The sequence below is a fragment of the Dendropsophus ebraccatus genome, chromosome 1 (genome assembly GCF_027789765.1).
Source record: "Dendropsophus ebraccatus isolate aDenEbr1 chromosome 1, aDenEbr1.pat, whole genome shotgun sequence".
In the NCBI taxonomy this organism is placed as follows: Eukaryota; Metazoa; Chordata; class Amphibia; order Anura; family Hylidae; genus Dendropsophus; species Dendropsophus ebraccatus.
The window spans coordinates 67,344,902-67,580,567 of NC_091454.1; the positions used below are offsets into that span (position 1 = coordinate 67,344,902).

The 235,666-nt window shown below is 42.5% G+C and overlaps 2 protein-coding genes across 2 annotated transcripts; both read right to left on the bottom strand.

Annotated features, from left to right (window-relative positions):
* Nucleotides 1–4,606: 4,606 nt before the first annotated feature.
* Nucleotides 4,607–109,379, bottom strand: SH3PXD2B (SH3 and PX domains 2B). Its single transcript, XM_069972309.1, has 13 exons — nucleotides 109,149–109,379; nucleotides 75,323–75,403; nucleotides 60,705–60,780; nucleotides 45,286–45,362; nucleotides 28,572–28,663; nucleotides 20,094–20,119; nucleotides 18,549–18,683; nucleotides 16,007–16,111; nucleotides 14,677–14,794; nucleotides 9,578–9,777; nucleotides 9,167–9,216; nucleotides 7,875–8,000; nucleotides 4,607–6,611 (listed from the first exon to the last, which is right to left on the bottom strand). The coding sequence occupies exons 1-13, from the start codon at nucleotides 109,218–109,220 to the stop codon at nucleotides 5,130–5,132; spliced, it is 2,640 nt and encodes an 879-aa protein (XP_069828410.1). The 5' UTR covers nucleotides 109,221–109,379; the 3' UTR covers nucleotides 4,607–5,129.
* An 11,551-nt stretch (nucleotides 109,380–120,930) lies between these two features.
* Nucleotides 120,931–198,294, bottom strand: STK10 (serine/threonine kinase 10). Its single transcript, XM_069972318.1, has 19 exons — nucleotides 198,053–198,294; nucleotides 178,490–178,654; nucleotides 157,863–157,911; nucleotides 152,636–152,785; nucleotides 146,707–146,779; nucleotides 144,540–144,734; nucleotides 143,989–144,070; nucleotides 142,579–142,710; nucleotides 141,953–142,453; nucleotides 137,060–137,190; nucleotides 134,109–134,232; nucleotides 132,793–132,972; nucleotides 131,783–131,875; nucleotides 131,034–131,163; nucleotides 129,817–129,941; nucleotides 128,304–128,492; nucleotides 125,994–126,119; nucleotides 125,201–125,314; nucleotides 120,931–122,652 (listed from the first exon to the last, which is right to left on the bottom strand). The coding sequence occupies exons 1-19, from the start codon at nucleotides 198,203–198,205 to the stop codon at nucleotides 122,515–122,517; spliced, it is 2,850 nt and encodes a 949-aa protein (XP_069828419.1). The 5' UTR covers nucleotides 198,206–198,294; the 3' UTR covers nucleotides 120,931–122,514.
* Between the last annotated feature and the right edge of the window lie 37,372 nt (nucleotides 198,295–235,666).

Genomic DNA, 235,666 nt, shown 5'->3' on the forward strand with positions numbered 1-235,666 from the left:
TTGTAGATCAGTGTTAATGGTTTTATGTGACCTATACCATAGAGTGAATGTCAGGTCAGAATATCAATTTGCATGTGTCTGTTTTCTGGTGTAACTGTGCATAGGTCCACTCTACTAGTTACTATGGTTTATTGTGTCAGATTGTGGGTACAGTCACTTTTAATGGCTGGAGAAATTGGATGCCTAACAAATTTGTGCCTTGGGTGGCATCCATTTTCTCCAGACGCCGGGAGATACAGGCCGAGTGTTTGGCCACACAACCCAACACAGACATTTTTTCCAGCGTTCACTAATCACTACCCTACAAATATAAATATATTGGTTAAATACTTAAAGAGGTATTCAGATATCAACTATTATCTTGGATAACCCCTTCACTTCACTTCACCTCTAGTATTGCAGATCAACTCTATAAACTCAATTCTTGGATAGGTGTGGCACTGCTTCTTAATGAAGGCCATGTTTCCTAATCCTGTACAAAGTCCTCATTGGAGTATTTCATGTAAGGCCAGTTTCAGATGAGGGTAATATGGTTGCTCTAAATTTAACGAGACCTAGCCACAGAATGTACTATAAATTCTTGATAGGTGCACATTGTAACTTTTTAAACCCTTGCTTAGAGTGATGATCCCAGTTAAATGGCCCCAATTCTAGAGATGCTATGAATTTGGAGCATAACTGAAAAATCTATAAATGTATATCAAATGGAGTGGTAAGCCTGGAATCATTGTGCAACCATTGGCAACACCAAGCAAGTGTATCTTCGCCCACATGTGGCAACTTAGCACAACCTTATCAAGCGAAATCTGACAATACCAGCACAAAAGTGGAAACTGTGAAGCAAGATTTGTCATAACCTTTTAGTGTGCTGAACAACCGTTTGTGAACCCTTAGACAACATTCTCTTAACCTCATTTGTAATTTTCTTTACCTGCCCCACATTTAGGTCATGAACAAATGAAATTGATGGTGTGTTTACAGAGATTTATCTGACAGATTTTTGAAGCCAAAGTCAGGAATGGATTGGAAAAGAGGAGAAATCCAAGTCTTTCCTTTGACCTGTTCTCTGTTTATAGTCTGTTCTTGGCTTTGTCTTAACAAATCTGTCAAATCTGTGTAAACGCATGCTTAGTGGCACTGATTTACAAAAATTAATTCTTAACAGTCTTCAAATGTGCCAGATTTAGGCTGTGTTCACACATGTCATCTTTACAGTAATCTTGTTGTTAAAATAACAGGAGAAATGTGGAAAATGGAAAAAAGAAGCCATGTGTGAACTCCCACCAAGGTGTTTCAGGCACATCTGTAGACTGTCTATTCTAAAGGCCCAATGCACCAGGAAAGTGACCAGTTGCTTCCCCTTCATTCCCCACTCACTGCACTGTGCTGTGCTATTACACACGCAAGCAGCGAGTAGTGGGAGGTGCCGTCCCAATGATCCTTGGGTTGTTCAGGCGGCCCATTTAAAGTCAGTGGTGGTCTGCTGCCACCGCTCCTATTACACTGAGCGACACGCTGCTGGCTGATCCTGTTTTTTTTTTTTTTTTTAACATGTCGAAAGACATGATGGCTGATCCTTGCTTTTCAACATGCACTATTAGGCCACGTTCACACATTGTATTCTTGCAATAAACAATGGCCGCTGTCAACAGTGTGAAATTACATTAGGGTGTATGGAACGACGGCCGCAGTGCTGTACTTTACATTGTAGTCTATGGCTAATTTGAGTGTGGTACACCCAAATGTGGCCACATTCCAATTCAAATAAGGTGATGTTCACCCAGCCAATACTGCAACATCGGCCAGGAGGACATGTGAGACAGCAGCCGTTGTTTGACACAGCCGTGTCACACAACGGCCTCTGTTCTTGCCATTTCAGCCTGAACGGTCAGTAATAGGCCAAGTAAGGCGTTAATCATTTAAGTGTAATAGATAAGGAAACCAATCGGCACGATTGTGCTGATATGGTTCCCAGCTGCACAGTATGGGGGAGATTTATCAAACTGGTGTAACGTAGAATTGTATTAGTTGCCCCTAGCAACCAATAATTTTCCACTTTTTATTCATCACAGGTTCTTTGGAAAATAAAAGGTGGAATCTGATTGGTTGCTAGGGGCAACTAAGACAATTCTACGTTACACCAGTTTGATAAATCTACTGTGTAGCTCTTCAAGCATACCAGCAGTTTCTGCAGCGGTAGCTATACATCAGGGAAATGGAGTTTCAATCCAGTAAGTGAGCCCGGGAGAGAGGCGGCAACTAATCATCTGGGTGGGGAGCCACCAGTAACTAGTCACGGCTCTCTGCCCGTCTGCATGCTCTGCAGGGATGATTGACAGGCACAGAGATCAGTTAGTGGACTAGTCCCTAGCAGCTCCCCGCCCAAATGACTAACTGCTGCCTCCCTTCTGGCCTTGCATGTTGGAATAAAACTCCTTTTTCCCTGATGTTTAGCTACCGCTGAGGACACTGCTGGTATGCTCCGCAAGCTGCACAATAGCTCTTTACTGTGCAGCTGGGAACCACATCTGCACAATGTGCGGATTGGTTCCCTTTAAAGCAACTCTGTACTGACAATCTGTTCCCCCCCCCAAGCCACTTGTTTGGATAGCTTCTTTTAATCAAAGATCTGTCCTGGTGTCCGTTCGGCAGGTTATGCAGTTATTGTCCTAAAAAAAAAAACTTTTAAACTTGCAGCCCTGTGCCCAATGGCCGTGGCTTGAAGTATCTGTGCCCTAACTTTGCACCACCCCTCCATCACTCCTCCCTGCCCTCTTCACCATTTTTCCTATTTCTCTGCAGTTAAAACTACTGTACACAGGTGCCTTAAAGATCAAGCCCATGTGCCGTGCTGACACAAGTGGGGAATAGGAGACAATCTGCCTGGAGAATACCTAATGATGGCGGGGATACCTAATGAATGAGGGCGGGGAGGAGGGACAGATGTTGTGCCAGCCTAATGCACACAAACTCTAGGCCACGGCCGTTTGGCACAGGGCTGCAAGTTTAAAAGTTTATTAGGATAATAACTGCATCACCTGCCGAACGGACCCAAAGACAGATATTGGATTAAAAGCAGCTATCTGAAGTACAAGTGGTTTGGCGGTGGGGTGGGGGGGCTCAGTTTTGGGTACAGAGTCACTTTAAGGTCAGACCAACTTATGCCCTTTTTGTCGAACAAATCTGAAAAGAAAAAAACAAAAAACAACAAGTGTTGTGATGCAACTCCTGATAGTGCCCCAGATGTATCACATGTGGTAAAATGACCATAAAAAACACAATGTTAAAGAAAAAAAAAGCTTTATTAGTTATATTACAGAATACCAATGGCAACAATTCTTGACAATGGGCAAAATCAATTACAGAAAGGAAACTGCATAGTTGCGAATTATAGTAGTTATATATGAATGGTCATGTACATGTAGAAAAGAAACTTCTTTGGTGTGTTACTCATGTCACTATGTCCAAAAATCCAGAGTTTATATTTATCACTGAATATGAAGGCACAATGAGAGGGGCAGAAAAGGCCACTTCGGTTCCATCATAGGTGGGGTGAACTGAGTAGGCTTATGATAGAAACGCCATATGGCTAGAGGTGGGAAGAAAGCACCATCGAAATAAACACAATCCTGAATGCAGAGCTCTGGGTGTTTTTACACAATGGATGGACATACCTGATGTAAATAGAAAATGTGACCATATGACATGGATTTTAGTTTACTATATAATTGGAAAAGCTACTGATAACATGCAGCAGAGAAAATGGCCTATTCCATTGTAGAGCAATGCATTAAGCTATATAATACTGCTAAGGTCCAATGGAAAGTGTGCAATGTGCTATTAACTGAACACAGGTAAAAGGAGAAAAACAAACATAAGGTCACAAATGCTGCAAGGATGGGGACACACCCCGAGATCACTGATCTAGAGGGGGTATAGGCAACGGCAACAGACACGGAGCACTGCTCCCTTGGTCACAAAACACACTAGGCAATACTGTGCCTTAAATAAAATCCTAACATTTTTCTTTCTAATACAAATAAATGTAACCCAGTTACTCCAGCATATGGAGCTCCAACTGGTTATGATGCTACACAGCCACATGGTCTGGGTACTAAATGTGACTTTGCATTAGCAGCCATGGTTTCATTTAGTCTCTGAGTTCCAGGAGAAGTCCTGATCCTTTCTAGAGGTAACAGGCATTAGTGATTCTGAAAGGATATCTCATAGTTATATATTGTCACCCTCCCTCTTCCTACCAGTGGAGACATACAGCCAACTGTACTTTATCACCTGGCACAACATAACTGGAGAAGCAGGAGCTCTCCAAATGTTCCTGTTTAGATTACAACTCCCCACCATCTAGTAATAAAAACACAATCTAGCATATACTCTGGTAACACCACAAGCCAACTCCTGAGTAGGCTTATTTAACATGATGTGAAAACCGTGGTATAATGGATCTGTACGGTTGTATCTGTTCATTGTAAAATATTGGCCATTGCTGCCCTCTACAGGTCACAAAATTGTAAAATGTTCTGCATTCATGTAAAGGTCCCAAAAATTGACAAAAAAGGAAACAAACAAAAAATGTACACATGGTTTCTTTCTTTTTTTTTTTTTAAGAAATGGGGAGCCACTTACAGTGCTGCAATGTAGCCCCACATCATGCAGGCTAATGAGTCTATAGCCATCTATGTTAACATTGGCTATGAATGTAAAAAATGTAAATCAAAGTTTTAAACTGTAGGGTTACTGCCAAATCTATTATGTCACTGTCAACAGTGGCGAAAATGTAATTTGGCCGAAACGAATAATATCTTAAAGAAGGCCAAATATGGAAAAGACGTGATAACCCAGCTTTCCAGCACGTGCAAAAATCCTCCATAACTGCTACCACCACATTTCTAAGCTCTTCTCAGCTCATACCTACCCCCATGATTCCTATGTCTACAGCCAGAGCCTGCCCTGTCAGCTCTCCCACTCCACTGTTATTTTTAAAAAAGTGAATAAAAAAAATGGAATGTATATTAAAAAAAATTAAGTTTCATGTAAAAACTATAAATTAATGGACTAATTAAATAGACCTGAAATTCGGAGACTATTGCAATTTGTAAACTATGTAACCACTATGGCTTCTTTCTAAGATAGTTGGAAGGTATCCAGCCCTCCCAAATCGGGCCTCCATTAATAACCTTACAGAACCACCAGCCACTTGAGCTCTTCTCCTGAACCTCAAATACTGTCCCTTCTTTAAAGCTGCTGCTTTCTTCATCCCCATCGAAATCAGCAATGGCTACATAACAGCAATCTTTGGGTACCTCACAGGACATTGACCTTTCCTTCACATCAACCTGCCTCGGTGCCTGTGTCTTTGGAACAAAACTATTTCTTACTTTGGTATCATCCATGCTGGATGAAGGGAGGAACGGCTTTGCTTTTGGTGGAACCAGTATTGGCTTGTTTGATAACGGAGCAACTACTGAATCAGAACTTTCCCTTTGTGGTGTAGCTTTCCCGTCATTGGCTTCAGTGGACAATTTCTTAGGAGGAGGGGGTCTTCTTGGTGGCACTACAGGCCTCTGAGGTGCATCTCTCCCAGGCTTTGGTTCACTGTCTACAGTCTTCATCGGTACCGGCAATGCTTTAGATGGTGGCTCTCTAGGTATTTCATCATCCTGTCTGTACTGAAGTCTCAATTCTGGCTTTTCGAGAGGTCTGCCGGCAGCCCCCTGATAAGGTGCGGTATACATTGGAGAATCAAAAGACTCTTGCTCATTTGTTTTCTCGAGAGACTTTGCAGCAGGCTTAAGTCTACTTCTTAGGTTTGAAATATCAACTTTATTTTCTGTATTCACCTCAGTTTTAGCTGCAGGAATAGGTTTAGGTCTCACTTGTGGTTTGGACTTCAAAAAGGGGTTTGGGACCATCAAGTCTGCCTTCTCTGTAGACTGGTCAGACTTCGGTTTGTTAGGCACTGGGACTGGCTTAAGCATTGGCTTTTTTAGCTCTTTGGGTGATACTTTGTGACCACATTCCAGCCCCATTTCATTTTTCAGCTGAAACATTTTGCCTTTATCACTTTTTAACTCTGGCTTCTTGATGTCTTTTGGGGGTAACTGTCTCTGTGGACTAGAGGTCATCAGGTTGGGTGATGGTTTTGGAGGAGGAACCCGGAGTTGTGGCATACTTGGTTTTTCAGAAATATCTTCTGTCTTCAGCATTGATTCTCTTCTTGGAGGTAAACTTGGCTTTTCCTCCCCTTCATCATCAGCGGCCTCATCATATACACTATTGAATGATTGTTCTTTACCATTCAGTTGAGTACTTTTAAAGCCTTGCTCCTTTTTCCACTTTGGTACAGAATCCGTGCCATTCTGAGGGGGCTCTGGCAGAGGTCTACAAGGTCCAGAGGCTTCTTCTGAAGAACTACTCTCTGCTGAAGCATTGGCCAAGCACAGCTGGGCCATCTCATTGGGCAACGGAGCCAAAAAATTAGGCCTTGAAGCACTGCTTGTCTTCTTATACTTGTCAATAAAGGTAGCAGGGGCCCAGCCTTCCTTATCTTCAATTTGAATGTACCACCAGCCACTATGGTTTTTCTCTATTACCTGATGGGAAACATAAAGCAATATGCAAAAAACATAAATAATCATAAAAGTAAAACAATTTCATGCCACTTTTTTGGGGACTATAAAATGAAAAGTTTTCAGATATATAAAATATATATATAAGTTGTTCACCTCTAGGTTGTCCTCCAGAAAAGTACAATTTTTTAGTGGTACTAAAAGTTCCGGTTATCTGCGCACTCACAAAGGCGGCAGTGATTTGACTGACGGACACATTGAGCCAAACCACAGGAAGTCCCAGCCAGTTCAGTGTCTTTTTGCAACCAGCACAAGACTAAGGATGGTATTCCACGGGTTGACGGGGCCCGATAAACGAGCGTTATCGGCGCTCGATAAACTGGGCCTATTCCACGGCCCGATTATCGTTAAACAAGGGCTGCTCCTTGCAGCCCTAGCTTAACTAGTATACATTATCTATGCATGGTGAAGGGCTCCTCTTCTCCTGCTTCTCCCAAGTCCCGCGCGCTCCTCCAGCATCAGGGGCGGCCTGTCTCGGCTGACAGGCCACTCAACCAATCACTGGCCTGTATATGTCTATGCAGGACACTGGGGGGGGGGCAGGACATGGTCACATGCCCCTCCATGTCAGCTATTTTATGGACTGAAACAAAACGGAATAGGGCAGCACAGCCTGGATAAGGGGAGTCTGATATTAGCTCTATGAGGTCCACAGGGAGCTGCTGTTAGTATATACAGTGAGTATACTTACTAATACTTTGTACTGACCTATTTTACTATAAAGTGGCCAACCGCTTTAAGTATATTCACCTATTAATGGCCATTAAAAGCATGTGACATTTTTAAAATCCAATCGTCAGCTAAAAAACAAAACTTTACTAAGTTGACAAGCTTAGATGACATCTCTGAATGGAGCCTCCAACATGGATGTGAACACAACCTTTATCATCATAGAGCTTGAGATGAAATAAAGACAGGTAAAAAAACATTAGGGGTTGGATGGGCACTTTCACTCACATATTCAGCTGAACTTCCAGTGACTTTTGCCATAAATGTACAGTGGATGGCAAAAAGGGGTTAATAGCCCCCATTTGCAGTGTACTTTGTAACCACATAACCAGCTCCAACCTGTGGTGTCCCAAATATTAAAATATAGATAACGTCTGGTCATGCTGGAGTCCTGGAAGGCTAGAGAGCGACAGGTTTGAGATCAGTCTGTTACTTTCTGTCTCTACAGCTGGTGGGAGAATCTTGTAGGGTTATTATGCTGGTTACTTAATAACTTACCTCAACTTTTAGTCCTGCTTGGAAGCTGATGCCATCAGGAATGGTGGTCTGGAAGTCTGCAATAGTGTAATACTCTTCCTCTACATGAGGAGGTGTAGGTGGTTTAGGGAGATTTAGTCCTCGAGGCTGGTGTATTTCCATAGAAATAAAACAAAAGCACAAATAAGAAAAAAATGATAATGTTAATACAATTAGTAAATGTTAATTGAAATACAAATGCTGCAACAATGTAGCGACAATATTTTTCTGTAAAGGAGAATTCCAGCGATTTTTAAAAATCAGGCAGCCGGCAGGGTGGGAATTGATTGCAAGTACAGATTTACTTCTCCTCATGCCTGCAGTGAGTACCGGGACCCCTGCCGGAAGGCTAGTTGTGATGACGCCACATCTCGGGGGGAAAAGGCTTGTGCCGGTTAATGGACTGGCCGCTCAGCCAATCAGTGACTGGAGCAGCGTCCCTGGCCATTTCATCAGCCAGGTTGTGGCGTGTCAGCGCCGGAGATCCCAGAGACCGTTGGGGGTCCCGAGGCCGGTCCCACCACTCACCGCGGGCACGAGGAGAAGTAAGTCCGTACTTGTAAATTTCCACCCTGCCCCGGCCAGCTGCCTGATTTTATAAATCACTGGACTTCTCCTTTAAAACATTGTGTAAATTCCTCACAAAACGCTGCACACTTTTCTTGTACCTCCACTTGGATTAAAAAAAAATTGGATTTATACTGACCGAGCCATGGGCAGCATCAAATACGAACCTACTCCCTTAAAACAATGCACATGTAGTATTATGAGATGTAGAAAGAACACTGAAAAATGCACAGATTCTACCCCCATATTGCAAACAAACAATATTCATCTGCTGATCACTTCTTTCTGATCATCTCTTGTCAGCTGCTCCTCTTGTAATGGGTGATGCGCAGCGAACAGTGATGGAAGAAGTGGCACAAATGATCGGTGCACAGCGTAATCTAGAAGACTGATATTCTGTTACATTAGGCATTGGCACATGTAATAAGGCCCTAAGTGTTAAGGTGTTTTTACACAGAGATTTATCCAATAGATTTTTGGAGGCCAAGCCAGGAATGGATGTGAAAAGAGGAGAAATCTCAGTCTTTCCTTTATGACCTGTTCTCTGTTTATAGTCTGTTCCTGGCTTTGGCTTCAATAATTGTCAGATAAATCTGTGTGTGTGTAAACACACCCTAAGTCACTCATTCTGAGACTGTTATAAAATGCTCGCTGGGTAAATTATGAACCAAGAAAGAATAGCCATTTTAGAGCCTTAAAAAACGTACAATTGTGAGGTCCCGGCGAGGCGGTGGTCTCTGTCTCATTATGGGAGATTCTACGGGAAGAGAAAGCAAATTTTATTAGGTACACTTCAGGAGACAAGCAGATATTATTTTAAAAGTACTTCATATTATGCAAGTGGACAGGGATTTTCTAGCCAACTAAATGACACAAAAATAGGCGCATAACTCAGTTAGCATGTCGGACACACAGGATACAATAGTAAATCCCCCCCTATGATCTTTTAAAGAACTGTCCACAAGTATTACATGTGACAAAAAGAATGTTTGCCTTTGAAATTTTTTGGGAATAGTGATCCAAAAGATGAAGATATATGACAATTGTTAATAGGTTTTGGGAATGACCGCAATTTCCAGACAACAAATGAAGTCAAATTTGTAGGAAAATATTCGTACTTCGCTTAAAATCTGTGAATGGAAGTTGGCGACTTGAAGCTTCCCGATCCCGACCAGCATAGTTCTGCTGCCTAGAGATCCCATCCAAATCTAGAGCACTGGAATTGGCGCTGGATCCTGAGGCTAGCTTTTGAGAGAGTAAATCTCCACTGATTTTCTTCAGGTAGGATGCTGGGGCCCAGCCCTCTGCACCTTTATATCTGTAGTAAGACAGTTATATATAAAATAATGTATAAAATACCTATCACTTACAAAATGTACAGCTTCTTCTGCTTTCCCAGGGGGTAGGATGAAATATGTATTAAGTCACAGCTCAGTCAGACTGACCCCCACTCTCTGAAGTATGGTCGCATCCATATTTTAAAGCATACTGTTCCAGATCATGTTTCAGTTTATTATGACAACTTGGGGTTACTTATTGGTCATTTAGGTGATAAAAGGGGAGATGTCCATGAATATTTAAATATATGTTAGGATGGTGCATGCTGAAATAGTAAGTACATCTGTCTGTCCTTTGAAGTTACATGCCAGAAACCCAAAGTGTCAGATCCCCACCATGATGAATCTGGTGGGGTTCATAAATAATTGCCTGGTTCACTTCAAAAGGGTTTTATACCTTTTCATCTAGAAAGTAACTTTTGTTATCCCTCCATAACCTGGTCATAAATAGTGGCTCTGCCAATTTAAAAGGGTCTTATGGTCTTTCTGTGTTGCCATTTCAGCTATTTTTGTAGTTACCATTTAGGGGGTATGTAAAACATGACTCCTATTTAAAAAAATAATGTACAGATTATGGGTCACAGTTAAAGGGGTTGGCCATTTTATAGTAAAATAGGTCAGTACAAAGTATTAGTAAGTGTTCTGACTGTATATACGGACAGCAGCTCCCTGTGTACCTCATAGAGCTAATATCAGACTCCCCTTCACCAGGCTGGGCTGCCCTGCTCTGTTTTGCCTTAGTCCATAAAATGGCTGAAATGGAGGAGCATGTGACCATGCCCTGTCCCCTGTGTCCTTCATAGACATATACAGGCTCAGTGGTGGACATTGACACTGAGCAATTTAACTATAAAGTGGCCAACCCCTTTAAACTGGAAATAAATCCAGACTTTTTATAATCACTGTAGATATATATATATATATATATATATAGCAAGGAATTCCCCACAGCACAGCTTAGAATTCAAACGTTGTGATTTATTTCATAATATATATATATATATGCTGGGCGATATGGCCAAAAAATAAAATCTTGATTTTTTTACAAATTTTGGACGATTCTCGATTTAAATCTCGATTTTTTTTCTTTTTGCTAAATAAACAGGACATTTTTCTCCCTGCAGCATTAGATACTATCTTAATTACGTCTGAGACAATGGTATTGCTTCCTAGTGTGACAGTGCTCCCCCTGTGCCCCTATGTAGTAGACAAGCCCATTGTGTGCCCCATATAAGTAGTTTTCCCAATTATGTGCCCCATATAGTATAGGAGATCTTCTTTGTGCCTCCATCTAGGTAGGGAGTAGTAGTGGGGGTATAGTGGATAAGGGGTGTATTAGTACAGGTAAACATGAGGAGTGTGGTGGTAGTAGTACAGTTATAGATGAGGGGTGTAGTAGTAGTACAGGAATAGATGAGGGGGACTGGGGCAGCTGAGGGGGGCTGAGGCAGCTGAGGGGGACTGAGTGGGACTGGGCTGATGAAGAATGGGGGTGACTGAGGGGGTATGGGGCAGACTGGGGGTCACTAAGGAGGTATGGGGCAGACTGGGGGTCACTGAGGGGGTATGGAGCAGACTGGGGGTCACTGAGGGGGTATGGGGCAGACTGGGGGTCACTGAGGGGGTATGGGGCAGACTGGGGGTCACTGAGGGGGTATGGGGCAGACTGGGGGTCACTGAGGGGGTATGGGGCAGACTGGGGGTCACTGAGGGGTCATGGGGCAGACTGGGGGTCACTGAGGGGGTATGCGGGCCTAAGGCAGGTACGGTATAGTGTCGGGTCCGGAGAGAGTTGCAGGACGGTGAGATGCAGGGCCGGCAGTCAGGAGAGATGTGGCATCGGTGGCTCCAGCCTCTTCACGCTCTCGCTCTCTTCCTGGCACACGTGCAGGTCCCAGGTCTGTGGAGGAGGCGGCAGGGATTGCAGCAGAAGGAGATACAGTGGGGAAAAAAAGTATTTAGTCAGTCACCAATAGTGCAAGTTCTCCCACTTAAAAAGATGAGAGGAGTCTGTAATTTACAACATAGGTAGACCTCAACTATGAGAGACAAAATGAGAAAACAAATCCCGAAAATCACATTGTCTGATTTTGTAAGAATTTATTTGCAAATTATGGTGGAAAATAAGTATTTGGTCACCTACAAACAATCAAGATTTCTAGCTGTCACAGACCTGTAACTTCTTCTTTAAGACTCTCCTCTTTCCTCCACTGATTACCTGTAGTAATGGCACCTGTTTAAACTTGTTATCAGTATAAAAAGAGACCTGTGCACACCCTCAAACAGTCAGACTCCAAACTCCACTATGGTGAAGACCAAAGAGCCGTCAAAGGACACCAGAAACAAAATTGTAGCCCTGCACCAGGCTGGGAAGACTGAATCTGCAATAGGCAACCAGCTTGGAGTGAAGAAATCAACTGTGGGAGAAATAATTAGAAAATGGAAGACATACAAGACCACTGATAATCTCCCTCAATCTGGGGCTCCATGCAAAATCTCACCCCGTGGGGTCAAAATGATCACAAGAACGGTGAGCAAAAATCACAGAACCACGCGGGGGGACTTAGTGAATGAACTGCAGAGAGCTGGGACCAATGTAACAAAGCCTACCATCAGTAACACACTACGCCGCCAGGGACTCAGATCCTGCAGTGCCAGATGTGTCCTACTGCTTAAGCCAGTACATGTCCGGGCCCGTCTGAAGTTTGCTACAGAGCATTTGGATGATCCAGAAGAGTATTGGGAGAATGTCCTATGGTCTGATGAAACCAAAGTGGAACTGTTTGGTAGAAACACAACTTGTTGTGTTTGGAGGAAAAAGAATACTGAGTTGCATCCATCAAGCACCATACCTACTGTAAAGCATGGGGGTGGAAACATCATGCTTTGGGGCTGTTTCTCTGCAAAGGGGCCAGAACGACTGATCCGGGTACATGAAAGAATGAATGGGGCCATGTATCATGAGATTTTGAGTGCAAACCTCCTTCTATCAGCAAGGGCATTGAAGATGAAACGTGGCTGGGTCTTTCAACATGACAATTATCCAAAGCACACCGCCAGGGCAACGAAGGAGTGGCTTCGTAAGAAGCATTTCAAGGACCTGGAGTGGCCTAGCTACAGTCTCCAGATCTCAACCCTATAGAAAACCTTTGGAGGGAGTTGAAAGTCCGTGTTGCCAAGCAACAGCCCCAAAACATCACTGCTCTAGAGGAGATCTGCATGGAGGAATGGGCCAACATACCAACAACAGTGTGTGCCAACCTTGTGAAAACTTACAGAAAACGTTTGACCTCTGTCATTGCCAACAAAGGATATATAACAAAGTATTGAGATGAAATTTTGTTACTGACCAAATACTTATTTTCCACCATAATTTGCAAATAAATTCTTACAAAATCAGACAATGTGATTTTCTGGATTTGTTTTCTCATTTTGTCTCCCATAGTTGAGGTCTACATATGGTGTCAATTACAGGCCTCTCATCTTTTTAAGTGGTGGAACTAGCACTATTGGTGACTGAATAAATACTGTTTTTCCCCACTGTAGTGTCGCTGCCCGTTGTACAGCTTCAGGACCCACAGCGACACTATCTCCTTCTGCTGCAATCCCTGCCACCTCCTCCACAGACCGGGGAGCTGCACGTGTGCCAGGAAGAGAGCGGGACGCGGCTCTGCCGTGTAAGGGGCGGGGGACAGGTCAGCCGCGGCTCTGTGAAGAGGCTGGAGCCGCCGGTGCCGCATCTCTCCTGACTGGCAGCCCTGCACCTCACCTCGGCGTCCTGCAACTCTCCCCAGACCCGACACTTTACCGCGCCGCCCGCCATGATTTTTTGTGAAAATCAAATTTACGATTTTCACAAAAAAATCGAATCGATTCTAACTGTCTGGGCGAATTAATCGAATTAATTTGATTAATCGCCCATCCCTAATATATATATATCTAATATATATATCAGAAGAATACCGCAGCACTCATGGGATAGAATTCAACACAACGTGTTGAATACCAGGGTGGCCCCTGTTTGTGTTCCAATACTCGCAACTGAGGGGGACTTAAGGGGCTATTTATCAGGGCGGTAAGGTGCTCTCCCCATCATGGAGGCACTCTGTGGCAACAGGCTAGAGATATCTGGCTATCCCGTGTTTTGAGACTCGCAACCGAGACTCCACAGACTCTTGTTTTGCATATTAAAATTTTTGGGGGCATCAGTGGAGACTCTTGATTGAGTACTTCATTGGAGTTTTTTTTCACTGTTCTCCTTGAGTTCAGTGATAACTGTGTTTTGTTGGTTGATTTGTTATTGCCCTAACTAGCCAGAATCCTACTCCACACTGACGAGGGGCAAATACCCCGAAACGGCTGTCTGTGGATGGAGGCCTGCCTTTGCAAGCCCTTGTCATGATCGAAATGCTCGTACCTTGAGTTAGACGTTGACAAAAAGGGGCCACCCTGGTATTTCCCTGTTTCTGTTCCAATACTCGCAACTGAGTGGGACATAAGGGGCTATTTATCAGGGTGGTGTGGTGCTCTCCCCATCATGGAGGCACCCCGTGGCAACAGGCTAGAGATATCTGGCTATCCAATGTTTTGAGACTCGCAACCGAGACTCCACAGACTCTTGTTTTGCACATATACACACACAAAAAAAAAAAGTGTGAGGGCACCCTTCTAGCTGTTGCCTAGAGCTGTGACCTCTAATTTATCTTTAGCTTTCTGGTCACACATGCTCAGTTGCAGCACTAGGATTTTTTGGAGGGGGTGCTGTTTACCTATGAAGCAGCACAGGATAGGAACTAATATACATATGCTAGGCACTTATATACACATGCTGAATGAGATGCATACATTATTCACTGTACAATGTACATGAACAAAAATACCTAATTTTCCACCATCCCTCAAGATTCTTTTGAATGACTTCTACTATGACACCTTTGTCCAGAGTGATTTCATCTTGGTCTCTTGCAGTATATGGATAGATAACGCTGTATTTCTCTTCTGTTCATAAAAAGAAAAATATATTTAAAAGCAGACTGCAAACCATAAACCATTTGCTGCTTGATTCTCTTTTCTTTAGCTTTACTTGCTGCATTCAACAATCTTATATATGCTTAGCATATTTCTCACAAAAGCAACAGTTCTTACTGAACTCCATTAAAATGAATTCTAAAGTAGGCACTATAACCCTAGAGGTGTCCACTTCCACTTATTTAACATAACAAAGTTGGGTTCGAAAATAAAGGCCAGGGCTACTGTCTTCTGGCTGTTTGTGGTGTGATCCTCCAAACCCAAAGTGGTGGGAATATCTGTGGTTGCATGAACTGACCAAAGTACGTTATTGTATAATGTATAAAGAATGGATAATGTTGGCCATGTATACCCAAGTATACAGTATAATAAAATGTTGCTGTAGGACAGCTTCTTAATCTTGTTACCTACAAATTTCATAACACATGTATTGGGGAACTGACCTGCAGTTCTTACTTCTCATTGCATTGTCATTACTGCAAGTAACATGCCTCTGGCATGCATATTAATATTTCCCTTTGAAGCAAAATATGTACGTGCAAGACATGCAGTCACCAGTGGTAGGATCTCATGCAATAGAAGAAGACACAGCAATCACAGACAATAAAACAAGCCTCTCTGCACCTGGACCCCATCCACTGGTGTACAAGTCCCCAAGTGTCCTTCGGCGGCCGACGTGCCTAGGCAAGGACCAATATCTCCAGGGGGCTGGGAGCATGTTGGGAAGCAGGAAGTGACAAAACAAGAAATGAGGAGCTGTCAGGTTTTTCCAAATATTTCTTTTAGTAACTGGGCACTCTTAGAATCCAAGCAGACCGTCCTAGTAGAACATTAGTACCACTTCCTGCTGGCTGTATGAAGGTTGTTCACTCCAGCTACTTCTCATTGAATTACCAGAAGTGCAGAGTACTCAGACATAATACACAGACTAGTAAGACATATTTAGACAGCACATGACACAGACATGGATATATACACATAAAAAGCTGGGCTGGAGAGAGAACAGTTTTTTAGTTGACAAACGTCTTCAGTCTTTTCCTTTTATCTGAGAAAGGAATGAATCTATGACATGGAATGGTGGTGTTTCCATGGCACCATGCATTGGCACATAATGATTCAGTGGTGGGTGTTAGCCAGTGATGAAGTGATAGAAATGTAAAAGTGGCATTATATTTTTCTTACCTTCTTCTGGCTGAATTGTAAAGTCCTCCTGTCCTCCATCTTGAGCCTCTAAACAAGTTGCCGGAACCCATCCTTGCTCATCTGCAGTACTGACAAACCACCAGCCTGGGACCAACAAAAAACACAATTTCTATAAAGGCGTAAGGGGTTAGCACAATGGTAACATACTTGTATCGCAATATAAAGTAGGGAATAACAGGTACAACATGTATTCTACATACTGTCTGTTGCCAACGTCAAGATTTATTAAGGGCATCAGCCAAAAAAATGCTAGGAATCCAGACAGAAAACCCATTTGCAATTACCTTAACATTCCTTATCCCGATAGAGAAATACAGTAAACAATAAGTGGCTAAACCGCATGGGATTCAGCATTGCATAACAGTTTCCACAGGAATAGCAAACTAGAACTGGAAATAATGTCACAATATAAATAGAATGTAAATATAAATTACATTGTATTCTCTCTCTCTTTGTTCTCTTCTTATCTTCTCCCAGTCTCTTCTCTAAGGGTCCTATTCCACGGGCCGAGGAGGGCCCGATCAACGATGTAAACGAGCGCCGATCTGCTAGATGGCTGCTCGTTTACTGGGCCTATTCCACGGGCCGATCGTTGAGCGAGGGCTGCAGGGACATAGTTACCGATGTCCTTGCAGCATCATACATTACCTGTCCAGGCTTCTTCTCCGCAATGTCTTTATCCCCGTGTCCCGCGCGCTCTTGCTTCAAAATGGCCTGTCAGCTGACAGGCCACTCAGCCAATCACAGGCCGCGGGGGTCCCGGCCTGTGATTGGCTGAGCGCTCTGTCAGCTGACAGTCCATTCTGAAGCCAGAGCGCGCGGGACCCAGGGAGGAAGACAGAGCGGAGCAGAAGACCTGACAGGTAATGTATGCTGCTGCTGCTTCTCAAATCGTCTGTTGCCCGCCGTGCACCGCTATTTAACCGATGCGCAGTGGGGGAACGATGATTTTAGGTCTGGCCCTAAATGAACGATCAGCCAATGACACGATCATCGGCTGATCGTTCTCTCTATTTCACCGAGCGATAATCGGCCGAATGGGGCCGATTATCGTTACTGTGGAATAGGGCCCTAATGCGACTTCAAAGATGTAGCCAAATAGATAATCAACAAAGGATATTTCTATCAAGACCCTTAGTGATATATTGTGTTATTCTGGTTTGGATTTTAAGACTCTCATAGGTTTAGGCTGCAGAAAATAGGGACAAATATACTATAGATAGAGAAGAGCGAATTTACAGTAATAACAAAGTGAAGCACTTTGTTATCTCTGCAATCTGCTCATCAGCTGCTGCCTTCTAACTCTGTGGCTCTGTGCTGCACCTCCCCAGGTGCTAGGAAAAGGTGGATCCAGTCCTGGAAAACTTCTCCCAATTTCCCAGGACTGGATCCAGCCATTCCCAGAACCCAGGAAGGAGTGGCACAGAGCAGCAGTGAGTTAGAAGGCAGCAGCTGATGAGCGGATTGCAGAGATAACAAAGTGCTTCACTTTGTTATTACTGTAAATTTGCATATCGCTAATTGTAGACTAACAAAACATTCCCTGGTTTAGGAAGGGTTAATGTCACTAGCTCTGGTAGCAAAGAGAACAGCCCCTTACTTTATAATCTGTAGTACAAGAAGAAGATAATGCATAGTGTTTTTGAGTAAATAAGAGTGAACAAGAACATATCAGACCCAAGTTTCCTCACAGATGGGCACCAGGACCTGACAGGTAGGGAGAACAGCATTCTAACACTGTTCTCCTCAGCTCTATAAGATGCCACATAAAGGCACAAAAAATTATTTGCTATGTTTATGTGAAGAGGAAAAAGAGAGACCCCCTTGAGACCCCCAAAAATAACAGACATTCATTGCTTTCCTATTTATAGGTGATACTTTGTGAATTTTGAGAAAACACTTAAAGGAGAAGTCAAGCCAAATTTTTTATTAAAGTATTGTATTTAAAGTATTTTTTCCCCTGCACTTACTACTGCATCAAGGCTTCACTTCCTGGATAAAATGGTGATGTCACGTCCCGACTCCCAGAGCTGTGCAGGCTGTGGCTGCTGAAGAGGATGAAGGCAGGGGGACACTGAGGGACACAGGGCACTGGAGGGACACTGAGCATCCCTCTGCCATCTTCCTCTCCAGCAGCCACAGCCCGCACAGCTCTGGGAGTCGGGTCGTGACATCACAATTTTATCCAGGAAGTGAAGCCTTGATGCAGTAGTACGTGCAGGAGGGAAAAAAGCACTTTATAAGCATTTCCCGTAATAAGTGTATATTGGTGATTTGTATGCCTTCTGGGGGGCAATACAATACTTTAATAAAAATTTTAGCCAGATTTCTCCTTTAAGCAGACACTTCTCTTTCTTAGTATATATAAGTGCATTTATAGTGTTAAAAACAGGATTATTGAAAATCCCCATTATACATACATTATAAGATTTACTTACCATATATCACCCATTAAATATATGGTTGTTCTTCATGATGATACCCCAGTCTGCGTTTCCCATCCCACTTAACATTTTCTTACCAGACTCATTTTTCTCAATGATGTCCACCACTTGTCCAACGCGCAGGCTGATCTCAGTGCTCTCTTGTTTATCGTATGCTGCAACCACCACATACTGGTCCAAGACTAAGGGGTCGGCTGATGTAGAGTCTGCACCTAACCGCAAAATATTACACAGCCCATAAGTTGTGTGCTCACCATGAGTATAGTAATCTGGCCAATCACTGCTAATAGATGTGCTGGCTAAATAACTTGCCGTCTACCTCATGACTTACAAATATCCAGTCTCAGTGAGCTACAGTAGATGTAATAAATATGACATTATCTGTAAAGATCACCATTGACTGCCATCTTCAATATAACCTAGTAGCAAGTAGCAACATAGCTTAAAAAAAGGATGTGTACAAAACATACAGCAAGTAAACTCCAGTGCTATAATATTTTATTACACTAGAGGGCACCACAACACAAGTAGTAATCAGTATCTAAAAACTCCCATTTCTTCCAGCAGCCCTATACCTAGAATGTATCTACTCACATATATTAAAAGAGCAGCCCAGATCTCTGTTAAATTGATGCTATGAAACAAGATTATCTTCTTTAAAAGGAAAAACAAAAAACATTGTGTCCGAGCACGCTGTCTTAGCTGTTTAAGGCCACGACCACACAATGTCTTTATTTGGCCGTTTGATTGCAGGTTTTTTTTTTCAAAACAATGGCCATTATTCTACAAACCCCCTCACTCCTGAGACAACGCAACAGCCTCTGAAGTCACAGGAGACTTGACTGGAACTTGTCTGACCCTGAGTGATTCACAGATTCGGCAACATCTTTGTGTAGGGAACTAGCAGGGAAGGGAGTAAGCAAAGTGGGAGGACTGATGAAGAGCTGAGGGAAAGCAATGCATTCTGGGAGTTGTAGTACCAAGCTACCACTCAACCAGGAAATTCAACCACAAAATGCAGAACTAAAACCCTCAAAATAAATGTGTTTTTTTTTTTCCCGTGGTTTCAGAACTGGAACAGACAAGTGAGCAATGCAATATGCTTCTGCACCATTTTTTTTTTTTTAAACCTGATCAGAGTACCCTTTTAGGCAAGATAAATATAATACCTTTGAATCCCGAATCTGTGTTTTTATTCTGCAGAAAAAATGCACTTTTATTTGGCTTGGTTTGGGTCTGCTGTGCAGCTGTGCCCTAGGCTCACAACACCTCTATCCTAAAATTGACCTCCCATCAGCAGCCTGATTGACAGGTTACAGCGCTGAGACCTGCTAAAATTCCATATGTCTGCACCTACATATAACGCTGCATTAGTGAAGGCAATGCATACCTCAGAGTGGAATGAGAGCAGTCTGTTTTTATTTACCTATTTACCTTTATTGTTGCTTTACTAAGTGGATAAAACTGCACTTATTTCAGGTGTGACAAATTCGCTTAAATCTACTTTATTCTCAGGGCAGAAGAAAAGCCAAAGAAATTCATCCATTTTCCTGTAAATTCACATGAGCAAGCTACTCTACTTCAGCTCTTACACATGCATTTATAACACATAAGACACTTACCAAATTTCTTCTTCCCAATGGGTTCTCTAATAGAAAGAAAGGAGAAAAAAAAAAAAGAATTGACCTTTCATATAGTAATTTTGGAAAGTGAGCGCTTATTTTTACAGTATACAAAAATAAAACATGTTTGCTACCAGGATGGATTTATAAAATGGTCAATGATACAATGGTCAAAATGGTCAATGATTGTTATGCTCACAATTTTGGCCTGAACGAGCCCGCACTGTGTATTATCCCGTAGTACAGGCCTATCACTGTATTTATTATTCTTATACTGCCACAACATCAGGTTTATTATGATTGTACATTGACTTCCTTGGGTTTTAGGTTTCTATAATGGATAATATTGTGCATGCTACTCATATTTTGTGACATGACTATAAGAACAATTCCCAGAATAGTGGTTTGTAACCTAGAAAACAAGCTGTCAACCATGGGAGGGAAAGAGTAACATATCAGGAGAAGGAGATTGAATTTGCAAAAAAATATTTAAAGGATAAGTCCAGCGAAATTCAAAATAGGAAAGAAGGCAGGTGGTGCGGGAAAATTATTAAGTAAATTTACCCACCTGCGTGCCTCTGTAGCGATGGTCCTGAGGCTCGCTCACAGCCACCAAATGTCATTTTCAGCTGGAAATCTGGTATGTCCCATCCCAGCACTTCCGGCTGTAATGTCATGGCCTGGCTTAGCGATTGCCCGCTCGACCAGTCAGTGATTGGGGCGGTTTCCTGCCCCAGTTACTGACTGCCTGAGCAGGCATTTGCTACATGACATTGCACCTGAAAGAGCTGCAGGACACCAGTGGCTTTCAGCTGGACCCGGGAGTGGCACTATGGGGCGCATTTTGCAGGACTTCTCCAACTTAGCTGAGATCCCTTTGAAACTGCCTCAGAGCCACTACAAGTAAATAGGGCCCAACAGTATGCAACAATTCTTCCCAACCAATGACATATTAAGAAAAAAAAAATTATTCTCATTACAAACAATATTCTGGAAATGCTTAGACTTTACTTTTACTGTGACAATGGAATAACTTGTGTCCAACATCACTTTGATGGCATTTTTTTTGCCAAAAGAAAGAAGTGTCTTCCTTTGATTTGCAGCTGTGTCACTGAATTCAGCTCAATATTTTCCTAGACATAGTGCTCAACGGGGTTATACTGAATAGTAGCCAGAGAGTATTATAAAAAAAAAAAACTGTCCAAAGACCCTCATTCATATTCCAACCTGTGCAATATACATATGCAAATTTACACAGGGAAAGGGAATCAGAGGAGAAATTTAAAAAAAAAAAAAAAAAAACCTATACTCACTTCTATCGGGCCTGGTGCTGGAGTCCCCAACAAAAGTGCAGCAATTATGTCTTGGGCAATGACTCACATGTAACCACTGAGGCCAGTGACTGACTGTGGCTTCCTATGATCAGTGTATAGGGACATCATGACAACACTTCCACCAGGGACTCCAATGCAGAGACTGCACATTTCTCATGCCAGGGCCACTGTTAATTTGTGGCGATTCAAATAAATGGGCAATATAATAATTGGTTGTATTGGGTCCCAAGAACAGGGGACAGGCAGCAATTCTGTATAGTCTATAAACAGTAATAAAGTGATCAGATATTATATATACATCTAATAAATCTCAATGCACCATTTTTTGTACTGTTCACCATACACATGCAGTACGAATTCCAAGTCCACTGGCTGTAAACTGATAAATTATACCCTACCAGAAGGACAAACTCAAGGTCTTCTTAGGATTAGCATTTCCAATTGCAGTTAATAAATACGCTGTCAGACTTTTAATGAAACACGGCGGAAGTCCTGGAGTCTATACTGGAGTAAAAGTGAGTACTAAAATGAATAATGCTGCAGTGATAAAACTGAATAGAGATGAATTCTTAGAGACCTTACAAGTTATGTATGTGTCCTAAAAGCTCACAAAGTCTTAGGGCCATATTACACCAACAGATATCTGACAGATTATTGCAGCCAAAGCCAGGAACAGACCATAAACTGAGAACAGGTCATAAAGGAAAGACTGAGATTTCCTCTTTTCAAATCCATTCCTGGCTTTGTCTGTAAAAATGGTCTCCACTGCAAACAATGGGGGACATCAGACTGCTTTGCATCCAGAGAGATGACATACACTGTTATCCAGTGATGAGAGGGGTACTAAAAGTGGAAATGTGGAAACAAAAGATACAGGCACACAAAAGAGTTTATTTCAAGCCTGACTTGTGCGTTTATTTTAAATGGAATCAGTCATTAGTTTTATGCTGTTGCCCTGAATCACAGGCAGCATGAAACAAGCTTCCTTATTACAAAAGTGTAGCATTCTCTCTGAAATGCTGCTGCCTCTGGGGCCATTTAAATGGGTGGATTATTGTTAAGGAGTGTGAAAAGCCTCTTCCACAGTCACTCCTCCCTTTTCCATCAGCCCTGATGTCATGATGACTATGTTACTCTATAACTATGGTAGCCTCTGTATTAGTACGCGCGCCAGTGCTGCCCCGACGGCTGTGCAGTTCTGTCCCAGGATTCCTGGCTTAGTGCACCATTCAATATGCGTTGTAAAGATTTAATTCACAGCGTTAAGCACCACTGTGTACTATGTTGAAGCTAGGACTTCTGTCATAATGATGGGAGTCCTTGCTATGTACAGTGTTAAGGTTAAATTCCTGTGTTGTCAATTTGCACTAAATTAGTGGGCTCTGGGTTGCAGTAAGAGATCAATTAGTGCTTACAGGGTGGGCAGAAGCTTTTGGGGATGACCCCAGTGACTCTGAGCACCATTCCCAGCTGATAAAAGGAAACGTATTCCAGCAGTCCAATAAAATCCGGTATTTGTGTTAATTCCATAAAATCGCTACATACAAAAAACGTAGAAAAATCAAGACGCGTTTCAGCATAATGCTGTGATCAAGGCTCAGAGTGGGCCGAAACTAGTCTAGAATTTGTTTACGTTTTTGTACGTAACGATTTTATGGAATTAACACAATAAATACTGGATTTTATTGGACTGCTGGAATACGTTTCCTTTATCCATGTTGCAACGCCTGATCACCGACAGGTGAGGTCCTCTGCACTCCTTTTCAGAGGACCTATATTCAGCTATATTCAGCTATATTGCAGCAAGTAAAGCATATACGGAGTAGCAGCGGAAAAACTTATGCATTCCCACACAGAGGGAGCCTGTCAGTGTTTCATACTGCCTTTGGTTCAGGCAGTATAAAACTGATGACGAGTCTCCTTGAAAGGATCCAAATGAATAAACAAAGAGTAATACATGGGCAGTGGGGGATAAGACATTTATGCTATATCTATTTAAAACAAGTAAAAAATGCCTTGAAAAAGTAACGGCCATTGTTATGAAATATGGCCATGTTTTTTATGTAGTGTGAACCCGGCCTGAATCTTTCCATTTTCATATTATACTCAAACATAAATTTCATTTTATGTGACCGACTATGCAAAATAGCTGTGGATCAGTCAGGTTGGATGGAGAGCGTCTTTTCAAGTCTTGTCACAGATTCTCAATGGGATTTAGGTCTGGGCCATTGAAACTGACGGCACAAATATTCATATATCTTTTTTGTTACTTTCCTGATCACACAACATACATGCCTTCTGCACTGCTTTGTGTCATTGTCCAGCTGGGAAGGAAACCTCTGTCCCAGTCTGATGTCTTTTTAAAACGTAACTGTCATTTCAGGGTCATTTTTCTGAAAACATTAAATATCAACAGTACAAGCGATTTTAAGAAACTCTGTAATAGGTTTTATGTACTAAAAGAGTTTCATTCTGTACTGAAAAAGCAATCTCCCAGCCTCCCCCCTCACATCAAATGAAGCAGGATTTCTGTCTCCATTATGTGGCTATGGAGAGGGGAGGGGCTGTTAGGAGTGACTGAGCACGGAGGATTTCTGCAAAGCACAACACCCTGCAATCTTCTCTCAGTAAGTTCATAGATAAGCACTGACCTTTCTGAAACCTGAATCCAGCGTCTTAGGTGCCCAGAGAGTCTACAAACAGCTGACCTTCATGTCACCTCTTCCTGCTCCCTCATCTCCCTCGGCCCCTCCCCCCTTCATAGGCTTACAATGGAGAGAGCAGAACCCGTCTTCACTGGCTTCTCTGTAATGAAGACGTGTTTGCCTGACAATGCACAGATAAGAAGTCAGGGGGGGAGGCTGGGAGATTGCTTCTTGAGTACAGAAGGAGGCTTTTTTGGCTGATAAAACCTATTACAGAGTTTCTTAAAATCGCTTAGACTACTGATTTCTGCAATAAAAAAAAAACATGACAGTTACGCTTTAAGCATCTAACACATTTTCCTCCAGGACTGCCATGTCTGTAGTTCTATTTCTTTTTCTATTCATCTCAGCTTCCCTGTCCCTGCTGAAGAAAATGCTGACACCACCATGTTTCACAGTGGGGATGGTGAGACCAGAGCGATGTGCAGTGTTAGTTTTCAGCCAAAAAGTTCAACTTTGTTTCGTCTGACCAGACACCTGCTTCCACATGTTTGCTTCCCCTCCTACATGGCTTATCGCAAACTGTCAACAGGACTTCTTATGGCTTGCCTTAAAAAATTAATTTCTTCTTGTCACTCTTCCATAAAGGGCAGATATGTGGAGTATATGACTAATAGTTGTCCTGCAGACAGATTCTCCCACCTGAGCTGGGCATCTCCAGCTCCTTCATAGTGACCACGGGCCTCTTGGCTGCTTCTCTATTAGTGCTCTCCTTACCTGGGCTGTCAGTTTAGGTGGATGGGTCACATAAGATCCAAATAAAATACATGTAGTGTAATAAGAAAACGTGGGACTCATAGACAAAACACTAGTAGTAGAATGTTTTGTTTTTATGGTATGGTCATAGGGTGCAACCTTTGCAAAAAGTAGGAATTACTATACACTTGCTGTTATGGTGAAGTACAAATCTGTCTAAAAGAAACGACTAAGCAGTAGGCCACTAGGTTCATGGCATGGGAGTTTCATCTTCTGACTTCTTTTATAACAATTATCATGAAGTTCCATACAGCCACAGGAAGCAATGTCTGCTTTGTGTCTGAAAACTCCTGAGTTAAGATTCCGTGTCGGAGCCTGAAATCTATGAATGACTACTCGACATTTCACTAACGAAAGGAAGATGCCCTCTGTCTGCACTGCGAAAACAGACATTTCTGGAAAACAGAAAATACTATGGAGAATCTTTCAACTAATTCTTGAAACGTCTGAGACAGCAATGGCAGGGTTCCATGGATCATTAAGAACTTCGGAACGTTCAGCCAAGACATTGTGTTCCACATATACTCTCTCTCATGTGAGGCAGCATCACGTGAAAATGTTGATCTCTACTGGGTTGAGGAATGTGCTTGTGGCTCAGGGTAATAGTATGCACAGATGTGCTCTAATGGATGGAACATCAATACATTGCTCAAATATGGGCCTTTTACTACTTAGATTGCAACTGTGTGTCAGGTAATAAAGCCAGTTGTCATTGTAAGATGCACAGTATCCACCATCAGATATGGACTGACAAAGTAACCACACGCATGGATGAGATGATCATTAATTATAGTCAAATTATCTGAAAGGAAATTCAGTCATTTACATTATCTACAATGAAAAATGAAGACAGCAATTAAATGTAGCTGTGAAGGTATGCCATTTGTTTCACTGAATTCAGTTCAGTGGTATGTTAACATATTTTTGTGGTTGTGTATTTCATCTTATTTTCAGGGTACTGTATGAAGGAACTGACACCTAATCCTCTCTCAGTGTGTGTTTTTTAATTTTTGAAGTTTAGGTTTCAGCATTATCACCCATCCCCGTCCATGCAAAAGACCAAGCTTACTACACCAAGCTATATCCTTTAGTATCAAAATGGCAGAAAGCCAAGAAGGATGAGCTGAAACATCCTGAATGTCCTTTTTATCATGTAGTCCACGTGGCTTATTATCAGAGGAGCACTTAAGGCTTCATTAGCTAATGGTATTATCTGACATGGTATATTTCTCCTTTGTCCTCTGCGCTTACATCTCTGGAGGTGACCTCACACTCATTTCTTCTCTCAAGAGATTTCTCTCAGTTCAGGAGCCCTTCTACACAGTTACAATTATGTCAAGATCACTTTAAAATCTCTTATATTGGCAGTATTTGCATGGGAAGACAGTAACTTGTCAAAAGAATTTTGTTGTTTCGGGTACAATAAAAAAGACCTACCAATAGAACTTTATTAAGGGTCCCTGTGTATATACTCAAGTAATTAAAGCATTCCCATTCTGATGACAGCATGTCCCTTCTGGTTTCTGCTGGGTACATTCTCAGGGTGACCCTGGGGGTTGGAAACAGTACCAGAATGGCAAGCATGCATCCCCTGCTCCTCTGTTTCCAGATTTCACACATTGGCCATCATTCTCCATTATAATAAATAGGAGATATGCAAACACCACAATTCAAGCATGCAGCAGACAAGGGCAGATTGTCCCATTTACAGTCATAATCACAGATCTCTTATATACAGTGCCATGCACATGCTGCCCATAGTGCCAACAATATTTCCACATATGGAGCAGAGTTAATATCGCCCAAGTGCTAAAAAAAACTGCATGACATCACTAACACATTTATTACATTTCAGACAATTTTTAGGCACTTTATGTCAATTAGGAATAGCCACTTAACATGAAAGGGTATTGTCTATGTGTGACTACATATCACTTGGTGGTGGTTTATCTCTCTGAGAACAAAAGGGTCAAGCAGTTGAACTCTAAAATGTCCAATTTTTCTTTTGTCAGAGGAGTGTCAGGAGGCCCATATACATATTAGATGTAACACCATAAAAAGATTTATGGAGAGCAGCTGGCACTGCCTTGGTTGGCAAAGAAAAGTCATTGATGTGGAGTATGGATGCAACTGCTAAGCGAAGTTAGAACCAAGTTGCTGCCACTTATGAATTATGTCATTTTGGCCTGCATTGTCTACTATAGACTGGTAAAACATACTAGTGGGTAACTGAGGAGGGCTTACCCAAGGCATAATTCATCAACTAAATGGTGCTGCATAGAGATTAGTGAACCTTGAACAAGCTTGGGTTCATGCGAACCTGAGGGTGCAGCATTTAATTACCAATGGTTGAAGATGTTGGTTGCCTGGAAAAAAGGGCATTTGCCGTCCAAACAGATCAGCGGAAGCATTAAAGAGGGTGGTGGTGAACATTGGGCAGCCTTGAAACCTACAGCGGTGCAGGACCAGTAAGTATACATGTGTGTCATATTCCCCATAGACCCAGCACCATGTTAAATTATCAATAATTACAGGAAAACCCCTTTAATAAAAATAAGAAATTGAAACATGACAGCTCAGAATGTCATTGAGTAAAAATAGGAATGGACCTCTGTGTTGTGTCTGAATCCATTCCGCTCTGCATATAACTAAATTATCACTTAAAATCCCCAACACAAGAAGCAATACTGTGTCACTGAAGGGTTGAGTCAGATTTCTAGGGAAAGAACCAAGTACAGCCAGAAAAACCTAGGCAGCTGTACTGTGTTCCAGGTCCCCAATTTTGGGAATTTGTTGGGGTCTGAGCACGTTCAGTTTACCACCTTGGACATCATTTCCATTTGAGGTTAAATTAAATTTCATAACTGGAAGGCTGTTTTGTTAGCCACAAAAGGTGCATTAAGGATTCATAGTGTGAGTAATGCTCCTCTCCGTCCTCATAATAATAATACATTTACTTGCCCAAATGTTGGCAAATGACAAACCACTTCCTGAGTGTTTAGGCACAAATTATGGAGGATGCCCAGCCACACAGTGTTATACGCCCGTCAGTCTAACCAGCATGGTCATACTAATTTTAGCACTGCTTTGTCCTGTCCTGGTCTGTAATTCCCTATGAAGTGTTATGGTCACAAGACACAGAAACAAACAGGTTGTGCAATGAGCTTGAGTCTCATCCAACAACCCACACCTCATTGCTGCAATGATTGTCCAGAAACAGTCTAGGAAATCATAAAGTTTCCTGTTTAAATAAACCTGAAGTCATAAAGTGAGAAAATGGTTGAAAAAAATGATACAATGATTTGGCATACATAGAAAGTGAAAAGGAACTGAAATCAAGTAAATTTTTGGTGTGACTTGAAAACAGCATCAGCTCTTCTAGGTACACAGGCACACAGTGTTACACGTCTGACTAAAATATCTGCACAAAGAATATAATATATATATATATATATATATATATATATATATATATATATATATATATATATATATATATATTCATATTCACTGCAACAACTCAAGGCTTCTTAAAGGGGTATTCCACTCAAACATAATCTTTCATATGTTGCTGCCCATGGTGAGACTAACAAATCATTCCATTCCAATAAAACACATGCATGTATTCTCCAAGAGAAGAATATTTCCAAATATAATATACAGTGCCAAGCAGAATTACTTACTCCTTAGGTGGGTTATAGTCTTCTAGCCTGGCTTCAAAGAAATTTAAGACTTCATCACACTGGGAGATATAAGGAGGCATTCTGATGAGAGCCTGAAGAAAAGAGATCATAGATGTTAGATGATGTAAAAATTTATAAGAAACACTAAGACTTATCTACTGAGAATGCAGATAGGCCAGATTTCCACATACATTTATAATATGTCTGATAAGCAGGATAACCACACATTGTGATGCAGTTCTGCAGGCATTGTACTGACCACCACCATACGTGTGTGTGTGTGTGTGTGTGTGTGTGTGTGTGTGTGTGTGTGTGTGTGTGTGTGTGTGTCTTCTAAACTAGCAAAGCTGAAACATTGTCCTATTTAATCCAGATTTTATCCTTGGTCTTTGTGTTGTATCTTTGATATTCAATATCCTAATATCACCAATAGATCTGCTGTATAACCAGACGCTGTGAACAGCTTATAGCAACAGATAAGAACTAATCTAATGACTATATATGACTGTACAATTAGGTCAGCAATTGTCTGTCATGGAAGCTCGGTGACCCCTCCACATCTGCAAATAATAATATTCAAAGGAATGGGCTGCAATAGATCTCCATATGAAATACAATGTGCATTACATGATACATCTGTGTAGAGTTACTTATTATTACTTATGAATAGAAAACAGGTCCCTTTATCAAAACTATTTCCTATAATACAGACCGGTACAACATAGTTTAGTGGTCGTCTTTGGATAGTGTCTGGGTATGACGCTTATGCCATGCATCCAGATTGTGTTTAGTTTCCCCAAAGTACAGTAGCTCTCAGGTATCTCAGAAACCTGGAAACCCAGTAAGTAGCCAGTGGATCACCAGTGAGATAAGGCAGGCTGTAAAGGCTATTGCCTAGATTGCATCAATTTCCCTATTCTGGAGTGTCGCCACTTCCTACAATTATATGTGTGTCTCTAGGATAAAGATAAAACTGAACACTGACTTTACGGGAATTAATCCTATATATCGCTCATCTGCAAGCTGAAAAATGAACAACCTGTGATCTCCCACTCACTAGTCTGACAATGGCTTATGTCCTCCTGATGGCTGGTGTGGCATAGACAGGAGACGGTGGGTATCAGAGGACCCCTGCCTCTAGCGCTGTATATCAGAACACTCTCTGCCCTGTAAATGGGAGCAAATAAAGTGAGCATTGTGCCCCACATAAGACACCCTAGTGATTTATCTGCACCTGACACATTTGTGCAGTTGGGTGGAGTTGTCTTTCGCAGGGGCGTAGCTAGGATTCATGGGGCCCCATAGCAAAAAACTGTATGGGGCCCCATAAATCCTGTACGCCCCCCCCCCCCCCCCCGCCAAAAACAGACATTGACGCACATATACACACACAGAGGCACCATTAACATATATATAGATACGCCACTGACATACACACATATATACGCTGTAATGTGATTACACTAGTGCTGATGTATACACCATGAGTAGACTGTACACAGGGAAATCATCTCAATGTAATAAGAAATACTCAACCAGAAATAAAAGAAAATGCTGCAGATATTAATGGTGGGTTCTTTTATTAGAGCCCAGCATTAATAGAAGCTGCTGCAGAACATCTTTGGGAGCAAACACACATATATACACCAGTGCTACAGACATTGCTGACATACACACACACATATATATATAGCCACAGATACATACACATACTGACATATAAATATATACACAGATACATATATACACACACTGACACAAATACACAGCACTTAAAGCTCCCAGGCTTTCCCCTCCTCCTCCTCCTGTAGTCCGGGCTGATCTTCACATAGGTATTGAGGACCTTTGGGTCATGTGACCCAAAGGTCCTTTATCCCTCTCCTGTGCCATCTGGCAGGTCCTGCTCCTCTGTTCAGTCCCCTCACCCGGCACTACAGTGAGGGGGCTAAACAGTGCAGTGGGGGTCCCTCTTCCTCTCTGGCCCCCTGGGGGAGCGGGGTACCTACCATGAAGGCAGGGCAGGCTTCCTCGGGCCCCCTTCATGCAGGGGCCCCATTGCAGTTGCCTTCCCTGCCTTCACTGTAGCTACGCCACTGGTCTTACGGTCCATTTACACAGAAAGATTATCTGCCAAAGACTTGAAGCCAAAGCAAGCAATGGATTTGAATAGAGGAAAAATCTCAGGCTTTCCTTTATGGCCTGATCTATGTTTACAGTCCGTTTCTGGCTTTGGCTTCAAATCTTTGGCAGATAATCTGTCAGATAATCTTTCTGTGTAAATGGACACAGACACTCTATGTAACTAGTGTACCAGCAAATGTTTCTCAAAAGGGGTGATACACTTATTAACCCACCAAATACCAGGCATAAAATAGTAAATACTGGGGAGGTTTTCAATAAGTAGCGTTGAGTGGATCTGTCAAATTTGTTTAGTTCAGCAACATTATCCAAGCCCAAGTGCTCTGCAAGTGATTCCCTGCAGCTGCAGAAGTTGGGTGCTGCCCTAGGGAGTCCTGGAAAACATGGACACAGACAAAGGCAGCTGTATGGCTGTATCCATGTTTTCCTAAGAGCCATAGGGCAGCATCCAACTTCTGCAGCTGCAGGGAATTAAATGCTGAGCGTTCAAGTTCAGATAAGATTGACAAAACCAAACATTTTGACAGATCGGCTCGACATGACTGATAAGTTTAACGTAAGCAGACATGCAAATCAGTAAATTATTCTCTCTTTACAAAGTGAATTCTAAACCTTTCAGCCCCTTGTGCTCAGTATCACACTGGTTGGAAATAGGAGAACATGTTTAACATGACGGATCCATTTTAAAAGAGGCACATTTAGATTTTTTTTTTACATTTTTACTCTTCTGCAAATATATTATTGCTTGAGGTAACAGACCCAAAAGCCTACGGCTGCACTAGCAACTTTTACTGTTGTTTGCTGAACATTCTGAAACAATGGCGGTTACAACAGCCCAACATTTTGTGGGGAAGTAGAATTGTAAATCTTAGTTCATACCAGCTTATGTCCTAATAGGACATACACACAGAAGGAATGAACAGACATTGGAATAAGCACTGATCAGCCATGACATTAAAACCACCCGCCCAATATTATGTAGGTCCTTCACATTGGTTTTCCTCTGGTGGTGTACATGCCTTTGCACACGGGAAGGTCTGTATAGACCTTTTTTTTTTTTCAATATGAAACCAAAGGGTGCGAATTAGCTGTAACCTCGCTTCATCTATGTGCTTGGCGTTCTGCTAATCGGCCCAGTATGTCCTGTGGTTTTTAATATATTACTGAAATAAAGATGATCACATTACTTGGTGAGCGCCCTTTTCATCTTTACCTTCTTTGACGGCTATAATAAAATTGTATATACATGTCAGGCACCCTAATCCCAATCTCCACTTGGCAAGTAATATGGTGGAAGGCAGCCAAGTCTAGCATACAGAGGCGCAATATAAACTATTAATGCACTGATATTATTCATAAATTTAACCCTGCCTTCCCCAACACTTGCTGGAAGTGCCTGCCTAAAACATGCCTTATCTCCCTCCATTGGAAAGCCCCCCTTTCTTCCCTGGATCTATGTACATACATTAAGGATGTTATGAATATGAAATCCCTCACAGCCACTTTTAATAATGACATAATTGTACGGCATATGGGATCTTTAGGATGCATTTTGGGACTAAATAGCCAGATAGCCCTTTATGCACTAATGACTCTTTTTACTTTGTGAAGGCCTCCTCTGCCTACACATCTCATTATTTTTCCTTGGCGTTCTCCTTTTTGTTATATTGTTATGTCTTACATGATCCATTGATCCGTATGGCAGACCATCTGATGGGCATTAGTCCTCTCCTCTATTGAGTTTCGAACCTTGTTATCTCTGACAGTTTATTACGCCCGCCAATCGTATTTGGTTTCCTCTCTCATTTATACAGGAGAATTAATGGGAAAGTCAATTGTTAGTCATGCAAGTTTGTATCCTCCCATGTGGCTGCATCTACAAATGCTGTACTGGCTTGTTATTATACTATTTTACAAATATATATATATATATATATATATATATATATATATATATATACACACACACACACACACACACACACACACACACACACACATACAAATATCCATGTTCCCTTTTTGAAGCAGCCAAGATTGTACAACTAAGTAGTAGTTAGGAACATAATCAGTGGCAAAACAAACAGTTATTGTCTGCTGTACAACCGTTGTCATATGTTAAAACTAAATAATAGCAGAGGAAAGAGATGGGTGGGGAGACAGGAGAAGGTAAAGGAACAGTAATCAAAACTTTTGTCTTTTGGTATTAACTGAACATTGAAATCCAGCAATAATATGAGATGACATATAATGGTTTATAGGTGTTTGTGGTTTAAACCAGAAAGGAAATCGAGCAGTTTAGTTTAATTGACTAATTCCTTTATTGTTTTTCCATCTGTTGAAGAGTCTAGAAAATGAAAATCGCTATAGGCTTGGCACCTGCAAGCCATGGAAAAGTTAGTTCACTAATAGTTCACCATTTTGGCAGGACTACATTTAGGGTACAAACCCACTTGACGTATTTGCTGCGTGAATCAGTCTTAAAAATAAGCAGGCAAAACGCAGGTTGGCTTTATACAATTGTCCTGCATTAAAATACGCAATTGCGTATTTTTGAAGCGTGAAGCTACATGCGTTTTTCGCACAGGTTGTTAACAACTGATGCTTTGCTAACAACAAGCTTCACGCTTCAAAAATACGCAATTGCGTATTTTAACGAAGAACAATCGTATAAAGCCAACCTGCGTTTTGCCTGCTTATTTTTAAGGTTACAAACCCTGCGGCGGGGCAGCGCACTGATTGGCCGGGCGGAACGTGCCGGGAGCCGCCGAAGCAAGCAGGAGCCGGGATCAGGTAATGTATATCCTGCCCGCCCCCCTGCAGCCCCGATCGCCCCCAGCCCCCGGCCGCACGATCGCCCCCCAGCCCCGCAGCCCCCGGCCGCACAATCGCCCCCAGCCCCCGGCCGCACAATCGCCCCCAGCCCCGCAGCCCCCGGCCGCACGATCGCCCCCAGCCCCTGGCCGCACGATCGCCCCCAGCCCCGCAGCCCCCGGCCGCACGGGGGGTTAATGGGGCGGGCTGCAGACAAAATCGCAGCAGGGATGTACATCCCTGCTGCGAGTTTCTCTGCTATTGAAAGTATAGGGCCAGGATCTGCAGCGAGTCTCGCTGCAAAAACGCAGCAAGGAGACTCGCTGCAGATCCGGCAAGTGGGTTTGTAACCTAAGACTGATTCACGCAGCAAATACGTCAAGTGGGTTTGCACCCTTAGGGTGCGTTCACACCTACAGGATCGGCAGCAGATCTTCAGCAGATTTGATGCTGTGTTCAGTTATTTAAATGAAATCTGCTGCAGAAAATCAGCTGCAGATCCTCTAGGTGTGAACGCACCATTAAAGTGTTTACATTCTATTGTTATTACCTTACAAAGACAATGGGGAGAATTTTCTAAGACCAACGTATTGCTCATTGATCTATTTTCAGAAGATTTATAAAAAATATTTACTTACCTGTGTGTGTGTGTGTGTTTATGTGTGTGTGTGTGGGGGAGTCCCCAGTGGCTTTTCCCTGCCCAGTTGGCACTGATTGATAGAGCTCCCCTATACCCAAACAGTGAGACATCATAAGGCATTATCACACCAAGGAGTTTAGGCTGGAGTTAGAGATAAGAAAACTTGCTAAAAATTTGGGGTTTGAAAACATGGCAGTATCCATATTTTCCAGGCAGTCCTCGGGCTGCATTCACCTTCTCCAGGCAGCAGGGTTCAAATGCTGATCGTTTGGGTTTGTGCAAACCAGAACTTTCGGCAAGTTTGCCCACCTCTAGTTGGTGTCCACATAAAAGTTTATGGTTATTAATTTTATATTAGGCACATGTCTGATGTTATTCAAGTCTTGTGTATTAAAGGAACATTACCTTTTGAACACTGTTCACATTATACACATAATCCAGTTTAAATGCAGTTCATGTGCAAAGGGTTATTCCAATCACCTTCATTTATAGTGTACTGTCTTTGAGAATAGGGGCCCCATGTCTCTTGTTGTATCTCTTACAGTGTATGGAAAGTAAGGAACACAGGTAATAATTATAAATGTATAAGATCTGTCTGGAAAGTATCTAGCTAATGTGATCACATGAATAGTTTCTGTGATAAAGCTGTAACCTAACAGCCAAGGAGTAGATCAACAAATCTGCATCAATTTGGATAGTTCAGAAGGCCTATGGAAACCGAGCCTCTTTGAGCCTTAATGACCAGGCTCATTTTTCAAAATCTGACCTGTCTCACTTTATGCGCTTATGGCTTAGTAATGCTAGTTATGCTAGTGATTGATTTTTCATCACATATGGTAATTTATGTTAGTGGCAAAATTTGGTCACTGTCTTGTGTTTTTTTGTGAAAAACATCAAAATATCATGAAAAATTTGCACTTTACAAACTTTGAAATTCTCTGCTTCTAAAAAAAAAAAAGTCACATGGCATAAATTAGTTACTAGGTCACATTATCAATATGTCCTCTTTATTTTGGCTTCATTTTGTAAACATATTTTACTTTTTGGGTGTTATGGGGCTTAGAACTGTATCAGCAAATTATCAAGTTTTCATGAAATTTCCAAAACAATTTTTTTTTAGGGCCCAGTTCTTTGTTTAAGTGGATTTAGGAGGCTTGTATCCTGGAAACCCCTATAAGTGGCCCCAATTTTGGAAACTACACACCTTAAAGAATCAATCTTGGGGTATAATGAGCATTTTGACCCTACAGGGGCTGGAGGAAAGTATTCACCATTAGTCCATAAAAAAAAGGGAAAATAGAAATTTTCCAATAATATATTTATTTAGATTAAAATATCAAATTTTTACAAGCAACATGAGAGAAAACGCACCCCAAAATTTGTAACGCAGGTCCTACAGAGTACAAGGGTACCCCATATGTGGGGTAATATGTAATATGTGGAGTAAGCATTTTGACCCTACATGTATGAGAGGAAAGTATCCAAAATTATAATATGTTTGTTAAGTTTGAAATTTCTCAATTTCACGAGAAACAGGAGAGAAAAAGCACCCCAAAAATTTGTAACACAGGTTCTACTGAATACAACAGTACCTCATATGTGGGTATAAACCACCGTATGGGCACACAGCGGGGCTCAGAAGGGAAGGAGCGCTAATTAGCATTTTCAGGGCAAATTTTTCTGAAGAACTTTCTGAGCGCCAGGTGCGTTTGCAGTGCCCCTGTAGTGTCAAGCAGAATAGAGCCCCCCCCCCCCCCCCCCCCAAGTCATCCCATTTTGGAAAGTACATCCCTCAAAGAATACATCTAGTAGTGTGGTGAGCATTTTGACCCCACAGGTATTAGAGGAAAATATTCTAAACTAGACCGTAAAAATGAAAAAAAAAAAAAAAAAAAAAAATCGAATTTTTCCAATAATATGTTTGTTTAGTTTGAAATTTCTCAATTGCACAAGGAACAAGGGAGAATACTCACCCCAAAATCTGTAACGCAGGTTCTTCTGAGTACAGTGGTACCCCATATGTGGGCATAAACCACTATATGGGCACACAGCAGGACTCAGAAGAGAAGGAGCGCCAATTAGCATTTTCAGTGCAGATTTTTCTGAAGAAGTTTTTAAGTGCCAGGTGTGTTTGCAGAGCTCCTGTAGTGTCAGCAGAATAAAAAAAAAAAAAAAAAAAAAGTCACCCCATTTTGGAAAGTACACCCCTCAAAGAATTCATCTTGGGGTGTGGTGAGCATTTTGACCCCACAGGCATTAAAGGAAAGTATTCAAAACTAGACCGTAAAAATGATAAAAATAGGATTTTTCCAATAATATGTTCAATTAGTTTGAAGCTTTTCAATTTCAAAAGGAGTAAGGAAGAAAACTCACCCCAAAATCTGTAACGCAGGTTCTCCTGAGTACAATAGGACCCTATATGTGGGCATAAACCACTGTATAGGCACACAGCGGGGCTCAGAAGGGAAGGAGCGCCAATTAGCATTTTGACCCCACAGGTATTAGAGGAAAGCATTCAAAACTAGACAGTAAAAATGAAAAAAATAAATTTCCAATAATATGTTTGTTTGTTTAGTTTGAAATATCTCAATTTCACTAGGAAAAAGGGAGAAAATGCACCCCAAAATTTGTAACAGATGTTCTCCTCAGTACAACGGTACCCCATATGTGGGAATAAACCACTGTATGGGCACACAGCAGGGCTCAAAAGGGAAGGAGTGTCATTTTGGTTACGGGCAATCTGTAGGTGTTTACTGGCTATCTGGGGTGGTAAGTGGCAATCTTGGGGCGTTTGCCTGTCAGCATCCTGGATAGCCAGTTATCTGGTGTAGTTATGGGCAATCTGGGGTGGATACGGGCAGTCTGTGGCAATCTGGGGTGGTAACTGGCAATCTAGGGGTGTTTACTGGCTATCTGAGATGGTTGCGGACAATCTAGGGGTGTTTACTGGCTATCTGGGGTGGCAACGGGGGGCCATCGGGGGTGGCAACGGGAAGCCATCGGGGGTGGCAACGGGAAGCCATCGGGGGTGGCAACGGGAAGCCATCGGGGGTGGCAACGGGGGGCCATCGGGGGTGGCTACGGGGGGCCATCGGGGGTGGCTACGGGGGGCCATCGGGGGTGGCTACGGGCAGTCTGTGGCAATCTGGGCTGGTTACGGGCAATCTGGGGTGGTTACCGGAAATCTGGGGTGGTTACAGGCAATTTTGGGTGGTTACAGGCAGTCTGTGAAAATATGGGGTGGTTATGGGCAATCTAGGGGTATTTACTGGCTATCTGGGGTGGTTATGGGCAATCTAGGTGTGTTTACTGGCTATCTGGGGTGGTGACGGGCAATCTGGGGGTGTTCACTGGCTATCTGGGATGGTGACGAGCAATCTGGGGTGGTGACGAGCAATTTGTGGTGGTGATGGGTAATCTGAGCGGTTACAGGTAAAATGGAGTGGCTATGAGTAATCCGGGGTAGTTACAGGTAATCTGGGGCACTTGACTTTGGTGACAAAGGATAAAAAGTGTCGGCAACATTTGGAACAAGCGATCAGCAGTATATAGTATATACCGCCGATCGCTTGAACCGGGACCACACCGGGTGGTCCCCGATCATTGCCCCATGCTCTCTGCCACCTTTAGTGGTAGAGAGAAGGGGGCTTTGATCATTTTTAGGAATCCATCACATAGTCTGTTCACAGTGATGGCGGCGGCCATCTTGGATCAGATGGCCACCCAGGGAGAGGAAGGTCAGTGACCGGGTCCCTAGGGTTAATCCTGGGGACAGGGGGCAGGACATGTTTTCATGAAGCATTCAGCTGCACCGCCAATGCCCGTTGCTGGTGGCCACCGTTATACTGATACTAACGGTGATCGCCGGTGCGGGGGACCGGCCGGGACTGACCCCACACTCTGCCTGAACCTCACAGCTACCTCCAGTGTTCCTATCAAAAACCCACAAAAACTGTTGCACATTGCAAGATCCATAGCGTTCTTATCTTTTGCGATGGTTTTGGGCTTATTTTTTGCGGTAAAATCTGTAGTTTCTATTGATACCAAGTTTTATAAGTATATGACTTTTTGATCTCTTATGATGTATTTTCTAAAGCAGATTAATAAAATACAGCTACTCTGGTACTGTTTTTTAAATTTTTTTTACAGCGTGTGTCGTACGATATAATTAATGATATAGTTTTATAGATTGGGTCGTTATGGATCTGGCGATACCAAATATGTAAAGGATTTGTGTTTTTGATCTGTTTTATGTAACATTTTATTATGTATAGGGAATTTAATGCATTTTTATTATTTGGGGGGGGGGGCGGGGGGTGTTTTGTGTTTGGTGCACATTTTTTTTTTTCTTTTTTTCACTTTTACAGTAGTGTACATTACTGTACACTAGTGTAAATACTTTTACTTAATACTTTGATTCAGCACGGCCATGCCTGTCAGCATGAGGCATCCCCATGGTGAGCCCTTCATTAGGCCCCCGGGATCACCATGGAGACATCGAGTATACCCACGGTGCCGAACGGGGCACACAGGAACCCGTTAGATGCCGCTGTCATGATTTGACCGCGGCATTTAACGAGTTAAACTACCCGGAGAGGAGGATCTTCTGCTCCGGGTAGTTTCAGGGGGGGGGTCAGCTGTCACACTGCCGCAGGGGGAAGGCAGTTTATTCTGATGCATCCACTGTTAAAAGGCGTATGCATTGGAATAAAGCCCATTAGTGGCCGCCGTGAAAAGGTATCATGGTGGTCACTAAGGGGTTAAAGATTTTTTCTTTTTGTAAAACACAAAAACAAAGAATAAAGCATTAAGATTACATCAAGCATCAAAAATATAAAGTGAAAAGAGACAATCCACAACAAAACATATACGCAGCATTATCCCAAACAATGACAAGAAACCCTGAACCCCATCTGACCCCTCGTATTAGAGTCAATCAACTTGCCTCGTGGGAGGCAAGAAAAACCAACAGATTGCAGTGAAATAAACTCGAGAAACTATCAATAGAGTTGGCAGGGACATAAAACCAGACAAGACATACTAACGTATAACAATGGGGGGAGACAGGGAAAGGATAGGGAGGGGAGGGGGTACCTAGGGCTCCTGCCCGTCACCTGAAGTCCTATCGCTATATGAAACCAATGGAGACCATATAGACTCAAAGAGATCCATTTCATTATTCAGAGATGCAGTTGTTCTTTCTAAGGCCCGTATTTCCGACATTCAGGTCTTAGAACAGGTAAGTGAAGGAGGGTTAGTTTGTTTCCAACCCCTGGCGAACCCCTGGCAAACAGCTTCCCAGGTTTTTTTCTAATAATCTTGGGATACAAATTTAGGAGACACACTATTGGATCCTTAAAAGTCAAACCTTGTATATTTTGTAAATATATATATTTTTTGCAATGACTATACACAATGCCCGGGGGCTATAAGCTGCAGTATACCCCTGCATGTGTGTAAATATCATAGCTTTATGAATATCACATTCAACCACAGAGCCATCCATGTTGATGGAGTAATCCTCCCAATATGTGGGATGTGTGCTGAAGATGTGTAACAGAATCATCTGTATTCCCATGCATCATAAATATTTAATATTGAGTCAAATATATTGCTTTTAGTCGTCATCTTCTTTCTTCTCATCCCATCTTAGCAGATGCATGTATATGGAAGATCCAGGTGCAGTATTACAAAATGACTAATGCACAATCTTATATTACCGCACACAGACATCTCTTCCCGGTGATTCCAATAATAATATATTGTAACTAGTCAGGCAGCGAGTCATTCCATTACAGAAGGCACATGCCGCTCTGTGTTTGCTCCTTTTAGAAAAACACTGACTGGAAAGGAAATGTGTAGGATTATTGAATATCACATATCCTGGACCCCTTCTGAGAACTAAGCTAAAATAATATCCTAGCTTCATCTTATACAAGCACTGACTATAAGGACAACCTTGAAGTCTAATGCAACAAATATGTCAATTTTAGCTCCAGAGGATGGAATAAGCATACCAAAATGAGAAAAAATATAGAATTATTTCTAGAAAAAACAACACGACTATATATGTATGCAGCGCTATGCAGGGGCGGGTCATAAATTCTGAAGTTTGCTGAGACATGGTATCACTTAAAGGGCAAATATTCAATTCTTTAAATCTAATTATTTTTTATGTAAAAACAGTATTTTCAATGAATTACAATTTCTTACATGACAACCATATCTTATTTCTAAAGCTTACTTTTAACAGTGAAGTTTCCCTCTATTAAACCGTGCTCATTTCAGCACCAAAGCTACACTGAACAGTTATCTTTCTGGTCCACGAGGTTCCTTATGAATGTGAGGTAGAGATAACTGAGCAGACATTAAGTAATGCAGCTGTGGGCCTTCTTCACACATGGCAGCATTAATGGTTTTGTCTGTGGCTTTATGCCTTTGTGCAATTGAAAATATAAAAAAAAAAGACCATTTAGTTGTACTGATTTTAGAAAAAGTACTTTAAGCATTGTGTTTATTGTCCACATTCACTTTGTAAGTGATCCCAATGACAAGTACAGAGGAATCTGCAACCACAGGAGTCAAAAAGTATGTGATTTCCAAAATCACATAATAAAAACTGCAATAATAAACAATAAAAACAATAATAAAAAAAAACACAATCTAAATGTTTGGAAACTATAAATTTTTTTCAATAACGTTTATTTCAAAGTGTAAAGTGTGTGTTTCACAGTGTCTTTTCAGAGCCATTTTCTACTGCCATATGTGAAAATACCCTTATGGTGCGTTCACACCTACAGGATCTGCAGCTGATTTTCTGCACCGGGAAGAAGCAAGGTCCTTAAAAGACTATAGGGCCCACAAGCGATCCTTCAGACAGCATAGCACAGGTATTAGAGCCAGGTGGTTAGTAAGCCATGTGCTGCTGGCTACCAATGGATGTGACTCACCAAGCCAGATAAGAATGCCAAGATAAGTTTATTAAAAATTGCGACGCGTTTCGGCACACTAGTCTATCAGTGCCTTTCTCAAGCTTTCTCAAGCTCAACCTTTCTCAAGCTTATCTTGGCATTCTTATCTGGCTTGGTGAGTCACATCCATTGGTAGCCAGCAGCACATGGCTTACTAACCACCTGGCTCTAATACCTGCGCTATGCTGTCTGAAGGATCGCTTGTGGGCCCTATAGTCTTTTAAGGACCTTGCTTCTTCCCGGTGTATCTGCTCCACACGCTGTGTGGATGATCCTCTGCTAAGCTGCGGTATTGATATTACGTCTGATATAGTGTTGTGCCTATCATTGCACAACCTCAAAAGGTGAGCACATTGACGATCTTGTGAATTATTGCTATCTAGTAACCCAGATATTGCACTAGGAAGCGCCCTTCCCTCCTTTCCTTCTTTTTTGCTGATTTTCTGCAGCAGATTTCATTTAAATAACTGAACACAGCATCAATTCTGCTGCAGATCCTGTAGGTGTGAACGCACCCTTAAAGGGGTTATCTGGGCTTAGCAGAATATAGCTGCTTTTCTCCAGAAACAGCACCACTCCTGTCCTCAGTTTGGATGTGGTTTAGCATCTCCGTTCCACTGAAGTGAATACAGCTGATTTGCAATACCACGCGCAACCTGAGTACAGGGGTGGTGCTGTTTTTGCTAAAAAGTAGTTCTGCTACTTTTCTAATCCTGGATAATTCCTTTAAACTAGATTAGTCTTTTTCATGTGTCTGTAGTGCCACGGCAGAAATCTGCACCAGTAACCAGAGAGGAAACTGTGACCAACAAATCTAAATAAATGCATGCAGTTTTCACCGCATTTTTCCTACTAGGCATTTCTGTCCCTAGAAATGCTTCTATGTAAATTCATGATTGGGGAAAAATCCAGAACAAAACCTCAAGTAAACCCACCAGTGATGTGCAATCTTTATAACAGCCCACCTGTCCTGAACTGTATGACATTATAATAAATACACTCACCGGCCACTTTATTAGGTACACCTGTCCAACTGCACGTTACCACTTAATTTCTAATCAGCCAATCACATGGCGGCAACTCAGTGCATTTAGGCATGTAGACATGGTCAAGACGATCTCCTGCAGTTCAAACCGAGCATCAGTATGGGGAAGAAAGGTGATTTGAGTGCCTTTGAACGTGGCATGGTTGTTGGTGCCAGAAGGGCTGGTCTGAGTATTTCAGAAACTGATGATCTACTGGGATTTTCACGCACAACCAACTCTAGGGTTTACAGAGAATGGTCCGAAAAAGGAAAAACATCCAGTGAGCGGCAGTTGTTGGGCAGTTGTTGATGCCAGAGGTCAGAGGAGAATGGGCAGACTGGTTCGAGCTGATAGAAAGGCAACAGTGACTCAAATAGCCAACCGTTACAACCAAGGTAGGCAGAAGAGCATCTCTGAACGCACAGTACGTCCAACTTTGAGGCAGATGGGCTACAGCAGCAGAAGACCACACCGGGTGCCCCTCCTTTCAGCTAAGAACAGGAAACTGAGGCTACAATTTGCACAAGCTCATCGAAATTGGACAGTAGAAGATTGGAAAAACGTTGCCTGGTCTGATGAGTCTCGATTTCTGCTGCGACATTCGGATGGTAGGGTCAGAATTTGGCGTCAACAACATGAAAGCATGGATCCATCCTGCCTTGTATCAACGGTTCAGGCTGGTGGTGGTGGTGTCATGGTGTGGGGAATATTTTCTTGGCACTCTTTGGGCCCCTTGGTACCAATTGAGCATCGTTGCAACGCCACAGCCTACCTGAGTATTGTTGCTGACCATGTCCATCCCTTTATGACCACAATGTACCCAACATCTGATGGCTACTTTCAGCAGGATAATGCGCCATGTCATAAAGCTAGAATCATCTCATTGTCATGTTCAAGAAACCAGTCTGAGTTCACTGTACTCAAATGGCCTCCACAGTCACCAGATCTCAATCCAGTAGAGCATCTTTGGGATGTGGTGGAACAGGAGATTTGCATCATGGATGTGCAGCCGACAAATCTGCGGCAACTGTGTGATGCCATCATGTCAATATGGACCAAAATCTCTGAGGAATGCTTCCAGCACCTTGTTGAATCTATGCCACGAATAATTGAGGCAGTTCTGAAGGCAAAATGGGCTCCAACCTGTTACTAGCATGGTGTACCTAATAAAGTGGCCGGTGAGTGTAGGTCTCTGTCATTGGCTGGGAGGGGCTGCAAGGTATGCCACAAAAACTTACCCTTACCAACATTACATCTGTACAGCTTTCATTGAACGTAAATCCTTGCAAACTACGTCAGCAGCGCACAAATAATGGTAGTTCTTATCATAATGTAAAAATAACAGAATACATTTGTGCTGTTATACATAAGTAGTTATTTTTTTCTCTTGTCTGAATATTTTATTTCAGCAAAACTGTAACCACTGCTGGGAGAGTGCAACACATGTAGCAAGAACCCAGCCTGGTCACACAGACCCAACCTCTGCACAGGCTACAGTGGCAAACATTCAATAACCTGTGCCAGCATTTCTGCTACTCACACTACAGCAGCTTCTCATTGATCACTGTGGGGAGCTGTTTATTTTAATAGAAAAAATTCTGGCCTTTGCATAGTATGTTATACAAAAAAGAAGACTTAGAGGAAATGTAGACTGATTTACATTACTCTCTTACATTGAAATTTATGGCACAGATTTATTTTTAGTAAAGAATAAAGAATACCAGAGAAAAATGGGAATAGAACAAAATCTTAAATAATATGTATCTTGGCAGATCGGTTTCCAATGTAACACATCTTTATAACTTTAGTTAAAGAGAATCAGTCTGCACTTGGACCCGACGTGAGTTGCTGACAGTGTTATATAGGTCACAGCACCATGGTAGCTGTAACTTATCCGTCCATGTAGCAGAAAATGTGCAATCTTAGTGTGACCAAGTGCAAAAGAGGAGTTGCAGCTCTCCGGTCGTGTCATGCTCCTCCTTCATTCCCCCTCCCTCCTCCTTTTGAATAATTCCTTCCATAGCTAGGAAGTGCGTCGCTCATGCAGTGATGGATGTGTCACTGCTCAGCACGCATGCGCTGCTCTTCCTGGCTACAGTGCTTGAATGAGTTTAGGATGCAGGACGTGTGCGTAATCAGCAACGCAGGAACTGGAAGCCGATATGAAATTATTATTTAAAAAGGAGGAGGGAGGAGGAACCAAGGAGGAGGCATGACAGCGCGCGGCATGGCTGGAGAGCCACAATCCTCTTTGACACTTGGTCACAGTAAGATTGCACATTTTCTGCTACATGGACGGATAAGCTACAGGTACTGTACCATGTTGAATAGGGTACTATGGCCTATATAACATTGTTAGCAACTCGGGTTGTGTGCGGGGGCAAGAAACACAGCAGATCAGGAGCTTGGATGCACAGACTCATGTTTGACTAAGTATCAGACGTTTGGAACCTGAAGGCAGCTGACAGATTTCTTTATTACAATGGTGTATTAAAGGGAATCTATCCTATTTTCCCATGCCATCCACAGTATTATTTAGGGGATTAGAAACATTTTGTATGATAAGCTTAGTGTAACATGACTAGCCAAAAAAATCATACCGTAGCTAGCCTGACCAGTTGAAATTCCGTCGGTAAATTATTAACATAGCAATGTCCCATTGTGTTCAATGACATTTTCAGTATGTTGTTCACACAGCGTAATTCACAAGCAAAATCTTACTCAGTTTGTTCACTTTTCGCCATTGGGCTGATTTCGCTAGAGAAATCCTAATAGAAGTCAATGAATTCCGCTCACATTCTACATCTATTCTACGAGAGCTGAAAAAAAGGACATTTCAAGCAGAAAAATGTCCTCTTTCTATTCCTCGCCTATTCCTCAGTGTGATCATACCCTTAGAAAAACTTCCATTGACCCCCAAAAACACCACTAACAAAACAAAGCATTGCAGGTATTGTTTTTTCCCTATTGACTCCCAGGTCTGGACACACCATTTTTAGCACATGCCTTTAGACCCAAGACAAGTATACTTTAGCAGCTAATTTAAAAAAAAAATTACTCTTTATAAAGTTATAGTTCAAAAAAAAAACTTCATTTTTTAGATTTCTATGCAGGACTTGACTCACCTTACAATATTCATCAATCGGAATCAGGCGTCGCACAGCAACATCACGTATGTGACTTCGACGAAACAAGATTTTGCCTGGTGAGGGAAAAAATTAAAAGATTTAATTTTCTACGTATCAAACGCAAGAGAACAGCACTACCAAGGTAAAAGTCAGTGCAAGCAGAGCACAGACTGGTTCCAAATCCCCACTTCAAACATGACAGAAATCACTGCAGCAACCAACTGTACTTTAGAATGAGAATGTTTAATTTTGTGGACAACTCTGCATGCAGTTATACAAAGGATAAAATATGGATTGGCATTTAATTGACTACAGAAATGACATCCCTGTGACCTCAGCAGTATAAGTTTAGTCCTTAGCTAAAGTGGTAAATTGAGTACACAGGCATGCCAATGCTGCATCTAAGTAATCAAAGCTGGGCGAAATCAGACAATTCGTTTAATCTACTTAAGTGTTGGGAGCTCCAAAGTAGTGGGGGCATATCCCATATATAGGTTTCTGTACTGCAAAAAAAAAGAGAATTGCCTCTCTTCTGAGGTGCAAACTACCTAAACATTTTGTATTATTATAAGGAATAGATTTTGGAGAAAATCATCTAGTTTTTCAATTTCTCTGGAGTTTTACAGACCATGTTATATACGAGAAATGAACACTTTCAACTAAAACCATGGGTTGTTTGCCAGTCACATCCACTGACGTATCATATACATCAAAAGAGGACAGTTTAAAACACATGTATATGTTAGCTAATACTTTCTGTGAAATATTCTTTGTAAAAAACACTCACCAGTAAATCTCTGCCTTAGTAAGCATTCTTTACCTGCCATCTGGGCAAGAAAAAGTAATGCATTTATTTATTTAAGGCACCAGACCAGAGTAGGATCCTATAAGCGATTCCTTCCTGCCTGGTGCTTATTTATGTTATTCTCTGAGGAATTCTCCCACAGATGCGGGTTTTAAGTATTGCCATTACTGGGCCTTATTCCTTATGCCTTTTTACAGGTCGACAGGACGACAGGAGCAACTAAACAATTTACTTTTGTCTAGCATGTGTGTATCCTCACAAATTGCTACATTCTTATGATATGTCCTGAGTGAAGAGCCATTCAGAGAAAGCAAGGGACCAGTATTCAAGTAAATTAAAGGTCTTATCCAGAATTAGAAAAAAAGCATACCTACTTTCTTGCAAAAACAGCATTACCCCTGTCCTCAAGTTGTGTGTGGTAATACAATTTGGCTCCATTTACTTTTACGGAATTGAGCTGCAAAACCCACATCCAAAACTAAAGACAAAAGAGTTGCTGTTTTTTTTTTTTAAAGAAAGCAGCCATGTTTTTTTCTGAGCCAGTACAACTCCTTTAATCAACTGTTTAAAGGGGTACTTCCTGGATAAAATGGTGATGTCAAGACCCGACTCCCAGAGCTGTGTCGGCTGTGGCTGCTGGAGAGAATGATGGCAGGGGGATGCCCAGAGTCCCTCCAGTGCCCTGTGTCCCCCTGCCATCATCCTCTCCAGCAGCCACAGCCCGCACAGCTCTGGGAGTCGGGTTGTGACATCACCATTTTATCCAGGAAGTGAAGCCTTGATGCAGTAGTAAGTGCTGTGAAAAAAGCACTTTATAAGCACTTCCTGTAATAAGTGTATATTGGGGATTTGTATAACTTTTGGGGCGCAATAAAATACTTTAGTAAACATTTTCGCCGGACTTCTTAAGGCTGGGTTCACACTACGTATATTTCAGTCAGTATTGTGGTCCTCATATTGCAACCAAAACCAGGAGTGGATTAAAAACACAGAAAGGCTATGTCCACACAATGTTGAAATTAAGTGGATGGCCGCCATATAACAGTGAATAACTTCCATTATTTCAATATAACAGCCGTTGTTTTAAAATAACAGCAAATATTTGCCATTAAATGCCGGCCATCCACTCTATTTCAGCATTGTGTGAACAGAGCCTTTCTGTGTTTTCAATCAACTCCTGGTTTTGATTGCAATATGAGGACCACAATACTGACTGAAACATACGTAGTGTGAACCCAGCCTTAAAGAGAGCCAATCATGGATGAAAATCAAAATTTTTTTCCCCCTAATTAGATGTATTTAATTATTTTATTAATAATTGTAAATATATTTGATAATTTTTTTGCCGCGTTTTTAAAATATTTACTTTTTACTTTCCTGTCTCGCGCCGACTCTTTTCAAAAGAGCCGGCGCGAGACAGGAAGCTCCCGTCATGCAGAGCGGCAAGGCCGGGCGCCGCCATCTCGATGACGTCACTTGCGTTCCACCGCTGGAACGCAAGAGACTAAATCAAGATGGCGGCGCCCGACCATGCTACAGCGGCTGACTAAAGGATCAGGTAAGGTATAAGTCATAAATTGACAAAATGAAGATACAGACTGCCTTTGCAGTCTGTATCTTATACTTTACCTGATCCTCTTGTTCGTTGCAGGAAGGCCGGGCGCCGCCATCTTGATTACGTCACTTGCGTTCCAGCGGTGGAACGCAAGTAGCGTAATCAAGATGGCGGCGCCAGCCTTCCTGCACCGATCAAGAGGATCAGGTAAAGTATAAGATAAAGACTTCCTTTGCAGTCTGTATCTTTATAAATAGACAAAATGAAGATACAGACTGCTTTTGCAGTCTGTATCTAATACTTTACCTGCTCCTTTGTTCCGGTGCAGTAATGCCGGTCGCCGCCATCTTGTTGACATCACGCTGGAACGCACCGCTGGAACGCACGTGACATCATCAAGATCGCGGCGGCCGGCATTACTGCACCGGAACAAAGGAGCAGGTAAAGTATAAGATACAGACTGCAAATGCAGTCTGTATCTTCATAAATAGACTTCATAAAGATACAGACTGCCTTTGCAGTCTGTATCTTATACTTTACCTGCTCCTTTCTTCCGGTGCATTAATGCCGGCCGCCGCCATCTTGATGACGTCAATTGCGTTCCAGCGGTGCGTTCCAGCGTGACGTCATCAAGATGGCGGCGCCCGGCATTACTGCACAGAAGAGGAGGAATAAGGTAAAGAATAAGATACAGACTGCAAAGGCAGTCTGTATCTTCATAGATAGACTTAGGGAGAGAGGACCTTTGATAATAGGGATAGTAAATTTTAGTTGATTGGTTCTCTTTAAGGTGGAAAGATTATCTGCCAAATCAGTGTAAGAGAGTCAAGCTTAGGGTGCGTTTACACAGACAGATTTATCTGACAGATCTTTGAAGCCAAAACCAGGAACAGACTATAAACAGGGAACAGGTCATAAAGGAAAGACTGGGATCCGTCCTCTTTTCAAATCCATTCCTGGCTTTGGCTTCCAAAATCTGTCAGATAAATCTTTCTGTGTAAACGCACCCTTAGGGCCCTATTCCACGGGACGATTATCGTTCAGATTATCGTTAAATCGTTCGAATCTGAACGATAATCGTTCGGTTGAAATGCAGTTAACGATTAACGACCGAACGAGAAATCGTTGATCGTTTAATAAGACCTGGACCTATTTTTATCGTTGCTCGTTCGCAAATCGTTCGCATTGAATAAGACATCGTTCGGTCGTTCTCAATAGATACGAACGCAATAGCGAATAAATAGCGAAGAGAAACGATCGCAATTACGATCATAAGTAACGATTATCGTTCCATGGAAATGAGTGAACGTTTTCAGGTCTTTCGCAATAGCGGTCGTTTGAGATCGTTAATCGTTAACGATTATCCAAACGATAATCGTCCCGTGAAATAGGGCCCTTACTCATCGCCTGATTGATGACTTTGAACGTGTCATAAGAAAATCCAGAGTCATTTTTACATCTCTTCATATAATAAGACATGCGAGGCTAGCGACTGATTAAAGAAAAGGACTGCACAAACATTGCACGTTGGTGCAGCACTGGACGAACGATTATATAGCCATCTAATAGGCTTACACCGCAGGTCAGGCCGTGTAATAAGGCTTTTAGGTATGGTGCATTGCCTCTTTTAGCTGTTCCTTTGTCCTTTTGTTATAAAAAAAAAAAAAAAAAAATGCCCCTGGGTAAAAATTTGGATGCCCCAAAGTGGAAACATGAGGTTGATAATTCTATGTAACTGCCTTAATGGCTCTCCAGTTGTAAACAATCCTTCTCTCTGTTGCATGAAAAATGTATATTTTGCATTGAATATCTTTATAATCTTTACCAGATTAATAAGCAGTAACAGCTGCCTCTTGGAATTCTTGGCTGCTGTCCGTTCTTCTTGGCATGATATAGACACATGTGTATTCTCCAAATCATCAAACTGAGAAAAGTTCTATTCAAAAGAGTTTCCCAACAAATGACAGTCATTCCCTACCCACAAAATAGCATATGAGTGTATGGTCAGTGGGAGCCCAATCACTGGGACCCCCACTAATTACAAGAACATCAGAATGGAGTGGCGGTCAGACATGCACACTCCAGCTCCACTCAACTCAGACTATTTTAAGTAGCCCATAACAAGTGAGTGGCAGTGGAGACCAAGCATGTATACTGTTGCTCAATTTACACGGGACCCTCCATTGTTGGGATCAACGGGGTACCCAGTAGTCAGACCCCCAGCTATTTCTCTCCTATGTTATGGATAACTTTAATCTTGGATAATCCCTTTAAAGGAGAAGTCCCATGCCATCAAAATAAAGCTGAAAGGGGGGTGGGGCATAATAAAGTAAACTTACCTGTCCTCATGCCCCGTAGTGCCAATCCTTACAGCAGGCGGCCATCTGCAACCCCACCAGCTGTACAGTCACGTACCTGGCTAAACGATTGCCCATTCAGCCAATCTGTGACTGGGGTGGTGTTATGGAGGCACAGGGATAAATTGTTTATTAGTTTACCACACACCCCCTGCTGGCCAGCCTGCTTTAATTTTCATGGGACTTCCCATTTAAGCAAATGTTGAGTGTAACCTCCTTATTGTACTACTGGAATTCTCTAATTTTCCACAGTATATTAAATTTCAGTAGATATCGCTGACATCTTGAACATGTATAACGTGTATAATTTAGCTTGACACGTATATACATTCATGAACAATGAAGTAATCTCTATTAACTCAAAGTTTAGCCGCGGTCAAAATCTGAGGGCCTAAATTTCTATTCCATATTTAAAAATAATATATAATGATCTCAGTTGGCCCAGACACTAACTTCTCATGAAAAGTTCTATATTGCAGACACATATGTAATACGTACATTAGCTGGTCCCATCTGAACACATCTCCAGTGCTGATCAACACACGGAATTACTACTGAAGGTGTTGTTGTACTTGGGGAATTAAAAGTGAAGTTCTGTACTTAATCACTGCCCTCAAGTTATAATAAGCGGGTCTATCAGTATGATTAATATGAAGTGGTGGGAGCAGTTCTATAGCAAGCAGATGTTTTCCATACACTTCATCAGGTCAGGAGACTGGGAAAAGCTGTGTCCTAGTTTCAACTTATCTCTTCTAACAAAGTAAGATAATCTGGGAAAGAATATGCCAATGCTTGAAATATGTAGTCATATATAGTTTCCTCCTATAGCTGCAAAACCTACAATAATTTTATTGTATTGTTTAATCCCAGAATGTATCTCTGCCACAGCATTCACTGCAATATGGTTGGCAAGATCTTAAAGTGACCCTGTACCCACAATCTGCCCCCCCCCCCCCCCCATACCACTTAAACCTTCAGATAGCTGCTTTTAATCCAATATCTTTCCTGGGGTCCGTTGGGCAGGCGATGCAGTTATTGTCCTAAAAAAAACAACTTTTAAAACTTGTAGCCCTAGAGTATCTGTTCCCTAACCTCACACCACCCCTCTGTCCCTCCTTCCCACCCTCTTCATTATTTTTCCTATTCCTCTGAAATGAACACTGCACAGTTGCCTTAAAGTGACTGTACAACCAGGTCCAGGCTGAAGCACTGGAGGCGGGCCGACCCACCCCCAGTGGGAAGAAACCCCAGCCCCTCCATGATGTGACTCCATTAGAATCAATGGAACCCTATCATAGAGGGGCGGGAGTTTCCTACCACTAAGGGTGGGTCGGCCCGCCTCCAGTTCTTCAGCCTGGGCCTGGTGGTAGAGTCACTTTAAACGATCCAGCCCAAGTGCCGTGCTCACACAGCTGATGAATAGGAGAATACCTGCCTGGGGCATTCCTAATGATGAAGAGGGCGGGGAGGAGGGACAGAGAGGTTGTGCCAGACACTCTAGGCAACACCAGTTTGACACAGGGCTGCAAGTTTAAAAGTTGTTTTTGGACAATAACTGCATCACCTGCCGAACGGACCCCAGGACAGATCATGGATTAAAAGCAACTATCCAAAGGTACAAGCGGTTTAAGGGTGAGCAGATTGTGGGTACAGAGTCGCTTTAAAGGTTAATTTGTCAGCTGCAACTTAGTGTTTAAAGTGTATTCCTCTCAAATAGAACTTTTAATATTCCAGTCCAATAGAAAAAAGAGCTAGCACTCACCATCTGCTGAAAACATAGTCCAGTTTATTCGGGGTTCACTTCAGCATGTGTACGGGGGAGAGAGGTGAAGGCAGGTGCGTCAAGGCGACAGGCACGTTTCGTCAGGCCATGGACCGCCCGTGGGCCTGACGAAACGTGCCTGTGTGCACGTGAAAACAGCCTGTCGCCTTGACGCACCTGCCTTCACCTCCCTCCCCTGTACACATGCTAAAGTGAACCCCGAATAAACTGGACTATATTTTCAGCAGGTGGTGAGTGCTAGCTTTTTTTTCTATTGGACTGGAATTGATATATCTGGCTGTTAGCTTGATGCACCACCTAGCTGTATTCTTCGCCTATACATCCTCTATCTACAGTCCTAACCCGTATAGTCTTAGAAGCCACATATGAACATTGGTGCTCGCTCCAATTTTTATTGGACTGCGTATAATTTTTAATATGTTGCTGCTCATAGCGAGACTAACAATTCATTTTATACTTGTCATTATGTATTCTCTCTCCTGTCTCCTTGCTAAAGAAACAAAAAAAAAAGTGTGTAAGTCTTTCTCTCTGTCTCCCCCTCCTTCCCCCTTCCTTCTGAGACTGATGTAAACCAGTCCCTGACTAGCTTTATCTACAACATTCGACATATCAACAAATATAGGTTCTAACTAGAGATGAGCGAACTTGCCGGATTTCTGGTTCATATAAACCAGAAATCTCGGCGTCTGATTCCCGATGTCTGCTCGCTCTATGCAGCGGGTGGATACAGCGTAAGGAACGCCTGGAAAACTGGGATACAGCCATTGGCATTGGCTGTATCCCAGTTTTCTAGGCATTCCTTACGCTGTATCCACCCGCTGCACAGAGCGAGCAGACAGAGGGAATCAGACGCCGAGATTTCTGGTTCATACAAACAAGAAATCCGGCAAGTTCGCTCATCTCTAGTTCTAACCTACATCAACAATCAGCCGATAATCGTTGTCATCGGCTGATCGTTGTATTTATTACACAGAGCGATAATCGTCTGATTATCGTTCCGTGTAATAGTACCATAATGCCGGGAGGGTTAATCACAGCAAGTTCATCAGCAACTTGACCTTTAACCCTCCCAGCATTACAAAGTAGCTACAATATTTCATATAAAGCCAGTCAGGGACAGTCAGTTTACATCGGTTGTCTCAGAAGGGAGGGGGACGAGGGGGAGACGCAGAGAAAGGCTTATACACAGAAAACAGCAGCTGAGAACTGGGCAGCAACATATCAGAAGTTATGTTTGAGTTGAATACTTCTTTAAACCACTGACACTGTTAGATAGCTGTTGGGGCAAGGAGACACATGGTACCCTTTATAAATCCATTTGTGCTTCCAGAACATAGAAAAAGTTTTTTATACTTCATGAGCTTGGGAAAGCCTCTTTCACTCTGAAGTGCAAGTGCTGAGGGCTGTAACATATCCTAACTTCCACTCCTTATCCCCGTTCGATTGTCGGTCAGCTAGAAGCTGAGCCCTGACTGACACTCAACCAGCATTAAAGTTTGCAGCAAATCAGGAGCTTAGGAGAGCATCTCCAACTGTTTGTACTGAAGAATAAAGGCATTTTTTCTAAGTTCTGGATTCTCAGACGAATATATGAAAGGTACCTTGACTCCTTGACCTAACAGATATCTAACAGTGTCAGCAGTTTGGAACGTGAATCGCAGATCAGAGATTCACTTTGAAGCTCTTTGTATGTATTATCATAAAGTTACACAGGGAGAGATTTATCAAACATGGTGTAAAGTGAAAAGATTCCACTTTTCATTCCTTACAGACTCTTTAAAAAGAATCTGCAACACTGATCTTCCAGTCCAATCTGCAGGCAGCATGAAATAGAGAAGGAGGAGTTACACAGATTGATTTAAAGATCTGTTAGAAAAGTTCCAGGATAACTTTTCAATAACTTTTAATCATTTATTAATTTACATATCTGATTGTTCTGGGTGTAAGAGTCAAGTAGGCAGTTCTTTGTGATCGACACCTCTCTGTATGCATACTTGCACAGGCTGTCAATCACAGAGTAGGACTGTTCACCTTTGCTCTGCAGTTCCAGGTCCACTTCGGTTATAGAAAATGCCACAGATAATGCCGTGATGCTGGCAAGCATGCCTTGCATGAGATCTATGACATCTTGCTGTCTACTCTGGCAAGACTTTAGTCAATTCATTAAAAAAAGGCGAGCCCTCAGACTTGACCTGGAGAATCTAAGGAAGTTTATGAATGGGCAAAAAAACTGTCCTCACCTTTACTACTTACAATCTTCCTAAACACATGCCAGGAACTAACGGTGATGGCCTTCAGTGTTTGCACTTTACTACCTTCTAAAGACACGTCGCCTTCAGGTGCACTCACTCAAGATGACTGCTGAAATTACTGAAGATGTAATGACAGATATTAAGAAAAAAATAGGAACTAAAAAGGCACAGGATAAATCTAGTCTGTAGTAGAATTCCCTTTTAAAGTGGTATTTAGGCTTACAAAAAAACATGGCTGCTTTTTTCAAGAAACAGCACCACTCATTTTGGTTTGGGTGTGGTTTTTCAGTTTGTGTCTATTGAATTGTATGGACCTGAATTGTAATTCCACACACAACCTGGGAACTGGTATGGTGCTGTTTACCTATAAAAGTAGCTGTGTTGTTTCTAATTCCAGAAAAATCCCTTTAATTCAGGGGGGACAAACAAGACAATAATGACCTGAGGGGTCACCACAGGCGCAAGATCAACCTCACCAGTGCAGGTTAACTTTATGATATCAGCATCTATCCAGTAATGTCAGATATAAGCACCTTGGTTATATGTAATGATCTCAGACCAGAGTCAGATCTGATGATTTCATGACCTTAGTCAGATGTAATGATCTCATGACCTTGTCCTATGGTGTCTTAAGCTTTTGGTTATTTAACGCCACATTTTCCTGGAACAAATGAGGCACTTGTAGTTATGGGTGCATGTGATGCCAGCAGTATTGATCAGTGCATTTGATATTATAACCTTTCTTATCATTCCTCCAGTATGGATGTGTCCTTTTTGATAAATTTGCATTCTGTATTTAAGGGGCCATATATAAGGGTGGTTTGGTGATCTCCCCACTGGGAGGCACCGCTTAGCAACGGCTGTCTTTCCCAGGAGGGATATCTGGCTATTCAATACATAAGACTTTTAACTGAGGCTTCACGGACTCTATTTTTGTATATAAGATTAGCCTGAATTAGAAATTATAGTAACAATAAAAAATTTATAGAATAGATATAAATTTAAGGTTTTGTAATGATTATTATTTTATCTATATGGTGGCGACAGTCTTTTTTTTTTTTTTTTTTTTTTTACACATGGCCAACCTGTTACCCAAATGACAGTCTATTAAATGAAGACATTTGTTTCTCTATACAAAAAGATCAGTGTTCTTTCCCATACAACTTCCTTGGCAACAGACTGGTTTCAGCAGCTCTCTGCCCAATGTTCTCATCACCAAAGCACTTATAGTAGTGGAGTTTTCACTAAATGAAAGGGCTATAGAAAGAATACAGGACTTAATACAAGAATGTATAAGACGCTGGCGTCTGTGACTAACAAGGGACGTGAGAAGCAGATAAAAAACAAATACTTTCTTTTCTAGGAGCTATTTGTGACTTTTCAATCTGAACAAGCTGCCTTTACCCAGGTTTAGTTTTTATTGGCTTCTGAACTGCAGGGTGATTTTAGGACGTGGGAATGAGACATGCAGAAAATGCCAGCCTAGTATTTATTAGATGAGAATTCATCACCCCTTGAACACTGGACACTTCCTGCCCCGTTTGATATTGTGGCAGTGCTACGGGTGACTAAGAAGGGAAGTAATGCCATCATCTGGCTATCCCAAATCCTGTTTGGGGGGGGGGGGGGAGGACTCCAGCATCTGTCAGCCACATATCCTTTATGTTCTATTAAAAGGATATTCATGGTATACACAATAGGGCAGATACTTTAACTATACACCATCAGATCATGGCTGGTATACTTTACCCATAAGTATAAAAAAACCTTTGACACATTTTGTGAATGCAGCCTAATGTTGTTTAATGTTATATAAAAAAAGAAAAAAAAATGAAATACATATAATAATACGTATAATGGAGGAGATTTATCAAACATGGTGTAAAGTGAAACTGGTTCAGTTGCCCCTAGCAACCAATCAGATTCCACCTTTCATTTACCAAAGAGTCTGTGAGAAATGAAAGGAGGGATCTGATTGGTTGCTAGGGACAACTGAGACAGTTTCACTTTACACCATGTTTAATAAATCTCCCCTAAGGTCTCCATATTTCATCCCCTATGGGGTGCACGAGGAAATGGGGAAAGATGCCAACAAGAGCAAATTAATCGTTACTTTAATCTCATAGCCTGACAGCTGGAAACTGTCTGGTAAATGTGAGCATCCTCAGCACTTTCTTCTGGATGACTTTCAATGTATAAGACACCCTGACACCTTAATGCTATAATGCCCTCGTTTTGCATAGGAATAAAAAGCTCATCTTCGTATTTTGTAATCCGGACCAGAAATTAATTATGAGTTGTGTTTAGTTGCCAAGGGTCATGCAACTGCTTCTCTTCTGACAAACTGAACCTGACTAGTTAGTATTCTCATAGACAGATTTTGGCCCTGTAGCAGAATTTTAAAGGAACCTGTGAGCCCTTTAACTTAACCCTCTATGAGCGTAGCAGAAAGTAGTAACAGAGATGGTGATTTCAGCAGTTCTAGCCATGTGACACGTCGCATTGTCTTGCTGGAAAATCCCATCTGTCCTAGAGAAGACAATCATCATGTATAGGAATATGTGATCTGCAAAAAAGGATTTATACCAAAATTGGTTAAGGGTGGCCGTGGCCTCTACATAAATGAGTGGGCGCAGAGAAGGCCACATTTCCCAAACCACCACTACAACATCCTTCATGAGCTACAAGCGGATGACATCGAAAGAAGGAAGTGGTCATAAAAATGTGACCGTCGGCTCTGTTCCCTAAAATATACCTTTAGTTTCCCACATACTGTATGTGTGGTGGCATAAGTGAGTCACTTACTACCATGGTAAAAATAAATAAATGAAGTACAGTATAACTTTTTCTATGTGCTTCTCCACATAGAAAAGTAAAGTAGACTACACTTTCCTAAAGAGTGAAAAAAATAAAATTCTGTATGCTGGCCCAGTGTATACTTCTTTGCCATACACTAGGTACATAGGGTCCTATGGATATGTACTGCATGCATGCAGGGAACACTGAAATGTGTTCAGGTGTCATGATGTGAACAAAACAGGTTTAGAGGAAGAGAAGCCATTGCCCCTATGTAATGATCTCCACAATGCAATGATTATACGTTTGGCTCCAAAAGCAGAGCTCTGCAGAACATCCAGAATGTTAATATTGCTGATTCATATTTTATACAGCGCAGAACTGCTGACTAGAGACCCTGCTGCCTGGAATGAGTTACAGAACACTCCTGCAGATGGACACATTCAAGAAGCCTAACCCAGCTTTCAGAACAAGTATAGCCTGCCATGCATCTTACTGACAAATACAAATATAATGCTGGAAAATAGTCATTTGGCATTTTAAATGAAGTCAGCTTTGAAATGCAGTTTACAGTTGTATACAGCAACAACTTTAAGTACATTTACAAAAGTATGCTGAAATTTCTCTCTTCCCACATGGCCCTCTTTTCTTTTCTTGGAGGCTATACATAATATTAAATAGTTTAAATAAATTCTAATAACTTGTAAAATGTAAAAACTATGAGGGGCGTTACATTCATCGTAGTCTGGACCTCGCAGTTGCTGTAGATACATCCCATGCCGGCTTAGTTCTTTGCTTGAGCTGAAGTAGCACAGTGATGCACAATGATTTCTTCATTACTGTGTACCCTGTAAACTTTTTTTTTCTAAAGCATTCTTGTCATTAATAAAATCTTTTTACATGTCACACAGACATAAAAAATTTTGATCAGTAATAATACCCTAACCTATGTCAATTGTTTGAGCGGAGAGCGACAGAAGCAGAGGTGTGTCAGCCCTCCCACTGACACACTCTGGCAGGCGGAATTCTGCGGTGGAGAGTTCCGCTGGTTTTGCTACATGTGAATGGCTTTTTCTCATGTACCCAGCTCATGACCCCTTTTGTATTCGCCTACTATACCATATAACACAGGGAAGGAATGTTATGGAGCTGAATTGGCACTGCAGCCCCTTCATTCTTAGATCCATAGGGTGCCAGAGATCAGGAGGATCAAACAATATGCCATTAGTTTGAGAGATAGGAATAACCCTTTAAACTAGTGTACCCGCAGTGAAGCATTGATCGCTGGGATGGCTCCGCAGCTTACTAATAGGCATTCTTGAAAAATTCAGTAGAACAAGTCCATAGGTAAAATACACAATACAATTACATTATTTGAAGCTGTAATTTTATTTCATCCAGCCTAACATATTATTCATCCACTTCCTATTTACATTACCAAAAGCAGATGTCTATTAGAAAGCGCCAAGGAAACTAGAATTTAATAAGTGTATCTGCTCCACTTTTATTCAGTTCTCTATCAGGTTAGGAGGATTTAATCATCTGATATGGAAAAATAATTTAAATTGGACACAATGAAATCACCAACCAGGATTTGGATTCATCGGCTTCTAAAAAAGGTTTTTAATATTTAATTGGGATATGTTTAAAATACATAAAACCAGATAAAGTGAAATTCCTTTTTTTTTTGGTGGTGGTGGTGGGGGGGGGTCAAGGATCAAGCTACACTCTTATATAATGTTACTGGAATCTCTTACTCTTACAGGTCCATCCAGCAGCATAATAGAGAGGGTATTTACATCAGCTGGTGTCCTATGAATGCTCTGCAGATACAAGCTGTTACGATCTCTATGTGAGAATGTAATAGTTTATGCTACCATTGTATTTAGATGAATGAGTGCAGTGTAGCCTGATTGAAAAAGAAAAACAAATATGAATGGCTATGGTTTAAACCAAGTTTTGTTTTTGTTTTTTTATTAAAGGGAATCTAGCAGCAGGTTAGGGCATTATAATATGCTGATAGATCTTTATAGGTGATATCACACAGACACATAGGGGGACATTTATTAAGTCCGGCGTTTTTATATTTCTGGCGCTATGGAGATTTATGTAGAGGTGGACTGCCTGAAAGGTGGAGTAGGTTTTTGGCGTATCTTTAGAGTTGAAAAAATGATAAATCGCGGCGTGAAGTGCCGATATGCGAATATTTTATTCGCAAATCGGCCATTTGCGAATAAAATCATACGCATATCGGCACTTAACGTCGAAAATCATCAGTACACCGGATGATGCATGTCCCCCATAGTGTCTTTATGATGCTCTGATGCAGCGCTTTTATGTAAAGCCAAACTTTACTAATATGTTAATGAGGCAGCGCATTTCATCAAGTACTTTACCCCTTGGTGGTTGTTTGGTATGGTTGCTCACACCTCAATGAATACTATAGCCACTGCTCTGTAGTGATGCCCAATGAAGAGGGGAGGAACCAATATTCATTAAGGGTGATAAAGGTCACTGAGCATGCCCGGAAGCATTTCTCATTCCTCTGATTGGGACGAATCCTATCTATTGTGCCTACAGACTATGGGGCTTTCTAAAAGCATATCACTAATTGCTGTTAACTGTTAAATAAAAAGCAACTATAATCTGAAAATAGAAACAGATTTGAAAAAAAGAACATGCAGTGGGCGAAGGCACCACTATATTCCTGGCTGCCCTCCATCCCCAACCACTACCCATCCTGGCTGCCCCCCATCCCCACACACTACCCATCCTGGCTGCCCCCCATCCCCACATACTACCAATCCTGGATACCCCCCATCCTCACACAAATACCCATCCTGGCTTCCTCCCATCCTCACACACACACAATACCCTACCTGCCCCCCATCTCCACACACTAACCATCTTGGCTGACCCCCATCCTTAAACACTACCCATCCTGTCTGCCCCCATCCCCCACACACTACCCATCCTGCCTGCCCCCATCCCCCCACACACTACCCATCCTGCCTGCCCCCATATCCCCACACACACTACCTATCCTGGCTGCCCCCCCATCCTCACACACACACTAACCATCCTGGCTGCCCCCCCATCCTCACACACACTACCCATCCTGCCTGCCCCAATATCCCCACACACACTACCCATCCTGGCTGCCCCCCACCCATACTCACACACAGTACCCATCCTGCCTGCCCCTATCCCCCACACACTACCCATCCTGCCTGCCCCTATCCCCCCACACACTACCCATCCTGCCTGCCCCCATCCCCCCACACACTACCCATCCTGCCTGCCCCCATCCCCCCACACACTACCCATCCTGGCTGTCCCCCATCCCCCCACACACTACCCATCCTGGCTGCCCCCAGTGACGTCACTGGTGCGCACATCCTGAGGCATTACAGGAGTGTGGTGCCGCTGTCGGCTGTGGCTCACATATCCAATAGAGGAGTGTGGTATGTGGGGCAGGCAATGTGTGGGGCGGGTCACGGGTGGCAGGAGAATACATATCACCTATCCAGTGGGGCCTTTTTGAGTATAAGTTGAGTATAAACATATGAGTTATATGATTTCTATTTCTAGCATTCTATTTGATAAGGCTTTATTAAAGGGGTTATCCAGCGCTACAAAAACATGGCCACTTTTCCCCCTACTGTTGTCTTCAGTTCTGCAATTAAGCTCCATTTACTTCAATGGAACGGAGTTTCAAAACCCCACCCAAACTGGAGACAACAGTAGGGGAAAAGTGGCCATGTTTTTGTAGCGCTGGATAACCCCTTTAATACTAGCATACTATGGTTCTGGGTGGTCTCCAATGGAAGGTAACCTTTCCCAAAAAGAACTGTCAAGTAGTACAAACCTGGTAGGAATGGGATAATCCTTTGCTTTGGATCCTTCTGTCCTCCCTCTACCGGAAACTTGTCCAATATTTGCATCTGAAACAAAATGTATTTACATGAATAAACTGTCCTGCAACATTAGACAAGACACACATCTTTTAGTAGCATCTACTTTGTAAAACATAATCTAAACTTATTAAGCACCAGATGTAACATTACTGTAGATCATGTTACAAAGATTTTTTTCTACCACAGTACATTAGTGTGAATTGAATGAATCAATATACAAGCAACTAAGTGAAGCAGACACTTATGCCGTTGTCTGATCAGTGTCACGCGGAAAGCCAGTGCAATTCTCTCTATAATATCCAAAAAAAGTAAAAAACGTATTAGAGATTAGCGCAACTTGAGCTTGCTCAAGTCTGTCCAAACCCAGGTGTCTCGGCATTTGATTACCGGTGGCTGAAGTAGTTGAATACAGCCATAGGCCATGTTCAGACGGCGTATGACATTGTTCGTTGTATAGCAAGGGACGGTGTCATAGTGCCGGCCGCCAAGCTTATCGGCTGTAGAAACATTATTTTATTACAATTGAATTGCGGACGCTGTTGGCCGCCAGCCGTACTTTACATTATGTGAACAGCTATTGTTTCCGGATGCTGTTCGGCATTCACCGACAAATAGGCATGTTCATTATTCATTAAAAATGAGCGTCAAAATAACGCTGTCGGAACACAGCGTGCGGCAATGCACTGAATTCAATGCAATGCTGCCGCTGCAGAAAGGGACAGACAATGACCTAATTACAATCATTGTCCGTACTTTTCTTAAAAAGTACGAAGTGTGCACATAGCCATAGGCTGTAGCTATGTTTTCCGTGACTCTCTAGGGCTGCATCCAACTTCTTCAGCCAATGGTTATCAAGTGTCGAGACTCGAGCATGTGCTCACCTCTAGTCAGGATACTAGTTTGCTTTTACCCCCCAATATAGATGGTCACCTCTACTTTATCACATGTATAGATGGTGTAGACCGGGAAACCACTAATAGCTACAAGGACACAATTTCTAGATTACAGAAAAGTGGTTTTGATAATTTAGTAAAGTCACCATAACCCACATAGAAGAAAAAAACCTTTGCAATTGGTACACTATCATCAGTTTTTTACATGGTTTTAAGAAAAATGACAGTCCCACTTGAATGAACAATTTAAATAAGCAGTAAAAAATAATGCATCAAAATAACCCTGACAGACCCAGTGTTTAGTCATGCTAAAGTTATTGGTGCAATCCATAATTGTCAATGAAGTTGGAGAGAAGTTTTGTTTATTTCATCATAAAGCTCCACGCCAGGGAGCCTATAAAACAATTAACTTTATTCTTCTGAAAGCCAGATGTAATAAAGCCTGTATAAACGTCAAAGCAGTTAGGAGATATTTACTGATGTGCAACCCTCCCTTGCATCCACAATGCTGCCAGATAGACCGCCACTGCTGAAGCCCCAATGAGAACTAATCCTCACATAAGCACTCGTAATCAATAATAACAAGCTTGGCATCACCTAGAACTCCCACGAGTCACCATTTTCTACAAAGAGGATAAATGTACATGTCATGTTAACATCAAAGACGACTAAAATGATGATATAAATAATGATTATGCCCTTTTAGCTACCAATGACTAGAGAGAATGTTCAACATCTGAACAAGCCCTTTCAGTGAATTCTAAATAAATGAGTGCTTGCCACATCACATTTGCAATGAATCATCAGAGAGAATGCTAGGCTCAGCCCTTTGCAATGTATAAGCAGTAAGCAGCTGCCAATGTGTTAGTCTGCTCCAAAAGAAACAGAGCAAGACCTGCTTCTAACCACCGCTACAGTTGGTTTTTATTAGGAGTGGGTGGACCACATTCTAAAAGATGCAGAAATACAAAGTCCCCCTTTTCCTGAAAGCATAACAGCTGTTTTGCTGATGACATCCCAAAAATTATAACCACAAGGAGCAGAGCTGAGAAAAGAAAAAAAAAGAGAAATAAATAATGAAAAAAATAGAATAAGCAGATCCTAATCTACTATATGCACAGTACAGTAAATGGGGACACTTCACACATCTGTTCCCATATCTCTATATCTTATACAGTATCACTATCAATGGCTGTATAAAATATTGTCTTAGTCAGCAAGTCTACTTCCTGAAAGACATTTTGGATTTTCTGTTGAATGTTGACGTTCTGAAAATTTCTCTTTCCCCATCTGCAAAAAAGCCAGACTGTGTAACCTCAGACAAGGTCCTGAACTCCATCAAAATGAAGATGGCGCAACATCTAGTGCAAAGATGGCTGTATTTTCCTTAATTTATAGTGTTGATTGAGTTCTATAACAGGTATATGCAGGCTGTGGAAAGCCTGCGATATTCAGCCTTAAAGGGGTATTCCAGTTTTATTGAAATTATATATATAAATTATATACACATACACACACTGCTGAGGCTGGAAGAAAATAGGATAAAAAAGTCATACTTACCTAGCCCCGGGCCCTTGTTGCTCCACCTCAGCTCCGGTCTGCCTTTGTCTGGTGCTCTGATCTCTATTCTATTGCTTCTGAGACGAGTGCAGGACCTACCAGCACTGCCAATCACTGGCCAAAATGGGACACCGCAGTGGCCAGTGATTGGCAGAGAGGCAGTTCCTACTAGAAGCAGGAAGAAGAGAGAACATCTGTAGACTGGAAGGAGAGGAACATGAGATGCAGGGGAGTAGCGAGGGACCAAAATAAAGTAAAAATGCCTTTTTTTTCCGCTCACCCCAGCAGCATATTTTTTAAATAATGCTTTTTTTTTATTTATAAAACACTGTAATGCCAATTTATAGGGAACCAGATTTACTGAATATGCAGTCTCATTTGCAAACCGCATGTTATAGGATACAAGAAGTTGAGCAGATTGATATATAGGTTTTCTGGGGAAAAGCTTCAGTACATGTTGTTTTAATTATTTAAATCCTTTATTTTGGGCTCAGGATTTTTTAATAGAAGTAAATTAAAAATCTATATAAACTTTCTGACACCAGTTGATTTGAAAGATGAATTATTTTGCTGGACAACCCCTTTAAAGATGATCTGACAGCTACAAAATATGCTCCAAAGTGAAGACAGTGTAAGAGCAAGGAGACAAATGGTGATTTCATGTATCAATCTGTGGTTGAATAACATAGAAAAATGTCTTTTTTCTTCTGTGCAGTGTCAGAGAGGTGTTCCCAAGCCCTCATCTGCTGCAAGCTGGATGCCACCTCTCTTCCCCTCCCATCCCTGACCCTGCTTGATTATTAGTTAAGGCTTAGCTTCCAGCTGACCTTCAAGGGTTATGTTCTAGCATAAAACACTTTAGGGGCTTGGGAAAGCCTATTTAACTCGTTGCAGGGCGGGAGAGATACCGCAACGCTGTAACTCCTGGAAGTGCGGGCTGTGCCGCGACCGCTGTGTGGGTGCAAACGGGCTGACAGCTCCGATGTGAGGAGATAGAAGGAGACAGATGTCCGAGGCAGCTCCACAATACCAGTATTTTTTTTAATAGACAAATTTATATCACAAATTGTTTTTTTTTCTCCGAAGTATACGGAGAGATGTTCGGAAAGATATTTTACCAGTTACACTCCTTATTTTTATCGACTAAAAAGGACATAATTATTCCAGGTAAGGTTATTTTCTAATATTATAATTGTAAGAAGACTGATCATAATAATATCATCTCTCTGAAGGATAAGAGAACAATGACATACAGTATTTCAGCTATTTCAACTTTTATTGGTTTGTAAGATGACACCGACAGAAAACGTGGACATGGAAATACATCTTAACAGATGATTCATTTATTTGTCCTGCTCTAGGTAGCCACTTCACTGTGGTTTGCTCTCAAGGAGGTCTTCCCAGAAAGGACTGCACAATATGTATACAATGACGTTTAAAGGAAAGATGAGTATTTAGAAGGTAATGTGGGGAACACATTGTATAGAATGTACAGAATGACCACAATCAATGAAAACCATATGACTGTACAAAAAAGGTTCCAAACAGGCATTTCACTGATGTATATAAATGTACAAAACATGGAAATTACATTAATTGTTGTATCATGCATCCATGACACAGATGTTGGATTATCTAATATGAATACTATTTCTAGAAGCATCCTTTCTTGATCTCATTATGTCTAAATCTTTACCTTTCTTCATCATTGGTTTGTTTATACCCCTTAAGAGCCTTTAACACAGGCTGATTAAATGTTCCAAAAATCATTAAATCTTTGGAATTTAAGCAATAATCTTCTGTGGCAACAATCAAACGACAAACGGAAAGTTGTTCATATGTCGTTGAGCGCATCTTTTGAGCGGACCTCAAAATCATTGTTAATTGTTCTCAAGTCTTTCAGTATAAAGTTACTATGATCATTCACAGTATCTTTATGAATGCAACTGAGATTGTAATTACAATCGCATTAACGACTTTTCATATAGATTTTTCTTGCCTAAAGAAAAAAAAAACTTGTCGTTGTTGTCGTTCTCTAAACGAGCACTTCAGAGATTTATCTGTAAGTGTAAAAGGACCCTTATTTTGCCTTTTTTTTTTTTCAACCATGGACAGGGATATTTTGCCGTTATAAAACAGGAATAGCAACAGTCCCAAAATAGAATGGAAACCCCACACCAGATTCTGTTAGGGGTTATCCTGCATTAGAAAAACATGGCCACTTTGTTCCACAAACAGCACCACTCTTGTCTCCAGTTTGGGTGGGGTTTTGTAACTCCGCTCCAGCAAAACTGCAAAACCACACACAAACTAGAGACAAGAGTGGTGCTGTTTCTGGAAGCCATGTTCACCAATCCTGGTTAACCCCTTTAAACTTCTGACATTCTATAAAGCTTTCACCAATGAGGTCTATCAACCGGGACCCTAGCCATTTCCTAAAACAAAGTATCCTCTAGTACTTCTCCAACTATATCTCAAAGATCTCTTTGCCCCACAGGCTCAAATGGGGCCATAATGTTCATGCAAAACAATCAAAGTGCTTATGATGTTCTTTTAATGTTCTTGGGGTTATCAGTCTAGTCATAACACAACTTAAATCCATTTTAGCACACTAATAACGTTAACCTTTTATTCACTTTTTACATCATAAGCTCTTGTTATTGAGTCTAACGTCTGGACATCCATAAAAAGTCACAGTAAAGAATTCCCAGTTCAGGAAATTGCTTATCTGAAAAGCTCGTAAAGTAACCAAAACAATGGGCAGCTAATAGAGCGGGTCAATAACTGTGGTGAAAGTAATGTAAAAACGTAACACAGAAAGGAAGTAAGCCTTGAGACTCGCTGACCTGTAACAAGTCTCTTTCCTCTACAGTTTAATCCCTTAGCGGCAAACAGTCTGTAATGAGCAGACAATTACTGTGGCTATAATTACTAGCCATGGGCCGGTGGAGCAGACATGGCCTGCCAGGTTGGGTTTGCCATCGAGACTTATAAATAGCCACACTTAGCATGTAATTTGTGTGCACAATATCTATTTTCATCCAGCTATTTCTGAATATACCAATTCACAATCACGTCCGTCACTCTGTCAATGGGTGGTGCTCGAAGATGAGAACAAATCCCACGTAGTATTATCATATAATTCTCGGCACTCACCAATTTAGTTTATGTGGTTTTTATTGTATCAATCCATGGAACAAAAATTTGTTCCATGGTTGATACAATAAAAAACGCATAAACTAAATTGGTGAGTGCCGAGAATTATATGATAATTTCTGAATATACAGAATATACATTTACAGCAATTGGATATCTGAAATATGCTTAGTGCAATAAAAAGAACAATGGGGTGCCTCCTGGTGTAGTATATTATATGCATAGAAAGGGTGAGTGTAACAATAGAATCACTCACCTATGAAACGCATCTATGTGATATTACCGCAGCTCCTCCCGGCAACACTGCGTGAAAAGTGTGTACAAGATGCAGAATGAGATCCAACGGATCACAAGACCATCAAAAGCCCAGGTGTATGTCGGGCACAGGTAAAACCAAAAGATGAATCTGTCCCCAGTTGCCACCGCAGGTCGTATCCAGATGGATCAATCCCACAGGTGATAAGATGCAGTCTTTATTGTGCAATGCGTTTCAGCCAGCCTAATACAGGGCAACCATTCTCAAGTTTACAATACTGCTAACAGTCGTGTCTTTTAAAGGTTACAGTCCCAACAGATCACATAATTACTTCCGGGTTCATAGTCCCGGGTGATTTTCAGAGCGATAGTGTAAACATACAGTTAATAGTCTGACTATACAATATCTCCGGAGTCTATATGACTTCTAATCATAAGACAAAGTCAAGATAAGAAAGCAATGAAAATCTTACTTTTGCAGAGCAGATCATAAGTACATATCAATAGTGTAAGTCATGGCATATAAACGCATTTCCCCTCTTCGATGCACTCTACGTAGTAGCCCACTATTCACAGCCGTCCGGGCGCAAAGACTGCCTCTGGTCTAGCGCCTAGCCAGCTGTGAATAGCGGGCTACTACGTAGAGAGCACTGAAACCCGTTGCACAATAAAGACTGCATGTTTGCACCTTATCCGTGGGATCAGGGTGGATAAAAATCAATGATTTTTTTAAAAAAATCAAAAAAATCGGATTTTTTTTATTTAAATCGGATTTTTTTGATTTAAATCGGATTTTTTTCAATAAACTGCTTTTTGAGGAAAATATTTTACCATCCAAAGGTTCTTCCATCATGAGATAAAGCGGAGTTGTTTAACTCAGTAGAATAAAGGCTGTATGTATATGTTCTCAAATGTTACAACATGAACAGAGTTGAGAAAAAGACCTTAATCCTATTGTTCTACAAACCTATGAATACAGAATCAACCCCTTCAGTACCAAGTCCAAGAAGTTAGACAATATGTTTCTGATTGTTTGGACTATTTTTTTTTTTTTTTTTTTTTTGTTTAGCCAAATTAGTTAACATGGATGTTTGTTTAAGCAAATAACGTATGCTGTAATGTTGTTATTGTTTCAGTTGAATAAATCCATTTAAATTGTTATTAAGTTCAGGATTATTTTTCTCCTTCCTAAGTACAACAGAAGAGTGGTGTCCAAATATGAATGATTAACCCATTAAACTGGGGAGAAAAAAGTAATATAAAAAGTGATTCTAAAAATCTTCATCTACTTGCATGTTAAAGTAGCAAGAACTAGTTTAGGTAGAAACTTTGATTTAAATCACTGATTTAAATCAAGCCTTCCTGACTAGTGATTTAAATCGTGATTTAAATCGTGATTTAAATCAGTTTGATTTAAAACAAATCCACCCTGCGTGGGATTGAACCATCTTGATACGTCCTGCGGTGGCAACTGGAGACAGATACATCTCTTGGGTTTACTTGTGCCAGACATCATCCTGTGATCTGTTAGATCTCATTCTGCATGAAATATGCTAAGAAATACAGTCCTATTGGGTTCATATGCTGAGGATGCAAGAGTCATGATATTCCTGCTCTCACAGATGTTATCGTAGTATTCATAGTAACCGAATCCAAGTTTATCAACATTGTAAAAACACTAAACCTAATAAATGTTCCATTTTTACAACATTGTGATTATTGGCCTGCATGTTGTATTTATTCACTGTGAAATATTTATTATTAGATATGATAAGTAAGAGGATGAGTGGGTGCACGTTAGACATATTTGATCAGCCTGCCCTAAATGTAAAACACCCCTGACATATTTGTGGCATGGAGTATGGAAGTGTCCATACTGTTGCAAATCACATTTAATTTTTTTTTTGTTATCATGCTGTAAAGGAAAGTTTGCTTTGGTTCTCAAACTCTTGCTCAGTTCTTAAACAGTTTTTGGGCACCCAGTACTGAAGTGCAGTAATACCGCGGTATTCGAACGAGAATTCACCTGGAAGTAAGATTCAAGATTAAAAACTTTGCTCGGCATCTGAAGTTTTTGCAAGTGTGGATAATGGGTTGTACCTGGTGAGTTTAGCACTGGTGAGGCGTCACATACAGTACTGTATAAGACTGCTGGAGTGCATATACAGTACAGTAGTTGTACAGTCAGTGCGCCACCATCTCCCATCCTGTACAGTACTGTATAAGATTGCTGGAGAGCATATACAGTACAGTAGTAGTACAGACAGTGCACCACCATCTCCCATCCTGTACTGTATAAGATTGCTAGAGTGCATATACAATACAGTAGTAGTAGTACAGTCGGTGCACCACTATCTCCTATACTTTACAGTGCTGGGATGGGGGGGGGGGACTATACAGTAAAGGATGAGTAAGGAGTTAGTGACTGCTGTACTATAGTTGCTGGTTTTGTTGAATTGCTTCTGGTTTTGTTTCTTGTTATGAATGTACTGTACAGTATAGTGCTGTTCTGTACTGTAGTGATTATACTAAGCACTTTTCAATGTAATAAATGAGTATTGTAGATAATTTTTGGTTGGTGCTGGGACCAATTACACACATTTACATTATTTCCTATGGGAAGACACTGCTCGGTTCTTAACCCCTTCAAGACCGAGCCCATTGATGCATGATGTCCGGGTCAAATTAGTGCAATATTCTTCCCTGCCTTCTAAGAGCCATAGCACTTTATTTTTCCACCTACAGGGCTGTTTGAGGTGTAATTTTTTGCTCCATGATCTCTAGTTTTTAGTAATATCATATTGGTATAACAGAAGAATTTTGATCACTTTTTATAAAAAAGAAATAATAATTGTATATAATTTTTTAAAAAATCAGCAACATTTTTTCTTTCTTTGTTTACCCATTCACTGTGCAGGAACAATGTTGTTATATTTTAATAGATCATAATAATACGATATATAATATGTATATGTTTATTTATTTAAAATATTTTTAGTAATATTTTTAGTTTTATAATGGGCAAGGGGTATTTTAAACTTTTATTGGGATTTTTTTTTTTTTTAATACTTTAAAAAAAAAATTCACTGTAATACATGCAATCATTAGCATAAGCGATCAGGCTGGGGGGGTCCCGATCGGTCAGTGACAGGAGCTTGTTCTGTCACGGAGTACCTTAAACACAGTGATTGCTATAGATCGCAGCGTTTAAGAGATTAATGAGAGGCAACTGCGACCCTGCAGCTGCCTCTCTTTATCCTCAACTCCAGGGACACTGATGTGTGCGGGATCGCTATCACTGCAGCAGTTCCGCACACATCTGCAGCCCCTGAAGTCAGGAACGTATATATACATTCCTACTCCACGGGGTATGTGCAGTAGGAACGTATATCTATGTATTACTGACGTGAAGGGGTTAATCTGCCTTCCTGAACCTCATACTTACCTGCTGCATTGACGGGTCTAATAAACAGTAAAATCTATCTTTTGGAGAAAACTGGCCTTTATAAACTACCCCCACATCTTCAAAGTGTACCTGCCACTACAAATACTGTCAGTTTAGACATATCAGACCAAGGAGAACACTGCAATCTTTCCCTGGTTATATCTTCTGATAAGGGGAAGTCTGAGCAGTGAGACCTGCTGTGATCACTAACTTTGGTCTGATTTTAGTGAAAGTGCCCATTTAAGCCCTACACTAGGCACAACACTGTTTTCTCTTAGCAGTTCCTTTACAAACTCAGCTACTATTAAGTGTGTCTAGTTCCTATGGGTATCCATGGTTACACACTACATACATGATCACATGTAACATATACATCCACAATCTTGAAGTTTCTTGAACTAGGAAAAAACTAGACACACAAAGCAAGCTCCCATGAATACTGCCACTACTGTATATGGGGGAGTTTGCTAAGGCTGGGTTCACACTGCGTTTTTGCAATCAGTTTTCTTCATCCGTTTTTTGCAAAAAACTGATGCATTTGTGTCTGTCCGTTTTGATCCGTTTTTCCATTGACTTACATTGTAAAAAAAAACACGATCAAAACGGATCCGTTTTTTTTTACGGACGTAAAAACGTAGCAGACACTACTTTTGTGTCCGTTAAAAAAAACGGATCCGTTTTGATCCTTTTTTTTTACAATGGAAGTCAATGGAAAAACGGATCAAACCGGATGCACACTAATGCATTCGTTTTTTCCATCCGTTTTTTGCAAAAACGCAGTGTGAACCCAGCCTAACTAGGAATCTCTTTCCTACTGACTTTTCTGTGAGCGGTATAACTATACATGTAATGAGCTCACCATGTTGATGCCGGCAGATTACCATTATCTGGCTTAGTGCAATAAGGCAGTGAAAGTGTTCATTGGGGGCATGCTCCGATAGTGGCGGCAATTGAGACATTGTTAACCTTAGGTTTCTATGTAATTGAGTTTGCTAAAAGTTATACAAACCTAAGGTACTTAAATATCCCAGTAGTGACACACAGATATAGTTAAGATGAGTGATCAAAAGTGGAAAACCCCTATGGCATGGCTTTACGCTGGACTTCCTTATTCAAGGCCATCACCGCAGAATAAAGCACAGCCTCTGTCTCGGTGATCTAGTGAATAAAGTATAACAAAGACTACATTCTGATATTGTGCCTAGCAGGAATGCATACAATAAATAGATTAGAATAAAGAACCTGGATATTGTTTCTGTACAGGTCGCAGCCAATGAAGGTGTTTATGTGACAGCGAGTCTGGAAAATTCAAAGTGATGGAACATTTATATCACACTGACTAAGAATACAGGATGTTGTGGGGTCAGACCGCAGGCCCAAGGAATGTATTTAGAGGTAGTTTCAGGCCATAAATGAACTACGTCCAAAGAAGGAAACCATTGCAGCATCATAGATGGTAACATTTAAAGAGACAATCCACTTTTAGCAATGTTCAGTAGATGAAGCTAAATGCTATTAAAGGGAATGTGTCACCTAGATTTTCTTATACTTCGTATACAGATACTAAAACGTGTTCAGTTATTTTAATCTGTATTTTCTGACTGTAGTTTTTTATTTTTATTTTACTTGTTATTTCACTTTTTTGTACTTAGTTACGGAGGCTGCCCTCTTGCCTGAGCTGTTTTAAGAGCATTTAGTGGCATGCTTTACAGCAAAGCCTCATATACAATAGACAAGGGATTGGGAACCTTTGGCCCTCCAGCTGTTGCAAACTACAATTTCCATCATGCCTGGACAGCCAAAGCTTTAGCTTTGGCTGTCCAGGAATGATGGGAATTGTCGTTTTGCAACAGCTGGAGGGCCGAAGGTTCCCCATCCCTGCAAAAGACAGAGGTTTCCTCTTGAGATAAATGTGAAACAATACTGAACTGTCCCCTCTGAAGAGGGAGGGAGCTCCTATTGCCTCCTCTATCTACTGGTGTCACCTGATGGTGCAGTGCTGTACAGATCACTCTACAGCAGCCTCCTCTAAGCACCACAGACACAACAGGAAGTCTAGTCGTAGTTTTATGTCCTAGTGGTAATATTGAAAACTGCAAGATTTTAGGATTATAATTAGGGCTGGGCGATATTGACCTCAATCAATATCGCGGTTTATCGCACATGTAGCCGCGGTAACGATAATTCAACGATAATTATGACACGCCCTTTTTGCAAACCACACCCACTTGCCGTGCCAAACTGACGACATTTTGATTAAAAAAAGTAAAAAAGAACTCACTGAGCAGCAACCCGTGGTTAGTCTATTATCATTATTATTAGTCATTATTAGGGGACCTGGACATGTATATACAGGTATACAGCCTCTACAGGATGTGTATACACAGGGGGTCACATAGGGATTGTTGTGTATGACTATACGGGGGTGGGAGGGGGGGGTGGCTAGGGGTGTATTACTATACAGGAGGTACATAGGGATGGGGGTACGGGTCTATACATGGGAGTGCATATGGATAGAGATGTATGACTATACAGGGGGGGATAGGGGATGTATGACTATACAGGGGGGGCATAGGGATAAGGGTGTATGACTATACAGGGGGGGCACAGAGGGATAGGGGTGTATGACTATACAGGGGGGGCATAGGGATAAGGGTGTATGACTATACAGGGGGGGCACATAGGGATAGGGGTGTATGACTATACAGGGGGGGCATAGGGATAGGGGTGTATGACTATACAGGAGGTACATAGGGATGGGGGTACGGGTCTATACATGGGAGTGCATATGGATAGAGATGTATGACTATACAGGGGGGGGGATAGGGATAGGGGTGTATGACTATACAGGGGGGGGGATAGGGATAGGGGTGTATGACTATACAGGGGGGGCACATAGGGATAGGGGTGTATGACTATACAGGGGGGGACGGATTGGGGTGTATGACTATACAGGGGGGGGGACGGATTGGGGTGTATGACTATATAGGGGGGGACGGATTGGGGTGTATGACTATATAGGGGTGTATTACTGTACAGGGAGCACAGGGAGGTGTATGCTGGGACCTGTAGTCCCCTCAGTACAGGGCTGTAACATAGGAGGAATAATGGGCTGCAGCAGGCAGGATGCCACACACAGCAATGTCTCCTATAACTTATCCTGCCTGCTGCAGCCCATTATTCCTCCTATGTTACAGTCCTGTACTGTACTACAGGAAAGCCGCTGCCAAGTGCTGCTGTGACATGGCCGCGTCCCTGCACACACAGGACAACATGTGCAGCGCTCGCCGGCCGTGTGTGTGTGTGTCCCGGACCAGTCCGATCCGATCGCCCCCACACCCGGCCGGCGCGGCCATGTCACAGCAGCACTTGGCGGCGGCTTTCCTGTAGTCACCTCAGTGTGCAGGGACGCCGGACCGGACGGGTGGTGGGCGCTTTGGCAGGACAGGTGCGGTGGGACGGAGCCTCGGACCGGACGGGTGGTGGGCGCTTTGGCAGGACAGGTGCGGTGGGACGGAGCCTCGGACCGGACGGGTGGGTAGGGCGGACAGGTGCGCGGACCGGACGGGCGGTCGCTTGGGGAGGGGGGAGCATTCTCACCTGGACCCTGCTGCTGCTCCTCCACCTCCCGCTGATACCAGCGCTAGTGCCGGGCCGCTCGTGTGTGTGCGGGGGGCACTGACAGGACGGGCGCAGGGACACAGAAATACAAAAATACCGCAAATACCGTCCTGGCCAAGTTGAAGTCGGTTAACCGACGCCAGTGACGGTATCGGTATTTTTGCTTTATACCGCCCAGCCCTAATTATAATATAGATAAATTGAAAATTAGAAGAAACATCACAAATTTAAATAATGTAATTTTATACTTATTTCATGCAATAAAATGCTAATATTCAAAAACAAAACAATGTGATTTTATAAAAATAAAATACAGACCTCTCCTTCCTTTATAAAACTTGCAAAATGTGCAGTATATCAAATAGTTATTTTCCCCACTGTGCATGTGTGTGTGTGTGTGTGTGTGTGTTTGTGTCTGTCTGAGGAGTGTGTATATATCTCAGATAGCACTATGGTGTGAGATCCTAAACAATGATCATGGAAGATGTATATCACACTACAACAGTCTGCATGGTGGCAGATAAGATGCGACAAACTGCTACAAAGATTAATATACAATTTTAACAAAATCAAATTTGATGAACATATTGAAGATACCAAACATACTTTAAAAGGGACTCTGTAGCCACAAGTAAAATCACCATCCATCTGTAGGATAGAGCAAACTAATCAGAAGATGACTGTATATAATAGGAAATGGAAATTCACAGCTCATAAATGATCATCAGCAAGTCACAGACAGCCTTAAATGCTGTATACAGCTGCACGAGATGCAGCTGCCTCTGGGGGCATCATCATCATCATGATAACACAAACAGCCAAAAAGTTCAGCAGTCAGCAATGTTTAGAGGCCCAATAAAAAATGAATAGACCGCTGGGCAGACATGCGTGCTGCAGCTTAGGATTAGTGAATGCCCAAATAATCAGACCCCCACTGATTTAAGGGTTCATTTACACAGAAAGATTATTTGCCAAAGATTTGAAGCCAAAGCCAGAAACAGACTATAAACAGAGATCAGGTCATAAAGGAAAGCCTGAGATTTCTCCCTTTTTTTTTTTTTTTTTTAAATCCATTCCTGGCTTTGGCTTCAAATCTTTGGCAGATAATCTTTCTGTGTAAATGGACCCTTAGGTTACCCTATAATTGCGTTATGTCAGGAAGTCAACCTTTTATGAAAAGAGGCTCCACAGCAATCAGCCAATTGCTCAGGAAATGGACCCCCAAATAATGCATAGCAGGAGCTGTGTTTAGTGTGGGAGCCAAAGCCACGAGATCCTACATCACTGGCTCCTGCACAGAACACAGCAGCCTAGAAAACAGAGCAGGGTTACTAATTACAGCCCACAGCAAAGATTTCAGCTGATGTGTGTTGTACTTTACTGCAAGATTCTCCAATACAATCATTTAGAAAAATTATTATATTGCAAAGTCCTGCAAGTCCTTTTTTTCTTCTTCTTATGGGCAGGTCAAACAATACTCCAACCTGCGATTTCCTTTGGAACCCAAGATTGGGAACTTGGGTGGGAGCTACAAGCTATACAGAAAGTGTATTGAGAACACAACTTCACGGCATGAACCGTTCTAGCAAACACTTTCCAACACTTCAATCAGCATTAACCAAAAGTAATTGTCTCTTACCTGCAAGTCAAAAAACTTGCTGTATCTCCGATAGACGACCTCTGTTGTGCCGCTTGACCAGGTGACATTAATAATATATACCTGTAAAGAGAAAATAAAGCTTATTAAGTGATTTACTAGATGGACACTCAGCCTCTTTGCTGTCCTGCGGTTACATGTATGATACCGCATGCAGTTAGATGTGTGACATACATTTGGTATTCCTAGATTTATCGGTCGGTCCGAGACAAAAACAGCATTAAATTGCAGCTCAGCTTTCATCTCACAAAATGACTGGTTGTTATTTGGTCAGTGTCTTCTTAGGACATGTTAACCTACAGTTACATCCTAAATGCTTCACGTATGTTTTAAAAACACAACTGAATGATGAGACCCAATCTTGGCACAAAATATATGACTCCCAAACAGAACGGTATTATGACCTGATCTGAACATGGCCTCATGGTTTCCTTAGTAAGTAATTTTCCATAACAGATTAATGAGACACACAGCTTCTGCTGCCTGGCCAAAGCCTGTCTGAATTAAAAGTGTCACCTAGAATTTTTGTTTTTTTCTAATGATTAGAGCCAGATGCTGGAACATGTTTCTATCCCTAACCTGGTCCTATTTTCTCATTGTTAATTTAAAATATTTTTAGTACCTTAATATGGAGCTAGCCATACTGCCTGAGCTTCAGCTGTATTCTCCCACTAAACAGTGACTGATGACCTATCCTGTGGATAGACAAACAATCTGTTTTGCTGGGAAAACCCGTTTGGGCCACGTTCAGACGCTGTATAACAGTGGCAGTTCTGTGAAGCTGTCTGTGAAGCTCATCCTGGTGTGAAACACAGACACATTCAGGTGTGCCCCTGTTCCACCTAACTACAGCAGACAATGTAAAGTGCAGACAAAGCCGCACTTTACATTACCTGCACTGTCAATTTCATTCAGCTGCTATTGAATGAATGTCAGTTTTCTGTGCAGCCGCATAGTAGTGAATGCAATCAACCTGCAACAACGGCCGTTGTTTAATAAAAAAATACAGTGCAAGAATGAGGCACACTACGTATATTTCAGTCAGTATATTTCAGTCAGTATTGCAACCAAAACCAGGAGTGGATTAAAAACACAGAAAGGATCTGTTCACACAATGTTGAAATTGAGTGGATGGCCGCCATATAACAGTAAATAACTGCCATTATTTCAATATAACAGCCGTTCTAAAATAACAGCAAATATTTGCCATTAAATGGCGGCCATCCACTCAATTACAACATTGTGTGAACAGAGCCTTTCTGTTTTTAATCCACTCCTGGTTTTGGTTGCAATATGAGGACCACAATACTGACTGAAATATACGTAGTGTGAACCCAGCCTTAAGGTGTACATATAATTTTGGATACATTTTCATGTTTACTGAAATAAGAAATAACAGTTTTGCTAAAAAAAAATAAAATAAAATGTTTTTCCCTCTGCACACTCAAACTCCAGAGTGGGTGTAGACTAGAATTAAAGGGGTTATCCAGCGCTTCAAAAACATGGCCACTTTTCCCCCTACTGTTGTCTCCAGTTCAGGTGCGGTTTGCAATTAAGCTCCATTTACTTCAATGGAACTGAGTTTCAAAACCCTGCCCAATCTGGAGACAACAGTAGGGGGAAAGTGGCCATGTTTTTGTAGCGCTGGATAACCCCTTTGATAATTAGCAATGAAGCTGTAACTAGGTGTGTGTAGGTATAACTAGGTGTTAACTCTCTGCTCCTCCCTTGTCTATAGACAGTGGCGCCGCAATGATGAGGCGACCTGAGTCGTCTGCCTCAGGCGGCGTCACCAGCTGTTATCATGGGGGCGGCATTCAGTGGCGTAGCTACCACGGTCGCCGCGACCGGGCCCCTATGTACTGCCACTGTACTGCTCCCATCCCACTCCTTGTGACCGCAAGCAATGTTTTGCCTGCGATCACAAGAGGAGGCTGGGACGGCCCCCGGCTGACTTGCGGGGCTGGGAGCATCTTGAGGGCAAAAAAACAGGTCCCGCGAAGCTCCGCCCCCTCTGCTGGAAGCCCCGCCCCCAGCCGCGGTAAGCCCGCCAGCGCGCGTGACAAGAAGACTAGAGGAACCATTCAGGTGAGTAAAGATTTTTTTGTTTTAAAGGGCATGATGGGGGTGTAGTGGTATGGTGGAACAAGAGGATGATGGGGGGTGTAGTGGTATGGTGGTGGAACAAGAGGACGATGGGGGGTGTAGTGGTATGATAATGATGATGGAACAAGAGGATGATGGGGGTGTAGTTGTATGATGATGGAACAAGAGGATGATGGGGGGTGTAGTGGTATGATGATGGAACAAGAGGATGATGGGGGGTGTAGTGGTATGATGATGAGGGTGTAGTGGTATGATGATTAAGGAACAAGATGATGAAGGGTGTAGTGGTATGATGATGAAAGGGCAGGAGGATGAAAGGGCTAGTAGTATGGTGATAAAGGGGCAGGAGGAGGGGACAACATGGGGGGCATCTGTAAGGGGGATAAAATGGGGGGCCATCTATATGGGGGAAACATTGGGGGCCATCTATAAGGTGGACTACATGGGGGGTGTATACAATAGGGCATGCACAGAGGGGGGCATGTACTTTAAGGGGGGTCACATAGTGTCAGGGCTACCTACTAAATGAGGGTGTAAAGGGGACAGTACAGATGTGCAGTTTTTAGAGAGATGATGGTGTCAGTGTGAGGAGCCTAATATGTCTGTCTGGCAGATTCTGTGGATTCGTGGCCCAGAGAAGTTCTCAAAATCGCCCACAACAGATGGAGAAGATGAAAAGGGAAGAACTCCGATCAGAGAAGACGTCCCCTGTGAGTCACTTGATATAACTGCACTGTAATGTATATGGTGTATAGATCCTGTGTACAGTGCGTCCACCTCTATATGACTGTATGAGGTGATAGTGATCTATGTACAGAGGATTATATTCAGTAGCAGCGGTGGTGTTAGTCACTATGAGGTGGTATTATTTGTTACTTGTAATCCGGTACTGTGTTTTATTGGATTTAGTATACTGGATTTGGTCAGTAACAATATGGTGATGATGGTTGTGGTGTGGCGGTAATATTTCCCCTTGTGTTCTGGTAATATTGGTCTCAGTAAACAGGATTTGTTTAGTAACAGTATGGCGGTGATAATATTTCCTGTATACTGGTATTATTGGTAATATCAGTCTTGAGATATATATATATACCAATAGCATCGAGAAAGGGGGGGCCCAAGTTGACCTCTTGCACCAGGGCCCAAGAGACATTAGCTACGCCCCTAGGGGCGGCATTCAGTGGCAGATTATAATATGGGCGGTTCGGGCGGCCGCCCACATTATAATCCGCCACTGATTGTACCATGTACCAGAGACCCCCGCCCCCGGGCAGTATCTGTAATTAGATGCTGGGAGCGGGGGAGACTGTATTCATAAGCGCCGCGGTGTAATGAATCAGCCACGCGGTGCTGTTACTACAGCGCGGCGCTTATGAATACAGTCTCCCCCGCTCCCAGCATCTAATTACAGATGCTGTCCGGGCTCGGGGGTCTCCGGTACCGGCATTCCACGGAACGTGGGAATGCAGCCTTTAGTCCCCCGGCTGATGTGTGGCTGCCGGAGGTGTCCCATCCTGTCTCCGGCAGCGCACGCATCAGAGAGCTCCCTGTGCACTGGAAGTCACAGCCACAGGCGCACGGGGAGCTCTCTGATGCGCGCGCTGCCGGGGACAGGACGGGACACCCCGGGCAGCCGCACATCAGCCGGGACCAGACCAGAGAGGCTCGACAGGGGAACGGATGGCAGGTGAGTTGTGTGCTGTTTTTTTGTTTTTGTTTTATCTGCTGTGCAGGGGGGGGACCATATATAAGGGAGAGGGAAGAGGGGGACCATCTATAAGGGGGGGGGGGGGGAGAGGGGGACCATCTATAAGGGAGGGGGGGAAGAGGGGGACCATCTATAAGGGAGGGGAAAGAGGGGGGCCATCTATAAGGGAGGGGGAGAGGGGGACCATCTATAAGGGAGGGGGAGAGGGGGACCATCTATAAGGGAGGGGGAGAGGGGGACCATCTATAAGGGAGAGGGGACCATCTATAAGGGAGAGGGGACCATCTATAAGGGAGAGGGGACCATCTATAAGGGGGGGAAGAGGGGGTCCATCTATAAGGGGGGAAGAGGGGGACCATCTCCTAAAAGATCAGCACCCTCCTCTCCTGACATCCTCTGTGCTGCTGGGACTTCTCCTATAGGATTAGCACCCTCCTCTCCTGACATCCTCTGTGCTGCTGGGACCTCTCCTATAGGATTAGCACCCTCCTCTCCTGACCTCCTCTGTGCTGCTGGGACCTCTCCTATAGGATTAGCACCCTCCTCTCCTGACCTCCTCTGTGCTGCTGTGACCTCCCCTATAAGATCAGCCCCCTCCTCTCCTGACATCCTCTGTGCAGCAAGGGACCAAACATTATGTTTATTGGGGACAGCAGTTGGGGGGGGGGGGCAGTAGTGGATTATAATGTGGGCGGATTGACCGGGGGGGGGGGCGTCATCCTATAGTTCGCCTCGGGCAGCAGAGAGGCTAGAATCACCCCTGTCTATAGACTTCTGTAGCCAGTACCAGTATGTATGGATCAAACACAGTGGGGTTATAGGTTGGACTTCTGTCTTTTTTTTTTTTCCAAGCGGATCAACTATAAGTATGTATCACAGGACTGTAACTCTGTATTGTGATTAAACAAACCAAAACAAACAAAAAAGTGAAGAAATTCAAATTCCTCTAAACCACAAAATATTTCAAGAAAGCCAACAAAAATGAATCAATGGTTTCACAACATACACAAACATACACAAACTCAATAAATCAAATACAGACCCCAAGTTGAAAATAGTGACCCTTAGAAAGATTCCTATTGCATTGCACCATACACCCCCCCCCCCCCTCTATCATCCCATTTGATAGCAGGGATCATCAGGGGACAAGAATTAGAATCACATAGTTTAACAACTTGCCTAGCATTGCCTTATAAAGCAATACATTAATCACAATGCAATTTACTACTATGGTCCAAAGATGGGCCACTCACTCAATAAGCACTCCTGGGATGCAGGCAGTGAGAGAACAGAAGCAGCAGTATGTCTGTGTCTGTCTCTCTCTCTGCAGCTACTCCCTCCCTTTTCCATAGACTTTCCCCCTCCCTCCAGAAGTTTAGTAAAGCTATACTTACCTGATCCCTGTCGACCATAGGTTCTTCAATCAGTGCCATCTTGTGTTGATGTTAACACTACTAGGAGGGAGGCAGACCTTACTAACGTTATTTATTTAGGCCCCCCCCCCCACTACATTGTTAGATGACTCACAGCTTGCTCAGCTCTCATTGGCTAAACAGGAAGTAAAGAGGAAATAAAGATGCCGACCGGGGCTCCGAGAACCCGCGAGCTGCAGGAAATTCAATTGGAAATTAAGTCAGGAGGGATGGTAAGTATAAAAACTGACAGAATTTTTATTTTCAGTTGTCTTTTAAACCTTATATCTAAGAAGACTGAAATAAGAGTTATGTCTTCTGATTTAGAGTAAGAAGCCCTACTGTACACTGTCTTTACTTTGAACTCGGAACATGTGTTAAAATGTATTTATTCACACAACAATGACATGTTTCTGATCAGAAAAGTCTCATTACCAGGCAAGGCTTTACTTCAATCAGTAAAGAGTTTTCCTTGGTTTATCTGTATGTCATCCTTTGCCAGCCTTTTTTTGCTTATACTTTCAAACAACAAGAACTACTCTGGGTAAACCCTCTAACCGAGCAACTTTGTTTCCCTGATATGTCCGTTTTAATCCCTACTGCTCTTCAAAGTAACTAGCCTATTCACTAAGACTTCTTCCAGAGGTTGTGGTGCAGACTGGAAGTTACTCTCTCTATATATCTCAAAGACATGAGAAAATGATTTCTGGTCCACAAAGCAACCGCTCTGTGAATCGGCTAGTCACAATGAACCGCAGTGGAGATTGATGTAAAATGCCTTTAATGGTATGATTCTATCATTTTCAGCAGGGGTTATAAGCCTACCTGTGAAGAGATTGATTGATTCATTGATTCTACCGAACAGAAAGTGGCAGTGTGAAAACTGCCAGATTTTAAGATTTTTCAATATGGTAACATGGACAAAAATAATAAGATTCAAATAATCCCCTTCTCTGATAACTCCTGGAAGAAGTCTTTTGATTATCTGGATATGAGCTAGATATAAGCATGCGAAGGCCACAACAGCAGTCATAACCGGAAATGTTTACTTAATATCCACACTCCCCCTCCTTTATCAGGAAGATATTTCACCTAATCAGGCAACTGAATGGAGAGGAACTGGCAGGAAACCAAGATTTGGGCAGACATACAATGAGGGCAGCCGCAGCGTCTCCAATAACTCTACATTTCCTATCTATTCTCAATGGCTACACATAAACAGCTGCTGTTTCTGCCTTAAAAGCCACCAACTACCACTTTATAACATACAAACTGAAATTCCAGTTTTATGCACAGCAAAATTTAATTAAAAACATTTAGCATATTATGGATTATGAGTCGCTTTGTTGGAATCGGTATAATATAGCAGCCGAAGATTGTATGACTAGAAGAAAAACTGGACTATGTCCAGCTATAATGGGTCAAGTGCTCCATTTTTGAATCATATTGTCTGGTATATGCCAGGAAAAAAATAAAATCCACCATGCAAATAGCTGAAAAAAAGAAATTCTGCTGTTGTGTCCTCAAACGTCAGTCACCAGGCCCAAGTCCTGCAGCCTAAAGACTTGAGTGTTCCAAATTAAGAGCGCCCGCTCCTGCCAGATGACATCATGTAATCAGGCAGTTTTGTTCTGCTTCGATCCCAGAGTGAACAGAGGTTTTCAGCATTATATCATCACTGGCCAACATCCTACAGAAAAGAGTGAACATTTAACCCCTCTAGACCATAAAGTCCATTGGATTTATCGCGAGAACTACAAATGTCTCTGAAAACATAAAACAGGGAAATGCAGAGTCACGGTGGCAGCTATGTCCTACATGACACTGCTAGCGGTTAAAAGTGGTTGCCCTATGAATAGATATTTATTTCCACTTTTACACCCCACAAAACGTGAGAGATTTTCAATCTAGATATTGCTGTTACTGTATACATTACTAGTTTTATTCTCTCTAGAGACATTTATTCAATGTGTTTACTGGTAGTGTCCATGCTTACTCAGTAGGAATTCACATTACCTTGATGCTCTTGTATGTACCCCCAACTTTTCAGAAGGTTTCTTTGGGGTTAAAAAGTCATCTTATACGCCGGTAAATACAGTAGTTGTTTGTTCCACAAAAAAAAAAAAAAAAAGACATAAAATTGCTTCTTATGCTGCTATATTTTGAAAGCTATAACTCAGTTTGGCTAACCACCCAGCTTTCATGTTTGCTATTGATTAAGGCACCTAGGGGGTTAAATAGCAGAGATCAGAGATAGCTCTGATCCTGACTGTATATTACAACTGACTCTGGCTGCAGGCATAGCTCCAGAGCCCACACAATTAAAATGATGTAACTGTACAACGAGTTGCGGTAAATCACTTGCAATCTCTCCATACCGTTAAGTTTTTTTTTTTTTTTTTTGCATGAGGGAGTAAGGGTCTGTTCACACGTACACGTACGCTACGTAAAACTCGCACAGAACTCGCATGAAAGTAGCTGCGTTTTTTGTGGTGTTGGACTCGCCTGTGAAAAACAAATCTCTCATGTAAAAATCGCACCAAACACGCAGTGAGAATACACATACATTGACTTGATAGCAATCAGTATCGCTGTGAATTTATGTGCGAGAAACTCACAGCGATAAATACGCAACGAGTCTGTACGTGTGAACAGACCCTTAAAAGGACTCTATCTTAATACTCGTTATGTTAAAGATAGGCTGTTGGATGATCGATTTAAAGATTTTTACTACGCAACATTGAGGAGGTCAATTCCATGACCTAGGATTTTTTTCTTACAGCATGTAGCAAAGGATGATCATGTACCATAAGTAAATGTTAATATATTAAGCACTTTTTTATATTTACATTAGAATCTAACCTGCTGATGTGTCTCTAAAAGGCACAGGGACCTGAGGATAGGCTTCTTACCTTCATCCTTGGTGGCATTTTCTGGATATTAGCAGTTTATTTAATTTGTTAATGAGACTTTTTTGTGCACTTGGGACAGGGCTACCACCCTTAGTGCACCCATCTGCCCTGGATGGACCATCCTCCTAATTATTATTGGGGCAGTGTTCTGCAGTGTTTTGCTAATATTAATTAGAAGGAGCGGGTGCACTGAGGGTGGTAACCCTGCCCCAGTGTGCCAAAATGCCTTATTAGCATATTAAACTGCTAAGACAGTGCCAAGGATGAAGGTAGATGCTTTTAACCTGCTGATAAAGTTTCCCTTTAACTTTTCAACCTCTAAAATGTCCCTTTTGAGGAACAGAAATGCTGAAATACAGTTTTGGAAGCTGGTCAAGTGTCTGCAATGGAAAAACTGGCATGTGATAAAAAGTGATTAAAATGCCATATGTCCAATGGTTTTCACCTGGGTGTAGTTTCATTTTCAGTTAATGTGGAAACCAGACACAAGAACAATATACAGGGAACAACAAGTTACTGTAAATGGTACTAACTAGGAGAAATATCCTCATAAGGGTCTGTAAACACGTACAGACTCGCAGCGTAAATCTCGCTGCGAGTCTGTCAGGTCCTGGCAGTTCCTGTCACTACATACTCGCTGCAGTCTGAACGACCGGTCCTCGCTGCATGGGTTCCAGGAGTCCTGCTCTCCCGCCCAGCCAATCAGTGGCTGCGGCTGGGCAACAAACTGATTGACTGAGCGGGAGAGCAGGACGCCAGGACCCCGTGCAGGAGACAGGTAATGTATAAACAGATACAGCGGGGCGGGAGCTGAAGGGGTTAAGGGGGCGGCAGAATTACATACTCGCAGCGGTCGTTCAGAACTGCCAGGACCTGACAGACTCGCAGCGAGATTTACGCTGCGAGTCTGTACGCGTGGACAGACCCTTAGAGATGAGTGAACCTCGAGCACACTCAGCATTTGATTAGTGGTGGCTGAAGAAGTCGGATGCTGCCCTAGGGAGTCCTGTAAAACATGGATACAATCTATGGCTGTATCCATGCTTTCCAGGCAGCCTTAGGGTAGCTTCACACGCACCATATCACAGCAGATTTGACTAAATGAATGAACACACCATCAAATCTGCAATGGATCAGCAGCAGATTTGATGGTGCGAATTTAATGCAGTGTTCATTCATTTAGTCAAATCTGCAGAAAATCCGCTGCGATGCGGTACGTGTGAAGCTACCCTTAGAGTTGCATCACACTTCTGTAGCTACCGGTAATCAAATGCAGAGTGTGCTCTTTTGGACAAGGTCAGTGAGGCAGGGCTTAGTGTCCACTACGCCCCTATTCCCCACCTCAGTGCGCTATCCACGCCCTACTCTCTCCCCACCGTGATGTTGCCCGGGCAGGGATGATATAGATGCATCGCCGCTAAGACATAGGACAGTGCTTGCATTGTATTTTGATCAGCCCCACAGCAATGTTACACAGGGGGATAGGTAGTGAATAAAAGCTCTGGACCAAGGCAGGGGCTCAACGGATGAAATGTACTTGGGAGGCTGTAATGGAGCACATAGGAAAACAGAGGTGACAGTATCACTTTATGGTTAGACATTTTGCAAAAGCATGCCATAAATGTTCATTATTTGGATGGACATAATAAATTGCAGTATTCTATAGAGTGTGTGCACTCCCGTCCAGGTGACTAATGACATAAATGTTTCTTTTGGCAGGGGAGAGGCTTACTTTAGGCTAGTTGGTAAGTTAAGGGGGAGTGGTCTTATTTTTGGAGTATGCTCTATTTTTGGGGAAACACGGTATATTGAAATACAGCTGTATTTTAACCTTAAAATTACGGCTGTATTTTACCTTTATATATTGTTGTGTGAACAGCCTAATGCTATATTACAGTATGATGGCAACATCTATCCAAGCAGAAAACATGAATCATTACCAGGCTTTAGGTAAACCTCTAGTTATTTAGTGTCCAACATCAATAATAAAACTAGTAATATACAGAGATGATTACATATGCCAGCGATACCCATACAGCTAGCCCATATTGCATTGCATCTGTGCAAAGTGCTATACTCTTGCTAACGTCCCAGGCATTGCCATGTTTCTTTACCAATGCAGTGTGGGGTGGGAACAGCTAAAAAGGTTGTCTTTACTAGAAATGAATGTGTCAGAGACTAGGTTGAGGAATGCAGTACTAATCCGCATGTGACCAAAACCTTCTCCTCCAAGTTAACCACAGATGATGTGCATTTAATGTTTTGTCTATTGTCAGCATTTTCATTTCTGTTTCCTCAAAATTATCTTTTCAGTAGAATTAATTATTTTTTCCTTTTACTAGAAGCCATAATACAACATAAAATTAACCAATGGCAGAAAGCAATCCCATCAGATAGGAAAAGAAAAGAAAGGGACTTTTTCTTGGAAGTCTTTTTCAGCATTTAAAACGAGAGAAAATGATTTCATGACATGAGGGTTCACGAGAGGATGAAGATTTCACAATCTAGCTCTAAGTACTCCCATCTGTCAGAAAGGAGCGGCTGTGCCTGGCTTCCCTCTTTAAAGAAGTACAGAAAACAGTCCACTCCATCACAGGGAAGACTAGTAAGAGGAAATCTACTTTATAAATGAGAGAAAACTGCTAATATGTTCCCAAAATGTCAAAGGACTATTTGACAATAAACATAATCTGATAAACACAACTAAGGACACCCTATCGCTACATTAGTCTCCTAGACACAAGAGGCCAGGTTTTCTTGTAGTGGTAATGTTAGGGGGCATTCACACATCTGAAAACTTTGATTCAAAGAGTTTCCCCACTGCCGACATGATATTGACACATCATGCCGGGCGGCGAACAAATCCATTACATTATTTCCCAGTCTGTAAGGTCCACAAATAAAATAGTAATGTTGATATTATTGGGCTTAATGTACTGAATTTAGTCAGTGACAGTATGGTGGTAATAGTGGTCATGGTGTGCTAGTAATAATTGCCCCTTGTATACTTGTATTATTGGTTAAAATGGTCTCCTTATACAGAATTTGGTCAATAGCAGTATGACAATAATATGTATAGGAGTAATATCTGCTCTTTTTGTGTTATTTGGGAGCTGTATCACTTTTGTATCTAACCCCTTCTGGACCGGGCTAATTTTTGTTTTTGTTTTTTCCTTCTTGTGCTTAAAAGGCCATAGCACTTGCATTTTTACACCTACAGACCCACATGAGCCCTTATTTTTTGCGTCACTAATTGTGCTTGCAGTAACAGGCTACATTTTTGCATAAAATATGCTGCACAACCAGACAAAAATTATATGCGCAGTGAAATTGAAAAAAAAAAAATTATTTTTCTTTGTGGGGGCTTCGTTTTTAAGCCGTGTGTCCTATGGCTATGACTTATTATATATGTTCCTCAAGTCGTTACGATTAAAACTATATGCAACTTGCTAACTTATTTTATTTGATGGCTTGTAAAAAATTAAACCATTGTTAACAAATATATGTTCCTTAAAATCGTTCTATTCCCAGGCTTATAGCGCTTTTATCTTTTGTTCTATGGGGCTGTGTGAGGTGTCATTTTTTTCGCCATGATGTTTACTGTAGCGGTACCTTGATTGCGCATATACAACTTTTTGATCGCTTATTACAATTTTTGATGCGACCAAAATGCGCAATTTTGCACTTTGGGATTTTTTGGGCGCTACGCCGTTTACCATGTAAAATCAGGAAGGTGATAAATTAATATTTAGGGCCATTACGCATGCAGCGATAACAAACATGTCTATTTATTTATTTTTATTTATAAAATGGGAAAAGGGGGGTGATTCAAACTTTTATTAGGAGAGGGGATTATGTATTAATAATACAACTTTTTTTTTTTTTTTTACACATATACTAGAAGCCCCCCAGGGGGACTTCTAGTATATGCACACTGATCACTCATAGAGATCTATGCTGTATAGTTATACAGCATAGATCAATGAGATCAGTGTTCTGTTGCTTTTGGCTGCTGCAGCCAAAAGCAATAGAAAGCACAGTCGGGATCAGACCCGGCGGGCACCAGAAGCAGGAATCGACCCTGGGGCGATCTCCCCACTCACGGGGGGCAATCTCCCCACTAGACACCAGGGATGAGGCTGCAGCAAGTTTTCAGATGCAGCTGTCAACTTTGACAGCTGCATCTGAACACTTAATTAGCGGGCACGGCAATCGGACCATGCCCGCTAATAGCCGCGGTCCCGGGCTACATGCCATACCTGGGACAGCCACGGTTCAGAGCAAGGTCGCAAGTGTGGCCCCGCTCTGAATTCCCCCACCCGCGAGAGATTTACACCCTTGTGCGGGAAGGGATTAAAGAATAAGTCTGGCGAAAATTTTTATTAAATTATTGTATTGCCCCCCAAGAGTTATACAAATCAAAAGTATAAACTTATTACGGGAAATGCTTTTTTCCCTGTACTTACTACTGCATCAAGGCTTCACTTCCTGGATAAAATGGTGATGTCACGACCAGACTCCCAGAGCTGTGTGGGCTGTGGCTGCTGGAGAGGATGATGGCAGGGGTACGATGAGGGACACAGGGCACTGGAGGACACTGAGCATCCCTCTGCCATCATCCTCTCCAGCAACCACAGCTCATACAGCTCTGGGAGTCGGGTCGTGGCATCACCATTTTATCCAGGAAGTGAAGCCTTGATGCAGTAGTAAGCACAGGGAGAAAAGCACTTTAGTGCATTTCCCGTAATAAGTGTATATTGATGATTTTTATAACTTTTGAGGGCGAAATACAATACTTTAATAAAAAATTTCGCTGGACTTAAGTATATAGTGTTATTATGCAAGGACAGTTGGGTTATCGGTAACAAGCAGTCCTAGGAACACTTATTCTGCCAATTATCGACCCTTTAAAAGTGTCAGATTAGATGATGAGCAAGCAAAATTTTTGTATGGCCATAAAAAACAATGTTATTGGCCACACATCTCTCTGTGTTATCATGCCTTATATGACACCATGTGAAAGGATTGTTAGCTATGTTAACATAGAAAAGTGTGGTGGCTGAAGAATGGGCCCCAAGGTATACCAGTCTGACACTGCACAATACAGATGTATTGACTCTGCTTTGTAAGTTTACATGGTCCCCCACCTCATGTCTGTGGTCAATAATCACTACTACAGCTGGTTCTTTTGAAGCACCAATTTTCACAAATGTTTGTTATGGTCCGTTTACATGTAGCGATAATTAGCGCAATCGAACGATTAACAATTTCGAAGTAAAGATGTTTATTTTTAATAACGATCAGCGCTTAGATGGAACAATATATTGTTTAAAAAAATTGTTATTGCGATCATTTTAAGATCGCTTAAGCCCATCTCACTCATAGGGTAAATCGGTGAAAGACTGTTTAGACAAAGCTATCTGCGAATTTTCAGGGAACGACCAACGGTGATTTGAGAACTTGTTGAAAGATCATGAACCATTTCTCGCTCGTCGCTTGATCGTTCGCGATCATTATCGTGAAAATTCAAATGATAATCGTTCCATGTAAACGCACCATTACACATTGCCTGGTGCTTGACACCTGTGGGACTAAATAAAACACCTGACTCCAATGGTAGAGAGGTGTGTCCAAACAGTTTTGTCCCTATGAGGCCACATTCCCTAACTGCATTCATAGCATTTACCAAAACAACGTTGTGCAATATTGCTTATCAGTTCCTACACTTTCAGTCTACTGTAAACCGCATAGGGGCATGGTTTTGGCCAGATGTGGTGACATGTGGGAACATGGCCACTGTGTAAGGGGTCTGGAGCAGATTTCAAATGTTGTATTTTTCTCTGGTAGATGTTCATGGGAGCTCTTAAAGAGACTCTGTACCCACAATCTGACCCCCGCAAACCACTTGTACCTTTGGATAGATGCTTTTATTCCAAGATCTGTCCTGGGGTCTGTTCAGCAGGTAATGCAGTTATTGTCCTTAAAAACAACTTTTAAACTTGCAGCCCGTGCCAAATGGGAGTATCTGTGCCCTAACTTTGCACCACCCCTTAGTCCCTCCTCCCCACCCTCTATCATTAGCAATGCCACTGGAACATTTTCTCCATGCTAAACAATACTCAGCTGCTTAACGATCCAGCTCATGTGCCGGGCTGACACAGGTGGGGAATAGGAGGCAATCTGCCTGGAGCATTCCTAATGATGAAGAGGGCGGGGAGGAGGGACTGAGGGGTGGTGCAAAGTTAGGGCACAGATACTCCCTTTTGGCACGGGCTGCAAGTTTAAAAGTAGTTTTTTAAGACAATAACTGCATTACCTGCCAAACGGATCCCAGGACAGATCTTGGATTAAAAGCAGCTATCCAAAGGTACAAGTGGTTTGGGGGGTCAGATTATGGGTACAGAGTCGCTTTAAAGTGGATGTACCATCAGGTGCATTCTCTTTAAAATCACACATAAATCAGACGGCGCCTGCATGGGGAAGCCGGTGCCGCAGTCCTTTTTTTGAACCGCAGCCCGGTTCCCCCGTACGGCGCCGCTCTATTAATGGTTACCGGGACTGTAGTTGAAGCACTGGAGGCAGGGAGGAAACCCCCACCCCTCCATGACGCGGCTCCATTGTTTCTAATGGAGCCGTGCCATGGAGGGGCGAGGTTTCCTCCCACTGGGGGTGGGCCGGCCCACCTCCAGTGCTTCACCACTCTCCCAGTTACCATAAATAGAGCGGCGCTGTACGAGGAAACCAGGCCACGGTTCAAAAAAAGGGACGCGGCACCGGCTTCCCCGTGCCGGTGCTGTCCGATTCATGTGTGATTTTAAAAAGAGTGTACCCTAAGGTACATCCTCTTTAATGTTTGGTCTAAAGAGGTGTAAGTAAAGGGGCCATTTAATCTGATTGGTTAGACTATCTTCAAAAGATCTCTAATGTCTCCAGTGGGGTGTGGATTGTTCCTCCTATTTCTCTAATTCCCTGTTCTAAGGTATATTTGTTCCTAGTCGTTGCATTTCGTTTTTGTTACTAGTCCTTGTTACTATAATCATACAGTTGCTACCAGTTTTAGTCTTGTTGGATTTGCTTAATGCTCAGTTTTGGTTTCTTTCTCTGGCCTTTATATTTTTTTATTAGGCATATTCTCAGGTACAGTTAGGGTCAATGTTCAGGGAAAGATCTAGGGAATGAGTCAGAGACAGCTACTTAGGGAAAGATTTTGTAGTTTGTTGCTGTTTATCACCTTCAATTTCTGATTGCTGTCTTTATAATTTTGTTCAATCAATCTGTTCAATCGTTTGGTTTCTTCCACCTAATGTAGAGTTCATATTCTTGTTTTTTTGTAACTGCCAGCACTGATAGATGCTTTTATATATTTATTTGTGAGAAAATCTGGATATTATAAAATTCTGCCCCACTATAAGTTCTAGGGGGTATCTGAGTACTGGCTGCACTGTTAAAACCCAGATAAGGCAACTCCTATAGGTGAAGTCTAGTTTTGCCCTCTTGTGACAAACTGCCATTGTTACAGTTTAATGGCTGTGTCAGACCAATAGTGGCAAAGCAGCCCAAGAGGGAAATGTAGCTGTGGGTGATGTTAAAGATTCAAGGCTTCAAGCAGTCATTGCCTGCAAAGTATTTACATCCAGGTCTTAAAGTGTCACTGTCCTTTTGAAAAAAACTTTTGACATGTCATAGAGACATGTCAAAAGTTTTGATCGGTCTGGATCTGAGTGTTCAGACCTGTACTGATCGAGAGATCGAGCCGGAAGAAGACCGAGCTGCAGTGCATTCTGCTCCCCACTCTGTCAGTGAAAGAGTTAGGTTCTATAGACTTATATTAAATGCTCAACTCATGACACGGAGCCAGGAGAGGACCATGCTGAGCTGGCTCGTTCTCACAATTGGTACAGGTCTGAACACTCCGAACCAGACCAATCAAATCTTTTAATATGTCTCTATGACTCAACTGTACATTAATGTATCAATGTTTTATCCATAGAAAGCAATTCAGCACACTGTATATGACCTCTTTCTAAACCTCTGAATATAGTGAAGCATGGACTAAATGTTGCCTGTGATCCAGTTATAGATAGCTCACATCTATTAGGATATAAATATGATTGTCTATGTCTCAAAAGATGAAAAGGGATAGCTGTCAAACGATGTGATTAGTCTTCTGATGTGGACACAAGTCATAAAAATCTACATGGTGGGGGTTCATCTCTAGAGAGACGGATATGAAGAGGGGAGCTGACCATGCCTATTGCTCTCCATTCTAGTTTACAGACACTGGGAAACACTCAGCAGTTTCTATCCTTGTATTAGTTGGGAGTCCAAAATATGGAAGTTTGCAACAAAATCCACGTTTTATGAACAAAACTGTACAATTTCGGAGGCCCTCGAGAGTAGTACAGTACAACAATGTGGCCCTTGGACCATAAACTCCTGTTCATTGCGGACCTAGATGCATGCCAAAATCACACTGTTCGGTATAAGTGATTTAAACAAAGTGGTTGTCATCAGTTATGCATATAAATGAGCAGAGTTTTTGCAGGCAGGACAATCCAAAAAGGCTTACAAAGAAAGAGGAAAAATCAGAAGAAAAAAAAAAAAAAGAAAAAAAAAAAAAAGTACAGTAAAGAAAAAAAATGAATGACGGAGATGCCAGGAAACAAAGAGATTTCTCCTCTTGGCTGGGATGACTGCTGGCTGGTGTCCACGCCCTCACGAGCACTCGTCCAGGTCCCACATTAGGAGTCCAAGGCTGCATAGGAAAACATAAACTCTGCCTTACTACTGCTAAACAGTTTCATCCAACTAGGACAAGAGTTATAGGATTCATAAGGTAACGTTCAGGACTAATTCTTGAGGAACTGTTTTTTTTATTATTATTTATATGACCAGAGCTAACTGTAGTAAAGCAGGAATAAACGGACAGATCACTACTAGGGAATCTCTGCATTAGGACAATTCAAGGGGAAGGAATCTGCATCTCTTTCCACTGTCTAATATATCAGAATTTAGACCCCAAGCTTTGGGGGTCCTGGGGGCTGTGAATAAAGCACTCAGTGTCTAATATTTTAGCAGAAAGCAGCCACAAAACACTCAGAAAATGAACAGCAGCCCTGGGAAATATATGACGCAGTAAAACTGAATAAGCAGAGGGAGGTAAAAAATACCAGGAGGAAGCAGGAACATACTTAGTTTCACCTCTATGTATAGGAAACACATATGAAAGCTCTGATATACTTCCATGATGGCCACAGAGCTATGTCCAAGCTGACATAGGCTAAAAAGGTAGCTTTTCTATATGCCCTATTAGGGTCCCCAATCTGTGGGTCAGAAAGGGGCTCTGCATGGACATACATGTGGTTTTGCTATGATGCCCAGAGAGCTCGGATTACTCAAGGTCTGTGAGAACAATGAGGAGTGGGCTCACATATATAACCTAAGTAGGATCCAGGTGAGAAGATTATAAGAGGATCTGCTCAGTGCTTATCATTTTTGTACATTCAAAGGAATATGTCAGCTCTATATCATGCGCAGAGCTACAGACATGGGGAGATACCTGTCTCATAGCAAAATTATAAAATCATCTTTTCCTTCTAAACTCAAGAGTTATAGAGGCAGCGCTGTGCTGCACCATAGACTCACCCCTGCATCACAAGGCTCTGTGCTGAAAGTTAAAGGGGTTGTCCAGCGGAAAAAAAAAACTTTTTATTTGAATTAACTGATTTTAGAAAGTTATATAGATTTGTAATTAACTTCTATAAAAAAAAAAATCTCAAGCCTTCCAGTACTTATCAGCTGCTGTAGGTCCTACAGGAAATGGGGTTTTCTTTTCAGTCTGACACAGTGCTCTCTGCTAACATCTCTGTCCCAGACCGGAACTGTTCAGAGCAAGAGAGGTTTTCTATGGGTATTTGCTACTGCTCTGGACAGTTCCTGTCTCGGCCACAGATGTCAGCAGAGAGCACTGTGTCAGACTGAAAAGAAAACAACATTTCCTGCCGGACATACAGTAGCTGATAAGTATCGGAAGGCTTGAGATTTTTAAATAGTACTAAATTACAAATCTAACTTTCTGAAACCAGTTGATCTGAAAGAAAGATTTTCGCAGGATAACTCCTTTAAATGGAACCTGTCATCCCCCGTGCCGGGGTGACAGGCTCCCGACCCCCGCTAGAGCCCCCTATACTTACCTGAGAGGAGTATGACACTCAAAAAGAATGAATGGAGCGTTGGACTCACCATTCATTCTCTATGGGCATCGGACTCATCTCAGTCACCGGACCGGATCAAGATGCGGGACCCGGCGCGATCAGGTAAGTATAGGCGGCTCTAGCGGGGGGTCAGGAGCCTGTCACCCCGCCACGGGGGGTGACAGGTCCTCTTTAAGCCATGTACATAGCAAGCAAGGAAGGGTGGGGGAGGGAGGAAGCCTGCATGCTGCAGTTTATGCCTCTTTGACATGTGAAAGAAAAATATGATTATGTAACGGTCATCAGCTTAGAGACAGGTATTTATTTTATACCCCCTATTAGCTGTCATAAGCATGATATAGAGCTGACAGATTCCCTTTAATGTTCTAATCAATAAAAACAACGTGACTCAACCACATCTCATGTAAAACAAGCAGCTGTACCCTCAGCTCTAACATAATATACCCCATCACTGACCATACTCAAAGATCTGACAAGCCTTCAGTTTACTGGATAAGTCCGAGTTGTATTGTCCATACTAGCATCAGACACCTTCCTTTCCATCCCATAAGAAATAATGGGAACAAATCCCATTCACAAAAAAAACATTTCCTTTGAATATTATTATCGTCTTAGTAGCCAGGAAGAGGGTGTCAAACATAATATTACTCCTGTGACTGACATCTCTTTTTGACAGGCCAGTGATAGAGGACAGAGTTGTACAGCACTTGATTCTCTATTATCAACATTTGAATTACACTGCTGGCTTGATGCTCAATGCTACTCATTGTTAGGGATGGGTCCCATTATAAGACTATGGAGCCTTTCTCCTACAAACAGTTATTAGACTGAGCAGTGAGCCAGGGAAAGAAGCACACTGATGCACTCTTCTCCTGGCTATGTATAGAGATCAGTGGAGGTTTCAGCACTGAAAGTTTGTTAAAAGTTTTTTTTAAATGACAGTGATAAAATCCACAGCAAAATACATTGCTATGGATTTTATTGTGGACTAGAAAATGTACCTGGCGCTGCCCGGGTATAAAGTGTCAGTGTGTTAATTAGATTTCTTCTAAGGTGCCCAGGAGGCCAAGCTAAAGGTATTGTTTCATCTGAGTTAATCAGTGGAATTAGTGTATACCTATAGTGCATAGTTGGAGGGGTTCTGTATACCCACAATGTATAGTTTTTAGGGGTCTCGCATATCTGTAGTGCATAGTTGGGGGGGCTGTATACCTATAGTGTATAGTTGGGGGGGGTCCTGTATACCTGTAGTGTGTAATTGGGGGGGGGCGGTATACCTGTAGTGTATAGTTGAGGGAGGTCCTGTATACCTGCAGTGTACAGTTGGTGAAGGTCCTGTATACCTGTACTGTATAGTTCGGGGGTCCTGTATACCTGTAGTATATAGTTGGTGCTGTATACCTGTAATGTATAGTTGGTGGAGGTCTTGTATAACTGTAGTTTATAGTTCGGGGGGTCCTGTATACCTGTAGTGAATAGTTTGAGGGTCCTGGATACCTGTAGTGTATAATTGGTGGAGGTCTTGTATACCTGTAGTATATAGTTCGGGGGGTCCTGTATACCTGTAGTGAATAGTTTGAGGGTCCTGTATAACTATAGTATAGAGTTGGTGGAGGTCCTGTATACCTGTAGTGTATAGTTTGGGGTCCTATATACCTGTAGTATATAGCTGGTGGAGTTCCTGTATACCTGTAGTATATCGCTTTGGGGTCCTGTATACTTGTAGTATAGAGTTGGTGAAGGTGCTGCATACCTGTATTATAGAGTTGGTGTAGGTCCTGTATACCTGTAGTGTATAGTTTTGAGGTCCTGTATACCTGTAGTATATAGTTTTGTGGAGGTCCCGTGCACCTGTAGTGTATAGTTTTAGGGTCCTGTATACCTGTAGTGTCCTGTATACCTGCAGGGTTGTATTTACCCGTATGGCAGTGTTATTCAGTCACAGTGTGTCGGTATTGGTCATGTCTGGTATGGCGGTGTTATCCAGTCACAGTATGGCGGTATTGGTCAGGTCTGGTGTGGCGGTGTTATCCAGTCATGGTATGGTGGTATTGGTCAGGTCTGGTATAGCGGTGTTATCCAGTCACAGTATGGCGGTATTGGTCAGGTCTGGTATGACAGTGTTATCCAGCACAGTATAGTGGTATTGGTCAGGTCTGGTGTGGCGGTGTTATCCATTCACAGTATGGCGGTATTGGTCAGGTCTGATATGACAGTGTCATCCAGTCACAGTATGGCGGTATTGGTCAGGTCTGGTATGGCAGTGTTATCCAGTCACATTATGGCGGTATTGGTCAGGTCTGGTGTGGCAGTGTTACCCAGTCACAGTTTGGTATACCTGTAGTGCCCTGTATATACATGTACTGTATAGATGGAGTAGGGGGTCCTGTATATACATGTACTGTATAGATGGAGTAGGGGGTCCTGTATATACATGTACTGTATAGATGGAGTAGGGGGTCCTGTATATACATGTACTGTATAGATGGAGTAGGGGGTCCTGTATATACATGTACTGTATAGATGGAGTAGGGGGCCCTGTATATACATGTACTGTATAGATGGAGTAGGGGGCCCTGTATATACATGTACTGTATAGATGGAGTAGGGGGCCCTGTATATACATGTACTGTATAGTTGGCGTAGGGGGTCCTGTATATACATGTACTGTATAGTTGGAGTAGGGGGTCTACCAGTTATTACTGTGGATGTTGTGAGGCAGCTTCCCTAGCAACCATTGCTCCCTGTGAAAATGAGAGCAGTAATCCTATTGGTTGCTAAGGCTCCAACTGCCGTGTCTGCTGCAGCTAATTATAGCCCCTGTGTGCAGTGAGGAGATTTTCCAATTCATCTCTATGGGGCGTCGCTCTTCCCCCTCCCCCTCCTCTCCTGTACATCTGGCGGGGACGGGACCTTCGCTAAAACCTTCCCGGGCACCCAATGTATCTGTGTGCCAAATTTGGGGGTCAAACGGTTCAGGCGTTTGGAAGTCTATTTGGGACAGACAGACAGACAGACAGACAGAAGGACAGACAGACAGACTTTGATTTTTATTATATAGATTTTGACATTTCATTGATATGGGGAAATGGGGAAAATTAAGTGTGCAGAATCTCATCCAACTGTCTACCCCTGTAAGCCACTCTAAATTTTTCTGGTGCAAATCCATGCATTTTTGCAGTCTCCACATTACTGGTGCAAGTCATGGTCTCGCTGCATTTCTGATCACCTGAATTAACACCTGTCAGATCGGGACTTGCAGCTGTAATGCAGCTAAAAAATTGCATTCATATGATGCAGGGGTGAAACTGGCCTAATGGCCCTATTCCACGGGCCGTTTTAGAGGAGCAAACGAGCGCTATTAGCGCTCGTTTGCTCCTCGTTCGCCGCTCGCTGCCGCCGCTATTCAACGCGGCTGCAGCGAGCGGGTGAGTGCGGGAGGGGCGGCGGGGAGCTGCGGGGGGGCTGCTCGGAGGATCGCTGATCGTCCGGGCAGCCCATAGGATATAGCAGCGTCTGCTGCCGATGCTCCTATTCAGCGGAGCGACGGCAGCAGATCGCTGCTATATCAGTCGCTTGTTTTTCAACATGTTGAAAAACAAGCGACTGCAACGATCAGCCGACATGAACGATGTCGGCTGATCGTTGCACTCTATTCCACGGAACGATTATCGTCCGTAGCGGTCGATATCGTCCGAAAATGAACAATAATCGTTCCGTGGAATAGGGCCATAAGGCTGCACAAATCATAGAAGCCGCATATCCAACAACCTAGAAATGTACTATTGTTTAGTTATTGCCTGACTACTAGAACCTTCAAATAGTGGTACTGGCTACTAAAGCATACAGTACTTCAGAAGCAAGTGAACTCCTGCTTGCCGAGGCGGGTCATCTCTGCAGCCAGTGATTGGATGAGTCAACATACGAGCAGGACACAAGCAGAGACACAAGGATTGCAGATGCTGGAATAGCATTGGTGGAGATCGCAGTCAGATACCAATGCAATAAAAAAATATTTACCTGGATGATCCAAGGATACAGAGCCGCAGCAAAGTTTACCACAGTGTTTGTAAACCCTTGAATTTCTAGTACATACCAACATAATCCTAATTCTTCTATGTTGAATTTTCTTTTGTTTGATTAAGTTGTTTAAAAAAGCTACAAATACACTAAGACATCATTAAAGAACACATTACAAATACATAGAGTAATTTAGATGGGAAAACTGTAACTAAATAACACAGACTAACAATAAGACTGAAAAATAAAGATAATAAAAAATAAAACCGCCATGGATTATAGGCAAATCAGTATATACACAATCCATTAGGAACATGCAGAGTCAGTTCAAATTTGCACCACAATCTCAGTGCCCATACTGGAAATAAAGACAGCAGCCACAAAAGACATGGGAACAATGCCAGGAAAGGATTCTACAGATGTGTGTGGGATAAGACGACATTGGTGACCTCTGACCGTTCCATCCAGATGGGCAGGGGAGACGCAGGAGGATACATGTGGGAGTTCTCCTTGCCTGTATTATACTCATACACCTCTCCTTCCTAGCATTTATTTTGTAGGAGAGCTACTATAAAAATATCAGATCTACTTTTAAAGACTTATTACACATAGCTAGCAATAAATTCTGTGTTCATTCCCCATTTAAAGAGCTAGGGATAAGCCAAACCCACCAGCATCTTCTCTAGTCATCTTCTCACCTACTTTATTATACTGGAGCCATACAAAGAATCTGGACACAACTGTAGTTTATTCTGTTAGAGAACGAGAAAATAGGCAAGGAAGCCAGTGAGCGTTCTCCGTACCACTAGCCATAGTGATGGCAGCTGAAATACATCAGTTCTGTAACTCTTACTCTGTATTTTTCACCTCATCAGAATTTTCCATGCCAGTTCTCACACAGAGTGCATCCCAAAGTTTTGACAGAGCTTAAATGGGACACGGACAGCCATTTGGCCACGACTTTTGTACAGTACACGCTATGAATCACGTAACATTTCTGTAACTGGAGGCATTGTAGTGCAACACTAAAAATATTGTCATAGCAAACATATTTACCAACCTCAAGCAACATTATTAAAATTATTTGTATATATTACTTGTGAAGACGGGAATTATTTACATATATCCAAGATCAGAAATACTACAACTAGACTGCTTGTTCTCCTCTGCTACTGTAATGGGACCACTAAGCTGCGGCCATCTTCGCTCACTCTGGAGCAGACTTTTTAGTTACCCTCATACATTCATAAACCTACACTTCTCTCCTTCTCTTCTGGAATATTAGTCAGTTTGTTACTTCCACTTTATGCCTTTTAACCTTTTCTACTCTTAACTACACAGGATAAAGTCACTTCTATGTAAAATTAGTAATGCACATAGTACAGGCCTAACATACTAGGAGCTGTGCTTTGCAAATGCATTAAAAATGTGCACCTTGGTCCACACATTCGCTACAGATTTACATTCCGTGGACAAAAACTGACATGTCAATTCTTTGGGTGGACAGCAGAATCTGAGAATAGAATGGAGCCTATGGGATGGGCGGAACTTCGAGCGGGGCGCAGCAAAATCTGCTTGAAGTTCTCTGCTCGAAATCCATAGCGTGCACATACCCTAACAGACATGTGTGCAGAAATTCTGCAGCATACTACAGCAGGCGGAAAGTGGGATTTAGAAGATGGGATTTGTAGAAACCTACGAAACGAAATACCCACATGACGTTTTTTGCTATGGCTTTTTTTTTTATTTTTTTTTTACAGCAGTTTGGCTCTTTCAGTGCACTTGCTATTTTCTGAATTTGCAGCAGGGTCTGCGTTTAGCGTTTTTCTCTAATAGAAATCCTGCAATCACATGACACACCTATGTTAATTTACACAGGTGAAAAAACTGACACTAAAACCGCAAAAAAAGCAGGAAAAACTGTTGTCAGTTTTTTGTGGCGTATTTTCTTTAGCCCAAAAGAAACACTGCGCAAAAGCTCCTACTCCTGAGTAGGAGTAGATTTCAGCCATGATGGCAAATCTGTCACGGTAAGATACTACTGATACGAGGCCATGTTCTGTAAATTTGCACATTTTCAATATGTTAATAAAATTAAACTGTAATTTCATCTTCCTTAGTAAGCCTAGAAATGTTCCGTGCTCTGTATGCTAATACAGTATCTAGGAGTCTGTATACTACTACTACTGTCAGTCCAGGATATACCAGCGCACTGACTGTATGTGAACAATCCTGCAATCCGGACAACAAACAAGGCAGGGATGTACAGTGGTAGCTCGGTTTAAGAGTAAGTTGGATTGAAAGCATTTTGCTAGAAGAGCTCACAGTTTTTCAAACTTTTGACTTGGTTTAAGAGCTCCCTGTACTGGGTGGGAGCAGGAGTGGAGGAGGGGCATGGTCTGCATAGCCAGGTCTACAGCACTGTACTCTGACCCAGGAAGTCTCCCTCACCTTCCAAATCATAGCAGATCCACTTCAGGCTGGGGCGTGCATCAGGGGACAGGACTGTGAAGGTAATCTCGCCATAGCTGTAACCCATCTCTCCCCGGACAGAGAGTGCTGCATGTATGTGCCCACATATGTCCTGCTCATTCCTTCATTCTCTCTGCAGTCTCTGTCACTCCTTGTGTTTCCCATCCTCTCCATTCTTATAGTTTTTTTTGTTTTACATGTTATTCAGAATAATAATTATTTTTGGGGTGCTGAACCCACTGTCTGCATTTCACTTATTCCTTATGGGAAAATTTGCCTTGGTTTAAGAGTGATTTGGATTACAAGCACAGTCCCGGAACGAATTATGCTCGTAATCCAAGGCACCACTGTATGTACATTTTACCCAAAAGTGGGGATTCTGAGACAATCCCAGTGTCCCAGGTTCTATCTACCCAGTGGCTGTACACCTGAACATTTAGTGGACAATAAAACCTGTGTCCTAATTGATTATAGCGCACTGTTCTATCTTCATATAACTGTATCCATACAATAATGCACTGAATCCAACAAGCCTTTATACAGTATAAAAGTCATAACAAATTAGTTATGTATCTAACAAATCCACTGCCAGACTGGGAAGAAGGGATGCTGACACACTGTTACAACATGTTACACCACCTCAGGAACATGTAAAAAGGAACAAAATGGACACTATAAGTGTTTGGCGCAAAATCAGAAGAATCATGTGAAGCGCTAAGTGTTTCAACACCTCAGGAAGATGCCGGAAGAGCCACGAAATGCGTAGCTATAAAGGACTCATATGACGTGCTATGTGCACCTTTTTTCTGATTTCTACTGAAGACTTTTGTTCCTGTCTGCAAGAAATTAAAGTGTACGATAAGGGAAATGACCTCATATAAGTGACCCTTTTCTGTGTCTAGCTGCAGAATTACAGTTCTGCATATGGCTGATGAGTCATGGAGCATCAGACAGGATGTGTCTTGTAGTATAGGTTACTAATATACGCTTAGGTCCAGTGGCCCTGAAATCTCTGACAATATGATCTAATAAGCTATATAATGTTATGGTATATAAAATTATTAAAACTTATTGGGTCACATAGCTCCGTTCAGAATCATCAGTCGTAAATAGTGGAAAATTTAATTTATAAATAAGCAAGATGGAACTTATCATGGACGCGGAAAATGTGGAATTAAACCTCTAATGTTTGGAGAAGTAGGCTGCAAAACTCTGAAAAAATTAAAGGCCCTATTACTGAAAGAGCGTCCATAGGAACATACACAACTGAAATATGTAAAAGGGCTGACAAAAAGTCCATGAATGAGAAAAAAACTTTGGCTGATCAGATTTTTGTGCAGGCAGTAAAATCTTTAATAGCTGCACATTACCCAGCATAAAGGACAATGATGAAATTAAGGAGCCGCACAAGACTCAATTATCATTTGTGGGACCTGGCGTGTAACTGATTACAAATGATCATTAAACCAACTCCACAAATTGAGATTGGCAGCAATTATAGAGACCTGGTTAGCTGGTGTACAAGGGCCCTGGTGTAAAGGCCGTATTACACAGAACGATCATTGGCTGTATTCGGCAGATATCGGCCGATAATCGCCTCGTGTAATAGAAGGCAACGATCAGCAAACATGAACGATGTCGGCGGACAGGGGCTGATTAACTCTACCATAGGCCCCCCCCCCCTACCCCACTGTGGCCGCACTAGCATGGTGGTCATAGGACAGGATAGATAATGTCACAATGCCCTGATTTGTGCAAAATTGTGGTAAAAAAGCATCGAAAGAACTGTAGCCAGGAGACAGTATACCACTGAAAGTATAAGTTCTTTTGGGTGGCCATGGGCCCCCAAGAGCTCAGGGCCCTGGGCTACTGCCCAAAACGGACCTATAATCCGCTACTGTCGGCTAATCTTTGCTGTCGTTTGTCTTTCAACGACAGCAAACGACATGCCATCGCCCTGTGGAATAGGAGTGGGTGCAATAGCGGCAGCAGCTCCTCTATAATCCCCCGTGTAATAGGGGCTTTATGCTGCGATTATCGTGCGAATTTGCGTGATAACGATCGAATTCGAACGATAATCGTACGTGTAAACGCAGCGATCAAACGAACGAACGAGAAATCGTTCATTTCGATCTTTCAACATGTTATCAAATCGTCGTTTGCAAAAAAATAAATAAAAAAAAATCGCCGATCGTTCCGTGTAAACAGTCGTCGCGCAATAGTTCGGCCGCCCGCCGCCAGGCCCCCCGCGCCGGCTCGATCGCAACCCCCGCAGCAAGGCAGCACTGATCGGCTGAAGAGGGGAGCCGGGAATTTCAAACGGCTCCTCTTCAGCCAATCAGTGCTGAAGAGGAGCACTGATTGGCAGAAGAGGAGCCGTTTGAAATTCCCGGCTCCCCTCTTCAGCAAATCAGTGCACTGAAGAGGGGAGCCGGGGATGTCGGAAGACGTGCTACGCGGAGCAGGTAACGTATGCTCGCGGCGGGGGGTCTGGGGGTTTCGGTCAGAGCGGCGGGGGTGGCGATCGGGGCCGGGCTGCGGATGATCGGGGGGCCGGGCTGCGAGCGGGGGGCCGGGCTGCGGGCGCGCGATCGCAAAACGATCACAAAATGATTTTTCCGTACTATATATCGTACCGTCTAAACGCTGATTGTTAGGAAAAAAAAACGTTACTCCGACATCGTTAATCGTACGATCGGGCCAATTATTGTTTCGTGTAAACGCAGCATAAGGCTGTAATATCACCATCCTCCCCAGCCCTATTACATATGTGCCTCACAGTTCACTGCTGTCTTCTTCACTTATTAAGGCATGGACCAGGGCACTGTCCATTGCATACATAAAAGGCATACAACACACCCCATTAAGGTAAGGTCGGCAAGGTTCTGACTTTTCACACTGCAGCCGATCAGCTGCTTAAAATGCACCACAGCCTTAAAGGGATTAACCAGCGTTTAATTTTTCTTAACTATATTGCTGCCCTGTTGGTAAACATAATAAACATATAATGCTAACCTGCCTGCTAACTGCAGATCTGTTCCTTCTGAGACAAACTTGTCCCTGGAGTGACAGCCCTCTCAACCAATCACTGGCTGAAACGGGACAGCGCCATGGCCAGAGACTGGCTGAGCGGACTGTCCCTGAGCTGCAGTCAGCAGGGTACACCGATGAAGCCACATCAGGACACCAGGGGAAGGAGGAGAGGTAAGCATAACATGTTTACCAAGAGTGCAACAATATATAGAAACTTTTTGAATGCTGGATAACCGCTTTAATGTTCACCTGTATTAGGACTATTCTGTGGGCACTTGATTGGAAAATGCTGCAATACTTTTCACTGCCACTGTTAACAGCACAGCGCTGCAGGTATGAGCATTACAGCCTCTTCAAACAGATGACTGGCAGGGATGCTGGGAGTTGAACTGATCTAATACTAATGGTCTATTCTTGATGGCTAGGTCATCAATTTTATAAGAATAAATAACCAGTCTGTTGTACTCTTAAATGAGCAATCCTTTACCTCCTTCTGTCCCTCACAGCACTGAGTGCCAGGCTGGTGTGTACCTGGACAAAGAGGGACCAGCAATCTTCCTTTGTTGAAAGAGATGTGCTTCTTTTAGCCAAACTACTCAATAGTGTTTGTGAAATTTGGGCTAACAGGAGAGCAATCCTGCCCCGACACACTGCTGAGTCTCACATCCACTTTAAAGGGGTTATCCAGCGCTACAAAAACATGGCCACTTTCCCCCTACTGTTGTCTCCAGTTTGGGTGGGGTTTTGAAATTCAGTTCTATTGAAGTAAATGGAGCTTAATTGTAAACCGCACCTGGACTGGGGACAACCGTAGGGGGAAAAGTGGCCATGATTTTGTAGCACTGGATAACCCCTTTAAAGTCAATAGGGTCTGTCAATGACTTTATGGGCCATTAGTGAGCAGAGCTTTCTGTTTACCCTTGGATGAAAAGCAAAGTAAGCTTACATATACACTTCTTCATTTCACAGATAATCCTGTAGGTTGTGATCTCAGGTCTGCTTGTTCCTGCTTGTTCTATGTCTGCCTGGAGCAGGTTCTGGTAACTTACATTCCCCTGTACAGTAATCTGATAAGGGGAACAGAATAACATGCCCATTCACACACTGTGGGTTTTACATGTTTTTATTGAACAGCTTTACTCTCCCACAAATCAGTGTAACACATAGCATTGCATTAGAGCAGTGTTCCCCAGCTCCAGTTCTTAAAGAGGATGTACCACCTGGTACATTCTCTTTAACCTAAACCCACTGATCGAACTGCGCAGGCACGGGGAAGTCTGTTTTTCGGACCGAGGCCTGGTTCCCGTGCACGGCGCCGTTCTATGCACCGGAACCGGCCGGTGCTCAAGCACTAGAGGCTGGCCGGGCCGCCCCCAGTGGGAGGGAATTCCCTCCCCTGTATGACACGGCTTCCTTAGAATGAATGGAGCCGCGTCATACAGTGGAGGGAATTCCCTCCCACTGGGGGCGGCCCGGCCCGCCTCCAGTGCTTGAGCACCGGCCAGTTCCGGTGCATAGAATGGCACCGTGCACAAAAACGGACCACGGCACCGGCTACACTGTGCCGGCGCCGTTCGATGAGTGGGTTTAGGTTAAAGAGGATGTACCAGGTGGTACACCCTCTTTAAAGCACACCTACAGCTCATATTTTGAGGATATCCTTAGTATTTCACAAGTGATATATAGACAATGCATCAGGTATTATCAGACATTCTCATTATGGGATATCCGCAAATCATGACAAGTTGGTGGGCTTTGAGGACTGAAATTGGGGAAAACTGAGTTGGGGAATACATGTAGCCAACAGATGTGAATGCAAGTTATAAATAATAATAATGTAAATGCTGTAAGTCAGGATCAGCTTAAAGGGGTTATCCAGCGCTACAACAACATGGCCACTTTCCCCTTCTCTCGTCTCCAGATTGGGTGGGGTTTCAAACTCAGTTCCATTGAAGTAAATGGAGCTTAATTGCAAACAACACTTGAACTGGAGACAAGAAGGGGGGAAAAGTGGCCATGTTTTTGTAGTGCTGGATAACCCCTTTAAAGGGGTACTCTGGCGAACATCTTTTTCTTTCAAATCAACTGTTTTCTGAAAGTTATATAGTAATTTACTTTAATATTTATTTAGTATTTTAGTATTATTTTAGTATTTTATTATTTATTTAGTTAGTAATTTACTTCTATTTAAAAATATCAAGTCTTCCAGTACTTATCAGCTGCTTTATGTCCTGCAGCAAGTTGTGTTTTCAATTCAGTCTGACCCATTGCTCTCTGCTGCCACCCCTGTCCGAGACAGAAATTGTCCAGAGTAGGAGATGTTTTCTATGGCGATCTGCTAATGCTCTGGACAGTTCCTGTCTTGGACAGAGGTGGCAGCAGAGAGCACTGTGTCAGACTAAAAAGAAAACACCACTTCCTGCAGGACATAAAGCAGCTGATAAGTACTAAAAGGCTTGAGATTTTTAAACAGAAGTTATGACAAATCTATATAACTTTCTGAAACCAGTTAATTTGAAAGAAAAAGATTACACCTTTAAGTTGTGTATTTACAGAATGTCTTTTTATGTAGAGTTCATCTATGCACCCACAATAATGATGTTCACATGTAAACCTAGGGTTTAACAACCCATGTGTGTCCTAAAAGATGGCAAGTGCCAAAGAGGACACGAAAACAGTTTCCTATGGGAAGGTCACTTCCTGAGAGAACATCTGCAATATCCACACAAAAAAAAGCCTCAAAGTGAGCAGCCGACACACACAACTATAATAGACTGTCCGCCACAGACTGAGTAAATGAACATTTACAGATGGGCAGTAATGTCTTTCATCTTTGACTTATGATAGGGAGGCCCCTCTACTGTAGGACTTCAATGGCAAGCCTTACGTGCTGTGTCATAGCTGCCTGCAGGATCATGACTAAGTGATCAATAGCATGTGATGTGCGCCTACCTGAGGAGAATGCTAAAAACCCATCAGACATGGCTGCTCAGTCCTACAACACCTATAAGTTTCTATGTTTTATCGGCTTTCAGAACAAACAGCCACTGTGGGACTGGACCTGCAGCATCTGCAACATGACAGGAATTGTCTCGTGATAACGACTATATCAATAGTAAATAATAGAACTAAAGTTTGGTGAGAAGCAGGGCTGCATTTACAGCAAATGCTACCTAGGCAATCAGACTGAATACATTCCGAAGGCGGAATCCGTATGACCATAGAATGGAGTCTATGGGATGGGCGAAAAGTGAAGCGGGAGGGCGTGGGGACGAGCAGCCGAATCCGCGACAAGTTATCCACGTGATTTCCATAGTGTGCACATACCCTTAGGGTAATTCCACAAGCGTCAGAATTTACATGCAAATTTGTCAGAAATATACCTAAACTTTTTTTTTTATAGAGACTGGCTCACAGATTGCACTACACAGCCCAGGCTCTCTCCTGCACATAGCAGATTTACCTCCTGTGTCCTGTCCTGGTCTGTCTGCTACTAGAGACTGATTTCCCCTAACAATATCAAGTTAACAGCAGATTGCAGAAATGTGAGACACCTTATGACCAATACTGAAGGGCTTTTTTAAAAAAAAACAAAAACAAAGGGATTTATAAATCTTTTAGGAAATACATAGGTTATCAAGTACATTTAACAATTCTCTACTTTCTAACATTCTATGTTAAGTGATTTTGCGAAAAAGTATCATAAACCTTTTCTTTAACTGTTCAAGATAATAATGTATAATACAATACAGTGGTGAACCTTACATTGCAGAGGTGACCAGCAGGGGGCCCTCTTCTATATCACTATCTCCAAAGCATTTTCATAAAGTTCAACCAGGTAACTGTAGACAAAGCAGCTGATCACCACAATCTATGGCTTGAGGCAAAGCTGCCAAACCAGGCTACTCTCCTGGGTATTATATAAAGCTGCCCTGCAGGGTATTACCATGTATTAACTGCTCCATCATCACAGCACAGAAGACTCAACTATCATCTGAATCACCGGCAAGCAATGTAACCTCCTTGTTAGCTGAAGCAGCAAGTCATATTCCCTCCTTGTAAGCTGGGCATGTGCTGGAGATGGCATTCTCCCAGCATGAGCGTGCAGGTAGCAGAACTTGAAAGGGTAAAGTTGGACATACACCTTCAATAGCTGTCAAATGAACTTCTGTTTGCTTGATGGCTCTCTCTCCCCCAATCCTCCCATATAACTGTATATATACATCTGGCACGGTCAAACATTTGTGTGTTCTCAATGGAGAGGTAAGATGCTGTAAGAAAGCGCTGGCAGCAGCTTATTTCTCCAAGAACAATAGTGTCAGGAAGTTGTAATTCAACATACCTTACCTATCTCCCCTTGACATCTATCAACAGAGATTCAAGAGGCCCCATACACTTTAAAAAGTCAGAATGTTTGGCCAATATATGACAAAAGTATATATCAAGGATGGGGAACCTTCGGCCCTCCAGCTGTTGCAAAACTACAATTCCCATCATGCCCGGACAGCTGAAGATTTAGCTGGAGGGCCGAAGGTTACCCATCCCTGGTATATATGGATGGACCATTAGGCTGGTTTGAGCAATATGGCCACAATTTTGTACTGTCCTTATTCCAATCATAGACATTTATTATATACGCAGAAGAGAGGCCATAAATGTCTGGTAGACAGGATTCTCACATTTAGGACCAATACCAATGTCCGAAAAGAGGGGAGTCCTCCAAATCCTGCAAGGTCGCTGTTGCATCCAGGTGGAGACATACATCAAGTGGCTGAGATTACAGAACCTGGATGAGAATTATAACTTCTGGGATAAACATATAAATGTCCAAAGATAAAAATAATATAGGAGCAGATGACATATGGTGCGTTTACACAGGAAGATCTATCTGACAGATTCTGGAAGCCAAAGCCAGGAATGGATTTGAAAAGAGTTTAAACCTCAGTCTTTCCTTTATGACCTGTTCCCTGTTTATAGTCTGTTCCTGGCTTTGGCTTAAAAAATCTGTTAAATAAATCTGTCTGTGTAAACGCACCAATAGACCAGGTGGTCCTCTATCTTTTTTAATATTGCATTTGATGTATTCTATACTATGGATTGATATAACCCGAGAGGACGGGATGGTTAAAAACTAGACGCAACTACAACCCCAGGGAGTAGAAGCAGCTCTCCACCACACATATACTGAGCCTCAGTAAGGGGGATCCAAGGAGCACCTCTGTAACACAGCTTGGAAAGGGAGAGACTCCCATACCCAGATACTAGAGGATTGTTCATGAAGTCACTCCCTGTAGTATAGTTGTAAAACGGACCTAAATGTAAAGCAGCCCTCCATTACACTGTGGATCCTTCCCATAAATCTTTCCTATTATTGATCTGCATTAGGTTGGTAGAAGCAGGGAGCATTTAGCACTGTCATCTGGTTAGGTCCCTGCAGATCACTAATGTCCAGCACATCCATCTCCAGTGTCCTAGCCCTTCCTAACACCAAATGACCCATGTTGTGTAGGTGACACCCTGTACCCATCCAGTGCTGGGCACCCCACATATTTCATGGCTAGAAAAGCCCAGTGTCAGCTCTGCTGGGAACATCATGTGCCAAGTCCCAGCCTGCGCCAGGCTGCAATTAGGAGGATTAGGCTGTTGCTCGTTGGCAAACACACCCTGCTGTAAAGTCCTGTCTACACTATGCGATTGTCAATGAGCGACTGGCGCTTATTGTTGCCTGCAGAACTGGAATAAATAGTATCAATTATAGGAACAATAATATTCACCCAAAGTAATGAACAATATTACTACCAATAGCTCTGCTGTACGGTGGCCCCACATGTGGCATCCCCTGGCAGCAGTATGCACAGCTATGGGTTGCACAGGAGTGCAGTGACCCCAGCCCTGAACCCCACTTCCTCCCCTCATACAATGGCCACTCACATAGTGCTTGTTGGGGCTGCGCCGCTTCTGGACGTTCTGCACGCTGACTTGCACGATGCTTTTCCTGGGCATGGCTCCGCCGGACAGCAGCGGACAATGGGGAGAGCTGGCGGGGGGTTCCTGGCAGCAGCTCCGGGCTCCTCACACAGGGTGAGAGGCGGCAGAGAGTGGCGGGGGTGCCCGGTTGAGCGCCGAGCAGCTCGTCTCCTTTCTTTGCTCTGCCCGTCCTCCCTCCCCTCAGCCTGTAAGGAGCGGCCCACTCTCTCCAGCTCGGCCCCTCCAGGTCCCGGCGGTAGGATGAAGCTTCGCTGTTAACCCTTATCTCCCGGGCCACAGCAGCCCCCAGAGCTCACACTCCAACAGTCACATGTCTGCTCCTCTTTACCCCATACAGTCCTATCCATTCCTGGGAAAGTTGGGTGACAACCAACCCTATGCCCAGTACTACAGCTCCTGCAGTGGTTTATTTAACTTTTTTTTTTTGTGCATAAAGGAAGCTGAGGAAAATATTATATGAATAGACTGGTTATGTGCGAGTCTGGGTGACAACCCCTGAGGCTATGTTCACACAGGTTGGGGTTTCATTGCAGTAATGCAGTACTGCAATAAAATGATTACTGCAATTAGATGATGGAGTAATGCCATGAAACTGCTAGGTGTGAACACAGCCTGAGGGTGCCTTCACACACCGGAGCCGCATCGGATTTCATGCTGCAGATTCGCAGCGAAATCCACTGCGGATCCAGTGTCAGTCAATCCCTATGAGAATACATATTCGCAGCGGGATTGACATATGTAAGTTAACCCCCAGCGGCCGGAGCATACATCACCACCTCCCCGCTCTGGCTTGATTCGGGGATTCTCGGCAGGACGTCCCGCTCAGCCAATCAGTGGCAGCACACTGATTGGCTGAGCAGGACGAGCAGATGCCGGGAACCCCCCGAAGCAAGCCGGAGCGGGGAGGTGGTGATGTATGCTCTAGCCGCCGGGGAGATAACTTACATACTCGCAGCAGGTTGTCAATCCTGAGTATTCTCATAGAGATGCACTGACGCTGGATCAGCAGCGGATATTGCTGCGAATCCACAGCGTAAAATCCACTGCGGATCAGGTGTGTGTGAAGGCACCCTGAAGGAGTGTGGGAAACCTCATTTGGCTAAAGCTACACACAAACAGGGTTTTGTAAGTAATTAGGCTGCGTTCACACATCTTTGGAGTAACATCATTGGAGTAATAATTAACAGCACTGGCTTAGGGTGCCTTTACAGAGAGAGATTTATCTGGCAGATCTTTAAAGGACAAGTGCCATGAAAAACTTTTTCCCAGTAATTGAAGCACATTACAAAGTTATATAACTCTGTAATATGCTTCAATCACCTATCTGCCTCCCTTCCCTGTCTTTTCCCCCCTCCACCCCCACCAGGAAGTGTCCTAACTCACACAGACCTAATGACTGTCATCACCGTCACCAAACTCTTCTCTCAGCTCCTTCTTCTGTTACAGCAGCCCCCCCCCTCCCCTGCCTTGTCAGGTGACTCAGCTTGCTCAGCTCCCATTGGCTGAACAACTGTAAGCCATCACTTGGACTGGGGGCTGCTGTAACAGGACCTAGAGCAGCTCTCCTGCTGATGACTCATCCTCACAAGAAGGAGCTGCCTGGTGATGGTGAGGGCAGTAATTAGGTCTGTGTGAGTTAAGACATTTCCTGGTGGGGGGTGGAGGGAGGAAAAGACAGGGAAGGGAGGCAGATAGGTGATTGAAGAAAATTACAGAGTTATATAACTTTGTAATGTGCTTCAATGACTGGGAGAAAGTTTTTCATGGCACTTGTCCTTTAAAGCCAAAACCAGGATCAGACTATAAACAGAATAGGTCATAAATAGAGATGAGCGAACCTCAAGCATGCTCGAGTCGATCCAAACCCGAACTTTCGGCATTTGATTAGCGGTGGCTGCTGAACTTGGATAAAGCCCTAAGGCTATGTGGAAATCATGGATATAGTCATTGGCTGTATTCATGTTTTCCAGACAACCTTAGAGCTTTATCCAACTTCAGCAGCCCCAGCTAATCAAATACCGAACATTCGGGTTCGGATCGACTCGAGCATGCTTGAGGTTCGCTCATCTCTAACCCTTATCCATAACACAATCAATTTTCCTGCGGCTGCAGAAGATGGAGGCAGTCCGGGAAAACTTGGATACAGCTGCAGACTGCTTCCATTTTTACCTGGTAGCCCTAGGGCAGCATCCAACTTTCCAGCCACAAGAAATCAAACACTGAGCATTTGGGTTTGAATAACGTTGCAGAATCCAAACATTTTGACACACTAGGTATGGGGTATGGGACAGCTGTGGGCAGTCTGGGAAGTATCGTTGCAAAGTTTTGTCACAGATCACAAGAAAAAAACGGCTTCCAGAGATGTTCCTGTCCCAAATGTGGGCTGTAGAAGGACACAGAATTGAGTAGGGTAGTGTATTTCATAGAAGCAGGCACAACACAACACTGAATGAGAGGCGATAACAGAACCTTCCAGAACAGTACAATGAAAAATTTGAAAGGGTAGCACCAGGAAAACCTTGAGGTTTGCTTGTTAGATTGCAAAGTTCCATTTTCTCCTTGATAAGCCACTAAGTAGGGTTAAGGTTACACACAGTCCCAAATAGAGATGAGCGAATTTACAATAAAAACTAAGCAACCACTTTGTTAGCTCAGCAGTAGAGATAAGTGAACCGGATTCGGGTTCGAGTCGATCCGAACCCGAACGATCGGCATTTGATTAGCAGGGGCTGCTGAACTTGGATAAAGCTCTAAGGTTGTCTAGAAAACATGGATACAGCCAATGACTATATCCATGATTTCCACATAGCCTTAGGGCTTTATCCAACGCTAAACAAATGCCGAAAGTTCGGGTTCGGATCGACTCGAGCATGCATGAGGTTCACTCATCTCTACTGCTGACCTTGAATAAAGCCCTAAAGCTATGTGGAAAACATGGATACAGCCAATGACTATATCCATGTTTTTTCAGACAACCTTAGAGCTTTATCCAAGTTTAGCAGCCCCCACTAATCAAATGCCGATCGTTCGGGTTCGGATTCGGATGGACTCGAACCCGGTTAGCTCATCTCTACTCAGCAGTCATCTTATCAGTCGGCTGCCTTTGAAGTCCATACTGCTCCTGTCCGAGTGCCTGGAAAAGCTGAAGGCAGTCCTGGGAAACTTCTCCTAGTTACCCAGGACTGGATCCAGCTTTTCCAGGCACCCAGAGCAGAGTGGCCGACTGCCAAGCTAATGAAGCAATTCTCTTCATTTTTACTGTAAATTTGCTCATCTCTAGTCCTAAAGTTACTCTTCTTTATGGAACATGAACTGTTTCACTGGTTAGTAGTATCGAACGGAACTGTTGAACAGTTTGGGTTCGGCAATGTTCTCAGAACCGGAATGCTTTGTGTTCGATTAACCCAGGGCTACAAAAGTTGGATGCCACCCTAGGGAGTCCTGGAAAACATAGATACAGCCTAAGGCTATGTTCACACAACATTTTTTACTAAAATAACGGCCATTGTTTTCAAATAAAACAGCGGCTGTTCTTTTCATATTGAAATGTGTTGCACTGAATTCAATTAAAACAACGGCCGTTGTTCACACAATGTATTGAAAAACGGCCGTGGAAAAAATAGACTTGTCAATTGTATCCAGCAGTTGTGCATTTAGATCAATGCAATTTTCAATGCAACAACAGCCATTGTTTAACACTCACTACAACGGCTGTTATTTTTGAGTGCCAAACAACAGCTGTTTTTCATACACTGTGTGAACATAGCCTAAGGATATGTTCCCATGCTGTATTTTTGCTCAGTGTTGTCTCAGTATTTTGCAACCAAAACCAGGAGTGGATTGAAAACGCAGAAAGGCAATGTTCACACCCTGTTGAAATTAAGTGGATGGCGGTCATTTAACAGCCATTATTTCAAAAGAATGTTCCTTGTTTTAAAATAACAGCAATTATTTGCCATTAAAAGGCAGCCATCCACTTAGTTTCAACAGTGTGTGAACATAGCCTTTGTGTTTTTAATCCACTACTGGTTTGGGCTGAAAAACACTGACCAAAATACTGAGCAAAAATACAGTATGGGAACATAGCCTTAAAGGGGTTATCCAGCGCTACAAAAACATGGCCACTTTCCCCCTACTGTTGTCTCCAGACTGGGTGGGGTTTTGAAACGCAGTTCCCTTGGAGTAAATGGAGCTTAATTGCAAACCGCACCTGAACTGGAGACAAGAGTAGGGGGAAAAGTGGCCATGTTTTTGTAGCGCTGGATAACCACTTTAAAGCCTTAAAGGGGTTATCCAGCGCTACAAAAACATGGCCACTTTCCCCCCTACTGTTGTCTCCAGTTCAGGTGCGGTTTGCAATTAAGCTTCATTTACTTCAATGGAACTGAGTTTCAAAACCCCACCCAAACTGGAGACAACAGTAGGGGAAAAGTGGCCATGTTTTTGTAGCGCTGGATAACCCCTTTAATATAATTTGACACTACATCTAGGCAGCCCTAGGGCTGCCTAGAGAACATGGATACAGCCATAAGCTGTAGCCACATTTACATGCTGTCACAAGATTGTGGTGCAGTTTAAACCAACTAATAGATACTTTAGGGCACTAGGGCATTACGATTGTGCCCTCCAAACATGTATATGTAAGCAAATTGTCAAAAAGAATACTGACTTTTATAGGCACAGACAGTTGATTTAAAATAGTCCTAAGAATGTAATAGATTTACTAAACTGCATGATAAACTTAGTCTACATTTATACCAACTATTATGAATGGCGCATGACATCAAATATTAAGCTGTGCCCCTTTTACAACTCTCCCTTTGCCAGACAAAGTGTCTAGAAATAATAAATGTGGTGCACAGCATATAAGCCCATTTTTGGTGCAAATTGTCTGACCGTTGTGGTGCAGTTTCCATAGTAATTGTGGGTCATAGCATTTTCTGAGAAAATGCTATTTTTTTTTTCTTTTTTTTTTCTAGGCATTGTTTGCCTGCATTTGTTTGAAAAATGCATCAGACATAAGTTAGATAGAATCCAGTTTGGTATAATACATAACTACAATGCAATACAATTTTTTATGGCATTTTTCTCATTTTTAGTGCACTTTTGGATCTATAGACTAGCATCAAAGCATTTTCTAGGTTAGCATTAGAGATGAGGCCTAAGGCTGCCTGGAAAGCATGGATTCAGACGTAGGCTATATCAATGTTTTTCAGGACTCCCTAGGGCTGTATCCAACTTCTTCGGCTACTGGTAATCAAATGCTGCACACTCATGTTTGGACAAACGTGTTCGCTCATGTCTAGTAAGAATATTTTAAGGCATTCCATGCCATTATCTACTATGGATCCACTGATTTGTTAACTCATAACTGCAGACAGGCCCTCTGTATAAGTGGTCCTGTATATTGGTGGGGGGGGGGGGGGGTTCTAGTCTGCCACATTTTCTCTGACATTTTCACTGCCCAAGAAACCTACAGATCAAGCCAAAGAAATCTATTGTTCTTGTGCCAGAATGCAAGAGATGGAAAATTAGCTGTATAACAGTAGAATGCAGCACTGTTCTGATTAACTCATTTAAAGTGTCACTGTCCTTACAAAAAACTTTTGACATGTTGAGTGTTCAGACCTGTACCAATTGGGAGAACGAGAGGGGAGACTACTGGGATGCAGCACATCCTCTAACAACTCTGAGTTGTTGGGCTCCATTATAGGTCTGACTCTTTTTTTCTAACTCAGAGCGGAGAGTGGAAATGCTGCAGCACAGTCCTCTCCCGGATCGTTCTTCCTATCGTTACAGGTCTAAACACTCAGACCCAGACTGATTAAAACCTTTTACATGTGTCTATAACATGTCAATGTTTTTTGTAACTACAGTGACACTTTAAAGTTCCCCATACACTTTATACTAACTTTAGATCAACCCAACATGGGTTCGACCATCAGTATAAAGTGTATGAAACCTCTCTACTGACAGATAGAGATGAGTGTAACTGAAGCATGCTTGAGTCAGATCATTTGTAGAGATGAGCGAACCGGGTTTGAGTCCATCCTAACCCAAACGATCGGCATTTGATTAATGGAGGCTGCTGAACTTGGATAAAGCTCTAAAGTTGTCTGGAAAACATGGATACAGCCAATGACTATATCCATGTTTTCCACATAGCCTTAGGGCTTTATCCAACTTCAGCAGCCACCGCTAATCAAATGCCGAAAGTTCGGGTTCGGATGGACTCGAGCATACTCGAGGTTCGCTCATCTCTAATCATTTGGCATTTGAATACTGGTGGCTGAAGAAGCTGGATGCAGCTCTAGGGAGTCCAGGAAACAGCTATAGGCTGTATCCATGTTTTCCAGGATTCCCTACGCCTGCATTCAACATCTTCAGCCATCAGTATTCAAATGCAAAATGATCTCACTCGAACATGCCCTCATCTGTTCTGACAGATTAAGTTGGTGGAAATAGGGGTCAGACAGGACAGACTCTCTCTCCTCATAAAGAACACTTAAAGCAACTCTGTACCCACAATCTGTCCCCCCCCCAAACCACTTGTACCTTCGGATAGCTGCTTCTAATGCAAGATCTGTCCAGGAGTCCATTCAGCAGGTGATGCAGTTATTGTCCTAAAAACAATTTTTAAACTGCCAGCCCTGTGCCCAACGGGAGTGGCCTATATTGTGTATGCATTAGGCTGGCACACCCCTCCATCCCTCCTACCCACCCTCTTCATTATTAGGAATGCTTCAGGCAGATTCTCTCCTGTGTGAACATTACACAGGTGCCTTAAAGTGACACTGTCACACCCTTTGTGCATTCTGACATCTCTACACAGGTGTAAAGGGTAAATTTAGCATTTTTCATACATTATTTCATATCATACGTCATGGTGTTTGTTCAAGTAAAAAGTATCCTTTTTTCAACTGCAGATTGTATTAGGTGGGCGTGACCTTGCAGCATTAGCGCCACTTAGCCCCGCCACCTTGACGCCCATTGGTTGGTCGATGAAAAGGGGGTGGGGTCTAGACCTTTCGGCCAGCCTGTTCCAATGGCCTGCCCACTTAACACAATCTGCAGTTAATAAAAGATGACTTTTTACTTGAACAAGCACCATGACGTATGATATAAAATAAGGTATGAAAACCGCTAAATTTACACTTTACACCTGTGTAGAGATGTCAGAATGCAAAAAGGAGGTGACCGTGTCACTTTAACGATCCAGCCCATGTGTCGTGCTCACACAGCTGATGAATAGGAGACAATCTGCCTGGATGAGGAGGGACAGAGAGGTTGTACAAGCCTAATGTATACACAATCTAGGCCACGCCCCTTGGGCACAGGCCTACAAGTTTAAAAGTTGTTTTTTAGGACAATAACTGCATCACCAGCCGAACGGACCCCAGGACAGATCTTGGATTAACCCCTTCAGGACCAGGCTAATTTTCATTTTTGCGTTTTCGTTTTTTGCTCCTTGTGCTTAAAAGGCCATAGCAGTTGTATTTTTACACCTACAGACTCACACGAGCCCTTATTTTTTGCGTCACTAATTGTACTTTGCAATGACTGGCTGAATTTTTGCTTAAAATATGCTGCGAAACCAGAAAAAAATTATATGCGCGGTGAAATTGAAAACAAAAACACTTTTTCTTTTGGGGGGGGGGCGCTTCATTTTTACGCCGTGTGTCCTATGGAAAAACTGACATTTTATATATGTTCCTCAAGTCATTACGATTACAACGATATGTAACATGTATCACTTTTCTTGTATCTGATGGCCTGTAAAAAATTCAAACCATTGTTAACAAATATATGTTCCTTAAAATCGCTCCATTCCCAGGCTTATGGCGCTTTTATCCTTTGGTCTATGGTGCTGTGTGAGGTGTCAATTTTTTGCGCCAAGATGTGTTCTTTCTATCGGTACCCTGATTGCGCATATGCAACTTTTTGATCGCTTTTTATTACAATTTTTCTGGATTTGATGCAACCAAAAATGCGCAATTTTGCACTTTGGGATTTTTTTTTGCGCTTGCACCGTTTACCGTGCGAGATCAGGAATGTAATAAATTAATATTTTGGGCGATTTGGGCAATAGCAAACATGTTTATTTTTATTTATAAAATGGGAAAAAGAGGGTGATTCAGACTTTTACTAGGGGAGGGGGATTTTTATTAATAATGACACTTTATTTTTAACTTTTACACTTATACTAGAAGTCCCCCAGGGGAGCTTCTAGTATAAGTGCACTGATCTCTCATTCAGATCTATCATATCAGATCATATCATATCATATCAGATCTATCATATCAGATCATAGATATGCAGCATGGATCGATGAGATAGGCACTCGATTGCTTCCGGCTGCTGCAGCCGGAAGCAACAGAATGCAGAGTTGGGATCAGCGCCATCATGGCGCAGACCCCGGCCGACACCAGTCACTGAGATCGCTCCTCCGTGACAACGTCACAGGGGAGCGATCTCCCCACTAGACACCAGGGAAGAGCTGCTCTTAAAGCGTAACTGTCATTTCAGGGTCATTTTTCTGAAAACAATAAATATCTATAGTACAAGGGATTTTAAGAAACTCTGTAATAGGTTTTATGTACTAAAAGAGTTTCCTTCTGTAGTGAAAAAGCAATCTCCCAGCCTCCCCCTCACATCAAATGAAGCAGGATTTCTGTCTCCATTATGTGGCTATGGAGAGGGGAGGGGCTGTTAGGAGTGACTGAGCATGGAGCAGTCCTGAAGAGCACAACACCCTGCAATCTTCTCTCAGTAAGTTCATAGATAAGCACTGACCTTTCTGAAACCTGCATTTAGCATTTTAGGTGCCCAGAGAGTCTACAAACAGCTGACCTTCATGTCACCTCTTCCTGCTCCCTCATCTCCCTCAGCCCCTCCCCCTCCATAAGGATAGAATGGAGAGAGCAGAGCCCGTCTTCACTGGCTTCTCTGTAATAAAGACGTGTTTGCCTGATAATGCACAGATAAGAAGTCAGGGGGGGAGGCTGGGAGATTGCTTCTTGAGTACAGAAGGAGGCTTTTTTGCCTGATAAAACCTATTACAGAGTTTCTTAAAATCGCTTATACTACTGATTTCTGCAATAAAAAAAAAATATGACAGTTACGCTTTAAGTCTTCAGATGCAGCTGTCAACTTTGTGGGTACAGATTGTGGGTACAGAGTCACTTTAAATGTTCAGCCTTGCTGACCAGTAAACTGTATGAGGAGAATATGAGGGACCATTTTTGGCCTAACAGTCAGTCGGCTGACAGTTATTGAATGTGTATAGGCTGAGGGGGTTTACATGTTGGCAGTGTTTTAAAGTATCTATACAAAGTACATTTCTGGTGATACATTTAGTAGTTCCACACACATTTTACTGCAAATTGCCAGAGTTTTGTGCTGCAATTATTAGTGCTGAGGTTTTTAGAAGTAAATAATGTAAAATAAAAAAAATAAATAAGTGTTTCACCTGTGTACACAAGTTTTTTTTTATTTTACATTATTTACTTCTAAAAACCTCAACACTAATAATTGCAGCACAAAACTGGCAATTTGTAGTAAAATGTGTGTGGCACTACTAAATGTATAACCACATGGTAAAGCTATGCAGATTCATGCGACTGCATGCAATACCACCACCCGGTGTGAATACACCCTAAAAACAATCTTATGATATACATATAACATTTTTAAAAAATGCAATATACCTCTGTTGTCTGTTCTCAGGACTGTCGACTGTTCCAGTGATCAGACTCCCCACCAGTCCACTATTTATCCCCTATCTGGTCAACAGGGGTTGATTTTGATTGAGAGTACTCCTTTAACTGCCCACACACTAGCTACGTTATGAAAGAGAACAATAGCAGCTAGGGGGGTGGTAAGGCTGAACTTTTGCCCCAGGACCCATGAGCCTTTATGCCAGTCTCGAATTCTTCTTTAGTGTCATACTTTAGCAAAGCATATCATCAATGTCTAGCCAAAGACAACCTCATTATTTTTTCACAGCATCCCTCAGTAAGTGTATTACCAATAAAATTGGGTCTCTCTTAAATCATCAAATTCCATCTCCTTGCGTGTCCGGACTTCTGAGATATTACAGCAAGCAGTATACTGAACGTCCATCACTATTTACTACTAAGGCAGTGCCGTTCTAAGTACATGTGCCTTACACAACACTGGATGGTTTGTCCTGCAATAAGATGTAAGAGACCTACAGAGAAGTCATTTTGATTTGTGCTGAGCCCACATGGATTGAATACAAAGATGAACTGTTCTCATGCGGGTTAATGAGGCACTTGAGAGCCAGACTTAAGGTTAGTGGAACATATTTTGCTATGTGATGAGATTTTAGCCCCATGAAACACTATGACCCTACAAAATAACACGCCCAGTTCACAAAAGATGGACATTCCAAGCTTATTGTACATTATTCTCCTGCTGTAATATAATAAGGGTGGGTTTCAGGAGGAAACATCGCCTTTTGTAGACCTTAAAATTTATTTTGACCTGACTCTCTTCTGCCCCCAAGTGGTGAATTATACTTTTTTTTAATGTTTTCCATTTTCTGAGAAACCTCTCTAAGTCACCAATCTGTATAAAAATTTAGATAAAATAAAAAGCAATACTTTAGTAATGTTTTTGCCTTGACAAATGCACTGCAATGCCAGGTCAATGCCTGGAAAGGACAGAGCTCTCTATCCATCTCCCTGTTCTAAAAATCCATTTAAAATACAGTCCCCAGATAGGCGATGTATCAGATATTAAACTGATAACTTTTTTTTTTTTGTAATTTGCAAACTGAACCTGGAAGCACTGCAATACTGGGTCAACAGAATTAAAGTTATCCACACAGGGGATAAATAGCTGATCATTGGGGTATGACTTCTGGGATGCCCACCAATCACAAGAATGGAGCTCATTTGTCCCTCGAGTGAATGCACAGCCATCACCCCATTCACCATCTATGGGACTTCCCAAAATTGCCAAATTAGCATTCACTAATGGTCAGAAGTCGCACAGCAAATAAATGGGGCACTGGCCAAGTATGCCTGCTGCCACTCCACTCACGTGGAGGACAAATGACCAATATTCTTATTACCAGTGTGGATACCAGCTATCAGACTCCTAACAACTGCCTACTAAGCCTATCCTGTGGATAATTTTAAAGGGGTTGTTCAGCGTTACCTAACTTTTAATATCTTGCTGCTGTTATACAGAAAACAACAAACATCTTATACTTATCTCTCCATGCTCCCCCAGTGTCCCATTGCAGTGTCTCTGATGTCCCTCACTGACAGCCCGCTCAGCCAATTACTGACCGTGGCTACTGATTGGGTGAGCAGACTTGTCACTACTGAGACAAATCTGTCTCGGAAGTGGAGTCGCTGCAGTAAGTCAGGGACATCAGAGATGCCACGATGGGACACTGGGGGAGCATGGAAAGATAAGTATAAGGGGGGGATTTATCAAACATGGTGTAAAGTGAAACTGGCTCAGTTGCCCCTAGCAACTAATCAAATTCCACCTTTAATTCCTCAGATTCTTTGGAAAATGAAAGGTGGAATCTGATTGGTTGCTAGGGGCAACTGAGCCAGTTTCACCATGTTTGATAAATCTTCCCCAAGATGTTTATTGTTTTCTATATAACAGCAGTAAGATATTAAAAGTTATGGAATCTTGGGATAACCACATTATCAACTCACATTAAATAAAACAGCATTTTCATTTTTAGTTAACATTAATTACTTTATTATAATCTTATTTACATTTTACAGTGTTTCACCCCTGCAGAAAACCCTTATGAAAATAATAGATATTTGCCTTAATCTAAAATAGAAGGTTCTCCTGTTATATGAATATAAGCTTGCAGTATTGAGGAAAATAGGTTATTAATAAATGCACTTGGTCTCAGAGTACTTCTTGTGAAATGAACGCAGCAGCGACTAGGAGCAGAGCGCCATACAAAACATAAGGTATCACAACTGCTAACAATTATCATCAAGTAATAGAAATTATAGAAAAAGGCCACTTCATGTCTTCCCAACAGATGATATGCTTTCGCAGCCAAACGTGATACTTTATGGCAAACAGTTCTCCTAAGATAAATGTAACAATATTAGACAGAAAACTATTAGGCGGCATGTTAACCAGGTAGCTCATTGTTTGGCCATTAGTAAATGGTAAAATAATATATTTCTTTATTTCCCAGGAGCCATTAGTTAAATATGGCCCATTATAAGACTGGCCAGCAGTCACTACCTACCAGTTGCTACACAGAAGTGCATCAAATACACAACTTCAAGTCCAGAACAATTAAGCCATATTACACCCCGACTTACTTAGGAACTTCCAGATGTGTCATATCGGCATTCATTAAACTGTTCGTATTTGAAAATACAAAATCTAATGTAGTAGATTTAGGAAAAGCAGAGAGAAGCTGAACAATGTTCAGTGGTATCCAATATATGAAAGAAGGAATCTAAAGAAATACTATGGATGACTGCTTCACCGCTCACACCCCATTGTACATCACATTGGAATCCACAGTACAATATGTATCGTTCCCTCTTTACTTCTTACATACATGTGCTGAAATGTTTTAAGAAAACCTGTCAACTTCTTCCTAGTAAAGTCATATACCCAAAAGTGAACAAAATCCAATTTAAACATAAGTCAGGCTATAGGTGAATAGAGTGGGTTAACAAAAGGTTCAGCCCACCAATATAACATACTGTAATGTGCCAAATCCAGCAAGTGTAGGGGGTGCTTTACAACATGTATTAAGGGCCAAAGGCTCCAATTGGAGCCAAACAACTATGGCGGAAGAAAAGGATGACAGGTACAGGGAAAATATAGGTCATTTGCTTATACTGAACAGAGCAAAGCTCTCAAAACATATGCCCCATTTAAAGGAAAACCAGTTCTATAGTAATGTCCTTGGCACAAAATAATTTATAGGAGCCTCCTCTCTAGATGTGATGTAGAAACAGCAAGTGTACCCATTTGGCATATAAAACATCGCTACTTTTAAGACGAGACATCCATTTTTGGTTGACATCCCTCCCTCTACCCACAAGTAAAGACAGCTTTTTTTTTATAGTTATGGATAGAGCATTTCCACAACTTTAAGCTCTTAAGAGTCCTTAGGTCACAGAGCCACTTCCTCAGCTTTCTGACATGTTCTGGGTGTCAGGTGTTCCTTCATATTTTATACTTGCACATTAAGTGCAGCAAAAGTTCATTGGCAAACTTGTAACAAAACCTTTTTCAGACATCCTGGAGATGGGTATCAAGGTCTTTTTATTTCTGATTATGACGCCTCGGCTGAACTGTAGGCATAGAACTTGGATGGTTTCTGAGCTGATCCATTATATCCGCCTGTTTCCTCACTCATGCGGAAGAACATCTCCTGCTCCTGCTTCTTCTGTTCTAGCTCATCTTCCAGAGCCTGATGCAAAACAAAAAGAGGTTTATCTATTAAAATGTAGCATGATCGAAGACAACAGAAGAATGAAGAGAGAGAGAGAATACGTTCTCACTACAATCTGAACAATTCTTCATAATGAAATGACAGGAAAAAAAATTCTACAAACAGCTTTGTTAAAATGACCACCCGATACACTCATTAAAGACGTCCACAGAAGGCCCCAGGAATTAGGATTTGTCTGGTAAATGACTTTGCATCGGCAAATTCCCAGCTGGATTACTCTGGATCAGGAGGTCTGTTTATCCATTGCTGCTACTGGTGGACAAGCAATTCTGCCCCTGAAGAAACAAGCTCATTCATGTCCTGGACCATCCCAGCCTATAGTTGGAGCTAGCGGTTTGGCACATGTTTTAGGTAACTAGAAGGTGGTGATTATAATGGAGAAAAGATATTCCAGGAACCAGAAGCATGCCCACTCATACCATCAACGATGCTAATGCATTTGGCCCAAAGAAGAGGGTTTCTGGGGGCCCGATTGATGCCGCTGGAGCCTCTCAATACGTGATCTAATCCACCAAAGGGTCATGAGTTGCATGCCTATTTTGACAAAATAACAACTCCATCAAGTCCTACATTGGATTTGAATCACTAAACAAGATCCTGCCCCTTGCTAGCAGCTCTTTTTGTCTATGCACATATCACTGCATGTGAAATCATACTTCTTCCTTATTAGTGCAGTGTCTTTTTTTGGACTTTATAAAGATATATTTTAGTCTATTCTCCGGACACTTATAATAATTTATGCTACTGAGTTGGTTTCCCATTCATTTATTACTATACTATTGGGGACATCACTGTAACACTTCCATTGTATAAGTTGTCATGTTGGTGTAAATATACAGACGAATAAACATAATTATGACCGCTTCCTACTTTCGACATCAACAGCACATAACTCATGAAGGAAGTTGCATGTATTGATCTGGATTGGTGGTTATATAGGATGTGTCATAGTCTGTCTGTACACATCTGCCACTTTGCTGTCATGGGTAAGATGGGCGATTTATCAGAGTTGCAAAAAGTGATGATTATTGGCTTTTGGCTCAAGTGTGGCACAGTTTGTTGGCTACGGACATGGAGAGAAAAAGGAGCTGCAGCACCTCACACCTATGGCTGACACTAATGCCTCTCGGCTACATTTAAATACCAATGCCAGGATGTTGTTATATAATTTGATCAAACAATATTGCCTCATGTACCACATGCAGGTCCCCTGGTTTACATGAATCACTACACTAACTCACTGTGTCGGTCAGCGACCGGCAGCCCCGCAAAGTGAGCGCAAGCAGGGAAGGGAGGCCACGGAATGGCCCTGCAACCCCACTGTCACAGGACCAAACCCCAAGGGTCCCCGCAAACCCCACAGGCGTCGCAGGCAGAGAAAGCAGACACCAAGCAACACAAGTGTGAACAAGGTGTTACTACTCACCACTGCCTTTGGTCCTGTGACAGTGGGGTTGCACGGCCATTCCATGTCCTCCCTTCCCTACTTGCGCTCGCTTGGCAGGGTTGACAGTCGCTGACCGACACAGTGTTAATTTAGTGTAGGGACTCAAGTGGGCCAGGGGACCTGCATGTGGTACATGAGGCAATATGGTTTGATCAAATTTTATACCAACATCCTGGTATTGGTTTTTAAATGTAGCTGAAAGGCATTAGTATCAGCCAAAGGTGTGAGGTGCAGCAGCTCCTTTATCTCCATGCCCTCGGTTTGTTGGCTGTTTGCACGCTGCTATGGTAAAAGTGTATCAGGAGTGGATAAATGGCACCATTGCAAAGAAGCAACATGGAAAGAGTGGAGCATCAAATACAAGTAAGAGGTGAACGTCAGCTATAATGGTGTGCAAGAGACGACTGATTTGCTACAGTGAAGAAGCTCCCTGCTAAAAAAAAAAAAAAAAAAAAGAATCAGGGGACTACCCGGCATGTGTCCTAAACAGTTCAGTGAACCTTACTGTGTATTAGGTTCGAAGCAGATGGATGGTCACTGCACCTATTCACTTCAGTGTATTTTTGAGTTATGTGTTTTAGGTAGCAGTAATGAGTTATATTTTAATAACCAATTTAGGGTCAGTGATTGTCTCTTCTGGTGATGCTGTGCCTCATCGTTGCTGACTATTTTTGTCTTTCAAATAACCTTGATATATTTTATCAGGTGATAATTTCAGCCACCATGTAGCAACAAAATTGTATGTAATCCTTTTACAGGTATTCCCAACCAATTCCTGAATGGCATTTACACATAAATGAAATACTGTATTTGGTTTATTAATTTAGAACACTATTATTTAGTTCCACTAGGTGGCGGTAGTATACAGCAAATTTACAATGGCATGGCTTCACTCTATTCCTTATTTCCCAACCAATGACATTTTCATGCATTTTTCTTTTAGACTTGCAACAAAGTGTGTACTTTAGGTTGACCATTCATTGGGAAAATCCTGAATGAGTGATTTTCCCCAGTGACACAAAATTTCACAAAGAATCTGAAGTAATTTATTATTCTCACCTTTTTGCGTGGCCGCAACTTTTCCCTCCATTCTCTCAGCATCTGTATGTGACCCTCATCCAAAGCCTTTAGTTTTTGGGTCTCGTGCTCCACTAAAAGGTGACACTTCTCATTCTAGAAACAGGTCAAATGCATATGTCAGACAACTTATCAGTCAACACAAGGAAACCTTTCGCTTTGTGCACAACAAGCACTAGCCAAAGAGAAGGGAAATGGATACTGTATTAACCTGCGAGTGATAGATGCCAAGGCATGGTATTATATAATGGCATTCATATAACAGATACCTAGAAAAGCTCTAGCAAAATCACTCTGGTACTGCAGACAACTACCCTACATATATTAAAATGTGTTTGTGGCTATCAGCATTTGCAGAGTGTTAGGCAAGAGAAGAGGATCCCTGACAGACTTCTCTTGAAAGGCACACATAATGTGCATATTTAGGCAGTAAACATAATAGTCTATAAATACGCCAACAATTACATAATCTATGCTTCCTTTCTGGGGAGCCTGTCCCACTGTATGCTTATACAACAGGATATGCTGCGACCTTCTATTAGAGATCGGTGTCCTTCCATATACCTTCCACAAGAGGGTGAACACACAGTGTGAACCAAACCTAGCGACTGAAGCTCTTTCTGTTAAAATAGATCCAAGAATTAAAAGACCTAATACCGACTCCCTACAACCACCACTAGAGGGCAGCTTCTGACTTATTTTACTTATAGTGCTAAAGTATTATGCAGCACTGTACATTCATTAATCTTCTGATTACTTGGTGCGATGGCTTTACCTGAAGCTGCTGCAGCTCTCTTGCATTGCTTTCGCACTGGGCCTGCATCTCCTGTAGCTGGTGATCATGCTTCTGCTGAAGCTGCAATCTCTCTGCCTTCTGCCTCCTTTCTTCCTGCTGAGAGAACTACAAGAAAGACATTTTTCTGATCAATTTCTGGGATGACAGCATGTCTATGCAATTTTTTTTTCAGATTTCATTCTAAAGCAACAGAACACAAAAACCAGCCCATCGCTATAGACATTAAAGCATATTGGTTGGATATTCCAGAAGTGATGGACTGTAAAAACAACATAGTGAATGGGAAATGTGGAAACAACTAAGTGAGTGTGCTCCAATAAATATGCAATAAAATGTGAAAACCAATTTACATTATAGGCAAAACTGATACTGAATTATACCGCCAGCAAGGCCTGAGGAGGCGGTGCATTACACAGGAATTCCCTCTTTGGTGTTCTTTGAATAATAGTGTTAAGCAACACATCCCTTAGGCACTGCTATAGACATAACATAGTGAATAAGTATTGCTCATATACAGAGGAATCATGTAGTTTGATTCCGGACTGAAAATACATTTAAACTATATGAACTGTGTGTTAAAATACTTTTTAGTCTTTTAATATAAAGTTCAGAGCAGCTGTCCCCTCGTACACTGGACATCATAAATCCCCCCTTTAAGCAAATGCGGACGTGGAAACGAAGCACAAGGATGCAATTACCGACCAAACTGCACGAATCATGGAGAAAAAATAGTGGACCGGGAAAAAACACTGAACATGTGAATAAGGCCTAAAAAATGGGTTCCCTCACCTGATGGAATTGTGCAAGACTGAGGCACAACTCTCCAAACATGTTGAGGCAAAATCACCAAAGTGCAGTCTTTCCTGCATACCCACCCTAGGGCTATGAACAGATACAGACCTCAACTCCCCAAAAACACGTGTCTCAAGCGTAGCCACTAAAGGATAGTCTGTGAGTAGAATACTTAAAAATGTTACCATGTATTAAAACAATACCATGAATCAATGTACATCAAGACATGTGTCCAGGCTGATCCGGCCATTTCCTCAGGTGCATATCAGATCACATCACAGAATTATATATGTATATAGACATGAACTGACATCAGAACACATGAATATTGTACTTTTAAATATTGACACTTTAAGAAGCTATATTTGTTCTGATGTCAGTTCCTGTCTATGTATACAGCGGCCAGGCTCATCCCCATGTCCAGCCGCTATACTAATGCCTCCCCCCTGTGCCAGTCACTACACTGGCTCCCTGTTAAACACAGGATACAATATAAAGTCCTCCTGCTCACCCACAAGGCTCTCCACAGTGCTGCACCTCCATACATCTCCTCCCTCATCTCTGTCTATCGCCCTACCCGTGCCTTACGCTCTTCTAATGACTTACGATTAACATCCAACTTGATCCGCACCTCTCACTCCCGTCTCCAGGACTTCACCCGAGCTGCACCAGTTCTATGGAATGCATTACCCAAGACTGTCAGACTCACCACCAATACCCAAAGCTTCAAACGTGCCCTCAAAACACATCTGTTCAAACAGGCTTACCAGGTTCCCTAATTTTGACTCAACCCTCAACCCCCCCTCCACACACAGACACCTCCACCACGCACACAGACACCTCCACCACGCACACACACACAGACACATACATACACGCACACACACACACCAAGCATTTAAGCACTTAGACCTGTGCATGCAGGCATTGGCTGGTGACAGGTTCACCCCCCCCTTACCCGCACTGTCTTATTTATAAAGATGGCTGGACCATAAGAACAACGATGCACTTTGCCCCTCTGCCATTTTGTCTCGCACCCTCTCCTGATAGTGTGTAAGCTCATGCATGCGAGCAGGGACCTCACTCCTCATGTATGGATAATTATATGTATCTCTGTAATGTCGATTTTTTGTCTATGTATGTACCCCCAGAATTGTAAAGTGCTGCGGAATCTGTTGGCGCTATATAAATAAAAATTATTATTAATATTATTATTATTATGTATATATAGTCTGTCATGTGATCTGATGCGCCTGAGGAAGAAGCAGGACCGGCCTGGAAACGCATTGTGCAGTACATTAATTAATTTTATTGCTTTAATAAATTTTATTCTGCTCACAGACTATATTGGAGTGCCTGCGTCTGAGACACCTGTTTTTTTGATGAGTGGAGGTCTGCATCTATTCCCCATTGAGGGAAAAAAAACAAAGGTATGAGCTTCAACTATTCTTTTCTCTGCTGGTTTCACCCAAACCATTCTTCTCCTTTCAAATCTACCTGTTTAATCTTCTCCCTCTGCTCAGCACCACTGGAAAACGAGCTGATATGAAGACTCTTTTTGTACATAGCCAAGCGTGTCTTTCCTTCACTTCTCTGGATTTTTGGCAATCGCGCCCTTTCTTGTTGCTGCCGCAATTTGAGTTGCTCAATCATGCGCTGGTTGTACCGCTGCATTTGTTCTTGCTCCTAGAAATTGACAATTATATAATATTATACATCTTTGTAATAATTTTTTTTTTTTTTTTTTACAAGATAATAGTCTTCATGCCCAACAAATATAAAGAACAGTGGACAAAACAACTAGCTAAAAAGGTTGCATGTGGAAGTATATTCTTTTTTGTGTTTTTTTTTTTCTTCAAATCCAGCAACACTTGTCCATGAGCAGTTCAGTCACATTTGAATGTATAAAAGCACTATACCAAGTAGCTCTTCTTCAGAAGACAGCTTGCTCCATGGTACCACCTATTGAGGATAGACTCCTAGCAAATCCATGTTCAGCTTTAAAAGGGAATCTGTCAACTGCATTTCAGAGTGCCAAAATGCCGACACTGTTAGGACACATGGTATCTTTCACTCTGTGCATGGAACCTTTCAGTTTCGCGCATAGAGGCTATGTTCACACTGCGTATGAGTCCGGCCATAGTGCTAACCGCGAATACACGCACGTAGTTTTGAGGTTGATGCGTTCGCTTGAAAGTATACGATATACGCCCGCACAGTGCACACTACGTATGAGCTTACGGCCGGATCGTATACGGCGCCGTGAAAAATGACCACGACCATTGTTTGAGGACGGAAATGTTCCAACTCACGGCCGTGGATTTCCATGCGGTCCCGTACGAAGTACTTATTTCAGTCAAATTGAACTTGATTTTTCGATCCAAAAGGTTCTGTGAGTTTTATTGGGCTGGGCGAAGATTTCCAAGTAAATGACCTGTTTCAGATTGCTTCGAATCAAGCTAGGGAAGCATAACTGTACTACGGGCGTATATTCGCGGTCCCGAATGTATGTTCGCAGCCGCATGTCGATTTTTCCCAGGCCCGTTGTTTCAGCCGTACATGTACGGTGGCGTACGAAAAGCGGCCGGACTCATGCGCAGTGTGAACATAGCCAGAATGTGTAAAGGTAGTCCAAGTCTAAAGAAACTATGCAGAGCTGAGCTGCAATACCAGACACACAGCCAGTGTACATGAATGCTGCCATTTCTGTAAAAAATATTACTTTTTTTATTCTTTATATTTTGCAAGCAAAAGACACTGGGAACAGCAGGCAACTATTATATAACACTTTAAGGAATCTATTAAATACAGCGTCATTATCAATATAATCACCCACAACCCTTTAATTGTGATAACACTGCAGAATCAGTCTTCTTTGAAAGTGAACAGTGGTTTGCTTTGTGTTAGAGATACAATTGTAGCAATAGGTCACTAGAAGGTGACAATCCATGCGTGGCATATACTATATCTTAGAAAACTCTTATTACGAGAGCCCCTGCTTGTTCTGTACCTTGTCATGCTTCCTGAGCAGCTCATGACGCTGTAAGAAATATTGGTCCTTTAACTGCTGCTTCATAAGTTGGTGTCTTTCCTGTAGGTGGCGCTCCTCCAACTCCCAAATGCAAGCTTCCCTATCTGTAAGGGAAAATACAGTATTGGAATAAAAAAAAAAAAAGTACAAAACAATGTATAAATTACATTTCATTAAGGCTATATAGATCCGCACAGATGTAAAATAAAGGTAAATACAGCAATGATTTTGAGGGAAAATATGGTTGTATTTTTAATATAATAAAAGTGCTCCACTGAAGTCAATAGCCAATTGTCCGGCAGTGCACAACAGTATAGAATAACAGCTGTAATGGATAACAGTCCAAATAATGGACATGCTCATTATCTCAGAAGTCAAACCCTTATGCATCTTAAAGTGATGACGTTTTCAAATGAATCATCAAGACTTTGTAAGATGGAAGTAACCCTTAAAGCAGATGCTGAGTTTTCTTTAGAGTGATCAAAGTTAAATGTTGACATATAGAATCCATTAAATCCATGTTGAGTTGAGGCAGAAATCATATAAGGTCCCTAACAGATTGTTAGTGGTATCAACCAAGGTCCTTGTGGGCCGCAGACAGAATCCTTATTTCTGCAAGGGCCCTATTACCCATTACGAATTGGGCTGATTCAGCAGATTATCGCTCTGTGTAATAGAGAGAACGATTAGCCAATGACAACGATTGTGCTGATCGTGTCTTTTGGTCCTGACTAAAAGTCATCAGCCACCGACCACACATCACTAAGTGCAATAGTGATGCGCAGCCAACGGCTGACTATTGCGTTAAAAAAAAAACTAAAAAAACTGTATACGTCACTACTTCTTGCTCCCAGTGGTCTTCTGCCCTCTGCTTGCTTCCCAGAGCCACCGCTGTAGCTTCACAGCAGGTCTCTGAACTGACAAGCCACTCAGTCAATCACTGGCCGCGGCTGTCCTATCCAGTGATTGGCTGAGCAACCTGTCAGTTCAGACACCCGCTCTGAAGCTACAGCAGTGGCTCTGGGAAGTGAGCAGAAGAACACCAGGACCTTGGAAGGTTATGTACACAATTTAAGGGCAAGGGCTGTACAGACATCGCTAACTATGTCCATGCAGATTGGGGCTCACTTACAGGAGGGATTGGGCAATGTAATAGGACCCTAATGTTTGCAATGCCGATATAGTTATACAATCACCTCTGAGAAGCTGTTGTTTCTTATTCAGGAATTCTCTTTCTTTGCTATATATCTCTTTCTTGTTCTCCAGTATAATAGCAGTCATAGCCAGAGCCATATCCTCCTTCTGTTTATTTAAGAACTGATGTTCCTGTAGCAATATGTAAGGAAAGAGTGAGAGAAAAATTGTTATACAAGTATATTATACGGTCATTCAATTATATTAGTAGAACAAATACACCATTTGAAAAAAAGTAGTTTTATGATAGGTATAACCAGAAAAACAGCTGATAAAAATGAAGGTGGAGATGACAACATGAGTCCGTGCAGCAGATCTCTGTTACATTCCCCACATTACTAAGAACACAAAAGCAGCAAAGAAGCTAATCCAAGGAGCACTTGGCAGAAGGTCAGATCCAGTTTGTGAGACCTGGATGAGATCGTTCCTGTGTTCTCGTAGAACAGAGGCGCAGTGTTACCCACAAGGTAAACCATGCACCTTGCGCAGAGACTTGCTGAATGTATCCTTTCAACTACATGTTTTCCAAACATGACACTATGGAAATGGAGAACCGATACTCCCCTCCCCTGGTAGCCTGATTCCTAACTAACGCCATAGACTCAGCTCTAAACTCCCACTTAGAAGTACAAGTTAAAGCATTCAGCATGTAATCCTGTTACACATAGCTACTCTTCTAATTTAGGACTGGCATATTAGTATTAAAAAGTCATTACATGCTTTCACAGACAAGCAGAAGTGAATAGGTTACCTCCGTTTGCTTCCTCTGAGAAAAATCATCCAGTCTCAGTTTTATAGTTTCTCTACGTTGTTGCCTCGGCAGCTTTTCCACAGAAGCCTTTATCTGTAGACACAGACAGGTGGGTAAAGATCTATCAGTACATCCAAAACTTTAGCAGCACAAGCCCTTTATCGCTAAGACTTTCTTTTATAAGAAAGGATTCCTGTTCTGAAGCATGCAGGCAAGAAGGAAACAAAGAAACCTAGAAGATTGTCGCCAGAAAAAGACCACTGGGTCCATCTAGTCTGGCCTTTTGGTATTTCCCTTATTATCTTAGGATAGATAGATTTTTTTCCCAGGCAGGTTTACATTCTGTTATTGGAGATTTACCAACCACATCTGCTGGAAGTTTGTTCCAAGCATCTACTACTTTTCTAGTATTTTCTCACATTGCTTTTGATTAGAGATGAGCGAACCTCGAGCAGGCTCGAGCCCATCCGAACCCGATCGTTCGGCATTTGATTAGCCCTAAGCCATAGCCCTAAGGCTATGTAGAAAACATGGATACAGTCATTGGATGTATCCATGTTTTCCAGACAACCTTAGAGCTTTACCCAACTTCCGCAGCCACCGCTAATCAAATGCCGAACGATTGGGTTCGGATGGACTTGAGCATGCTCGAGGTTCGCTCATCTCTACTGTGTCATCTTGTTCTTGATTTTTTTCTAAAAACACCTCCCTCCTAAACCTTATTTAGGGTACATTCACACATACCGGACCCGCAGCAGATTTTCTGCTGTGGATCCGCAGATTTTATCTAAATAACTGAACACACCATCAAATCTGCTGCGGATCCTGTACGTGTGAACGCACCCTTAGTCTTTTAACATATTTAAAAGGTTTCAATCACGTCCCTACTTTCCCTTCTTTCCTCCAGACTATACAGATTCGAATCCTTAAGCCTTTCCTGATGTTTTATGACACCCTCCATCAGTTTTGTACCTGCAGACTTTCCTAATCATCCCAAAATAGCAAGTTACCTCTTTTTTCCGTAGCTTTAGCTGCTCAAGAAACTTTGCATGTTCTCGCTCCTGCTCAATACGGATACGTCTGGCCTCATCTCTTCTGCGCATCGCATGATCCTGCTCCATCCGCTCAATCTGCTGCTTTTGCTGTCGCTCCAGTAACTCCAGCTCTGTATCATAGAACTTCTTCTTTGCCTTAAATATTCCAAATTCAATCCAGAAATTAGTATGCACACAATGAGGATCCCCTTACTGAAAATCTACATATTTGCACTGTGACTAAATATACAACACTCTAATCAAGTGGCTGTAACTACTCAAGTGTTTACTGTACAAGACTAAGTATAGTTAGCAGATTTTCTGCTACTTGACAGGCCTAGATAAAAAACTGTACTGTACTTATTAATGTTAAAGGGCTTATCTAGGCTTATAAAAGCATGATCGCTTTCTTCCAAAAACAGTGCCACAGTTCAGTTCCACTGAAGTGAATGTAGCTAAACCTGAAGCTGTGGTGCCATTCTGCAAAAAGTAGGTGTGCCTTTTCTAATCCTGGATAACCCCTTTAATGTGTATAGTATGTTATCCAAACCTTTAAGGTACACAAGCTTTTAATGGAAGGACTTGTGCTACATGCCTAAGTTATGTTAAAAATTTTCATTATGGTCAGTCATTACAGGAATGCACATTCACACTACCCTGACCAGGCACCATGGAAGGGTGGAGGCAATCTTGGGTGCCACGCCAAAGTACAGTGGCAAAAGGCAAAAGTTCATCCTGCACCGCTAACATTCATCATATACCCCTAGGATAATAGCACATGATGATCAGGATATTTGCCCAACCCCTCTACGTTTGGATTCTTACTTTCAGGACATGGATTCACAGGAAGTGAGCACTGGGGAGCAGAAGGCTTTAGCTGTCAATCTCCCTAGACAACCCCTGTAATGTAAGATGAACCTGTCAATTTCATAGGGTCTGGCAGACCATCCAATGTGTAGTATGGCCTCCTGGGATTGGTCTGTTGGTCAGCATGCTTGATCTTTTTGTTCAGGAAAGATAAGTTGCCTCCCAAGACGTGGATTCACAGGAAATGAGTCTTCTGCTCCCCAGACAACCCCTTTAACCGAACGTTTGTGCAGATCTTAAAGTGTCACTGTTGTTATAAGTTTTAAAATCTAAATCAGCAGTAGATGTGAAAAATGTTGAACCAAACAGTTTGCTCAATACTATTAACAGCCCATATAAGGCTTCTATTATCAAAATTATTCAAAAATGCAATGGACATTAGGAGGGGTAATCTAACAAAAAAAAAAAAAAGCGAAATATCTTACATTCATTTCCTGTTCGAAGCGACGAGTCATCTGCTCCTGCTGCAACATATGCTTTGTGTTGAGCTGGGCCTGGTTTCTGTGCTCTTCTTTCTGCAGCAATCTCAATTCTCGAAGCTCCTGACGCCTTAGATTTATGAAGGGAAAAAATAACAAAAAAACAAATGCAGGGAAGGAGCTTGTTAAGTTTGTGGTCTTAACTATAGGTAGTCTACGGCACCTACCAACTACCATCCTGTCAGCCAATGACATCTAAACAATGGGCTACAGAATAGATGGTCAATTAGTCATCACATGGAAAGCTATCTTTAAAGGGAACCAATCCGCCCAATTGGGCCGATATGGTTCCCTGTAGCAATGTAGAAAGCTCCTGAGCAGCCTGCGGCAAGTACCGGCCGCGGCTGCAGCAAAGGGCTTTCGACGGCAGACAAACAAGTTTTATTATCTGGGAGCGCGGCAGGCAGTCATCTGGGCAGCTCCCCGCCGGTGTCTAGTCACCGATCTCTCTCTGTCAGCGCGCTCAGATGGATTGATTGACAGAGGCCCGTTACTGGCCTCTCTCCCTGTCAATCATTCCCCCGAGCACGCTAACAGGCAAACAGTGGTGCAGCAGTGCTGCAATCGCGGCTGGTACTTGCAGTGGGCTGCTCAGGAGCTTTGTACAGTGTTCCAGGGAGTCCAATTGGGTTGATTAGTTTTCTTTAAAATGATTAAAGGCACTGTGTCATCAGAAAGTGACTTATTGTTGAAATAATGTTTTTCTTTAAGTACAGTGGTACCTCGGTTCTTGAACTGCTCGGTTCTCAAACTGCTTGGAACTCAAACTGTATTTTCAAGAAAAGTTTGCTTTGGTTCTCAAACACTTTTTTGGGGCACCCAGTCTTGAAGTACTCGGTATCTGAACGTTTTTGCGAGAGTGGATGGTGGGTTGTACCTGGTGAGTTTAGCACTGTTGAGGCTTTACATACAGTACAGTACTGTATAAGACTGCTGGAGTGAATATACAGTACAGTAGTAGTACAGGTAGTGCACCACCATCTCCCATCCTGTACAGTGCTGTAATGGGTGGGGGGGGGGTTGACTCTATACAGTACAGGATGAGAGAGGAGTTAGCGATTACCAGGGCTGTTTCTGCCATGAGGCAAGGTGAGGACTTTGCCTCAGGCGGCACAATCTCAGTTCCCTAAGGGGGCGGCAACTTTATGTAAGTGAAGTCAGTCTGACTAGGCTGACCAACTCACTTACTGTTTTTGTATGTGCCCCTGGAGTAAGCAGTCTGGAGGGGCGGCCAGCACTGGGTCTGTGTGCTCCTCTCTCCCAGTCAAACCAGTCCCTGTACTGAGATTAATCAATTTCAGGACCTGTGTTTGCACAAATAGCATCACACACAGGTCCTGAACCTAACTTGTGGCTGGAAACGGGGGAGCTGTGTAGAACTAGCTGGAGCAGCACCTGCCTCTGGTGCATTACGTATTTGGGCACATAGCACTGCTAAAACGGCCAGGCCACTGCCTCAGGTGCCCATGAGGCAAGGACTGCTATTCATTTCCCACAGTGGGCTGCTCAGTCCTTGTTTTTATAAAGACATTGCAGCAGCTCCTCGGCAGCCTCCTCCTAGTCCAGCATGCTAACTCCTGAGGCGTCGGGATGTTCTTCACAATGCAGAGCAGATTGCTGGAGTCTCCCTCCCCCCTTACAGACTTTGCTGCTGTAGTCTCCCTTCCTTCTCCTCATGGCTGGGGCTGTTCCTGAGACCGCGGTCTGGTGAGTGTTTATGCAGTACAGAATGATGGGGTCAGGGAGTTCATAGTGCATGGTAACTGGCTCACGTGTAGCATTGTCAGTTTAAAAGGGCATAATGTGTGTGGCATTAATGTTTGGTAGCCCAGTATAATTCACTAATACTCAGATCACGTTACATATATGTGTTTGACACTTTTCAAAGGGTCCAGCATGTGGCTCAGTTCAAGAGGCACATTGTGTGTGGCAGCATTATATTCACGGGGCACAGATTGTGACATTATTATATTCAGGGGACATGATGTGGGGCAGCATTACATTTAGGGGTGCAGCATGTGTCGCTATTATATTGAGGAGGCACAGTGTGTGGCAATGTTCTGATGGGGCGGTGTTGGTAACGGGTGTGTGTGTGTGTGTGGAGGGGGGGGGGGGGGGCGCCATATTAAGGTTTTGTCTCAGGCAGCAGAAAACCTAGAATCGGCCCTGGGGATTACTGTACTATAATTGCGGGTTTTGTTAATGTATCCTGTGTATAATTTATAGTATAGTATAGTGCTGTTCTGTCCTGTGCTGTAGGGATTATCCTGGGCACTATACAATGTAATATAAGGGTACTATGGGTAATTATTATTGATTAGTGCTGGAACCGATTAAACACATTTACATTATTTCCTATGAAAAGACACTGCTCGGTTCTCAAACTGCTCGGTTCTCAAACTGCCTTCTGGAACCAATTAAGTTTGAGAACCGAGGTACCCTTGTATTTTGGTGGCATTTATTTCAGATTTTCAATTTTTCTATGAATATTATAAAATAATCCTGAGATTTTGCAGTTTTTATTCTCACCGATGGGGCTAAAACAAAGCTGAGGCTTCCTGTTGTGTCTGTGGTGTCTTTACTGCTGTAAAGTGATAAGTACAGCATTGCAGCATCATGTGACACCAGTAGGTAGAGGAGACAATAGCAGTTTCTAGTTGAATGACCTCTTCAATGGTCACAGAGCACGCTCAGTAATGTTTCACATTCATCTCAAGGGGACAGAGTCTGTCCATTGACATCTATGTCCATGAGTCTTGCTGTAAAGCATGTCACTAACTGCTGTTAAAAACAGCCCAGACAATATGGCAGCCTTAATAACAATGTACAAAAAGTGAAATAAAAAAACCATGTTCTATATATTAAATATATAATCTTCTGAATAAGAACCTCTGTACCTCAGAAAACGCATCTCTTCATCCTTCTTTTCATCATCTCCAATAATCTTTGAGGTGGTGATACTAACTTCCACACCATCAACTACGTATCGTCTGGTGCGTTTCAAAGTCTTATTGTGAAGACGTGACTCCTAGAACGAAAAAGAAAAGAAAAGCAATTCCAAAAATTTAAAACTTCATACAAAATTCTATGGTTTAGCTCATCATAGAGAATAGATATAAATTTGTGAGAAACTGCTAGATAACCTGTAGAGGGCAAGGTTATATCTACAAAAGGACAAGATTATATTACTGAAAAATTGGAATCTGGTTACCATGGACAATGCACATCTGTTCATGTGTCCCCTGGATATATGGGTAGGGATTACTCAGCGCCATGAAGAATATAATTCTTTAGCTAGTACCACTATGTCTGTAGTTGAAAAAAAAACTTCAGTATCACAATGTATTCTGTGATTTTAGTATATTAATGTTGATAATATACAATGAATGTCTGATAGGTGGGAACGCGTTTTCTTCAATATTGACACCCATAGTAAAATATTACAATTCAACACAATATATGTATTTACAAAGATATGCTACTCTTATTTTACGTGAAAAAGCCCATATATCAGCTCTCCCTGCTCACCCAACAGCTACTTACGTATATTTATATATACATAATGGATTCTGCGCTTGTACAGTAACAGCCATAAGTGGGATCTGTGGATGGGGGAAATGTGTGTCACTATATTGTGCACACAAATATGCTTAAGTGGAGGCTGGTGGGGAAGCAGGCCTGCCTGTGTACTGAGGCACCAGGGACCGCCACCAGTGCACCAAACTACCTAATTCCAGTCTTGCTAAACAGAAGGAAAACACTGCAAGAGATAGGTCAATGGCCCAAGGTTCACATGGTCCCTATTAGGAGTGGTAAGCCACAGCCAGACAGATCTGGTACCAGCTTGTTCCTCCAAGAAAATATGGTCAGGCAGAAAAAAATTAATCATTTGTCGATGTAGAGTGCTGAGGCCCCTATACACTTTATACTGTTGAACCAAACTATTTAGCTAAAAACACTATGGGGGAGATTTATCAAACAAGGTGTAAAGTAAAACTGGTTCAGTTGCCCCTAGCAACCAATCAGATTCCACTTTTCATTCTTCACAGGCTCTATGAAAAATGAAAGGTGGAATCTGATTGGTTGCTAGGTGCAACTGAGCCAGTTTCACTTTACACCATGTTTGATAAATCTCCCTCATTGTCACTACACTGAAGTTAGAGAAAATGGAAAACAGTGGCATGTCATACCCCAGTCTAGGAAGTGAAATTATTCAGATTAAGCCTAGGTTCACATCTGCTCTATTTTTTTCCGTTTGTTCTTCTATGATGGAGCAGAACAATGAAAAACAGCCGTGATGGCCCCACTACATGTCAGATTCCAACAGCACCTGACAGACCCCACTGGATTTAATGGTGTCCGTCTGTTTTCTGACACTGCCCAGCATTTTACTGGACAAAGAGAATCAAGCTGCACTATTCTGTCCAGCATTTGTGGCTATTTTCTTTTATTGTGGGGTCCAAACAAGACAATCCTGTTCTTCTCTTTCTTTAATACAAATGATTACCAGCTTTGTCTATTGCATTCCTGGTAAACAGCAGAAGGCAAACACTGTGACCATGCCGCAATATCCAGTGCATACAAAGTATCAGTTCCCTATGAACTGTGCCTATGTACACAAACAAATAAACCACCCTATAAAAGTTAGTTTCCTTCCAATTCTGCATACACACACAACACAGAGGACAGATACTAAAGAAAGGCACAATACGTAAACCCACAGGCATTTGCAATAGGTGTGTGTATCACTTATCCATGTAAAGTAAATGTGTGAGGATTGGGAATTTCCTAGCGACAAACAATGAAGGTATGAGGGAGGAATCCAGCCAAAATACTTGTAGCCATTAAAACTATATGCTGCTAGTTATGAAATTTAATAGAACATGCACACACATTCCTGGATTCTTCCTGCAAATGTCATCTGTTATTGATCAGACAGTGTTCGTCAAAGTAATACCGTAGTGAGGTCACATGGTGGTAACATGTCAGGAATGGAAAAGAGCAGGTTGGTGGACATGTTCCAGGACGTGGAGGCGAGCAGACACAGGCCAGCAGCCCAGATGAATCATTTACAATGCAGTAAACACACAAGACACACAGCTGGAGGAGACAACAATGACATTTGCTTCATTGTGTACTTTAAGATATAATGGGAAGTTTCTCATTTATTTAAAATTTTATACATGGACATAAAAGTTCAACCAATGGATATGGTAAGTACTAAGGCAGGAAGTTGCTACACTGTTACTAGAAGCCATGCTGGCACAATACTATTTAGTGATTTGGATTCCACGGTTCCGACTTCCACATCAGTGGGTTTAGTGGATGCCAAGGAAACACTTCCCCATGAATGTGCAATCTACATGTAAAAGTCTGGTTGGAAAGCAATAGCTTATTCTGACTTGGCAGGTGCCTATAAATAAGGCCTTTTTTTAGATATGGCAGGTGACCATAAATAACACATAATACTGTGTGCATTTTTATATTATTAAAAAAAAGGCTTGTCTCATCAGAGAAAACCTTTCTCAGAATGGAGCCCGTGGTTAGATCAATTGGTCGCTCCTGAGAAGCAGAGTCCAGTTGGCCAGGGGTAGCCATAGCCAGCCACTTATTCTTCCTGTAGCTTTTGATGCAGGGGAAATGTAGTATTAAATGTCGGTCAGCCAGAAGAACAGCAGTCATTATAAACTAAGGTTAGCTGGAGACAGGCACAATAAAAGGGTTGTGTCATAAAGCAAAGTTGATAAAAACAGATGTGGACCACATACATGTATGTAATGGTGAACAAATGTGCTGCTTTTAGGAAAGTAACCTAGGGCCCTTTAACACACAGCCTATTCGGTAAATCAAAACTAAAAAAAAAAAAAAAAAAAAAGACTACAATCAGCCAAAGAGCCGATCATCAGCTGATCATTGTCTTTTAAACATGTTTAAAAATAATCGTCCACCAGCCGCACATTGCTAGGTGTAATGGTCAGCGGCCAACAGCTGTTAACAAGTTAAGAATTTAAGGGTAAAAAAAAAAAAAAAAAAAAGTTTATTCTTACCTGCTTCTGGCCCTATTTCTTCAGTAACAGGCAGCTTAGCCAATCACTGGCTGTGGGTCTGTACCATCTTAGCCAGTGATTTGCTGAGCAGCCTGTCACTAAAAAGGACAGAGCCAGAAGCAGCAGTGATGAGCAGGGAACATGGGCAAAAGGGTGCCGGACACCAGGGGAGAATAGGTAAGTATAAACTTTATTATTTTTCATGTAAAAACCAAGGGCTGCATAAACATTGCTAACACTGTCCATTTAGCCCTAATACACAATTATTGTGTATAAACTTGGTAAGTGAGTGCCGATTTAGCAGATTAGCACTCAGAGAAATTTTGGGCCATCTAATATGGCTCTAACATCCCTGTACTGTTTTTCTCTGCTCAATGGATATAATCCCTTCCTGGTTTCCTCTTTTATCTGTGACCCTGCTGTCGTTACGCAGCATTGCACACACTGTCCTGCACTCGCCCTAGCTTGCAGACTAAGTGGAGACCAACTGCCAGTACTTCCTGGGGATTGCTGCTGAACTGAGCATGCCTGGCCTACCTCAGTAGGTCATAACCAAGGAGGTTATCAAAGCAATGCAGGAACATGGGGGATTAGTAAGGCTATATCTCTGCCAAACAGCACAGTTCCAGAAATGCTTGTACATTTTAAATATGATTACTTTCACAAAATGTACCGGTTAAAACCTAGTTTTCGCAATGACACAAACTCTTTAAGGCTTACCGGAAAGGGCTGAGATTTTTATAAAAAAATACAGTTAGATCATATGGTGCAATATTTGGGCATATACATTCTTTAGCCAATTGACATGTTAGTTCACTTACGTGAGAAAATACATATACTTTGTAGATAGTCAGACCATTGCACCTTCCAAATTTTGTTATATTACGGTCTTGTGCTAAAATGAAAAAATGCAATCTAATTTTTCCCCATCATTCTGCACTCATTACCCAATAATGATAATATGAAAATAGAATTAAATTTTTTACTATTTAATTTGTTTTATGTCTCATCTCTGAGATCTTTTTACTCTTTGACTAGACAGGATTGTGTGGAGGCACAGATGTGGAGAAGGGTAGAAAAAGTCTGCAACAACCAGAACTCCTCCTAGAGTTGACTGCCCTACCTAAATAATCACAGAAAACAGCCTTGGTAAAATAGGTGACTAAGAACCAATGATCACTCTGGCTGTGCTCCAAAGATCCTGTGTGCAGATAGAAAAACTTCCAGGTCTGGCTAATTCACTAATGTATTTAAGCCAACAAAGGTTGAGAATATCTGCATAGAAGAACAGCAGACAATACACAAATCCAGGTGTGCAAACCTTGTGGCATCAAACCCAAGAAGACTAGAAAGCTGCTTAAGGTGCTCCAACTAAGAAGGTGCTCTAACTAAGAAGTTAGTTAAGGGTCTGAATTCTTACCTCAATTCAGTATTTTAGTTTTTCCTTTTCAATAAATTAGCAAAGATGTCTAACATTCTGTTTTCATATTGTATTATGGGGTATCGAGTTCACAATGATAGGGGGGGGGGTCTTTTTCTTTGTTTTAGAACAAGGCCGCAAGATGTCAAAATTTGAAAGACGCAAAAAGGGACTGCAAACTTTCTGAACGTATTGTATATCATAGTTTAAAGACATAATTTAATAGATTCCTTAAGAAAAAGGCACAAGACAGAAGTGACCAAGATGTCATCTGATAACACAGACTTGCACATGATGAACATTTGGAAAGGAAGCTGACTTACCTTAATAGACAGAGAACCAGTCTCTTTATTAATGGATAGATCCGCTGACAAGTTGATACTCAGGTCCATACTGTCTGATGCAGAGTTACTACCTGAATCAGAATCCCTTTTGGACTGAAAGCTGTAGAAACGGGAAGGAGAGTCAAAGCTTCCATTGGGAAGTTCTGCAGACAGACGATCATACTGCCTGCTCTTTGGTCTGTGGCCATTTAACACAGATTGTCCATGGTCTTTTCCCCTGTCCAGGTTATTATTCTCAGTAGGAGAGTTATTTCTTATTTCAGGGGGGAGTAATGGGTTAATAATGATGATATCAGGTTTCACTTGTTCTTCACCATTCAATGCTTGTGTGATGTTCTCTGAAGACCTTATACTGTCAGGCTTGCTACTTATAGTGCTGGCTGGGCTTGGGCCTTCTTCATGAGCTTTAAGACCATTGCTTGTAGGCTTTGGGCCTTTGTCCACATCAAAAGAGTACTGGCTGCCATTTTTTGTAGGTGGCTAATAAATAAATAAAGTAAAAAATAATCAGACCTCAAAGTATTTACCATACATAAGACAAGCTAAATAGCAACAACAAAAAGAAAAACCATGCATAAGACCTATGGAGAAAAACAACAACTTACAGACAGTGGGTCTGGTGACTCCTCTTCCTCCAGTTCTCCATTTTCTTCTATTTCATCTAGTACCTCAGCTTTAGCCTCTGCCACAAGATCCCTCAAAATTCTGTTTTTAACCTCTTTGTTCATAAATGGATGCTGAGCACAACAAAACAAAGAAAATTGAATGTTAACATTTTACTTTTTGAGTATAGGCTGGAAAAAAAGATGTACATAAAACAAAGAATATTTCCTTGACCAAATGTTGTGTGGGGAGATTGTGCTCTATGAGGTCGAGAAATGCCCCCAGTACTCCTAACCAGCACAACTGCATATTTGATCTTATTCAAACTGAATCGTCAAAGACACTATAAAAAAGGGACAAAATCATGCAGGAAAGCAACCTTATAAATATTTTGCACCAATATCTGTGCAAAAAAAAAAGATATAAAACTGAACTCATCTGCTCTGATCCCCCCAGTTCCCAATGACATGCACACACAAGGGGTCCAACTCAGGGAATCACTGGTTGCAGGGGTGATCTGCCTCAGGCAGTGATTGGCTGAATAGAACTTTGCTGCACCATGAAGAGGTGGTGGTAGGGGTCTCACTGCAAGTACAAGCCTGAGTACTGGCCTAGCCCAGGCTGTCTATTAAGAAAACAAACAAATATAAATCATAGGACAACCCATTAAGAGCTGGATTAACAGCCACTCATAGTGTGAAAAAATCTCCAAGTTTTACAGCAAATTGCTGAAGTTCTGTGACGTGACAGAAGGAAAAAATTATAAAAATACGATTAGCATGTGGGGTGGCACATGGCACGTGTGAACCCAACCAAAAGCCTGATTTATAGATAACTCTATGGACAGCGATTTAAAGGTGTACACCAGAAGACAAAAAAATTAAATCAACTTTTATCAGACCGTTATAAAGATTTGTAAACTACTATTTAAAAGATTCAAGCCCTCAAGTACTTATCAGCTGCTGTATGTTCTGCAGGAAATGGTGTATTCTTTCCAGTCTGACACTGTGCTCTCTGTTGACACCTCTGTTCACGTCAAGAACTGTCCAGAGCAGAAGGGATTTTCCATGGGGATTTGCTGCAGCTCTGGATGAGGACAGAGGCAGTAGCATTGAGTACAAAGTCAGAATGGAAACAAATGGCACTTCCTGTAGGGCATACAGTAACTGGTAAGTACTTGAAAGCTTGATTTTATTTTAATAGAAGTAATTTACAAAATCTGTATAATTTTCTGATACCAGTTGATTTGAGAACTTTTTTCCCCTCCGGAGTATCCTTTTAAGACAACATAGCATGTTAACTGTAAAACACCTCAAAATAACTGTGAAAAGAACAGCGTGAAGGAAAAATATTTGCAAAACAAAGTAATCTTCTTGATAATACTCATTGTTGGGAGAAGAAGCTTGGCTCACCTCCAGGAGCTTCACGGCGCTTGGCCTGGTCTCTGGATTCTTATCAAGTGCCTTTTTCAGGAAGTCCCGGAACTCCTGAGACCTTTCAACAACACAACAGTTGGTGATGTCATTACAGATACAATATATGACAGGGACATATTTTTTAGTTATTCATTTCCCTAGCAGATCTGGCCCCGGTTCCGATCAGCTCTGTTGAGATCAGTGGTCTGAAAGAGCGGACAAGCTTCCGAACATAATGATTGTCTAAATTTATAAACGGAAAGAGCAAGGATATTTTTAGGGGTGGCCGATACAGCAGTCTGAGGACACATGGCAAACTATGAGGAGAACAGAGTTTCTAGGTATTTTTAGTCTTACTTCTATACACACACACTATACTAAAAAGCTCTGTTGGGACCAGGAACAATTGCTAGCTAATATAAAGCAGATTTCTACAAAAAAACCTAAGCAAAAATAAAATGTCAGGAATTCCTTTTAATATAATCTATCAAGTATGCAAAGCTGTGAAAATCTCTGCCATGGTTATAAACTAAACTCCTAACACTTACCACTTTGAAGGAGAAGAAAGAGTGGGTGGCTCCGATTTGGCAATTTTCAGCAACACCCGCATGGGATTAAGTTCATGGTGGGGTGGCTCAATCTGAGCCATTTCAATGAGCGTTATTCCTAAAGACCAAATGTCAGCTTTGTAGTCATATGGAGCATCTTTCATCGTCTCACACATCACCACTTCAGGGGCCATCCTGGGAACAGACGAGGAAATGTTTATATGAACAAGACAATTCTCACTTCCCCCCCCCACTTCTCTGTAACACATCAGGAGCTATAGTGTCAAAAGTGAAGAGGCAGTGAAAAGGGGATTTTCTGTGAAAATGTAGAATATGTTGATGAAAAACATTTGCTGTACATCTGGATATCAACACGCTTTCATGAGCATAAGTAAATACTGTATGACATTGAGCATTCCTGTCTTAAAGCAGAAGAGACTAGCTAGCAATGCAGAAGACTATTCTGCTACTTATTAATTAATGTTCTTCCACTCCTGTACACGAGTTAAATCTGGTGTTGGTCACATTTACTTTAATGGGTAAAGGTGGCCATACATGTCTGATAAATGTCAGCAAAGTTCTCATTTCAACCAAAATGTATTTTTTCCGACTTCCCCATACACTTGAACGTTCAACACAGGCTAATATTCATGCATTGTCTTTGCAGAAAGCAGCGGCAAGCTGCAGTCAGACAGCTCTGGTAGTGGCTTATCCCTCCCAGAACATTATGGTCAGGCAGTAAAATCTAACATGCCCAAACCTTGTCTTCACTGACACAATTTTTCAAAGGGGACTTGGGAGGCCGCCATACACCTTTGACAGTCAGCTGAACTTGTCAAAGGTGGTGAGTTCAACCGACTTTAAAGGAGTTATCCAGTGAAAATCTTTTTCTTTCAAATCAACTGGTTTCAGAAAGTTATATAGATTTGTAACTTCTATTTAAAAACCTCAAGTCTTCCAGAACTTATCAGCTGCTGTATGTCCTGCAGGAAATGTTTTCTTTTCAGTCTGACACAGTGCTCTCTGCTGTCACCTCTGGGACAGGAACTGTCCAGAGCAGGAGAGGTTTTCTAGGAGGGGTTGCGACTGCTCTAGACAGTTCCTGACAGCAGAGAGCACAGTGTCAGACTGAAAAGAAAAAACATTTCCTGCAGGACATTCAGCAGCTGATAAGTATCGGAATACTTGAGGTTTTTAAATAGAAGCAAAATGCAAATCTACATAACTTTCTGAAACCAGTTGATTTGAAAGAAAAAGATTTTCACTTTAATCTAAGCTGCACCTTTAGATTCACAATACCAGAAACAACCCGTAGGTGAATGGTGCCAAAATTAGAAAATAGAAGACCCTTTACTCCAATACTTTATAGTTCTATAAACTTTATAAGGGAACAAGAAAAAAAGCTTTAGAATTCAACAAAATAGCCACATCTTTAAAACAGAGGGTGCACTTTAAATAAGGTGGTGTATCTCACATTCCTCACGGCTTCTCATACTAAGCATATTTTTATGCTTATACCAAAGATAGTTCTTCGCTTACATCAGCTTTACATAAGGAAAACATTTAGAACTTCTCAGTAATATAAGCATACCTTTGCAGAGGCCACAAAAGCTGCAAAACGTACGAAATAGAAAGAGAACAACTAGCACTATTCTGACTGAGGGGCTATTGAGGATATAAAAACCCTCTCTGTAAGGTTAAACAGGAGACATTTATTCAGATTCTTACAGTATGTTCATCTAGTCCTAAACCGGTCCAAATGCAATGAAAATTAATCTAGTAATCTCATGATAACTAAGTTTCTTCTCAAAATGCACAGACCCCTGCCCCTAGATTTTCTTTGATCATGAAAATCCCAGGCAGCCTAAAACCCAATATCTCTTCAGATAGTATGTTCCAGAAGAAAGAAAACTGCTTTCTATTGCTTCTTATTTGCATATTTTCTTCCCCAGACATCACTGTATGTCCTGAGAGACTTCACTTGTCAGTGTCTCACCTTCCTCAAGGACAAGCATTTGCCCCTCAGTCTAAAGGCACTATACAGAGCTGAGCTGCAATACCACACACAGCCCATGGACAAGTGTGTCAACGGTAGTCAGCAGTCACTTCAAGAAGACAAATTACACCATCAGAGACCATTCCCACATTGACATAAAAGATATCTTACCAGTAAGGGGTTCCAATGAAGGAGTCTCTTCTCTGCAGAGTTTTAACATTTTTTGCCGAGACACCAAAATCCGCTGGAAAAAATAGGAAAAAAGGTCAGACTGCAGATTTTTACTTGGCCCAGTGAACATAACAGAGGACAAGTGGGCTAGGGGATTACTCAAGTATCAGCAGGGCAAATTACAAACAGTCAATGACAACCATGCCGGGTACTTTATACAAATACTTGTTGGACCCCAGTCGCTTATAATGGTGCCTGTCAGGTTTATTTTCAGATGTTTATTTTAAGACAATGCTACCAACTAGGCTACATTTGGTTTTACAAATATGTGTGTGTGTGTGTGTGTGTGTGTGTGTGTGTGGGGGGGGGGGGGGGGGGGGGGGGGGGGGGGGGGGTAGGGAGGGAGGACACAAAAAAACTGAAATTATTTTAAAACAATGGGATCTAGCATCGAAAATTTATAACTGATCCTTTTTTTGACCTTTAACACTTCCCTATTAATCACCATCATGAATATGTAAGTGTCCCAGATTCAGCAGTCCCATGACATAAAAAAAAGTAGAAAGGCAGGGGGATGCAGAAACCTAACAAGGTATACTTACCTATCCTCATGTCCTGTAGTGCTGATCTGGAGTCTAATTGAAAGCCACCAGGTTTCTGTAACCCTTCCAGCTGTAACGTCACCTACCTAGCTGAGCCAATCAGTGACTGGGAGGGGGCTTACCTCGTGCCTTGACAGCTTAAAGAGTCAGGTACCTGACGTACCCAGATTCCAGCTGAAAATGACAAACAGTGGGACCCAGGAGCGGAGTGCTATGGAGGCACGAGAACTAACTGGTGAGTATATGTTGTTTATTAAAGTTCACGCACCTCCCGTCTTTTTTTTTTTTTTATGGTCATGGGACTTCTCTTTTAAAGACGTTGTCTGGGGAAATCTCAAACTCTCCCCATTTCCTTCTTGTGGCATGATCTTCCAGGCTCGGCGGTGTGCCCTCTCTGCGGGCTTCCTATGATGTCCCACCACCTTGGTCAGCATTGGCTTGGCTGAGTAGGAAGTGGAACATCAAAAAACAGAAAAAGGAACACAGCCAGGACTGGAAGGAAGATGGCACAGTGGGAGCAGCTGGGAAGTAAAGGAGGTAAGTATGGTTGTGGTTTTATGTCACCAGTAGGCAGATTTCCATGACAATACACTTTTTCATTTATTACAAATACAAATAATTCTCATGTGTTATCCACTCAATATGGTTACTCTTCTGTACTACATCATTGTGCATGAGCCCAGAATCTAGAAGATTTACGGCCAGTTCTATATGGTTGCACTCTATAATCCCTGTTCCGCTTACACCAGAGTCTGACACACCACAGACTAGCCCTTTAACTCACCACGGGACATAATGAATAAAGATACAAGTGTGGATCTGAACTAGCAGAAGTGCTTGCAATGTAAAATATGCATTTCATACATAGCATGCCTGCATAATGTACAGGAGTCTGACATACTGCCATTTTAGGAAAACTTCAATGTGCTTACAGCGCATTACTTCTACATACATACTACAGGATTTTGTGCTGTACAGCCTTCTGATACAGACTGCATACATGGCCCAGGTATCTCTATATTTACAATAATAACATACACATGCACTATATTGATAAACACTGGAGACACTACATGCACCTCTGCATCTTAGGTCTCCTATTGGTGTGCCTTGCAGCTAGATTTCGGACTTTACAGGTGTAGACTAAAGCGTCCACTGTCTGATCAGTATGGGTCACAGCCTTGTCTTGGTGCACTCGAGGAATACCCATACCTGCCAACTTTCCTAAAATATAAGGGATACTCCCAGAACAAAGATATTCCACCTTACATTCATACTGCTCTGTCCCGGGCATGAACTGGACATGTGTGGATGTGGAAGTGGATTTAATGAAGGAATTAAAAAAAGTGGTTTGAAAAACTGGTTTGGGGGCGCTGAGGTCCATAGAGGTCTGGCCTGCAGTATATCCTTTTATTTTAAGGATCTGCTGTGGTCTATATTAATTCAGGGGTGTGCTGAAGAAGGTAATATGACTATTTCAGATTCAAAAGCTGTAGGTTGTGTATTTGTCCTATATAAATGGGCAGGGCATAGGGAAGAATCTTCGCATGACATGTTACATGAGCTGCTTTTTCTCCCTGTCTCTGGAAGCACCCCGGTTTCCCTCGTTGGGAAGTATAGAGATACAACCATTATCTATTACTTTACAGGAGATGGAACTGTAGAGAATAGTGTGTGATGGTTGTGTGCTAAAGGCCGCAGGGTAGAAGAACACAGATTTCTGCAGGGAGGTAATCGAAGTAAAGAAGCAGTGAAAGAAAGCTTTCAGCAAGAGTTGTACGTTAGAAATAACATTGATTGGCGGCAGATTAGTCAAAAATGGCATCATCCATATATTTTAATGGTTATGTTCAGACGCTACTACAGAACTGAGGACTACAGCAATTTACATAACAAATGTTTCCTCAGACACTTTGGCAGAACACTTTCAGAAGAAGATTGCCTTTTCTAGCTCTTGCTCTCCATTATACACCCTAACCCGGAGGGGGTGCACACAGGCTCACTAGCTGAGTAATTCCTGAGTACTGTTTAGCATTAGACAAATATAAAGTGCTGGGCCAAACAGGAGATTTCTACTGCAACTAATAAGGATTAAACTACAATAGCCTCTTGGCAAAAAATGGAGTTCTTTGATTGCATAAAACCGCTCCTGCAGAGTATTAAGTCAGTGACATAACAAATGACCATGCTGAATGCCCTGTTTGTTTCAGACATAGGAATTTAACCTCAGCTACTGCTGAGGTAATACTGCAAATACACACACAATAATGGCAATGTTACACTTGGCAGAACCACCATAAACTCGATTTTTTTTTATAGTTTGAAAGTAGCCGTCTCCTTGACAATAATGCTCTAATGCTAAAGTATTATCATAATGAAATATCAGATAAGTCGACCGGGTTCACACAACGTAAGACTATGTCACAGAATGGCCAGTGTCAGTGAAGTTCATCCCAGCCGCTACTGCAGATGAACTTTATTTTTTTTAATTGAGATGCGAGCGCATTCCGGTGTGCCCACATTCCCATAATACACAATGTAATTCAATGGATAGGGGCCGCACAAAACTGACATGTCAGTTTTTTGTGCGGCCACAAGGAACCTCGGCCGGGGTGTTTACACTCCGACCGGGATTCAATAGACTTCAATGCAATGTATATTTTCAATTAATCATGCCTGGTGTTGTAATTTGCACAGCCAATGAAAATATACGTTGTGTGACCTTAGCCTAAAGGAGCATGGCTTAAAGGGGAACTATCAGCAGATCAGACAAATCTCTGATAGCTCCCTATAGCACACAAGGCGCTGAGGATGACAGTATGCCTCGAATCTTCATTCTCAGCACCGTTCCTGTGCAGTTTTAATGTACTTCTCCTGTACAGAGCATGCCATAAAGCATATCACTAAATGCTGTTAAAAACAGCTTGGGCAAGATAAATTATACTCAGAAAACATGATCAGATTAGAACATGTTTCAGTATCCGGATCTAATCAGTCAAGACAAATCCAGGAGATACATTCCCTTCCACACATTTCACACCATTGACTGTAATAGGAAATAAAATAGGACTAAAGGAAAGGAAGATGTAAGTGAATAATTGCTAGGATTGACTATGTTTAGTGTTCTTGAACTTTTACAGAGAAAAGTTTACAGTAAATGTAATGCAAAGTATAAATCCCTTTGGGTCTCCATAGCATAACTATAAAACAAAGCATAAGGTATATTGGAGCGGTTTCTGATGATTTATGGTTTAAAGCGTAACTGTCATTTCAGGGTCATTTTTCTGAAAACATTAAATATCAACAGAACAAGCGATTTTAAGAAACTCTGTAATAGGTTTTATGTACTGAAAGAGTTTCCTTCTGTAGTGAAAAAGCAATCTCCCAGCCTCCCCCCTCACATCAAATGAAGCAGGATTTCTGTCTCCATTATGTGGCTATGGAGAGGGGAGGGGCTGTTAGGAGTGACTGAGCACGGAGGATTTCTGCACAGCACAACACCCTGCAATCTTCTCTCAGAAAGTTCGTAGATAAGCACTGACCTTTCCGAAACCTGAATCCAGCGTTTTAGGTGCCCAGAGAGTCTACAAACAGCTGACCTTCACGTCACCTCTTCCTGCTCCCTCATCTCCCTCAGCCCCTTCCCCCTTCATAGGCTTACAATGGAGAGAGCAGAGCCTGTCTTCACTGGCTTCTCTGTAATGAAGACGTGTTTGCCTGATAATGCACAGATAAGAAGTCAGAGGGGGAGGCTGGGAGATTGCTTCTTGAGTACAGAAGGAGGCTTTTTTGGCTGATGAAACCTATTACAGAGTTTCTTAAAATCGCTTATACTACTGATTTCTGCAATAAAAAAAAAAAAACATGACAGTTACTCTTTAAAGAAAAAAAATGTCATCCCCATATGCAAACTAAAAAACCTGCTCAGTACAGCCAATAAAGTAAAGCACAAAGTCTTGAAGAGGCTAAAATGTATAAGGATGTTTCATGAGTTACAACTACACAACTATATCATTTTTAAAATTTACATTTTTGCTAAAGTTTACGGCAAAATATACACAGGATCCCAGTTGATGCTTTCTGCTTTCCAGCTGTTGCAAAACTACAATCCCCTCCATGCCTGGACAGCCAAAGTTATACTGAAATTTAAAGTGGACATGTAGTCAGTATTGAAAACTTTTTTTCCCCCCCTATCGTTGAGTAGCCTTGTGTGCCCGAATTCCAAATTCACTTTAACGTTGTTGCTACACCCGAAACAGCGCCCTTCCCGTTCCTGACATGTAGATGTGATTTATTTGGTTGCTGGACAACCTATTAAAGGGGTTGTCCAGCGGAAAAATTTACTTCAATTTAGAAATCTCAAGTGTTCCATACTTATCAGCTGCTGTATGTCCTGCAGGAAGTGTTTTATTTACATTCAGACACAGTGCTCTCTGCTGACACCTCTTTCTGAGACAGAAACTGTCCAGAGCGGTAGCAAATCCCCAGAGAAAACCTCTCCTGCTCAGGACAGTTCCTGTCTCGGACAGAGATGTCAACAGAGAGCATTAGGTCTGAATGTAAATAAAACAACACTTCCTGCAGGACATACAGCAGCTAAGTAGTATGGGAAGACTTGAGATTTTTAAATAGCAGTAAATTACAAATCTATATAACTTTCTGACACCAGTTGATTTGAAGTAAAAAGATTTTCGCAGGGCAACCCCTTTAATCTAAGCTGCACCTTTAGATCCACAATACTAGAAACAACCCATAGGTGAATGGTGCCAAAGTTAGTAAAACTTATTCATACCCTCAGCCTCATATTCACAATTCCAAATCCATCTGTCTATTCAGTGTTGACAATAGGAACAACATAAAAGCAGTGTTTGAGTCAGGGCACCCAAGACTAGCAAGACTACATAATGGTATAAAAACTCAGGGGGGATTTATAATAGTTTTATGTATGGTTTTTGACATAGAAGGGTCACCAATTTTTGTGCAAATATTTTATTACGCAAAAATTCACTACACCACTTATGTCTGTTCTCACAATAGTTCTATCAGTACATATATGTTCAATGCTATGTCTGATTTAAGGAATGTGTCTTTTTTTAAATGGCGCAAACTGGTAAATCCACTTCAGTCCTGACAACATTTACAAATGGTGCAAATTATGCCTTAAAATGAAGCAAATGTGAAGATGCAGCCATTCTATTTCTCGTCAGCTCCAAATGACTGTGCCTGTGCCACTTCGAAAAATTTGTCACAGAAAAAAGGCATAATATAGATAATAATAAAATCCCCCCTGTATTTTAATACATCCCATTAAAATATCCTTCTCTCACCCAGCTTGACGTCTCCGTCTTGTGTTAAAAGAACGTTCCCTGCTTTCAAGTCCCGATGGATGATCTTCATGCTGTGGAGGTACGCCAGAGCTTCCAACATCTGTCTGCATATGGGCTGGATCTGAGCTTCTGTCAGCCCACGATCCAATTCTGTCAGCAGAACAAAAAACCACAAGATCAGTCACCCTGTCCAAATCTTAACCACACATATAAAAGAAACATAAAACAGGAAGCATTAATAAAAGGAAATCATTATTCAAGTCACAGAATGGTACACAGTATGGTGTATACTATGTACACAAATATGTATAAAGCAGAAATAGTGTTAGTTGTTGGGCAGAGTGGTATGGCCAAATAATAAAACTAATTTATTCTTGATTTCTTTTTCTTTGCTAAAAAAAAAAAAAACCTTGGTGGAAAGGTGTCAGGAGTAATACATTTCACACACGCTTCCTTCTCCTGCCACCAGTTATAACTGATAGAGAACAAACTTAAAGGGGCATTCCAGGAAAATAAATATAATATAATAATAATAATAATAATAATAATAATAATAATAATAATAATAATAATAATAATAATAATAATAATAATAATAATAATAATAATAATATAAATATATATATCTCTTCTCTCCCCCCCCCAATAAACTGGTGCCGGGAATACTCTGGAGCTGAAGGAGCTGAAGAGGCTTGAACTGGGGGTTTGCTCCTGACACAGACAGAGGTGGCAGCAGGGAGTACTATGTCAGACTCAAAGACAGAAAGAACAACATGACTTTTTCCAGGACATACAGCAGCTAAAAACTTCAGCAAACCTTCCGCAAAATAATAAATAACCTGTCCAACAAACTAATGCCAGAGATTTGTAATTTACTTCTATAAAAAAAAATACCAAGTCTTCCGGTACTTATCAGCTGCTGTATGTCCTACAGGAGGCAGTGTTTTCCTTCCAGTCTGACAGTGTTCTCTGCTGCCACCTCTGTCTGTGTCAGGAACTGTCCAGAGCAGTATCAAATACCATAGAAAACCCCCTCCTGCTCTCCAGACTGGAAAGAATACAACTTCCTGTAGCGAATAAGCAGCTAATAATACAGCAGCTAATAAGTACTGTAAGACTTGACATTTTTTTTCATAGAAGTAAATTACAAATCTCTGGCACCAGTTGTTTTGAACTACCCATTTAATGTAGCTATATTAGCTCATTCTTTAGGTGACATGTTACAAATACACAGTGTGTAATTTGCATAGACGCAATTAGACCCAGAATTAATTTTTTTTTTTTTTTACATCAATTAGGTGTTAACTGTATTGTAGTGGTTGTTGCCCTCATAAGACCACTAAGTATGTAAGTTATTTACTGTAATGTTTGATACAGTATAAATTGTGTTTTTTACCAATTAATTCTAAATGGCTTACTTGGATTATTCTCCATACATTGTGGATGTTTACTCAGTTTACCTCATATAAAATAAGAACAGTGCAAGTGTTTGTGAGAATTAGTTTAGTTACCATACATTATTGTAACTTGGAAAATAATCAGAGCAGATGTTATTAGTAATCAAATGAGAAAGAGACCACACTTTGTGCTCTATGTATGCTCCCTGGAAAGGGGGTGCAAACTCAATACACAATAGGATTATTGGCTTCACAGTAAAAAGGATGATCCTATTGTTTTTGCGAACGACGATTTAAGAACATGTTGTGAGATCAAAATTTCTCGCTCTTCGCTTGATCGTTGGCTGCGTTTAAACGTACGATTATCGTTCGAATTCGATTGTTATCGCGCAAATTCAAACGATAATCGTTCCGTGTAAACGCAGCATTAGTCCCAAAGGTTTACTTATGTGTTCTCCCTGCAATGTGGATCTTTGCTCAATAAAAGGACATGAACACTATAAAAATAGTTATATCGTCGAATTTAAACAATAATCGTTCTGTATAATTGCAGGCAACGATCGAAAAAATCGTTGTATGTCGTTGATTTAGATCTGAACCTAAAATTATAGTTAGTCGTTCGCTAATAGTTCGCTGTAATTCCACATTCATTCGCTTAAGTTCCGTATTTTTTCACTTGTTCAGTATAATAGCACATTGTCCTTTGTTTTGCTTCTGTTTTGATCAGAAGGAATAAACGATGATAGTAACGATCGCAATAACGATCATAGTAAAGATCGTAACTAACGACTCGTTTTGTGTAATATGGTGAACAATTTAAGGTTAACGATAAACAATCTCGTTTGCAATAGTTTATCTTTAGTCGTTAATTGCTCTGTGTAATAGGACCCTTAGGGTGGTATTACACGGGCCGACGGGGCACGATAATACCTGTAAACGAGCAGCGATCTGCACATATTCCATAAAAACCTTCGGTGTGAACACCGTCGGGCGGGTCTGGAGAAGTGTGGGATTCACACAAAACAGCTGTCACGCAGAAGCGTGTTGGCGTCACAGCCGCCCAACGGTGTTCATACGAGGGCCTGTTTTTTCATTCTGAGAGAGAGAGCACTCCCGTTTGCAGTGTCTAGTTAAGAATGTCCTCTGATTTAAAGGGGGACTCCGGATAAGAAAAACTTGTTTTCTATTAAAAGTTAAATATGTGTGTCTATACAATGTATTACCGTATCTGTACGGTCCTGCCACACAGGTAGCTGATAGAAATCAAGGAAGTGAAGAAAAATGGCTCCTGTGCAAATCCACATTGTCTCCTGCTCTCTCTGCTATCCCCCCTTAGGAGACAAATCTTCCATGCTTCTGTCTCACATTGTGCGTGTTTGCTGAGATCAGGCTGATGATGCAGACAGGGGGCAGGGCGTGATGTCCCAGGAGGCTTGGCTGGATCCCCCCATTCTCTAAGTAATTCACCATCTCTGATCAGGCAGAAGCAGGTGTTGCACTGATTTCTCTAATTGTGCAGGTGTGTGCAGTGAAATTAGGGCTGTGTTCACACATGTTGGAGTGTCATTGCAGTACTGCAGCGTATTCACAAAAATAATGCAATAACACAAGTAAATGATGCTACACAGCAGAGAGGATCAGAGCCCTATTGTGGGGCTCAACTTCAAAGATAACAAATGCTTGATCATAATATGTGCGTGGAAATGAAAAGAAAAATTTCAAAAAGTTCTTTACTTTATTCCAAAATCAGAGAATACAGCGTGCTGTGTGGTGTTACAGGTAGAGAATACAGCGTGCTGTGTGGTGTTACAGGTAGAGAATACAGCGTGCTGTGTGGTGTTACAGGTAGAGAATACAGCGCTGTGTGGTGTTACAGGTAGAGAATACAGCGTGCTGTGTGGTGTTACAGGTAAAGAATACAGCGTGCCGTGTGGTGTTACAGGTAGAGAATACAGCGTGCTGTGTGGTGTTACAGGTAGAAAACCAAACCTACAAGTGAAAGCCTGCCAAATATATCGGTGGCACTTCCAGTAATAAATGTGAAAAAAGGATATAAATAAATCTAAGTGAAAAAAGATATACTTTATTGGAACAAAAAAGCAAGTGAGACAAACAAGATAAAAGCATTTAAAATGTACAGACACAACCAAACACTGTACCGTGTATGATAAGCACAGCACAAAGACAAGCCGACATGAGAGTACAGGGGATCCTCACTGGTCAGAATAATATAAAGTGAAATAGACACAAGTACAAGAATAACACATGGTAAATGAATGTTACAGGTAGGGAATACAGGGTGCCGTGTGGTGTTACTGGTAGAGAATACAGGGTGTCGTGTGGTGTTACAGGTAGTGAATACAGCGTGCTGTGTGGTGTTACAGGTAGAGAATACAGCGTGCTGTGTGGTGTTACAGGTAGAGAATACAGCGTGCTGTGTGGTGTTACAGGTAGAGAATACAGTGTGCTGTGTGGTGTTACAGGTAGTGAATACAGCGTGCTGTGTGGTGTTACAGGTAGTGAATACAGCATGCTGTGTGGTGTTACAGGTAGTGAATACAGCGTGCTGTGTGGTGTTACAGGTAGTGAATACAGCGTGCTGTGTGGTGTTACAGGTAGTGAATACAGTGTGCTGTGTGGTGTTACAGGTAGAGAATAGAGCGTGCTGTGTGGTGTTACAGGTAGAGAATACAGTGTGCTGCTGTGTGGTGTTACAGGTAGTGAATACAGCGTGCTGTGTGGTGTTACAGGTAGTGAATACAGCATGCTGTGTGGTGTTACAGGTAATGAATACAGCATGCTGTGTGGTGTTACAGGTAGAGAATACAGCGTGCCGTGTGGTGTTACAGGTAGAGAATACAGCGTGCCGTGTGGTCTTAAAGGTAGAGAATACAGTGCGCTGTGTGGTGTTACAGGTAGAGAATACAGCGTGCTGTGTAGTGTTACAGGTAGAGAATACAGCGTGCTGTGTGGTGTTAAAGGTAGAGAATACAGCGTGCAGTGTGGTGTTACAGGTAGAGAATACAGTGCTGTGTGGTGTTACAGGTAGCGAATACAGCGTGCTGTGTGGTGTTACAGGTAGAGAATACAGCGTGCTGTGTGGTGTTACAGGTAGAGAATACAGCGTGCTGTGTGGTGTTATAGCTAGAGAATCGAGTGTGCTGTGTGGTGTTACAGGTAGAGAATACAGCGTGCTGTGTGGTGTTACAGGTAGAGAATACAGCGTGCTGTGTGGTTGGGACCACAACGAAATGCAAATAATTCAATAACACAATGAAACTGCAATGTGTCAACACAGCCTAGATGTTCTGCAATAGATTGGGTGAGGAATGGGCAGGGTGGAGGACTGTGATGGAACAACTGTGAGGGAAAGCATTGCATTCTGGAACCTGTAGTACTGTGTACAACTGATAAACCAGGAAGTGCAGAAACACAAAACAGAACAAAACCCCCAAAACAAATGGATTTTTGGTAGTTTCAAAAATGGAATAGATAGGTAAGTAATGCTTTATGCTTCTGCAGAAGTTTCATTTTTTTTAACCTCTACCAAGAGTTCCCCTTTAACCGCACCAGCCATAGATCTCCCGTTAGTGCAGACTACTATATCTTTTTCCTGCACTGTAACTAAGTAGAAGCACTCATTTAATGCTTACTCACATGACCGCCTCAGGTGAGTGGCCCCTTTAGTAATATGACTGTGGCGCCTTTGCTCTTCTTTTTTTCTGTTTTTGTATATTTCAGCAATGAGGAACTCATTCTTGAGCAAAATACAACTTTAAATTTATTATAAAAAAAAAAAATAGTTACGCGTCCAGATAATGTTTACATACCAAGCATTATTGCATCCACCGCTCCACCTTGACAAAACTCTATCATGATCTGTAAAACAAAAACAAGACAGTGAGAAAGAGCATAACATTCCTACAATATGACAGGTGCCAACACAGACGATATCCACAACCATACACCATAAAATACAGAAAGATGTAATATACAGTAACAAAATGCTGTATGTGCAGATACACTATATATTATAACATTAAAAAATATGTCTATCTTGCCAGATTCATGCTGAACTGGTAGCTTCTGTTTTTTCTGATTTTTCCCCTCTCCCCGATTTCTTTTCTCTATACCCAATTTTTCCTTTTGCACTTTTTGAAAATAAAATTTGCATTTGAATGCGAAAAAAATAAATAAATAAAATGCCCTGCTGATGGGGCAAACATCCAACATATGTTTCATTATGACATCAGTGCAATCAATTCACACCAAACAATTAAAAATACCACAACTGTCCTATGAGGATGATGCAAGGCATAACTGATGCTGAAAGTTTATTAGATATGTCCTGGACATGGACTGGAAGCTCCATCAATAAATCAGAAATAACAAATTTAGATCTAATTTTTCTCAGGCAGGGGTTGTGCACCGAGGTTGTCCCCATGACAATTAGCGGAGTGGTGAAGGTCACATTGCTGGGACCCACTATGATGGTGTTGCGGTGCATGGTAGTCAATGATCGCACAGTCTTCATAAAAATTAAAAAAAAAAAAAATGCCACAGATTGACTTTCTTGGCAAGGTTGGGACTTCCAGTGTTAGGCCATATTCACACAATAAAAGTTCAGTATTTATCACGGCCGTTGTTGTCAATTTTCAACAATAGTCATGATTAATACTGAACTTACATTATGCTGCAGCTAGAGGGAATCTCGGCCAGAGTGTATATAGTAGAGTATACACTCCGGCCGGGATCGCTAGCGGCTACACAAAAAACTGACATGTCAGTTTTCTGTGGCCGCTATTCATCGAATAGCGGCCGCAGAGAACCTGTCAGCTCACACAATGAAGCGTGCAGCTCTGGCCGCACGCTCCATTGTGTGCATTGGTGAATTCGGGATGCTGGCACACACTGATGCGCCCGACTCCAAATTCATCCGAAGTGAAGATCATCCAGCCGTTACTGCAGTACCAGCCGGGATATCTTTAGTAACATTGGCCATTCTGTGATCCGGCCGGTGTTATACGTAATGTGAACATGGCTTTAGGCTGCTTTTACACTGCAGTCTTTGAGCCAAAGCCAGAAGAGGATCTGGCAGGTAGGAGGTATATAAGCGCTTCCTTTATTTTACCTATTACTTTGAAACCACTCCTGGTTTTCCAAAAAAGCTGCCATGTGTAACACCAGCCTGAGAGCTGCATTTTACAGAGACCCTGTGCTTGGCTAATAGAGGTGGACTGAAATCTGAACCAAGTATCAAGAGAAGTTCACCTTATATGTCAATAAAATACATTAGTACTGCATGGGACCTATAGATACATAGGTACACTAAAGTAGTACGTGGCCACATTGAGGCAGAGTTGTTTTTTTATTTCTTTGGCTGTTGTTCCTCTAGATAAAAATTTAAAAATCTATTCTAGAAATAAAGTTTTAATATCTGATTCCCTCCTAAAAGTAGAAAGTAAGTAGAAAGAGGTAAGGTACACGGATCAGCTACCATGCTGTGTAGGATGTTAGCCACTTATTGGGCTGGACGTTTGGTTTCACCATATCCTCAGCTCAAAACACTACCTATACAAAGACTATAAGAGCCTTCTGGGATACAACTGCTTCCTCCAGATAGTGTCTGGATTCTTCACAGGAAGCCATGCAATTTTACACTCAAGAAAACAAAAGCAGTAAGCAGAACAAAGTCAAAGTGGTCAATCTTGGTTGCAAAAGCAGTGTTGGTAATTTATGTAGAGCAACATGTAAAATGCTAAAGTGCAAACTATGGGCTCACATGTTCTTTGCCGAATTTTCTGAGAACTTACAGGCTCATTCATATGCCGATATCTGTAGCGCTGCATATACATGCAATAGCTGTCTGCCATACCTTAGGTGGTAGGTTATATACTCAGAGAACAAAAAGATGAAGCATTTGAACTCCAACATGTCTGATCAGTCCCCTTTATATTTACACTGATATCCTGATATCTATATTGATATATACTGACTAGTGATGAGCGAATACTGTTCAAATCGAATAGTAAGGTATTCAATAGTATGGAATATTATCGAATAGTACACCGAATATTCGATAAATATTCGATAAGCGTTCAAATCCCTCTTCCCTTTTCCTGTCATTGTGGACTTGGTGAACCTGCAAGTGGTCGAATAGATATTTTTCAATAATCGAATACTTGTTCCCATAGACTTTAATGGGACCGAATATTCGATCGAACGCTCGAATATCTGGGAGATATTCGTACGAATATCAAATATTCTAATATTTCACTATTCGCTCATCACTAATACTGACTATGCATCTGCAGGTTTGGGGCTAAGGTGTATACTAGACTCCTGACTCTCCACCAAACAATGTTGTCACTGGAGGGAAAGTCAGGTGTGTTGGATTTTTACTGCCTGACTATTGTTCTGTAAGAACTGTCTGGCTGTTGCTTGAAGGTATTAAAATGTTTTTTTGGCTAATAGATTGCTTTAATTAATACTTTGTAATACAATTTTACTTAAAAAAAAGGGCTCTAAGCTCTGATATTTCCCATCTCCTGCTATGTTCCAGTACTGCTGCACAGAGCTAAACAGAGCAGGATGCCAGCCCCCCCTGTACTGTATATTCTTATATACAGTACACAGGAGGAAGAAACTGCTCGACAGCAATCCTGATAGCAATCACTGCTTACTATGCAGAGGCTGCCGGACACCAGGATAATGTTGGGCACCCTCTTCCATGCGTACTGTATATAAGAATATACAGTACACGGGGGCCAGAATCCTGCTCTGCATAGCGCTGTGCAGCAGTGCTAGAATATAGCAGGAGATCGGAAACTGCAGGGCTTAGAATGGTGGTAGCAGCATAACTGTGCTCAGCCAATCGCGGCTGAGCACAGTTATGACGCGGCAGAGGGGGGCCGGCATCAGGGACGGCGGCAGCGATTCGGCCGGCTTACCGAAGATGACGTCTTGGCACAAGATGGCGGACATGCGCAACATGGTGATGGCGGACATTCACCCATGCAAAGTGTTTACGTGTATGGGGAGGTAAGGAGAGAACCATCGCCTGAACATTTGTTTGGTTGATAGTTACTAAAAGTGAATGGCAGCTTATAGAACAGTGGTGACAAACTCAATTACACAGTGGGCCAAAATAAAAAAATTGGACCAAGTCGAGGACCAACCTTAATATTTAATGAAGAGTGCATGCAGCGTTTATATAGAAGCCAGTACCTAAAATAGTCTCTTATACAATACCACCCCCTCCCCCATAGTTTTATATAATAGCCATCTCTCCCCAATAGTCTCCTATGTAGAAGCCAGTTCTCCAAATAGTCTCTTATATAGTAGCCAGCCCTTCAAATAGTCTGCTGCAACGTCAGTCGGGCTAGATTTAATACAGCAATGGAAAAGCTCAGTGGGCCAAAAATAATGGCACTGTGGGCCAGATTTGGCCCGCGAGCCAGAGTTTGACATGACTGTTATAGAAAGTTTGCTAAGCCTGCTAACTGTATTTTATATAGAAGCCTTAAAAAGGGAACCTGTCATCATTTTAATGCTGCCTAAACAAGTCATCAGAGCAGTCTCCAGCGTCTTCTCCCCGCCCCAGCAGCCTTCATTAATAGGTCTCTGTTTTGTGTATAGGGAGAGTGCTATCAATGAAGGCTGGTGGGGCAGGCAGACTCCACTGGGGTTCACCACAATGACTTGTGGTTGAAGCAACACTAAAACGATGACATGTTTCCTATAATACAACACTGAAGTTATTCAGGTCATGGATGATTCTCACACATACACCATGGTACTAGTATACACACACACACACACACACACACAACGTGATATTCCCAACCCGGCAAAATTAACCCACAGGATAGGAGGATGACAAGCTGAAGGTTTCACCATTGGGTTAGGTAGATATTACTTATCTGCCCAATCTCCCAGCACTACAACTTCAACATTCACCAGGTACCACTGATGACCTTTCCTGGCCCAATCTTACTCACTATCCCTATCACTCAGAATTATTACAATACCAGCAATCTACGTTGCATGTGCTCTCAATGGAGGAAGGGCAACAGGCTACTGCCAGACACTAGAGGTGTTGATTTGTCTTATATAACAGTAATTCTAAGTGCCCAATCCTCCTTTCTTCCAACATCTGCTATCAAAGGAGATTCAGCAACCCTCTATGCACACCCTGTAAATCAGAGGACTTTGCTCAACTTAGGCATGTGAACCTGTATGACAAGCTGCGCTGAATAAATTATTGGGATCAACTGAAGTAAAACATCTTGGGAACTGTATTTTCTTCTTCTTCAAGGGATTCTAAACTTAGATCTTTTACTGCTGTACAAGCGAGAACACCAAGCTGACTGTGGGTGTGACGTCCAATCATTAGCACCATAACTGTTCTACTTGAAAGAAATATTACAGGTTACTATTTCTCGAGACATAAAAAAGGGCGATTGGGTTATCCTTGACTTTTGATGTATGATCTCCACAAAAACTCATTATGGTCAGTCAAGTAGCTGAAAACCCATGTGCAGAACGGACAAAGATTTATGCAGTGGAATTACATAGCAAATAGCGGAATTGACACTACAAGGAGAACTCAATGCTCTTAGAAGTCGGCACAAGTTTTTATCATTAACAGAATGGTTTCCTCCCCCGCATACTTCCTTTCTCTATACCTAACTATGATGAAGGTCAAGACACAGCTGTGTTTACGTGAAGAGGAGCCAAAGCAGAGGACAACTTTTAAGACTTGTTTGGGGACATATTTTACATGAGTATAGGAGAGTCGAGGTAGGAAGCCTACCGAACATATGTTATGGACAGAAACAGTGAAAAAAAGTTTATTCCTCCATTTCAACTCATTTTAAAGTTTTTCATGCTTTATGGTGTCCTATCTGAGGGTATCATAAACTAGTGACAGCTAAGCTCAACAGAATGATATATCACTTGCATTGTTCTGTGCAGCCGATTAGGAGATATCCTCCTGAATATCATAGAAACAAGTAGTCCTCTGTCATGTGCATGAGCTTAGTCCTGGATATCCATGAGCATCAGAAAACTCTGCCTAACAGCCGCTGATTGACAGTTATCAATCCTTGCTGAGTATAGGCAGTCAACTGTCCATCAGCAGCTAAAGAGCAGGGGCAGTGGTGCGCCCCAAATACTAGAGAGGAGCGAATTTACAGTAGGAATGAAGCGAATCGCTTAATTCCTAACTGCATTCAGCTCATGTAGATGTGGGCTTTGAAGTCTGCTCCTCCCTGGGTGCTGGGAAGAGATGGATCCATAATTTCCCAGCACCCGGGGAGGAGTGGCACAGAGCGGAGCAGACTTCAAAGCCTGCTGCCTGAAGTGCTTGACTTTTTTTCCTGCTGTAAATTTGCCCATCTCTAACAAATGCCATTCTGCTACATATTAGGAGAACGGTTGAACAGAATGAAGTAATACATCGAAAAGATGAACAGGAGAGACTAGTTTATGCTGCCCTCATTGAAGGCATCATAAACATAGTCAGATATTCACTTTACGTGGGTTGAAACAAGCAGTCATGTGGATGCTGTTATTTTTTATAATAAAGACATCTTTTGCCTGAATTAGTTAAACAAACTTAGTAAATTCTTGCATTCTAAATGTCCAAGTAATGGACAATTATTTATTGTGCTGCAGACTACTTCTACAACATGTCCCATTGCATGAGAATTATAGCATACCATTTGTCTATGTCCATTGCTCTAATGCCCTCCTGTGTCTCACCAAGGCTGCAGACTACAAACAAACCCTGTCTATCGTGACCCTGCAGTCAAATCCCATCCATCTTCCCCCTTTGCTAATCTGAGTTCCAGAAGAGTTTCTCAATCTTGCGGAAGGTGCAGGTTCGAAATAGAAGACCCACATCTATCAGGCATTTATGGCATATCCAAACAAAAATACCACATTTAAACATTAGATATGTGATGACAAAGCCAGAACTGTCTGACAAATGTATACAATGGACTCCCAACTCTACCCAAACAAGACATGTCATGGGTGAGAAGAGTCATGTATGTTAAGATTTTATCTACCCCATCATTTTGGATTTGTGAAAGCTAGGCTGCCTCTACAGGAGTCCGGCAGCATCTTTCTCCCCACTGAATGTATGCACGTGTATGTGAGGACCATGTGACAATCTTATAAATGTTATTGGTCAGGTTACATGTTTTGCACCTATGGACGACCATGTGATTAGAACAGTGCATAACTTTTCATTAGGGCTGTACTTTGGGCATTTTTTATTCTTTTATTTGTTTATTTTTTTTACTGCCCCTTCTACCAGGTGGCTTTATTTCCCTGCCACTATGCCATTGCAGTCTTGCAGATCACCCACGTGACTGTCTGCATGTAACAGTTAGGCTGCATTCCCATAAAATTGTCTGCAACCATGGACAATTTTAGGAACTGTTCAGATCAATTCATTCACATGATCCATGTCCAAAAAATTGGACATGGAGGAGTATAGCGGCAGGGACCCCCCAAGAGAAGTACATGCCCCCCGCCTGGCAACGGAGATGACAGGAGCAAATAATCTGAAACTACTCACCCACTCCCCCTGTGCCGACCGTCTTACACATGTTCACCAGAAGTGGTGTGGTCCCTCGTTGCCTTCTTTTCCCGGCACCAGTGTAGTCCACGTGACTTCCGGTGAACATGTGTAAGCCGGCTGGCACGGGAGAAGTAGTCAAGCAGTTGTCAGATTATGAGCTCCTGTCATCTCTGCTATCGGGCGGCGAGCGGAGGTGAGGTTGGGGCTGCACTTCTATTGGGGGATCTGTGCCGCAATCCTCCTCCAGGGATGACCAATCTTTTTGCATATAGTCACAACATGGCATATTGGGAAAGTAACACCACACCATCAAGTAAATTGAACATCAGCTCAGCTGGCTGCCCGGAGTGCTACTCAATAAAGATTTAGCTTTATTTACATAAGGACCATGAAGCTGATTAATGTTATTCATTTTAAGAAATGAGAGTTCAACCAACTATAAGGGGTAGAACATTAGGCTGAATTTATAAAAAAAAAACCACAACAGCAGAGTGGAGGCTTGAGCTGTTCTTTCACACGATCCTAATGTACGGTCAGGACCAAAAATATGCATCCTAGAGGGATAGAGCTGTGGTGAATAAACTCTGAATCTGACTGTGTGGTATGTCAGACATCCACTTTGTACTAGAAATATGTGTCTGCCATGGCCTTGGATCTGCGGCTACAATCACCAATAAAGTTACAATGTCTAATTAACATCTAGGAATACCAGATGGTATGTGGGTTCTATATACACATCGACTATTAGCAAGAGAGAGATGTCATAGGTACGGGCAGAGACACTGCCTGAAGCTCTGGGCACCGCTGAAAAATATTTCAAATTGTCCTGTCAGACAGGGAATGTACCCAGGGGCTGTGCTCTTCCTGTGAAAGGACTGCGGGAGGCCACATACAGCAGCAAGCACTAAGCTGCTTCAGTCTAGCTTTTAACCAGCAGCGGAAACAACCCAGTACTGTATGTTAAAGAGATACTGAATTCACCAACTCACCAACCCACTCCCCCATATCGCTGGTACCATCCATTTGATGAGTGTAAGTCCTTCCTGGTTGTGTCTTTTAAAATGCGTCTGGTGCCTTGGTTAAGGGGAAAAAAAAAATAATTATCTTTTAATCTGCAGCTGCTGAGACAAAGTGGTGTGGCCTGGAGTGTCCGTGTCCTAGGCCTGCAATGCCTTTCCTTCTTGCCCTCCCTCCTCATCATTAGTAACGCCCCTGGGCAGGATTTCTCCTTTTCATCAATTGTCTAAACTGTGCACATGTGCCTTAACGATTGGAAGTTGCACATGTGCAATGTTTAGACAAGCAATGAATAGGAGAAATCCTGCCCAGGGGCATTCCTAATGATGAGGAGAGAGGGAGAGGCAACAGACACATCGACTCCTGCAGAATAAAAAATCATTTTTACCCTAATGCAGGCACCGGGCATTTTGAAAGACATGGCCAGAAAGGACAGAGGGTTCTATTACATGTGCTGATAAAGGCACGATCCATACTGTAAACAAACGCCAATCTGCTAGATCGTTTACTGGGCCTATTACATGGCCTGATAATCGTTCTGCAAGGGCTGCAGGGACATCTTTAACGATGTCCATAGAGCCCTTGCCCAAACAGTAAATACTTTTCCTGTCCACGTTCCCAGTCTTCTCCTGTGCTTTGTATGCCTCCCAGCACCATGCGTTATTGTTTTAGAGTGGCCTGTCTGGGCTGACAGGCCGCTTAGCCAATTACTGGCCTTGGCGGTCTGAGCCAGTGATTGACCTAGTGGCCTGTCAGCTCAGACACGTAGCGATGCGTGGTTGGCGGCCGATGATTTAAGGTCTGGGCCTAAAGAAATGAACAACTGATGATCGTTTCATTGGCTGATTGTTGTCTCTATTACAAAAAGCAATAATTGACTGAATCAGGCTGATTCCCCCGGTTATCTCTTCATGTAATAGGGCCATTGCTCTCATCAAACGGACGGTATCAGAGGTTTGGGGGAGTGGGTTGGTAGATACATTATCACTTCAGGTAGAAACATGGTGGACGGTTGAAGAAAATCCAGCTATAGTGAGCTTTCTGCATACTGAGAAAAGTGCATAGCTTGCAGGAAAGGGTGCTGCTGTGTCTGCTGCAGAGGTGGAGGGGTAACACAGCTGTAGCTCTGGCTATCCTAACCACTGCATTGCCACTTTTTAGCTGCTATGTTATTTGGCTGCATAAAGGACCCATAGACCATTTTAAGCGGCAGGATCTCAAGTGTATTCACACCATTTGCACCTCCAAAAAGTTATACCCTAAAGTTAATAGTCTAAATGGCAACTGCACTATTTTGGCCCAAGTGATACATGGTCATTTTTATAGTAAAACAGGACTTCAAGAACCATAAAAAGGAGTGGATGCGAGATATTCCTTCAATGATTTTACAGCACACCCATAGAAAGCATTACACCCATGCTAAGCAAACAAATTAGAAATAAAAGTCCACTCTGTATCACTGAAAGCAGAAGGTACAACAACAAGTCTAACTAGTTAATAATTCCAACCTGTTACGCTGATCTGAAGGAAAGCAGAGCAAGTCACCCACCCAGCCAGGAACTGTCAGACAACGGATGATCCGCATGGGATCAGCTGTGGGACCACCCTCTTATCAGCCAACTGTTCCTTCTGACATGTAGAGAGAACTGGCCCACTGACTTGTACCCGTTGGAATTCAAACAGAGTCAATACTCAAAATAAGGCTTGATCGGAATTGTAGTTTTGTAGCTGCTGGAGGGCCACAGTTTGACACCTAAGTTTTAGATACCTCCATCTGATAAGATTTATTGTATGTCTATAATATGGGCCCATGAATAAGGCAGGATAACCAATTTCTTTCAGTCATTTTTTACAGTCATAACACTTAGGGTGGTATTACACGAAGCGATTTTTTTCAATTAACGATTAACGATAAACGATCTCCAACGATCGCAATAGCGGTTGCCTAATAATCGTTCGTTTTACTACACGGAAAGATTATCGGTTGAATTGGAGCAACAAAGTTCAAGAACACTCCCCTTTCAATTTGCGAATGAACAGGGAACGGCTAACGACATCTTATTCAAACGAACGATGTGCGAACGATGTGTAAAAGACAAACGATAAAAATAGATCCAAAACCTATTAAACGACCAACGACCAATCGTTCGTCGTTTAATCGTTGTCTACTATTACACTTAAAAATAATCGTTCAAATACGACCGATTGAACGATTATTCGAACGATAATCGCTTCGTGTAATACCACCCTTAGGGTGGTATTACACAAAGCGATTTTTTTCAATTAACGATAAACGATCTCCAACGATCGCAATAGCGGTTGCCTAATAATCGTTCGTTTTACTACACGGAAAGATTATCGGTTGAATTGGAGCAACAAAGTTCAAGAACACTCCCCTTTCAATTTGCGAATGAACAGGGAACGGCTAACGACATCTTATTCAAACGAACGATGTGCGAACGATGTGTAAAAGACAAACGATAAAAATAGATCCAAAACCTATTAAACGACCAACGACCAATCGTTCGTCGTTTAATCGTTGTCTACTATTACACTTAAAAATAATCGTTCAAATACGACCGATTGAACGATTATTCGAACGATAATCGCTTCGTGTAATACCACCCTTACAGTAAAAGGTGCTGTATTATGGAAAATAAAGGACGTTGTTCCACAGCGCTTACTGGTTTGTAATAAGTCCTGTAGATACCGAGTACAGGTCCGGACCACACAGAAAATAGTACCAGACTATCTGACCATGGGAAATGCATTTTTGTCCAGTGCAGCTTTCCCAGGCAGTCTGGACAACAGAGGGCAACAAATGCAGAGAAGAAAGTGGCACTTAATGAGCACATCTTATTGCATAAGGGAAAGTATGTACATGAGGGGGGGGGGGGGGGGGGGTATGGCATTTTTTTTCATTTCATGTATAGGTGTGTCCCACAAATGCATAATACATGGTAATGCTAAACATGCTGGACAAGTGTATACCACTTGGGTCCTTGCCCCATTCTCAGCATGCATTCCTTGGAACGCATCAGAGATTTATTTAACAGTTGTTACATATGCTAAGCTATTAGCACATATAAAATTTTAATGTGTATTAAGGTTCACTTCACTATGTAGTCTTATCAAACAACTTTTTTTTATTTTTTAAAGAAAATATGGTGACAGGGGATCCCTTGTGGGGTCAGGGGGAATTCCCTTGTGCTGTGTGGGGAGATCCTTTGTGGTATAACATCTATTATATTACTATAATCATTCAATACAAGATCTTTAAAGTGATATTGTCACCCCCTTTCCATATAATGAGTTCTCAGCACCAAAATCTGCTGTGATTGTACTACTGTTTGTATGGGTTTACATACTCAATTGAATATAAAAAAAATTCTATGAAAAATCTGATGCAAGCATATAAACCCATACAAACTGACTGGGTCTAGACAGTGGTGATGTCACAGAGGGGCAGGGCCTAAAGCAACAATGTTGGCAGAGATATGGGGAACCACACTGTCCACAAAAAATAACATGCATTTTTGAGGGAAGAGACCGTCAAGAAACCAATTATACGATAAGAAATGAAATGTCCAGAATATAAGCTTAAGAATTGTGCTGAGAACTCATTATATGAAAAGGGGGTGAGAATATAGCCTTAAGGGTGTTCACATGCTCTCATTTGCTTTGAATTTGCAACTTCAAATTTGTTTGGAAATCATCAATACATGGTCCACACATCCAACTGTGATTTTGGACAGGTGATTTATGAAGTAAGTCCGTCCTATGGTCTACCAACGTAGGAAGCAAAATAAACGACTACAGCGGTCTGAACAATCCTTTAGCTGCCCACTTGCAGAAACAATGATATTGTGGATCAATAATGTCCACATTATACAGGCGCTACCATTACCAATGACTGCGACAGACAAGTGTATGAGGATTTGCATAGACACGGTGCACTATAGACGTGGCATACAGCCATGTAATCATCGAGCCAAACACCACACCAGGACTCCTGGTATCCGGGGAATGCCTGTGATTCCAGCGTAGGAAGCAGTCATGTTAAAAGGCTGGAAGGCAGGCAGCCCACAAGAGTATGTCTGTGAGCAAGTGGAGGCACATTCTTCAGGGGTTTGGTGTGAACATGTGCTGAATACTGAACTAGAAAGCATCTCTAGTATGTTTAGCATTGAGGGCAAAACAGCTTTATGATGGGTTACTACTGTTTAAGGTCTGCAGCTACACATCAAGTCTAAAGGCCTTATTACACGGAGCGATTATCGGCAGTTATGGTCGATAATCGTCCCGTGGAATAGAAGGCAACGATCAGCCAACATCATTCATGTCAGATGATCATTGCGTCGTTTGTCTTTCAAACATGGTTCTGCTGCTGTCGCTCCGTGGAATACGAGCAGCAGCAGACCGCTGCTGTATGCTATGGGCTGCCTGGACGATCTAGCGATCACCCGGGCAGCCCTCCCGCACTTCCCCGCGGACTTACCAGCTCGCAAGCGGGGAACGAGGAGCAAACGAGCGCTAATAGCGCTCGTTTGCTCCTCTCAGTCAGCCCGTGGAATAGGGCCTTAAGGGTACTATTACATGGCCCGATGAGGGCGTGATAATAAATGTAAATGAGCGCCGATCTGCTAGATCGGCGCTCATTTACTGGGCCTATTACACGGCCCGATAATCATTTAACAAGGGCTGCATGGACATAGTTACTGATGTCCTTGCAGCTCTTGCTAAACTGGCATACATTACCTATCCATGGTTCAGGGCTCCTCAGACAAGCCGCTCTGAAGCTGCAGCGCGCAGGACCCGGGGAGAAGCAGAGCGCAGGAGGAGCCTGGATAGGTAATGTATTTACTTTGCAAATAGTCAGCCGCCGGCTGCGCACCGCTATTACACGTAGCGGTGTGTGGTCGGTGGCCGACAATTATAGGTCTGAACCTATATCAACGATCAGCCGATGACAACGATCGGCTGATCGTTCCGTTTATTACACGGAACAATAATCGGCTGGATAGGGACGATTCGGATGATTATCGTTCCGTGTAATAGTACCCTAACATGGTCTCGATTGCACTTTTTGAAATTCTGAAAAGCTAAGAGAGTGATATAAACTTTAAGCTGACACCAGACATCAACTTACTGTAGAAGAATTCAATAGCATAAAAAGGAAAACGTAGCTTACAAACAACAACCCTAGCTAGGAAAGGACCCACTTGTTGGAAATGACCCCACAGCATGTGAACATGTGGTGGATTTACACAAGTAAAAACGCAAAGGTTTACAGTAAAAGGCATGCGGAGGACAGTTTACAACGTTTGCCAGCCAATATCTGTGTTGAATATGTAGTGCAAGGCGGAGCAAGCCCCCTAGGTGACAGCACACCCTGGTGCTGCTACAGCCTTAATATACAACTTTCATCCACCTGCTGCCTACATTTTACAAATAACTATAGTTTTTGCATTAATAATGATTGGAAATGCATCTGCTTTTTGGTGGTTAAATGGCTTTTTCCTAGAGGGCCTAATGTACCAATAAAACTGGCTTATCACAGTCCTGTACAAAACAAGCTGCAATAGGGCTGTGCAAGGCAGACAGCATTTAAATGGTTTACACCTAAATAATCTCCATGCTTCCTTATGGACCTCCACACATTAGTGTATAGACTCTGACCTATATATTAAGTATTGTGAAGAAACTATGATCAGAAACTAAAAATGTATCTGATAGGTCACGTCGTACCCTGCTGAACCTGCTCGCCCAGCTGAACAAGCATCCATCCCAGACATTCATGCTCAGAAGCCTGCTCTTCCAGCCAGACTCAACATTCAATGGAGCTTGACCTGTAAATTAGTAACTCGACCACTTCATTATCTTCACTAGTACAGACAAAAAGGGAGGAGTTTGGCGCTGGGTTTATATGTTGTATTTTGGTCGCTGTTTGGTCCCTATTGTGGTCAGTACTTTTAGATATAACCAGTGGTGGAATCAACATTTTTATTTGGGCTCTTTAAAGAGAAGCGGTGCTGGAAATGGCAAAACACAAGTTTTTTTGCAGTGCAATGAGGTGCACTTTTTTCCAAATACCAGCAGTATGTATCATATCCCAGAAGGCTAAGATACAACCCTGATGGATAGTTTTGATTGACAGCTGAAGTACTTATCCCAACACTCAATTAAGTTTATCTGGGCAGTGGAAGGACAATGGTAAGGAAGACTGGAAATGGTGCATCCCTCCCTGTGAATATATACCAGTGCAAAAGTTACTATGAGCTTTATGGGGCATCATGTACAGCAGAGAACAGCGTCGAAAGTGGCTTTCCCCACCTGTCAGATCCTGGGGGCCATCTGTCTGCGGCCTAGGATTACACAGGTTCTCTTTAATAATGCATCATGCAGAGAGGTGTAAAAAGAGGCTATACAAAGGCACATGATCTGACAATGGGTAAATCTTCAAATGACTCTGAATTAAATCATAGGCATATGGAGACACAGAAGAGCCCCATTCTATGGCTGCAGTATTATGGATCCATATAACAAAGTTTCATCCAGAACCATATTATGGTTGTATGGGTGACCCATAATAGGAATTGTAGCAGAGACACTACAGTCATTTACAAGCCTGAACCCTTACTTACCAACTACAAGACTTGTATGTGGTTACACTGAAGGTTGTTCACACAGTTAGGCGTTCAAGTGTGCTATTATGGAAACTATTATGAGTGTGGCAAAGTATAATAAAAAGCTTAACAATATGTAAGCGTGGCAAAAATAAATAGTTGGTGGACACACCATGATAGCCAAAAGGGCATACCACAGCCGGTATCCCCATGTATACTGGTGACATACTGCCCAAAACGTGACGTCAACCCAAGCTTTGCTATATTCATAAACTTACATGTTTGTTTTAAACCATTTTAATTATTTTCTTTTCCTTATTTTATTCTGAGTTTATAAAATTGTCATAAAAAGAAAAGCACAAGCACCTGTGAAGATGCAAGCTAAGATATACATGTCATTATAACACATAAAACTTATAGCAACAATCATGCAAAGATATTAAATTTAAAGCAAAACATTCACCATCGCCCCACCCCCCCACCAATGAGAAACCGGAAAAGAGTAAGAGACTAGAAAGGGGGATGGATAGGAGAGGAAAAGTAGGAGAAAGGGGGAAGGGGGAAAAAAAGGGGGGGTGCTCCTCACAGAGTCAAGAGTTTTTCATATTCAGTAGTGTCTGTGAACTGTAGTACCATGTTCGGAAAAGCGGGAAGAGTGGTCGTAGAACTGGGCCACAAGGTCTTTCAATCGCCTGATTCTCAACTCTACCCAACCAGCTAGAAATGGGCAGAGGCTTCAAACACTGCCCAAGTGCTGGTATACGTGCTCTGGCAGCATTGGCCAAGTGACATAGCACCATATATGTATTTTTCTACTCATATATTGAATTGTAAAAATGTATGGGTCAATACTATACTTTTGTATCCCATCAATGAAGAAACTCAAGCATAAGTAGGTTAATCTAGTATTACACCATAAAAGCAATAACACATTTTAGAAGTTGCAGCCCCTTTCTCAGATAGCTCATTCAATCCATCTGAGTAATGGGTGCTTCCCCTGAAACACGTTACTGCTTTTATTGTGCAATATCAAATAAACCTACTGAGGACAGAGATTTCTCTGGAGTCCTTAGAGAAATTACTGGCAGCGCCAAAGGGTATATTTTTCATACTTTTATTGATGGGTCCCAGAACTACCCATCCTTTGCTGGTTACTCCACGACATAGCAGCATTCTCCGCTCCAACACTACCTCAAATATGTGGGTGACAAGGCCAAATTCACAAAAACTAAGGCGAGGGTTGAATTCGCATAGGGATCGTCTATTTAGCCCAGTGTTCTAACTGTTTTACATGAGATGCCATCCTACTGTTTTTTCTTTACCCCTCTTTCTAGTGCATCCAATGATAGCTGGTCGTCATAGGTAACTCAACATTTTGTGTTAGAACATCAGTCAGACATGGCAACCATTGACTTTTCCAGCATGGTCGGAGAAACAAAAACACTTTTTACAGTCCGTAAATTTCCATAGTCTGCACAAAATGTCCCAAGGATGACAACACTGAGAAGCCAGGCAGTTGTGTGCGTCAGTGCTGAGGAAACTCTCTGTAGGTGGGGCTGCAAGAATAAAGTTTTTGTATAGGGCACAGAATACTGTACCAAGTTGTTTAACAATGTCTCTATTCAAGACAAGTGTTATCTGCCCACTAGCTCAGCAGATTCATGCATATGAATAGAGGTCTTGCCTTTGTGCAGTCTACTGGGGTACTCACTGGGCAATATGAGTAGGTTTAGGTCTGGAACAGCAGCATTTGGTTTCCATATAGTGCATCCATCATATGCTTTTCTTTAAACCCAATGTTTTCTATACAAAATCTTTTTAGATGACATAGGTATTACTTTCATACATATACTTCTTGCTGTATACAATGTATGTGACACAAGCTATTGAAGGGGCTTACGCTGAAGGGAAGATTTCTCCAGATGCTGCACCCACACAAATAGTCTGCATAACCTGATCTGCAACTTGTCAGTAACTAGGCAAAGCATGACTGCAAAGGGTAAAATACAAGGAATAGTATAAAGATCAGCGTAAATATTTCCCAAAACAAGTCCTACAGGAAGTTGTAATGGTAAAAGAGAAATGCAGCACAGGTCAAAAGGCCCTATTACACAAAGCCATTATCCGCCAAATTCGACCAATATCGGCCTTTACGGACAATAATCGTCTTGTGTAATAGAAGACAACGATCAACCGATGTTCAAGATGCCGGCTGATTGTTGTCTTTCAACATCTTGAAAACACTACTTACCCCACTATAGAAGCAGTCCAATCTGCAGGTATCATGTTATAGATCAGGAGGATCCATAAGGATTACATATAATTTAGTGGAGACACTTGCAGAATAACTTGTCATATATTCATATAAATCCCTCATTATTCTGGGCTAAGCAGTCATGTGGGTGTTCCACTCAGTCACTGACAGTTATGTCTGTATGTATACGTGAACAAGGAAGTCTATCACCAAGCAGGACCAACCAATTGACCTCAAAGCCCAGCTTCGGCAGCAGAAGAGCAGGTTCATATACATGTATGTAGGAAAAGATTCTTTATAACCATTACATTATTCTTCTAAACCTCTTAGGAGTCAAGTGGGTGGTCCTACTTAGTGACTGACAGCCCTTGCACAAATATACATAAAAAAAATAAATTATCAGTCACTAAGTATAATGCTGACATGACCATTTAGCCCACAATGAACAGAGATAAACACGAATATGACGACAGGTTTTCTGGATTGGCGAGACCGGAATACCACTCTAAACCAGATCACAGACATAGTGAGGGTCTGTCGGAAACAAACATTTGTCTTACTTTTTTCCACCTCGTGATGCTGTATAAACTGTATTGGGAACACTGAATTAAATTATGTCTATTACTTTATTGTGTCACTTTGAATCTTTGAGGAAAAAAGAAATGTAAGTGGACGAGTCTAAGGGGTTTGTCTCTCTCTAAATAACCCTACAGCCTGGAGCTTGTAGATTGTGAGGGATCTGGGCAAACACATTCACTTCACTGAAACAAAGGTCACATGACAGGTCAGTCAGCTGTTGAGCATACTAAATAATATTATTTATTTATAAAGCACCCTTAATTCCAGAGCGCTAGTATTTAGGCTGTGTTCACACATATTGCAGGGTCACTGCAGTGCTATCGTGGTACTGCATCATGACCATAGATTTCCTTCACATGACGGTATGTTTCTATCCATATACGGTCCATAATTACTGGTACGCAGTTACGGACAGTATAGAGCCTGTTTTCTAGGTGGGAATACACAATTTTTTTTTCATGGACTGTACATTTATGCAGAAAGTCCTCTCTGCAAAAAATGATGACATGCACTTATACGATATATTTGCAAAACGGACTTCTCCCAATGGGTCAGCGAAAAATGCAGATGGCATACATATACCATCCTTTTGCTGTCCGTAGCTGTGGATCATTTTTTAGCAACCTCTGTATGCTGTCCACATTTTTTATGGACTTACTGACTGTTCCACAAATACAGACCTTATAACTGCATGTCTTATGTATTTGATTTCTATATCATGTGAAGGCAAATGGTCTAATACCTGGATTTCTGGACATTTGTACTCTACAGCATAGCAGCAGGTCCGACTCACTAGTGATACTAAATTGCATTGTGGTTCAATACAATACAATCTTTGCATGAGAAAGGTGCCTGTGAACATACCCTAAATGTAGCAATGTCGATTATATAATCCTGGAAACTATTTATGACTTTTTATGCAAATAATACACATTTTTTGTACAATAATGTGTAATGTTCAAGTATTCCTGTACAGTAAATACATCAATGTCTTGCTGAAGAATGCAGTATAACAAGCACAAATCTATTGAAACTGGTATAGTTTTCCTGAAAGTAAATGCAAAGACAAGACTATGTAAACAACCATGGCTAAAATTCATGAGAACCGGTTTACTTAACCACCCAATCCACTCAGCGATTCCAAGCATTAACACCAACATTCATTAGCACATCCCCTCAGGCATCGCTGAGATCCAATGATTAATATTTATCTTACCACACAGTGTACACTGGAACGGGCAGCACAAAGAGGTGGCGGATGTGAGTGGGACATCATGAGCTTACCTACTGGAACTCTATGGAACCCTCATGCACACATCACCTGCATGAGATTCACCCACAACATAAACAATAGAACAGAAAGACCTAAAACCCAGGTAAACACATGGAGCTAGGCATTATAACAATACACAATGGATATACTGCAGCCAAGTACGGAGCAATGAGACCCTATCAGAATAAAATAATGTTGTTTCTGGCAAATTACAGAAGAATGTGTTGTATAATACACGGCCATGTCATAGAACGGTCCCTGTTTTTACAACCTGTGAACCTGGCCCCACATTGTGATGCCAGGTTCACACAGTGTAAAAACAGCGGCCCCTGTGAGAGACAGCCGTGTCACACAACGGCCGCTGTCTGTGATGTTCACAAGGTTGGTAATGCAGTACTGGCTGAGTGAACATCACTTTATGTTAATTGAAATGCGGGCACTTTTTGTGCTCTAATTGGCCATAGCACATAATAAGTAGCCGTACTTTACATTGTGTGCACAGACTATTTTGTGTGGCCGCCGTTCACTGAATAGCGGTCGCACAAAATAGATGTGCGGCTTTCTGTGTGCTGCCGCATAGAACAGAATGTATACACTGCAACCATTGTTCTATTGAAAACAATGTTATTTCACATTTCAACAAATAGCGGCCGGTGTTGCAATCTGCAACAATGGCCGTTAATTATTGAAAATATACAGGAAGTGAACATGACTGAAAATTGTAAGCGTTCCCTATGCTGCTGCAAGAGGCCTCCTAAGGCACCACATTATCTCTAAATGCATTGCTTCTTGGGGAGACTATCCTACTATAACATGATTTACTATAAAGAAAAAAAAAAATTAGCACCCCATCATACAAAATCAGATGTAGAGAGGGTAAGGCGCAGGCTCAGATTTACAGCTCAGCACCGATCAATAATACAATAGTGTGCATGTGCCCTAGGACACCAAGACTACAAACACTCCTTCAATATCATTTCTATGACACATGTTTTATGATATTCACTTATGTAACTAAAGTGCAACCTTTAGTAAAGCAACATTCACTGACCAAACATGCAGAAATCTATTAGCCAGGCATGTCACATGTCACATAGATACACATTCCTCCCATAGTTGTGTACTTGTTAATACCTACAGCATTGCATCAGCATCCTTCTCAGAGATCTGAAATGTATTACATATATAGCATATATAACAAGAAAGAATCCATGGATATCTGAAAGGCTCTGTCAAGTATTTGTAAAAAAAAAAAAAGCTAAACCCTTTCCATCAATCTGAAGTACACTCTGGGCACCCTCCCCTAAAGATGCTCTTTCAATAGGTTTTGGTGCCCCATCGGAGGACAGCACAACTTAGTGAAAGGGGTGCTGAACAGAACGATGCATTACATACATAGCTTTGTGTATGGAAATAACCCCATCAGGCACGCCAAGTGATGCGCACTAGTCCTCGCCATTATGTGTGCAGACTCCGTACACTGGAATATTTTAAGAGTTCATTCTCCTGCATATCAGGAGAATGACTGCACATTATCACAAATAGGATACATCGTTTTGTCCAATTTCTGACAGAGACAGAGCAGCATAATCTATAGATTGATTATTTTTAAAGGTAACCTGTCATCAGTTTCATGCTGCCCAAACTACAGGCAACATTTTACACTGACAGCCTCCCTATGTACAATAATATACAGCACTCTGAAACACTGTAGCATAGGAATCAGTTATAAAACTGGCAGGAAGCTGTGATTCATTGGAGCAGTCTCCAGAGGATTCACCCTGCCCGGCCTGCCTACACTGAAGGGGAGATCTCCCTATACTTACATACAGAGAGATAAACCAATGCAGCTGGAGTGGAGACATGTGACTGGGGACTACTAAGTGACGGAGAGCTCCATTCCCAGCTGGTTTTACAACTATGAATCATATGAATTTCCACATGGTTTCAGAGTAAATCATTGTATTGTCTGATCATTGCATTGTCACTGTTTTATGCTGCTCATGGTTTAGGCAGCATGAAACTGATGACAGGTTCCCTTTAAAATATTCTGGAAGTATATACATACACTGCTAAGCAAAGAGAAGAAAAATGTAAGTAGTCTGTCCTTTACTTACCCACAGCTTGTTCTCATAATAATAAGCACCGAGTAGCTTCACAATGTTGGGGTGATTGCAGGTGGCCAGTATTTCTATTTCCACCATGTAGTCCTCCAGCTCCTCCTCACTCTTGGTGTCAATAACTTTAGCAGCAGCCAAGATGCCAGTCTCCTTGTTTTTTGCCTAAAAACACAAGAAACCAATAAACAACATGAAGAGTCTAAACCAGTTCATCAGCATTGAGTATTACTAGAATATACCATGATTTTATTATGTGTGGGGGTCCAACCTATGTGACCCACCATTCAGAAGAATGAATCAGTGCTGAATCACTTTTTCCCTGCACAGCGGTGCTACAAGCAGAGCGCAACCAGACTTATCCAACTAAACAGAGCTGCACTGCAGTTCTCAGATTGCTGGAAGGCACAATAGAAACAAAGAAGACTGTGAGCAGAAAAGGACCACCTGGTCCATCTAGTCTGCCCACCACAATGGCTGCAGCACCGAAGCAGCATAGCAGCTTTTTCATTCTCATGATGCCCCAACTAGCCCTATGGGTGATAAAATATAAAATCAAAGCGCTATGACTGAAAATGAAAATTAGCCCAGTCCTTAAGGCCAAAATCCACTGTGTCCTTTAAGGGTTTATCCAGCGTTAGAAAAACGTGACCACTTTCTTCCAGAGACAGCACCACTCTTGTCTCCAGTTCAGGTGTGGTTTGCAATTAAGCTTCATTCACTTCTATGGAACAGAGTTGCAAAACCTGCACCCAAACTGGAGATAAGAGTCATGCTGTCTCTGGGAAAAAGTGGCCCTGTTTGAATGCTGGATAACCCCTTTAAGGGGTTAAGCGTCTAAGTTTATTTGCATGTACATCTTTTAACCCAACACTTCATAAGACAGATATGAAACGAAAGAAAATGAGTCGTGATTTTTAATGGGAATGGCAGCATATTCACTACAAAGGAAGCCTAAGAACTCTAAAGCATAAGTATACTTTGAAAATCCTGCACAAGAATATTTGTATAACACTTGATGGACACAAAGATGGCACATGACTAGCAAACACAAGACAAAAAAAAAAAACTTCAAAATGCATAAGCACTGTACTCCTAGACATAGGATCAATGCCTGACGGAAAAGACCAACGGAAGAAGAATACTGATGACTTCCCTCTACTTTAGATGAGAATCTGTCAACTCCTGAGCATTCTCACCATGAAGTGTCTGAGACACCAGGATTTTTCTTGTCCAAAGCCATGTTCACACACTGTAAAATAACATCTGACATTTTAAAATAATGACTGGCGTTTTCAGTTTTCAATGGTTTCCACTAAAGTCTATATAAACAACGGTCTTTAGTTCACAAAATGTATAAAATAATTTGCAGCAGTTATTTTACGTTGTTCACACATAGATTTTTCCCACCAAAAGGGTGTGAAAAGCGGTCATGTTGAACTCAACCTGGAATAATGTACCAGCAACCGTCATTGCTGGTAATATGTTAAACAATGGCCGTTAATTTGATACTCAAAACCACTAATTACTTTGAGTAGCAAATACCGATCATTGAAAATAACTGAACATAGCCTGACAATGATGTTGCTTCTCTTTATCTTTCACAAGGTTTATAACATGTGGATAAAGGCCATATTACATGTAGCGATTATCGCTCAAAGATGCTCCATAACGATCGTTCGCTAGCAATAACAGTGTTTTTTTTAGCGAAGGATTCTGAGGTTATTATATTCACTGATTACTGTTACGAACAATCGTTTTTACTTCATTATATGGTCACTAATCGTTCCTCAGGATGACCCACACAACAGGTTTTATCGGCGAACGACTTATTACACGAACAAATATGCGAACAATCAAAGTTGAAAGACCAAAATGAATGATTTTTCATTCGTCGTTTCATCATTGGGTGTTATTACATGGACACTGTTTTAGCGAATTTTTAAACAATAATCGTTCTGTGTAATAGGGCCTTAAGTTCTTGCCAGAAAATTAGAGCGGATGTGAAGAGACACAACTATGTGCTTTGGTGACAGATTTACCAAGACAACATGGAGTATGTGCTGCAACCCAGAAATAGTATTCTGCAGCTTCCAACAAACCTCTAATAAGTATGGACTTTAATGGAAGGCTAATCTTTGCTCCAGTTCCCTTTAAAGATAATTATTAATCTTTAAACCATGACGCTCTGCAGATCCCTGCCCAGTAAACTCTACAGACAGACAAACTCACAGCAGGATGCACATCCCACTGCAAGTTTGTCCGCAGCCCGCCCCGTTAACCCCCGCCGCCGAAGCCTATACTTCACCTGGTCCCCTCTCTGGCTTGCTTCGGGGGTTCTCGGCACGTCCCGCTCGGCCAATCAGTGCACTGCCCCACCGCAGCGCACTGACTGGCTGAGTGGGACGTGCAGACACCGGGAGTCCGAAAGCAAGCCGGAGCAGGGACTAGGTGATGAAATCTGCTGCATTGCGGTACGTGTGAAGGTACGCTAAAAGAGGACCTGTGGTTAGTTTATAATTCAAACAAGGATGTGAATGCTAAATATGAGGGGTGTAAGGCTGATTTATGCCCCCTCAGTCCCATATTCACACAACTAAGCCAAAGTTTCAACGGGAGCTCACAGACTGCATTTAATTTTACAAGTGACACCAAAGGGAAAGCCAACTGATCCCACTGAATTCAATAGGATCTTTTTTAATGCGTCGGAATCTGTCGGTGTCCTTTGTGCAATGGTAACACTTAGCTCTATTTTCTGGCCCAGAACAGATTCTGCAACAAAGACCCCCAATTAAGTTTCATGATGCCCCAACCATGCTCTATGTTACATGGTAGTTTGTCAATTAAAATAATAAAAAAATAATTCACGTGTCTAGGTAGTGCAATGTGGCAATCCTGCAACATCTAAGGCACGTTGAAGAAGCCACTGAGGACCTCGGAACGCCTTTCCTAGCCATAAATATTTAATGCAAGATAAGTAGAATACTAAATGTACTTTATTTTATTAGGCGCCCCCCCCCCCCCCCCCCTTTAAGTAAACTACAAAATGCACTTTAGAAACGAACATGTACTTTGAACAGCTTTGTTCTTCAGCTCTGCCATTCACCACATTCTTTTTGTTGGAGTAAGGTATAACTTTTTATTAGTTTTACACTAAGCCTTGAACTAATGTTAGAGAACCCAATGTAGGGGGGGTGAAACACCTAGGGCAGCATGTCCATTAAAAGACAGGATTATAAGGCATTGCATGTAAAGTGTCAAAAATGTTAGGTCTTGCCTTATTTTCTATTAATGCTACTCAATCACCAACTATGATTACACAACACCTAGTGAACCAATAGCAGTCAAGACCAATGAGGAAGGGCACATGGACACGAACTTCAAATAAAGTGTGAGAACTAAAGTAAAATGACAGAATAAAAGGCACCTATTAATTATACCGCTCTTCAAAAAGAGACTTGTACAAGATCCAACAAAATACTCCTTTTAGAAGCCTTCCAGATTTCCTGCACACATTAATCAGCTAGCTTATACTGTAGGGTGTGCCTGCGAATATATACACGTGACTAGTTATAGAAGGCTATTGAGCTCTGCAGGTCTGACCTTTACATTACTGTGGCACTGTACGTCACATACGGAGAAACAGCACATTGGTCATGGGTATGACTGTGCAATCCTACCGCACTGCCGCAAATGCAGACACAAAGGGATTATGCAAAAATAAAATAAAAAATAATTGCTATTATTGATAACATTACAGATTTATACCACAAGACCTACAAAATGAAAGCAAAGTAAACCCATCTGTTTAAGGCTTAATTCACACTTAACAGATCCATCCCTGCCCTGTACACCCTATGGGCAGACAAACTCACAGCACGATGCACATCCCACTGTGAGTATGTCTGCAGCCCGCCCCGTTAACCCCCTGGCCGTTGGAGCATATACATTACCTGGTCTCCGCTCCGGGTTGCTTCGGGGCTCCCGGTGTCTTCACGTCCCGCTCAGCCAATCAGGGCGCTGCGGCGGGGCAGTGCACTGATTGGCCGAGCAGTACGTGTCGGGAACCCCCAAAGTAAGTCGGAGTGGGGACCAAGTGATGTATACCCTCCAGCGGCTGAGGGGTTAACGGGGCAGGCTGCAGACATACTCACGGCGGGATGTCCATCCTACTGCGAGTTTGTCTGCCCACAGTGTGTACAGGGCAGGGATCTGCACCGAGAAATCCGTTACGTGTGAATGCAGCCTTAAGGTAAAGACATACAGGATAGCCCCAGAACAAGAAACAAGGTCTTAAAGCCCTATGGTCATTTGTAATGAATTCTGACATGTCAGCGGTGAGACCCACTGCGTTTCCGACACACAGTCAGGCAGAGGGCGCGGTAGTGCATTACATTTCCTTGTCAGCGGAAGATGCAACTCTTCTGCACTGCAGTGAGACCCGCTGTCTGACAACTTGCACACAGGGGTGGATTAACTTTACCATAGGCCCCGGGCTGTTCACCAAGTCTGGGCCCCCGCAACCCACTGTAACTATGGTAGCACTAGCGGGGTGTTCATAGTACAGGATAATGTCATGATCCCTTAATTGTGCAAAGTTGCAGTAGAAAAGCAGCGATTTATTGCAAATCATAGCAGAACTGTAGCCAGGAGATATTTCACCACTAAAAGTATCAGTCTTTTTGGGTGGTCATAGGCCCCACAGGAGCTCAGGGCCTCGAGCTACCGTCCGAAACGGACCTATTATAATCCGCTGCTGCATGCACATATAATGCTAACTCACTGCTAGTATTCCAGCAGTGTCATTTACTTCACCCAAGCTCAGCTGCATCCATACATTACTGCAGAGCTGGGTCAGGGGACCAATTCTCAAACCACCAGAAAATTACAATTTCATGTGTAAACAGGTGTAGTCTGTACTGTGTTGCTGACTTCCTGTAAACTATGGGACAACATCACCTATCAGATTCATCCTGGCAGGTTTTAGACCTCTTCGCCCACCAAGCTCTGCCATCCAATTGTGTCTCCTTTTTTGCACAATTTACTAACCCAACTTTCATTGTTCATGCAGATTCTCTATTGTTTAGTTTTCCTAAAACCACTGTGTTAGAAACACCCTAAACTGTTTTCCAGGATTTTTTTTTTTTTTTGATTGACAAGGAAGGCCATAAATAACTAATTGGTAGGATGCCAACATGCAGTGGCACAATGCTTACCAGACATACAGTGCCCACAATACACAGCAAACAAAGCCAGAAGCAGAATTCTCCATACATTGTGTAGTAGTACTGGATACTGGAATACAGATTACCTTCCATTCACAGATTTTGATATTGATAACGATAACCTTTTCTGGGAATAAGCAATCAATAAAAAAAGTCTAAAAAGCCCACAGCTGACCCTTACCTTTCGCTGAACCAGAGATACATAAAAAGGGCACTGATAAGAGATGCTAAATTCACATGCAAAACTGAAAGTATGTAGCAACTGGGAAGTAACCAGTTACACAAGTTTCCATAGTTATTAAAGCAGAAGTTCAGAATCATAAGTATCAAGACCTACCTTAACCTTCTTTCAGAAAGTCCCAAATTCTACAATGCACAAAGTAAGATATGCTAGCTTACACAAGCCCCAGATACAGACTTTACAAAGAGCTTATTCATATTGACAAATGAGGTAAAGCGGTTCCTAAAAACAGGTGCTCATTTTGGACCAGATTTTTGTTTTAATTTTTATAATAACCAGTACAAAGATAATATCCATAGTGACAGCAAGTCAAAGGAGTCATACAAGTACTCTCCCCTCTCCTCTAGTAAAAATCAACCCTTTTGACCCTTCATTCCCTAGCTGTCAGAGCAGTCACAGCAAGCTCCTCTCACAAATACTATCTTAATTCGATAGCCTTCATTCTTCATCTTTAAAAGGTGAAGACTGGGTTATTAAGATAAACAAATCCCTTACCAGTTCTATGCTACTGCCAGTCTGACAGTACCCAGGTCCCCATGTTGGGAAATGCCTGCTCAGTGGACAGCGTCTATTTTTTTATCTTTTTTTTTTTTTTCTGGAAAAAGAAGCCGAAGGAGCCGACACCCATGTCATAAAGAAAGCTACCATGTTCTTACCCTGTCCTGAAGAAATGCCCAGCTGGCTGTAGAATATTGGCATGCAGGGTGGCATGCAAAACCTAGTTGCCAGTGACTACTATCTATAAGAACTGTGTTTTATCCAAGCTGCCAAGCTTACTTTTTCCTATTACGGCCATGACATTAGAAATCTTAAGTGTTTATAATTTTATTAAAATCTTTATTATAAATGAAACAAAATCCATTCCATCCATAAGTAGATGCCAATAGATGTGCAATGTGAATTTAAAATCCTATCTTCGTTTACAAAAAGTGTCCAGATGCTTAGACTACCCCATACACGGAGTTGATTCAGCCACGAATAGTGTGGCATGTCTCAAAGTACAGAAGTATACTGAGGGAAAATAATTTATCTTGTCCAATTCTACTATAGTCAAAACCTGGACTGGAGCTGACTGGATTCTTGTCTTTTTTTTGTGCTTACTTCAGACCAAAAACCAAACAAAAATTTTGGAGCATTCCACTGCACATTTTTCCAGTTTAACATTGGTGTATTCAGTGTAAAATGTACCTTTATGGTGCTTTGTGCGCTATGCTAAGGTGATGTGACCTGATATGTAGCTTGGCTAATCCAAAAGCCTGTCTGTGCCATCATTTATAAAGGATCATATAATCTTCTGTAATTCAGTGTAATTGAGAAGGCACCTATAGCTGCTCGTAGTACAGAACAGTCTGCTTTTCTACAATATGTGTTAACACTAAAAAAAAAAAAAAACAGAGCCACACCTCGGCCTCAATATAAGGGAGAACACCACAGAAAAGGAAGAACTATCACTGAAGGGAGGGACACACCACAACCACAATGTGAAGTCGCTATCTAGAAGGAAGTACATTTTAACCTTTTAAACTAGAATGTTATTGTCTCTATATGACAGCCGCTAGACTTTGAGAATAGCTAGTGCACCTCAAGTCTAAGGTGTATAGGGACCTCTAGCAGAAACTCCCTGAAACTGGCTGTTCACCAGAACTGTGATACTGTATCTTCCAGATGGTTTTTAGTGCTCCTCACTTTCACACAACTTCTCATGACAAGCTGTTGATAAGGTAGGCACAGAGAGAGGACATACTGTTTAGCTTCATTCACTGGTGGAGAGCAAGCTAATGCTTTATTGCCACTCGTGTAAACAGGTAAAAAACGCATTATTGAGGAAAAGCCACTAAATCTAGATGAGGTATTTAGCACATTCCCTTGTAATCCTCTGTAGAAGATGTTTAGAAACACCACAGCAGCTATACTTAGCATAGAGCACAGGGCGATCCCAGCGGACAGCATCTCTCCTCAGGAGATCACAGAGGTTGGAGCAGACACTGCAAATGTTAACGTACAAATACACAGGAACACGTAGCCCTGCTGCGTCATGCCAGCGGACAGGAGCACCATAGACGACTTATACAGACAGGCAGCCCTGCTGCATCATGTCAGCGGACAGGAGCACCATGGACTTCTCATACAGACATGCAGCTCTGCTGCATTATGTCAACAGAGGGGAGCAACATGGACTTCTTATACAGAAATTTGAGTAACTTTTTTTGTATCACTGCCATGAAATGGACATTCTTATCGCATGGGGGATATTTTGCTATGATTTGGTTGGTGGATATTCAACCTTTCCTGAGAGTGAGTTTTTCCCTGTACAGTTGTGCTCCTAGAAGTATTGTGACATCCCTATTCATCATTAAAGTTAGGTGTTCTATAGAGGCCCATGTATAACATCAAACACCAACCAATGCAGTGTGCCACAGCAACCCAACTGTGAAGTGGAGACCATAAAAAGTTACAGAGTGGGGTCACAGAGTGCAAAGGTGCATAGTGTATAGAAGTCACAAACACACTACTGACACCAAACCTCATCTGTGCAAACCCTAGGCCCCATGAGCTTCATGATATTGGTTTTAATGGCCAAGCAGCTTCATGCAACCTTTACATTGCCAAGAAATACATGGAGTGGTGTAATCCAAAGCTAATAGACTGCTTCTCTACCTGTCCAGCTGATGGAGCAGTCTGAAGTTGGTGGAGAACATTACCTGCCTGACTGCATTGTGCCAGCTGTAAAGGTGGAGGAGGGAATATGCTATAGGGCTGTTCCCTTTGTTCCAGTGAATGTAAATCTTAATGTGTCAGCATATCAAGACATTTAGAAAAAATTTTTTACACACCAACTTTGTAGGAGTTCAGTTCAGTTTGAGTTCTGGCCTTCTATGTTCCAGCAGGACTGTACAAAAAGCAAGGTCCATGAAGGAATGCTTGGGAGCTCAACCCTATTCAACACCTTTGCGATGAACTAGAACTGAGATTTCCTCATCTAACATCAGTGACTAACCTTACAAATGCGCTTCTGGATGAATGTGAAAAAATTCCCACAGACACACTCCAAGGTCCCAGAAGAGTGACAGCTGTTTTATTTGCGGCAAGGAATAACTCCATATTAACTTCTATGGCTTTAGAATAAGATGTCCTAAAACCTCTTCTAGGTGGAATGTGTAGGTGTTCCACTACATTTGCCCATAAAGTGTATACACCAAGAGGATTACCCACTTTATACCTCTGATGGATGTCACCTTGTAGGGACACAGTAATATCCATCACCCATAGCATAGGCTCCCGTGTTAAATATAAAACAAACATTACATATATTACATACACAGAAGATTCTTCCTTGGAATTTCACAAGTCACTAGATATAAGGCTATTTGCAGATAACACTGCTTAAGTGACCAATATATGTAAACATGCCAAGAGCAGGGCTATGACCGAGGGATGAGGACAACACTCCCTTCACACGCCAAGAATCAGCAACCACATTTTATTTGCTTACATATTAACCCAACAGGAAGCAAACAGTTAAATGGGCAAACAGAGCTATGCACACACAACATGATTTTTTTGCTAAGAGAGCGAAGTAAAACCTCTAGGAGTGCAGCCAGGCTGCTGAGCTCTACTATGGATTAAATACTGCATCATTATAACATTGGGAAATCAGGGGCTGCACGGCCAGATAGGAGGGGGGATGGGGGTCCACGGGCATCAGTTGAGACTTATGTTCGTTTTATCAACACAAACAGCAAGGTCTCAGACGCGTGATAAGAAGTTACATTTGGGTGTGCACAGGATGTAGCTCTGAGTCGACTCGTTTCAAGACCTTTCGGTTGCAACAACTATGTGAGGAAAACGCTGAGTAAACCACAACAGCAATGAAATACATTGTAATCGCAATTTAGAACAAGAAACTTACTGAATTAAACCATACAGACACAAGCAGAAAAATATGAAGTACCACTGTACAACATATGGAAAATTGCTGCATTAAACCAAGCCCACTTAACATGGGGGTTTCACAGGCTCCTTTAAGACAGGCAGATGGCTGCCCGGCATGAGCACTGATCTAAAAGATTGACACTTGATAAAAACATGGCCCAATTATTATGTGATTGCAAACTGGATCATGCATGTGACCCCTCACTTACATCATTGTTGGCTCCACACCCCTGTTTACACAGTGAGATGTGTGACAAACTAAATTAGATGATTTTTAGGACTGTGATACCAGCAGTGTTTACTCATTCAGAGGCAGCCCACTGGGCCTTTTACATATGGTAACAATCGGTAATAAAGACCCCTTAATGGGTATGGTCATTAAAAAAAATAAAGAAATAAACCTTGACATGTCAGAGACAACGTGAAAAGTTTTGATCGGTCAGGGTGTAATTGCCCTATTACACGAAACTTGTGTAATAGAAGGCAACAATCGTTCATAGTTCATGTCGGCTAATCGTTGCTGTCGTTTGTCTTTCAACATGTTGAAAGATGAACGACTAACATAGCAGCGATCTGCTGCCGTCGCTTTGCGGAATAGAAGCGGCTGCAGCAGATCGCTGCTATCTGCTATGGGCTGCCCGGATGTTCAAGCACCTCTGTACCCCTTTGCCAATCTCCATATCGGGCCCTGCCGGCTCTGTTATGAATAGCGCCAGACCCGTGTCTCTATTCATTCCTGTGGAGCAACGGAAAGAACTTGTACTCATCTCTTTTCTGTCGGCTTCATAGGAATAAATAGAGCTGCAGGTTGTGTGCCGGACCTGCTGCTCTATTCAAAACAGAGCCGTCAGGGCCAGATATGGAAATCGGCAGGCGGTAGAGAGGTCGGACGCCCCGCAACCTTCTGTTTTCCCCTATCCTGTGGATAGGGAAAAGTGAATTTTTTCTGGACAACCTCTTTAGGTCCACCTTTATAGAGTATGCTAATAAGCTTCAGAAAGAAAAATTCTATATTATGTATCTATTTATTAAGCATAATTACATAATATACGTAATTTTTAGCCAATGTCAAGTCCATTTTTAGTGCAAAATAGACCACGCCCCATTTTTTTATAATTGGAAATATGGAGAAAAGTCCTGTGCAACACTTTTTCAGCCAAAATTCTGGCGAAGACACATTAGTAAATCCGGCCCAATGCGATCTATGGTGCAGATGGTCAGAATTTACATTAAAAAAATGTCATGTGAAAGCCTTAGACGTTTTCATGTGTAACATAGACAGTATATTATATGTGCGTTTATATATGGTAACAACTGTTATCTAAGTGGGGTAGTATATACACTATAACCTCTGGGGATACAATACCAAAGACTGAGCGGTTCACCTCCAGTATATAAGGCTTCTAATTAATACCATGGGAGCAGGCAGAAGTAAAATGTGTAAATAAGACACTGGAGGACATGGACAGAAAGAACATTTCTATGCTGCAATCTTTATGCTTACTCACTAGTCCTGCTTCCTCCAATATATTTTTAAAGTCACTATGTGGATATGGTTTACTGCACTGACCACTTTTTGTATGCGAGTCAATAAATATGAAAAGAACTCCCTCTAGGACACTGGATTTCTTATTTTAATGTATAATACATGATAATTAGTAATAAGTCATAAGTCATAACTATGAATAGTGTAAAGTGTATACACTACCTTCAACAAGCCATCTAGTTAATAAACTGATTAGACTGTGTTAATATAGAACATTTCATATTTTATTTATAAGCTCCACCTCCACACACATTGAGTGAGAAAACCATGCTGCACTCCAGAAATAATATGGATATAGGGTGCCAGCAGTCACACCTAGTTCCAAAGATGTAACTACATAAATCAGGAAAATGACCACAGCACTCCCAAACTTGTGAAAAATTGGATTTTCTCAGTGTGAACTGACCCTTATTAAGGTACCTAGACCCAGTTGTCTAACCATTACAATTTGGGCCATGCGACACCTTCCTATGTTTCCAACTTCATTTGCGTTTTTGTGTACTGGCTTGATTAAAGTTTCCATTGAATGGACTGAAATTCCACAGATTTTGCTCAGTGTGAACAGGACCCAACGGCAAATGCTGTGGGGTGTTCCCAATAAGCAGTGGTTAGTACCTACCAAAAGTGGTCCAACTCTTTTGTATTCTGTCCTTAATACGTTCCCAATAGCTTTAATGGAGAAGTCCAGCGAAAATTTTTATTAAAGTATTGTATTGCCCCTCAAAAGTTATACAAATCACCAATATACACTTATTATGGGAAATGCTTATAAAGTGTTTTTCCCTGCACTTACTACTGCATCAAGGCTTCACTTCCTGGTTAAAATAGTGATGTCACGACCCGACTTCCAGAGCTGTGCGGGCTGTGGCTGCTGGGGAGAATGATGGCAGAGGACACTGAGGGACACAGGGCACTGGAGGGACACTAAGTATCCCTCTGCCATCATCCTCTCCATCAGCCACAGCCCACACAGCTCTGGGAGTCGGGTCGTGACATCACCATGTTATCCAGGAAATGAAGCCTTGATGCAGTAGTAAGTGCAGGGAAAAAGCACTTTAAGCACTTCCTGTAATAAGGCCATACAATACTTTAATAAGATTTTTCGCATGGTAACAGGTAAATATATGAGATTTGGAGCAACCTATACAAGTTGCAGGTATCTCTATCCCTGGATCATTATATATCATACTGACATTTCTCAAAGTGTAATAACAGGTTCGTATTTTTGTTATTCCCAAGATAGTTACAATGTAGACACTACCCTTACGTAATGTTCTCCTTATAGGAAACGCCCTCTGCATGGGAGCCAATGTGCAGGGTGCCACTAGCTTGAAATTGATAAACAAAACCACAGAAGGGCGTTAGTAGATGGCAAAATGTATTGTACTGTATAAACGTCCTGCAATGATCTGCTTATCAATTTCTTAAGTCAAAATAAAAAATATAGGGAAAAAAAAAAAGTCCTGAACACAGTAGCTGGAGTGCTTTGACACACATGACTTCAGACTGTGGATCACATTACCATAAGGCAGAAAACTACTGTAAATTTAGTTGGAAAAGGAGCCTGTTAGCGCCATGGGAGATTTCCTAATGCTGGAAGGCACATCTCAGCTCCCATAAAAGAGTATGGAAACGGAGCTGCAGTAACCCACCACTGCACAATAAACAGAGCCACTGTGTTTACCTGGGTGCAGCAACCCTGCAAAGCTATCTATTGGGGGGGTTGCCAGATGATTACACTACACTGATCAGATGGGGATTTATAGAATATCCTAAAGACAACTTGCACCCTTTTCCTGTTTTTTCTTTCCTATCCGCTGTGGATGAGTAAAATACTCTACTCTAGGTTGATTCTGACCACGCTCAGCTCCCTCCCTCCCCCCCCCCCACTTTGTACTCACAGGAAATGTGATCTCCTCTCTGGGAGCCAGGTTAGCTGTCTATTGACTTTGTAAACCAACCCCCATGAGACATTATTTGCATCATCTCCATGCACCTGTGCTTCTTCCATAGACTTACATGTGTCCCTGAGCCTAGGTTTCTGTAGTATGAAAAGTTATAGTTCTACCTCTGCTTGCTGACAGTGAATGCAGGCATATGTACCTTTCTTTGTGTCTCAGCTCTTTATATTGTAAGTGTTATGGATGTTCGAGTCTGGAGGGAACTAGAATGTTTTCATTCACAGTCAGCAAGCAAAAATCTAAACCTACACTACACCCCGCACCCCTAGTAAACAGATGCCCGTTATGCAGCACATAGCTACACCATGCGTGCGTCATCTATATTACATCATCAGCTAGTATGGAATAAATATTGGTGTGATGTGATGCAAAATCAGTGAAAAAAACAGTCCTTTGTTTACTGTGCACTAGTAGTGGGCCGGCGAGTAAGCTAAGGGGGAGAGTACACAAATGGACCAATCAGGGAGATGCATGATGGGAAATGTAGTTTCCTATCTTGGTTATAAATTGGCTTTTAGAAAAACTTGTAACTCAGGAATGGCAGCAGCTAGAAAGACAGGAGACGTCTCAAAATACTCAGGGGGGCTTAGTGAGTAAGACCAGCCAGCATTTTATTTTTGCACTCTTAACTGGATAACTCTTAACCTCCAGGTACAGCACACTAGCAGCCTAGTTCCTGGGATATGCCGACTTGTTGTGCCAACAAGATAACAAACAACACCAATATATGAACCTAAAGAACCAGCAATATGTTTCTTTAAAGTAAATGTACTAATAGGTACATACATCGCTTTTCTTTTTTTACATGAATAAACTGGCGCCGGCGCGGGGATGCTGGTGCCACAGTCCTTTTTTGAACCGCAGTCTGGTTTGAGCGCATGGGCATAAACACTGGAGGCAGCCCCGCCTGCCCCAGTGTGACGGAACCCCCTACTCTCTGTGACGTGGCTCCATAAGAATCAATGTAGCTGTGTCACAGAGGGGAGTGGAGATCGCCCCCCTCACGAGAACCGGGACGCAGTAAAAAAAAAAAAAAAAAAAAAGGACAGTGGCAACAGCATCCCTGCGCCAGTCTATTCATGTAAGAAAAAAAACCCGCAGTACATAGTGGTACATTCGCTTTAAATAATGATCCAAATCTAACGCAAATTGTACTATACTGGTATAAATCAGGTTGATGTAGTCTGGTGTATAAGGAATTCATCGGGCTAATGCTATGCCACTTTGCTAGTGTTTTTTCCACCTACCACAGTTTTTTATTATTATTTTCTTAATATATTACAGTCCTATGGGAAACCAGAAGCGAATGTAAGATTGCAACATATTACACACAACCACAAAGGAAGTGCAGAGACCATGTAACCAGAAAAATGCCTAGTAGCACTTAAAGGGGCTCTTCAGGCATTTCATCTTAGATCATCAATTTTAAGTATGGCGAATTGGTGTCTCATTTATGGGATGCAGACAGCTTGTACTCCTGCTGATCAGGTGGGCAGACACCTTTAATAACTGTCGGCCAAATGATCCTTTAGACTAGTTATCTCCAGTCATCCCCACAACAATGAATGTTCAGCATGACCGAACATTTCTGTGTTCTCTTTGGGGAGGGCTGGCGGCTTATCACTCGGAGAACAAAGGAGTTAAAATATATCACGTCTGACCCCTAAGATGTGAATTTTAGTTCTGCAACAGCTGGAGGTTCGGGAGTTTGACACCCCTGACCTAGATGATCAAGGGGAAAGTCACCACTGCTTTCCCTTATGAGCAGGGGAGTCAGCATAGGTTTATTTATTTATAGCAGTCATAGGTCCTCATCAAACACTTACACCTGCTTGTAAAAACAGCAAATTTGGAGCAAATTTGCTGTCATTTTTAAAGGGGTACTCTGGGCAAAATATATTTTTTTTTATATTTTATTACATATGGAAAGTTAGACAAATCACTAATATACACCATTTATGGGAAATGCACATAAAGTGCTATTTCCTTTAAATTAGTAGATCAGACAGGCTCAATCTAAAAAAAAACGTGTCGTCACGTTTTAAGTGTATGTTTTCCAGCAGGGTCCAGCAGGGGGCGCATGTAGAAGTATAGACTAAGAATATATGAATCTATGTAGAAGATTCGTCCCTCCCTCCCTTCCCATGCTGGCAATATCCCCCCTCCCTCCATCCCATCTCTCTGCCTGTCTCCCTCCAGGCCATGCCACCCGGTCCCGTGCAGGAGGGTAAGCACTCCTTATCTGCCGCTCACCCCCGTTGCACTTCCTTCCAAGAAGCTGCCCATGCTCTCCCACCCTCTATGAGCCCCTGTGGCTCTGTACCCCGCTGCCCGATCCCGAGCAGGACTGCTCATCCCCCCACCCAGTCACCCAGTCCCGTTGGGGTGAGCGCTCCTGCACGGGACCGAGCGGCAGGATGAGAGATGAGGCACAGCGGGGCACGGGGCTGCAGGGGCTCAGAATGATGCTTAATGGTGATTAAACTTTTTAAGTCTAAGGCCAACTTTGGTTTCATCACATTTGTCATTTTATCTAGTTATATAGTGATGGACTTGTCTGCTTATATATGCTCTATTGGAGAAATCCACGCCCTTTGGGGGTTCCCCAAACACCCTTTAGATGAGTATCAGGAGAAAATTGGGCCCTGTTCACATCATGTTAAAAGGATTGTCCAGGATATAATAATTGATAGCCTATCCCGCCAGTCAGCTGCTCGGTGCCTGCACTACATTGAGAAAGGAGCAGGGTAAAGTTGGCTCTGTCCCCCGTATAGCAGTTAGGGCAACTGGGGTACTGCAGCCTCAGCTCCTATTGAACTGAATAGAAGCCACCCCTACACAGGGAGCAGAGCCAACTGCTTCTGGCCGCATTCACACTGTGGTTTAGGCCCCCCTTTTATTGTATATGCTGGGAAAAGCCATGACAGATGGCATCCAGAGGCATTCGATACCCATAGAGACTCGATATAACAAAAGCAAAAGTATATCACATGGTAAATGTCAAGACAGTTGTATCTGTCACCCATATGGTATATTCATACATAATTGCATTACATATTATATATATATATATATATATATATATATATATATATATATATATATATATATATATATATATATATATATACACACACACATATATACACAAAATAATAAACTTTATACATACCTCTCTGCAGCCGCTGCTGGTACTTCAAAGACAGTCTCTGAAGTGACAAGCCGCTTAGCCAATCACTGGCTGCTGCGGTCCCATCAGAGATCGATTCTTAAGTTCACCGGTGGTTGCGGGGACCGGGCAGAAGCAGGGAGACCACCGGGAGCATGGAAAAGTGTGTATGAAAGTTTGGCAGATTATCACCTGGTTTAATATAGGGCCCTAACCCCTTGATAATCCAAAAAAGTATTATGTTAGACAGATGCTATGGTATTTTTCATGGAGCAGTGAGACCGCCATTTAACCATTTACTATTCCAGACGGTAATATAGTCCACAGATACAAACACAACATGACGTGAACCTTATTTTTCTAGACAAGCTAAGCAAACAATAAATGAGATGGGGAGGGAGGAAAGAAGGCTACACGCTGCTATTCAGGCAGACAATTGACTTAGGAAACCCCACTGCTATCTGACAGTTTGGCCTAGAACTCATTCTAGTTTAGAGGCCCTCGACAACAGATAGCAAAGGGGCGATAAAGACATTACGATAAAGACATTACATAAGTAAAAAAAAAAAAAAAAAAAAGAACAGAAAACTACACTGTAATATGCATTAAAGCATACCATAAAAAATAGTGGACAGTGCCCATTTAAAGCACCATTACCAATGTGATGATGCTTAGATCAAGTGCCTAATTTATTAACCCCCCCCCCCCAAATCCCACCATCAGGCATGTCAAAATTCAATGATCGCAGCAGGTCGCTGTGATTAGGACATATAAGAAGAGAGCGCGGCAGCAGCACCATCCATGTCAGTGAGACATGTAGCATGTCTCCCAGGGGTCCCCTGTGCCCTGAAACGCACTGTCCCTTGAGACAAAAAAATGTGTTTTTAATAGCCAGATGCTAATTAATTTATTCGCAAACGGACGTTTTGCGAATAAAATATTTGCATCTGGCCATTTTACGCCACCTTAGCCAGTGGGTCCACTTCATTTATAATTTTTCGCAACAAAAAATGACAAGGAAACCTACGCCAGCTCTGAGCTGGCGTAGGTTTCCTTGTGCACAGGATTTATGTAGAGGCAATGCGCCTCTACATAAATCTCCGTAGTGTCGGAGCTGTGGGGACATTTTTACGTCCGGAGCAAAAAACGTCGGACTTAATAAATGTCCCCCATAGTGATACAAGACTCCGGCCAACCATCAGCTACAGGAGGATGAAGCGGTATAATATAGTGATACAATGCTCCGGCCAACCATCAGCTACAGGAGGATGAGGCGGTATAATATAGTGATACAATGCTCCGGCCAACCATCAGCTACAGAGGGATGACCCAGAATCATATAGTGATACAATGCTCCGCCAACCATCAGCTACAGGAGGATGAAGCACTATAATATAGTGATACAAGGCTCCGTCCAACCATCAGCTACAGGAGGATGAGGCGGTATAATATAGTGATACAATGCTCCGGCCAACCATCAGCTACAGAGGGATGACCCAGAATCATATAGTGATACAATGCTCCAGCCAACCATCAGCTACAGAGGGATGACCCAGAATCATATAGTGATACATTGCTCCAGCCAACCATCAGCTACAGGAGGATGAAGCAGTATAATATAGTGATACAATGCTCCGGCCAACCATCAGCTACAGGAGGATGAAGCGGTATAATATAGTGATACAATGCTCCGCCAACCATCAGCTACAGAGGAATGACGCAGAATCATATAGTGATACAATGCTCCAGCCAACCATCAGCTACAGGAGGATGAAGCACTATAATATAGTGATACAAGTCTCTGGCCAACCATCAGCTACAGGGGGATGAAGCAGTATAATATAGTGATACATTGCTCCGGCCAACCATCAGCTACAGGAGGATGAAGGGGTATAATATAGTGATACAATGCTCCGGCCAACCATCAGCTACAGGAGGATGAAGCAGTATAATATAGTGATACAATGCTCCAGCCAACCATCAGCTACAGGAGGATGAAGCAGTATAATATAGTGATACAATGCTCCAGCCAACCATCAGCTACAGGAGGATGAAGCACTATAATATAGTGATACAATGCTCCGCCAACCATCAGCTACAGGGGGATGAAGCAGTATAATATAGTGATACAATGCTCCGCCAACCATCAGCTACAGGAGGATGAGGCGGTATAATATAGTGATACATTGCTCCGGCCAACCATCAGCTACAGGAGGATGAAGCAGAATCATATAGTGATACAATGCTCCGGTTAACCATCAGCTACAGGAGGATGAGGCAGTATAATATAGTAATACAATGCTCCGCCAACCATCAGCTACAGGAGGATGAGGCAGTATAATATAGTGATACAATGCTCCGCCAACCATCAGCTACAGGAGGATGAGGCGGTATAATATAGTGATACATTGCTCCGGCCAACCATCAGCTACAGGAGGATGAAGCAGAATCATATAGTGATACAATGCTCCAGCCAACCATCAGCTACAGGAGGATGAAGCACTATAATATAGTGATACAAGGCTCCGGCCAACCATCAGCTACAGGAGGATGAAGCACTATAATATAGTGATACAAGGCTCCGGCCAACCATCAGCTACAGGAGGATGAAGCACTATAATATAGTGATACAAGGCTCCGGCCAACCATCAGCTACAGGGGGATGAAGCAGTATAATATAGTGATACAATGCTCCGCCAACCATCAGCTACAGGAGGATGAAGCAGAATCATATAGTGATACAATGCTCCGGTTAACCATCAGCTACAGGAGGATGAGGCAGTATAATATAGTGATACACTGCTCCGGCCAACCATCAGCTACAGGAGGATGAAGCGGTATAATATAGGTGATACAATGCTCCGCCAACCATCAGCTACAGGGGGATGAAGCAGAATCATATAGTGATACACTGCTCCGGCCAACCATCAGCTACAGGAGGATGAGGCAGTATAATATAGTGATACACTGCTCCGGCCAACCATCAGCTACAGGAGGATGCAGCGACCATAGGATTGTGGAGGTGACAGCTCCTCTAATCCTGATCCAGCTGGGACCACCACCCCCTCTATGTACATAACTGGGGGCTCCACATGTCCACACTCCTACAATAGTGGTGGCACAACTACAACTCCCAGCACGGACAGCTGAAGAGCCACAGGTTGGAGAGCACTGGTCTACAGAGCATACTGTATTATAGCAGCATCTTACAATCCGCAGCAGAACCGCACACATATACAGCGCGTTACTACACAGGCACATAGGGGAAAACTATCAGAAGTTCTAGTAACACACCTGGCTGCTGTCTCCCCCATAGGGATGGCTCAGGAGATCACATGGCCCCAGACTATAGCGAAGTTACCGCAGCCTCTCGTACACTGCCGGCAGGTGTGTACAGAGCCCAGTGTCACCTGCACCCAACACGCGGCAGTGACAGCTCGGGCCCCACGTGTTACCCGGGTGTGTATGCAGCCCAGCAGCCCGCTCACCTTGTACACTTTCCCGAAGGCTCCATCCCCCAGGTCCCCGACTATGTCCCACACCGTGCTGGGGTCCAGGTCTCTCCGGACATGTTCATATTCCCGCAGCCTCTTCCTATCGGTGGAGAAGCGCAGGATACGACGGAAATTAGCGAAAGCCATGACCGGAGAGGAGCGCAGGTTCCCCGGGAGGAGCCGGTCACTCAGTCCCGGTTGGAGCTCCGGTGGCAGCCAAACTACTGTACACTGGAGCGCTAACCCCGAGGAGAGCAGAGCACTGCCGCTAGCCCCGCCCACTACACCGCCCGGGGGCGGAGCCTGGAGCCACACTAGAACCCATCCTGTGGTGGGCGTGTCCGCGGGGTGAGCGCTATAAAGGAGAGCCGCGCGGGGAAGTTATATTTTTGGATGTGAGAAGGTGGAGAAGTGCCCACCTCTGTATAGCGCTCCGAGCGCAGGTGCATGGAGAGGACCTCTGAATCCTCTTCTGTTATGATAGTCTGTACAAAAGTACAAGTGTGGATTACCTATAAAAAGCTTTGCTCTACACAGTCACTAGACACTCTACACTAGACCTTTTTTTTTTTTTTGTTAAAAAAAAATACTGTTTAAAGTGTTCCCCACACACACACACTTTTTTTGCTCAGTATTTTGGTCTTCATATTGCCACCAAAAGGAGGACCAAAATACTGTGTGTGTGTGAACATAGCCTGACACTGTGTGTAAATGTTAGTAAACAAACTTCAACATAGCACAACTGTGGTACAACAGCAGCAAAAAAACTATTTTTGTCACCATTGATCTCAATGTAAGTTGCATGTGACTTTTTTAAACAGCGTCAAGATAAAGTTTGGTTGTGTAACGTAGATGAGGTTGGCTGTCACGAGACCCTAGCCTAAAGGCCCTATTCCACTGAACTATTATCGGCCGTATTTGGTCGATATCGGCCGTTACGGTTGATAATTGTCCTGTGGAATAGGAAGCAACAATCAGCCAACATCGTTCATGTCAGCTGATCGTTGAAGTCGTTTGTTTTTCAACATATATCAGCGATCTGCTGCCGTCGCTCCGTGGAATAGGAGCGTTGGTAGCAGACCACCGCTACATCCTATGGGGCTGCCCGGACGATCAGCGATCACCCTGGCAGCCCCCCCACAGCTTTCCTCGGCCCTCCCCGGACTCACTGCTGCCGCGTGGAATAGCGGCGGCAGCGAGCGGGGAACGAGGAGCAAACAAGCACTCACAGCGCTCGTTGGCTTTTCACTATCGGCCCGTGTAATAGGGCCTTAAGGGTATGTTCACACATGGAAGATATGCTATCTTAGGGTCCTTTTCCAGGGCCCTATATGGGGCCGTGCAAGGACACAAGTGATCAGTGAGATCAGTGCTTGCCTTCAGAGCCTTCAGAAGCCACAATTAATTCCGTGGCCAGGCCATATGAACGATTACATAAATGTGGGGCCATTTGAATACATTGCTGTTGGCTCCACATCCCCTGTTTATACATGAGAGCCCTATAGCAATAAATTTTGAAGCCACACAAAAGATGAGATCAGAGTCTTCTAACCTGCTTTTAGCTTCACTTTAATAAAAATGATAGAGAAGCCTATAGTTAAGGGAATGTGTCATCAGAAAAACATTATGTGAAACATTTTAAAGAATTTTTGGTTATTCTTTTTTTGTAATTTTCATTTTACTATCTATAGTATAAAACAATCCTGAAATCCTGTAGTTTTCATTTTGGCCTCTAGGCTTAAAACTAAGCTGAGATTTATTGTTCTGTCTGTGAAGATAAGTAGGGGGCTGCTGCTCAATATATAAATTACAGCAAAAGGTGACACATGTAGATAGAAGACACAATAGATAATGTTGTTCTCAGCCTCCCCCTCCCTGTAGACTCCCCTCTGCACATGTCACAGGGGTCACAGAGCATGCGTACAAATGTGTCCCACACAAAGAATAGAATCTGGAAATGTTCATCAAGTCTGATGCTTGCCGTGAAGCTTGTTACTAAAATGTTGTAGAGAACAACTCAGGCAAAATAGCTGCCCCCATAATAATGCACTAGAAATAAAATTAAAAAAATTTGAAAATAGAAACAAATTAGAAAAAAAGAACATGTTTCAGTATCTGGATCTAATCAGTAAAAACTATTCTAGGCAATACATTCTCTTTTTTTTTTTTTTGAACCGTTGCTTGGTTCCTGCACACAGCGCCGATCTATTACCGCACACCAGCTGGCCATTAAGCACTGAAGGTGGGCCCACCGGCCCTCAGCATGACGATCTGCCCTCCCCTCTCTGATGCGGCTCCAGCGCTTCAGGCCCGACCGGTGCTCGGTAATAGGCAGGCGCTGTGTGTGGAAACCAGGTGGCGGTTCCAAAAAAATAACCACGGCATCGGCATCCCCGCACCAGTCTATTCATGTGAATAGAGCCCAGTCTATTCATGAGACGCTTGGCTGCCCAGGAGAGGTTTGGCGATCTCTGTCTCCGGCACAGGTAGTGTACATCACACTGCCTGCTCTGGGAACAGTACGGGAGGCGCGCCGATGCCGGGAACAGGCCCAAGGTGAGTTAAAGGTTTGCTGTTTTTTTTTATAGTGGTCGCCCCATACCATGGGGATAGGGACATTTTTGAGCCCCCCAACCATATTGGGTGACCGTACCCAGCGCAAAAGATGACCTCCGACTTCTATGAGGATTTTTCGGGGTTAAAAAGTCATCTTATACGCCTAAAAATACGTTGTTTTTTTTTTGTTTTTTTCTTTCGAAACAACAGATCCCGGGCTTACTAATAATCTTGTAATATACTTTAACCCCTTAAGGTCTGAGCCAATTTTTATTTTAGTTTTTTCCTCCTCGTGTTTTAAAGGCTATAGTGCTTGTATTTTTTCACCTACTGACCCCCATTGGCCCTTATTTTTCTCGTCACTAATTGTACTTTACAATGAAGAACAAGCTGCGAAACTGGAAAAAAATTTATATGTGTGGTGAAATTGAAAATAAAATGCAATTTTTTTAATTTGTGATTTTTTTTGCATTTGATGCGACCAAAAATGAACAATTTTGCACTTTGGAATGTTTGGGCACTTACACCGTTTGCCGTTCAAGATCAAAGGATGAGATAATTTAATAGTCTGGGCGATTACGCATGCGGCAATACCAAATATGTTTATTAAATGAGAAAAGGGGGGTGATTTGGACTTTTATTAGGGGAGGGGACTTTTTTTATTAAGAAAAAAACTTAAAAAAAAAAAACTTTCACATTAATTAAAAGCCCTCTGGGGGACTTCTATATACACAGCACTGATCTCCCATTGAGATCAATGATGTGTATATAATAGAGCACCGATTCATAGAATACCGAGCCGGATCAGCGTCATTCCGACACTGAGGCCTGGCCGGGTAAGGAGAAGGGATCCCCCTACGCGATCACATCATGTGTGACAGCTGCATTTAAATGTCCTCATTAGCGGGCGTGGCGATCGGCTGCGCCCGCTAATAGCCGCTGTCCTGGGCTGAAGAAAGCAGGATAGCGGTGGTTCAGAGGGAGGGTCGCAGTGCGGCCCCTCTCTGAACTCCCCTAACGCCGCCATGATGTGTGAGATACCTCATGAATCGTTAAGGGGTAATTAAATATTTTGGCTATAATGTGTTTTAAACCTAGCCTATGCTTTCTAACACCAGAGGGCACTGTTTGCATTATTTCTTATTCACCGTTATACTGGGTTGGCTGAAATCTCAACTCTTTCTTCATTAGAAAGAAAAGTTGAGACACAGGAAGCTCCGGCCCCATGCGTTTGCCTGACAAAGGCAGTTATTTGATTGACAGCCTTGCCCAACACCACCATCTGTCTCCTAGTCTGTAAACTGCAGGTGCCAAAGCAGAAGCACTTATACAGACCATAAAAAAGAGGTTGGGGTTTGGGTGGGGGTGGGGGACTTGTATCGGCAGGGGTGGGGCTTACTGGCAGGTGGCGGGGTGTACCAGCAGGGGGCAGGGCTTACTGGAGGTAGAGGGGGGTTAACATTATTATTGAATCCCACACTGTAGTGTCGTCCTCTCTGCAATGAAAAAGCATCTGCACACAGAGAGGACAGCAATACAGGCTGGGATGCAGCTCACTGGCCCTTGGCATGTGTAGGGGCGAGTGAGACATGAAGCCTGTTCAGCTTCCACTGACAGGCTACGTCTTTTAATACACGGCCCCCTAATGGGCCCCCTGTGAGAGTGAATGCCAAATCGGTGAGCAGGGAGATGGTGGAAATATCTGGCCACCAGAGCTGTGGGATGCATGGAGAATTGCCAGACAGCAGCCAAAGAGGTAGCCCTAACTGTATGTGACTTTTTTTTTAAACATGAAACAACAGGTACACTTTAAAGCGTAACTGTCATTTCAGGGACATTTTTCTGAAAACATTAAATCTGAACAGTTCAAGCGATTTTTAAGAAACTCTGTAATAGGTTTTATGTACTAAAAGAGTTTCCTTCTGTACTGAAAAAGCAATCTCCCAGCCTCCCCCCTCACATCAGATGAAGCAGGATTTCTGTCTCCATTATGTGGCTATGGAGAGGGGAGGGGCTGTTAGGAGTGACTGAGCACGGAGCAGTCCTGCACAGCACAACACCCTGCAATCTTCTCTCAGTAAGTTCATAGATAAGCACTGACCTTTCTGACACCTGAATTTAGCGTTTTAGGTGCCCAGAGAGTCTACAAACAGCTGACCTGCATGCAGGCCCGGGACAAGGAGTTTTGGTGCCCTAGGCAGAGAAGGCAAATTGCGCCCCCCCCCCCCCCCTCCCCCCCGAACCCAGCGTTATCAGAATCGGCGGTCAGTTTCCCTAAAGGCCCTATTCCAAGGAACGATTGTCGGGCCATATTCGTCTGATAATCGTCCTGTGGAATAGTAGGCAACGATCAGCCGACATCGTTCATGTCGGCTGATCGTTGCGTCGTTTGTCTTTCAAGCATGTTGAAAAACAAACAACTGATTCTATCATTTTACTGCAACACATACTGTACATGCCTTCACCACTGCAGTGGGATCCGGTGCCTTGCTAAAAAACATTTTTATCACAGGTTGAGAGTGTCAGGGAGGTGGGTCTGTGACAATGTCTGTGCACGCCCTGCTCTATGGCTGCTGCATCTTCAGGTCGTCTCCACTCCTCCAGCTGTCACTTATTCTGGAGGACGTGGCAGCTTGAAGATACAGCAGTGGCCAGAGAGCAGGGCGTGCACAGACATCGTCACAGACCCACCTCCCTGGGATAAAAATGTTTTTTAGCAAGACACGGGATCACACAGCAGCGGGGAAGGTTTGAGACAGCAACTGTATTGCTTCCCACTGTGCCAGTGCTCCCCCTGTGCCCCCATGTAGTAGACAAGCCCCCAAAGCACCCCATATAAATTGGTTTGCCAAATATGTGCCCCCATACAGTATAGGAGATCTTCTTTGTGCCTCCATTTAGGTAGGGTTTAGTAGTGGAGGTATTGTGGATAAGGGGTGTAGTAGTACAGGTATAGATGAGAGGTGTAGTAGTGGAGGTATTGTGGATAAGGGGTGTAGTAGTACAGGTATAGATGAGAGGTGTAGTAGTGGAGGTATAGTGGATAAGGGGTGTAGTAGTACAGGTATAGATGAGAGGTGTAGTAGTGGAGGTATAGTGGATAAGGGGTGTAGTAGTTCAGGTACAGATAAGGGGTGTAGTAGTTCAGGTATAGATAAGGGGTGTAGTAGTGGAGGTAGAGTGGATAAGGGGTGTAGTAGTTCAGGTATAGATAAGGGGTGTAGTAGTGGAGGTAGAGTGGATAAGGGGTGTAGTAGTTCAGGTATAGATAAGGGGTGTAGTAGTTCAGGTATAGATAAGGGGTGTAGTAGTACCGGTATGGATGAGTGTTGTGTCAGTACATGCAGGGAGTTGCAGTGTTGTCACAGGCTGACAGCTAACCTATGACATCACTACAACTCCCAGCATGTACTGGCAACCTGTGGCAACACTACAAACCTGTGGCAACACTACAAATCCCAGCATGCACTGGGATCCTGGGAGTCAGTACATGCTGGGAGTTGTAGTGTTGTCACAGGCTAGCTGTCAGTACATGCTGGGAGTTGTAGTGTTGTCACAGGCTAGCTGTCAGTACATGCTGGGAGTTGTAGTGTTGTCACAGGCAAGCTGTCAGTACATGCTGGGAGTTGTAGTGTTGTCACAGGCTGACAGCTAACCTGTGACAACACTACAACTGCCAGCAAGTACTGGGAGGGATACACACACATACACTCACTCTCACACATACATGCATACATCCACTCTCACACACACATTCCCATGCAGGCACTTACATTTCATGAGGGATCTCCTTCTATCTTCCCAGCACCTGCAGCTCCTCTGTCGTCCTCCTCACCGGCACTATGCTCTCCCGCCCCTCCCCCTCCTGTCCTGCACAGACAGGAGACTGAAGCCATGAGGTGAGAGCCGGTGAGACCTACAGACTGCTGACAGGGGAGGGAGCACGACCCCAGACTGCATCCTAGTGAGAAGGACAGCTCTGTAAAAGTCTGTTCTTCTCACTAAGCAATGCAGTATACAGCCAGCAGCACCGTCCCCTCTCTGTGAGTCACCTGGCCCCTACAGCACTCCTGTCAATGCGGCCCTGGTTACAGTGCAGGGTGGGCTGGCGGGCGAGCGGGGGACAGGATGGATGGGTAAGAAAATTAATTACCCATCCAGACTGCGCCCCCTGTAGTTTTGCGCCCTAGGCCATCGCCTACCCCTGCCTACTCTTTGTCCCGGCCCTGCCTGCATGTCACCTCTTCCTGCTCCCTTATCTCCCTTGACCCCTCCCCCTCCATAAGGATAGAATGGAGAGAGAAGAGCCCGTCTTCACTGGCTTCTCTGTAATGAAGACGTGTTTGCCTGATAATGCACAGATAAGAAGTCAGGGGGGGAGGCTGGGCGATTGCTTCTTGAGTACAGAAGGAGGCTTTTTTGGCTGATGAAACCTATTACAGAGTTTCTTAAAATTGCTTATACTACTGATTTCTGTAATAAAAAAAATATGACAGTTACGCTTTAAGTTTGGATTCAGGAAATAAATCAACCAATATAAAAATATTTAATGCAAATGTTAGCCTTTACACTAATACATACTAAAACAGCTAAACTGTGGTCCTGAATAGCCAAAATACCCAGAACTTGAACTGGTTAATTTATCTGCCACACAAGCATCTTTCAAAGGAAACAGCTTATTTCTCCATCTTTGCAAAGATCGTCTTGTAGAAGAGTGAGCTGCCAAACACTGCTCTATGATGGCTCCTGAAATGTAGGATTGACAGCATCTCTGTTGTCTATGATCTGGAAGCCCCCTAGACAAACCTTTTCATGAAGGGAATAAATTATGGTGAAAAAATTCTAAAAGATGATTGCTGGGTCTAACAATGTTATAGCGCTATCCCACCATTGTCTACGTAACAGAATTCTCCCATTTTCTAATCTTGCATTCCTTAGATTGCATCATGACACTTTTGTTGGTTGATGAAATAAACACAGAATAGAAAGAAAAAAGGTCCATTGAAAATGGGTATGGTTGTAGCACAAAGGTCATGTTGTTGACTTTAAAGAGGACTGATCGCATGATAGAATTAAAATAACAGAAATGAAAGGTATGCACATGTGACTGCAGCATTGATAAAACGTCATTACAAGCACAAGTGAATCTTTGTTCAAGAAATAGCACAAAAAACTACTAAGACTGATGAGCGGGAAATTACAAGGTGAACTAACAGGTGTGTCTGCAAACTAAATAATGGTGGAGCAAAACTGTATTCAGCACACTAAACACTCCTTTACAGAAGCCCAACTGAAGTCCCTGCTTAGAACAGGGTTTACCGTTCAGGTGCAGAAGGCTCCTCCTGCTCCCGAGCAGACCTGTAGCTATTCCCAGTTCAGGTACATTCACATGTATATTATTGCAGCACATTTACACTGCTGGTTATTATACAGGAGCCCTGTCCCTGTTCTGAATCAGGTTTCCCACTCAAAAGCAGAAGTCTGCTGCTCCTCAGCGGACTATGGCTGAACAGCCTCAGCCAGGCTCGGGCTGGCCCACAGGAAAACAGGTGAATTCCCTGGTGGGCCCTACCCCTTGGTGGTCTCCTGAGCAGGAGGTGGGCCTCCCTGTCTAGCGGCTCCAGGAAGACATATCCCCCAGCACTGCTGAACATGCCTTTTACCTGGTCACATCAACTTCACCATATTATATAGAGGCAGGGAGTGACTGGGGTGACAGGCAGCATCATGTAGTTTGCAGATTTAGCGCAGCCCCTCTCCTTTCCCCTCAGCTCACATGCAGCCGGCACAGTGTGGCCCTGGAGCTGCAAATCTGACAGCATGTGAGCTGTACCTGGTGCTTTCCTGTACCAGAGGTAAATCTGTGTGTGTGGACATGAAGTATGTATATAATGTCAGTCTGTGTGTATGGTTCATGTGTGTGTGTATTATCTATGCATATATGTAATGTGCATATGTGTGTATTATCTATGCATATATGTAATGTGCATATGTGTGTATTATCTATGCATATATGTAATGTGCATTTGTTTAGATGTGTAGATGTTAGCTGTCCATGATTGTGTAGATTCTGCATGTGTGCGTGTACTATGTATGCATATAAGTAATGTGCATTTCTTTATATGTGTATAATGTGTGTATATATTGTGCATATTTGTATGTAATATTTATGTACATGTTATGTGCAGGGAGGGAGGAGAGATTTGCTAGCTTTTAGCTAGTCAGGAGCTTGAGGAAGCCTTTTTGCCTGCTCAGACAGTCAATGACTGCAGCGGTTTTCATCCCCAGTCAGTGATAGGCTGAGCAGGCAATCCATCAGCCAAGTATGTGATTTAGCAGCTGGAGAAGCTGCAGGAGGCAGGTGGCTATTGGATGTCATTAAGGAAGATCTACGGGAACACAGGGATGGGTAGTCATACTTTCTTTATTATGTTCCTGCACCCCCTGCCTACCTGAAATTAGTTGATTAGTTTTATGGGACTTCTCCTTTCAAGAAACTTAAATGGCACGTTATGCTGTTTGCATAGAGTGACTGACAAGTTACTAGCAGTCAGCAGTCGCTGGTCACATACACAGCTCTGTGCAAAGTTGCTATAGTTATGTAAAAGGTTGGGTGTTTTTTATATCTGGTGTAAGTATGGTGGGCCCCAAAGAATCAAATTCCCAGGTGGGCCCAAAGTACCCCAGTCTGACACTCGCCACTAGCTTCCCCTAAAATCCATAGGATAGGGGATATCAAGCTGAAAATTGGTGTCAGAAAGTTATATAGATTAAAATAGTAATTTACTTCTATTAAAAAACCCCAAGCCTTCCAGTACTTGTCAGCTGCTGTATTTCCTGCAAGAAGTGGTGTATTCTTTCCAGTTTGACACAGTGCTCTATGCTGACACCTCTGTCCATGTCAGGAACTTTGTACAGTTTCTGACATGGACAGAGGTGGCAGCAGAGATCACTGTGTCAAAATGAAAAGAATACACCACTTCCTGCAAGACATACGGCAGCAGATAAGTATAGGAAGACTGGAGATTTTTTTATGGAAGTAAATGATAAATTTCTGGTGCCAATTGATTTGAATTGATTTGCTGGAGCACCCCTTCAATACTGTGGAATATTTCACTTTTAAACAACTAGACAACCCCTTTTGTACAGTCAATGCAGTTTCTCCAGTGATCAACAAATTAGATAATCACCAATTTCCTATGAAAGCCTGGAAAATGTAGTTTTACTCGCCACCTATACAGCTTGTCTTTACTCTGGAGGATTTCCAGGTAGGAATACCCTCCTTCTCTATTTGTTTCAACAGCTTAATTTATAATACTCTTTGGCAGCCCTTACACAATACAATTACATCAGACTGTCAGCAGTCTCCTCTATGTTACCAAATCCGCCGTATATAACCGTATACCAGTGGATTCTAAACTGAGTGACAGGAAATGCTGGGAATTGTAGTGTATAGAAATGTCTGTGAACCACAAGTGTCCCTTCAAAAAGTTGGGAGGTATGGAGGAAGGGCTGACTTCAAAGCATTATGGGGAAGCTTGATGTCATGTGTTTGCAGTCATATTCTTCTTCTTCATCATCATCATAATTATCAATTTTACAGCAATGGAGCAGCTTTATTAATCTCCCAGAGAGGAAACACAGTCTGATTTGCCCATAGCAACCAATCACAGCTCACCTTTCATATATTAACAAGCTCTTCTAAAATTAAAGCTAATCTTTGATTGGTTGCTATGGGCAAATTAGACTGTCTAAGTTGCGCATGGCAACCAATCACAGTTCAGCTTATTTTACCAAAGACATTTGAGAAACAAAAGCTGAGCTGAGATTGGTTGCTATGGGCCACATCAAACCATGTTATTTTGTGTTCTTATTGTGGCCCAACCATAAGCTGTTTGCTTGGTCACAAGTATGTTTAGTGACCTCTACAGTAAAACACATCACCAGCCATTAATGGGTTAATGCTTTAGAAGTGTTTGCCTGCAGTAACCATAGGAACCGTGCACTGTGATGACGATCACTTATGTCATAAAGAAGGTTCCATAAAGCAATGCATCACGCCCTGATCAGTGCCATCTTGGATGCGCCAGAGGACCTTGAGCTTGTATACTTTACTCCCCCCTAGCCTTGATGTAATTTGGAGGTTCTAGCAGGGGAAAAGGGATGGACTACCCCTTCATAATTTCTCCACCTTCTTGAGACATGGACCTGGATCTGTGAAGAAGAAGAGATACAGCGTCCTAGCCATCAATAAGGTGACAGATGTTGCAGCCAGATTTCTCTCAAATAAAGTTTAAATTTATAGTATGGTATTACATTTTAAGTCCAGGGGAGGGGCAACTCTCCAGCCATGGCTCCCTCAAGGTTTCCCCCACAGGGGGTTTTTCCTTGCCTGAGTGCTGGAGGGGGACTCTTTGTGAGTCAGGGGTTTGCCAATTTCAGTGTCATGTAATTGTAAATAAAATTGGGACCTTTTGACACCTGATTACAATGTGTTGTGTCTTTATTTTGCGTTCTTTGGTTTCACTTATTATGCTTGGGAGTTGGGGATCCATTACTTATTGCAGTCATGGATAAAGCTGGACATCTGCCTGCTACACAGATCTATTACCTGCACAATGAGTGCAAGTAGGATGGAGCAGTGGATAGAACAACTCCTGCATGTATGTGTATATCCCTGGATTAAAGGGACACTGAAATCTTGAAGAAAAAACATTCATTGCAACATCGCAAGGTTTATACATACAAAATATGTATCATATGCATATGCATCATAACTTGATGATTAATATTATAACTTGAAGATGCACTGTATATGGTGACTAAAATATTTGTTACTGCTAATAATATTCCCTTGACCTGAGAGTAAAGACTAGAAGAATAAAAATACAATTGAAGGTTGAATAGCTGCTATGCACAGTAATGATGGTAACATATCAGTATCACTTGAAGCATAAATGAAAATACTGTTCAGGTCTGGTGGGCAATAACTATTATTGGCATGCAGAGACAAAAAGGTAATTGTTATGCAGGATTTTGCAAGAGCTTATGTGACTTAGTCTGTTTTCTTTGTTGTGATTGCATAAGAGACGACTGTGATGACATCGGTATGACGAGGACACGTATAGAAGAGATGTTATCAGATGTGCGTCAAAATTAGCATTAACATTATTGGAGCTGCATATTTTCTAGCAGGTTCAAAGGCTTGACTCTTTTTAACTATCAAGAGAGCTGGCTAGAGACATATGAAAAGGCAAGAGGCAACTTGATGGCACTCATGCCATTTTAAAAAATGACCTCTTACTCCATTATATTCCATCTTGGGTTCCTACAGAACCTCATTTCACTTTACAGGTTGTATATATTACTGACATGCAGGTGTACTGCTACACAGACACAGTGCAAACTGTCTATAGATAGATCCTTACTGTTGGGAGCTGATGTGGTCAAGGCTATGTGGTCAAGGTTAGCTGAAAGGTGTCTAGCAAGAACGCACTCTGTAGGTTGTTTATTTTAATAGATTCCTATTGAATAAAGAAGCAGTTTTAAAGGATTCAAGTGCTGGAATACTCTTACTTTTTTCAACCCTTCATGTCAGCCATACTTATATATACATTCCTGACTGGAAAGGGCTTTAGATGTGTGCGGGACCACTGCAATGTCAGCGGCCCCACACACACCAGTGTCCTGGGAGCCGAGAATAACCCCTTAAACGACCCACACAGCTTATTTACACACATTACACACATAACACCTGTATGTTATCCCCATAAATCCCTCAACTGTAAAAACTGCGCCCCTCAAAGTATTCAAAGTAACATTTCAAAGGTTTATTAACCCTTAAGGTGTTTTGCAGAAACAGTTGGAGAGGAGATTTAAAATTTTCATATTTTTTGGGCAGATATTCCATTTTAATCAATTTTTTACTCTAATACAGCAAATACTAACTAAGAAATGCAACTCAATATTTATTCCACTTTTTCCAATGTTTCTTGAAATCCCCCATATGTGGCCGCAGTGCGTCACCTGACTCAACCACAGACAGCAGACATGACAGAGGCTTAGGGAATTTAGGGGCCTTTTTTATTTCAGGGGGACATGTGACGCCCTGATCATTTTTATTAAATTTTTTATGAGGTGGTACAAATAAAAAACACAATTTAGAAGCTGTTTTTCGTCATTTTTTGTACACTGTTTACTATGTACTACGTTTACATTCGTCAGGTCGGTACAATTACAGTGTTATCCATTTTATATGCACAAGCCAAAAAGACAGAAATGGCTTCACATCGCACATTCAGCTACATTTAAAACCAACATCAGAAGTTAGTATATAATTTGGCCAAACCATATTGCCTCATGTACCACGTGCAGTTCTTCTGATACACACGAGTCCCTAACCAAAAAACATCACTGTGCCGGTCAGCGACCACAATCCTCGCAAAACGTGTGCAAGCAGAGAAGGGGGGCCACGGAATGGCCCTGCAACCCCATTGCCACAGGACCACACCCTAAAGGGCCCCCCCGAACCCCGCAGGCACCGCCGGTGGAAAAAGTGGACGCCAAGCAACACAAGTGTGAACAAGCTCTTACCTCTCTCTCCATTCCTCTGCAGGTAGAATGGGAGAATGCTAGGAGATCCTCCCCTTATGTACACAGGTGCTTCCTGCTAATTTGGATCACATGGGTCTTACAAAGCACAAGTGCTAGCCACAATAAAAAAAGGGACAGAATACATAAAATATGCACAAGCCAAAAAGACAGAAATGGCTGCACATCGCACCCATGGCTGACACGAAAGCTTATTCAGCTACATTTAAAACCAACATCAGAAGTTAGTATATAATTTGGCCAAACCATATTGCCACGTGCAGGTCTTCTGATACACCGGCGGAAAAAGTGGACGCCAAGCAACACAAGTGTGAACAAGCTCTTACCTCTCTCTCCATTCCTCTGCAGGTAGAATGGGAGAATGCTAGGAGATCCTCCCCTTATCCATTTTATATAGCTTTTGTTATAGTTTATGACATTTATACTATAAATACTGTTTGTGTCTTGCATATTGTAATAGCAGTAATATTTTTATTTTTTCCCCAATGGAGTTATGTGAGGGCTTTTTTTTGCGGCATAAGCTGACGCTTTTAGTAGTACACTTTTGGGGTACATGTGTCGTGATAGCTGTTTTCTATATTTTTTAGGGAGTGGGATTAACAAAAAAAAATGTAATTTTGGTTAGTTGCCTTTTTTTTTTTTTTGCAGCGTTAATTGGGCGGGATAATTAATATTAAATTAAAGGTTAATAGACAGGGTCATTACAGAAATAGCGATACCAAATATATGTATCTCATTTATAGGGGATCATTTATAAAGAGGGGATGGGAAGTGTGTATATTTATAATTATTCAGTTATATATGTATTTGTGTGTGTTTTTTACTTTTACTTTTTCATATATATAATGCATTACAGCACATTACAGTGTGCTGTAATGTATTATATAGTGAATGAGCGATCAGCATTACAGCTCATTCAAACGATCAGACCCCTGCCATAGTAGCCCAGATACATTGGGCAGCGTCTGGGTTGCTATGGTTACCCCCCGGAACCGTGTGCTCACTAGAGCGGGTTCGGGGGGGGAAAAGGGGGGGGGCTGAGGGAGTGGATCTCCCATAGACGCTGTGGTCCTAAAAAAAATAATAAAAAGCAATCAGAATTTTTCTTTTTCACCAGTATAATACTCATAAAAACTAGAGATTCTGGCGAAAAAATGACACCCCAACCAGCCCTGTATGTAGAAAAATAAAAGCGCTATGGCTGTAAGAAGACGGGGAGGAACATTGTATTAATTTGATCCGGACATCTGGGCATCAATGACCTCGGTCATGAAGGGGTTAATGAATTGTTCCCTTCAGTGTCCAAGACTGAAGGGCTTTTCTGGCATAAGGAGTTATTTTTCGGTAAATAAAGTTATGTGTTACAGATCACATGGAACAACAGTGACCATTTAAAGGATATGTTCCTCTTTGGGATTTAATTGAAGAACTGAATATACACTATAATTCCCAGTGTAATTTCCATCTAAATATAATATTAGATAAGATTACATTCCCCTTCACTTCCATATGAGACTTTCATAAAAGTACAGGCATTTATAGAAACCTGGAGCATCCACTGCCAACAAAGGGACATTGGTGAGTATACAATCCTAATATCCATTAGATACTTGGAACAAACTTCTAGCAGACATGGTTGGTAAATTCACTGCAAGTGAATTTAAAGGAGAAGTTTGGCCATTTTTAAAATCTGGCTGGGGGGAATTTGATCAGGAGTAGAACTTACCTCTCCCCGTGCCCGCGGTAAGCGGCAGGACTATCCTTGTGACCCCCACGGGAAGGCATTTACCCCTGAGTTGTGATGACATCCCGCCTCAGTCACTGACTGGCTGAGCGGCCAGTCCATCAGCCTGGCTCTGATATGTCAGTTCCTGAGATCCCGGAGGGGGACCCGAGGCCGATCCCACTGCTCACCATGGGCACGGGAAGAGGTAAGTTTCTTCTTCTGATTAAATTCTCCCTGTCGGCTGCCAGATTTTAAAAGCGCCTGGACTTCTCCTATACATTTTTTTTGTAGCCATGGGTTCCCCAATTGCAACTTTCTTTGTATTTTATTGCTCACAGGTGTGAGAGGTGTAAATGCTAGACTCAGGGGATGTGACCCTGATTGATACCCCTGTAACCCTAAATTCATGCCCCTGAGCCTAATTTACCCCCTCATATTCACACCTCTTATTAAAATAAAGCATCTAACAATTAAGCGAAAAGTACAGATAGCCAACCAAATTTTAAAAGCCTTATATCTCAGGAAAGAAAGAGATAAGCAACAAAATAAAAAAGTTAACGGAATTGTGGAATCCAAGGCGACAAGGTAATATGCCTGTTTGGGATAAACATATATTTATCCTAAGATTAAAATAAAAAAGAAACACCGTTGGGGAAAACTACTTGGATCATAGGGTCTTTTCTGCTGACAATCTTCTATGCTTCTGCCCTTGTCCATAATCACAAATCCTGCCTCTCATAATAGGAGTTACTATAATAATAGAAAGATTTTTAGGAACAACTGTAAATGTAGTGCCCCAATACGTAGGTTTCCCATAGGTAAATTCCTGCATTATATATCATCCTAATAGCAAAAGTGCCATGATTTATTCCTAGAACATTTAATCAAGGATATGGTCAAAGTTCAAGGTATATTAAGAGAACAACATGATCAGCCAATATGAGTCACTCTGGGATTCAACATTCTTAATGAAGAACTTTTAATCCGGTATTACTCTAAGTACCTGTACATTCACGTCCTTCAGATGACTGCTGCCAAACAAAATGTACTGTGTATTAGACTCACCATCACGTGATTGTAACGTTATGTATTGTCATGTGTTTTGGCTGAAAGATGCACATGACAAATGTTGTGAACTCCATGCCTTGAAGTCCTGCAATTAGCATTGACAATAGGAAAGATTTCAGATTCAGCAGCAGGACATCTGGGTGGATCGCCACATAAGCTGCATGTGAGTAAGGAATGGCTCACACATGGCCAAAATCATGCCTCTTTTATATGGTGCCTGGGAGTTTGATATATTGTTAATCGGTGCACAAGTGTGATGGTAATATTCTAACTTCATGCACAAAAACCATGTGTCATTATTTATATTATTCACACAGCATTTAATTAGCACTAATTAGTGATAGTATGTGCTGTTTTGCAGCGAATTACGCAGTTGCAGTGAAATAGCTCTATTTTTACACTGTGAAAATCGCGGAGAAAAATTACACTATTTTACAGCAAGTTGCACAAGTCGTGGGAAAATAGCACTAATTATTGCTAATAAATGCTATATGTAAACATTGCCTAAGCAGTAACATGCCCAAAACATGCTGAGCACAGAGAGCAGTATGTAGACTATGTAGGTCTCCAAGACCAAGCAGCTGGGCCTCACATATCGTGATTTAAGCTTATCAGAATTTTTTATATACAGTGCCTTGAAAATGTATTCATATTTTTTGAACTGTAGCTGGCAGTCTTCTAGTTAGCATGGTACCTTTTGGTAATCTAACTGTGCAGTGGATTATGCACAATTTCAGGTCTCCTACTGTAATGAAAAGTAAAAGAGGAATTGTGGCTCAGCTTTTGTGCACACCTCATCACTCCTTCTTCTTCCCGCTTTTACATGAATAATCTCTGCTTTTCGTCCTCCTGCTTGCTCAGCTGTCAGACAGAGTCTCTGATTGCAGATCAGTCCTAATGTGTTAGCACTGGGTCTAGGGGTAAATCACCTGTCTAGAGATCACCAGCAGCTCTGTCTTTGGTTCGAATCCCCTGATGGAAACAAAATATAGTTCTTTATTTTTTCCTTTTTTTCTTCTTCTCATTATTGGATCATTTATAACCCCTTTAACCCCCTTAAGGACCGGGCCTGAAATGGCCTTAAAGGGGTAGTGCGGCGGTAAAAAATTATTCACAGACTAACACACATTACAAAGTTATACAACTTTGTAATGTATGTTATGTCTGTGAATGGCCCCCTTCCCCGTGTCCCACCACCCCCACCGTGTAACCGGAAGTGTGGTGTGCTATACTCACCTGTCACGTGCCGACACCAGTCTTCGATCTTCATTCAGCGACGTCTTCTTCGGGCGGACGGCGAACAGCTCCGACTGTTCCGAATGCCGGCCGCCCTCTGCAGCGTCATCCGATGCTCAGCCGCGACTGGCTGAGCATAACTGTGCTCAGCCAATCGCGGCTGAGCAGCTGATGAAGCGGCCGCGTCATCAGCCGCTCAGCCGTGATTGGCTGAGCATAACTGTGCTCAGCCAATCGCGGCTGAGCACAGTTGTGACACGGCGGAGGGGGGACGGGCGGCAGCGACTCGGCCGTCCGTCCGAAGATGACGTTTGGCACAAGATGGCGGACGGCCCTCGACACGGATCAGGTAATGTATAATGCACCACACTTCCGGGTACACGGGTGGGGGTGGGGGGACACGGGGAACGGGGCGATTCACAGACATAACATACATTACAAAGTTGTATAACTTTGTAATGTGTGTTATTTTGTGAATAATTTCTGAGCGCCGCACTACCCCTTTAAGGACCGAGGCAAATTTTATGAATATGACCTGTGTCACTTTATTCATTAGTAACTTGGGAGTGCTTTTACCTATCCGGATGATTCTGAGATTGTTTTCTTGTGACGTAAATTGGAGTCGATACTTATAACGAATCTTTATGAAAAAAAAAACAAAATAACGTGAAAAATTGCATTTTTCCAACTTTAAAACTTTTCTGCTTATACAGAAAATGGTTATGCCACATAAATTATATATTAAATAGCATTAGCAATATGTCTACTTTATGTTGGCAGCATTTATTAAACTATCTTTCATTTTTTTTAGAGAATAGAAAGCTTAAAACATTAGCAGCAATTTTCCAAATTTTCAGTAAAATTTCAAAAATCTGATTTTTTTTTAGGGACCTGTTCAGGTTTAGGGTACAAACCCACTTGCCGGATCTGCAGCGAGTCCCCTCGCTGCAAAAACGAGACTCGCTGCAGATCCTGGCTCTATACTTTTAATAGCAGAGAAACTCGCAGCAGGGATTTACATCCCTGCTGCGATTTTGTCTGCAGCCCGTCCCATTAACCCCCCAGCCGCTGGAGATTATACATTACCAAGTCCCCACTCCTGCTTGCTTCGGGGCAGGAGCAGGGACCCGGTAATGTATAGCCTGGCCGCCCCCCTACTGCCCCGATCGCATCCTCAGCAGCACTGATCGCCCCCCGCAGCCCCCGGTCGCACGATATCCCCCAGCCCCAGCCGCACAATCCCCCGGCCACATGATCCCCTGCAGTTCCTGGCCCCACGACCCCCGCAGCCCCCGGACGCACGATCGACCCCCCCCCCCCCCCCCCGCAGCACTGATCGCTCCCCTGCAGCTCCGATCGTGCGGCTGGGGGGGGATTGTGCGATCGTGCGGCCGGGGGCTGCGGGGGATCGTGCGGCCAGGGGCTGCAGGGGATCGTGCGGCCGGGGCTGGGGGATGTCGTGCGGCCGGGGGCTGCGGGGGCTGATCAGTGCTGCTGAGGATGCGATCGGGGCAGCAGGGGGGCGGCCAGGCTATACATTACCGGGTCCCCGCTCCTGCCCCGAAGCAAGCAGGAGCGGGGACCCGGTAATGTATAATCTCCGGCGGCTAGGGGCTTAATGGGGCGGGCTGCAGACAAAATCGAGTTTCTCTGCTCTTGAAAGTATAGGGCTGGGATCTGCAGCGAGTCTTGCTGCAAAAACGCAGCGAGGGGACTCGCTGCAGATCTGGCAAGTGGGTTTGTACCCTTAAAATATATTTGAGGGGACTGTATGTTAGAAAGCCCCATAAAGCACCCCATTTCAGAAACTGCACCCCCCCCCCAAACTCTGCAAAAGCACATCCAGAACGTTTTTTAACACTTTAGGTGAGTCACAGAAATAAAAGCTAAGTGTGTAAGAAATTTGAAAATTAAAATTTTCTGTGTAGAAATTTTATTGTAATCCAATATCTTTCATAATTATAAACCTATTACCAGAGAAATGCACCCCAATATTTATTGCCCCCTTTCTACAGTTTATAGAAATACCCCATATGTGGCCCTATTGCGTTGTTTGACGCAACCACAAGTTCCTGATACAAAGAAGCGCCTAGTGAATTTCAATGCCTCCATTATATTTGGTCATTTTTGACTGTACCACTTCAGGTTGGCAGAGGCTCTGCGGAGCCAAAACAAAAAAAAAATCCTAAAGGGACACCATTTAGAAAACTACACCCCTCAAGGAATGTAATGAGGGGTGCGGTGAGCATCTTGACCCCACAGGTGTTTTACAGATTTTCAGAACAATGTGGCGTGAAAAAGGAAAAATTATTTTTTTGCACTAAAATGTTTTTCTAGCCTTCCATTTTTTTAAATTTTTACAAGGGGATAAAAGAAAAAAAAAGCACCAAACGTGTAGTGCAGTTTCTCCCGAGTACGGAAATACCCCACATGTGGACATAAAGTTCCAAGCATTTGGAAGCTGGATTTCACTGAAATAGATTTCAAGGGCCATGTCGCATTTACAAATCCCTTGTGTTGCCGAAACCTCCCACCTCCCAGTAAAAACCTCCCACAAATGACCCCATTCTGTAAACTGCACCCCTTAAGGAATCTTACAAGGGGTGCAGTGAGCATATGGACCCCACTGGTGATGGGCACAAATGTGAAACTTTCACGGCACAAAAGGTGCCCTTCATCAAGGGGTCCATATCCTCACTGCACCCCTTGTTAGATTCCTTGAGGGGTGTAGTTTCCAGAATGGGGTCACTTGTGGGGGGTTCCCACTGTCTTGGCAGCACAAGAGCTTTGTAAATGTGACATGGCGTTCATCATCCATTCTAGCCAAATCCAGCCTCCAAAATCCAAATGGCGCTCCATCCATTTGGAGGCTTGCCCTCCACCCACATGGCACTTTATGTCCACATATGGGGTATTTACAGACTCGGGGGAAATTTCTCTACACATTTTATGTGTTTTTTTCTCTTTTAACCCCTTGTGAAGATGAAAAATTCAAGGCTAGACCAACATTATAGTGTAAAAAATTTAATATTTCATTTTCACGCCACATGGTTCCACATTTGTGCCCATTACCAGTGGGGTCCATATGCTCACTAAACCCCTTGTTACATTCCCTGAGGGGTGCAGTTTCCATAATGGGGTCACTTGTGGAGGTTTCAACTGTCTTGGCAACAGAGGGGCCTTTTAAATGCAACATGGCCCTCGAAATCCATTTCAGCCAAACCCAGCCTCTAAAAGCCAAATGGCGCTTGGTGCTTTATGCCCACATGTGGGGTATTTCCGTACTCAGGGGAACTTGTTCTTCACATTTTGTGTTTTTTTTTAACCCCTTGTAAAAATAAAAAAATCAAGACAAGATCAATGATCTAACCTTGATTTTTTCCATTTCCATAAAGGGTTAAAAAAGGAAATGAAACGAAAAATCGTTGATCGTTTAATAAGACCTGGACCTATTTTTATCATTGCTCCTTTGCAAATTGTTTTTGTTCGATCATTTGCAGTAGTGACGAACGCAATAGCGACGACAAGACGATTACAAGAACGATCATAAGTAAAGATTATTGTTCCATGTAAATGGGTGAACGATTTCAGGTCTTTTGCAATAGCGGTCATTTGGATCGTTTATCGTTAACGGTTATGCAAGCGATAATTGTCCCTTGGAATAGGGCCCTAAGTATCAAATCTGTTTCCTTACATAACCATTTCACCTTTCTATCTCCCCCTGCTAGTGAGCTACCTAGACATACCAGACCCAGAAACCGCATCTCTGAAGCATTACTGTTGTGAACTGTGCGCATATAATCAATTAGTTTACGGATGGAACGTATGTTCTGAGAACCGAATGTACTTAGGGCGTATGGTCTTCCCAATGTATTACATGCCACAATTACACATGATACAGTAGACTATGTAAGGTTTCCTACAAGTAATTAATTCATTAATTCTCCATCTTGTACCACCTACCTATACTTCCTTTGTATCATTAAGTTGGGCACAATAACTACAATTTCCACATTTAAAATTGCCAATTGCGATCCAGTTTGCGTGCTCTATCTAGGGCCTGGCTGATTAATGACTGCGGATAGCCTCTTTCCCGCGAGCGGCTACTCAGCTCCAGCGCTTGCGCTTCAAATCGATCATTATTACTGTTAACACGTCTAGGACGCACAAATTGACTGTACGGTACAGCGCTTTTAACATGGGCTGGATGGTCACTTGCAAAGTTAAGAAGCACATTCGTAGAAGTGGGTTTATGAAAGCCACTTATCTCCAACTGTCCTGAAACAATTTCTAGATGAACATTTAAAAAATCTATTTTTTCCTTTCCATAGTGGGATGTGAAACGGATGCCATATTTATCATTATTCATGTACTGAATGAACTCCTCGAACTCTGTCTAATCACCTGTCGTATATTTTATTTCCATCAGGGGATTCGAACCAAAGAAAGACCTGCTAGTGGTCTCCAGACAGGTCATTTACCCCTAGACCAGGGGTACTCAACAACTTTTAGTGAAGACACTGGCACTGGACACTGGCCGATATTGAAACAGGACAGGGACATTACACAAATCATTCCTGACTCTCCATTGGTGACAGCCAAGCGGTGCAAAAATTTGGGTGACATGTTGGTGAAAAGTCACTACGTGTCACCCCGTTCAAATTATATATTTCAATCTAGGGGCCCGAAATGGGGATGTTACACTTGTAACAACTGTATAGCCTGCTCGTAACAGCTTTTTTGACTCAACAGGACAAAAAGAGTATAAAGTGGTCCATCATATCACATGTACAACGGAGAGAGTAATATATCAGGCATCTTGCCCGTGTGGCCTTTTCTACATAGGGATGACTTCACGTCAATTAAAGGTCAGGATCCTGGAACATGTCAGAGACATTAAACGAACTGGAAAGAACTGATTTGTGGGAATTGGAAAAATTAAAACCGATTCCAAGACACTTCATGAAAGAACATGCGAGTGATCATCGTGGCCTGAAAATCAAGGGCATTGACCGTGTAAACCTGGGGATCAGAGGCGGTGACATCTCAAGACGTTTACTGCAAATAGAAAGTAAATGGATGACTGTACTGAAAACCGTACAGCCGAGAGGTTTGAACGAGAGATTTTCTTTTGCATGTTTTTTATGAACATGATCATCCATTTTCAGCATGTTGACTTATAATATGATGGGCATGTTTCTGCATATGTCCCAATACCGGTACAGTTGCCACCAGGATATATTCGTTTGTTGTATCACTCTATCTCATATGCAATCTTCACATTACATGTCATGCTTACCAACATTTATACTTGTTATTAGTAGCACATAGTGTTTATCACACATAGTGATGACATATTCTTTAGTTCTAGATCCCTTATGTAGGTGCCTTATTGTGCACCTCCTATGTGAGTGCTCTTCTCCCCTTGTTGGATTACTACAATTCATACACATACATATTCATACTTGCCATTATGCTTTTAGTGTGATTGTCTCACACCTTCCTTGTCCTGTGGCCCAGATGGGCGATGTATTGATTATGGGCGATAGACCAATTAGAGACAGATATATTATATTTGCGGGTGGGTTTGCACAATTATTGATAACCATGGCCTTACAACCTTACTATATTATCTGTTCTCCACACATCTCTTTACTTAAACAGCAGTTCTTCTTACAGTTCTCATTTCACCACGACAATAAAAGGGTTAGAATTATATTTATGAATAACATCTGATATATCGAGTTATGCTGCCTCTTGCTTTTAAAGTATTTTAATAGTTGAAAAAAAAATATATATATATATTTTTTGAACTGCAGTACTGGTGGCCCAGGGACCGGCATAATATATACATACAAATTTCCTTTAACAACAGATGGGTTTACATCTATTCATATATCCATGTCATCTTGGCAATTGATTTACAGGCACATGTCACTTATGTCATGCTTATATGGGATCATAGTGGGCCTTTTTATAACCATTTATGGCCAATTTCTACACTATATTCACATTTTATCACTTGTACTGTCTTTTCTGTTTATCACACAATACTACATCAATAAACACTCACACTCATTTCATTTTCCACATACCACTTAACACGCAGTATTAATTTTGGTTTATGCCATTTATTTCAATGGTGTACTGTTGTCATATACTCCGATTCACCTTATTTGCAGCACTGGCACTTTAATTTGCACATTTTTGCACTAGCACTTGCACATTGCACTTTTTATTCCTCTTTTTGCACATTTGTTCCTTGCACAATCACCTCATTCCCCCTCTGGCTAACTGTTTATATGTTGTTTTGGTTTATCATGCAGCTTTAGCGATAATAATTGATTTTTATTAGGTATTTATGTGTTATTCACTTGCCCATACTGGTTCCCACATCCAAGATGGCCGCCGGGTCGTGTGCGATTCGGTGCGCATGCGCTGTGAGCTCCGAGGCGCCGGGAGGGGGCGTGGGTGGCGGACAGCGTAATCACGCCTGACGTCACTTCCCCTTCCGCCCGGCGGGCTCGGAGCTTGCGGCGCCCAGCGTCACAGGATCGCCAGGTATTATGCGACCCAGGTGTTATACATATACAATGGCCAATCATTGTCACTGGATGTATATTTAAGGCCCCTGGACCCCACCTCATTACTCCCTTACGAAGCTAGGAGAGCGAAACTGCGTTGGAGTGTGAGGTGGGGGACTAGTAGACTGGGACCTGTGTTATAGATTAATAATTACCTTGTCATCCATATGGATTTGTCTATTTATATGTGATTATTATCAGCGTACTGTAGCAACTGGCACTGGCACTTTATTATGCACGTTATGCTGGATGAATTATAACATGTAGTTTACAATATATGTATATGGATGCACCGGCACTTTAAATAACTTGTCCCAGCAACTTGGTCTCCCACCTCCCCAGGTCTTGTTTTTAGTGTTGTTTTTTCTGTGATTGACTTAATAAAATTTGCATTTTGATAATTAAGGTCTGATTTTACATTTATTTGGTGTTCCCCATATGAGTTTTTGTTGTAGTCAACTTTTAGTGAAGGTCCACTTACCGGGGTTTTTTGTCAGATGAAGGTCTGAGCTGAACATTAGTATTTACATAAAGAATTGATGCTTATTAGTGGGAAAACTGGCATTTTTTCTCTCACCTGCCCTTAGAAATTAGGTACAAAGGGGGAGACTGCACCCAGTAGTATATAGCTCCCCTGTTGCTCCCCCAGTCGTATATAGACCCCTGTGCGCTTCCCAGTAGTATAAAGCCCCCCTGTGCGCTCCCCCAGTAGTATATAGCCACCTGTGCGCTCCCCCAGTAGTATATAGATCCCCTGTTTCTCCCCCAGTAGTATATAGACCCGTGTGCTTCCCCCAGTAGTATATAGCACACCTGTGTGCTCCCCCAGTAGTACACAGCCCCCCTGTGCTCTTCCCCAGTAGTATATAGTCCCTCTGTGCGCTCCCCCAGTAGTATATAGCCCCCCTGTGCACTCCCCAGTAGTATATAGCTTCCCTGTGCGTTCCCCAGTAGTATATAGACCCCTGCTGTGTGCTCCCCCCCTCCCATCTAGCATATAACATAAAAAAAAAAAACACTTGTACTTACCTGGGTTCGGGCGTCTCCTCTTCTCTTTGCTTTTGTGTACACAGTAGCAGCGGTCACAAGAGGCCACTCTACCCTTGTGAGGCAGAGTGTGACCTCCTGTGAATGCTGTGGCCAGTGAGCTGCGACTGACAGGGAGGGAGCCGATGGCGGTCCGCCAGTTGACCCCTGCCCTAGACCACAGTTCCAACACAGACTAGAAGGTTCAACTATTGCAGATCAGTCCTCTGTAGGCAGATAATGAATGAAAGCTGAGCAAGCAGGAGGCTGGGCAGCATTGACTATTCATAAAGGAGAGGGAGAAAGAAGCAGTGGTGAGGCGTCCTCTTTGACTTTTCATTACAAAAGGAGACCTGAGATTGTGCATAATCCACTCCACCGACAAATTACTAAAATGTACCATGCTAACTAGCGGACTGGAAGGTAAAGCACACTGCCAGCACCAGTGAATAAGCACACATGAATAAGCTTTGCTGTAAACCATGCTATGGTATCTCTGGCTGTATATTTAGGGTATTTGCCATGTTCTCATCAACTTTCACCCGCTTCCTGTCCTTGCTGAAGAAAAGCCTTCCACAGCATGATGCTGCCAGCACATCACAGTGGGGATGGTGTGTTTAGGGTGATGTGCAGTGTTAGTTTTCCACCATACTATGCGATTTGTATTTAGGCTAAAAAGTTTAACTCTCATCGGACCAGATCACCTTCTTCCACGTGTGCTGTGTCTTTCTTCTTGTCACTCTTCCATAAAGGGCAGATATGTGGAGTACAACACTAATAACTGTCCTGTGGACAGATTCTCCCACCTGACCTGTGAATCTACAGCTTCTCCACAGTGACCATGGGCCTCTTGGCTACTTCTCTGTTAGGGCTCTCCTGGCCCAGGCTGTGTTGGTGGACGGCCATGTCTCACTGTTTGCAGTTGGGCCATACTCCTTCAGTTTTTGGATGATGGATTGAAAAGTTCTCTATGAGATGTTTGGAGCTTGAGATATTTTTATAACCTTACCCTGCTTTACACTTCTCCACAACTTTATTTCTGACCTGTATGGTGGGTTCCATGATGCTGTTTGATTAGTAATGTTCTCTGACAAACCTCTGAGGCTTCACAGCTGTAGTTACACTGAGAAGACATTACACACCGGTGGACTCCATTTAATAATCATGTGACTTCTGAAGGTGATTGGTCCTAATGGATTTTATTTAGTGGGATCAGAGTATGGGGGCTGGACACTAATGCATGCTACCAGATCATTAAAGAAAAAAAAAAAACATGTATATTTTTCTCTACACTTCACAATTACTTTTTACTTTGTGTTGGTTTATAACATAAAATCCAAATAAAATACTTTTAAGTGTAATATGAAAAAATATGGAAATGTTCAAGAGGTGTGAATACTTTTTAAGGCCCTGTATTTTATTTTATTTTTTAAGTTAAACAGGAAGCTAAGCTACTTTCCTTATGAAATGCTATGGCTCCCTCTGCTGGTAACTCCTTAGAATGACATCAACTCTTTAGCTGAAAGGGATTTTGTTCGGTAAAATAGATTGTTATATTCAGCCCCCTACTTAAAGAAGAGGGGAGATGTGTACAGAACGGTGTGCATAGTGTTTCTTTACTCCGTTTATGAGTTAAAATCCGTTCTTTATGTACTGAAAAAATACTAAAGGCCCATATAAGATTTGAAGTGCACATTTGATTTTTTTTTAATTGATTCATTTTTGATGATTTAAAGGGATTATGCAGGCTCAGAAAAACATGGTTGCTTTCTTTTAGATACATCACCACCCTTGTCCTCAGTCCGTGTGTGGTTTTTCAGCCCCGCTCTATTGAAGTGAATGGAGGTGAGTTGTAATACCACATACAACCCAAGGACAGGGGTGGTGCTGTTTTGCAAAAAAAAAAAAAAAGAGAAAGCTGTCCTTTTCTCTTTGATAACCCCTTTAACATGCTGCTTTGGATACAGTTTGGACTTTTAAAGGGAGCATATTGCTAAAAAATGTTTTTACTAATTAGAGTCTCATACTGAAACATGTTCTTTTTCTATAATATATTTCTATTTTCTGATTGTAATTTTTTTATTTTTGAGCATTACCATTTGTATGGTACACACTAAGCATGCACAGTAACTTCTGTAAAGGTCATTCAACGGAGAAAGGGAAGCACAGTTGCTTTTTCATTTGATATCTATATGTGTCACCTTTTAGTGTTAGGGAATATGCACCCACCGCGAATTTCGCAGCTCACCCTCACTCGCGGCCGTTCTATGGTCAGGTAGATTCCGCCATCCCCCCGAAAAATGAACATGTGCTTCTAAAAAAATATCTTGGACCTTGCATCCTGTATACAGCCGTATACACTTTCAGTAGATGTCTGAACACACTGCCTGTCTCACAACAGCTTCTAAATATATGGTTTTTATATTTTTAGCCCTAACAAGGGCTTTAGGGGGTTCCTTCCTACCTAACTTCACATAAAAGTTTTCTCTCCCTGGTATACAGTCTGTCCCTCTCTAGCTCCAACCAGCAAGTGACACAAATCTGAAATCACTATTCTTATATTCAGGAGGTGAGATAGTTTAGCCAGCCAATCGCAGTTAGATTTTTTATTTTTTTTAAAGTACTGCCTGTTTCTAGTGCCTGTCCCTCCTTCCCTGCATGTTTATTGGCTGGAAAAAAGGGCCAGGGGCAGTGGCGTAGCTACCATAGAGGCAGGGAAGGCGGTTGCTATGGGGCCCATGGAGGGAGGGGGCCCAGAGAAGATAAGAGCCTCCTGTGTCCTTTTGCTTAACCCCTTATGTACTGCAGTGTGTAAGTGACCCAGTGTTCTCTTACATGCTGCAACAAAAACAAAGGGTTAATGAACTCAAGACAATTAGCTCTATGATAACCTCTGACCTCTGTTCTCTGGGCTCCTGCAGAGGTCTGGGGTTATCAGTGCAGGAGTAGCAAGGAGAGAGCTAATTGTCTTTTGTATTAACCCTTTGTGTTGCAGCATGTAAGAGAACACTGGGTCACTTACACACTGCAGTACATGAAGGCTTAAGCAACAGGTAGTCTGCTCCTGCACCTATGTATATAACCATGAGGCTCCTAATAGGCTGTTATAGTTAAATACAGTGAATGGACAGAACAAGCAGACATTAGCTTTCTGGATTTTTTTCTTTGCCACATCACCGAGTGTATATATATATATATATATATATATATATATATATATATATATATATATATATATATATATAATAGTGTGTAGGGGAGGGGGGCCCCTTACAGTTTTTTGCTATGGGGCCCCATGAATCCTAGCTATGCCCCTGGCCAGGGGGATGGAAGGGCCAATTGAATTTTACTGCGTTCTCATATTCGATCAAATAGTATTCGCTCATCACTAGTAATAAAGGAAAGGCTACAATTTCTCATCTTTTCAAATCCATTCCTGGCTTTGGCTTAAAAAAATCTGTCAGATAATCTGTTGGTGTAATAGGGCCTTTAAGCTGGCCATATGCCTTCAATAACTGACAGACAAACGTCCATTAGCTCTCCCGACTGGCCCCTGTCCTCCCCATACACAGGAACAACTGAGTGTTCCTGTGCTCCCTATGGGTAGGGAAGGGGTAAGCCACAGCATGAGAGCTCAGATTGCAGCTTATCTCTCCCGAAACAATGGGGTACGGTAGTGATTTTCCATCACACCCTACCCCTATCGCCACTGATATCACCTGTTGGTATAGGATATGGCCCCATTTATGGTATACACAAGGAACAGATGTTAAAAGTCTAAAGTGTATGGGAGCTTTTAGGTTTCCTTGGACTTAATCCATATTTTACAGACACCTGGAGCACTTTTATGCAGACTAAAGGCCCTATTACACAGAGCCCCATGTAATAAATATAACCATCGGCCAAGACAAGCAATTGTTCACTCATCAGATGACCATTGTCTATCAACCAGTTAAAAATCATTGGCCGCTGGCTGTAATAGGTTATTATAGGGGTGCTGCGACGTTGGTATATAGAAAATAATAACGATGTTTTATGTTTACCTCTCCATGCTTCCTCGGTGTCCTACTGCAGGGTCCCTAACTGACCACAGTCACTGATATTCCTGGAGGTGTCAGTAATATGGAAAACGATTTAGCTTTGCTAGATAAGTCGTCCAAATGTGGTGTCCCACTGCTAGTGTTCTATACACCTGTCGTAAAGCTTTCTCTCAGGTTAAGTGGTGGATAAGGTATTTACAGTTTCCCCACTAGTAGTCAGTGTTTCTTTTAGTTGTGCGCTCTTTTATGCACAGCTGAGAAAGGTAATGGGTTAATGTTTCATGTCTACCATGTGTTTCATGCTGAACAATAGGAGGTGCTCTCTTTCTCTCAACCTATCCTGGCTCTCTACACACACTCACCCCTGTAGGACGAGTTAGTTAGCTCCATGTGGGAGGAAGTACGTAGGGAGTCAAGTCACCAACGTGTACAGATGCAGTTAGAGACCAACGTTTCTCCTACAACTACTATTATCTCTTCTATGCAGTGTTAAGCACACAAGGGAGAGCAGTCACCAAGGAGCACTCTGACCACGCCACGTCTAAAAAGAGCAAGGCAGTATCCAGAACAAGAGAGGAAACAGCCTCAATAGGACAAAGCAGCCAGTACAAAAGGCCTACGTATCTTATAGTGCAGTGCAGGTAACTGGGACACCTAGCTACACCCAGATAACCAAGGCTTGGGTTCTACGATACTAGGGGACAGAAGGTGGTCAGACACAGTCTAAACAAGTATGAAGTACAAGTGAGTATGAGTACAAGTATGAAGCTTACTCGGGGAAAAAGATAAAAAACTCAGGGAAAAAGTTATTTCTCTTTAGTGTGCATTGTTGAGCCTTCTCCTGGGCTTTATTTCCTCGATTAAAAAATGGTGTATTGAGACCCTTCCTGACAGCCGCACGTCTTGTCATCCATAGGCACTGGAAGGCTCCAGTGTGCCCCTCTATGATGGACTGGTTGAATGAGCTTAACGCGATTAGCAGATATGATGAGCTAATTGCTGAAGACCATAATCACAATGCTGCCTATTCTACCGTGTGGAGGGGCTGGATCCTGTTAAAGGATTCTCCTGATTTCACGCAGCTACTTTGTTAAGCTCCGCGGGCCTTGTCGGTAGTTCTGGTATGCAGGGCCGTCTTAACAGTATTATGGGCCCCTGGGCAGAGGTGCGAATTGGCCCCCCCCAACCGCCACCATCAAATCCCCCACATCTTTGCATATAGTGCCCCCCATAGTAGCCAATCCCCCCATAGTAGCCAATCCCCCCCATATAGTGCCCCCCATAGTAGCCAATCCCCCCATATAGTGCCCCCCATAGCAGCCAGTGCCCCCCATAGTAGCCAGTGCCCCCCATAGTAGTCAGTGCCCCTCATAGTAGCCAGTGCCCCCCTAGTAGCCAGTGCCCCCCACAGTAGCCAGTGCCCCCATAGTAGCCAGTGCCCCCCACAGTAGCCAGTGCCCCCCACAGTAGCCAGTGCCCCCCATAGTAGTCAGTGCCCCTCATAGTAGCCAGTGCCCCCATAGTAGTCAGTGCCCCTCATAGTAGTCAGTACCCCCATAGTAGTTAGTGCCCCTCATAGTAGTCAGTGCCCCTCATAGTAGCCAGTGCCCCCCATAGTAGCCAGTGCCCCCATAGTAGCCAGTGCCCCCCATAGTAGCCAGTGCCCCCAGAATAGCCAGTGCCCCCCACAGTAGCCAGTGCCCCCACAATAGCCAGTGCCCCCCACAGTAGCCAGTGCCCCCACAGTAGCCAGTGCCCCCACAGTAGCCAGTGCCCCCCACAGTAGCCAGTGGCCCCCATAGTAGCCAGTGCCCCCATAGTAGCCAGTCCCCCCCCCATAGTAGCCAGTGCCCCCCATAGTAGCCAGTGCCCCAATAGTAGACAGTGCCCCCATAGTGGACAGTGCCCCCCATAGTAGCCAGTGCCCCCATAGTAGCCAGTCCCCCCCCCATAGTAGCCAGTGCCCCCCATAGTAGCCAATGCCCCCATAGTAGCCAGTGCCCCCATAGTAGCCAGTCCCCCCCCATAGTAGCCAGTGCCCCCATAGTAGCCAGTGCCCCCCATAGTAGCCAGTGCCCCCCATAGTAGCCAGTGCCCCATAGTAGCCAGTGCCCCCCAAAACAACAAACCAGTTACTCACCTGTCCGGCGGCCCCAGCAGCTGATGTCTCCCGGCAGCGCGCACTCCCGTCATCCTCCGGCACAGGCAGCGGGGTACAGAGAGACTGCCTGTGCCGGAAGTGACCTGCTGCATGACACATCCAGGACACAGGCAGCGTCTCTGTACCCCGCTGCCTGTGCCGGAGGATGTTGGGAGTGCGCGCTGCCGGGAGAGGAGCTGCTGGGGCTGCCGGACGGGTGAGTTCCTGGACAGCCCGCCCCTTCTATCGCCGCTCAGCTGAGTCGATCAGAAGCCCAGGAAAGTGCTGCTCATTGCACTTTCCTGGGCTTCTGATCGGCTGTCAGCTGAGAAGCGATAGAAGGGGCGGGCGGAGGGGGTGGCTCACGGCCGCTCACTATGCATATGCATAGTGAGCGGCAATAGAGGGGGCGGGCTGGGCGGGCGGAGGGGGTGGCTCAGGGCCGCTCACTATGCATATGCTTAGTGAGCTGCAATAGAGGGGGCGGGCGGGACGGCTTCCTTGCGGTGCTCAGCACTGCTTGGGAGCCGTCTTTGCTTTATAGGACGCACTTAGTTTTATAAGTGCGTCTTATAAAGCTAAAAATACAGGTCACAGAGGGCAGGGGCCCCCTAGGATGCAAGGGCCCCCGGGCAGCCGCCTACCCTGCCCAATGGGTAAGACGGCCCTGCTGGTATGGATTCAGAGGCCGTCTCTGAGTCCATGTGAAATGTAGTTTCCTAACCTCAGATGGAGAAGGATTTCTTACTTTCCTTCCTTTTGTCTTTTTTTTTTCTTTGTTGTTGAGTGCCCAACAACAAAGAACTTGGGCTCCTCTCGCAAACTCCTCTCCTTTACTTTACTTCTACTCTACAAGCACCACTACAACTACTTCTTCTACTTGTCTCAAAAACCTCCTTCAAGCACTAAGGTCAAGCACTCAAGTGTGTCAAGATTTATTTATTTGTGAAACTTGTACTGTTGTACTGAAAAGCCTTACAATAAAGCTGTTATATTTTTATACTAACGGGACTCTATCATCCTCTGTCTGCACTGGCATTTATACACACACAACTGTTAGCACTGGCGTCACGACAACCACCACCTCCAGCTGAGCTGACAAGCACCAGTACTAACATCACCTGGTGGCACACCATACAAACAATGGAAATTGCAGTTCAATGTTTCCAAATGTAAAATAATGCATTTGGGGAGGAGGACTCTATCCGAGTATCACATCGACAATTCTGTTGGCAAAGTCTGCAGTGGAGAGGGATTTAGGGGTAATGATTTCTGAGTCACCAGTGCAATCAGGCGGTAGGGAAAGCAAATTATATGCTGGGCTGTATAGCTAGAGGTATAACCAGTAGGAAGAGGGAGATTGTGATCCCGCTGTATAGAGCTCTAGTGAGACCACATCTGGATTACTGTGTCCAGTTCCGGAGACCTCACCTAAAAAAGGACATTGATAAAATAGAAAGGGTCCAAAGACGGGCTACAAAAATAGTGGAGGGTGTAAGGCATAAACCATATCAGGAAAGACTTAAGGATTTGAATCTGTATAATCTGGAGAACAAAATGGAAAGGGGGGACATGATCGATACCTTTAAGTATGTGAAAGGACTAGATAAGGTTCAGGAGGGAAGTGTTTTAGTAAAAAACTGAACTCAAGAACAAGATGAGACAGTGAGAGGTTATCTGGGGGAAAGATCAGAAGCAACGTGAGAAAATATTACTTTACTGAAAGTAGATGTGGTTGGTAAATCTACAATAATAGAATGTAAACATGCCTGGGATAAACATACAGTATATCTATTCTAAGATAATCAGGGAAATACTAAAAGGGCAGACTTGATGGACCAGGCGGTCTTTTTCTGCTGACAATCTTCTATGTTTCTATGTCCAACTTGTCTCTTCAGTGACAGACACTCACTGAACACAGCGCTGTCCAGTCTTGTGGGTGGCTACAGTGAGCAAGAGCCACAGCAGGAGGACACCGAGGGATTGTGGAGAAGTAAGCATAAAACATTTTTTTTTTTTTTTTACATAGTGACATTTTACCTTTTAAAGAGGACCTGTCACCCCTGGTGTCGGTGATAAGGTTAGGTGATGTGATTTTACCTACTTGCACCGTACCTATATGACTACACCTATATATACTGCCCTTTGAAGAGTCTGGAGATGATCAGAGCGTGATCAGAGGGTGACAGAGAGATGGTTTGGAAGAAGGACAGGAATGCTGGCAGCACGTCAATGAGCTCAGCTCCTTGAAAGTCATAATTTGTAGTCACAATACACAAGGAAAAGAGAGCTAGTAATCTATAAACAATTTATGGAAAATATCACATTGTGCTAGCTTGACTGCGCAGTACAGGAAACTGCTACCATTTATGGACTGGCCTACCAGAGTGTGACATGTATGTGTCTTGTGACTTGGAACCTTGCCTGTATTGGATGTTTACATATTTCTTATGAATACACTACGCATGAGTAGTACCGCCCCATATTCTGACTATAAAATGTGATTACCATAATAAAACTTAGCCACTTATAATCCTGATACATTGTCTTATCTGTGTCTGTGATTTATAAGTGACGAGTTGGTAATACTGCAGGTTACAGTTCTAGATAAACTTGAAACCATCCTTTACCTGGGTAGTTGACTTTTCTCCATAGAGACGGGTCAAAATCTAAATTTAACCTTATCACAGGCTCCCGACCCCCCGCTAGAGCCCATCATACTTACGTGATCGCGCTTCTTTAGCCGGTCCGGGGACAGATATCCCCGCGGGAAGCCCGGCGCACGCGCTGCTGAGATGAGTACAACACTCATAGAGAATGAATGGAGCGTCGGACTCATCTCAGCGGCGCGCGATCAAGTAAGTATGAGGGGCTCTAGCGGGGGTCGGGAGCCTGTCACCCCAGCACCGGGTGTGACAGGTCCTCTTTAAAGCATGAGCCATGTAATAGGTTTGGTAAGTGGGTGCTGATCTAGCATATCAGTGCTTGCTTATCCTATGCTTTGGCCTGTCTTATACGACCTTAAAGGGGTTATCCAGCATTAGAAAAACACTTTCTTCCAGAGACAACTGGACTCTTGTCTCCAGTTAAGGGGTGGTTTGCAATTAAGCTCCATTCACTTCAATGGAACTACACCAACATTGGAGACAAGAGTGGTGCTGTCACCTTTAAAGCAATCAATGGACTGAACAATCAGTTCCATGTTTGCTGCATTTACTGGAAGTTCCATTCCAAGTTCATGCCTTTAAGCCATAAACAGAAAAAAACACTGAATGCCACACATTTTTGTGGTTTTAATTTTCAGTAATGCTATTTGGTGTAAGAAATAAATAAATACATTAATACAAACATGAATGTAAAGTAAATTGAATCGTATTCTAGTTGCAAGCATTTCCAAGTGAGTAATTAAGTGGAAGATAATGACTAAGATACTGATCTTAGACAAACACTTCACTAATGCAATGCAATTAACTGGTTGCTCTCATTCAGACATTGGCTGATTATATTTAGTACAATGGCTCTGTTTTTTTTAAGTGGAAAATGTTAGTAAATTATGTATGTAATATTAGCTGGCACAACTTACATAAGCAGAATGCCCTGTAGCTCTTACTTTGCTATGGTGCAGTCCTGCTACCTTTCTGGGAGCTCTGTAGGAATGAAGAAAGGGCTTTCTTAAATGATACCGTGTGGAAGATATATTTCATGTGAATAGTGTCAAAAAGATGGAGCCTGCTGTTCACTGCATGGGTTGGGTCGATCCCTGACTTGTGCTATCTTTAGGTGTTTAGCGCTGCATCTTGAGGATCATTGTTGCTTTAAAGAAAGCCTCTGTGTTCTCCATAGGGGTGCACTACAGCTGGTCTGTCCCAGACAGGGAACCTGGCAGAGCCATGCTCCTAGCTTGGCTCAGCAGGTTTGCCTGATCTGTGTGTTTTGCTCCACTGAGAAACAGAAGGCAACTGACTAAGTGTGGGTCTACACTTCCTCTCCCCCATATGAAAACTCCCTACAGGGTGTATGCAACAGCTCCTGTGAGTGGTAGAGAAGAGAGTGTAAGAAGAAAGGAGGATAAAGATAGGCAGAAGAAAAGAGTAACTCTCATGGGGGTACAGAATCATACAATACAGTAATCCTTACATGACTACAGCTGTGCAACATATATACATGAATATACATAATACTGACATCTAATGGCAAACTTATACAATACTTCATCACCACTTTGCTGTTGAGACACCAGGCTTTTGCAAAGGGGGGGGATCTAAGCAGAAACACCCGTGGTGGGAAACCACACACCACTACGTCTCACTGTGCTGTATGCACCCTGTCACACAGTACAACACTGATTATGCAAAGAGCTGGCATACAGCATGGTGAGGCATAGCAATGCTAGGGCCCAGGGAGCAATAGGCTTCACCTCTTTGACATTATTCACAGCCCAAATAAAAGTATTTTTTATGAAAATAAAAACACACACATACAACAAAGGTATGTTCTGAACGTTTTTATTGGTATCTATCCAGTGGCGCCACCAGCTCAGTAGGCAGTCAAAGGGTGACAGATTCACTTCAATTGATAGATCTCCCTCTATTTGGATATAGAGAGATATCAGCCAAGGCTACTGGGGCAAGCAGAAGCCACTGGGGATCCTTCTAATGACTCGTAGTTCAGCCAGCTTGAAAATGATGAAGAGTTACCTAGAAAGAATAAGGCTGCATGCCAGACCAGACCGTGATAGTAATATACAATGGTCTTACCTGAATAATACCATATGGCCGGTTTATTAACTAGTTTTTATCTAACACATATAATTGTGACCCACATTTAGAAGTTTATGCAGTGGGATAATTGCATGGTTAAAACAGCCTCCTATTGCGCCCTCCAGGACATGGATAAAGTTAAATTCTTTGGTGAAGCAGAGGGCCATCAGTGCCCTGCTCTGCTGTATACTTTTGTGGGTCTAAAACCTTAGCTAGCACAATGTAGAGATGTCATTCTGGGGTTATGTGAGTATTCTTTTTATTAAATTTTTGGGGGGCATTTTTACCGTATGGAAACACTGCTGGGGCACTTTAACTGTGTGTACACACTTAAGGCCCTATTACACTAAACGATTATCGGCCATATTTGGCCGATAATCGTCCGGTGTAATAGAAGACAACGATCGGCCGACATGAACAATGTCGGTTGATCGTTACTGTCTTTTGTCTTACAACATGTTTAAAGGGGTAGTGCGGCGCTCAACAATTATTCACAGAATAACACACATTACAAAGTTATACAACTTTGTAATGTATGTTATGTCTGTGAATCGCCCCCTTCCCGTGTCCCCCCCATCCCTGCACGTGTACCCGGAAGTGTGGTGCGATATACATACCTGATGCGTGTTGACCCCCGTCTTCTGTCGATGCAATCTTTGGGAGGCCGACCGACTCGCTGCAGCCGTCCCGCATGCCGGCCCCCCTCTGCAGCGTCATCAGCTGCTCAGCCGCGATTGGCTGAGCATAACTGTGCTCAGTCAATCGCAGCTGAGCACAGTTATGACGCGGCAGAGGGGGGCCGGCAGGCCTCCCGAAGATGACGTCTTTGAAGAAGATGGCGGACGGGGTCGGTCGACACGGATCAGGTATGTATAGCGCACCACACTTCCGGGTACACGTGCAGGGGTGGGAGGACACGGGAAGGGGGCGATTCACAGACATTGTATAACTTTGTAATGTGTGTTATTCTGTGAATAATTGCTGAGAGCCGCACTACCCCTTTAAAGACAAATGACCAGGATAGCAATGATCTGCTTCCGTCACTTAAAGGAATATGAGCGGCAGCAGACCACTGCTATCTTCCATGGGCTGCCCGGACGATCTAGCGATCACCCGGGCAACCCCCCCAGCTCTCACCTGCTCGCTGCCGACACGTGTAATAGCGCCAGCAGAGAGCGGAGAACGAGGAGCAAACAAGCGCTGACAGTGCTGGTTTGCTCCTCAACATCCCATTTTTCTGTAAGAATGACAATAAAGAGGCAATAAGGGGACAATATCACTCAGTAGGGGCAGATTGGGGCACTACTACTCATAAGTATCAGACCCTCCAATCATGACAAATTGTATACCACCTTTAACTGTATTAAGTCCTTATGTACTGGTAACATACAATCTTGGTGTGTACATTAGGTATTCTTCGGTAACAATATGGTTGTAATATGTGGTCATGATGTGGCAATATTATTTTGCCCTTTCATACTGGCATTATATAACTGCACGACTATATAATACATCAGCTGTATACAGCTTAGACTCTGCTTAGCCTTTTTCTACCAACAGCCACATCCTCTGCATGGCCAGCTCTGCCTATATCAGCTCAGCTTGCTGACTACTACTATACAGTGCAGCAGACTTTACTGACCAGAGAATATGGCAGTCAGTATTCAGGAAGAAATGATTCTCATCTCCTCTCCTGAAAAGAAGACTAGAAACTTTTCTCTCCAGTGTTTGTCATTCACATCCATTGCATAGCCAGCTTTAGTGGGAGCTCTGAAAAGAAAAGAAGTGCAAATTCTGGCTTCATGATGGAATTATTTAACCCTTTTTAACTTGAAGAAATCAAGATACATCTCTGCTCACA

Excerpts from the sequence above, each read along its gene's own strand:
- SH3PXD2B (XM_069972309.1), bottom strand. The coding sequence starts at position 109,220 with ATGCCCAGGAAAAGCATCGTGCAAGTCAGCGTGCAGAACGTCCAGAAG. Across the intron at positions 18,684-20,093 it reads CATTGGGAAGAAGAAATTTG|GTGCAGACTCTACATCAGCC; the intron begins GTAAGTGTCTTA and ends TTTTGCGGTTAG. Across the intron at positions 9,217-9,577 it reads ATTCACAGATTTTAAGCGAA|AATCTCCCATAATGAGACAG; the intron begins GTACGAATATTT and ends CTCTTCCCGTAG.
- STK10 (XM_069972318.1), bottom strand. The coding sequence starts at position 198,205 with ATGGCTTTCGCTAATTTCCGTCGTATCCTGCGCTTCTCCACCGATAGG. Across the intron at positions 152,786-157,862 it reads GGTGGATGCAATAATGCTTG|AATTGGATCGTGGGCTGACA; the intron begins GTATGTAAACAT and ends TTCTGCTGACAG. Across the intron at positions 132,973-134,108 it reads GCTTCGAACAGGAAATGAAT|GCAAAGAAGAAGTTCTATGA; the intron begins GTAAGATATTTC and ends GGAATATTTAAG.